The sequence below is a fragment of the Staurois parvus genome, unplaced genomic scaffold (assembly GCF_062004578.1).
Source record: "Staurois parvus isolate SC_StPar_1 unplaced genomic scaffold, SC_StPar_1.0 ptg000031l, whole genome shotgun sequence".
Taxonomy (NCBI): Eukaryota; Metazoa; Chordata; class Amphibia; order Anura; family Ranidae; genus Staurois; species Staurois parvus.
Window position 1 is genome coordinate 5,110,436 of NW_028317827.1, and position 288,358 is coordinate 5,398,793.

Consider the following 288,358-nt stretch of genomic DNA (forward strand, 5'->3'; position numbering starts at 1 on the left):
GCAAGTAAAAAGGAAAAAATAGTTTTTCGTCCGAGGTTGGAGGCCGGAAGGAAAAAAACATGTTGAAAGTGTAGAAAACGAGATGTTTTCTTTATCTTTGCTATAAAAGTATATTGATCTATCCTTAGTGCACCTTCCTGCTCATTTCTTTTGCTAATTTAGAGAAGTATGTTTATATGCTTTGTACATGGCACTTTTTTCGTTGTCGGCTCTTTCAGAGGAGAAAACACACTTCTGAGTTTGTATTTTCGCAATTTGCACGTATTAGGAGAAGGCTGTTTCCCCGGCAACTATTACCTTCATGGAAAAAAGCTTTTACTTCATTTGTTAAGATAATTTATCTGCGTTATTCCAAAACATGAAAAGTTTCCAAAGTATACTTTTACATCGATATTGTAGTTAAAGAGATATTTTTATCAGGGCCGGGTCTGTCCAGTCTACAGTGTTGAGATATAGTATGGATTAACTGAAAATATACTAATGAGAGCCACCTATCAGTAAGTCAGATCCTGTATAAGTCTAGCTTCACACCTATGAAGGTTGCATTTTACCTGTTTCTGCATTGCATTTTGCGTTGCGTTTTTGCACCTGTGTTTTTGGGTTTTTTATGCGTTTTGTGGGGGGGGGGGTTACTTTTTTTATTTTTCTTGTTGTTAGGCAGATTTAAAAGGCAAAATGTGGCAAAAACACAGCAAAGATGCAATACATGCTTTTCTGCAGCGATTCCATTGAAGTCTATAGAACTACAAACGCAAGTTTTTGTGTTAAAAAAAGTACCTGACCCTTTCCAAAAAATACACCAGGTGAAAACGTGGAGATGTGAACATTTCCCATAGGAAATCATGTTAAATAGACTGTACTGCATTTCTGCAAAACGCTGCAGAAAATGCTTAGGTGTGAACCTGGGGTAACACGGAGCTGGACCACAAGGCTCTTCAAGGTTCATGGAAGTGAAAATTAAAGCAGGACTCCAAGCAAACAGCTCAGTACATGCATAGATGTTCATAGCTTGTGTATTACTCCCAAAAGCTCAAACACACATGCATGTGTGTGTATATGTATGTATGTATGTGTGTATGTGTTTTATATATATATATATATATATATATATATATATATATACAGTGGGGCAAAAAAGTATTTAGTCAGCCACCAATTGTGCAAGTTCTCCCACTTAAAAAGATGAGAGAGGCCTGTAATTGGCATCATAGGTAGACCTCAACTATGAGAGACAAAATGAGAAAAAAATCCAGACAATCACATTGGCTGATTTGGAAAGAATTTATTTGCAAATTATGGTGGAAAATAAGTATTTGGTCACCTACAAACAAGCAAGATTTCTGGCTCTCACAGACCTGTACCTTCTTCTTTAAGAGGCTCCTCTGTCCTGCACTCATTACCTGTATCAATGGCACCTGTTTGAACTTGTTATCAGTTTAAAAGACACCTGTCCACAACCTCAAACAGTCACACTCCAAACTCCACTATGGTGAAGACCAAAGAGCTGTCGAAGGACACCAGAAACAAAATTGTAGACCTGCACCAGGCTGGGAAGACTGAATCTGCAATAGGCAAGCAGCTTGGTGTGAACAAATCAACTGTGGGAGCAATAATTAGAAAATGGAAGACATACAAGACGGAGAGAACTTGCACAATTGGTGGCTGACTAAATACTTTTTTGCCCCACTGTATATATATATATACATACATACATATACACTGATTGGCCGCTTTATTAGTTACACCTTGTCAGTTGCTTGGTAACACAAATTACTAATCAGCCAATCACATGGCAGCCACTCAATGCATTTGGGCATCTAGACGTGGTGAAGATGACTTGCTGAAGTTCAAACCGAGCATCAGAATGGGGAAAAAAGTGAATTTAAGTGACTTTGAACGTGGCATGGTTGTTGGTGCCAGACGTGCTGGTCTGAGAAATTTAAAAAAAACTGCTGATCTACTGGGTGATAATATGAAGTCCTCCTGCGCTTATATGGATTCTCCCTATCCCTAAGCTGCTGGCACTAGTACCTCAACTCCAAGGTGTATATGAATTCAAAAGAATATATGATAGTGCAGCGCTATGAATATATACTAATTCCCTCCAAGACAGTAATAAGATCATATATGGATGCATACAAAAAAGTGACACAGCGATGATCTAATATATGATGATCTAAGTTCCTCCTCGGTACGTGGTGACGTCACTTCCGGCGTGGGCTCCATCTTGGTGCACCCTATACCCATGCAGTACACCCATAGTGTGTGGTGAGAAGCGATTGTTTTACTACTGAAATGTGAGTGGGCATTTTTATTCATATATTTGGCTATATTAAAACGTTATTACACTATGGAGGATCTCTTTGTTTTATTACCTTGATCCTGTGTGGAGGGTAAGCGGTGTTGCTGATGCCAGTGGCTGGAGGAGACCTTTAAGGAGAGGAGTAAGTGCCACCATTGATGACACCGAGTGGGGTGATTGACCTACAAAGAGTATTACCTGTGAGGATCGTGGTGTGATCCTAAAAGCGAGCTGGCCCTTTGTGGTCACTGTAAGGAGGTGAGGGGGCATTTTGGCCATTTGAGGATTTGCACCTGTGATGTGACCACGACTACACAATACCACCTGCGTGTTTTTTGATATTTGGAGCACTATTTAATATTTTCTTTGGACTATATTCATTTAAGCATTTATGTGGGGGGGTCCTGATTTGTATTTGTATTTGCATTTTTGTGTGGATTTTTTATGTTGTCAAGTGTGGTTCACTTTTCACGTTGTAGTAATTTATCCCTGTACAGGGATGCACATATAGTTTTGCACCATTTATCTGTAATTAAGTGATCCCTCAAGTGTGGATTGGAGGGGGATTAGGAATTTATTTATGGTTCATGTGTGTATATTAGGTCATCACTGTGTCACGTTTTTTATATGTATAGATCCATATAGGATCTTATCACTGTCACTGGAGGGAATTAGTATATATTCAGAGCGCTGCACTATCATATATTCTTCTGATCTACTAGGATTTTCACGCAGCCTACGAGCCCCACGCTGTTTAAGGGCCCCGTGACAATGAATCAAAATAATATTGATTTCTATTTGAAAGAAAATTACACTGACGCTTTATTAAATTGTTTACAAAAGATAGAAAAAAAAATCAACTCAAAGCAAGGAAAACTTTACATTAAAGACTCTATAAAGAAAATACTGTATTAATGTAATATACCCAATAACAACTTAACCACTTACCGCCTGGTCACAGTAGATTTACCGTGACCTGGCAGCAGCTTCAGGCTCAGCAACTTAAATTTTCAGTCTTTTTTCATTTATAAAATAAAAAATCAAAAACCCAGTGGTGATCAAATACCACCAAAAAAAAATCTCTATTTGTGTGAAAAAAATGCTAAGAATTTCATTAGCGTAGTGTTGCATGACCGAGCAATTGCCAGTTAAAGTAGCACAGTGCTGAATAGCAAATAATGCCCTGATCATAAAGGGGGTAAAACCTTCCGGTGGTCAAGTGGATAAGCACTTGCTGTCAAATCACATACACGTATGTGATTGGCTTCAAGTGGTTATGCTAGGGCTATGGCTGCAGCCTGTATGCCATAACTCTGTTTTTGTTTTACTGACCTGGTGATTCTCTTTCATCTAAAAGCAATCCTAGCTGCTAAATAGCCACTGGATTGCTTTTACAGGACCATCCCCATGCCACCTACCAGCACCTCTCCGGGCTCTCCAGTGCGATTGGGGAGCCCAGGTATCCTATCCGGAGGTTCAGTCAGATTATCATAGAACTGGTCTGTTACCTCCCTGGCCATCTCTATGGTCTAGGAGACCAGAAACGACAGCATTGCACCACTTCCAGTTAGGACAGATTTAAACGCTGCCATTTCTTTTCTGGAAAGCATGGCATCAATGTTTTGGTTTTCTTTTTTATCTTATGCTTTCCAGAGAGATCTGGGTCTTATAGATTAGGCCCCTTTCACATGAGCATTCTGATCAATCTACCTGTCGGTTTTTCAGGCGGACTTGATTGGAAAGTCTATGGAGCCCTATGGATAGGCAGATGTAGATGGGCTTGTGTCCATTTACATCCACCTACCTCCAGGTCTGATTAAAAAAAAAAAATGGAAGAAGACTATTTTTTTTAGTTTGGAGAGACCGGATTGGAGGCTGGCAGGTGTAAATGGACAGCGGAGTCTGTTTACACCCGGCCATTCGTAGAGCTCATTGGAGTCTGTCTGTCTACTCTATATAAACTGAGTGAGCACAAATGTGACATTTGTCCCACTCTGCCCCAATCAGCAGATAATCTGCTTACAGTTCCGCTTTAAATTTCTATATACAGTATGTATCACTACCCCCCTATAGTCCTGCACAGCCAGGCAACACTCATGTTCACATTAACTTGCATCCAGGAGTTAGTAACCAGTCCTTGAGCTTTGTTTTTGAAGATTTATTAACTTGTAACTTGGATAAAGTAAGGGGTGTACAGGATGCCCAACTGAGTTGTAATTGAGGACATTCTTCCTGAATTTTACACAAAAATCCTCTTCTTGGAGAACTAGCCAGCATCTCCTAATGTACCATCCCAAACCCCAGATACTCCTCTATTTGGCTGCCTGAAGGAACCCCTGAGCAGGGGATCTAGTGCCTATCAATTTAAAAGAAGACAGTCCTGGGTAGTTGCTAATCTGGTTTCCCACCAGAGTGCTTCTTCCCCTTCCTGGCCCGGGGGGTGCAGGTCTACTCACTCATTCCTTTTCATGTGTAGCTGATGGGTCAGTGCCTGCTACCAGGCCTTTTAGCTGGGCTGCTCCTTCCCTGCCTCACAGGTGGTCCTCTCTCAGGGTGTGAAGTCCCAAGTTTTCCTCCTTCCAAGATCCTCTACCTTTAGGTGAGCCCCTCTCCATCTGGGCCCCTTCCTAGGTTCCTGCCTTCCAGCCTCACATCCTCCTCTTCTAATCAAACTCTTCTCCAATTCTCCTGCTGCTGAGCAGGCTCGGTTACTCTTAACGGGTGTTCTTGCCCCTTGCCAAGCCTCCTGTTGGGGATGGGCCAGGATCCTCTAAGAGTACAGACTAGCCACTCCTCAGATCTGCCTATTGCTTCTAGATGTTTCTCCAAAGTCCTAGAGCAGGGGGAAATTCCAAAGAAGTAGTCTGCAGAACCCAAGCTGCTACTCAGCCCTCCTGTCTAACAATTTGAGTCTAGGTCCTCCTAGCTGACTAGGAGGGTGCTATAATAAGACTTCCATACTGATGCTGCAGCCTCAGTACTTTTGGCTTTAATGACAGGAAACAGGTGTAAACCGCAGAATTTCAGACTTCACTTTGAATGTACCTGTTACATGTTTGCTACAGTCAGTGATTTAAGTTGGCAATATATTGATAGAAATTTTACTGGTCCATCAGCGACCATCTGAGGTTCAATAACTGTGTGGGCTCACCCACTCAACAGAAGGTGATTACTAGTTAATCAACGTTTGCCAAATGAACATGTTGGAAAATTTTCCATCAATCGGCTGCAGCTGCTGATCCGTGGAGAATTCCTCGGTCTACCTGGTTTGCATGGATGGAGTGATCTGCAGGCTGAAAAATCAATAAATAATACATGATTTTATATATATATATATATATATATATATATACTTGTGTTCAAAATATTAGCAGTCAGACATCACTAACCTGATCAATCACTGTTTTTGGTAGAAATGATATTTCTACATGGCAAATAATTTACTAGCAGATGTAGTAGAGTAATAAAAATCCAACAGACCCAACAGTCATGACATGCATGCTGCTGATTCTGTGTAATTGATTCACTAGTTGAAAGGGGCATGTTCAAAATAATAGCAGTGTGGAGTTCTATTAGTGAGGTCATTCATTCTTTGAAAAACAGGTGGCAATTATTGCCCTTATTTAAGGAAGGAAGGCAGCAAATGTTGTACATGCTGGTTACAGTACATTTCTCTCTGAAATTCTGAGGAAAATAGGTTGTTCCAGACATTGTTCAGAAGAACAGCGTACCTTGATTAAAAAGTTGATTGTAGAGGGAAAAACATATAAAGAAGTGCAGAAAATGATAGGCTGCTCAGCTAAAATGATCGCAAATGCTTTAAAATGGCAACCAAAACCAGAAAGACGTGGAAGAAAGCAAAAAACTACCATTCAAATGGATAGAAGAATAGCCAAAATGGCAAGGACTCAGCCAACAATCAGCTCCAGGAAGATCAAAGAAGGTCTAAAGTTACCTGTGAGTACTGTTAAAATTAGAAGACGCCTATGTGAAGCCAAGCTATCTGCAAGAAGCCCCCGCAAAGTCCCACTGTTGAAAAAAAGACATGTGCAGAAGAGGTTACAATTTGCCAAAGAGCACATTGACTGGCCTAAAGAGAAATGGCGCAACATTTTGTGGACTGATGAAAGTAAGATCGTTCTTTTTGGGTCTAGTGGCCGGAGACAGTTTGTCAGACGACCCCCAAACACTGAATTCAAGCCACAGTACACTGTGAAGACAGTGAAGCATGGTTGCGCAAGCATCATGATATGGGGATGTTTCTCATACTACGGTGTTGGGCGTATTTATCGCATGGATCATGGATCAGTTTGAATACATCAGAATACTTGAAGAGGTCATGCTGCCTTATGCTGAAGAGGAAATGCCCTTGAAATGGGTGTTCCAACAAGACAACGACCCCAAACACACCAGTAAATGTGCAACATCTTGGTTCCAGACCAACAAGATTGACGTTATGGAGTGGTCAGCCCAATCCCTGGATCTTAATCCAATAGAAAACTTGTGGGGTGACATAAAAAATGCAGTTTCTGAGGCAAAACCCAGAAATCGAGAAGAACTGTGGAATGTAGTCCAATCATCCTGGGCTGGAATACCTGTTCACAGGTGCCAGAAGTTGGTTGACTCCATGCAACACAGATGTACAGCAGTTCTCAGAAACAGTGCTTATACAACTAAATATTCATTAAGTGATTCAAAGGGAAGCAAAATCTTCAAACATTTTTCAGTTTCTATAGTGAATGTTTGAGTTTGTAAAGAAGAATACAAACACTGCTATTTTTTTGAACAGTCTAATATTCACTTTTCTTCAATTTTTTTAGAGGAACAACACAAATTTGATATATTTTTCTTCACGTTTTGATTTGGAATAGAATGTGTCGTGTTCCCAATGCATTTGTGTGTATGGAAATAAAAGCTATTAGAAGGATTTGGAGCTTAATTCACTTTTTTCAACACACTGCTATTATTTTGAACACAACTGTATGTGTGTATATATATATATATACATATACATACACACACTGTATATAAACCCTGTATGACTAGCTTTATGTTTTTGAGCAGCGTAACTGCCAGAAAATCAGAATTTATAGCACATCACCAATGGGCAATCTACTTGGTTTTGATTTTATAGAGTGTTTAGAGAGATCATCTATGTTTCTGGGTATTACTTTTTAATACTTGTGTCTCTTTCTAGAAATCAAGCCATGTTCAACTGGCACTAGAACCTTCATAAGCAGATATTGAAGAGTAGTGAGATGTAGATTAGTGTGTGTTTTGGAGCCTGTACTTATCACAGAGATCAGTACAGCCTGTAATATATATAAAGTATGGGTCATAGCAGCAACGTTGATGAGGTCAAAGCTGGAAAAGTACAGCCAGTATCATCGGTGTTACCAGACAGCAGAATGTTGCTGGCTGAAGAGAAATGCCATATGAGGACAATCTGACCTTTGCATTTATGTACACCTTCTGCATAGTGTATGCATACCTTCCAACCTTCTAAGATGTGAAAAAGGGACCCCTTTAAGTACAGAATAATTGAGCTATGGGCACACCCCCAATAACTTAGATCTTGAAGACTTACATTGTAAGGATGATCGCGCATTGAGAATTTTGTCACCATTACTTTAGCTTTATATTAGCATTTTTAAATAACTTTTGCAATAATCTAAAAGTGTAGATGAAATGTTTACTGCCAACCTTTCTGGCTTCATAAACACTGATGGTTTAGCCCCTGTACCTGAGATTCCATCATTTTCATACAGGCAGAAGACACAGGTTCGCATCCAGCTCAGTAGCCTGTGAAAGTCTATGAGAGGCTGAAAAATGTGGTGGCTGGACAGTGTACTGAGTAATATTAACATTTAGGGCCTTCTGTGCTCAGGGACAAATGGCCAGAATGCAAAAAGTCTTTTTTCTGGGCATTCGTCCTGGGCTCATTCAGTACTAAACATTAGTACCACTTGGTACACCATCTAGTCCCATCCAGCCACCATAGACTTTAACAGGCTGCTGGTAGCGGGGTTGGATGATGCACCTGTACCTTCTGTTTCCATGAAAACTACAGAATCTCAGCCACAGGGGCTAAACCATGGAGGAACCCTGAAAATAATTTATAGGGCTTAGGGATCCCCTGCTAAAAATGATATCTATGGTTCATTGTACTATGTACATAAGCATGATCAGTAAGTTGTAGACATTAGGGCTCATGTACACTGCAGCTGATAAACTCATGTTTAGGAGCTGTTCAGCCTTTTTTTCAGCAGCCCCTGAACTCACCCTAATGTTTTCCTATGTGTCTATGTACACATCTTTGTTTACAGTCGTTTACAGGCATTTGAGTTTACAGTAATTTTTTTGAACGTAGAAAACTTGCGTTCAGCAGTCAATTTTATCAGCGTTTCAAACGCAAAATGCTTGTAAAAGCGGCTATATGCGGCAAAACGTGTTTATAAGTGTTTGCGTTTGAAATTTTTTTTTAACTCTTCCTGATGCTGCCCAGAGCCTTTTTTCATTATGAAAAATGCATGCAAAGCGTTTTCAAGGTACTCAAATGGACAAAACACTGAATACAGGATGTTCCTACCAAGCTTGTCACACATTGTAATGACCAATTCTCACCCCAGACCTCTCCCACCCTTGGAAACAAAAGATATGTTAATGAGCAACTCACACCTAAGCTAATCTCAACACATACTGCTAACTCTGCATCTACTCTCTGTATTTCTCTGAAACAGTCTAAAATAGTTAAATTGACCACTTTTCAGTGCATTTTGGGCATTTGGGAGGTTCTCCTGTGCTTATCTTTAAAAAACGCTTCTAAACACAAACACACATAAACGCGTTATGCAAATGCAGCTAAACAGACGTCTTTTAACCTACGTTTTCCAGCAGTCAGTTCCCATTGTTCAGAAGTGTCCCATGTACATGGGGCCTAAGTGGACATTTTTAAATACCTTTTCCATTATGCAACAAACTTAGTTTTAGAAATAATGATAAAATAGAATAAATAATAATATCAAGAGAATAAATGAAGAAAGTGAAAATTCTAGTGTCCTTTCAGATTGTTGGTCAGTCAAAAAATGTCCCCTTACACTGGTGGTCAATAAAATGCTCCTTTACATTGGTGGTCAGTGGAAGAGTGCCATTCTTACCTTGAAGGTTAGTGGAAAAGTGCCCAATTACATCAGTAATTAGTAAAAAAGTGCTCCTTACACTATAATCAAAGTTTCCCTTTACATGGGGGTCAATTTGAAATGTCCTTCTGCATTGGAGTTGAGTAGAAAAGTATCCCATTACATTGGCGGTTGGTATACTAGTACCTCCTTTCATTAGAAGCATAGGAAAAGTTACATTAGAGGTCAGTAGGAGAGGGGCCCCTGTACATTGATGACCAGTGGAAGGAATGCCCCATTACATTGGAGACCATTGTTAAATCACATTGGGCCAGAACTATGCAATGACCATCAGGTAGGAGAACAATCCTCTACTGCTCACTGCTCAAGGAAGCTCTAGTAATCTATGGGGGAACCCCAATTAGGAAAGTCTAATTTAGTGCAATATAAATGTTTGCAGTTAAATCCTATATTTACTTATACATCTCACTACACTAAGCTAACAGAGGAACAGCTGAGGTGAATTGAAAGATTGAGGGATTTATTTCCCAAATAAGGATAGCTCAACTAAATAAGAGACAATTGGGAGCTATGATATACTGTATATTGCTTATCCCCACCCCCATTATTGACTATAGACGGTATCCGGAAGGTTTTTCTTTACTGGTAGAAACATGTAGATTAGGTTAATAAATACCAACGTGCCTGATCACTAGTGACACCGCCACCTGTCTTTCGCAGTGATTGCTATGATCATTAATGTTCTCTACATGGGGAAATTATTGCTTGATAGAAAAAAAATGGCTTGTCTGGTAAGTTAATGTTTGTCCACGTAAGGAGCGCTGCAGACAGACATCCATAATAACAGACGTGTTATTTAAGGCCGCTTTACTTTACAGATGCATCTGTTACCTAGCATTGTCTGTATCCTCAGAACACTTTTTCTTTTCTTAACTCTAACTTCTTATTTTTGTTTTTCTGTCTTTGTGCTGTAATTGAACCTGCTGAGGAGCATTTCACAATGTTCTTCACAAACATTTGCTTGCTAACTATATGTTCTTCATTCAAACTGGCAAGAAAAGTTTATTGTAAAAGTTAAGGGAATTTAGGATGAAGTAAATTTTAGAACTGTGAGAAGAAATGTATGTACCAATTAGGGTTGCACTGAGACCGATACCGCTATTGGTGCTGATACCCAGTACATGCATGAATACTCGTGTAAATACTCCCGATACCCCAAACCGATACCTTTGCAGTGCGATTTGAGCCCATACAAAATGAATGGGCTCAAATCGCACAGTAAAGAATTGCATACAATTTGAACAGGAATGCAGTGTGATTCCTGTCCAAATCGCATACAGTTTCCCCTACTGCTCCTGTAGGAACAAAGTATAGAAAGACAGGGAAGCGCTCATGCAAGATATTTTATGTACTTTTAACATGTGATGGCTCACATGTTTAAAGTACATAATATATCTTGCATGACAAATCCAAAATCATGGCCACTTGCAGTGCTCACAGGGCTGGGGGAGATGTATAGGTAGTCCGCCCCCAAGCTGACATCACTTCTGCCACATACTCACAGGGGTCCCAAAACTTCCTACATCTCCTGCAGCCCAGGGAGCACCGCAAGCGCCTGTGGTTTTGGATTTGACATGCAAGATATAATATGTACTTTTAACATGTGAATTGCTATAACATTAATAAACTCTTTGTTTTCCCATTGCTGCACTTCTTAGATGGTGCTTTCCTGTCTTTCTATACTGGGATCTAATAGGAGCGGTGGGGAAAACCACCTGCAATTTAAACAGGAACCACACTGCATTTCTGTTCAAATCACATGCAATTCTTTGAAGTGCGATTTGAGCCCATTCATTTTGCATGGGCTCAAATTGCACCAAAAAGGTTTTGGTACTCGGTATCGGCAGGGCCTGTGCTAAACTATTTTGCGCCCTAGGCAAGACCAGCTACTTGTACCCCCCCCCAATAAATAAACTGTACACACTGCCCTCTTTCCTGCACATACTACCCCCCTTTAAACCTATACCACTCTTCCTGTACACACTGACCTTCCTTCACACACTGCTCCCCTTTAACACTACACCCCCCTTCCTTCACACACTGTGCCCTTTAACCCTACATCCCCTTTTCTCTACACACTGCCTCCTTTTAACCATATACCCCATTCCTGTATACACTGCCTTCCTTTAACCCTACACCCCCTTCCTGTATACACCGCCTCCCTTTAACCCTACACCCCTTTCCTCTACACACTGCCCCCCTTTAAACCTATACCCCTCTTCCTGTACACACTGATACCCTTTAACACTACACACCCCTTCCTTCATACACTGTGCCCTTTAACCCTACACCCCCTTTCCTCTACACACTGCTGCCTTTTAACCATATACCCTCTTCCTGTATACACTGCCCCCCTTTAACCCTACACCCCTTTCCTCTACACACTGCCTCCTTTTAACCATACACCCCCTTCCTGTATACACTGCCCCCTTTAACCCTACACCCCCCTTCCTGTATACACTTCAACCTTTAACCCTACACCCCCCTTCCTGTATACACTGCCTTCCTTTAACCCTACACCCCCTTCCTGTATACACCGCCTCCCTTTAACCCTACACCCCTTTCCTCTACACACTGCCCCCCTTTAAACCTATACCCCTCTTCCTGTACACACTGATACCCTTTAACACTACACACCCCTTCCTTCATACACTGTGCCCTTTAACCCTACACCCCCTTTCCTCTACACACTGCTGCCTTTTAACCATATACCCTCTTCCTGTATACACTGCCCCCCTTTAACCCTACACCGCCCCCCTTTAACCCTACACCCCTTTCCTCTACACACTGCCTCCTTTTAACCATACACCCCCTTCCCGTATACACTGCCCCCTTTAACCCTACACCCCCCTTCCTGTATACACTGCCCCCTTTAACCCTACACCCCCCTTCCTGTATACACTTCACCCTTTAACCCTACACCCCCCTTCCTGTATACACTTCACCCTTTAACCCTACACCCCCCTTCCTGTATACACCGCCTCCCTTTAACCCTACACCCCTTTCCTGTATATACTGCCCCCCTTCCTGCACACACTGTGCTCTATAACCCTACACCCCCTTCCCTGTACACACCCCCCCTTCCTGCACACACTGTGCCCTATAACCCTACACCCCCTACTCTGTACACACTGCCCCCCTTTAACCCTACACCCTCCTTCCTGTATACACTGCACCCCTTAACCTCACCCCCCCTTCCTGTATACACTGCTCCCTTCCTGCATACACTACCCCCTTTAACCCTACACCCCCTTTCTTGTACACACTGACTCTCTTTAACACTACACCCTCCTTCCTGTATACACTGCCCCACTTTAACCTCACCCCCCCCCCTTCCTGCACACACTGTGCCCTATAACCCTACACCCCCTTCCTTGTACACACTGCCTCCCTTTAACACTCCCCCCCTTTAACCTTATATCCCCTGACCTGAGCCACCTTGCCAGACACAGAGAGCAGTGCATGGCTGGAGTAGCTGGTCTGTTCATCCCCAATCAGTCCTGCCACCCTGCTCAGTACTTCCATGGTTCCACCTGCTAGCTGACTTTGTCCTCCTGATCCTGCAGCCTCGGGTTCTTGCACTGTAGGTCAGTGATGGACCAGGAGAGGGGCCCCACGAGGCACAGCTGCCTCTCCACCCCGTGCCTGAACTCCTCCATCTCAGCTTGCAGCCCCTGCTTGGTCCCACATAGCAGACATTCCCTCTCCTCCTCTGGTTCACTCCTGTAGATCGGCCACACTGACACCTCCACCCCGCACTCCATGCTGGCAAGTGATAACAAGCAGCGATCGGGGCTTTGGGTTGACTTCAGCTGCAGTGAACAGATATCACCATTGTCCAGTGAAAGACCTTGTTCGCTGCCAGGATCTCGGCTCACTTCTGCTGTGTGCAGGTGCTCTGGTGTGTGCAGGGGAGGGATTGCAGCTCTAGAGGTGACATCCACCCAGGATGAGGATGTGACAGGGGAGGTATGTGGCACTGGCCGTGGTGGCGCCCTAGTTCGCCTAGCGGTAGCACAGGCTCTGGGTATCGGAGAGTACTTGACTGAAAGTATCCATACTTGCACTCGCTGGTAATAAAAATAGTATCGGTGCAACCCTAGTTCCAATTATAAAGCTTTTAGAAATTCTTTTGTTTCTTTTCCTGTACCTCTCAGACATTCAGGCATTTCCAAGGTGTGCCTTATGTAATCCTGCATAGCCTGGTCTTTCATCATCTTGGTTTGGTATATCTTTCTAATCAAATACAGTTTATTGCTGAGATTAGCTCTTTCATGCAACTTTTGTAATCCTTCCCACATTTCTTTAGCTCTTTCACACTTACATATATGTATGATTTGATCAACATCTGTGCTAAGAGAGATTGTGCTCTTAGCTTTCTAATCTTTCTCTATCCACTCATCTGAAGGGTATTCAAGCCTGGGCTCGGTTCACATCTGCAGGACCCACACAAATTCTGGCAGTTGCAACCACACACACAGGAAAAAAGCGATACCCGCAGGCGGTTGCAATTAATCCTAGTGAGACCAAAAGTGACGTTGGACGTCGTGACATCAATAGGAAGATGGTGGTAACCTGTTTCGTAGCTTAAAGATGCTCCTTTGTCAAACCAACTTGTTAGACAAAGGGAGAGTCCTTAAGTAAAGAGTGTCCTGTAAAGAAAAATTGTAAATTCTGTAAAAACTTGTATTCTATTTTGTATGCTTTGCCTATGTATTGTACACTGCACTCCTTGTGCACACGGCACCAATAATGTTTTCATTACGTTTGCATATTTCAAGTACTGATTAGAAATTAGCCTGCCTGTGTAAGGAACGCCCCTTGCTACCATAAAAGTACACTTGTAATATTAGTGTGATACCTAAATAATCATGTGTATAAAAAAACTTCAAACGCGCTGAATAAACAGAACAGTGATTTGGAAAGATGCCAAGTATATCTTTTTGTGTATGTTCCCTACTGTAGTAGTTAATTTGGAACCACTAATCACTATGAGGATAGGAGTTGCCTATCTATACAATTTTCAGTATTAATGTCCAGAACACCACCCACTTCCTATTGACGTCACTTCCAGTTCCAGCAGTCTTTGACCTACGATGAAGATAAAGCAATCATTATAGTAGGGAAAGGAAATTGTAATGCAATACCAGATTTAACCAGTAGATGGTGTTACACATATGTGTAACAGGCAATAATTGGGGAAATGATCCCTACTACACAAAAAAGTATACTGAAAGGTAAGGTCTTACTAAAACAGTCTGCAGCAGAAAAATTTAGGCAGCACCATCTGAATTGTTACTTTTGAGTGAACTGACACTTTAAGGGTTTTCACCAAAAATATTCTAGATAGCTTTCATAAACACTAATTAAATTTTTTTTATTATATTAGTACCCCCATGACACCAACATCTTAACAGCAATCAAAACAAGAGACGAAATTTAATCTGTATTTGGAAGCAGTATTTCACAACCCGGGACACACCGCCAGCCACATTTACACTCTGTCTAAAAAAGCATTTGAATTGCACAATGTGCAAGAACTGAAAATTAGATTCTTTATTTTGCAACAACTCTGAACAGTACTTTTGGCAGACCTTGGCTTATTAGTAATGGCTTGCTGTCTGACGCTGGTCGCTGTTCAATTCTTTCTTGACCTGACCTTTACAAGGAAAACCAGAAATAGTATTGCAATTTGTGAAAGTAGTCGAGCAGCTTTTAGGGAGACGGTAGGGGTTTCAGTAAGCCTGACTGATGCTTGAAGACACACATTTAGACCACAAAATTCTAACAATTAAAACAAATTTAGTTCACTCAATGGAGTATAAAATACTTTTTTTTTTTTTTTTTAACAAAAAGAAAAATCAAAAACAATTTGATTAAACCTATGACCAATTCTGCTGTATAGCCAGGAAACAGATACTAAGAACAGTTATTTATTGGCTGTTTAGAAAATAAGTACTCCAGGAGTATCACTGTGTAGCAATTGTGTGGCTTTTTCCTCTGAAATGTGCTAGGTAAATGCCACTTCTAGATATCTAGAATTACAGAAAGATTTTTGTACTCAACATAAAATCTTTTTCTTGGAGTCCATTTAGAGACACAGGAAGTCCTTCACCCTGCATCAGCTTTGTAGCAAAGCAGTACCAAATGCATGATCAAAAACACAGAGGGATAGAGATTTTGTCCCTCAATGGACTGTAAAAAAATAATTTAATAGTGAGTACAAGATGCATTTTGACTGCATATATATCTTGTTATCATTTTCTTAATTACCAAGAGTATCCTATGAGCTGTTGAGTAGGAATAAAGAGAGGTGGATTGGGGGTTCCAGTCTTTAGAAGATACTATAAAGCAGTAATATTGGCAAGAACTATAGACTGGACATATAACCACGAGAAACGTTGGGTGAGAATTGAAAATAAACTCAGCGGAACAAATCTAGGCAGAGTGGTGTGCGTGCCAGCACAATATAGAGGTTTAAAAGATAATGTAAATATATACACTTTAAAGGGTTTGGGATAATCTGCACAAAAGTATGAAGTTGGACTTCAACTCAATATTGATGCCACTGAGAAACATCCCACCTATCCCAACGCTCCTTCAGTGTCACCTACAATGGTGCCACCTCCCCCTCCCTCCCCCTCTCTGTTGGGGTCCCCCAAGGCTCTGTCCTTGGACCCCTTCTCTTCTCCATCTACACCTCCTCCCTGGGCAAACTCATACACTCCCACGGCTTCAACTATCACCTCTACGCTGACGACACCCAAATCTACCTCTCCACCCCTCTCCTCACCCCCACTATCTCCGCCCGCATCACTCACCTCCTAAATGACATCTCAGACTGGATGTCGCTACATTTCCTCAAGCTCAACCTCTCCAAAACCGAGCTCCTCGTCTTTCCCCCTGCCCACACCCCCCCCATCCTATCCATCATCACCAACAACTCCACTATCACTCCCGCCCCGCAAGCCAAAGTCCTTGGCGTCATTCTTGACTCGAACCTCTCCTTCCAACTGCATGTCAAATCACTCACAAACACATGCAGGCTCCATCTCCGCAACATTGCCAAGATACGTACCTTCCTCACCCTTGACACCACCAAACTTCTAGTACACTCCCTCATCATCTCACGCCTTGACTACTGTAATTCTCTTCTCACTGGCCTACCTGCAGGCTCTCCCCGCTCCAGACCATCCTGAACTCAGCGGCTAGACTCATCCACCTCACCACCCGCTCCACCTCTGCCACCCCCCTCTGCCTCTCCCTCCACTGGCTCCCGATTGCCCAACGCATCAAATTTAAAATTCTAACCCTGACCTACAAAGCCGTTCACAACACTGCCCCTGACTACCTCACCAACCTGATCCCCAACTACCGCCCTACCCGTACCCTTCGCTCCTGACTGGACCTCCTTCTATCCTGCTCCCTGGTCTCCTCCTCCCATGCACGACTGCAGGACTTCTCCAGGTCCTCCCCCATCCTCTGGAACTCACTGCCCCAATCCATCAGACTGTTGCCTTCCCTCTTCACATTCTGGCGCTCCCTCAAAACCCATCTCTTCAGGGAAGCCTACCCCACCCTCACCTAACGGCCATTCTCCCTCTTTCCTCCCACCTCTCATTCCCCTCAGCCACTTCCTACTGTACCTTTACCCCCTCCCTCCTAGATTGTAAGCTCGAAAGAGTAGGGCCCTCTTACCCCTCGTACGTTGTTTGTTATTGTTGTACTGTGCCATGTATTGTCCCCCCCCCTATTGTACAGCGCTGAGCAAACCCTTTGGCGCTATATAAACTCGATGTAATAAATAATAATAAATAAACACAGAGTTTTCCCCCAGGTAGAGAAGAGATAGCAGGTAGATGGTTTAAAAAAAGAAGAGGTTCAACTGAGGGATGTTATCGTGGAGGGTAAATTGGGATCATTTAAGGACTTGGAAAAAAAAAAAAAGGAGAGATAATTCACTAAGTTAGATGAATGGTGTTATTTTCAATTGAGATGTTTTGTTGGGAATCTTTCAAAACCCCTAAGGACAAAAGATAAGTGGAATTTGTTTGAAAAGTTGTTGGGGACACGAGGCGATGGGAAACATGGGATTGCTAAAGTTTATAAAATTCTCACTGAATTAGACACAAACACAAAACCATTGTATATAGTAAAATGGGAAAGTGATATGGGAATTGAGATAGATGAGGAAAAACAGAAGAAAATATATAGATTAACTCACGAAAATGTAAGTATGAAGGAGGTAGAAATAAATTATAAGTGTTTAATAAGATGGCACATTACACCAAATGTAGAACATAAGATGTGTGGAGAAAATTCACTGTGGTGTTGGCGGGGATGTGGAGAAATAGGTAGGTATACCATGTATGGTGGGGGTGCCCAAAAATCCAAGTGTTTTGGAGGACAATAATCTATCTGATAGGAATGATAACTGAAATAGATGTAGGGTTAGACCCAGAATTATGTATCTTGCATAATACAGATATAACAGTGAAAAAATATAAAGAATCAGGCATATGGTACTATCTTAATGCTGCAAAAGGTCCGATACCCAAGTTTTGGCAGAAAACAGAAGTGCCGAGAGAGGAGGATTGGATAGAAAGAGTGGAGCAGATTAGAAAGATGGAAAAACTCTATCATATTCAGGAAGACAAGATGGAGGCTTACTATGCGAAATGGGAGAAATGGGAAAAAGCCAGATTATACACGAAATATAGGAAAGTATAAGGTGAAAGGTAGGATAAAATCTACTTGCTTTAGTAAGAAGATTGGGAGAAAATGCAGGGTGGGGAGCTGGGGGGTGGGCGGGGGGAGGAGGGAGGGATAGAGAAATAGTTTCTGAAAGAGTAAATAGGGAATGATGTAATTTTTTTATATAAAGTGATGATGATGGAAATATATATTTAAACTGGAAAATCAATAAATATTTAAATTAATAAAAAAAAAAGACCTGTAAATTCAATATCTTTGAGTACTAGATAGAATACAGGCTGATTATTCATAGACCCTGGGTTATAGCCACATACAGTACCTTCTGGGGATTGGACACTAGCAAAGCTTTCAAAGACACACCCCCGGCCGATTTCCCTATAACCCTACCCCACTCTGTGAATTCTCAATTTTGTTCAAAGCAATGCAGAATAGTCAAGGATTGTGGGGAGGGTGTCCTGTATCATGTACTGTACTCAAAGATATGGCTTTTACAGGTAAGTTAAAATTCTTCTTATCTTAGTTGTATAGTACAGGGCACAGGCTGAGTATTCATAGACCTTGGGACATCCCCAAGCAATGAATGAGAAGGGTGGGCAACAACTAGACAAAAAAACTGGGCCAGCAGGCCAAGGGACAACAATCCCAACCTGAGAGTGCTGCTGTAAGAACCTTGCAGCTGAAAGCTTCATCCGCAGAAGATTGGACATCCACCTAGCAGAACTTTGAGAAAGTATGAACAGAGTACCAGGTCACATGTTGGCAACAAAGGCTTGGCACCAAAATGCCCAGGAAACAGGGAAATGGGTGAATAAAATTCCAGGAGGAGATTTTCCCTTGAGGTAGATAGCTCTAGTGATTAGATTCCTTATCCATCTTACAATGGTAGACTGTAAAGCTGGGTATCCCTTGCAAGGTCCTGCAAAAAGGCCACATAGGGCATCCGTATTTCTGATCGTAGCTTTGAAGTAGACTAATGGCTCCGACTACATCAATTCAATGAAGAGAATGTTCCTTTGGATGCTTAGGAACAGGACATAAGGATGGTAGGACTATGTCCTTCGTTAAGGTGGAAATCTAATACCACCTTCAGAAGAAAGGATGGTCTTTGGCACAAAACAACCTTGTCTGTATGAAGCATGAGGAACGGCTTCTTACAGGACAGGGCCACCAACTCAGACACATATGATCAATATGAAAGCAACCAAAAATTCTACTATGCATGAGAGGTCATCTAGGGGAATATTCCTGATGGATTCAAATGGTAGTTTCTGCAGGGCAGAGAGAACCAGTATGAGATCCCAAGGAAGCACTGGGTGCTGCATACACCAAGATACATCTTGGGTAGGACATGTCTGTGTTCCACAAGGGAAAAAAAAAGGATTTCCAGGTACAATAGTAGATCATCCTGGAAATGGCTTTTTCTTGCTTTTAGCTAGGTAGGGATGACTCAGAGCCACTTCTGCCTTTATAGAACCAGGTTTCAACAGTCATGCTGTGAAAGTCAGAGGCTATGAAACAGGATAGACTAGGGGGCCTTGAGATAACAGATCTTTTCTGTGGGAAGAGGACACTGGTCATCTGTCAGAAGTCTAAGTATATCTGTGTACCAGGTTCCTCTGGGCCAGTTGGGTGCAATTAGAATCTCCATTTTTCTGTTGCTCTATATTCTTGAGCAAATGAGGCAAAATTCACAATGGAGGGAAGGTGCTGATTAGTCTGAACTGAGAACAGGGAATTATCAAGGCATCCAAGGCTAGGGCTAGGGTCTCCTTGGTCCTGGTTGCAAACAGGGGAGGTTTGTGACTGAATCTGGAGGCTAGAATTTCTACATCCAGAACCCTGCCTTTCTGACAGACTGCAAATGTCTGGGTCAAGGCCCCATTCCCCTTTATCTAGGTGGTAACAGTTGAGGTAGTCCGCTTTCCAATTTTTCACTCCTGGGATGTGGACTGCAGAGATCAGACAGTAAACCTATGAGATTATCTAATTTGCTGTATTCAAGGTGGTATTGTCTGACTGCACCCTGATTGCGTATACTCAGAGAATGTGGTGATCCAATGTTGCAGAGCCATCCAAACTGCCACTGAGTTCCAGGATATTAAATGGGAGCTTAGCTTTCAGAGGTGACCATGTTTCCTGGACCATGAGGGACTGGAGCACTCCTCCCCAGTCTGAAAGACTGGTGTCTGTTGTTATCACTTTTCAGTGATAGGGAAGGAAAGGCCTCCTTTTTGTTGGGGCTGGGCTTGAATCCACCAAGATAGGAAGCTTCTTGCTTGGCTGGACAGGAGCCTAGAATTCTAGAAAATGGCCTGGAGAATCTCAATGTGGGATGTCTCTTTGATCCCAACTCTTGAGTGTGGGCTCTGGGAGAAGTTTCTTTCCTGGAAGGAAAACTCTTGCTTTAGATGTGTCTATGACCAGACCCAAGTATATTAAGTGAAAAGAGGCTACAGCAGGGGTCTCCAAACTATGGCCCTCCAGGTGTTGAGGAACTGCAAGTCCCATGAGGTCTTGCAAGACTGACAGTCACAGGCAAGACTCCCAGAAGCAGAGGCATGATGGGACTTGTTCGGAGACCCCTTCCTAAAGACGATACATGATAGAAACGCGTTGGTTTGATGACGCAACTTCTGCTGATGTCATTTCTGCCTTTTGGAACGCAAGCCGCCTGGAGGACTAACCACCATAGCAGCGGCCATTTTTCTCACTGCACAAGCAACAGGGCTGGGTACACCGGGTGCCAGGTTATGGGCACTTCTTTTGTGAGTGAAATACTTGCAGTAATTTCCCCATAATTAAAGTAAAAGAGATTTTACACTATGGGATGTCTTTTGTTTTTTTATATATGCTATTTGCCTATTCTGCCTGTGGAGGAGAGAAGAGAGTTGGTATTGACACAGCTCATTTGGAGGAACAAGCGGTTACCATTAGCAACATTGTTTCACTGGGATAGTCCCATGGACCATCTTTTATACAAGAGGTTTGGAAAACAAATCTACATTGTTTGCAGCCATACCCAGTTCAATTTTACTAGAATACAGAACACATCCCTCTTTCCTCATCTCCATAACACAAGAGGAGGTTCCTCTGTAGTCCAGAGAACTCAAGCAGTGCGGACACTGAGACCTCATGCACACAGGGTGTTTTTGCAGCCACTTTTAGGGGCGTCAGGCATTTTTTTTTTTTACCGCTTCCAGACAGCCCTCCATGTTATCCTATGTGTCCATGCACACAGACTCTTAGAAGCTTTTAGTAGCAGTAGATGATGAGGACAAGGGCCTATTCCCCACAACCCTGGTCAGTGGTTGTGGGGGTCTGTGGGCGGGGGGATTATCGAAATCTGGAAGCCCCCTTTAATGAGGACCCCCATCCCCACATTTTGCCCCCCCCATGTAAATGAGTATGGGACACAATACCTCTACTCACCAAAAAAGTGTAAAAAGTGAATAAAAACACAAGTCCTTTATTTAACCTCTTCTCGCCGGCGCCTCCCAGCCTTTTAAGGGGTTTCAGACAATGGGAAGAGGGGCGGGGTTTAAGGGTCATGTGACCGCTGTGATTCGCTGTCAGAAGGGGAGATCGGGACCTTTCCGTGAGACACCGGCATATGTGCTAAGAGCGCATACTGCCAAAAGTATTGGGACACCCCTCCAAATCATTGGATTCAGGTGTTCTAATAACCTCCATGGCCACGAGTGTATAAAACCTAGGCATGCAGACTGCTTCTACAAATGTTTGTGAAAGAATGGGTCGCTCTCAGAAGCTCAGTGAATTCAAGCATGGTACTGTGATAGGTTGCCATCAGTGCAATAAGTCCATCCGTGAAATTTCCTTGCTATTAAATATTCCACGGTCAACTGTTAGTGGTATTATAACAAAGTGGAAGCAACTGGGAACAACAGCAACTCAGCCATGAAGTCGAAGGCCACGTAAAATGACAGAGTGGGGTCTATATATATATATATATATATATATATATATATATATATATATATATATATATATATATATATATATATATATATACACACACACACACACACAAAACACACTGTGACGGAAGCGTAGGCGGGACAGAACGTACACAGAGGATGATAAACACAAAGTTTTATTGAAATAGGTGAGGCACTTAATCAGGGTAACAAGGGTAGTGTCCGGGTACCCAAAAGGGGGGCGAAGACGGAGGAGTCCAAACAGCGATAATCCAGCCCACGGTAGGGTGGTTCAGGTAGCGATAGTCCGAGCACTCAGTGGGGCAGTCCAGATAGCTATAATAATCTGGAAACACAATAGGGGCAGTTCAGGCAAGTAATAATCTGGGCATTCAATGGGGCAGTCCAGGCGATAATAATCCGGGTACACAATAGGGGCAGTTCAAGCAAACAATAATCCAGGTATTCAATGGGGCACTCCAGGCAATGAGAATCCGGGCACACAATAGGGCAGTTCAAGCAAGCAATAATCAGGGTATTCAATGGAGCATTCCAGGCAAGGGGAATATGAGTGCTCAACAGGGAAGTCCAGGCAAGGATAATATGGGCGTACAGCAGGGCAGTCCAGGCAAGGGGAATATGGGTGTACAACAAGGCAGTCCAGGCAAGGGGAATATGGGCGTACAATAGGGACAGTTCAAACACTCTGACACATGCGGCTTGTAGGGACACTCACGACAGGTAGCTTCCGAGGACAATCAGCAGACAATGTGCAGGAACACTCACGGTGATCAGCTTCCAGGGACAGCAGCAGCCAGCGGACAGGGACCCTCACAGTGGTCAGCTTTCCAGGGACAACAGCAGCCAGCAGACAGGGACCCTCACAGCGATCATGTTTCAGAGACAGCAGCAGACAGGCTTGCAGGGACTCAGCGAGGTTGTGGCTGTGGGGTCTGGCCTCAGCTCAGACCTCACACAGTCTCCTACGAGCAAGGGGACAACAGGTCACGGGTCTTCAGAGGGCTGTGTGTCTTGGCCGCAGCTTCAAGACTACACCGGCAATATAGGACCACAAGTCCCAGCAGTGCACACAGCAAAGCACAGTTCAATGCATCTCCTAGTTAGGGCTCAGCTAGGAGTGACTGAGATCCTTATCCAAGCTCTCCCATTCATAAGGAAAAAATATGGCCCTTTCAATTGACCAAGCCCCAAACTCCTGGTCAGAACTGGTCTGGTCTGGCCTTTCACAGCCACCAAAGACCATGCTGTCTGCGCTCCCTGCTGAGATCAATCCCATTCCCCACCCCCTGTGGGGCACAAGAACTCCAAATTGTAGACAAAGCAGACAAGCTGACTTTGGCCACAAACAAAACAGCACAAAAATAAAAATATTTCTGCTGTCCGTCACACACACACTCACAGTTAGGTCCATATATATTTGGACACAGGCACAATTTTAGTTTTTTCAGGTATTTACCAAAACATATTCAAGCTATAGTTATATAATGGATATGGGCTGAAAGTGCACACACTCAGGTTTAATTTGAGGGTATGTATATCCAAACTGGAGGAAGGGTTTAGGAATTGCAGCTCTTAAGAGTAGCCATCCCTCCTTTTACAAGGGACCAAAAGTAATTGGACAATTGAATCAAAAGCGGTTTCATGGCCAGGTGTGGGCTACTCCATTATTTTTCATCAATTAAGTAAAAGGTCTGGAGTTGATTCTAAGTGTGGGATTTGTATTTGGATCTATTGCTGTGAACCTACATCGTGCGTTCAAAGGAGCTGTCCATGCAAGTGAAACAGGCCATTGTAAGGCTTCAAAAACAAAACAAATCCATCAGAGAGATAGCAGCAACATTAGGAGTGGCCAAATCAACAGTTTGGTACATTCTGAGGAAAGAAGAACGCACTGGTGAGCTCAGCAACATAAAGAGACATGGACGTCCACGGAAGACAACAGTGCTGGATGATCGAAGGATCCTCTCTATGGTAAAGAAAAAACCCATTCACAACATCCAGACAAGTGAAGGACGCTCTACAGGAGATGGAAGTATCATTGCCAAAGTCTACAATCAAGAGAAGACTTCACGAGAGCAAATACAGAGGGTTCACCACAAGGTGCAAACCATTCATAAGCCTGAAGAGTAGAAAATCCAGATTAGACTTTGCCAAAAAAATCTAAAAAAGCCAGACCAGTTCTAGAAAAGCAGTCTTTGGACGGATGAAACTAAGATGAATCTGTACTAGAATGACAGGAAGAAAAATTGTGGAGAAGGCTTGGAACAGCTCATGATCAACGTCATGTGTAAAACATAGTGGAGGCAGTGTGATAGCATGGGCACTGGGTCATTGGTGTTTATTGATTATGTGACAAAAGCAGCCAGATGAATTCTGCAGTGTTTAGAGATATACTGTCAAATATACTGTTCAGCCAAATGCAGAAAAGTTGATTGGACGGCGCTTCACAGTACAGATGGACAATGATCCAAAACACACTGGAAAAGCAACCCAGGAGCTTTTGAAGGAAAAATATGCTGCAATGGCTGAGTAAATCACCTGATCTCAGCCCGATTGAGCATGCATTTCACTTGCTGAAGGCAAAACTAAAGGCAGAAAGACCCACAAACAAAGAATAACTGAAGACAGCTGCAGTTAGAGCCTGGCAAAGTCATGGGTTCCAGACTTCAGGCAGTCATTGCCAGTAAAGAATCCCCAACAACATATTAAAAATTAACATTTTATTTATGATTATATTCATTTGTCCAATTACTTTTGGTCCCTTAAAAAAGGGGGATGGCTACTCTTAAGAGCTGTAATTCCTAAACCCTTCCTCCAATTTGGATGTACATACCCTCAAATTAAACCCGAGACTGCGCATTTTCAGCTCATATCCATTATATAACTATAGCTTGAATATGTTTTGGTAAATACCTGAAAAAACTAAAATTGTGCCCGTGTCCAAATTATATATATGTATACCTATACTGACCGCAACTTTTTTTTAAATTTTTTTAACTTTCTGACCTCCGGAACGGATTAATTGGTTTTCAATGCATTCCTATGGGAAACCGTGTTTTGGTTTACGAATTTTTCGCAATACGAAACGTCCCGGAGAATGCATTACATTCATAAACCAAGGTACACTTGTGTGTATATATATATATATATATATATATATATATATATATATATATATATATATATACATACACACACACATATACATACACACACACCGTGCTTAGCACAAATTAGTACAGCCCAACTGATTTGTCAGAAAACCTTTACTTTCCTTTCAGAATCAACGTTTTTCTATGGGACACTATACTACAAAATACTCCCACAAATGCGGGCCATTGATTGTAAACAAGATTTGTTAATTTGCACACACAAAGTATCTTTCCTAACAAATTCATTCAAAACCATGTTGCAAAAATGAATACACCCCAATGAAAGTCTTAGGAGCAAAACTAAATTTTAGATAACAAAATTCTAATTAACAACAATTCAACTACAGGTCAGTCTAATTCATTAAACAGGTGTCTAGCACACAGTTGATTATAAAAGGGCATTACTTAAAGAAAAGTCCTTCCCATTTCATGTTGTCAGCAATGGCACCATGTGGAAGAGAAATGTCACAAGACCTGAGAAAAAAATTATTTCTTTACACAAGAAAGGTGAAGGCTAGAAGAAGATCAGCAAAGCTTTACTTAGTCATAATTCTGTAGGAAAAGGGATACAAAAATGTAACAAAGATGGAACTGCAACCATCTCACAGAGACATCCAGGCTGTCCACAGAAGTTAACACATCGACAGGAGCGTCTTCTGAAGAGGACTGAAGAAATCATAATGCACGTTTTCTGCAGTTAGCTAAAGAAGTAGAAAACCAAACTGAGGTGATTGTTTCCTGTGACACGATTCCCTGTAGAGGAATGTCATGCATGGGTGTCATTCATGAAGGAAGCCTCTCCTAAAGCCCATGCACAAAAAAGCCCAACTAGAATTTGCTAGAGCCCAAGCTGAAAAAGAAGACAACTACTGGGACTCTGTACTCTGGAGTGATGAGACCAAGATAAATGTTTTTGGAACATGGCTTGACTTCAAAACTGTATGGTGTCGCAAAGGTGAGGAGTACAAGGACAAATGCATGTTGCCTACAGTGAAACATAGTGGTGGCAGTGTGCTTCTGTGGGGCTGCACGAGTGCTGCTGGTGTCAGGGAGCTGCATTTTATTGATGGTATCATGAATTCACAGATGTACTGCTGTATATTGAAAGAGAAGATGCTACCATCACTCCGTGCCCTTGGTCGTTGTGCACTTTTCTAACATGACAATAATCCAAAACACATCTATGGCCACATTTTTTTTTCTTTAGAACAGGGTGAAAATTATTCAGTGGTCAAGTATGTCTCCTGATCTGAACCCATCAAACACCTATGGGGAATTCTGAAGAGACAAGTTGAGCATCACTCTCTATCCAGCATCCAGGCTCTAAAATTCTTGAAGAATGGAAAAATATGTTACAATATGTCTCCAACTTGTTCATTCCATGCCTAGAAGATTTGGTGTTCTCCTTAAAAATCATGGAGGTCATACAAAATGCTAGATGTAGTAGTTTTTGTTGTGGGGTGTATTCATTTTGCAACAACTAATTAGTAAAACTGAAGATTTTGTAATCTAAGTTATATTATTAACCTAATTTCATGTAATTAGCTAAACAAATGTTCTATAAAACTCAGTTTTGTCAAAATTGGATTTGGAAATTGTTCTTATGTTTATGAAGATATTGATTAAAGTCTTCCTTTTCAAAAGGGGTGTACTCATTTATGCTGAGCACTGTATATATATTCAACATCAGAATGCGTGATTTAGAGTAGGGAAGGGTTAACAAGAACTTTGTGAAGCCCACTTTATTGTCTATTATGAAATTTAATGCCAAGGGAGTTTGGGGATTAAGATATCTGCTTTCATTAGGGCAATAGTTAAAAAAAAAAAATTGTACAATAAATACAGCGTGGTCACAATTATGTTCCATTGTACCAGTGTGGTAACTCTGCCAAGGAGCATTGTCAACTAAATGTCAGATTACAAATCATGTGAGCTAGGCAGGGAATTATGGATTATTGCATAATGGGGCAGCAGAACTAAGGTGGTTTTTGTTGGTTTTAAAGGTGCAATAGGCTTGAAATAGGTCCTGAGGATTAAATAAGTTGCTTTCACCTATCCTGGAAAACACATTGAGAATTTCAACCATCATACAGTGGGGAAAATTATCATTATTATTATACAGGATTTATATAGCATGACTTAGTACTTTATGGAGAAACTTTATGGAGAAACCCTTGTTGGAGAGCACAGAGGTAAGACGTTTCTCCTAGTTCGTTGCCAGGTTTGCACACATCTCGGGAGGGATTTTGCTCTACACTTTACAGATCTTCTATAAATTCTGAAGGTTTCTTGGCTGTCGCTTGGCAACTCAAAGTTTCAGCTCCCTCCATAAATTTTGTATAGGATTAAGGTCTGGCTAGGCCACTCCATGACCTTAACATGCTTCTTCTTGAGCCCCTGCTTTGTTGCCTTGGCAGTATATTTTGGGTCATTGTCATGCTGGAAGACCCATCCACGACCCACCTTCAGTGTTCTGCCTGAGGGAAGAAGGTTCTCATTCAAGATTTTACAATACATGGCTCCATCCATTGGCCCCTCAATGCTGCAAAGTCGGCTTGTACCTTTAGCAGAGAAACAGCGCCAAAGCATAATGTCTCCACTTCTGTGCTTGACTGTAGGGACGGTGCTCTTAGGGTCATAGTCAACATTTTTCTTTCTCCAAACTGCCTTGAGATCATTCACAAGCTCCTCCCCTGTAGTTCTGGGCTTATCCATCACTTTTCTCATTATCATCCTTACCCCATGAGGTGAAACCTTGCATGGAGCTCCAGACTGAGGGCGATTGATGGTTATTTTGTATTTCTTCCATTTGTGAATAATCACTCCAACAGTTGTCTCCTTCTCACCAAGATTCTTGCTGATGGTCTTGTAGCCCTTTCCAGCCTTGTGCAGATTTACAGTCTTGTCCTTGATGTCCTTTGACAGCTCTTTGGTCTTGCCCATGGTGGTGAGGTTTGAATGAAAGAAAGAAATTCTGTGGACAGGTGTCTTTAATACACAAAAATAGTCATTAGGAGCACCTTCTTCAATTGATAGGACTAATCTCTGTACCACATAGCCAGTCTGTGGGAGCCAGAATTATTGTTGGTTGGTAGAGGATCAAACACTTATTATACTCAATGAACTGAAACTCAATTTATAACATTTGTATCGTGTGTTTTTCTGGATTTTTGGTTGATATTCTATCATTTAAAATACACCTATGATAAAAAAAAATTATAGACCCTTCACTTCTTTGCAAGTGGGCAAACATACAAAATTTGCAGGGGATCAAATAATTATTTTCCCCACTGTATTAGATCCAGTGACACCACCCAATCCTATTTGATAGGTATTTATTGCTGTTTTTATCCCCATTATATCCACCCCCACTACGTAAGGATGATTTATCATTAGGATTAATCGAATCTAGTCAGGGTCAGTTTGGGGAATCATGCTTAAACTTCAAGGAAGCCAAACATAGCAGTGAACCCTACTGCAGTCTATGGAAGTCGAATGTTGTTAGTACATTCTGACCATTTTTAGGACTGTTAGGCAAAGTACTTTAAAAAAGAAAAAAATGAACAGAAACCTGGGTACAGGGGGGAGAGGGACTTCTACGTTGCTTGGGGGGCAAAATTTTAAATATATAAATACTTTAACCACTTCAATACCAGGCACTTTCACCCCTTCCTGCGCAGGCCAATTTTTAGCTTTCAGTGCTGTCACACTTTGAACAATTGCGCGGTCATGCAACACTGTACCCAAGCTAAATTTTTATCATTTTGTTCACACAAATAGAGCTTTCTTTTGGTGGTATTTTATTACCAATGTCTATAGGAAAATTATAGAGTCCACAAACTATGGAATATATATCTGAAAATCGATCAATCCTGATGTACTGACGGCCAATCTCATTTTGTGAGACCCAAAAACATCAGGACAGTACAAATACCCTCCAAAATGACCCCTTTTTGGAAAGTAGACAGTCCAAGGTATTTAGTAAGAGGCATGGCAAGTTTTCTGAACTTGTAATTTTTTTGTCACAATTTTGGGAAAATTACATTTTTAAATATTGTGTTTTCCTTTTTTTTTTCCCCCATACTTTGACCAGTGCAGTACAGCATCATTATATAACTGGTGTGGTTGTGCTCAGGGACACGAACTGGTGACAGTATGTAAAAATATAATATTTTTCATTTGTTTAATTTCTTTTTTTTTTTTTTTTAAACATATTGTGACCAGAGCAATACAGTGTTATCATAGCACGGCGAGGTGATCACAATTTGTTTTTTTTTACATGATATAATTGCTTACAACAGTGAATTTCACTGTTATAAACAATCATTGATTCATTCAGGGCGTTTCCTTGTAATTAGCTGTGATTGCCACAGCTAATGTATAAACAATTTTTTAGTGGAGGCGTTCTATGCGGAGTTCCACCACCCCCATCTGTCTCTTGGTGTCGTTTTTTGCCCTCATTTCTTTGGCACTATAATAGATCCACATTACGTGTACACCATATGCTTTGTTTGTGCCGGCTAGCGATTATCATGTACTTTACAATTACACCTACTCACTTGATACCTCTAGTGCTTCAGCTTATACATAGTTACATCCATTTCCTAATATTTCTGGTAGCTGGCGATCCTTCCATGATCCTATATTATTTTTCTATTCTTCATTTATTTTCTCTTGGTGTACATTTTTTTAATTTTCCAAAATGGCATAGGCAGCATTATCATTATCTAGAATGTATAAACATTTTCAATATCGAATCACATGTTTATGTACAAACATTTCTATTTTTACATACGGTATCTATTTATTTATACAGGACCCTTATGGTCTCTATGTTATAGTGCATAGTGAGATAAAGGCCGAATTTGCATAATTGTCCTTTACTATGCTCCATATATGTTTATTGCATTTTAAATTTAAGAGTGCTTAGTCTAATTAGTTTAGGAGAGGGAGGCTTGATATGTTTTTTGTACTAACCTATGACGAAACTTGGGTCTCTCCATAGGTTGGCTGGGCTCTATAGTCCACCACTATCATTTGCCAATATATGCCCCCTCTATGGCCTGATGAAGGAGCATGCCATGCCTACTGTTGCTGTACCTGGAGCTGACATCAATCCCGCCTGCCTGTGGATCCACACCGACCAGGAAGTACTGGGAACCATCAGCACAGTGCTTTGGAGAATTGCCTGCAGAGGGACTGGCCAGGAGTTGCACAGCGGTTGACACAAGTTTGACAAGTGCTTATTTGACTACTACTATTGTGAGTTGCCAATTTTATTACTGCACTTAGATGGCGCTGCTTCTCTCGCTTTTATGATTCACACAGAGTCTCTTCTAGCTTTTTGAATCGGCTGCCACTACGTCAAGCATTGTTGGATTATCCCTTAACCACCTTTGGACTTTAAGGACTGTACTTGTGTGGTTAATATACTAACCATCACATAATACACCTGGTCTTTTTCCTCCTAATGCGCCAAATATCTCTTGTTTAAAAATGTGAGTAAAGCTCAAAATCCTTATAATAGCTTTTGTTTTCATAAACGCATTCCAAATCAAAAAAATTAAGAAAAAGGTTTCAAATTTGTTATTACTGTACAGAAAGTGAAGAAAAAGGAATATTAGGCTGTTCAAAAAAATAGCAGTCTGGATTTTTTCTTTACAAACTCAAACATTTACTGTATAAAGTGAAAAATACTTGAAGATTTAGCTTTCCTGTGAATCACTGAATATTTAGTTGTATAAGCACTGTTTCGGAGAACTGCTGTACATCTGTGTTGCATGGAGTCGACCAACTTCTGGCACCTGTAAACAGGTATTCCAGCCCAGGATGATTGGACTTCATTACACAATTCCTCTGCAGTTCTTGGGTTTTACTTCAGAAACAGCACTTTTATGTCACCCCACAAGTTTTCTGTTAGATAAAGGTCTGGAGATTGGGCTGGCCACTGCACATTAATCATGTTGGTCTGGAACCAAGATGCTGCTCTGTTACTGGAGTGATTGGGGTCAATGACTTGTTGGAACACCCATTTCAAGGGTATTTCTTCTTCGGCATAGGGGCAGCATGACCTCTTCAAGTATTCTGATGTATTCAAACTGATCCATGATCACTGGTATGCGATAAATATTCCCAACATCATAGTATGGGAAACATCCTCATATCATGATGCTTGCGCCACCATGCTTCACTGTCTTCACAGTGTACTGTGGCTTGAATTTAGTGTTTGGGGTCATCTGAAAAACTGGCTGCGGTCTCTAGACCCAAAAAGAAAAATGTTCAACATTTCTCTTTAGGCCAGTCAAAGTGACCTTTGGCAAATTGTAACCTCTTCAGCACATAATTCTTTCAACAATGGGACTTTGCGGGGGCTTCTTGTCGATAGGTTGGCTTCACATAGGCGTCTTTTAATTGTTACAGCACTCACAGGTAACTTTAGACCTTCTTTGATCACCCTGGAGCCGAGTCTCTGCCATTTTGGCTGAGTCGCTGCCATTTTGGCTGAGTCGCTGCCATTTTGGCTGAGTCGCTGCCATTTTGGCTGAGTCGCTGCCATTTTGGCTGAGTCGCTGCCATTTTGGCTGAGTCGCTGCCATTTTGGCTGAGTCGCTGCCATTTTGGCTATTCATCAATCTATTTGAATGGTAACTTTCAGTTTTCTTCCACGTCTTTCTGATTTTGGTTGCCATTTTAAATCATTTGAGATCATTTTAGCTGAGCAGCTGATCAGTTTCTGCACTTCTTTATACGTTTTCCCTTCTCCAATCAACTTTTTAATCAAAGCATGCTGTTCTTCTAAACAATGTCTGGAATGACCCATTTTACTTTTTACTTGATTTTCAGAGAGAAACGCACTATACCCAGCATGTACAACATTCGCTGTCTTCATCCTTAACTAAGGGCCACCTGTTTGATTCCTGTTTTTTCCACAGACTGAATGACCTCATTAATTGAACTCCACACTGACGTTATTTTGAACTCCCCTTTCAATTAATGATTCAATTACACAATCAGCAGCATGCATGTCATGACTGTTACAGTAATAGAAAACCAACAGACCTACTAAACACAAGATACCCATTGAAGTCTACCTCACATTATAGAATGTTAGGACTCTGCAGGAAACTATGGAATTAATTCGGAAGGGTAGAAATGCCATGAAAAGAATAGTAAATATTAATCTATGGAGAACACACACACACAAAAAAAAAAAAAAATCTGCCCCTGGGATGGATAATAAATTGCCCCATATCTACACAGGTTTCATTTGTTATGGCACATCTCGTTACATGATAGTTTTGGAAGAGTGCCATATTATGCAATAGAATTACTAGGAAATGTAGACTTTTAAACACGGCAACTAGGTCTATTCTACTCTGTAGATAAACAAGAAGGTGACCAACATTTAAACTTCTCAAAAAGGTAACATTTAAATATTAAAACATTATGGCTACAGCCCACATCCTCATTAGCAGAGCCTAACTGTTACTTCATTGCGCTATGCCAATGGATAAACTGAACACCATCTAACAAAAAGACACTTGTACCAAACCATTCTTCAAAGTGTGGACACACTTTATAGTAGAGAATCCAAATCAGAACGACGGTGAGACAATATGACTATTTTCAAACTGATATGCCACAGAGAAACTCAAAAGGCACATTGGGGAAACTAAGTGTTTTATTGTACTTCAATAATATAAAACACAGCACTTTACACTAACCGGGGGAAATAGTAATTACCCCACTGATTACCTACCTGTGGAGGTCTGTAAGAAAATGATAGCAGATGAGAAGCTACTAAGCAAACAAGAAATGATGTTTGTTTTTTTATAACAGTTTGTTTCTTTCAAGTTTAATTTGCATTTTACTCTTTAATTTCATAGTAGTACAAAATGCACTATATTACGATTTATGTTTATGTCTGCACCCATTCTTTCACGGTCACTGTAATTGTATAGTAAGAGGGCAACATTGTGATATTTTCAAGTTGACCTATGTATACAAACTCTGTTGTTCATTGTGGAATTTTAATACATGCTGCAGTAAAAAAAAAACCCCAAAAACCTTAACAAAATGGTTTAAAAAACGCAGGATAAAACGTGGTGGTGTTGCATACATTTGCAAAAAAATGTTCAAGTCAAATGGTCATATCAAGGCAGCCCTAAACCAACTTAGAACATATAAATATAGCAATATGTAAACTATGAACAGGCTTTACCTGGAGGCATACCCCTTCCTCCTTGAAGGTACAGCAACACATCATAAGCTCAACACTGCTTAAACCTAAAAACTGATCCCATGCAGTGAGGCTGCACCTCAAGTCCAGGTCAGAGAAAAAAAAAGATCTACTTATCCAATATCTTCTGCTAGTCCCCACTGCTAGGCCAGTTACCGCAGCATCTATTACCCCATGCTTCATCAGTCTAAGGTCCTGACATCATCAAGACCAATGTAGGATCCATAGCCCTGGTACAGACGTTGCCCCGTTAGCACTCTTCCAAAAGAGACAAGAGGTCCCTATTTGGGTCCTCCTTTAGCCCTGGTTCACACTGAATGCAACTTTGAAATCGCACTACTTCACTTGAAGTAATGCAATTTCAAAGCCACAGATAAGTGCAATATGTACCTTTGATTTCTCTGTGGCTTGCAACTTAATTTATACAGAAGTCAATGCAAGTCGCAATGAAATCAGATAAAAAGTAGTGCAGGAGCGATTTTTAAAATCACACTACTTCAAATTGCACTGATTAAGACAGTGCTATAGAAACACATTAAGGATTCTATACACATTAATCCCTTAGTGTAATACTTGCAATACATCCCACAGATTAAAGCTCTACTCATTTTACCTTCCCAAGCATTCACATGATAACTGCATGTTGCTTTGTTGTCCAATAGTGCATGTATTTAATCTGTAATTATGAAAAACTTGGAAAAAAAAAAATCAAACTCATGTTCAGTTGTTACCAGATGTACCTCTGGGGATTTTTCTTTTTTCTGTACATACAGTACACTGAATAAGTTATAGGCAGGTTTGAAGAAATGCTGTAAAGTAAGAATGCTTTCAGACATACAGCGGGTAATAGAAATATTGAACACGTCACCAATTGTATGGGTAAATACATTTCCAAAGATGCTTTTGACATACAATTTTCACCAAATGTCAGTAACAACCCATACAATCCATACATACAAAGTATCCAAAACAAATAAGTTCAGAAATTAAGTTACATGTAATAAAATGGAATGACACCAGTAAAAAGTATTTGACACATGAAGTAAGGGAGGTGCAAAAAGGCATGAAAAGCCAAGACACCAGCTAAAATCTATCAGTAATTAGAAAGCAATCCTGCCCCTTGTCAGTGAAAAATAAATATCAGCTGATTCAGTCTCAACTGATGGCCTATAAAAAGGTGTCTCATTACCAAGGTGTCACACAAGAAACATCTCATGATGGGTAAGAGCAGAGAGCTCTCTCAAGACCTTTGCATCCTTATTGTTGCAAAACATACTGATGGCATTCGTTACAGAAGTATTTCTAAATTTTTGAATGTTCCAGTGAGGACTGTTGGGGCCATAATTCAGAAGTGGAAAGAACATAATTTCACCATAAACTGGCCACGACCAGGTGCTCCTTGCAAGATTTCTGACAGAGGAGTGAAAAGAATTATCAGAAGAGTTGTCCAAGAGCTAAGGACCACTTGTGGAGAGCTTCAGGAAGACCTGGAATTAGTAGGTACAATTGTTTCAAAGAAAACATTAAGTAATGCACTCAACCACCATGGCCTGTATGCAAGCTCACCATACAAGACTACATTGCTGAAAATAAAGCATGTTGAAGCTCGTTTAAAGGTCAAATTGCACTGCACATCACCCCAAAAACACCATACCAACAGTGAAGTCGGGATTTGGGAACAGCATGGCGTGGGCTGTTTTTCAGCATACGGTACTGGCAAGCTTCATATCTTTGAAGAAAAGATGAATGGTAAAATGTACCAAGACATTCTTGATAAATATCTACTGCTATCTACCAGCATGATGAAGATGAAACGAGGGTGGACATCTCAGCAAGACAATGAACCCAAACACAAAGCCAAGGAAACTCTCAACTGGTTTCAAAGAAAGAAAATAAAGCTGCTAGAATGACCCAGCCAATCATCTGACTTGAATCCAACAGAAAATCTAAGGAAAGAATTAAAGATCACATAGAAGAGGCTCACAGAACCTTCAAGATTTGAAGACAATTTGTGTGGAAGAATGGGCCAAAATCACACCTGAGAAATGCATGTGACTAGTTTCTCTATACAGGAGGCGTCTTGAAGCTGTCATTACCAACAAAGGATTTTGTACCAAGTATTAGATAAATTTCAGTCAGTCGTGTTCAATACTTTGTCCCGGTGTCATTCCATTTTATTACACATAACTTAATTTCTGAAAGTATTTTTTTGGTTTCTTTGTATGTATAGGTTTCTTTGCATAGGTTGTTACAGACATGTAAAAATTTCATGCCAATAGCACCTTTAGAAATAGATTTACTTAGAAAATTGGTGGCGTGTCCAATAATTATTTTACCCAGTGTATGAATTTTCGTTATTTGTTAACAAATTACAAAATGCAAAGTGAGCAAACAGAAGAATACTTCGATCAATACTTCGTGTGACTACCGTTTGGCCTAAAGCATCAATTCATCAAGCTCTTTTGAAGAAGAACAAAGAACCAGGCAATGTTGAGGACTGTAGACACAATGGTCGGCCAAGGAAACAAAGCAGCAGATAAAAGACATCATGCTCACTTCCCTTTGACATCTGAAGACGTCCAGCAGTGCCATCAGCAAAGAACTGGTGGAAACCAGTGGGACCTAGGTATGCTCATCTACTGTCTGGAGAAGTCCAGCCAGAAGGGGTCTTCATGGAAGAATTGCATCCAAAAAGCCATACCTCCGATGTAGAAACAAGGCTAAGTGACTCAGCTATGTATGAAAATATAGGAATTGGGTGCAGAAAAATGGCAGCAGGTGCTCTGGATTGATGAGCCAGAATTCTAAATATTTGACTGTAGCAGGAGGCAGTGTGAACACCAAAGGGATGGGGACCAGTACAATAATGATGGAGAGAGGTTCCTTGCAAGTTTTAGTGCTGCATTTCTGCAAATGGAGTTGGAGATTTGGTCTGTATCAATGGTGTCCTCAATACAGACAGATACTTATTCATCATGCCATACCATCAGGGAGGCGTGTGATTGGCCCCAAATTTTAGCTGCAAGTTTGGGTCGTTTTCCTGCTGCAGAATATGTCTTCAGCTATTTATCAGCGAACTATCTTCAGAGTAAAGAGGAACGAGGAGTCCTGGAAGTGGCGGTTTGGCCCCCACAGAGCCCTGATCTCAACATTGAGTCTGGGATTAAATGGAGACAGAATGATCTGAGCCAGCCTACATCCACAGAAGATCCACAGTTGCTTCTCCAAGATGTTTGCTACAACCTACCTGCCAGGTTTCTTCAAAAAACTGAAAAACTGTGTAAGTGTACTTAAAATAACTAATGCTGTTTTGAAGACAAAGGGTGATCCCACCAAATATTGATGGGATTTGAATTTCTTTACTTTCCATTTTGTTAATTGCTAAAAATTAACTATTAACACTTTTATTTCTGAAAGCATTATTTATTTACAGCATTCTTTCACAACTGCCTATAACTTTTGCACAGTACTGTGTTTTTTCCAATACATTTGATAAACCCGTGAAGACATGGACTCCACTAGACCTCTGAAGGTATGCTGTGGTATCTAGCACCAAGCTGTCAGAAAGGAGATCCTTTAAGTTCTGTAAGTTGCGATATGGGGTTTACATGGATCAGACTTGTTTTTCCAGCACAACCAAGATGCTTGATTGGATTTCTGAATTCATCAGACCAGACCACCTTCTTCCATTGCTCCGTGGTCCCGTTCTGATGCTCACATGTCAATTGTGTGTGCTTTTGGCTGTGGACATAGGTCAGCATGAGCACCATCATTGGTCTACGGCTTTGCAGTCCCATATTCTGCAAACTGCAATGCACTGTGTGCTCCAATACCTTTTGTATCAGAACCAGCAATAACTTTTCCAGCAATTTGAGCTACAGTAGCTCTTCTATTGGATCGGACTGCACAGGCCAGCCTTTGCTCCCCACGTGCATCATCCATCCTTGGCCCCCCATGACCCTGTTTTGGTTCTCTGGTTTTCCATCCTGAGGCATTTTTTGGTAGGTCCTGAGCACTGTACACAAGGAACATCCCACAGGAACTACCATATTGGAAATGCACCTACTCAGCCATCTAGCCATTACAACTTTGCCAATTTGTCAAAGTTGCTCAAGTCCTTACCTTGCCCATTTTTTCAACACATCAACTTTGGAGGCAACATGTTTCAGGTTTCATTGTAATGAGAATGTTATCCATCTTACCTGTCAGTGCTCATAATGTTATTACTGTTTTGTGTCCTTGTAGCAAATAAAAACTCTTTCAGACTTCAAAACATTCTATTTAATTTATACAAATAACTACTAAATACAAAAAGTAGATTAAAACAAAATAGTTATTTTCTGGCAAAGTTTACAACGCAACATATTACATAGCTTAGAAGAAGAAAGGCATCTCTCTCTCCCCCACCCTCCCTTTATATTTTAACGAGTACCTAGAATCTCTCCAAGGGACCTTTTACATCTTGTCTTCGTTTCCTATGTCAATAAAAGGCAAGCTGGAAAAAGGGGTGCGACACTTGCGATAAGGTTCAGAATCCTAAACATCAATGGATATAGACCACACAACTTCTCAATATGGAGAAAGAAGAATGTGCCTTGATGCAATGTGATCATATAGAACATGAAAAAAAAGTCTATTCCTTATCATAAATGTGTTACAAAATTAAATGTAAAACCAAAAAAAAAAATAAAAAAACACAAAATGTAGTGATAGCCTTTTGCACTGTTCAGTTTTTTCTGGAAACCATTAAGTGCACTAGTAATAAATAATTTTGAAAATTTCATACAGTCAAAAAAAAAAAATCTTATGTTCAGCATTATTGTAAACATCAGTACACGTAAGAGGCAGCCAGCGCTGACAACTCTTATATTAGGCTTTTCTTTTTTTACATCATTCCCAAAAAACTGGATGGGTATAATTCGCAACATCGATCTGTACATGGCCAATCTTATATTTGGCATCGGTCAATTAAAATGAAACCGTTACAGTGCAAGTAAGGAATGCGAGGAATCTGTAGTGCAATCAAACAGAGAAGCACGTAAAGTATTGCTAGTTAAGATCCGATAAGATCCGCGTGATTTCCTTAGAAGTGGCCAAGAAGCGATCACTTTTTTTTATTTTTACCTCCAAATTCACCTTTTAATGCCCAGATCGGTACTGAAATTTCTACATTGCCCCTTCAGATCCGGATCTTTGCAATCACCCAGCTGTCGCGGCTGCTTGGAAGGCAGAGCTGTGCCAAATGTGCACTAAAGTAATCCATCGAGGTTTCAGTGTTCCATAGCGGGATTGTCTCCATAAACAGGCATGTATGTGTTTAAAAGTCGCACATGAAAAGAACTGAAAACAAAGTCTACACCTCGGCAGGCAAGCACTGTAGTTTAAACATTTTTTGTTTTGTCGTACAATTGATGCACGGATGTGGCGGCAGTGCCGACAAATCTTCAGCAGTCTGATTTCAGTTTATCTAAGGAATTGTCAATTTTGGTTAAAGTCTTTTTGATGCGCAAGGCTGTGAGTCTCGCGGAGGGGTTTTGATACCAGCATTCCTTCATCAGCTTAGCAAGTGATGTTAGCGTCTGCAAAAAGTGAAAATGTATATGAGCATAAAAGATACAGATATCATGAAGTGGCATAGGATGCAAGTGCTACTCTGCAGGTGTGACAACATATTCTACAATTCAGCATTAAAATCTGCTCATAAAAAGACTACCCCCCCCCCCCCCCCCCAAAGGTTAAAGCGGAGCTCCATCCAAAAGGGGAAGTTCTGCTTTAAAGACTGGTCCCCCGTTCCGCATTTAGGATTGGCACCTTTGGGTGGCCGGGGGTGAGTGGGTACCCGAATTTGACAGGTACCCGCGCTCCCACTGGCGATCGGAAGTGGAAGGTGTCCACACTTGACAGGTCCCAGAAGACTAATGGACCATTCAGGAAGCACAGCGCTACTTGCGCATGCGCAGTTGGTACCCGGCTGTGAAGCTGCAAGCTGTCACAGCCGGGTGCCCACACTGAAGATGCCGGCGCCCAGGGAGAGAAGATGGCCGGTAAAATGGGCTGCAGGAGACACACCGCGGGACCAAGGGACCAGTGAGTGTGTGTTTTTTTTAACCACTTCCAGACCGGACACTTTCTCCCCCTTCCTGACCAGGGCAATTTTCAGCTTTCAGCGCTATCACACTTTGAATGACAATTGCGCAGTCATGCAACACTGTACCCAAATTAATTTTTTACCATTTTTTTGAGACAGATAAAGCTTTATTTTGGTGGTATTTATTCACCGCTGGGATTTTTATTTTTTTTGCTATGTAAATGAAAAAGTCCAAAAATTTTGAAAAAAAGTGTTGTTTTTTTTATAAAATTTTGCAAATAAATAATATTTCATCATAAATCTTGGCCAAAATGTATTCCGTTATCTTTTTAGTAAAAAAAAAAAAAAAATCCAGAATTAGTTTATAACCAAAAATTATAATTTTTAAACATTTTTTTTTACATTTTTATTTTATTTTTTTATATTATTTTTTATTTTATTTTATTTTTTTTTACATACTGTCACCCTAGCAGTACAGTGTCACCATGGTAACACTGTACTTACTTGTGGGGGGTGATGAAGATTTTTTTTTTTTTTTACACTGATTGCTTTTACACCCATATAGGATGTAAAAGCAATCATTTCTCTCTGTCTGCATTCTTGCAGTCATTGAGAAGTATTGAGTGAGCTGTGATTGGTCACAGCTTGTCACATGGTACAAGGCTGTTGTGAATAGCCTTGTACCATGTGACCTCTGTGATCATTCACAGATTTCACACGTAGTAAGTGATGACGTCACAAGTGACATCTTGCTTACTACTTTGCATGTGATCACTGATTGGCCAATCAGTGATCACATGATCGGCCAATCAGTGATCACATGATCGGGACCTCGTACAGAGGTCCGTCCCATGATCGGTGTTTCACTGTGTCCGGAGGACACAGCGGGCACTGGATCGCGGTGCTGCGCGCTCCCAGGGAGCACGCACAAGCAGGGTGCGGGGAGTCCGTTTATAAACGGCCACCCGATCCTGCACTGCCACCGTCCGGCCATTTATATACAACGGCCGGTCGGGAAGTGGTTAAAAGTCAGCAGCTACAGTTTTTGTAGATGCTGACTTTTAAACCTGAACTCCTTGCAGCTCTGTATTAATATTGTAAGCTCCATGAGCAGGGCCCTCATATTCCTTCTGTACTGAAATGTATTGTAATTGTATTGTCTCCCTTATATTGTAAAGTGCTGAGCAAACTGTTGGCGCTATATAAATCCTGAATAATAATAATATACCACAAAGTGTATTTTTTTTAGATGCAAGGAATGTACTTGAATTTGACTCCGTATAAGACCTCATGCATACTGCTGCTCCTACACCCACGTTTTTGGAGCGTTTAGCTTTTTTTGCTAAAGTCGCTGAAATTGCCTCAATAAAACCCTATGTGTCTATGCACACACGCGGGCTTTTACCTGAGTTTAGGATCAGCTGCATTTAGAGGCAGTAAAATGCTCCTTTCATGAACGCAGAAGAATCACGTTCAGTAGACGAGAGTTTGAGCAAAAAATACTTGACGCAGTAAAGGCGTGTAAACGCATCTAAACATATGTTAATGCTAGATGCGTTTAGCACTCTGAGAATTAATTTATTTCAATGGCCAGAATAATTTAATATTCCACCCAAAAAATAATTGAAAATAATGCCCAAGCACTTGACGCCACTAAATGCGACACACACATTTACAAGTGTCAAGCGTTTTTTCTACTGCCAGGAGAAATGTGTCTAGGGAGCATCACTAAGTCCGTGCAGAGAGAGAGAAGGAGAAGCAGCACAAGGAGTCAGTTCATATGCTAACAAAGAACATGCTGATAGTAGGAGAAAGCAGACTGACAGAGATAAGATCATCAGTTTGATGCTTCTCCTTACAGTCCAATCACAGGCTGAAAGAGGGGAGCAGACCTGTATGTATTATGTAAAGGCAGCCGAGAAAAATCCAGTTTCTTGCCCTGCCAGACAGTACTGTGCTGCAGCAGAAACGTGTAAATCGTTACGCATTTCATCTGTGTATTTTAGACATTATATTTTCTATCATTTTCATGCACTTTCGTCCTCTAAAGTTCCTGGTTGATCCTGCCAGTCTCTTTTCTTCCTTGTTCTAAGCTGCCCAAAGCACAGAACCTGATGCCTGTTTGCTTGGTCAGTTTTTCTCCTTTGACTGGCCATTTACAGGTACAGAACACTGTGCAGAAACACAGCAGGCCTGTATTTGGTAGTTTGTTCAGCCACAGTTACTTTTTTTATAAGTGATTGCATACCCTCTGTTCTCAGCTGCATAGGAGCTGGGGGAGGAGAAATAGCAACACACTGATCTCCCCAATTAATGGCTGTGCGAGGGGACGGGTGTCAGCACAAGTCTGATGATTGGAGGAGAGCAGGCAGAGTCCCCAGCACAGCTAGAGAACTGACCACACTGTGCTCTCATGTCTAGTGTGGTAAGTTTTTAATAGGGAAGAAGAGGGCCCGGCAGGAACACCAGGGATTTCACACAAAGGAAGCAATACAAAGAGAACAGGATACTTTTTCATACAAATACATGGTACAGAAAGTACACATGGGTTGATATGCTCTTTAAATGAATAATTGGTTTTCTTCTACTGATTATTTAAGTTGGGACTTGATATTAATATCTTTCCTAATCCATCTGAATTGATCCATTTTTAGAAACATAAGAGCCTATTTATAGGTGAGGAGTAGACACCGTTATCTCTATACTGGATGCGGTGTGGAACCTGCAATTCTCTGCAGAAGGCTACGGTAACACTGATCCGTACTTTCACACTGATGCGCTCCATTTTTTACAGGACATGCGTCTCAAAAACTGCACCAAAAACGCAACGTGCATGCATTTTTGCTGCATTTCTATTCATTTCAATGGGGAGGTGTGTTTTCTTTAACTGTGCGAAACCTGCACCATAAATGCAGCAAGCAGGATTTTAAAAATGAGGCAGACCCGCCACGTATCACTGTGAAGAGTTCCATAGGATTACATGGTCACACATTATTCTTCCGCTTTTTTTTTTTAAATTATTTTTAACGCAAAAGTGGAAGAAAAACAGATCAGTGTGAAAGCAACCCAATATTCGGTTTTTGGAGGCAAAGCCGGTCACATGACTGACAAGTCAAGTAACAGTTTTCTGTTTTTTATTAAAATTCATTAAAATGAATGATACTTTGCTTGTTTCTGAGTCCAGACGCAAGCAATACCTAATGCACGTCGCTGTGTTTTATTAAGGTTTCCAAATTTTTCTTCTTCTTCAAAGCAGCAATATGGTCCCAGTATGGTCATACAGCTGCTCTATAAATGGCATCCTTAGGTGTATCTGTTTTTTTGTATTGCAATTATTATTGTGCTAAAGGATACTCACTGGGTCTGAGAACCACCTGTTGGGAATGTTTGGTCTTTGTTGATCCACACAAACAACTTTCCTCATATCTTCAAAGCTGGGATCGTTTGGGACAACATCATAAAACGGAGGTTTGTAGTCTTCAACAATACCTGGAAAACAGCACCAATGACTAAATAAAAAGCGAAAGGCTTCGGATAATTGAGCTGAGCCTAGGTCTACTATCAACGACATTGCCTTAAAAAGGGAAAGTATAGTTTAGGGTCAATTTTATTTTAATTGTATAAATGGAAGTTCTATATTATATATTGTTTACACACACACACACACACACACACACACACACACACACACACATATATATAGCCTTGTTTAGTTTGACAATTAAAGTGGAATTCCAGCTTACACCTAACTAGCCTTTAAATTTTTCCCTTTCCTCTCCTAACACCTATAGTAACTAACCTGTGTAATCAAGATATGTATACTTACCTACTTTCAGGCCACTACACTCCAGTCACGTGATCCAGCTCCCATGTGTCAGCAGTGGCTGCAGAGGAGAGGAGGGAGCGCCGATAGGCCACTGAAGGCAATGGGCGACGTCACCACTCCGGGCTTTACCAGCCATTATTGGACTGCTCTCTTCTCTCCCCTGTAGCCACCGCTGGCTAACACAGAGTAGCTGGATCACGTGAATGGACCGGAATGGCCTGAAAATAGGTAAGCATATACAGTACATCTTTGGTACACAGGTTAGTGTAGGTGTTAGGAAGGGGGATGGGTCAGTTTTAAGGCTAGTTCAGTGTAAGCTGGAATTCCACTAAAGACCTCATACATGAATGGATACAACATGGAACAGCCATATTTTCTATCACGTTTATACAAGTTCTTTTGTCGTAATAAGTTCATATCTTCCTTGAATTTCATCACAGTTCATTATTTCCAAAATTTCTAAATACAACCGTCCAGCACTTACACTTGACAGGTCCCGAATGAAAACGTGGTAACAAAAATGATGCCTGGCGGGCATTGCTATGCGCTGGTGGGATAGAGGAAACACCGACAGAACAGCATGTACCCGCCGAGATCACGAGGAAGGAAAGAGCCAAATAAGTTAAAAGTGCTTCATCGTCTGCAGCCAAGATCCAGGAGAACCAGACAAGTGTGTATTAGGAAAATAGGAACATACTGACAGACTGTCCTGAAAGGATGACACCAAATACACTACATAATATCAAGTTGTGTACATTTCCTATGACCTGTTTTGTTTTTTTTTGTTTTTTTTTTTAAAAGGAACACTTGCTATTTAATAAATCCCTTATAAAAGTGGCTAAAGGATGGTGGCCATATGAAAAAATGCTTGCCCAAACCCAATACAGCAGAAAATGATTTAAACGAGAAGTACAGGCAAAGTTCGTTTGGCTGTACTACTGTGGATCACAGGAGTGCAGTTTGTTCTGCACTCCTGTGACCCATTTTCAGCCAACAGCGTTCTAAAGCCTGTTGTCGGCAAATGTCACAGAGCCAGTCCAGGTTAGAGAAAGATTGCGACCATATGGTCGGGATCCACCCAGCAGCCAAGCTCAGCCTCTTAGCGAGCTGCTGAGATCCTGAGCCAGCTGCTCCAGCCCCCTCCACGAATGGGGGGCAGAGAAAAGAGCGGTGACTGACAGTGTCACCACACTCTGTTCAGTTCGGCGGGGAGAACGGACCAATCAGCAGTGTCTGATCACTGAGAAATCAGCCTTAGAGCCAGCGGGGGAGAGATGCAGCATTGAATCAGTGCTTAATCCACCTAGGTAAGTATGATTTTGATAAAAAAAAAAACAATTCCTTTAGGGTAGGTTCACATATGTGCTGGTGGTAACGCTGCGGGACTCATACAAATTCTGGCAGCTGTAACCATCCACACAGTAAAACAAGGAACCCACAGGTGGGTGCCATTAGTCTTATTGGCACACTGCCCGCAATGGAAATTGCACCCACACTGGGGACCTTGGTTCCCATGCGAGCTGCAATTTTAAAAGAAGTGCGGGGACATCTTTTTTGCATTTCGCGGGGTACAGCAGCTCATTCAAATGACGGGGAGATGCTTAAGAAGGATGGGTAGCAGTTAAAATCCCTGGGCTCACTATTTGGAAAAAAGCTTTATCCCGCAGATTAATTTCCAGGTTGCCCATTTAAATAAGAATATTTTTTCCTCAAACTGAAATGATGTGTGGTCTGATATCCAGCTCAGCCAATTTTATAAGCAAGCTTCTAGTAGGGGAAATAAAAACTGCAATCAGAGGCAAAGTAATAGTGTAGCTCAAGCAATAATCCAGCAAGATCACATACAGGTCATTTGCACTATACTGGCAAAGATCTGGAGGCACCTGACCATCACACCTATTTGGCCTTGTTGGACATCCCATTTCCAACCCAACCCCTGTGGCTGCTACAACAGCCTCCACTCTTCTGGGACGGCTTTCCACAAGAGCATTTGTGAAGTCAGATAGGATTAGATGGGAAGACCTGATTTTTATTCGAAGTATCAGTTTATCAAAAAGGTGCTGAATAGGGTTGAGGGCGGGGTTCTGTGCAGGCCACTCGACTTCATACACAACTTACTTATCCCAGATTCATGGGCCTACTTCATACACAACTTACTTATCCCAGATTCATGGACCTACTTCATACACAACTTACTTATCCCAGATTCATGGACCTACTTCATACACAACTTACTTATCCCAGATTCATGGACCTACTTCATACACAACTTACGTATTGGGTGGGAGGAAACAAAACCTCTCAATTCCCCCATTAACACAGTGCTTCCTGCAGTGCTTAGTGTTCTGCTGGCGGTGGAGAGAGGTGGGGGAGCCTTCCTGGCCAGCAGGACACAGTGATTACTGCTAGCAGCTATAGCTGCCAGCAGTAAGTGAATGTAAAACATCTGACAGGCTGGCTGTACCAAAGTCGATAGATCGCCTGCCTATACATGCATCGAATCTCGGCCGATAACTGATGAATCAGCTGAATTTCAATCCATGGCTGGCCGGCTTAAGCTGTAATATCAGAAGCATCCTTCACTGCAAACACCTCCGCTCACTTTAGAGGGTGACCCACATAACTCTAGCCGAATAGTACAGAAGCCCTTCATGACTTTCTAAAAATGAATGTGTATTGCAATGCAAACTTTTGTCTGGTGAATCGCCCATCCCTATCACACCATGTGGCTGAACAGAATATAAACAGGTAAAAGGACTCCTGTGTGTAGTTCACCTGGGGCAACCAGTACATTTTGCAATAGTGGAGGGGGCCAGCAAATCACCAAAAAAACAAAACAAAAAGAAAAAAAACAAACTATGGGGAAGTCACCGATCATATGACGAAACATGTCAGGTAGCAGGCCATCTATACATATGCTTACACTGATGTCTTTTCTAAGTGGACAACGTGTTTTATATCCTTAAAGGCCGATACTAACTTGTGCACTGGATTGGAAAGTGCACTTTACTTGTGAGTAGTTATTCTTTATTTTTTAATAAAAGCCAATTTAGTTTTAATAATAAACCGTGAAAGGTACACACACACACACACACACACACACACACACACACACACATATATACACACACATACATATATATATACATATATATACATACACACATTTTATTTTTGGTGAATGGGCTGGAGCCCGGGAGTAGTATGCAGGCTAGATTTCTAGACGCATTGGAGGATTGCGACCCAGATCACTGGGAAAGCACTGTTTGACCTTACTCTTGTGGAGGTAAGACGTGGAGGTAAGAGGCTCTATTGAGAAGTGGTGCATTTTACTGGTGAAACATACTTTTTTTTTTTGCACCCGAGATCACAATAAGAATACATAATTTGTGAAGAGAATTGTGGATTTGAGTTTTATAATGATTATATTTATACTATATATATTATAGCTAGTGATTATTCACATTTTATATATTGTTGATGTTGTTTGTTGCACATAAAGGAGACTTTGAGAAATATTGTACATTGGTGATTTGACACTGTGGGATCGAATTATTAGTATTTACGTGTTGCACTATACTTTGGTGGTTTACACAAGAGGTTTGGAAACGCATGACAGTAACAAGCTGCGACATATTTTATTATATATACAGTTGTGTTCAAAATAATAGCAGGGTGTTGAAAAAAGTGAATAAAGCTCAAAATCCTTCTAATAGCTTTTATTTCCATACACACAAATGCATTGGGAACACTACACATTCTATTCCAAATCAAAACATGAAGAAAAATATATCAAATTTGTGTTGTTCCTCTAAAAAAAAGTGAAGAAAAGTGAATATTAGACTGTTCAAAAAAATAGCAGTGTTTGTATTCTTCTTTACAAACTCAAACATTCACTATAGAAACTGAAAAATGTTTGAAGATTTTGCTTTCCTTTGAATCAATTAATGAATATTTAGTTGTATAACCACTGTTTCTGAGAACTGCTGTACATCTGTGTTGCATGGAGTCACCCAACTTCTGGCACCTGTGAACAGGTATTCCAGCCCAGGATGATTGGACTACATTCCACAGTTCTTCTCTATTTCTTGGTTTTGCCTCAGAAACTGCATTTTTGATGTCACCCCACAAGTTTTCTATTGGATTAAGATCCAGGGATTGGGCTGGCCACTCTATAACGTCAGTCTTGTTGGTCTGGAACCAAGATGTTGCACGTTTACTGGTGTGTTTGGGGTCGTTGTCTTGTTGGAACACCCATTTCAAGGGCATTTCCTCTTCAAGTATTCTGATGTATGTCTCTTTGCGGGGGCTTCTTGCAGATAGCTTGGCTTCACATAGATGTCTTCTAATTGTAACAGTACTCACAGGTAACTTTACACCTTCTTTGATCTTCCTGGAGCTGATTGTTGGCTGAGTCCTTGCCATTTTAGCTATTCTTCTATCCATTCGAATGGTAGTTTTTCGCTTTCTTTCACGTCTTTCAGGTTTTGGTTGCCATTTTAAAGCATTTGCGATCATTTTAGCTGAGCAGCCTATCATTTTCTGCACTTCTTTATATGTTTTCCCCTCTTCAATCAACTTTTTAATCAAGGTACGCTGTTCTTCTGAACAATGTCTGGAACGACCCATTTTCCTCAGAATTTCAGAGAGGAATGCACTGTAACCAGCATGTACAACATTTGCTGCCTTCCTTCCTTAAATAAGGGCAATAATTGCCACCTGTTTTTCAAAGAATGAATGACCTCACTAATAGAACTCCACACTGCTATTATTTTGAACATGCCCCTTTCAATTAGTGACTCAATTACACGGAATCAGCAGCATGCATGTCATGACTGTTGGGTCTGTTGGATTTCTATTACTCTACTATACCTGCTAGTAAATTATTTGCCATGTAGAAATATCATTTCTACCAAAAACAGTAAATGATCGGGTTAGTGATGTCTGACTGCTATTATTTTGAACAAAACTGTACATACACTGTTGTTTTTATTTTTTTATTTTTTTCACATTTGTTTGGGGAGCACGGTGATCTTCAAAAAAAAAATTAACAAAACAAGAAAAAACGAGTTATGGAATTTGGAACATCAAGAATATATAGTGAATTTGATACTGGCAGGAAAAGTGCATTATTAATAAACATACTTATAAACATAACTACAATTCTGTCCGTGTAGTAAAAATAAAATGCCCTTATTTATAGCTGAAATAAACAGAGCTATATTTATGGATGTAACTTTGAACGCCCTCAGAGGGCAGCTAAGGAGACTCGCCAGACAAAACGCTGAAACCCAGCAACACAAATCCTTAAACTGGGTGACAGTTCAGATCTAAACACTCAACAAACATTTTCTAAGTTGAAAATAGAAGCCTGAGCCAGCGGTTCTAAGAATGACAGCGCCAGGACGGAGAGAGATAGGGCGAAATAGAAGGTGGGAGACTGGAAAAACAAAAACTTACCGTTGCTAACCATTCGTCTGGCAACTTCCCAGAGGACCAGTCCAAAAGCCCAAATGTCCACTCTCTTGTAAGAGTCAAAACAGTCTACCTGGATTGTCTCATCTAAAACTTCTGGAGCCATGTATCGTTTTGTCCCCACCCGGGGGTTATTTCCAACATCGAGCTGATTGGTGGACTGTGAGTGCATCACGGCCAATCCTGAAACAGAAAGAATATGGCATTGGCACTGCATCCAAAATCTGCAAGAAAGATAGAATCCGATCTTACTAAAGTGGAGATCATTAGGACCAACTGTCTTTTGGCGTACACCGAGAGCCTGGTGCAGACAGATTTTGTGAAAGTGTCTCGCATGCATTCAAAAAGTGGTGCGGCATGCGCCAAATTCAAGTACATGTTCTAGAGAGGAGACATAAATTTGGCGCATGCCGCACCGCTTTTAGAACGCATGTAAGACACTTTCACAAAATCTGTCTGCACCAGTCTATAAATTCTAGGTAAAGAGTTTAGGAGAATGCATAGGTGCAGGCTTGCATCACCTTTCCTGCCAGCCAGACAGCTAAATACATATACATTTGTGGCATTACCTGCCACCCATTATATTTCTAATTCTTTTCAGACCTCAAACCTCACCAAAATCCGCACAATAGGTGGGTATTTATGCCAGCAGTATTTATGCCAGCAGTGGGTATTTATGGCAGCAGTGCAGGATGGGGCACTGTCACACCTCAGTCACCCCTGTTTAAAGTGGTATTAAACCCAAAAGCAAATTTTTTTTTTACATTGCAGCTTACCAATTCTTAGATGTGATGGCTGCACGTTTCTTTTTCAAGTCTTCTTTGGTGATCTGTAAGTCTGTTTTTCAACAGACCAGGCTCTCCTACAAACGTATCACTTAAAGTGACACTAAAGCTTTGGGGTTTAAAAAACAAAACAAAATACAAACATGTCTATACGTACCTGCTCTGTGTAGTGGTTTTGCACAGGGCAGCCCAGATGCTCTTTTTTTCAGTTCCCCAACAGCGCTCTCAGCTCCTACCCCTTGAGCAGTAACCCCAAGAAAAGCCATTTGCCTTGGGGGGCACCAGTGTGAGCTCGTTCCTGAGCCATTGCTCTATGCGTCCATAAGACACACAGCTGCAGCTTGGTCCCAACCGCCGCTCTCTCACTGGCTCACTAGCTGTGATTGACAGCAGCCAGAGTCAATGGGAGAGCAGCAGAGACTGAGTCAGCAGAGGTTGTCAAGAATTTCACTGGATCAGAGGGGGCTCAGGTAAGGATTGGGGGTGCCACTGCACATAGATGGTTTTTTACCTTCCTGTATAGAATACACAAAGGTAAAAAATCTTTAGCCTTCAGAACCACTTTAAGAGTGTTGAGACAAACCATTTACCACTGAAAGGAGTGTTTAAAATGATCAGCTTTTATTTATTCATGTAAAACCTTTACCCTAAAGCTAGGTTCACATTTGTGCGGGTGGTGCCGCTGCGGATCTGCACGAAAATCCATGCAACTGCACCACCTGCACAGAGGAATGCGGACCCGCGGGAGGGTGCCATTAGTTCTAAGCTACTTTTTCAGAAGGATTGCAGGGACTTCTTCCCTGTGTGTCACGGGGCACGGGAGTCCATTCAAATGAATGAGCTCTCATGCCCGCAAAAATGTGGCCCGCATATATGTGAATCGGGGCTAAAGGAAAATAAGACTGTTGCTATAACTGCTGGCATAACTGCAGTGTGAGTTGGAGTTTGGCTTCAATTTGTTAATGTTTCTAAATCTGCTAGTCCATCTAACACTTTCCTCCAACCAGACTGACAATACATGACCAAATGTGCTTCCTGTGCTCATTCATCCGAAGAGGGGGCATTCTAAAACAGAATGTGTGTTACTGGCCAGATCACCAGGTGAAAACAAAGGGGGAAAAAAAAGCTTAAAGAAAACCAATGCAGTCACCACAACTATTGACTGGGAAGCTGCAATGTATTATATTTTTGGTTTTGGGTTTATTTCCTATGTAATGTGACCAGTTTTATTCATACTACGGTGTAATCTGCTGTAGGAACAAAATAACAGTAAAAACAATAAGCGGCACAATGATTATTATTACCCAAGTCCCTTTAGAGTCATGAAGTTGTTCAGCTACTTTTTTTATTTGCAATGTAAAACCATGTTTGGATTTTTACTAAAGAATCACGTAACATGGTCAGAGTACAGGACGATAAAGGCTGCCATCTTCTGGACATCTCTGGAATGAAAACCATTAGACAAATGCAAAATGTTTCAAGCCTCTGGATTAGGCAAACACAGGCAGCTGCTAAGTAATAAAGACGAAGCGTCAGACCTCATTTCTGCTTGCAGTACGGGGTATATTAGTGGCCTGGTTACTGTACATTACTAAGTCACATAAGCCACAGCGTTATAGTAAAATCCCTACTTAAAGCCACTCTATATTCAAATTCTGGCATGGAACTCATTGTGCCATGTCAATATCAGCATCCTACGAAACCATGCTAAACTGAACTAAAAACGATTAGTTATGGACTCAACCAGGATTAGTGGGTTTTTGTATTATACCTATATTAAATAATGGGGCTGGTGGTCAAAGGCACATAAAAGACTCCTTTATTAGACTCCTTTATGTGCCTTTGACCACCAGCCCCATTATTTAATATAGGTATATTACAAAAACCCACTAATCCTGGTTGAGTCCATAACTGTTTTTGTTCAGTTTACCATTGTATTGTTGATTAGGGACTCCCGGATCACCAACTAGTATTGACCTTGAAGTTTCTCTTTAGAGGTTTTGAATACTATGAAACCAGCGCATCTTCTCATTGTCCATTTATGGCACCCTGAAAGCTTGCAATGCCCATTTTTTTTCTGCTTTCAACACATCAACTTATTATTATTATACAGGATTTATATAGCGCCAACAGTTTGCTCAGCGCTTTACAGTATCTCCTAGATTGTAAGCTCCAAGGAGCAGGAACCTCCTATCCCTCTTGTATTGAAATTTCTGTATTGTCTCCCTTTATATTGTAAAGCGCTGAGCAAACTTTTGGCGATATATAAATCCTGTATAATAATAATAATAATAACGGGAGATAATACAGCAACAATACAGTTCAATACAAAAGGCTTAGGAGGGCCCTGCTCCTTGGAGCTTACTCAGGGAGAACATGCTGCCTATCATATCCCAACAGCTTTCAGATGCCATTGTAAAGAGATAATCAATGTTACTCACTTTATCTGTCAGTGGTCAAAGTTATGGCTGATCGTTGTATGTTTTCTCACCATCCCAACTACTTCTCCTTTGATACAGGTCATCACTACATGATTCATTATTGCTTTTCAGACAGTTCAGCTTTACAAAGAATAAATGAAACATACAGCCGGGCTACCCCAGCACTGCAAAGGTTAAATGTTCATTTTGTCTAGGAAGAACAGAAAACGCAACTATACTTACCTTATACCTCGCTCTTCTCTTCTCTCCTATATTCTGATTTGTGGGGGGCCCTCAGCACCCTCACAGCACAGGACTACGGTCTTGCACTGTATGCAATGATGTCAGGGTGCTTACAACCAAGGCCTCATTCACCCAGGTATACCCCCACCCTCCCTTCCCGTAGTCTTCTGGGACATGTGATAGGTCCCAGAAGACTACAGAACCATTCACAAAGCTGAATCCACAAGCTGTCACAGCCGGGTGCTCACACTAAAGATGCCGGCGCCAGGGAGAGAAGACAGCCGGTGAAACCAGCGATAGTGAGGACAGCGCTGGACCGAGGGACAGGTAAGTGGCTGTATTTTAAAAGTCAGCAGCTACAGTTTTTGTAGCTGCTGACTTTTATTTATTTTTTTTTTCAGATAGAACTCCGCTTTAACTACTTTGCGGTTTCCTCCTTTCCGTTCCAAACGTTTCAGCCTTTTGTTTGCTCTTGAACACAGGCACACCAGCATTTGTAGAGAGGCAACGATGACACTTAAACTTCTGTAATGACAGATCTGCTTTAATTAAACCCAATAATTGAAATAAAGCCATGTTTGTGAATTTGGTTTGACCTGGGGAAAAAAAAACCCAAAAAACAAAAACACCAGATTACCTAGATCTGCTATACAGCACTGGCCGTTCTTCCTCACAAGGATGTTCTTGCTCTTCAAATCTCGGTGAGCAATGGCCGGCTTTCCCTGGGTGCCGAATATCTCTACGTGTAGATGTGCCAGTCCGCTGGCAATAGACAAGACGATGCGAAGGCACGTTACAGTGTCCAAAGTCGTTACTTGCAAGTAATCATAGAGAGATCCCATTTCGTGATAGTGAGTAATCAGCCACAGCTGAGTGCTGGAGTTTCTGGAAGTCATGTCAGAGGCGATAAAACCTTCACCAGACAAAAGAAAGGAGGGACACGTCAGGGACAATCAATTCTGACAGACAGCTGAATGATAGAGCCAATGAGGCAGCTTCTGCAAGTCACAAGCAAGAGAAAACTTCAGTAGCTTTAAGTGCTAATTTGTTTCACAGACTGTAGCTGTGTCCAGTTTAATGTGCTAGACAAACCTGTTAAGCCCAATCAAGAATAAATCCAACTAATTAAATGTGCAAATCTCATGTAATGAAGACAGATGTGGCTCATATGATTAATTGTTTTAAAGTTGATCTGCAGGCAAATATCTAAAAGCACATTAAAAGCCATTTGTAATTCTGTTCAGCCTGTCCTCTAATCCAGGGAACCCCTGTAACATGGACTTCAATGATCGCAATTTTGTGCCACCGCACTTAAAGGGTAACTCCGTTGCATAAGAGAAAAAAAAATATAACAAAAAAAGAAATATGGAATAGACAAATGCTACACAAGTCATACTGTAACAGAATGCTACTAAAATGACATTTCATTTTCAATCTGCAGCTGCTGTAATTTTCTAATATTTTCAATGCAATATGGCAATCTAGAGGCCTTCTATACACATTTGGTATTTGGAACACCCTCAGAAATGTCATTTCCTCAACGTTTTTCCCAGAAGTTTGCACTAAGATACAAGTAAAACTTTAGGCATCTTCTGCAATAAGAATTATATTTTTGTTGAGTCATTCCCTAAGGGCTCATGTACACTACAGCTGATAAACTCACATTCAGGAGCTTTTCTGCTGGGTTTTTTTTTTCAGCAGCCCCTGAACTCTCCCTAATGTTTTCCTATGTGTCCATGTACACATCTTCGTTTACAGTCATTTTTATTAACACACCAAACTTGCGTTCAGGAGATTTTACCAGCGTGCCAAACACTTGTAAACGCGGCTAACTGCGTTTTTAAGCGTTTTTTAACTGCTCCATATCCAGATGCTGTCCAGAGCCTTTTTTCATCATCAGAAATTCATGCAAAGCGTTTTCCATGTATTCAAATGGACCTAGTACACCAGCGCAGTCAGTTCCAGGTTTTGCGTGAAGGAAAAGATGGTAGAACGTGCCGCATTATGCTCATGATGGGATCCATAGTGAATGCAACCAAAAAAGACAGGTCATCTCAACACATGCTGCTCTCTCTGCTTCTGCTCTCTCCATTTCTCTCAAGATGTCTGAAATGGTTAATTTTTTACTGTTTTTCAGTGCATTCTGGGCATTTTGGAAGGTCTCCTGAGGTTATCTTTAAAATATGCTTCTAAAACACAAACGCTCGCAAACGCAGGTAAACAGACGTTTTTTAACCTACATTTTCCAGGAGTCAGTTTCTATCGTTCAGAAGTGTTTTCCAACTGTCCCGTGTACATGGAGCCTGAGGGTTATTTATTTCTGCAGGGATGCAGACACTGCAGCTTTCCTCATTAGTGCATTAGCTGATTAGAATGAACACACTCCCATTCAGAAATTAGCCTTCCAAGGACTCGGCTGAACATACAGCTTTTCTCTTAAACAACAGAAACGGGTAGAAATCTGATACAAAGTTTGTTCAAATCCTAGCAATGTACATAGATCACCCAGAGGGGAATGCTTTATTTTGCCTCAGGAAAAGTGGAGTTACTCTTTAAGCAACCTAGGTTGATCACAGACCTGCTCACAGCATGTTGACTGGAGAATGAAGATCCATTACTCCATTAGACTGTTCTGTGCAGCACAGCAAAGCCTGGCTGTGGTTTCTCATGGCACTGCTTTGCCATCCTATAGACTAGTCTATCTCCACCTGGGATGCGTGGAACCCTAGGATTCTTCCCAAAGTGGCCAGAGGCTCCTTAACTCCTTTGTGACCCCAATATGTCTTTACAAGTCCAAATGCACAACGCCCATAGCTGTGAAAAGTTAAAAGATAAGTTCACCTTTTGGAACATTTTGCGTGTTCCACCCGTACTTAGGGTGGAACATTTTGCGTGTTCCACCCGTACTTAGGGTGGAACATGTAACCTGTTCCAGCTCCTGCTGCCTCTCCCTCCGACTCCCCCTGCCTCAGTGTGACAGTGGGCGAGGGTTCTTTTCACCACACCCGCTGTCAATATTCAAAAACAACGTGGCTATGAAGGCTCCGTCAACGCGGCCACATCGTTCATTCCCAATTGCCTGTGAATGAACTACAAGTACTGTTGGCCACTGTAGCAGGCAGCTTGCAGTTCTGAATGAATTTCAAAAGGTGCTAATGAGTGTCCTTGTAGTTCATTCACAAGTCATGCAGCTTTCAAACTGACAGCCTGTATAAAAAGGTACGGGCTGAAATCTACAGGGCTTGTCTGCAGAAGCCTGATACTGCACCTCTGATCCACTGATCATAGGAGCAATGCCTTCCAGGCTCCTGCAGGAAAAGATATATGCACATTTTGTCTGCAAAAATATTTGCATTTATTATTTTTTCTAAAAAAAAAAAAAAAAAAAGGTGAACTTTAATTAACCTTGTAGCAGAAAACAATGAAATGTGCAACTGTGTGTGCTTCTAGTTCTCTGATCTGCAGTTGTTCAGAAACATTATTCAGAAAGTTACTGTTAACTTAACTGAGGCATATTAATGCTGCTGAGAATGGTCTGGGTGTCTAAGCTTCAAAAAAAACCTGTGACACCTAAGTAGCATATGCAATGGATTGTTCGATTTGTTTGTTTTTCTTTGTTTTGTAAAGACAAACCTTATAAAAGAATCTTGTAAACCTTATAAAGAATGCACAAAAAAAAACCCCTGTGGTCACAAAAGGGTTATGCAGTGGTGGACTGATCTGTCTGGATGTGCTTGCCAAGTTCTGGCACTGACACCACTCAGGAGTCAGCCGGTGGAAAGGGGCCGGGTTAGCTTCTGAGACAGGTAACCACTGACACCTGACACCAATGATTTCGTTAGCTCTACCCAAAGCCTGGTACACACGATGAACAAATCCAACAATTAAATGCTTTTGGAGCATTCGTACAATAATCTGATCATTCATACACAACTTTCAAGAGCCGATCACGACAGCTCATGCAAAAATATCCAAAGGGACTGTAAAGGAAATTTGTAAATTCTGTATAAAATTGTATTCCGTTTTGTATGCTTTGCCTATGTATTGTACACTGCATTAATAATGTTTTCATTATGTTTGCATTCCTTCAAGTTCTGATTAGAAATTAATCTGCCTATGTAGCGCCCCTTGCTACTATAAAAATGGGGGAACTAGATACAGGATTATTTTTTACCTCAATGCAGAGAAAGTATCAAATGATAAGTCCACCTTTACAAAAAAAAACACACAGACACACACCAAAAGTATTGGGACACCCCTTCAAATCACTTGGTTTAGGTGTTCCAATCACTTTCATGGGTTGCTCTCGGGAGCTCAGTGAATTCACGCCTGGTACTGCAATAAGTCCATCCGTGAAATTTCCTTGCTACTAAATATTCCACGGTCAACTATTAGTAGTATTATAACAAAGTGGAAGCAACTGGGAACAGCAGCAACTCAGCCATGAAGTGGTAGGCCACGTAAAATAACAGAATGGGGTCAGCACATACTGAAGTCACAATGCGCAGAAGTCGCCAACTATCTGCAGAGTCAATAGCTACAGACATCCAAACTTCATGTGGCCTTCAAATAAACACAGTAGTGTGTAGAGAGCTTCATGGAATGGGTTTCTATGGCCGAGCAGCTGCATCCAAGCCTTACATCACCAAGTGCAATGCAAAGATGCAGGGGTGCAAAGCATGCCGCCACTGGACTCTAGAGCAGAGGAGATGTGTTCTCTGGACCAATCACGCTTCTCTGTCTGGCAATCCAATGGACATGTCTGGGTTTGGTGGTTGCCAGGAGAACGGTACTTGCCTGACTGCATTGTGCCAAGTGTAAAGTTGGTGGAGGGGGTTTATGGTGTGGGGTTGTTTTTCAGGGGTTGGGCTTGGCCCCCTAGTTCCAGGGAAGGGAACTCTTAAGGCGTCAGCATGCCAAGACATTTTGGACAATTTCATGCTCCCAACTTTGTGGGAAGAGTTTGGGGATGGCCCCTTCCTGTTCCAACATGACTGTGCACCAGTGCACAAAGCAAGGTCCATAAAGACATGGATGAGTGAGTTTGGGGTGGAGGTATTTGACTGGCCTGCACAGAGTCCTGACCTCAACCCGATAAAACACCTTTGGAATGAATTAGAGCGGAGACTGTGAGCCAGGACTTCTCATCTGACATCAGTACCTGACCTCACAAATGTGCTTCTGGAAGAATGGTCAAACATTCCCATAGACACATCAGTCCCTAACCCTCAAGGGGTGTACAATCTAAAGTCCCTAACTCACATTCATACATACACATACTAGGGTCGATTTAAACAGGATCCAATTAACCTACCAGCAGGTGTTTGGAGTGTGGGAGGAAACCGGAGTATCCGGAGGAAGGCCACGCAGGCACAGGGAGAAAATGTAAACTGGTAGTGCTGTGGTTGGGATTCGAATCAACGATCCTAGTGCTGCCAGGCGGAAGCTTATTTAAAAAATATGTCACATCCTGGATACGGTGTAACATGTAATGAAAGGTGAACTTATCCTCTAAGACAGGAGTCTCCAAGCCCTTATCTGGCCCTTGGGGCACTATTCCTCCCACTGACACAAACAATGGGGCACTATTTATTCCACTGGTACCAATGCTGGGGTACAATTCCTCCCACTAATACCAAGGATGGGTACTACTCTTCCTCCTACTGACCTGCAACCCTGAGGCCATGTTTATTTTCACTACTGCTGGGCCTAGGACATTTTCTACCCCCACTGACCTCAAACCGGTCCTCCTAGTCTGAAAGATAGTAAACTGGACCTTTGAAAATTTGAAGACCCCTGCTCTAAGGTAAAAGCAAACCTTTCTGCCTTTCGAACCACTTTAAGGGCAGTTACAAACTGGCAACACGTTACATAAGACTGCTAAAGATCACTGCTATTGCAGCCCCTTTACAAAGCAATGCTTCTATGTGTGCTCCCTACAGACCCTTTAAAAACAATATTTCCTTGCAAAATTGCTGTAAAAAATTAGGGAAAATAAAAACATAAAAAGTACATGGCTAGCATGGAAAAATATAGTGTGAAAAAAACCCCAAACCATTAAAATGTTACTAAACCCAGGACCCTGCGTTCAGTTTATCTGGTCTTCCACAGTACACAGAACATGGAAATTCAAATATTTTAGTAAATATAAACTCCTAAATACCTTTTCTCATCAGCAGTTAGAGCAGATTTGTGACTTCTATCAGTCTTCAGCAGAGCACTGGTTAAAGTTTGTAGTTTTCATTTTGCTCTAGGATGCAGAACCCCTAACCTGTGTCTGGACAGTGCTGATTGGCCCTGTGCTGATTGCATGCACTCTCCAAAGAAAAAAAAAACAAACCTCTCTAGCAATACACACACCAAACTGAGCATGTGCAGAGAGACTCCACATGATATGTCTTATCAGGAGATAAGAGGGGGACACTGGAAGAAGGGGAGGATCGGAGAAGTCAGGACCAAACTGCATATTTACACAATGCAGAAGATTAAATCCGTAGGTTCCACAGGGAGTATAACAAATGTGCTTTACTACATATACAGACTGATTTTACTGTTGTGGGTTTAGTAACACTTTAAGCTAATAGAAGCCATGCTAATGAGAAATGTTTCCTTCACTGGGTGAGAACCAAAACACAGACTGTCTACAAGGGCCATGCAATAAGTGCCAAAGGACCTCAGGTTGGGCACCAGGGAATTAAAGAATGAAAAGTTTTTAAAGCTTGGTAATAAACAACAGACAATAAAAAGTAACCGTACTAGAACCACCCTTTTCTCTTTCACACGGATAATCTCTTACCTAAGCTCAGCACTGCAATATTAGAGCATTGTGCAATGTGTCAAGTAGAGACTCATTCGGCTCCTCACCTCCTGTTTACTGGTACGCGTGGTGTTAAACATAATCCAGCTATTAAAATGTGAGAACCCGCCGAACAAAAAAAAAAAAAAAAAAAAAGGAGCTTGCCTAGACAGTAAGAATGTGCTTGTAAAACCGTCAAGAAAAAGGAACTGAAATTATATGGAATGCAGAAAGTAAGCCCCAGGCGTTGTGGATGTACACCCAATTGAGCAGATCCTCTACGGGGACGCCATGTATCCGGCTAGGAGCTGTTCAGCCCATCTCAGTGCAAGGAACAATTCTCTGCTTTGCTGCACTGCTGTCTCAACATGCAAACATTTACAGGCGAGGTACACCGCGTGCAATGAGATGGAAAAGAAAACAAAATGTCTGGAATGCGTGTTTCCGGAAACAAAAGCAGCCAAAAAAGGGAAACTCCAGGAGGGCAACGATTCAGTAAACCAAATTCAAACTGCCAGCAATAAAGGCAAATGTCACTTGATGATAACATCTATTACGGAAGTTCAGTTCAACCAAAAATACAATTAGAAAAACGATTTCTCTCTCTTCTCTTAGTGTCTGTAATATATATTTGTATATACGAGGGGCGGTCAAGTCAAAACCAGGACTTTTAATTTTACAGGTATAAAAAAAGGATGCTAGTATGGCGGTACTACACGCAGTAATGAGTGGCAAGTGCGTCCTATTACTGACAGGAGGCACACGTCGCTGGCCACTGTACAGAGACCGTTAACCTCCCTGGCGGTATTGCCGAATGTAGCTGGGGGTTAACTTTCAGTACCAAAAGCAGTAACCCCGAGCTACATTCGGGAATACTCTGCAGCGCTTCTCCCTATATCACTTACCTTGTCCTGCGCTCCCACGAAGTCCCCCCTGCAGCGTCCCCGGCTATGTCCTCCAGCCGATGCCAGCATCCATCCGTCTTCCAGGTTCTGTTCCCTGCGAGCGTCAGGACGAACGGGACACACGGGGGACGGAACCGGCAGGAAATTAAAAAATGTGACATTCACTCAGTACACTAAAATCTGATAGTGTTGTTAACAATCACAGAGCTCTGTTCTGTCACCTGCTTCGTCAATCGGCAGGTCCTGGCCATTAATTATTGGCTGGGACTCTCTGATCGATTTGTGCTGTTACCAATCACAAAGTTGGGACGGTGGGTGCGCATGCCCCCTATGCGGAAGAGCTGGCTCATGTCTCAGAAACATGATTGAGCGCAGAGAGGTCGCTTTGCCACCATACATCCTCATGATACGGTCAGCAAGCGGATATATTTCTATATAGTTGTGTACTATACGTTTATAGAGGCTACCATCTGCAAGATAAACTCAAGGAAATCAGCTAATACATAACTATACATACAGATCAGCTGTCTTACCTGCCAAAGTATTTGTATTTCTGTCCATCCAGTTTTGAGATTAGGGCTCCCTTCAGATCTGTGCATGTGCGTTTGCACACACATGGTGTGGGTAGAGCAGCCCAATCATTTCAATGGGCTGCCCTATCCATGATAAACGTGGGGAAATAAAGTCTGAAAAAAAATTATAAAAATTGTGCCGCATCAAGCTACATGGTGCTGTGGTACCTTGTGGTCTGGCACATGTAAAAATGAGCAGTGGGTGAACCTTTAAGAATCAATAGCAACACCCACGGTCTACTAAAGTGCAGCACATTTCTCTGCTGGTCGGGAACGCACACACTTTTGCCGCAGTTACCCAGCCGCAGACATGTGAACATAGCCTTACACAGCACAGCCCTTTCTGGCAGGACAGGTGGACCTGGTATTTCTAATAACTAGGTCTTGTTCTTCCACCAGCCTGTGCTTTGGCAACAAAGGAGAAGCAGCAGTGATGAGCTCATCTGTCACTCTGCACTCTCCTACCATCAGTATGCAAATTGTAAGCACAAATGTACAGCAGCCGATTGGCTCCTGCAGCTGCTTCTATCTATGCCGTCTGAGCTTTGCTGTACAGAGGATTGCAAGAGGCTGGTAGGAAAAATTCAGGTACTTACCTAGTCTGCTTATAAAAATGTTATGTATTACTGAACTCAGTTCTGCCTTAATTTGTGTCTTTTATATCTGCCATTAGTTCAGCTTTAAAGAAGCCAGCAACAAAGCATTGCTCAAAACATCAGTTTTGGGTGGACTGGACCTTTAACTGACCATATCCTTAAGTGAACTCTAACAAGGCATGGCACGTATGACTGAAATCAAGTCTTAGAGATGGCTGTGATCTTACAGAACAAGTTACACCGAAGTCTTCATGTACATTAGACTGACACAGCCAAGTCCCTCAGAGCGGCAGAGCGGTACTTTTCCATTAACAGAAGTTGCTATCAAACAGTTACTAAAACAAGTAACAAGTAGCTGTCCTGCATTCCACGCCGCTGTTGCCATCTGGTGAGAATGCAGGACGGCCCTATTGCTAATTAAATCCGCACTGTCCCAAACTGATCATTTGACAGTGTTCTCAAAGGCTTGGCCAAGAATTCCCTGCCACTGGCAGCAGGCTCTATTCCATGGACAGCAGACAGTAGGATGTGTCTGTGCATTCCGGATGCCATGGACTTAATACAGCAAAGCCTCTAGTCTACATCAGGAAGGGAATGTGTGTACAAGGAGGTGTGCGTAAGTGCTATGAAAGGCTTACCTAGAATATTTTCATGTCTCAGCAGCACTGTGTTGTATAATTCAGTCTCTCTGAACCAGGATTTTTCATCTCGTGACGAAAAAATCTTTACTGCCACACTTTCGCCTTGCCAGAGGCCACGCCAGACTTCACCGTAACGGCCCTTACCTATTGGAAAAAAAATCATATCAATGGTCAGCTAACAAAATTGTGACGTTAAAGCCCGGCTTTGGGGTCATTGCACCTTGGGTTCCAACTTATAGGTCTCTCCAGCAATTTAATAGGATCATACAAAAAGGTGTAACGTGTTACTAAAGGTGAACGTATCCTTTACAAACGCACCCCCCCCCCCCTCCTAACACCTAACCCAGGGTTTCTCAACCAGGGTTCCTCCAGAGGTTGCTAGGGGTTCCTCAGGAAATGAGCAATTTCTACCTTTCATAAAGTTCCTTCTGACACCAATGATCTTTTTATCCATCTGTAAGGTGATATTCTTCCCAGTGATCACAGATGTAACGGCTCGTTCACACTTGACTTTTTTTCCAACTCTTGTCAAACGCCCCTATAGCGTCTGATAAGCGTTCATTCGGCGTTTGCGGAGTGTTTTTAACGCTCCAAAAACTCTGTATGCGCGGTTTAGCGGCGGTTGCGAAGCGTTAAAAAAGCCCCACAAACGCCTATAATGAAGTTTGAATGGTGTTAACGCTCCGCAAACGCCTCGCAAACGCACCGCAAACGCCGTCCGGGCGTTTGCGGAGCGGCACCATAGACTTGAATAGGAGGCTTCAACTCCTTCTGACTTTACCAGAGGCGTCCGTTTTGCCGTGACGCTCCCGTGTGAACAGCACTATGTGCTGCAATGTGCAGAATTTTCAGAGGCGTTTGGAAAATGGTAAAAACGCTTCCCAACTGCCTGTCTGCCGCTTGCTGACAAGGCTAGTGTGAACGTAGCCTAAGAAGCATTCTTCCCATTGTGAGCTGTAAATATAATAGCAGGGGTTGCCTGAAGCCAAAAAAATATTTCAAGGGTTCCTCCATGCTAAAAAAGTTGAAAAAGGCTGACCTATACTAACAAACCCGTGTAAATATATAAAATAGGTCATATACTTACTCTCAGACCGCTTCAGTCCAGTCACATGATCTCCTGTGTCAGCTAGCGCTGGCTACAAGGGAGAGGAGAGCATGCTCGATAATGGCTGGTAATGCCTGAGCAGTGATGCCCCCCATATACTTACTATGGCCCATCCGTTGTCAGAGCCATCTCCTCTTCGCTGCCTGACACAGGCAAGTTGATCATGTGACCAGACATGAGCAGCTTGAAAATAGGCAATCATAGACATCTTTAGTTTTTTTCTAAAAGGTTAGTTAGTATATGTACAAATCCAACACCTCCTGCACTCAGAGACCCAGATCAGAGAAAGGCCAATCGAACAATATGATAATACAATGGAAGTATAATGTTCATCCAACACTGATCAAAGGTTGTGCGGCTCAAACACAAAGCTGGGGAAGCCCGATACCAAATGTAGTGAAGAACAAAAAAACAGAGCGCACCAACCTTGCGCATTACCTCAATACAGCTGAGGAAGAAGGCCCCTCCCCCTTCGAAACACGTCAACTTGACCAAGAGATTATCTCCCTTTCTGATGGGATTTGCACGTATCTCCTAACCCAGTGTTTCGTTGTTACATGCCTTTTCTATCTCTTGTGAGCATATTTCTTATCAATAAATTTATTAATTGCCTATTGAGGTAATGCGCAAGGTTGGTGCGCTCGGTTTTTTGTTCTTTACTACAGTAGTTAGTATAGGTGTCAAGAGGGGAGAGGGAGCATTTTTAAGCAAAGTTCATAAAATCCCGGAATTTTACTTTAAACCGTGTATAGCTTACTTAAGACTTGTAAAGCTGAAATTGACTTAGTATAAACAGTACTTATATCCAAAACCTTTTTAGCATCTCCACCGCCGCCCCCCATAGGGTCAGGGGCCCCCCAGCAGCTGCCTACCATTAATATAATCTGCCACTGGGTATACAGTGCATGAGGAAGGGATCTGATTAATATCTGATTTTGTTAAAAAATAAAAAAGGAAACAATCTGGGTCCACATTTTTGCCAATTTATGTGGCTTTGCGTCTTCATTCCGAGCTTTTTTTCTTCCTATTCTAAAAATACAACAGGTGGTTCATTTTTTTTTCATATTGTAGACAAGGAAAGCAGATATTTAAAAAAATCTACAGCCCATTATTTTGTTTTTGATCAGTTTTCAATTCACACTTTCTGGTTTTGTACAATGATCAATAAGGCATTCAGTAGAAAGAGGACAGAGAAGGAATGAGGATGGGAGGATGCTGGATGCATTGTCTGACACTGATTAAAGCAAACCTGTGGCTTAAAGAATACAACAAAGCTAACGGCAGAAGGAGGTAGATGACAGAATATATCTGCAGCAAGAAGTGTCACCCCAATTCCTACTAGTGGTGGTGACTAGACCCCCCTCCCCCTTCCATAATACAATGTCTTGCGCTCAAGCTTTCTATCATCAGTGCTAGGCTAGACATTCTGCAGCAACTGCTGCTTATGCCACTACATAGGTTTCTTGTAGCTAAAGGTTCACTGTTAGGCCTCTTGCACACAGATGTAAGAATTTACTGATGTTTATGCTCAGAATTTTATTGATAGAGCCTGAGTAAACTGTTCCTTAAAAAACCTTGCGTACACATGCATATAGGCGTAGACATTTGTATGCCTACACAGGTAGACCCCGGGTTATGAACAAGATAGGTTCTGTAGGTTTTTTTCCTAAAGGATAAGTTCACTTTAATAATATAAATAATAAATGCACTTTTTTTTTTGCAGGTAAAAAAAATGTGCAGTTGTTTTGTTGCAGGAGCTTGTAAATCATCAGGCGATCGCTGGTGCCATGCAGGTCTCCTGCAGACCTGTCAGTTTTTCCGCTTGCCAATACGGGATGTACGAGCAAGCAGATATACTGATAGGAAGATTCAATAAACTATCATAGCGCCATGGTAGTTTATTGAGAACTACAAGCTGACAGCTGCTAATGCTGTTGGGACTTGTAGCTTCTCATTCACAGAACACCATGAATGAGTGACGTGGCCAGGAGGGCGAAGTCCCGCCCTGCCATGTTTTTTACAAATTTGACAGCTAGCGAGGGGGGAGAAGATGTTGACGCTAGCTGTCAAAGGGGGGGAGCGGGGACCGGTCTGATTATAACATGCTATATGTTACACCCTGAATATGGGTGTAACATGGTATGAAAGGTGAACTTATCCTTTAAGTTGAATTTGTATGCAAGTTGGAACAGGTACATTTTTTTATTTATTTTTTTTAAGTGTCCAGGACAAAAAAATATTTTTAAGTTTTGGATAGCATAGGGAAGGGTTAATTGGCCATGCAGTGATGTGGGATTGTTGACAGGTGCGCCGGGCAGTAGGTGGCAGCTTGCGGTGAGCAACAAGATGGCTGCCCATAGAATGCAGTAATGTGAAAAACCTTCTGGCTTTAAAACTACTTTAAATCCCTCACAGGGCACTGTCCTCTCATCCCTGGATACGTCCAGGTGCCAGGTTTTCAGGCTTCTTGATTGGCTGGTTGGGCAATGACAACACCATTAAAGTAAAGACAACACTGGTAAAGCCTGCAGCAGTGACAACACCCATAAGTGACTATGGTCCATCTGTTGTCAGAGATTCTTTCCTGAAACTACAACTGATGCAGGGAAGCCGGATCACATGACTGGACTGGAATGGGCTGAGAATGTATTTATTTATTTCAGGTACTTATATAGCACTGTCAATTTACGCAGCGCTAAATATATATATATATATATATATATATATATATATATATATATATATATATCGGCCCCTAACCCTCAAGGGGTGTACAGTCTAAGGTCTCTAAATTACATTCATACATATACAAGGGCCAATTTAGACAGGAGCCAATTAACCTACCAACATGTCTTTGGAGCATGGGAAGAAACCGGAATACCCGAAGGAAACCCACGCAGGCACAGGGAGAACATGCAAACTCCAGGCAGGTGGTGCCATGGCTGGGATTTGAACCAATGACCTTAGGACTGCCACTGTAAATAGGTAAGTATACACTTCTTTCTTACATAGGTTAGTCAGCATAGGTTAGTAGGGGGGAGGGAGACTAGTTAGGTTTATCGAATTCTATTTTAGGCCAAGAATGATTTCTGCATTAGGCCCCTTTCACACAGGCAGACATCGGTAAACGTATCCGCCTGCTTAGTGGGGGATCTGTCCACTGATTCTCGCTGAACAGACAGATGACAGGTCCGTGTCTGCTCTGCTTGTGCAAAACAGACATGGACACAGCCCACTGTTCTCTAGGAGGGGGTCAGAAGTAAACTGACCACCTGTTAATCTACATCCGATCCATTACATGGATGGGGACTGGATCCCCCATTGTTTGTTTTTAGCAGATCAGATGTAGGTGGGTGTAAATGTCCATTTACATTCATCTCCCCATTAAAAACAATGGACTATCTGATCGGGTCTGCCTGAAAAATGGACAAACGGACCTAATCGGTCTGCCCACGTGAAAGGGGACTAAGGAAGAGGAGGTCCCATCACCTAACGGTACCAGCCTATAACCCAGGGTCTAGGAGTATCAAGCCTGTGTCCTGTACTGTCTCTTTTCATGTAGTGAGTTCTGCCTGTCTGTAGGCCATCTCTTTCTGCAACTTCTGGAATCCCTGCATGCCTTGCAGCCTCTCCTATACTTATTAATTTAGTTTACATTCTATTTCTAAGGACTACAGTACATAATTAAGGAACCCTGCTGCCCGCAATCAGCAATTCCTGTAGACTCTGCTTCCCAGAAGTTCAGAAGGCAGGCTCTGAGAAATGTGTGACACATCAGTGCATATTCACAGGGCATACTTTAAAATTGTTCAGGTAAATAGGAGCAGGCTAGAAATAATTAAAATTCAATGAGGAAATAATTGATTTCACATTTTGACACGCTTTATAAATGAAGGGATAAAGTGTACCCACTATAAACCAAGATGCCTTTCTGACTCTTGCACAATTGCAGCACTTGCTGGACAGTAGTATGGGCTCACTGGCTGGTTTTACTTGTTGTCTGAAGCTGCTGCTATCACAGCTGTGTGTGCCTGCCTTGATCTGCACATGAAACAAAAACTGAAGGGAGACTTTAATAGGAGCAGCTGAAAGACAATCGGCTCTAATGGGGACCCTACACTGTAAATTGAATCTCCTGGCAGGAGCCCATACTTCTGAAGGCACTGAATGGTAATGCATTTTACATCATCACTCCATGTAGGTAAATCCTAAACATTCAGCCAAGAATGCTTTAAACTGACACTCATTAAAATGTCAGTGCTTTACACAATGGGAAAACCCTCCTAGGTATACAGCAGTGACACAAACCTGAATACACAAGACCTTTTGTACTAAGCTTTGCCTTCCCAGGGGTGACCTTCTTCCCTTGAGGCCATATAATGCAGCCTTTGTGTTCCTGGTACATCAGACATGCAGGTCAACTTAAGAGTCAAAAACAAAAAGGGCTTCCTAAAAGGCCCACGTCTAGTCATAGAATACCTAAGATGCCACTAGCTGTTGTATCAGTTTTAGACCCCCAAAAAACTGGCATGATCCAGTGTGGTTCTGACTCATTGGGTAAATATTGGCCTGAAATTTTATGCGATAGTTTAAACAGGCTCTTCAGCCTTTTTGAAAAAAAAAAAAAAAAAAGTCAGTAAATACAAAATACTGTAGCTGTTGAATTTTAATATACAATGCCTTGAAAAAGTATTCACGCCCCTTGAAATGTTCAACATTTTGTCATGTTACAACCAAAAACGTAAATGTATTTTATTGGGATTTTATGTGATAGACCAACACAAAGTGGCACATAATTGTAAAGTGGAAGGAAAATGATAAATGGTTTTCAAAATTTTTCACAAATAAATATCTGAAAAGTGTGGCGTGCATTTGTATTCAGCCCCCCCCCCCCGAGTCAATACTTTGTAGGACCCCCTTTTGCTGCAATTACAACTGCAAGTCTTTTTGGGGATGTCTATACCAGCTTTGTACATCTAGAGAGTGAAATTGTTGCCCATTCTTCTTTGCAAAATAGCTCAAGCTCTGTCAGATTGGATGGAGAGCGTCCGTGAACAGCAATTTTCAAATCTTGCCACAGATTCTCAATTGGACTTAGGTCTGGACTTTGACTGGACCATTCTAACACATCAATATGCTTTGACATAAATCATTCCACTGTAGCTCTGACGTCCATGCCTTGGTAGGTTTGCAATTGTGCCATACTCTTTCCATTTTCAGATGATGGACTGAACAGTGCTTTGTGAGATGTCCAAAGCTTGGGATTTTTTTTATAAACCAACTCTGCTTTAAACTTCTCCACAACTTTATCCCTGACCTGCCTGGTGTGTTCCTTGGCCTTCATGATGCTATTTGTTCACTAATGTTCTCTAACATACCTCTGAGGGATTCACAAAACAGCTGTATTTATACTGAGATTAACCCCTTCACGCCGAGCGCACGCAGATATGCGGCCTCTCGGTGTCTGGGCCTTGACACCGAGCGGCCGCATATTTGCACACTCCCAGCACATATGTCCGTGACTCACAGAAAGGTCCCGATTTCCCCTTTCAGTCGAGACCTTTTCCAATCATGTGACCGCCATGATGGCCAATCATGGCGGTCACATGACCCTAAAACCCCGGTCGACACTTTGTAAAGTAAGGGCGCTTTCAGACAAGGGAAAGGTTAAAAACAAGCAGGTGAACCACAGTTTTTGAATCAGCATGTGGCTCTCTGTGTTTGACGAAGCCGTCCATCCACCCCATGGAGGACCTTAATGGTAGCAATAGTGTGCAGGGGTGAGTACACCAGCAGTACAAGGAGTATCTCAAGTTTGGGGATCCATTTACATAAGATGTATCAGGACATTTTTTGTCATGCCCCAACTGTTTTGTCCAAGTGGTGTTTAATTCCCATCACTACCTGCCAGATCAGCACTGAGATATGTGGAACTCCTCTTGATGCCTTTTGACAGGAAGTAAAAGACAAGGGCAACTAACCACAGTTGCAAATTATGGACATCAAGAACATGGAGTATCCTGAACACAGAGTAACCCCTACATCTTTCCATAAACCTGTGAATAGGTGTCTTTACTTAGGCAGCTGAATAGGAGGGCCCAAAAAATGGTTGTCACATAGGGGCCCTTTAGCTACTTTGTCCATCACTGGTGATGTGTGATGTTTGATTAACCTCCCTTCATATTTTTGGTGCTGAAAGCGGTACCATTATTTTGCATGGAAATATGTAGTTTTTTTTATTGTAGGCTGTAATTTTTAGGAATAACTCACTGAAATCTGTCTGAACAAGATTCTAAATCATACATTTAATTCAATAATATAATCAAACCAAAAACACTGAAATTTGAAATATAGCGCCAAGTTCGCACATTGCTGAGCAAAGTCGCAAAATTGTTTTCAGTGTCTGATGACGAATTTCTCCACGAATCCTTATCACTCAATTCTGCAAGTGGTTCTGATTTACTATCGCTGTTCTCTAGCTGATCTAAACCCGCTTTTGACGTAAAGGGACGCTTTTTGGACACCATGGACTTTTCTACGTTTCCAGGCAGAAAGAACAATCAAAATGCAGGCAGGGGACAGGACAGAGCACTAGGGACAAAATGTATGTGAAATGGGTTGAAACAGCAATGTTTTACTATGTAAAATCATTTTGAAAAAAAATGACTTTTAAAATTTTCAAATTTCCCGCCGCCGCCGGTGGCGCCCGTACGTCCCGACGTCACAGGGACCGGAACACAGGAGCCGGATGCCAGCATCAGACAGAGGAGATGGTCGGGGATGCTGTAGGGGACACATCGTGGGAGCCAAGGACAAGGTAAGTGCTGCAGGGACTCCCTATACAGCGCTGCATGGTAAGCCCGAGTGTAGCTCGGGGTTACCGCTTTTGGTATAGACATTTTACCCCGAGCTACATTCGGGAATACCGTTAGGGAGGTTAAAGCATTTTATGTAAATACTAGCCATCTAGCTTAGGGTATCAAAATGGTCAGAAAAGGTCCAGATACCAGGGCTAGATGCTAGACTTACTACACCTTTAGGATATCTATGGCCCATGCTGCAAATATTTTCATTCATATCTTACATGAAGTGTAATCATTACAAAGTGCTGCACAGAGGATTGATGATCACGTTAATACTGTGAGTGGTTGTTACATGATCACATGATCAGAAGCTGGTCCTGCCAGCTACCAACTGCTATGAAGGAGCAAGAGCTGTCTTTGACGGCTCGGTTTGTGTGTACTGGGAGCACTCAGTGAGCATGCTTTCAGTGTTATAAACATTGGCCATCCAATGAGGTATATATGCAGTGTGTGGGCATTAGAGCCCACCCTTTTGCCACTGGACATATATGTTATACGGGCAGCAACAGGTTCAAGTTCACTCAATGTATCTTAATTTACACAAGACAGGTACCATAATGATAAAAAAGGGATCAAGATGTCAGTTGTGTCCCCCATGTCAAGTAAAGATAATATTTTAATGTCCGACATAAGAACCAAAATCAGACACATGGCCATTTACTACAATTTTGTGAAAAGGTTCCACAGCTCACAGCAGTGAAAATGGATACTGACCAACACACTCTGCCAGGGTGATCTGGCGAGCCACTGTTCTCTGTACCAGGAAGGGCAGCCCGGATCCACTGCCAGACGTGCACGAGTGATCCAGCAGATCCTGAGGAAGACAAGAAACCAAAACCAATAAGCACAAAGAGTTCATATACAAGGTTATAAGAAATTCAGGTTTAAAAAAAACAAAAAACAAAAAAAAAAAACAGTCACTGAACTATTTTCAGCATGCGGAATCTCAGATGGTGCTTTAAAAGTAACCAGATCATATGTGTCGATCCATTCAGATCTCGAGTCAACCATGATGGTCCATATTATATCAGTCCATTACTATATCTACATGCATATCTATCCATACACAGAAATAGGAACAGAGATTACAAAACCTTTATAAAGGAGGCGTTCACTGAAAACTCACTGGCGGCTGAAGCCATCTTAGGACTTTAAAAGCAAATGGAAAAAACATTGCTAACCAAAAAATGGTGAAAATGTCAGGGAAACTTGCCATACCATCATTTACCAGCATTGGAAAAGCATTCATCATCTGTCAAAGCTGAAAATAGGGGACAAGAAAATATTGTCTAATATCACCTTTCTGCAAGCAGTCTGTAGAGCAGGGGTGTCAAACTGGCGGCCCTCCAGCTGTTGTGAAACTACAAGTCCCATCATGCCTCTGCCTTTGGGAGTCATGCTTGTAACTGTCAGTATTGCAATGCCTCATGGGACTTGTAGTTTGGAAACAGCTGGACGGCCGCCAGTTTGACACCCGTGCTGTAGAGGAAGCACCTGCTGAGTCCCTCCCACAGCTCAGCCATGATGCAGCAGAGGCATGATGTCAGTGCTACATTTACAAGGTAATATCTGGGCTCATAGAAGCATTTGGTGAACACAAAGTGGATTCAATTCCTTTGAGGAATACTGTTAAAGCAGTACTAAACCCAAAACTAAAAATGTATTACATTGCAGATTACCAATCATTGGATGTGATGGCTGCATTAATTTTCTTTTCTAAGGATTTTTTCCCCTCTGCTTTCACCTGGTTATCTGGCTAGTAACACACCTCCTGTATTAGAGTGACCCCACTCTGGATTAAGGAGCACAGGGAGCACCTTTGAACAGTAGAATTGTCAGTTTGGAGGGAGGGGAGTGTTAGCGAATTTAAAAACACTAACAAATTGAGACCAAATTCCAGCCAACACTTGATAAGCAGTTAGAGCAACCTTTTTTTTTCTTTTTGGGATAAATGTTTTACATTAATAAAAGCTGACCATTGTAAGCTCCCCTGCTAGTGTTGAATGGTTTTGTCTCATACCTGTAAACTGATACATCTGGAAGACAGCATGTTCTTTCAAAAACAGACTTTCTGGTTGGATATCCAGGTGTAAATAAAAGAAATCAAGCCTGAAAGGTAAAACTGATGCAGCCATCACATCTAAGAAGTGGTAAGCTGCATTATAAAAAATGTTTGCTTTTGGGTTTAATACCGCTTGAAGGGCAAGTTCACTTTTTCATGAAAAATTAAAAAGTGAACTCCAAGTATCCTGGCCACCCCTCCGGACCCCGCTGCATGTAGTGGCCATGGTGCCTTGTGTTGCTGGTGTCTGTCCAACGTAATGCATAACCATGGATTGAGTATCCATTAGTGATACACCAATATATTGGGTTATACACAGATAAATAGGGTTCTCGGCATTTCGTCGTTCGAAAAAAAAAAAAAGGTGCTGATAGTTTTTCTTTTTTTTAAAGGATAAGGTCACCTTTTATGTCATGTTACACCCATATTTAAGGTGTAACATTTTATGAAAAGTCCAACCCCGCTCCCACAGCTAGCGGGGGATCTTCTTCCGCTGACAAAATTTAAAAAAAAAAAAAAGTGGCTATGCCAGCTCTGCCCATCCAGCTGTGTCACTCATTCACTGCATTCCTTAGCAACTGTCAGCTTACAGTTCTCAACAAACTACCATGGCACTGAGAGTGCTGTGGTAGTTCAGCGTTTCCTCCTATCACAGTGTATCGGCTTGCTTGTATGGAATGTACGGGCAAGCAGTTATACTGCCAGGTCTGCAGGAGTCCTGCATGTCACCAGCGATCTGCTGATCTCTAGTGCAATGCTTTCCAGGCTCCTGCAACAAAAAAAAAAAAAAAAATAAATGCACATTATTATTATACAGGATTTATATAGTGCCTACAGTTTTCTCAGCGCTTTACGATATAAAGGAGACAATACAGCAACAATACAAGAGGGTTAGGATTCTACCTGCAAAAAATGTGCATTTATTATTTATATTATTAAAGTGAACTTATCCATTAGTAACCAATTAGTAACGTAACCCAGGGTCTACCTGTATAGACATGCAAATGTTTACGTCTATATGCGCGTGTGCATAAAATGTGCATTATTTGTTGTCAAAAGGTGAACGTATCCTTTAAATTATTGTGCAGCTTACACATACATATACATATATATATATATATATATATATATATATATACATACATACATATATATATATATATATATATGTGGCAGCACAGTGGCTAAATGGTTAGCACTTCCGCCTGGCAGTAATAGGGTCGTTGGTTCGAATCCCAGCCATGGCACCACCTGCCTAGAGTTTGCATGTTCTCCCTGTGCCTGCGTGGGTTTCCGCCAGGTACTCTGGTTTCCTCCCACACTCCAAAGACATGCTGGTAGGTCAATTGGATCCCGTCTAAATTGGCCCTAGTATATATATGAATGTAAGTTAGGGACTTTAGATTGTACACCCCTTGAGGGTTAGGAACTGATGTGAATGTATAATATATATGTAAAGCGCTGCGTACATTGAGGCGCTATATGTACCTGGAATAAATAAAAATATATACACACACATACATATACATTCACACACACTTTCAATAAAGGTTATTTTACGTTACTGGGTATATATATTAAAAAAAAAACAAAACAAAAAAAAAAACAAACCCTGTCCATTTCGGTTAGGTCGGCAATACTTCATTTTTGTATCCCAACAGTTTTTCATTAAGACCATGTCCTGCTTCCATTTCTTTAGTGAATCCAGCTGATAATGTACGGTTCTTGTTTAATGTTTACTAATCTACGATTTCCAGGAACCAAAATACACCACCAGGTGGCAGCACTTTATGTCCTTCATCTGCAATGCTGGCAAACATCCAGCAAAATCCTTCTCCACTTTACTGTTCTTAGAGAACCGCATAAAAGGAGATGTTAATACCGGCTACATAGTAATCAAGGCAAATACGGAAAATAGAAGACATTTTTAAATCAGATGTAGTTACTGTTTAGGTATTTAGACAATGGCAAGCCCTGCGGCTGTCAGAATATAATAAGCGGAAGGGGAGATTCCTCCATCCATGCCGTTTAGTGCAGATCGGGGAATCGATTGATTTGTCTTGTTCATTAGGCGGGGCTGAACCATAGAAATCTAACTATACAGTGAAAAGGGAATGATTTGTGCACTTATGGATGTTGGCCCTAATAAAGACCCTATGGTAAACAAATACCTATTGTCATGCAACTCGCTGCCTGCCAATTAATCTAATCATACACTGCTAGATTTCTCTTGTTTAGCCCAGGAGTTGAATGAGAGAAAATCAATATATTCCTCCACCCATGCTACACGGCGTGGATGGAGGAATCTGCACTGCTGGCTAATGCATTCAGACAGCAGCTGTACCTGTGGCTGCTTACATACCCAAAAGGTGGCTGTATGATTGGATACAGTTGCTGTTCAGCCAACAATTTCTACCTGGCTACTTCAGTTTTTCAGACTGATTTTTGTTGAGGCAGGTGTTGCCAAAAGGGTCACCTGTAGCTCAAATTTTGGTTGATTCAGCAGGCATACGAAATTTGATCAGTCAACTTAAGAGAAGTTGGTTATCACTTCCGCCTGGCAGTATTAAAGTCGTTGGTTCGAATCCCAACCACGGCACCACCTGCCTGGAGTTTGCATGTTCTCCCTGTGCCTGCATGGGTTTCCTTCGGGTAATCCAGTTTCCTCGCACACTCCAAAGACATGCTGGTAGGTTAATTGGATCCTGTCTAAATTGGCCCTAGTATATGCATGTATGTATGTATGTATGTGAGTTAGGGACCTTAGATTGTACGCCCCTTGAGGGTTAGGGACTGATGTGAATGTATGTATATATATATATATATACACACCGTATTTGCCGGCGTAAAAGATGACTTTTTAACCCATGAAAATCTTCTGAAAAGTCGGGGGTCGTCTTATACGCCGGTATACGGCGAGCGGGTGTCAGGGCGGCACTTTTTCGTTGATGGAAGGGACACTAAGTACAGGGGCGGGCAGGGGGCTGCTATACCTTACCTGGCCCCGGTCCCGGTCCTACGACGATCCGGTCCTGGAAGCGCCGCTGCTCCTTCTTTCAGTTCGGCCGCTCGATGGTCGTGCGGCCGCTCGGCTCCGCCTCCTCACCGGTGATTGGGCGCCAGCACTGGAAAGGTACACAGGCGACCAATCACCGGCGAGGAGGCGGAGCCGAGCGGCCCCGTGAAAATCGAGTGAGGGAGCGGCCAGTAAGTGTGCAGAAGCACCATGCTGTGACACTCTTGGCACTATTCCTCTCCCCCACTGACACTAACGATGGGGCACTGTTCCTCCCCCACTGACACCAACGATGGGGCACTATTCCTCCCCCACTCACACCAACGATGAGGCACTATTCCTCCCCCCCACTGACACCAATGATGAGGCACTGTTCCTCCCCCACTGACACCAACGATGGGGCACTATTCCTCCTCCCCACTGACACCAACGATGGGGCACTATTCACCCCCCCCCACTGACACCAACAATGGGGCACTATTCCCCCCCCCACTGACACCAACAATGGGGCACTATTCCCCCCCCCCCCCACTGATACCAATGATGGGGCACTTTTCCCGCCACTGATACCAACGATGGGGTACTATTCCTTCCACTGATACCAATGATGGGGCGCTATTCCTCCCACTGACACCAATGATGGGGCGCAATTCCTGCCACTGATACCAATGATGGGGCGCTATTCCTCCCACTGACTAATGATGGGGCACTATTCCTCCCACTGACACTAATGATGGGACACTATTCCTCACACACTGACACTAATGATGGGGCACCATCATTGGTATCAGTGGGAGGAATAGTGTCCCATCATTGGTATCAGTGGGAGGAATAGTGCCCCATCATTGGTGTCAGTGGATGAAATAGTGCCCCATCATTGGTGTCAGTGGGAGGAGTAGTGCCTCATCATTGGTATCAGTGGGAGGAATAGCACCCCATCATTGGAATACCATACTGAAATAGCATACCATATTGAAATAAAATCTGATGTTTTTTCATTTTTATTTGGTGTGCGTTGGAAGAGGGGTAGTCTTATACAGCGAGTATAGTTCAAACCCTATATTTTAACAGGAAAAAGTAGGGGGTCGTCTTATACGCCCAGTCGTCTTATACGCCGGCAAATACGGTATATATATATATATATATATATATATATATATATATATATATATACATACACAGCTGTGTTTAAAATATTAGCAGTCAGACATCACTAACCTGATCAATCACTGTTTTTGGTAGAAATGATATGTCTACATGGCAAATAATTTACTAGCAGGTGTAGTAGAGTAATAGAAATCCAACAGACCCAACAGTCATGACATGCATGCTGCTGATTCTGTGTAATTGAATCACTAATTGAAAGGGGCATGTTCAAAATAATAGCAGTGTGGAGTTCTATTAGTGAGGGCATTCATTCTTTGAAAAACAGGTGGCAATTATTGCTCTTATTTAAGGAAGTAAGGCAGCAAATGTTGAACATGCTGGTTGCAATGCATTTCTCTCAGAAATTCTGAGGAAAATGGGTCATTCCAGACATTGTTCAGAAGAACAGCGTATCTTGATTAAAAAGTTGATTGGAGAGGGGAAAATATATAAAGAAGTGTAGAAAACGATAGGCTGCTCAGCTAAAATGATCGCAAACGCTTTAAAATGGCAACCAAAACCTGAAAGACGTGGAAGAAAGCGCAAAACTACCATTCGAATGGATAGAATAGCCAAAATGGCAAGGACTCAGCCAACAATCAGCTCCAGCAAGATCAAAGAAGGTGTAAAGTTCCCTGTGAGTACTGTTACAATTAGAAGACGCCTATGTGAAGCCAAGCTATCTGCAAGAAGCCCCCGCAAAGTCCCACTGTTGAAAAAAAAGACATGTGCTGAAGAGGTTACAATTTGCCAAAGAGCACATTGACTGGCCTAAAGAGAAATGGCGCAACATTTTGTGGACTGATGAAAGTAAGATTGTTCTTTTTGGGTCTAGTGGCCGGAGACAGTTTGTCAGACGACCCCCAAACACTGAATTCAAGCCACAGTACACTGTGAAGACAGTGAAGCATGGTGGTGCAGGCATCATGATATGGGGATGTTTCTCATACTACGGTGTTGGGCCTATTTATCGCATACCAGGGATCATGGATCAGTTTGAATACATCAGAATACTTGAAGAGGTCATGCTGCCTTATGCTGAAGAGGAAATGCCCTTGAAATGGGTGTTCCAACAAGACAACGACCCCAAAAACACCAGTAAACGTGCAACATCTTGGTTCCAGACAAACAAGATTGACGTTATGGAGTGGCCAGCCCAATCCCCGGATCTTAATCCAATAGAAAACTTGTGGGGTGACATCAAAAATGCAGTTTCTGAGGCAAAACCAAGAAATCGAGAAGAACTGTGGAATGTAGTCCAATCATCCTGGGCTGGAATACCTGTTCACAGGGGCCAGAAGTTGGTTGACTCCATGCAACACAGATGTACAGCAGTTCTCAGAAACAGTGCTTATACAACTAAATATTCATTAAGTGATTCAAAGGAAAGCAAAATCTTCCAACATTTTTCAGTTTATATAGTGAATGTTTGAGTTTGTAAAGAAGAATACAAACACTGCTATTTTTTTTTTTGAACAGTCTAATATTCACTTTTCTTCAATTTTTTTTAGAGGAACAACATAAATTTGATATATTTGTCTTCATGTTTTGATTTGGAATAGAATGTGTAGTGTTCCCAATGCATTTGTGTGTATGGAAATAAAAGCTATTAGAAGGATTTGGAGCTTTATTCACTTTTTTCAACACACTGCTATTATTTTGAACACAACTGTATGTATGTATGTGTGTGTGTGTGTGTGTAAAGCGCTGCGTAAATTGACGGCACTATATAAGTACCTGAAATAAGAAGTTAACAATAGTAAAAAAAAACAAACCAAAACTATCTTCACTTCAAAAAACCACAGGGATTCCACATCCTGCCAGTAAGAGAGAAAGACTAACCCTAGTCAGGTTTGTTGGTCTGATTTCCAATCATCTTCTGCACAAATCACATGACCAGTCTCCATGGGGGTTTTCACGCCATGTCAGAAGGGCGATTTATTCACAGCAAAATCCCCAAAAATTTAAATTTTACAGCAATTTGTTGCTCAGTAATTAGGTTAGTCCAGCATATCATGTCGGTGACAAGAGTGCCAAAGACAATCGCTCTGCAATCGCCTATATGGCTTAGCTACAAAATCAACAAAATGAGAGCGATCTGTAGCAGAGTATGTAATGAAGTTGCATGTGGAAAATCATTTTTTTGGCAACTATATCAATTATTTTACTAGCTACAATTTGTTGTTAATCACTGGCATAAGCGATTTTTGGTGGCAGGGAATCGCTGTAAAAAATGGCTTATAAAGTGAGATTAAGGGTACATTTTTTTAAAATAACAAACATGTCAAACTTATCTGCTCTGTGCAATGGTTTGCACAAAGTAGCCCTGGTCCTCTTCTTGGGTCCCCTGCAGGCGCTCCTCCTCCCCACCGAGTGCCCCCAGTGCAAGCTGCTTGCTGTGGGGGCACTCATACGTGCTCACTCCCGAATTGCCTGTGTCTCTCCATAAGACTGACAGAGCGTGGCTCAGCCCCTCCCCCCCTCCCACATTCCCTCCTCACTGGCTGTGATGGACAGCAGTGTGAGCCAATGGCTGCACTCAGAAGGCTTTTTACCTTCATGCATAAAATCCATAGAAGTAAAAAACCTTCTGCCTTTACAACCATCTTATAGTACATGTGAAATCCTACCTTAAAAAACAAGCCATCAGGTTAAAATAGAAATGAAAGGCAAAATAATTGTGCATTTAAAAAAAAATTATACTTTTTTTTTTTTTTTAAATGAGCGATCACATGATCTCTGTTCTCAGCTGCAAAAGGGGCTTAGAGAGGTCAGGGTGGAGACTGCAGGGGAGCAGATCAGCACAAGTCTGACTACTGGAGGCCAGGCAGGCTGTGATCCCAAGGAAGAAAACGGACCACGTTAGGATAGATGTGCTCTCATACCTAGCTGGTCAGTATGAAACAGGAAAATGGGGGGCTGGCAGATCACCAGGAATCCCACACAAAGCAAGCAATATAAAGAGCACAGGGTACTTTTTCATAAAAGTGCATGGTACAGCAGGCACATATCAGGAAAATGAAAGGTTGTGGTAACAGACTTTGGGAAGATAGGTGGGTAGACAGGGTAGCAGAGGGATGCCTTACAGGCCATAGTTACTGAACGTCATTGCTCTACAAGTTATTAAATACATCTTTATAGGAGGGTGAGCCAGGCTGAGAATCATGCAAATGTAAGTGTTGCTTCACGGTTTAATAAGTCCTGCGTTCATAAGTAGGTTCCAGCAGACTAGTAAATGTCTCTCCCCGGGTTTATGCACAGTGAGTGCAGCCAACACCTACTTTAATGAGCTTACAGTTCAACAGACCATGAGGAATGGCCAACTGTGTGTGAAAATAGATTAGGAAGCTCATAGGACAGCTAAAGGCTGCGACACTACACAGGAGGCAAGATGTGGCCTGGAAATCGCCCGCTCGTGCCAAATGCTTGTCATACATAAAAGCGGAATGTCTGGCGTGTTTTTATATATATTTAAATATATTTATATATTTAAAGAGGATTCCTGTACTCAGTTAAAAGTGGAAATTCTGTGAGCACTTGATTGGTGGGGAATTGCTTGGTACCCTGACCAATCAGGTATTTGAATTGCTCTACTGGCTATGCCAGCCAACATTGTGCCCACCCTATGAAATTCAATATTTTCTGTTTAACCACTTGCCTACCGGGCACTTATACCCCCTTATTTACCAGGCCAATTTCCAGCTTTCAGCACTGTCGCACTTTGATTGACAATTGCGCGGTCATGCAAGATTGTACCCATATGAAATTTTTATCATTTTTTTCTCACAAATAGAGCTTTCTTTTGGTGGTATTTAATCGCTGCTGGGCACTTTACTTTTTGTGCTATAAGCAAAAAAAGTGCAAAACATTTTGTAAAAAAAAAAAAAAAAGTTTTTTTGTTTCTATTATAAAATTTTTCAAACAGGTAATTTTTCTCCTTCACTGATGTGCGTTGATGAGGCAGCACTGATGGGCACTGATAGGCAGCACTGAAGGGCACTGATAGGCGGCACTAATGAGGTGGCACGGATAGGCAGCACTGATAAGGTGGCACAGATAGGTGGCACTGATATGCGGCACTGACTGGTGGCACTGATAATGGGTACTGATAGACAGCACTGATAGGTGGCACTAACTGAGATCACTGCTGGGCACTGACTGGCGGCACTGCTGGCCACTGACTGGCACAACCGCTGGGCACTGACTGGTGGCACTGACTGGCAGCACTGATGGGTACAGGTGGGTGGGCACAGGTGGGTGGCACTACTGGGCACAGGTAGGTGGCACTTCTGGGCACAGGTGGTGACACTGCTGGGTGGCACAGGTGGGTGCACTGCTGGGCACAGGTGGGCAGAACTTGTGTGTGGCACTGCTGGGCACCGATCATCAGGGCACTGGTGATTAGTGACCCTGATGAGCGGTGCCGATCCCCGCTCTGACAACTGCCGGTTTTCGGCAGTACTTTCCTCACGATCTGACAGCGTGAGGAAAGTGCAGCCGAGAACCGGTATTTGCATTTTCCCTGTGATCAGCGTGTCATTGGACACGGCTGATCACGTGGTAAAAGACCGCTGTGATTGGCCTTTTACCACGTCACGTGATCAGCTGTGTCCGTAGGACACAGCGATCACGGAGATCGCCGGGTGCGCGCCCCGCAGGAGAGCGCGTTCTGGGAGGACGTCATATGACGTCCACCCAGAACTGGCCGGCCGCAGTGCAGCAGTCATTCGGCTATCTGCGGTCGGCAATTAGTTAAAGAAAACCTGCCACCAGCTTAAAAACTGCTAGTATACGCACCAAAAATGCAAATATTTTAAATGCTTAATTGCAGTGTTTTTTCTTTCCATAAATTATTTGTATTCCTTTACAGCATGTCTTTAAACTTGTTTGAAATTTTGATATGCCAATTCCCTAGCAAAGCCCCTCCATTCTTGCAAGTCATAGCCTTCCTCTTCTGTGAGTGTCTAACGTCTGATCTGGCCTGGCTCTTCTGCCCCTCCCCTTACTACATAACCTTTAAATGTGGCTGCCGGGAAAAGTGCGAAGAAGGATACTATAGGGGACAGGTGTCAAACTGGCGGCCCTCCAGCTGTTGCCAAACTACAAGTCCCATGAGGCATTGCAGGATTGACAGTTACAAGCATGACTTCCAAAGATAGAGGCATGATGGGACTTGTAGTTTTGCAACCAGGGGTGTATTTACCACAAGGCAACCAAGGCATTTGCCTGGGGTGGCATTTTTTTTTAGAGGGGCAGCACTGCCCTTCAGGAGAAGGGACGGAAGAAGGGACACACGTGGCAGGGGGACCTGGTGGGTTCCAAGAGAGGTTGCAGGTTTCATGATGGTGTATGCACAGCCCGACTCTTGTTCCCAGGGATGTCTGGAGCTGTAAAGGCGAGTGTCTCTCTCTCTCTCGCCATGTGGGATGGTGGCTGGTGTTTGAGAGGCAGTGGTAGTGGAAGGCTCTCTCGGGTGGGAGTCAGGGGTGTTGTTGGTCAATGTCAGGCTCTCTCTGTGGGGGGCGCCGATTTTTGTGTTGCCTAGGGTATCACAAAACCTAAATACACCACTGTTCGCAACAGCTTGAGGGCCACCAGTTTGACACCCCTAGACTAGAGTGTCATTAAGCGACAGCTCCAAGCCAACTGGAACTGCTGACATCACATCCAAGATGATGGTGCCAAGCATCGGTATCAGGGATTCTGGATGTCTACACAAAGGCAGCTTTTACAGGTAAATAACTTGCATAAAATGTGTTAAATGCACATATAATCCAATAGGAATATTTATGTTGCAATAAATGGTCTGGTGACAACAAACCATTCTAAAATTGCACAAAACCACAAAACATTATAAGCCAGTAGAAGTCCTGTGTCAGCCTAAGAAAGCCAAGCAACTCATTTAGTTACAGCAGAATGCCATGTTAAATTTTTTTTGTCTCACGCAGTGAGGCTGTGCCCGCACTGCATGAGTTAACTGCTCGTTTTGTCCAGGGGGGCTCCCCAAAAGGCTATACTTAACCAGATCTTTGAGCGTTCCAAAACAGTGCTCCCCCACATCCAGCAGTGGACTGTTCCTGCCGTCCCCACGCCTCCGCCCTGGGGGCGTGATGAAGTCAGGAACAATTCATTCACAAAACTCCCAGCGTGCAGGGGAGCAGAAGTGGCAGCGACCAGTCTTGCGCTCGGAGGATCGCAGATCAGGTAAGTATATCTCCGCTCTTATTGCCCCTAGACAAAAACAAGCAATTAGCCCATGTAGTGTGGGCACAGGCCTACTGCAAGATACACATTTTTTTGCCCAGAATTCTTCTTTAAGGTTTCTGCTATTACAAGAAGTGTGTGGCAACCTTGAGCTCCCACTGCAGAAGTCTGAATGCTTTCTGCCTAGTTCACAGCAAAAGGTGCCCCACCAGGACAGGTTATCGTTGCACATAAAGAGCACTTTATAAACTAGAGCTTTCGGTTTGAGGTAATCAAATATGAATGGGCTGCTAGAGGAGCCTCACACACACACAGAAGCAAAAGGTGGAGCATGCACAAGTTCTTTAGTTCAGCTGAGCACTCCACCAGCTGCATACAATGGAATGGCCCAACACATAACAGCATTTGGCAAAGCACTCACTTCTTGTTCAGGGTCCATCCAAACCATGTGCATTGAGCTGCATTACATAGTTAGTCTGGCTGAAAAAAGACAAAAGTCCATCCAGTTCAACCATTGTAATGAAATGCAATGACAAGCTAAAATCCATTATTTCCAGTAAGCCCAGTTATTGCTAACAGGCTGTGTTGGTGTGCAATGGGTGAAAGTGGAACATGCCACATTTAAGGCAGTATTAAACCCAAAAGCAAACATTTGTTATATTACAGCTTACCATTTTTTAGATGTTATGGCTGCATTCTTTTTCTTTTTTTAGGCTCTCTTTCTTCTATTTTCATCTGTTGATCCAGCCAGTAAGTCTGTTGCTTTTCAAAAGAACAAGCACTCTTGCCGATGTAGCAGTTACAGGGGTGAGGCAAACCATTTACCACTGACAGGGATGCTTACAATGATCAACTTTTATTTATGTAAAGGAGAAAAACTATTTGCTTTAAGTTCCTATAAAGTGTTAGCTGGCTTCAATTTGTTACTGTATCTAAATCTGCCAGTTCATCTAACACCCCCCTTTCCCTAGATTGTCAATGCTGCTGTCTGTTCTGCCCTCTGTGCTTCTTCATTCAGAGTGAGAGCACTGTTAATATAGGAGGTATGTTACTGGCCAGGTCACCAGGTGAAAAGAGAGGGGAACAAAGCCTAAGAAAAGAACACTAATGCAACCACCACATCTAGCCGAATCACCAGTCAAAATGTAAAACACAAGTAGTTTTTGCATTGTGTTCATGCGTATTTTAGCTTCTGATGTCTGACATAACCTGCCTTTTTAGCATCTAGCTTACCGCAAGGGTACTGTCTCCAACGTTTGATGCAATCAGGCCGTCAATGGTACCATACTCTGCGTCTCTCGTACTCAACCTCTCCATGTGACGCTGCTGGATTTTCCGGAAGACCAGGAGGGCCACAACAGAAAGAACTATTAACACGATGACGGGGGCCAGGACAAATATAGCCAGAGTCTCCACGCTGTAATTTAACACCTCGCCGGGTAGAGTCCTCCCTAGAGAAGAACACAAGACGTGTAAAAATCTCGTTTTGAAAAAAAATCTATGTAATGAAAAAAAAAACAAAGCACTAATATTACAAACATCTTCAGAGACAGCGAGAGGAGGAGAGTGCGCCCTTTAATGGAGAATGCGATTTCACCTATGCTCAGCTACCGCAATTATCAAGCCAATGCTTGTGTCGTTGCTGTTTACTGTATGCTAAAATATTTAATAACTTTATTGCAAGAATATGTCTCTTCTACACTCAGACGCTGGCGTCTAAACCACAGCTCTATCTGCCTACACACTTTTCACAACTGATAAGTATTTAAAGGGTCAGTGCACCCAAAACAGAATTTTCTGATAGATCTAAACACATTGAATCCTCTACTTTTTTATTTTTCCTTATTACCAGGGCTTCTGGTAATAAGATCATTGTGCTGGAATTCCCAGGTCTGTGAACATGATATTCTTGTCCATTGTAGACCATACAACACGTAAGTGGGAACACACCCTGGTGTGGGCAATGGTCCACAGAACCAGGAGCTATGGTAGGGTGATCCTATCAAAGTCCCCAAGATATGCAAGAAGACAGCAGGGAAACACTGTCCACCAAATTTCACCTCCAACTGAAATAACACTTCTGCTTGGACTTGCACTTTAAAATAATAATAATTAAAAAAAGGTTATAATGAGCTATGCATTTCATTTTTTGCTTATGCAGTTCGATCCATCTGTATCCCCAATAATATAAGGGTGCTCTATCCTGAAAACTGAAACACCCTTTCTATAAGGCTAGAGTTCTTTATTTTGGTGGTTTAGTGCTTCATCTAAACATCTGCTCCATCCTACAACTATGAATGTGAGACAGTACCAAGACTGCCTATATGTCTACCCTACCCACATGCACCTTCCCAATTGCTAGTGATAAATTGAGGGGACATTGTTTTGCTGGATTTGGTACAGACACAAGCTGGAGGTCTTCCAGCTGCCCTAAGCCAGTCTGGCTTTTGGTACTTTGCTGTACACATAAAACTCTATATGTCCCTGTTTGGGAGTTCAGATAGGATAGCATTGGGGACTAGTTTGCAGAGCTGCCTTGACATGACACGTGGTTTCATATGTATTTGAAAATCTAACAAAAACCTGTTTTTAAAGTGATACTGAAGTCATACATACTTGCTCTGTGCAGTGGTTTTGCACAGAGCAGCCCAGATCCTCCTCTTCTCGGGTCCCCCACCGGTGAATCTCTCAAACGCACCCCCCCCCCCCCCCCCCGATAGTCGCCATGGGCAATCAACGTCCCCCAGCGATGGTCGCCATGGGCAATCAACATACCCAGCGATGGTCGCCATGGGCAATCTCTGAAACGTCCCCCAGCGATGGTCGCATTGGGCAATCTCTCAAATGTCCCCCAGTGATGGTCGCCTTGGGCAATCTCTCCAAGGAGGACACAGACAAAGCCAAAAACAATTTAAGTAGAGCTGAGAAGGACTAGAACTTATGACATTTGTTTATTGCTGTCTGTATCTACCTGTTTCCCGGTGAGGGGTGCACCCTCCATTTTTTGTACAGGTGTCAACAAAAAGTGGGAGATAAAATCTCCACAATGGGGGCAACAGAAAAATAAAAACCTGACAAAAATAAGTAATTCGTCCCCACTCTATCCAAAACTTAAAAATATGTGAGTGGAGTGCAGCTTTAACTCTCTGGTAAATTCCTACCAATCCAACAGGTTTGAGCTTAGTAGGATGCAAAAGGGTAGGTGTGACAAAGTCATTAAAGATTTTTTACCCAAAAAGAGCCAAGAGGTGTTTGAGAACATTTCCAGCTTTACAATCTGCATTCTAAGCACTAAACCCCGTCAAGTTTCTAGTTAATACAAGTGGAGAGCGTCTGTATTCCTCCGAGTAGATTACATATTTGTGTTACCTCCTGGGCTGTCAAGTGAGACAGCAGATTATGAAAATATTTCAGAGGAGAGAGATGCAAATAGCTATAATCATCGTACTAACAGGAATATACTGAAGTCATAACAAACTTGAGTAAAATAGACTGCCTGCCATCTCTGGGTTAAACAATATATAGTGGAAGAGCCAACATGCAATGCGGCAAAATCTGTATAAATTGCTGGCTAGAAAGAAGGAATAATCTAAAAAATGGGTAAATATGGAAAATATGTGAAATTCATAAGCCATTTTTTACAAACACGTTTTGAATTTTTGACATTATAAAAACTGTTGCACCAAGTAATGCTGGATTTTGAAGTGCTAGACTTCCCACTGCATGTGCAGGCATGCAGCGCATGCGTGGTTAAATGAGTCTTACAGCTGCTTATGATGGACTACTACTCACAACCGGATAGGAAGATCAGAGCACTGCAAGATCACCAACAACCAGAACAGGCGGTTATATCACCATGTTGAAAGTGAACCTGTGCTTTGACCATGCAGGGGGTGGGTGTCAAGCAACCCTGAGCTCATGCAAGTTAAAATTTGGAGTGGCAAATTCAGAGAACAGATCGTGAGGTGTTCCTGGCATCTCTCCAATCTTACTCCACTAGGACCAATTGCAACCTTTCTAATAGACTTGCAAAGACAAATAATGGAGGCATATACATGGATACATTTATTTTAATTAAAGTGAAATAGTTTATAATTTTTTTAAAACTAATATTTTATATCCAATTTTATACTATTCAAATAAAATATTTGGTTTACAAATACATTTAATGCAGGGTGCAAACATGACACTAGAGTTACTAGACTATGGGTATTCTAAGAAAAAGATCACAGCAGTAGCGGTTTGCTTTCAGACTGTCTCCCTCTAAGTTAAAGCTTGCACAGGATCATACAAAGCAGGAAGAGAACAGTCACTCCTCTGACTCCTTCAGTGTGTATTGTCTCAGTGTAAGCTACTGGGCACTGTAAACATTTTCAGCAAAGCAGTTGAGATTAAACTGAAAAGGAGACCACAGCTCCGACACCAAGAAATCACAAATATTTATTATTTACATTTAAATATTTCCCTAAACAATAATTGGACTAAAATAAACAATTTATTTTGTTCTGAAAATACAAGAAAGAAAATCTATATAAATATAAATTAATTCACTTGAAGTTAATGTTCCTGTTTTTTGAGTATCTGTTCATATTACCCTTACTTGGCAGGAACGCTGTGATGTTCATATTGCAGAGGTCACTCTGACAGCATTCCACAGCCTGGTCTGGAGACGGAGGGGTCTTGCACGTCATTCTGCCTTGTTCGTAGACTTGGAAGCAGCCTTTCTGATAGACCAAGACGCCATCATTTATGCTAAGTGAGGAGAAGCACTGCTGCCCATAACAGCGGTCTCCACTGCCACATGAGATCCCCTCGCACACACATTTGTACTGACCGGAGTTCACCTTCAGCTCCTCATCTATGGAGAGGAATCAGTAGATTAAAACAAAACAAAACCAAAGAAATCTCCATGTATTCAAAGACTCAGCAATCGCCTTCAATCCTTTCATTTAAAATATGGTACATTATAAGATTTTTCTTAAACTTTGATACACCAGGTATTTAGATTTTAACCCTTGGCAGTGTCAAAGTGTGAAATACAAGAGTTAGTATTTATGACCTGCACCTAAAATTTCTAGCTCATGCAATTGTCATTCCAGGTCATCCAAGGTATTTTATAGGATTGAGGTGAGGGCTCTGTACAGACAACTGAAGTTCATTTACACTGAACTGGTCAAACCATGTCCATGGAGATGGCTTTGTGCACATGGTCACTACCATGCCTGAACAGAAAAGGCTCTTCTCCAAGCTGTTGCTACAAGGAAAGAAGCACACAATTCTCTAAAATAGATCTGTATGTTGTAGTATTAACTCTACACTTGAACTCAATAATTTGGCAATACAGTGTACTTGTTCTAGGTCAGTGACAATAAATAGGATGGTAAAACAAATAATAAGGAAAACCGAGGTCTAGATCTATAAGGGTGGCGCAGCTGGCATGAAAGGTAACAACCTCAGAACCTTCTATGTACAATGTATAGAACAACATGCAGCGCTAAGATAGATATTGTTATTCATTTTATTAATTCATTTATTGTTATTCATTTTCATTCATTGCTTATAACATTTTGGTATGGATTTATGAATAACAATATCTATCTTAGCGCTGCATGTCGTTATATACATAATAAATAGGATGGCCCTGGACTGAATATGCTGCAATCTGGGGAATGGTTTAGGCATGGGCAGGAGAGCAGCATAATCCAGACAACCCAGGATTATGGACAATAGTTCGAAAATAAACTGCATACCATAATTCAGGAGTGAACGTATGTCCTCCACAGGTTTGCATAGGGTTTACTTTGGGTGTGTTCACAATTATCTATTGACCAGATGAAAACAAGTAAAACTATAAGGGCACCATGCCCAAATATAAATACTTGAAACACACGGATGGATGGATGGATAGATAGATGGATAGATAGATAGATAGATAGATAGATAGATAGATAGATAGATAGATAGATAGATAGATAGATAGATAGATAGATAGATAGATAGATAGATAGATAGATAGATAGATAGATAGATAGATAGATAGATAGATAGATAGATAGATAGATAGATAGATAGATAGATAGATAGATAGATAGATAGATAGATAGAAGGATAGATAGATAGAAGGATAGATAGATAGATAGATAGATAGATAGATAGATAGATAGATAGATAGATAGATAGATAGATAGATAGATAGATAGATAGATAGATAGATAGATAGAAGGATAGATAGATAGAAGGATAGATAGATAGAAGGATAGATAAGAGAGAGAGAGAGAGAGAGAGAGAGAGAGATAGAAGGATAGATAGAGCGCGCTTGCTTCTTCAGGAATCCACTTCCTTGTACAATCTGTTGATATGGCTGGATAAAAGCTTGAAAATCCTAGGATGAGTGGAGGGGCAACCCATAAGTGCCAAAGTATACTTGACTCCAAGCAACCAATAAGGGAAAGATAACCTCCAAAGAGCCATAATACATTGTATAATCAGGCCTCAATCATAGCTCTGGCAGTATCTCCTCCTTCTGACATTACCTCCAACCGCCGCCTCCCTAACAATTTCTCTCACAATCCATGGAATATGGAAAGTTAATGGTCTCCCTTTCAAATATGACCATATGTGAAAGGAATTATGATTTTATTTACGGGACAGATGTGGGAGAATCTGAGTGCTTTGTATTAAGTCAGCACTCTTATTCAGGCTGGCCATACACTGAGCAAATTTTGGCTGGTTACTGACAATCCAACCAAAATTTGCTTTGTCGGTGCCCTCCTCAGCACCCTCCCACCAGATATCCTTCGATCAAAAATTATCAAAATGTTACCTTTTTAAAAAAATGTAATACATTCTATTTGAGTTTTCAAAAAGAACATAAAAAAAAAAATCAACACAAAACTGCAAAGTCCATTTACAAAAAAGAAAAAATAAATTGTACACCACCCTCACCAGAATCACCAACAGTGTAAAAGAGGATACATCACTCCCCCAGAGTTATATAAACTATACCACATGTTGTAACCACATAGAAAAGTTCCACCACAAAGCATCAAGCCCCTCAACAACAGAGAACAAGCCTCATAGGAAGCCTCCAGAGGGAAACTGGGTAAAATTCAATGTAATTTGGAAAGAGGAACACTTACAGAAGGACCCCAATATGTAAAGCAATGCCCTACCCTCTGAAGCAGAACGCAAAAGGAAGTCATAATTGCAGTATAAGGGTTCTCAAGCAATGGGGACCACGTTTTATCAAATTTGGAAGGGCATCCTCTGCTGTTGTACATGATTCTATACACCTGTTCCAAATTATTATGCAAATGATATTTTTTTTCATTTACCTAAATAATTGATGTAAATAACAGTCAGCATAATTCTCATGTTATCAACTATTAAGAGTCCAATTCAAATTTTAGTGAACAAATCTCCTAATAACAATATTTTTTTTTAAACATAAAAAAAACTTACAATGCACTGTTCCAAATTATTGCGCACAGTAAATTTCAAAACACTTTATAGATTGTAAAGAACTGAAAATTGTCATTTGTTGTGTTTGCAGCATATTTACTGAAATCAAAAGCTATTTCAATCAAACTTTTAACAATATTTTAACTTTTTAAACATTTTAACAGGTCACGTTACATTTTAACATAGGACCCCTTATTTGATAGCAGCTTCACAAGTCTTGCATCCATTGAACTTGTGAGTTTTTGGACAGTTTCTGCTTGAATTTATTTGCAAGATGTCAGAATAACCTCCCAGCGCTGCTTTTTGGATGTAAACTGCCTCTCACCCTCATAGATCTTTTGCTTGAGGATGCTCCAAAGGTTCTCAATAGGATTGAGGTCAGGGGAGGATGGAGGCCACACCATGACTTTCTCTCCTTTTATCCCCAAAGCAGCCATTGATGCAGAGGTATTCTTTGCAGCATGAGATGGTGCATTTTCATGTATGAAGATGATTTTATTACGGAAAGCATAGTTCTTCCTTCAGTACCAGGGAAGAAAGTGGTCAGTCATAAACTCCACATACTTTGCAGAGGTCATCTGTACACCTTCGGAGACCCTAAAGGGGCCCAACCAGCTCTGTTCCCATTATTCCGACCCAAAACATCACTCCACCACCACCTTGCTGACATCGCAGCCTTGTTGGAACAGGGTGGCAGTCCACCAACCATCCACTACTCCATCCATCTGGACCATCCAGGGTTGCACAGCACTTATCAGTGAACAGGACTGTCTGAAAATTAGTCTTCATGTATTTTTCTGCCCAATGCAGCCGTTTCCGCTTGTGAGCATTGGTTAGTGGTGGCCAAATAGAAGGTTTATGTACAGCTGCAAGACGCTGGAGGACTCTACACCTTGATGTCCGTGGGACTCCAGAGGCACCAGCAGCTTCAAATATCTGTTTGCTGCTATGTAATGGTATTTTAGCAGCTGCTCTCTTGATCCGATGCATGGATCTGGCAGAAATCTTCCTCAATGTGCCTTTATCTGCACGAACCCGTCTGTGCTCTGAATCAGCCACAAATCTCTTAATAGTGCGATGATCACGCTTAAGTTTTCGTGAAATATCTAATGTTTTCATACCTTGTCCAAGGCATTGAACTATTTCACTCTTTTCGGCAGCAGAGAGATCCTTTTTCTTCCCCATATTGCTTGAAAATGGTGCTCTGCTTAATAATGTGGAACGCCGTCCTTTAGTAGTTTTTTCTTAAATTGGGCTCACCTGCCAATCTAATTATATCACAGGTGTCCAAGATTGTTTTCAGTGATCAAAAAAGCCCTGAGACACAATGCCATCCATGAGTTACACTGAAAAATAAAATATTTAATCTTTGTGACACTTAAATAGAATTTGCATAATAATTTGGAACAGGGTATATAATGGAAGAGTATGGTTTACTATCAATTTCTATTTAGCTAGAGTCCGTGGAGTGCAGGACCCGCACCCAATAGTCGTGAATAGCTAGACAAGTCCAGAAGACATAGAGAAGTCTGCACTGAGAGCAAAATCTTGCCAACACTCCGTAAACTAGGTAGCCGAGAACCTCCCTACTCTGGCTGAACTAAGAGAATAACAATGCACAATTTTAAAAACTGTATAACCCCATCTCTTGCTGAAATCAAAGGATGGAACGGATTGTCCCAAATATCAACCAATCATCATTATACAAGTTGAGGAGGTAGAGAGTCCATTGTTTCCTGCATTAACCAGGTCCTGTGATGTAGGCTGCTGAATGGCCCTATACACAGCTGAATGAATCTTTGTTGGAGACTCACTCTCAGGACAGATTCCAGACCTGTTGTCCCCAAGTGAAAAGAGGTGACAGCGCTACCTTTACTTTGTTAACGCATCTAACACTATCCACTCTCCAGACTGACCATGCCGCTGTCTTTGTTGCTCCTCCAGTGGAGTGGAGACACCCTAAAGTAGCCCATCGATGACTCAATTTTTTATCCTTCCAACATGGGTAGAAAGAAAGAAAATCGCTCAATTCCCCCATCAACAGTGTCAGCATTGATGGGGCAATGCCTCACTCAGAGCTAATGTGTTCTGCCAGCATGGGGAGCCTTCCCGGCTGGCAGAACACAATTATTACTGCTACCAGCTAGATCTGCAGGCAGCAATCGAATTTAAACATATCCGGCAGGCTGGTTGTACCCAAGTCGATCGATGGATCAACTTGGGTACAATCAGCCTGCCCATACATGGATCGAATCTCGGCCGATCCCTGCTGAACTGAACAAATTTTGAACCATGTATGGCCAGTTAAAGACAAGAAGTGTACTACTGGCTGAATTACTAGATGAAAATAAAAGGGGAAAAAAGCTCCCCAAAAAAGAAAACTAAAGCAGCCATCATATTAAATGATTAGCAAGCTGCAGTAAATAAACCTTGTTTTTCTATTTAATACAGCTTTAAACTAGCATGTGTCCCTATCCTTCCACATAAAGTATGCTCATCTGTTTAAATCACCCTTATTTTTCTTCAGCCAAGCTCAGCCCAGCCACAACAATACCAGCGGGGAGAGCGAGAGAGGTGCATGACTTGCCTAAGGGGAGGGCGGCTGGGTTTTCTCTCTCTCCAGCTCTCTGCAGAGTTGTTGCCTTATTACCAAGCTTTATTTATAAAACACCATCATCCTTCACAGCGCTGCGCACTACATTAAAACACTCCATGACCTGGAATCTCAAATACGTAAAAATACAAAGAGAAGGCCCAGCTTTTGTGAAATTTACAGCCATAATCTTGGTTTATTTAACCCTTTCTTCTACAAAACAAATTGTTCGACCAAGGTTATCTGCAGAACTAAAAAAAAAAAAAAAAAAAAATGAAAAAGAAAGCAAAAAAAATAAATAAATGCTTATTAAACTATGCTTTCTAGTACGTGGATTTATATTGAATTTGTTCACTGTACATTCTTGAGCTGTCGATTGCTCATCAAACTTTCCAAAAGTCATCCAAATCTGACCAATAAAGCCTGGTACACACGATGAGAAAATCAGACAAAAAAAAAAAAAAAAGGTTTTCAGAGTGATTGTTTGATAACCTGATCCTTAGACCACAGCTTTCGGGAACTGACCATGACAGTTCATGCGAAAATATCCGAAGGGCCAAGCACGAAAATGTTTCCAGTAAGATAATGGAACAAATGATTTTTGTTTAGCCAGTACAGCATTTGTCTGTAAAAAAATTGAGTGGCCAAGACTACGCATGCTCAGAAATTAAAGTACACATTACAAGACAACTACATCATCGCAGGAAGCTGTACTTGGTCTTTTGAGAATTTTCAGAACTCTAGTAACCGATTTGTTTTCAATATGAGACTAGCATGCAAAAATCCCCCAAAAAATACGGATGATCATTCGTCCGATATTCTCATTGTGTGTACCAGGCTTTAGAGATGACATTTCAGAGTGGATTTCTCAAATCAACAACATTTATCAATAGCTCTCATACACAGTAAGTCTAAAGGAGATTGTGTAGTCAGATATTACTAACAACTAAGTGATATTAGGACCTATCCAAATTATCCAATCAATTTTTTATCTAAATCAGGCCTCTGGTACATACCGTATTTTTCGCTCCTTAAGATGCACTTTCCCCCAAAAAAATTGTGGGAAAATGTCTGTGCGTCTTATGGAGCGGCCGGACCGGTATTCCCCCCATCGCCGCTGCCGTGGTAGAATACCGGGCCGGCAGCTTGGCTCTTCTGTGCAGCAGAACCTGCTCCACGGTCCAGCGATGTCCTCATCGCTGCTGGTTTCATCAGCCGTCTTCTCTCCTTGGTGCCAACATCTTTATTGTGGGCACCCGGCTGTGGCAGCTTGCGGCTTCACAGCCGGGTGCCCACTGTGCATGCGCGAGAAGTGCTGCGCTTTGCGATTGGTCCCGTAGTCTTCTAGGACCTTTCACGTGTCCCCGAAGACTACAGTGAGAGAGGCGAAGTGGGAACGAGTACCTGTCAAATTCGTGTACCCGCTCCCAAAAGGTCTGCAGGGTCTGGTCATCTCCTGTACTGTGTCCGCAGTCTCTGGTCATCTCCTGTACTGTGTCCGCAGTCTCTGGTCATCTCCTGTACTGTGTCCGCAGTCTCTGGTCATCTCCTGTACTGTGTCCGCAGTCTCTGGTCATCTCCTGTACTGTGTCCGCAGTCTCTGGTCATCTCCTGTACTACGTCCGCAGTCTCTGGTCATCTCCTGTACTACATCCGTAGTCTCTGGTCATCTCCTGTACTATGTCTGCAGTCTCTGGTCATCTCCTGTACTGTGTCCGCAGTCTCTGGTCATCTCCTGTAGTACATCCGCAGTCTCTGGTCATTTCATATACCATGTCTGTAGTCCATTGGTTCAGAATATTTTTTTTCTTGTTTCCTCCTCTAAAACCTAGGTGCGTCTTATGGTCAAGTGCGTCTTATGGAGCGAAAAATACTGTAGTTCTCTGTAGACCTAAATTAGATTGTACAATCAGAGTGTAATGTGAGTGATCAGCTTAATATGAGACCCTTTCTATCCAACTACATAGACCACTGTGCTCCATACTTGGTGATAACTTTCTTTGAGCGCACAATAAACATTTTTTAAAAAAGGGAAATACTCACCATTACATTTTGACTTTAAAGTGATTCTAAAGGTTAATTTTTTTTAAAGAAAAAATAACAAACATGTTATACTTAGCTGCTGTGTGTAGTGGTCGGGTCCCCTGCCGGCGCTGCTGGCCCCTCCCTCTCCTGGTGGGCGCCCCAACACCAAGCAGCTTGCTCCGTGCTCTCTGCTCCGTGTGTCCATTCACACGTGGAGCCGTGGCTCGGCCTCGCCCCCTCTCTCTTCTCATTGGCTCACTGGTTGTGATTGACAGCAGAGGAAGCCAATGGCTCCTGCTTCTGTCTCCGCCAATGAGGAGAGGGAGTCCCAGGATAGCCGAGACTCCAGTGCACATTGCTGGATCGAGAGGGGGCTTAGGTAAGTATTGGGGGGGGGGGGGCTGCTGCACACAGAAGGTTTTTTTACCTTGATGCATAGAATGAAAAAACCTTAAGCCTTTAGAGCCACTTTAAAGTATAGCTAAGGCAACTTTTTTTCAGTATCGAATGAAGTAGAGAGGGATTAGAACAACGGTCAGGTTTTTATCACTGTCTGTGCCCCTGTCAGATAGGTTTCTCCCCCTTAATTGTCCGGTTTACCGTTACAACTGAAGGTGAATGCAAAAGTAAATCTAAAATTGTGGGTTGTCAATATGACTGACGTGGCGTTGATCAGGGACACTGGTGACAATATGTTTAAAAAAAAAAAAAATCATTTTTAAACTTTTTTTTTAAAAATTTTTCACATTTTTTTTTTTTCACATACTTTTATCAGAGTAGTTCAGTGTCACCATAGTAACACTGTACTACTATGGGAGGTGATCAGAGTGTTTTTTTTTTTTTTACACTTTGCTTGCTGTTATAATGAAGATCATTGCAACAGCAAAGTTTTCAATTGTCATGAATGAGTTACATTCATGGCAGCTGTGGTCATTACTGATCTGTGATTGGCTACAGCTAATCACACAGAACAGGGTGCTGTGATTGACCCAGGTAATATGTGGGCCAATTACAGCATAGAAAACACAGCTGTTATGAATGAATTTATTCTTAACAGCTTTGTTGACACTAATCTTTTGGACGCATAGAGCCGCACGCCCCTGAAGCAGAGCAGGCAAAATGACGTACGACATATGTTACTTGCACATGCCACCCAGCCGTAGGATATGTACTGTTGCTGGTCGGTAAGTTGTTAAGGCCCCAATGAGCTGAAATGCGCATACACTGAGGCAAAACACTACATTTTTATCCTGTGACTAATAAAGATTTTAAAGACACCCAGGGATCAGCTGTTGGCTTTCATTTACAGTAGGGATGCACCGGTACAATTTTTGGATCGGTGAGAAGGAATACTGATACTTTCAGTCAAGTACTTGCCGATACCAAGTACTGATAGTTTGCGGTGCGATTTGCATCAATACAAAATGTATTGCCGCAATTTGCAACGCCAAGAATAGCATGCGGTTTGAACAGGAATGTAATTCCTGTCCAAATTGCATGCAGTTTGCCTACTTCTCCTGTGTGAACCCAGACTTACCATAACCTGAGTTCACACAGAAGCGGTGCAGGAAACCTCCTTGCACCAATCCCATATGGTCACAGAAGAAAAAGCTGGGGATTTGAAATCCCCGCGGCTTTCTCTCCCCTCAGTGCAGGGATAACAGTTTGGCCAAAATGGCTTTTGACTGGTTAGTACCGCCAGAGATGTTGACCAATCAGAAGCCATCTAGCCTGTACTGCCATCCCTGCAAAGAGAGGAGAAAAAGCCGATTCAGAGGTCTGGGGATTTAAAATCCCTGCGGCTTTCTCTTCTCTCATTGCAGGCATGACAGTATGGGATCGGAGCAGGGAGGTTTCCCACATCACTCCTCTGTGATAAGCCTGGGATCACACAGGAGCAGTGGGGAAAACAAATGCAACTTGGACAGGAATCGCATTCCTGTTCAAATTGCATGCTATTCTTTGCGGTGCAATTTGCGACCATACATTTTGTATTGACACATATCACAACGCAAAGTATCGGTTTCAGGTATCGCAAGCATTTTCACAACTACGAGCACTCGTGAAAATACTTGATATTGGCACCGATACCGATATTGGTGCATTTTCACAATCAAATGGTAGGTGCCATAATAGATCATATGTGCAGCACCATGGCAACTGCAGATCAAACAGAGGCTAAGATGGCAGCTTCCTTTTCTTTAAAGGATAGGAAGGGTTTAGTTCCACTGAAACTCCGAATGGCTGTACCGTAACGCACATTTTTGGTGTGAACGAGCCCAAACATTTTGTATTTTATCAGGCTCATGGCAATCTGCTCATTTCTAATTTTCCCTCGGCCATGAATGGGGAAGGCAAGAACACTACTCAAGTTATCTCTGAAAATAAAACAAGGAATCTGACTGCAATACTTTTTATTACATTTTTTTTTTCTGTTCAATAATTTTTGTTTTCAGAGGTTTGCGCACAACAGTCCAGAATAATACATTTTTCTTTACATGGAACATAATTTTTTCAGGTTTTGAGGCTGTTTCAGTTTACAACAAGGATCCCCTACTGGGTTAACACAACAGGTACGTGCTTTAAATATTTAAAACAACTTGGAGATGAACATAATGTAACAAGGGTGTGAGAAGCATTTAGTTGTTCAGACTAGTTCCTACATAAATGTAAATCGAATCATATCACTAATGAAGATCTAAAACGTTTGCCTGCCAAAAAAATAAAATATGAAGCAAGAGAGGCATAGTGTACACCATCTGAATCATTCAGTGATGGAAAAAAGACACGTGACAAAGAAAAACAGGGCTAAAGCAATCTAAATCTGGTAAAAAAAAATGAAATAAAAAAAAAAATTGCAATTTGGAATTGTTTTGGGAGTTTATTAGAACTGCACATCTTCGATTTCTTTTTATGGGTGCTGACACTTTTCCATACATAGCGGTTTTCCTCTTTAGTAATCAAAGTTAACCTGTACCTTGCCCATGCAAGGAAGAGCAAATGGGTCATTTAATTGCCCTCATCCCCAGCAGAACATATGCTCCTTTGTTGCTCTACAGTTTTGATTAGCCACTGGGAGTGAAATGCCCAGTGCTTCTGTCTGTGGGTGGGCACAAGACTCATGCCTCATATTTGGCTTGGCACGGTTACCCAGGGGGGCAGGAAAGGTCCAATCAGCCCTTTGAAGTTCCAAGACGTCAGTTTGGGCTTTCATACTGGGTATCCATTTACTTGGCATAACTTCATCTTTTATATTTTACAAAAAAATTAAAAAATTGATTGCCTTTGTGTGCCCTAAAATTAACTTTTTACTGAAATTTTGTTTTTCCTAAAACCGCTGCTCAATTGTTGTGTGACACAAAAAATTGGAACTACTACTATTTTATTTTCTATAAAATATATAATGTTTTGGAGGTTGTATGTAATCTTCAGGCCTAAAATGATTTTGTTAACATGTAAATAAATGGATGCAAAAGCGGCTGTGGCAGCACAAAGGATAAACTGTCTGAACTTAGCAGAATACTCAGCAATAAAGTTGATTGGTTAACTTACCTTCTATACTAGGAGATGAAAAGGCTACCATTATGAGCAGAGGAAGGATCATACCACCATCCACCATTGTACAGCTCTAGAAAGAAGGAAAAATAGCCAACAAATTAAATGCCATAATATTTATACAGCAACTTAAAATACTTCAAAATTAAATTAGAACAATACACAAATGTTAACACAAGGTCCCATTTCACACCAAATCAATTTTTAAACACCCCCCCCCCCCCCCCCAAAAAAAAAAATAAAGTATAAAAAGTTTGAAATCACATGAAAAATGCTTCAAATATGTGCATGTATGTACACAAAAAGACTCCCCTAAAAATGCTTACATTACAGGCCCAAGTAATCTTTGACTTGCTGAAGAATATTAGAAGAGCAGAACTACAGTATGTACCTTCTTAGAGAAAATGCTGCTGCAGGCTCCCTCCAGTGCTGACCCAGTAGCCAAGCATTTTAACCCTATGCTATCCATGTAATGTATGCATGCAGCGGCAAAGCAGGTGAGGTTTAACGTCCACATGTCGTATCTATGGACGGCACATGTTTCCGTGCCAACTGCACACTTCTTGCACACTCCCAGCACAGAGATTGAGCTGTCAAACACAGCTCTCGGACTTAACAAACAAGGACCAGCTCCCAATCATGTGACCACTCTGTCAGCCAGTCACAGTGATCACATGATTAGGCATACCTTCCCATCCCCTGGGCATAATAGGCCAGTTAATGTATAACTGAAGGCAAAACGTTTTTTCTTTAATTCTGGACGGAGTGCAGAACTCAATTTTTATTGCCGTCTGTGATCCCGTTAAGAAGATTCCGCCTATGTGTCTTGTTTACCATTATAATTGAAAGTGAAAGTAAAAGAAAATAAATTTTGAGTTGTCCCCAGAAAAGTAATAGAGGGGAAATCTTCCAATAGGGACACTAGTTCTGGTGACCTGGGGGTTCCCAAGGAATTCCCTTAATTTGCAGGGATTTCCTCTCACTTTCTGTTTGCTACGGGACAGGAAGTGAAGGCAAATCTCTGCAATCGGACAAAAAAAAAACCTGGCAAAAAAAAAAAAAAATCTGACGTGTTATAACACTCCATTGCTCTATCCAAAAAGGGGGGGGGGGGGGGGGGGGAGGTTTGCCTATAGTTCTACTCTGTGTCACTCTAAAGGGATGCTGGGGCAGGCAGCAAGGCCTAAATCATGTTCTTTCTGCTCAAGAGAAGGATTAGCCGCTCTTCATGCCGATCCTCCCCATTAGCAGATATCACAAGACCTACTGCCATGTAGCCAGAACTAAAGAGATCCAGAAGCAGCCTTTTCTCCAGGAAAACTTCCCTTACTAGGACACTTTATTATTCCACCCCAGCAGGACTGTGAACATAGCTTTATGGTAAACATGAAAAAATACAGCCGAAAATGAAAACACAGACAGAGGAAACAATTTTCTCAGAATAATAGGAATAATTGAATTTCCTGTGCGTACATAAATGTATATGAAAAAAAAACCATTTGCATACACAATTATGCATAACTTGAGGCATGTGGCTTTACAATAGCCGTTTGTCTCCGTATCACAAAGACAAAACATGCCATGTATTTCCAATGATTGCAAAATAAACAGGATGCTGGGCTGAATTTAATGAGCATCTCTCAATGAAAACATTATTATTGTTCATTGTATTAACATATAGGTCTTGTGCTAGTCCTACAGACTTGTATTAATGACCTTGACGATGCTGCCATGTATTTCATCTCAACAAACGAGCTGCAGCGCTGTGTGATGTGGTGGATTGTGTTGTACTATGTGCCGTATTTTCAGTTCACATCACCGCAGCACAGTAGTGAGAACGGACTTGAAAGAAAACAAGGCCTGTTGCCTTGTCTATGCGTTAGGGCCCACCATTATTAGTTATTTTAGTTATTTTAGGTACTTATATAGCTCCGTCAATTTACGTAGCGCTTTACATTTATATTGTACATTCACATCAGTCCCTAACCCTCAAGGGGTTTACAATCTAAGGTCCCTAACTTACATTCATACATACACATACTAGGGCCAATTTAGACAGGAGCCAATTAACCTAACAGCATGTCTTTGGAGTGTGGGAGGAAACCGGAGTACCCGAAGGAAACCTATGCAGGCACAGGGAGAACATGCAAACTCCGGGCAGGTGGTGCCGTGGTTGAGATTTGAACCAACAACCCTAGTACTGCCAGGCGGAAGTGCTAACTATTTAGCCACTATGCTGACATTCACACCAGATGCAGTCCTTAGACTAGGACAGCCTCTCTCAACCTTTTCAACAGAGGAACCAACTTTCCGGTCTCAGGGAACCCCTGCTAAAAATGACTAGATCTACAACTCATGGGCAGCACAGTGGCTAAATGGTTAGCACTTCCACCTGGCACCATTAGGGTCATTGGTTTGAAACCCAGCCACGGCACCTCCTGCCTGGAGTTTGCATGTTCTCCCTGTGTCTGCGTGGGTTTCCTCCGGGTACTCCGGTTTCCTCCCACACTCCAAAGACATGCTGGTAGGTTAATTGGATCCTGTCTAAATTGGCCCTTGTATATGAATGTGAGTTAGGGACCTTAGATTGTACGCCCCTTGAGGGTTAGGGACTGATGTGAATGTACAATATATATGTAAAGCGCTGCGTAAATTGACGGCGCTATATAAGTACCTGAAATAAACTCATAATACGTTAATGTGATAAGTGGGAAGAATGCTCCTTACACTTGTGCTCATTGGGAAGAATTACCCCCTTACAGATAGGTGTTAGTAAGGAATTATCTGAGAGGCAGAAATTGCTCAGGAACCCCGAGCAACCTCTGGAGAAATCTCAGGGTTCTACAGAACCCTGGTTGAGAAACTGTGGACTAGGAAATGGAATGTGAGCACATCAGACTCAATTGCTTTGCACAGTACTGCCTGTCCAGAGTGTAAACATGCCATCAGGAGGAAAGAAAAGACTGATGGCCTCATCAGAATGCTCCTGCTCCTTCAACCCCAGGCTGGGACGGGTCCTGGACAAGGCTGCATCACTTGGCACACAGATCTAGGACACAGTAAGCTCAGGGGGTCTAGGATCTGACTTTGTTCTTTGGCAGAGCTATCTGGATCCCAACACTCAGAAGAAAAAAAAATACAAATCCTTTGACAAGGAAAAATGGTTAAAAGCCAAATTCAACTTTTTTTATAAAAAAAAAAAAAAATTGCTAGTTAAAAACCAGAATTTTAAGTAAATACCATATAGACCGCGCTTGGGCTGTGCAAGCAATAGACTTAGTGACAATAGGTAAATGATTTGTGATAAACAATATACATATGTTATACTGGTAATAGTACACAGTCCCAGTATGTGAAATAAAGTGCAATGGTGCTCAATCCTTGATTGTGAACTCCGTATATAGTGACTGGTGCTCCACTGTGATCAGACTGGTGCCCCACATGGATTTGCGCTCACCGTCATCCCATTACCACTTATCTCTAGGATGGTCATATGTGCTTTTGGGACTATCCCAGTATGCAACGGGGTAATAATAACGGATGTTCCTTCACAAGCTTTAAGTGACATTGCTAATGGTAACCGGTATTCCTTACAGGGGCTAGATCAATACCCAAAATCCTCCTCTCCGGTAGCCAACGGTTGGGCTGCCCATCACTTTAGGTCACGGCTTTGCGGCCTGCTGCCCAGTCTGTGGTCTTCCCTTTCTTTCACTCTTTCAGTTAAAAAAACAAATTCAGGGGATATTGTTGCAACAAAAACTAACACTGTCCTCCGGAAAGGTACCAGTATTGCTACTACCTCTGCTCTACTGAGTTGAAAGATGTCCACTTCCTCTGAGCCCAACCTATCCTGAACACCCCCCTCGGATGCCGCACCGTGTTTGAGTAGAGGTGGCCATTTTGGTGAATGTGCTCTCTCACATCTAGCAAGGAGAACGGTGAGCAGCACTTTGGTAATGTCACCAAATCTTATTCCAAATCTCCTGAGACTAGCAATCAGAGGCAGCAGTGCCTTAGATCTCCCAGATATACAAGTACTTGCATATGCATGGGAAAAGCGGTGTATAGCCATCGACTTCTACAGGCTGTACACCGCACCTGTAGACTAACTGGCCAAGAAATACACCAGAATTTAAACTATATGGCCAGACAGTTGTGTGTGTGACCCCCTTAAAGTAGAAATGCGGTCAAAACCTAACTAAGCTTAAACCTACTCCTACTGCCATGCTAAGCCCTATGCTAACTACCTTTTAAAGAAAAAAAATGTATATACTTAATGTAAGGGAGGCGCTCTGGTCCGGTCATGTGATCGGCTCCCATTGTAGAAGAGGGAAAGCGGACAACAGATGCCCCATAGTAAGCATATAGGTGACATCACTGCACTGGATCTGCAGCAGTGGTTGGCAATATGTCCTCTTTACTGAAGCCGGCTGCTAGGTAGATAGTGTGACCAGACTGGGGCACCCCCAACATAATCAAGTATACACATCTTTCCTTCACAAGATCGCTGGTATAGGGCTTAGAATGGGGGTGGGAGCAGGTTTAGGATTAGTTAGATTTTTCCTGGACTTCTAATAGAAAGTAAATCTACTTTAAGTGCAATATAGCCACATTGCAGATCTGCTTTTGAAAATGCACAATACCTGGTAGACTTTGTGAGTCACTGACCCAAAACAGCCATGCATACCAGCAAAGTCAGATTTGTTTTCTGTGTGCTTTTTTAAAAGTACTGGACACTCAAAAAAGAAAAAAATTTTTTTTGACATAACAGCCAGGAAACTAGCATTTTCAGAAGAGGTCTGCAATGGCAGCCTTCGCATCAACAAAGATATGGAAAGCATACAGAAATGTGTGTCACAGCAAAAATTCAGGTAACCACTGCAACACCAACCCAAAGTATGTAACTTCAAATGTAAGTGCGGCGCTAAGCCTCAGGCTACGTTCACACTAGCCTTGTTAGCAAGCGGCAGACAGGTGTTTGGGAAGCGTTTTTACCGTTTCCCAAACTCCTGGGAAAATTCTGCACATTGCAGCACATGGTGCTGTTCAAACGGGAGCATTAGCATCATGGCAAAATGAACACCTCTGGTCGAGTCAGGAGGAGTTGAAGCCTCCTATTCAAGCCTATGGTGCCGCTCCGCAAACGCCCAGCCGGCATTTGCGACGCGGTTGCGGGGCGTTTGCGTAGCGTTAACACCATTCAAACTTCATTATAGATATTTGTGGGGCGTTTTTAACGCTTGGCATACGGCGTTTGCGGAGTGTTAAAAACGCTCCGCAAACGCCAGACCAACGCTTGTCAAACGCTATAGGGGTGTTTGGCAAGAGCTGGAAAAACAGTCAAGTGTGAACGAGCCCTTAGTGACAAATGCAATCATAAAGTGCTTATGTGAATAGAAGTGTTCATACAATATTCCAGTGAAATAAATCAAATAAAACGTCTCAGATCACATAGAATCACAAAATCATAAAAAAAAAAAAAAAAAATCACTAAAATTCTGAATATAAATAGTAGATAGTCTTTTGCCTTTTGTGCTAGCGGCTACCATATTATCTGCGCTCGCCTCGTGTTATAACTCAAAATATGTGATTGCCGAAAACACTTTATACTTTCTCATTCAGCAGATCCCACAATGTATATTCTCATTATATGAATATCTTATCAATATCAGTGAGGAAGGTCATGGAGAAGATATCGTTTCTATTTGAAACTCAGCAGAAGCCAATAGCATTTATCACTCATAGAGGACATTGCTAAGTAACCATCCCACACAAATTGAATCATGAAAACTGATCTGAGCAAGTGCCCAATAAAACAAATCAGCCTTTCAGCAATGAAAAAAAAAAAAAAACACAACATGACAAAGCTTTACTCACTTACAGGGCCAAAAGGAGGGGCGAGACACCTCCATTCCAACACACACCACCAACATTACAGAGAAATAACATTCTGAAGAGATGCTACGCCATATTAAAACAGATGCAACCCATAGTAGAATATTAAGTATGATGGGCTCAATTTAGGCTACATACACTGGAACTGCCATAGACCTTAACTCTATTTTTACTATTTTACCTGTGTTTGGCCAGTGAAACAAATAAATGCCCAAGTATTAGAGTACTTGACATTAAAATTAATAAATGCCAAAGCTCTAAAACGCAACTAGTGCTTAAGAACATTTACACACGTTTTTGGGCCAAAACATTCCTCTCCTAAATGCGATTCTTCTGCTTTCAGGAGAGGGATGTTTAACTGCCCCTAAACTCTGGTAAAAGCCTCTGTAGGCATGAACACAGAGGCTGCTTTTATTGAGTTGAGTTCATCATTGGGCATTGGCAAAAAAAAACTTGCGTTTAGGAGCAACAGTGTACATGAGGTCTTACACAGCTGTTAGACAAGTATAGGGCACTGTTGCTCCTAAACGGGAGTTTAGGAGCTTTTGGCATTTTTTTGCCAAAGCCCCTGAACTCAACTCAATAAAAGCCTATATGTCCATGTACACATAGGCTTTTGCAAATGGAGAAACAGAAAAAGGGCGCACCGACCTAGTGCATTATCGTTTAAAATATTTATTGAAGAAACAAAGTGAGTTTCATACTCACAATAGACATAAAAAAAGACAGGCATGTCAAACCTAACAAGATGTATGATCCAAACAACATCTGAGTCCATACGATGGAACCCTGGATGACCAGAAACACGTTAGCCAGTTGGTCATCCAGGGTTCCATCGTATGGACTCAAGATGTTGTAGACCAGAATGTAGACCTGCACAAGGCTGACATGGACTAAAAGGCCATCAGCAAGAAGCTTGGTGAGGAGGAGACAACTGTTGGAAGAAATACAAAATGACCATTAATTGCCCTCGGTCTCAGGCTCCATGCAAGATGTCACCTCATGGGGTAAGGATGATCATGGGAAAAATGAGGGCTCAGCCCAGAACTTCATGGAGGAGCTTTTGAATGATCTCAAGGCAGTTAGGACCACAGTCACCAACCAAACCATTGGTAGCACAATACGCCGCCATGGACTGAAATCCTCCAGCGCCTGAAAGGTCCCTTTCCTCAAGACAGCACATGTACAGACCCATCTGAAGTCTGCCAATGAACATCTAAATGATTCAGAGAAGAATTGGGAGAAAGTGATGTGGTCATATGAGACCACAATTGAGCTCTTTGGCATTAACTCGACACCAACCCCTAAAGTCAAGCATGGAGGTAGAAACATATGCTTTTGGGCTGTTTCTCTGCTAAAGGTACAGGCCGACTTTGCCACATTGAGGGGCCAATGAATGGGGCCATGGCCATGTATTGTAAAATCTTGGATGAGAGCATTCTTCCCTCAGGCAAAACACTGAAGATGGTTCATGGATGGATCTTCCAGCATGACAATGACCCAAAACATACCACCAAGGCAACAAAGGAGTGACTCAAGAAGAAGCACATTAAGGTCATGGAGTTGGCTAGCCAGTCTCCAGACCTTAATCCTCTAGAAAAGTTATGGAGGGAGCTGAAACTTCAAGCATTCTTATTGTGTTTTTAGATTTTATTGCAGTGTTTCTCAACCTTGTCAACACAAAGGAACCCTTGAAATAACTTTCCGGTCTCAAGGAACTCCTGCTAAATACAACTAGATCTACAACTCATGATACATTACTGTGATGGTCAGTGGGAAGACTGTGCCTTACATTTGTGGTCACTGGAAGGAATTACCCTCTTACAGATAGCTAAAAAGATCAATGGTGTCAGTGGGAACTTATCTGAGAGGCAGAAATTGCTCATTGCTCAAGGAACCCCTAGCAACCTCTGGAGGAACCCTAGGATTCAATGGAACCCTGGTTGAGAAACTGTGTTTTATTGTATCTTAAAGCTGCTGATCTCCAGTTTCGTTACTTCTTACGTTTGCCATACACTAGTACATTTTTGAACAAACATTCTCAGTACATTCGATGACTTTACAAATGTTGTTTGAAAGTACTTCAACATGTTTGGAAATAGTTTGCTTGAGAAAAAAAAATCCATCCTGCTCCTTCAAAATATCTCACCACTGCAGTCAACAGTGAATGTTTAATTTGACCCCATTAATGAATAGAAAATCAAACAAACCTTCTTAAAACAAAAAGGTTTCAAATTAAATTCTTCTAGTGTATGGTCCTCTTTAGTGAATGCCTTTGTACAAGGTGTAGCTCACATGCTCCTCCTGTGCGTTTTCTGGTAACTCAGTGGAATCTCAACTTGGTTGTCACTTCTTCAGAAACTACCCATCTGCTGACTATATTTTTAGATGCTATTAGACACAACTGAAAATAACGGTCACTTTTATAAAAATAGGTTTAGTTTTTTTTTTTAGCTTTATGAATCAAGCCTTAAGCATAAAATAAAACTGCCACTTTATTTTTAATACAATACAGTTTTCACTTTTTTCATCTTTTCTTGAATCTCAGAGCGGTCAATCTCCTCCAGCCTCCTTGCAGCCACTTCCTCGTCAAAAGGGTTTATTTCCAATTTTTCTTTCAATGTTTTGACCCTACCGATGACAAGGTGCAGGCAAGCTTGTGAAAATGAACACCAAAATGCATAAAATTGTGTGTGCGAAAAGGTCAGCCAGGACCTATAGCCTAATCATTGGGTAACAAGTCCCACCACACCTTACCAGTCCACTCAATTAATAAAGAAAAAAAAAAAATCTGGGAACAAAACACTGGAAAATAATTAACATTCCAGCAATGTTAAGGTTCTGCTTCATTCCGATATGTTTCAGTCAGGAAGCATCTAACCTGGCCAGAGACACAGAATAAATGAACCGTTTGTTCGCGGATGTCTTTGTAGCGCGCTTGGCACACGTTACAAAGAGCTTCTTTTTTTGTGCAGCAGACGCAAACACTCGCAGACAGACCGCACTTCCAGAGAAGATGACAAAAGCCCCAGCCAGTACTTAATCTCATGGCACTAAAGTATGCTTCACAGACAAAACATAACATCCCCTGTCTGCATAATATAAAGGCAGTCTGTCACTGTCCTGTCACTGGCTTCTCCACTTACAAAGACGTCCAACTTTTGGTGGGTTTTATTAATGACGACATCTTTAGCATGGTACACATCAGGACCCTTAAAAACCCTAAACCCATAGGAAATAATTGTATTTAAAGTGACAATAAAGGCTGTTTTTATTTATTTTTGTTAAAATAAAAAAAAGATGTTGTTATAGGTCCTGCTCTGTGCAATGATATTGCACAGAGCTGTACTTTACCTCCTCTTTGGCAGTCCCCACTGGCATGGTCTTCTCTTCCTTCCTCCCCAGCAAGCCATGTGCTCAGGAGGTACCCATGCACTCGTGCTGTGCATGTCCATAGAAACACACAGCCCTGGTAAACCACAGCCCTGCTCACTCCTCACTTCCTGTGAGAACAAGGAGTGGAGGAGCGGTACTGAAGCCGGGTGGAGGAGTTAACTAAGTGATTAGGGATGGTGGGTGGGTAGAATAAGTATTGGGGAGGGGTTTTTTTTATCTTAAAGTGTTACTAAAGGTAAAAAAAAAAAATGAACTGGGAGTAAACTCCTTTTGCTTTGTTCCTACAGGTAACCCTTTAATAAGGCTTACCCATAGGTACCATTATTACCTCCTAAACATGCACCATGAATGTGAAGCAGCCAGTGACATCACCGGTGCATGCGCTCTCCATATTTCCTTTGGATAGACTCTGCTTACTTCCTGCTAAAGACCAGAAAAGAAGAAATCTCCCTAATGATGTCCATACTCACTTTGATAAATTAAAAAATGATTCCTTTCAGAAGAGATCGGAAAATAAATCTAATCTATAGTGGACAACCCATTCGATCAATATGCCACACATGGGGAAATGCATTTCGATTAATAGCCCAGATGTGATCGGAATTTACTATCACAAGTTATTGATCACATTTCTGTTTCCACCATGAAATCTTCCAATCCAGCCGATCAAAATATGAACGTATTCATAAACAAAGTATCTCAGTGCTGCCCACTGATCTAAAACGCTCTGCCCTGGCCAATCAACACAGTTTAAGCAAATTGGATTGAAATTGAGTGTAAATCCGTGGTGACTATTTGATTGTGGACTTGATCATTTTGACTGAATAAGATTAAAAAAAAAAAAAAAAAGGAGGTTTTATAGTCACCATTAGACACAGTGAGCCCCAACAGTCCTGGTGGCATGGATAAATAAACAGTAATAGAAAGGCTGATATTTGCTTTCAGAAGAAAATGCTGCTTTAGACTAGGTTCACACTTGTGCGGTGCGGGACAACACGTGACTGGCAATGTACACATTTTGTATGACTCAAATCACATCGCATCCGCAGCAAAATGGATCCAAACTCTTTTTTTTCTGCACCTGAATCACATCGCATGGCATGGGTGTCCACACTCATGCGATCCAATTTCTGGCAATCAAACTGCGTTTCATGATCTGTTTCGGGATGTCGTTATTTAGCATTGACACCCGCAGCAGACTGCATGGATACCATGAGATTGCAATGCGGTGCTGGAAATGCACAGGATTCGCAGTTTCCCGCATTTCGTCAGCGTGCACCAGTAAGTAGGCTCCACCTAGCGCAGAACACAAAACCCAAAGCATCAGCAATCACCGATGTGCTTTCTGCTGAAGTAAACTATCTGCCAATCTGCATGTTGATCCTCCAGTCCAAGATTCACACCAAGGGACCTCATTGGAGGAGCCACACCAATGCCAACAGCCTAGTGAAAGTTACCAGAATATTATTATTATTATACAGTATTTATATAGCGCCAAAGGGTATGCTCAGCGCTGTACAGTAGCAAGGGGGACAGAACATAAGACAAGACAAATATGCTGGGAAATCTAATACAACACAAAATGGACCCATCCCATCACTGGATTGGAAAGTCTTGGGGAAAATATAACGAAGTCAGTCAATTTTTCGTTCTCTATTGCAATGAAAGGATTAATAAGAAAACACAAAATCAATTTTCCCCTGAAGCTCTGCTATTTTAGGCATACACCAAAAAGCTCAGATCATTGAACCTCTGCCAAGGAAGCTCTAAGTGATGTCTACTTCTGTAGACTGACTCCATTTTCCATGGCCTGTGCTGTAATTCACGGAGGTAAAAATAAACCTTAATCATTTTAATGTGCAAATAACGATACTTCACAAATGCTGCTGTCCGCTGTGATAACTGCCAGCCCACTTAATGGCTCAGTACAAACCCAGAAGCTTTGCAGGGGATTTTGCTTCATTTTATTTTTTTAACCATCTGGACAGAATAAGTAACGGTCAACGGCCACAATTATTTAAAGTGGAACTAAACCCTCCTTTAGAATTTACAGCCAAGGAAGCTGCCATCTTACCCTGTGTTTGATCTGCAATTGCTATGGTGCGATCAGTTATGACATTGGCCATTCGATGGCTTGACTATTCGGTTGATAGCGGACATATGAACACTGGTAATTGTGAAAGTTATCGTTCAAGGCATGTCTTGAATGTAACTATTTTAGGAAACCATTAAATTGGTGGGTTTAGGTCCACTTTAAATTTTAAGTTCTTATTCATATTTCCCACCTCTGACCAAAGGAATGTGCCTTCTTCAGCTAAATTAACAGTAAAATGCAAAGATTTTTTTTAAAATTCATTTTGGATAGGTTGAAAAAAGGGTGTCATAAATTACGAGGTATTTATTGCCATCTTTGTCCCCAAATGGATCATTTCACGCCACTTTCTGCCCCCAAGACACAAGTGGAAGACAAAATGTCCCCAAAGCAAGCGAAGTCCCATTTGCTACTGAAACATGTAAAAAAAAAAAAGTCAAGTCCCTCAAGGAGGTAGGTACCCAACTAAGGCGAGCCAACAACATAACCATGGTATGTCCTCCAAGTATTTAATGGAGAACTCCACTCAGAATAGGCAATGAAATACAAAAGAATATATGCTCCCCCCCCCCTCTGTTCTGGGCTGCTTTAGTATATTTAGCCTTTATTCACTCAGTGTTAGATCCAGAGAGTATAAAACGTTCATGTTGTTGGAGTGGCCTTCAGCTATGAAAAACCCCTTTTCTGGAAGGGGGCAATAAAAGCATTAGGCACCTGTGACTCAAACATCCATGTTAACATTTAGATCATGGAGGCACAATCGATCCATAAATTTCCCCACCCATCAACCCTGTACAGGACTGAAGCATTTAGGCCCAACAAAATCACCTGCCAAGCATCCCATTACAACCATTGGTGTGAGTCTCAATGTCATGTGTATCAAAACCTAAACCTGAACAGATCTCCACTAGGCAGCAAACTACAGTTGGTCGCCATAGCTATCAGTATATCCCCATCATATTTTACAGACCGTAAAGTGTTTTCAAATATATAAAGTGAAGCAAATGCAGACAAATCCTGGTTGCCACTGCCTTTTTTTTTTTTTTTTTTAACAATCCAAAACAATACTGACCCTCACTCACTCTCTCCCCTTCTTACTCTTTCAATCTAACAGTGCTGACCCATATGCTCTCTCACTCTTACAGTGCTGACCCATATGCTCTCTCACTCTTGCAGTGCTGACCCATATGCTCTCTCACTCTTGCAGCACTGACCCATATGCTCTCTCACTCTTGCAGCACTGACCCATATGCTCTCTCACTCTTACAGTACTGACCCATATGCTCTCTCACTCTTACAGTGCTGACCCATATGCTCTCTCACTCTTACAGTGCTGACCCATATGCTCTCTCTCACTCTTACAGTGCTGACCCATATGCTCTCTCTCACTCTTACAGTACTGACCCATATGCTCTCTCTCACTCTTACAGTGCTGACCCATATGCTCTCTCTCACTCTTACAGTGCTGACCCATATGCTCTCTCTCACTCTTACAGTGCTGACCCATATGCTCTCTCTCACTCTTACAGTGCTGACCCATATGCTCTCTCTCACTCTTACAGTGCTGACCCATATGCTATCCACACAGTGAGGAAGAAAAACTGGCGATTGATTGAGAAAATCCCATTTCTACTAAGTGCCATCTAATGGTGGCTGGTAGAATGGCAGTCAACGAAACTGCATATAAAATGATCCAATATCTAGTTTCCAGAGAGCAAAAAAGGTCTGCTTACCTGCCTCCTCGCCCTTCCTCTAACACTTTTGACACTTGTTTTGGAGTGGGGTGGGTGGGGGGCATGTACCTGGTTTTGACAGGTACCCTCTTCCATTTCTGCCCAGATCACCTAGGCAATCCTAGCAGAATGATAAAAAGCATTGGTTTAATTGCCTCCATTAGGCTATCACAAATTCCATAAGATCACACTCCAATCCAGAGACCTCGCAGCCTGTTGCTTTGCAAACCAACAGGCTGTGAGGTCTCTGGATTGGAGTGTGATCTTATGGAATTTATGATCGCCTAATGGAGGCAATTAAACCAATGCATTTTATCATTCTTTAACATGTGAGTGGCCTGGTATTATTTATAATACTACACATGGTAATAGCAGTATTACACTATGGTATATATTTTTTTCTCTTTTGGAACGCTGTGGAGTTCATGTGAGGAGTGAGTGGAATCACCAAGCCTTGCAAAGCGAATAAGGAGTTCTGGAGGATATAGAGGGGGTTTAGGATCCCTTAAATTCTAAAAGGCGCAAAACTCACCAACATCTGGTGAGTGCGGTTGATTTTGATTTCACACTGGTGGATGGTAGAAGCACTTTTATTTGGGAGAAGCTATTTTGACTATAAATTCTTTCTGGGATGAAAGGACTTTTGCAAAATATATTTTTTGTGGACACAATTAATTTATTAAATTTTCGGACACTATATTAAATTGGTTATTTCACAATAATATATTTTTTTTTATTTATAAGATCATATATTGAATGAGGTTTGTTTGATTTGTGCTGTTAATATATATTTTGTTATGTTGGTGTATTACACTGGTGTACAGCAGCAAATGTTCACTTAGATTATATATTGTAAGGGTTTCTTTGTGTGCTGGGGTTCTGTGATATAATCCTAGCAGAAGTTTGCCCCTCCCCCCCATTTTGCCCGCAGACTTCAGGAACAGGTTGCAGGTCCCACAAGGCAGCAGGACCATTCACAGGTGCAGAGTGAAGTTGCAAGCAATCACAGCCAGCTTCTCTTAGTAAACATGCTAGGGACCCGTAGACTGGCGACGAACAGAGCCGGGCAAGGATGGTATTGGATCCTTGGACAAGTAAGTGTCCTTTTCTCAAAAGTCAGCAGCTACAGTACTTTTTTTTTATTTTTTTAGGGGGGGGGGGGTACAGATGAACCTCTTTATTTGAACTGCAGCTTATGAGACCTTAGATGTGCTGACCACATTAGTTTTCACTTACTGTGAACTTAAAGGGGAAGTTCTGCTTGTCTGCATCCCCCCCCCACTGCCACATTTGGGGTGGGGGGGAGAGCGGGTACCTGGTTTTGACAGATGCCCCACAGCAATCTTAGCCAGAAGTCGCCCCCTCCTCCCCGCACTTCTGGTTTCCTTTACTGAAGATGCCGGCACCTGGACCTGAAGCCAACTGAAGAATCAGCTCAGTTGAGGACATGACTGGATCCCTGGCCAGGTAAGTGTCCTTATATTAAAAGTCAGCAGCTACTGACTTTTAATTTCTTTGTGGGACTTTAAAAGAAAGCACACAGGACCTTCTTTATTATGTTAACTACCAGTCCAATCAACCCACTATATAATGGAGATTAACAAAGGCAGACATGCCTGCCTCCACAGATACAATAGTGAAATGAATGCAGAGATGAAAGGACAGCAAGTGTGTTATTTACAGGATTGCCAGGTGAAAAGAAAGGAAAACAATCCAAAAAAAGAAAACTATATAGCCACCACATCAAAGGACTGGTAAACTGAAATAGAATACATTTCTGTTTTCAGGTTTAGATACACTTTGACGAGTTTTAGCAATGGCTTTTAAATAAAAATCATTTTATAGATGGCACAGACTCCAATTTTAGATCAAAATGCATTGTATGCAATGGTTCTTCAACACATAGAAACAGCACCAGGTTTCAGGCAGGGTTCACTCCCTGCTACTAAAGCCAAAAAAGTAATAAATGTTTTCTTTTCTTCCAAACATAAAACTCAGAAGCAAAAATAAAACCTAGGCAAATAGTTATTCCCACTGAATGCCTCGCCACTAGTTGTGTGCTTTTCTTGGAGTTGTCCTTTTAACTTGAAATGTCATACATTCTGTCAAGGTATGGAAGTGTTTAAATATTTGCAGTGGCTACAAAATGATTTAACTGTCAGGAACTTGTAGTTTAACTGTATTTCCTGCGGCTTCTGATAATAAGAAGCAGAAAGCGCTCTTCCTCTATATACATAAATGTGTAACGTTCAAAGCATGTTCAGACATTCCAAACATATTTTGTTTTCCTCCAGACATTATACAAACCAACTCGCAGAAGGCCACGGTAAAGGCATGTCTGACTTACAGGCAAATAGCTGGTGGCCCTTTATTTCTAGTAGAAGTGCAAGTCCCAGCGAGAGGTCGTATGGACCTATTGTTCCATCATAACCAAACCATAACCTGCTGACCACCAAAGCATTACTATTCAATTGTTTTGGATCAGTTTTTTCCTTAAGTTAGAAATAGATGAAAAGAAAAAAAACAAATCGAAACACTCTTTTGATCTAACATTTGAAATCTTGATTATTGTATCAGAAATTTTGCAGGGAATTTCAACATTTTTCTGCTCATTTTCAACATTAAACATTGTTTTTGCCCCAATCAATTTTTAGTACCAAGGCACTTTTTTGACCTACTAACAATTAGAAAATTGTTTGAAAAAAATGTTCCTTCATTCATTTTCCATCTTCAAATTGACTGTCAACAATGAACCCATAAGAAAACCAAATTGAACAATCTACTGACTCGATATTTTGCTTGACTGTTAAATTCTGGCTTGGTCAAAAAAAATAAAAATCACTGAAGTCTAAAGGAAGTCTAAGAGAGAAAAACACTAACCTTACTCCTGGGTCCCGTGGCAGCCGGTGCTCTGGTAGGAAGCAAGTATCCGTTTCCTTTTGTTTTTAACAGTTTCTTACTGCAAAGGTTAGTACCTTGTGCTAGGAGCACACCAGAGAGCCCCGCTTCTTCTCAACACATAGCATGGTGGCCCAGGTCTCCAGTAGTACAACAGTGTTGTTTTAAGAGATCTTGAATAGACAGACAGGCAGACACTTTGATTTCCACACCAACCAAAAGTCTACAGGCTAAGCGTGTCCTACACAAAGCCAAATATCAACGGGCATGCAAGAAAATTATGCTCCACTTCAATCAAAGAAGCCCAAGGTAGCCAAGCCAATGTTACAGACAAGTTGGCTTGTCCCAAATGTGTGTCGAAGGGCACCCTTCCAAAAATGAGGCCCAGTCACAATTTGTCTTGTGATTTTCCAGTAAAATTATCACCTACGTCAGGCCTATCGACTGATAAGTGCCTCTCACAAACCATACTCTTTCCTTCCTCAACCATTTCATCGATGTTACTTTCCAAGTGACGTCTTTTCCTCTTACAACTGAAGATTAGATGCTGAATGCTGCAAGATAACCAACACAAAAGGCTTGCTGTTTAAAGGGAATCTGACTTTTCCATTTTCCCGTCCTCGTTTTCTGGTATAAACAGAGAAAATGTTCCATAAATATTTTATTTCCACAAGTCATCCATGTTTTTATGAAGACTTGTTTAAAAACAAAAAAAGCTTTGTGAACATAAAAAGCATTCTGCATAACTAGATGCTTAACAATTATATGAAAAAAAAAGTATTCTGCAAATTTGCCACTTATACAACACCACAGCTGCAAATCAAAATTCATGAAGGGGAAAAAAAAAAAAAAAAGAGGGAAGAAAAAGTGAAAAGAAAGTTTGAAAGAATGTGAGACAAAAAGCACTAAGTTTGTCGTAGCCACTATAGGATAGAAGACAAAAAACATGGTGAAAAAGTATGGATTGCCAGAAAAAGAAATAAAAAAAAAAAAAAAAAAGCAAATGAAAGAAACAAGCACAGGAAGCAAATAAGAATTTAAAAAGGAAAAAATTTAATTAGAGGATCTTTGCCCAGGTCTTAAAAAAGTAAAGCAGAGTTCCAATCGTTTTTTGTGTTTATTAAAAGTCAGGAGCTACAAAAACTGCGGCTGCTGACTTTTAATAAAACACACACTTACCTGTCCTAGGGTCCAGCGATGTTCTCACCCGCGCAGTTCCTTCTCTCCTATCCAGCATTTCTACTGTGGGCACCAGGCTGTGACAGCTTGCGGCTTCACAGCCTGGTGCCCACTGCGCATGCATGAGTCGCGCCTCCTGATTGGTCCGGAAGTCTCTTGGGACCTGTGAAAGTTCCCAGAAGACAGAGTAAGAGGGGCTGAACTTCCGGGTCACTGTGACGTGGCGAACTGAGCCGGAAGTGGGAGTGGGTACCTGTCAAAACCAGGTACCCGCTCCTCCCTCCCCAAACGGTGCTAAATATGGCAGTGGAGGGGGCATATATTGCAAAATATTTTGAAATGGCAAAAAAAACCAAAAAAACACATTCTTACTTTTAAATGCAGGCTTTTGTTAAGGTGAATACCTGTGGCACTTTTAGTCTTGGGGCTCTTCTCCCCGCATACGTTTTAAAGGATAAGTTAACTTTTTTTAAAAAGACAACTGCATATTTTTGTGTAGCTAAAAAAAAGTGCATTTTTTTTTCTTAATTAGGAGGCTGCAGAGCATTGTACCCACAATCAGCAGATCGCAGGTGCAATTTCAGGCTCCTGCAGACTCTAAGCATAGCTGTCTGTCCGTATTTCCCATACAAGCAGACAGTTACAGAAGAGCAGGATGAATCAATGAACTAGGAGGGCACTCAACAGTGCCATTTCGGTGGCAAATGGAAGTTACAGAGTTTCATGAATGAATGATGTGGATGTGTGGGCGAAGCCCAACCAGCCATGCTGTTTTTAAACTGTGACAGCGGGTGTTGGGAAAGGATCCCCCCGCTCACTGTCACAGGTGGGAATGCGGGGCGGCTGCATTACTAATATGTTACACCCGGAATATGGGTGTAATATGTTGCATGTTACTAAAGGTAAACATATCCTTTATATAAAAGGGCAGAGGATTCTCTCTCCCTTCACTTCCCGTTTTTCATCTCTGTCCCCACAATACTATGCAGGTAGATCTCCCACGCCTGAGCCCTCTACTTCAATATCTTTTTCCTCCTACCAGGTAGTCTCAGAGCTTTGCCCAATCACAAATACCTGGTTTTCCAGCTAAGGCCTCATGAACACTGAGGGTTAACAAATGCTGTTCTTAAGGCTGTGTGCCATTTTTTTTCTACCTCTAACACCCCCCCTCCTCCACGTTAGCCTATATGTTCATGCACACATAGGCATGCAGCGGCAGAAGAAAAAAGCCCAATGCCAGAGTCCAGGAGCGCCAGCATTTTGGCAGGTAAAAACCGCTGCGGATCCGCATGAAAATCCGTGCAGCCGCACCACCCGCACAGAGGAATGTGGACCCGCGGGCAGGTGCCATTAGTTCTAATCGCATGCCGCCCCCAATGGAAAACACAACCGTACTGGAAATCCAGGTTCCCGTGCGGGCTGCATTTTCAGAAGAAGTGCAGGGACTTCTTCCCTGCAGGTCCCGGGGCACGGGAGTCCATTCAAAGGAATGGGCTCTCGTGCGCACACAAAACGTGGCCCGCATATATGTGAACCAGGGGTTTACGTGTGTCAACGCTAGACACATCGAGCGCTTGAGCATTAATTCATTTCAATTGGCCAAAAGAAATTATTATTCAAGTCAATGAAATGTATACCCAAGCGCTTCATACACACTAAATGCATCTAGATCTGTCTTTCCAGCCCAGGTCCAATCGCTGACAAACTCATGTAGACTCCATCTCCGCAACATCTCCAAAATACGTCCGTTCCCAACCCCGGAAACTACTAAACAACTCATTCACTCCCTTATTATATCACGACTTGACTACTGTAACTCCCTCCTCACCAGCCTACCTCACCGCAGGCTATCCCCACTTTAGTCTATCCTGAATACGGCTGCCAGACTCATCCACTTTACCAACCGCTCCGTATCCGCCACCCCCTTCTGCCAATCCCTCCACTGGCTTCCGATTGCCCAACGGATGAAATTCAAATTGTTAGCCTTGACGTACAAAGCTGTTCACAACACTGCCCCAAACTACTTCACCGATCTGATATCCAAACACCACCCTAAACATACTCTCCGCTCCTCACAAGACCTCCTACTCTCCAGTTCCCTGGTCTCCTCCTCCCATGCTAGTCTCCAGGACTTCTCCGGGGCTTTCCCCGTCCTCTGGAACTCCCTACCCCAATCCATCAGACTATCACCTACTCTCCTCACCTTGAGGCGCACCCTGAAAACCCATCTCTTCAGGGAACCCTACCCCACCCTCAGCTAATTGCCGATCTCCTCCACTCTTCCTACCACTCCATCCCCCACAGCTATTTCCTCCTGTACCACTATCCCCTCCCTCCTAGATTGTAAGCTCCAAGGAGCAGGGCCCTCGAACCCCTCGTGTATTGAATTGTATTGTTACTGTACTGTCTCCCATTATAATGTACAGCACTGAGCAAACTATTGGCGCTATATAAATCCTGTATAATAATAATAATAATAGATGCATTTACATGCGTCAAGCATTTTTCCTGCCGAAATGCTGCAGCAAGAAGGAAAGGCATTTAGGAGAGCTGGGCAAATGCCCTGTGTGAATGGGGCTTAAAAGTGCCAGCTAATTAACCAAAAACTGCTAACAGGTGTTAAGAGACAGGGTCCCTTTAAAACAGAAAAAAGTGGGGGGAAAAAAAAAGAATAGTGTACAAAAAAGTTGAAATAAAAAATAAAGAAATAGGGCGCTAGCTGCACTTGAGATTTTCTCACCTGTATTAATCAGACATACTTGTGGTTTAACACAGCATCTAGTAACAAAACTACACGGATGAATCACAGCTAACTCCCACGGCCGTACATCTGCATGTCAGTCTATTGTCTAGCACATCTTTTTTATTTTTTTCCATTCACTATGAACACAGAGGACCAATATGAACACGTCTAGGATGTGGTGTATTTGAACCCATGCGTCACATGGCAGGTTGCTTTTCAAAGAAAAAGATTTCGGCTGAAAAAGGCTCAAAACTGCCTGCAAAAGGTAGGTGGCTCAACTTGTTATACTACATCTGAAAACACAAAAAGCAAACATTTTGTGCTGCTGTTACCTAGTTGCTGAACTTTGCTACCGGTCTCCAAATATTTCGTTTTGAACCCAGCGGCAACAGCCCAGGTATCAAAGTATAGCTCTGGCTGGTGGCAAACACTTTTGTCATAGCCACCCTATGGACTGGCTGCTGTTCTTTGAATATCGCTGCAAGCGAGCGACACGGTTACATGCCAGGCTTATGCAATGATTTGGTGACTTGGTCTTAAAGTGGTTTTAAACCTCAACCATGAAATATGAACAAAGCATATCCCTCTATAGTGTGTACTTGTCTCAATTAAGAGCACTAAGAGTCATTTCTGTCTGCTGTTTCGTTCCTCTACTATAAGCATGAGTCACTTCTGACAAAATTTTCCAACACCAACAGGAAAAAAAGACGAGGGATTTCCAGCACACAGCCTGTGATTGACAGCCTCAGCTCTTTTCCTCTGTGCTGGTGGAGGGGGGTGTCCCTTCCCTTCAAACAGCTCTCAGAGCTCTCCTCACTGAGCTCTGCAATGTGTAATTTCAGCTCCCCATCCCGTTTTCTGAAAGCTCAGACAAGCTTTTTAACCACTTGCCTACCGGGCACTTATACCCCCTTCCTGCCCAGGCCAATTTTCAGCTTTCAGCGCTGTCACACTTTAAATGACAATTGCACAGTCATGCAACACTGTACTCGTATGAAATGTATATTTTTTTTTGAGACAGTGCTTTCTTTTGGTGGTATTTACTCACCACTGGGTTTTTTTATTTTTTGCTAAACAAACCAAAAATCACTGAAAATTTTGGGGAAAAAAATGTTTTTTCTTAGTTTTTGTTATAAAATTTTGTAAATAAGTGATTTTTCTCCTTCACTGATGTGCACTAATGAGGCTGCACTGATGGACACTGACAGGTGGCACTGATGAGGAGGGCACTGGTAGGTGGCACTGATGGGCACTGAAAGGCAGCATTCAAATATGGCACTGATAGGTGGCACTGACTGGCAGCTCAGATGGGCACTGATATGTGGCATTGATATGCACTGGTAGGCACGGATATGTGGCATTGATGGCACACAGAGGGCACTGGCAGGTGGTATTGATGGGCACTGATGGACACTGACAGGTGGCACTGCTGAGGCTACACTGATAATCAGGGCACACAGATCATCAGTGCCCTGATGATCAGTGTATATGCCCCCTCTGAGGAATGCCGATTACTGGCTCTCCTCTCCTCTCGAGCTGTCAGCGTGACAGCTCGTGAGGAGAGAAATGCCAATAACCGGCATTTCCCTATTTACATGCGATCAGCTGTGATTGGACACAGCTGATCACATGACCGAGCCGACATCTTCAGCTCTTTCTGTTGATCGGTGATCCGCTGATCGCCACGCTGCGCGCCCCCGGAGCCACGCATGCACGGTTATAATGGGAGGGTGTCATATGATGTCCTCCCAGAACGAGAGAACCGCCTTGCGCCCGTCATTACCTTATATGGCAAGCGGAAGGCGGTTAAATTCTGCACTTTGTAGGCAGACAGACAGGTAAAAATTATGTAGGAGGATTTGTTTCATCTCTGTGTATTGCCTGGGGCCAGTCACTTCACTGGGTATATGTAAGGGTTTACAACCATTTTAAAGGAAACAAACTGGGGAAATTCGGAGGATGATTACATAACAGAGCTGCTTCTGAAAATGTATGCTGATTGGATGTCATGCTCATCCAAAAGCTTCAATTGATATTAAAGGCAACGTGTAAAAAAACAAAAAACAAACATGTCATTCTTGCCTGCTCTGTTGTGCAGTGGTTTTGCATGGAATAGTCCCGTTCCTCCTCTTCTCATGACCCCTACCAGTGCTCCTGGCTCCTCCTGCTCCTTATTGGCTGTCTCAGCCAATGTGGATGGAGAGTCCCCAAAGAGCCGAGGCACTCTTGCACATCGCTGGATCACGATGGGGCTCAGGTAAGTATTGGGGGGTACCTTCATGCATAGTATACATGAAGGTAAAAAACCTTAAGCCTTTATAACAACTTTCATCTATACATTGAGCCACTGTCCCAGAACAAGTATGTAGGAGAGGAGTTACAACCTCCCTTGTTTTGGGTCAATGATAAGTAGAGAGATCAAAATAACTAATTTTATTCTAATTTCATATGCCATATAACGTATTTGTTCCAAATCAGTGACTCCAAAAGTATATAATTTAGAGACAGCTAGGCAATTTGCATTATTAGGAGGCGGTTACAATGGAAACCTGCATATTTCTTTTGATACAAGTCACCCTCAACCACTTTCGGGCCATCCGTCCGCAATGTACTGCAAACGGGTGGCAACTACAGGACCAGCGACGTACGGTTGTGCAACACAGGGGAGCACTGCACAACCCTACCCCCCCCCCATGCAATCAAAATGACAACAAAGCTTTTATGAATCAATCTGATTCATAAAAACTTTGCTGCTTTTCCTGCTGAGCTGTGATTGGTCCACAGCTCTCACATGACACATGGGGCTAATCACAGCCCTCTATACCATGTGACATGTTGGAGCTAAACACAGATCACGATTATATTGAACTGTCATGAACGTAAAACATTAATGACAGTTCAAAGCAAGCTTTCCAGTGCAGAGCAAGGCTCATCATTGCTCATGCAATGCAAAGTGTAAGGAAATAAAAAATTAATCCCTGATCACCCCCCTCCCCAGAGTAGTACAATGTTACTGATAATAGTATTTACAAAAAAAATAGTAATAAAAAAAATTATGTTCAAAAAAAGATTTAAAAAATTGCAAATTTATTAACTACTTGCCGCCCGCTAACGATGTGCGGGCAAGCGGCGGCTTTGGGCAAAGCAATGCATTCTTACGTCGCTTTCTATTTCTGGGTGTGCGTGTGCCCTCCATGCCATCCATATCACAAAAAAATAAAAAACCCAGTGGTGATCAAATACCACCAAAAGAAAGCTCGAATTGTATGAAAAAAAGTACATGAATTTCACTTGGGTACAGCATTGCATGACCACGCAATAACCAGCTGAAATAGTGCAGTGCCGAATAGCAAAAAATGGCCTGGTTATTAAGGTGGGTAAATCTGCAGGAAGGCAAGTGGTTACAATGTACCTTCGGGGTCCTTTTTTTTTCTCAAATCTGTACTGAAGCCAGTTCCAGGTTCCTGCAAATCATTTCAGATATTGATCTAGTGTTGCTACACCTTAAACTCTGTGCCATCCACATAACACTTGGCTAGTGGAGCTGCCAATCCCATCTCATCCATTCCATTGAGTACTGCACGTAGCCAGCACTAGAGGAGCACATACTCATTGTCCTACACATAACTCTTGAGCAGAGGAGGACCTACGCCATCAATAACAAACTTCTCATACTGTGGGAAAAACTGTTCCATCATAATCTATCACAAGGGTGGCAGGTCTTCTCAACACAGGCTGACTGATGGGACCTGTGCACAAAGACAAGAAAAGTTGTCTTTACAAGGTGGTCCTAGGGGTATTTTGTCTTCATAAATTCTATGAATTCCGTAACCTGTCGAATTCTTAAGATGAGTAATGCCACAAGTATCTACAAGTAGCCTGGTGTTGACTGCAACGGAACATTGCCAGGTCACCAAGAATCAACACAGTGGCAGATCTAGGAAAGCCATATAAGCAATGCAAGCAGATGACACAAGAGTCCTATTCTCATTTGTCAACACAACCTCGGAAACAAAAAAAGCAGCAGCCTTCAAATGCCTGAAATACTACTTCACGTTTGAAATAAAATACCCTGTGTGGCTCACCACCCCCAATAGGACCCATTTCCTACCGCCTTCCTACATCCATTTTTGAGCCAAGTCAACTCTTCCAATTGATTATCTCTGAATCATCTCTATAGAACCTGTTGTAATTTAAAGCTTGCCAGGAATGTCAGGGCAATGCCACAGAAGGTGATAGCTGACCTTCCAACTTGAGTGCAGCAGGAGGAACCCCTAAGGTTCTCGCTGTTGGCTTTCATTAAAAGATTTTCCAAATGCAGATTCAAGTATGTCAAAAGCCCAAATTTGTTTAGTTTTTGATAAGAGCGGGATGGGATTAGAACAGGGGTGTCAAATTCAATTTCATTGTGGGCTGCATCAGGATTATGGCTGCTCTCAAGGGGCCAGTTGTATCTGTAAAACTAGATGTCTAGAGCATCCCACCCCCCTTACATCAGATGTCAAGAGATCCCCAACCTCCCTTGCATCACAGTGCACCCCCTTACCTTATGCAGCTGCTGGGAAGAAGCTGAGTGCAGAGCTAGGAAGCAGACAATGCTGGGTCTGAAGAAGGACCACAGGAGGACTGGAGTCAGCTGAATGCTGAGACCAGCAAATGCGGAGACAAAGGCTGCACAGAGAGAAGTACAGGATCTGTAGGAGGAATTCTAGTTCCCTTACCTCTGTGCAGTTGACTGCTAAGATGGGGGACAGGGGTCAGAGACAAGCCTCTCTGCAGCTGCATGGAGAAGCTCAGGATCTGGCAGGGGAGTTTTGTCCTCCTCTCTGTCCCCGCCTTGACAACAGTTGGCAGCAGAGACAGGGGGGGTGCTGCAGCTGCAGGAGAGTTGCTAAGGCCACATGAATTGGCCTGACGGGTCACATTCAGCCTGTAGGCCTTGTGTTTGAACCTTAGTTCCCTTCAGAAAGTTCCACTCTCTTTTTTTCATTCTTTATGAAGCTCTTTCACTGAAACATACAATTTAGTCATAGTAAAAAATAGAAATATAAAGATGGTTTGGTAGGGTACATGAATACTTAGATTCCAGAGAAAACTGCAAATAGAATATAGCACAGAAGGCAACTCCTCATGAGCCTCACTGCTCTCAGAAGAACATTGTAAGTAATAAGTTTCGTGGAAACCAGCGAGAATCACCCTTTCTATATGTACTGATGACTGATGTCACTGGGACAGAAAGTGAGAAGAAATCCAACATTTTTGGAATAGTCACCAGAACAGTATTAGAGGGGAAATTTTTCAATGGAGACACTTATTCCAGTGAAAGTTATTTAAGAGGGAACTTCTCTCTTACTTTGGAGAGATTTTACTTTCCTTTCCTGTTGTGTCTACAGGACAGACAGTGATGGGAAGTCCCCAAAATTGGGCTCATGGTAAAAAAAAAAAAAAAAAAAAGTACATTAGGTAATTTAAAGTGTACAACTACACAGTGGGAAAGCCAAAAAAGAAAAATCCTAAACAGGGAAAGGTCAAGTTGCTGCTTGGTTCCCCAAGAAGATAAGAAGCCAACATTCAAAATCATCACACCATCCAAGACTGCAAGAAGTCAAGATATAGGATAACCAATTCCACAAAGATAGACATGGATCTTACAGAAAACATGCTACAGATGTAACCACACTACAATGTTCTGTTCCTAAAACTATTCAAGACTGGGCCCATTTAGTTGGCTCAGATGGAGAATCCCTTTGGCAGAACACACTACAGCCATTATTTGAAAAGCCCAACACCATCCTTTTGTTTTTTCATCTGGTAAGAACCTTTGTCGGATTGTAAGTGTATTCTGGGAAGACTTAACATTTGTAATGGTTTATCTGCCTTAGAGGGATAGGGACATGGACAACAATACAATCCTGACAGAGGGTCTAACCTTTCTTACTATATAAAAAACGTTGTCTTCTCTAGAACTGGGCTTTATGTTTTCTATATTGGTAATCTGAACATACAAACTTGATATTTATACACAATGCTTAAAAATATTCCATTAAGGCCCCAGCCAAGCCCAATGTTTCTTTCTGAATCAATACTAGATCTTTATCCAAGAATAAACAGGTTAAGTTTAAAATCAATGAAAAAGAAACAAAGCCGGTTTTACGTCACCCTTGTTATTGTAAAGCCTAGGAAAGGACAGACTATTTTAATCTAAAAATATCAAAAGGTTATTTATATGCATTAAACTTCACATAGCACAATGAATTTGCTGCCTCCATTAAAAGAATCAGATGACACAAATATAATATTGTCATTACGGGTGAATGTTCACAGGCTGACTCAGGGACTCCTGAATTTACATTTTCGAAGAGGGATCTTCAAGGCCTGAAAACAAGTCAGTGGGTGATCAGTTGTTCATTCTAAAAGTAATAAGATTTGCAGAGTAATCAGTTTTGAGCAGATTAACTTTTAAAGCCCAACTTTGGGCAACCCCATGAAGTGGGAGTGAGCCTGCAAAAATAAAAAGGATTTACTCACTCGAGCCTCCACTGCTCCCCACAGTTAGACTGGTCCCCACAGCTTCTTCTCCCCTTCAATCCAGTGATCTAGGGTCCTGATATCAAGGATAAGAGCAGGGTCCATAGTCCTGCACTGGACATGATGATGATGGGACACAATTCACCACCAAAGCATGGGAAGCTGAGGCTCAGGTACATAAAACAGATTCTCCTCTTCCCTTGACTAAATGAGCCATTAACCCTTGCTGCGCAAGTGTAGCTTCACTGCAAGGGATAGTTTTAAACTTTCCCGCAGTTGGCCTTTAAGACTAAGTAAGAACTTCACTAATTATATGCCTGAAAGTGAGCCCCAGCACTCCAGCTTTGAGCAGCACTTCAAGCCTTTTGTGACAGCAAGATATAAAAATGCTTTTTTTTTTAAAGAATTATTGACCGGTCTCTGTGAAGCAATTCATCCTCAAAGTTAACAGCAGAAGTACCAAAATTGTTCAAGTCGTTGACCTGGAAACTCGGCTACCCTTGTACTGCTTCTGAATGTATTTATGATGGAAATTGGAAGAATGGAAAGTCAAGCCAAGCTGCTGTTGGGAGTAGGTAGCTCCTCATTTTACTTCCCTGTTGTTTTTTTTATATTTTCTATTTTTCCACTTTCACATGGCTTTGATCTTTAAATTTTGTTTCCAGGTCAGATGCTTACATACATTATCTTGGTATCCCACCTTGGTTGTTTTGATCAAGAGAGTTTTTTTTTTTTATGTTTTTTTTTTTTTCACAGGCACTGCAGGTTGAAGCAGTGGTGTATTTAGGTTTTGTGCTGCCCGAGGCAAACACAAAATCCCCAGCACCCCCCAGCAAGAGAGAGAAAGATACTCACCTTGACAGCTCTGGACATCCCCAGAAACAAAAGTCAAGCAGTCCACAGCCTCAGATCCTACCTGGTCCCCAAGCCGCATGTGTCCCTTCTTCCGGGGGGGGGGGGGGGGCAGTGCTGCCCCCCCCCCCCTGAAAAATGCCACCCTAGGCAAACGCCTTGTGGTAAATACGCCCCTGGGTTGAAGTAGCATATAGAACGGCATTTCCCATTGGGTCTCTTCCATAGTAGATTTGTGACTATACAATGATAATTTCATGCAACTCCTACTTATTGTATGGAAACCCATTCGTTTCCATACAATAGCAGGGCCCTCGATCCCCTTATGTTTTGCATTGTATTGGTATTGTTCTGTCACATGTTCTGTCCCCCTTTGTAATGTACAGCGCTGAGCAAACCATTGGCGCTTTATAAATACTGTATAATAATAATAATTTTCAGTTTATTTATGGTGTTTATTTATTTTTATTTATTTCAGGTACTTATATAGCGCCGTCTGTTTACGTGGCACTTTACATATATATTGTACATTCACATCAGTCCCCAACCCTCAAGGGGCGTACAATCTAAGGTCCCTAACTCACATTCATACATACACATACTAGGGCCAATTTAGACAGGGTCTAATTTACCTACCACCATGTCTTTGGAGTTCCATGTATTTTCCTGACCATGATATACTAATTTTTCTATGTCTTTCACCTGTCGCATTTTATGTGAAAAAGGTTCTTATAAATAAAGCATAAAAAATAAATAATAATAGTGATTTTCCATTCGCATAACTTTAAGTGTGTTAAGAGTTTCTATAAGAAAAATGTATTTATTTATTTTTTTTAAAGCGGTCAACCTGCCATACGACTTTCCTCTTCCTTTAAACAGAATCCCATTAAAACTGTCTGACTAATGGCTGGTTAGATGGTATCAAGACAGCTTGTATGTATAAGCTCCTTCTTCCTCCTTTTTAACAAGCTCCTGGATCAATGCGTCTAGTCATGCATAGCACCTGAGTTGTCATGAAACTATTTCCTAGCGACTGGCTATCTGTTGTCCTATTTCACATTCTGCAGACACACCAACAAGAACACAAGAGTTATGGCCAGGTTTAAATTAGAAGATGTCGCTGTCTATTTATAGCCGGGAAGAGTTTTTTGCTTGCCTGTTACAGCGGTTATAGAACGAAGGGTGACAGCAGCTTATATCTTCACAATCAAAGAGGCACAGGGGTTAAGAGGAGGTGATGACACAAAAAATACTTTCTAGCAACGAACAACTTTCTGTTCAAGAAACAAATGATAGGTCAGAAATGAAATACCGGAGACAGGATCTGAAATGAAATACCAGAGACAGGCTTTATAATCCACGGATTCCAACCATAGGCTCGGTATGAAAGTAGCTGGAGGAGCTCTGAGGAACATGTGAGATCAATCAGAGAACATCTAATGCTTTCCAGGAAACATTGCACCACCACTAAATCCATAAAAACTACACTGTTTACCATAAACGGAGTTTGATGAAATTCAAAGTTTGCCATTTTGCTCACATGCTTTAGGTCAGGACTGTAGCTTCAGGGTGTGTGAAGCTAAAGCAAATTATGGTGGACCTAAAGGCCATACAGAAACGGGCACAGCAATAACTATGGAGCTTTAGTTAGCCAGGATGGACAGGTGCACGGTATTGGCTAGCCATAGTGTGACACTGACTGGTTATTGCTTCTAAACCGGGCCAATGACATCACCTGTTCTATGAATATTCTGTGATGGGCTACAAGTCTGCTTCAGCAACTTATAAATATGCAACTTTTTCATCCAAGTTGGAACCCAGCTTCTGACGGCAGCACTCAATAAAAAAAAAGTAGTAATACTTAATAAAGGTTTTGAGTTCCCAACAACAGGAATAATCATACAAATTTTGGCAGAAAACAGAATCATAAATGCAAACTGTAGCCTAGTTTTTTTTTTTTTTACATTAATGCCATGCAATCTGACTAAGCAATCTTCAAGATCATGTACAAGGCTTACAGGATAAAAAAAACACAAAAAAACTTAACAGATATAACAAAAGCTGCCATAAAAAACAAACATGTTCAACAAAAGTTTTTATTATAGTTACTTGGCAGACCTAATCCTGATGACTTGGCTGGAAAACATTGTGGTATAATAAAAAAAAAAAAAAAAAAGGGTAAGATCTACTTTGTCATAGAAACACTTTTATATCTACAAGCAGCTTAAAGCCGAACTCAGTGAATTTTAAAAGAAAAAAGAGAATCAGCACCCTTGTTGTGGGATCCTTCACACTGCTAGGGTTAAATGCTTGTTAACTCTAGGCAGGGGAGTCCAATGTTTCTAAACAAAAGGCCAGTTTATTGCCCTTCAAACTTTAGGGGAGGCCAGACTGTGGCAAGAAAACAATGCCTCAGACTTGGTGGTGAGTGGGAGGGAATAAAAGACATGGTGCCTGCTGTCAGTAGGATGAGGAATAGTGCCACATTAATGTTATTAGTAGGAGAACTTGTTCCATCTTTGGTGTCTATGGGAAGAATGGCACCCCACTATTGGTGTCAGTGGGAGGAATATTGTTGTATTGTTGGTGTCAGTGGAAGGAATAGTGCCTCAACATTGGTGTCAAATCAGAGGAATAGTGCCCCATTGTTGGGTGTCAGTGGGAAAAATATTGCCTCATATCAGTGGGAGGAATATGGATTAAAGGGCCAGATAAAGGCAATCAAAGGGCCACATTGAGCCCATGGGCCACAGGTTGGAGACCACTGACTCTAGAGGTAGAGGAATAAGGGGATGAGAGATAGGTTTTATTCCTCTAGGGGTAGAGGAATAAGCCTGCCAGAGTCATTGCTCTGCCAATCTTCCTGCATTAGTGCAACCAGTCCCCTGAAGCTTTTTCTCTAAGGGTCACCAAACAATCAACTTTAGATATACCAACTATGAGTTGGTATATCTATGAATATGAGGACCTACCCAGGGGCGGACTGACCTTTTGGAAACTAGGCACTGCCCGAAGGCCCGGGGTCAGTAGGGGGCCCCATGAGATGCACCTGTTACCTTTTTAATAGGCTTTTTTGAGTTTGGGCAAGGACACAGGGGCCCCATGATCCCCTATTGCCCGGGGGCCCCATGAGTTGTTAGTCCGCCCCTGGACCTACCTAATCTATTCAATCAATTTGTATCCAATAAGATAAGAACTTGCACTAGATAGTTGTTGATAGATCTAAAGGAGATTGTACAATCAGGCTGTAAAGTGTATGGTAGACAGACAAATGTCACTTAATGTCATCAAGTACAATGCACGGCCAATAGCTTCAATTCTGCAGATATTCTGCTCAGCAAATTATCCTGAGTAGACAATCGCTGGAAAACAGCCTGTGCTTGCCATCATTTTAATAGTTTCCCCTCTGCAGTATACAAAGTGAACTAGCTATGAAAAAAGTAAGGGTGTTGCATTACCGATCTCTGCTTTGGAATGATAAAATACTTTGCTGTCATGATCATGCTCAGCTTTTAATGCTTTTTGAGCCTCTGACCTGGAACAAAAAGATCAGGATATCGGATACTTACAACATGTATGTTCCAGGGTCAGGCATGCATCTAACACTTTTATAAGAGCCCAGCAATGGCAGCTCCCATACTTTTATCAAGACAGTCCCTTTGATGGGTTGATGTCCCCATCACTTCTGTTTGTTTCTTCAGTTCATTTATCAAAAGTGTAACAGCTTAACCTGTGTCATCTGATAGCCAACCAAGTTCACACCAGCAAGTGGAGAATGCAGGGCAGAATCTGGTTGTCATGTGTCAGCATCAACTAATCTACAACTGGCATACAAATGATCAGTGGCCATCAAAATCTTGATTCCTGACGTCATCTGAAAAACAAAAAGCTGAATGACCAATATTGGCAAGTCCTCCAAAAGGTTTTTAGGTTTCAGCCCCAGGCAGCGTATAATAAACAAGGCTTAGTCACCTAGGATAAGACAATACAGAAACTAAATTTCTGTTCTCAGGATTCATGGGCTGTACGTCCTGCCTCAACCCCCAAAAGCTGGAATCAGTTCAATGGAAAGAACTCTTACTCAGCTTAAAACATGTTTTTCTCCTGCAATTTTCTTGAAGCAGAATCAAAGACTAGTCACGTTTTGGCACAGAAAAACAAATGCGCAGCTGCTCATTTACATAATTTGGGCCAAAAAAATATTGATACGAGTAACTGTGGCACTGCTGTTTTGAGCACCAGGAGCCTGGGTAAGACAGAGAAGCAAAATTCATAAGTATAGCGCTTAATGCCCACAAAAGGGGCAAGAGGGTCCCCCACTCATGCTGAGTGGAATAAACTGGTTAACACCGTAATGGAGGCAGAGGAATAGATGGCTACATGCGAAGACCGCTAGAGCAAGTTTTACTCCATCTGGGCTACATGGATTCACTACACTTCTGGGACTTCAGGGTCCTTGGGGATGTCGCAACTGCCTCCTTCAGGGCCTTCTGATACTAAAAAGGTAGGAGTTTTGGGGTCCCCCACTGACTCCCAGAGCACCTTTGCATGAGCCCCTGACTACTTGAAGCCATAAGCCATCTACACTTAAACCCTAGTGTGTTCCCGATTGAGTTGGACCTATGAGCTAGCCCCTGCGATAGATCCCTTACCAACCAGAGCAGTTGACGGGAGTTTTGCATTTTGCTTTCCCCTTCTATTATTTTTATTATTGTTGTTTGTACTACCATGCCTACATGTAATTGCACATGGCCTACAGTGGATAGAAAAAGTCTACACACCCCTGTTAGAATGTCAGGTTTCTGTGATGTAAAATGAAACAAACCATTTCAGAACTTTTTCCACCTGTAATCTAACCTAGAAACTGTACAACTCAATTGAAAAACAAACTTAAATCTTTTTTTTTGGGGGGGGGGGTGAGTAAACAAACTAAAATAATGTGGTTGCATAAGTGTGCGCACCCTCTTATAACTGGGGATGTAGCTGTGTTCAGAATTAAGCAATCACAATCAAAATCATGTTCAGTAGGAATCGGTACACACTTGCCATGATTTAAAGTACCTCCGATTAACCCCAAATAAAGTTCAGCTGTTCTAGTAGGTCTTTCCTGACATTTTCTTAGTCGCATCCTACAGCAAATGCCATGGTCCGCAGAGAGCTTCCAAAGCATCAGAGGGATCTCACTGTTAAAAGGTATAAGTCCGGAAAAGGGTACAAAAGAAGTTCCAAGGCATTAGATATACCATGGAACACAGGGAAGACAGTCATCATCAAGTGGAGAAAGTATGGCGCAACAGTGACATTACCAAAAACTGGACGTACCTCCAAAACTGATGAAAAGAGAAGAAAACTGGTCCAGGAGGCTGCCAAGAGGCCTACAGCAACATTAAAGGATCTACAGGAATATCTGGCAAGTACTGGCTGTGTGGTACATGTGACAATCTTCTGTATTCTTCATATGTCTGGGCTATGGGGTAGAGTGGCAAGATGGAAGCCTTTTCTTATGAAGAAAAATATCCAAGCCTAGCTAAATTTTGCAAAAACACATCTGAAGTCTCCCAAAAGCATGTGGGAAGATTTGTTATGGTTTGATGAAACCAAGGTTGAACTTTTTGGCCATAATTCCAAAAGATATGTTTGTCTCAAAAACAACACTGCACCTCACCAAAAAAACACCATACACACAGTGAAGCATGGTGGTGGCAGCATCATGCTTTGGGGCTGTTTTCTTCAGCTAGAACTGGGGCCTTAGTCAAGGTAGAGGGAATTATGAACAGTTCCAAATACCAGTCAATATTGGCACAAAACCTTCAGGCTTCTGCTAGAAAGCTGAACATGAAAAGGAACTTCATCTTTCAGCCTGACAACAACCCAAAGCATACATCCAACAAAGGAATGGCTTCACCAGAAGAAGATGAACGTTTTGGAATGGCCCAGCCAGAGCCCAGACCTGAATCCAATCGAAAATCTGTGGGGTGATCTGAAGAGGGCTGTGCACAGGAGAGGTCCTCACAATTTGACAGATTTGGAGTGTTTTTGCAAGGAAGAGTGGGCAAATATTGCCAAGTCAAGATGTGCCATGCTGATAGACTCATACCCAAAAGACTGAGTGCTGGAATAAAATCAAAAGGTGCTTCAACAAAATATTAGTTTATGGGTGTGCACACTTATGCAACCATATTATTTTAGCTTTTTATTTTTACTTCCCTCCACCTAAAAGATTTCAGTTTGTTGTAACTGAGTTGTACAGTTTATAGGTTACATTAACAGTGGAAAGTTCTGAAATGATTTATCTTTGGCTCATTTTTACATCACAGAAACCTGACATATTAACAGGGGTGTGTAGATTTATATCCACTGTATATGGAAGGTATTGTTAGCCATGATGCTTGATACAACTGTAACTCAAACCCCTATGCAACTTTTTCCTTTTTATTGCTTCTTTGATTCTGTATATGAAAACCTTTGTTTGAAAATAAAGATTAAAAAAAAAAAGGGGGGGGGGGCAAGAGTGGTGTCTTAATGTCAACATGTGTGGGCAAAAAACACACCCTGCCAAAAATTCCAATTATTCTTCTATATTTAAAAAAGCAGTCAATGCCAGTTCTGTGCAATAAGTTTTTTGGGTAGTTTTTTTTTTTGTTCTGTTTTTTTGTTTTTTTTACATATTTATTCGTCAACAAAACACAAAGTTTTAAAAAGGTGCTTCCACATAGAGCCTTGTTACAATTTTTGTCATTTACTGTATATATTAATGTGCATAAATCTGTTTTAGAGCACTGAACTTTCTGTGGGACGAGAGGGCTACTATGAGCCAAGATAGTATTTTTGTTAAGATTAAATAGCAACTTTTTCCTTTAAAAAAAAAAAAAAAAAACCATAGATCCCATTCTTTCTAGTAAAGTTGATGTTTGTCCATACCACTTCCATCATTATATTGGGCTTCCTCATTAGCCAACAGGGATGTGCGCAGGGTGGATTTGATTTAAATCAAGTTGATTTAAATAACTAGTGAAAAGGCTTGATTTAATTCATAATTGTTAAAGAGTAATATGAGGTCTATAAAGCTTGTTTCCCCAAAATGGTTAATATAGGGATATGGTCTCCTCCCTTAATCAGATGCAGGATTCCAACCAAAGTTCATACCAGAATAAAAAAAGAGAAAACCAGCATAGTGCTCACTGTATTCTTTCATTCAATGCAAGAATAAAGATTACATACACTCACAAATAATGCTAACAGATGCTTGTTGTATGAGAAACCTGGCTAATCCACATGTAATCCTCAGAATTAGCATTCACAGCATAACGCCATTGGAACTAGGCTCCACACCTTTATGTGTTGCGTCCAATTGCAGGATTTCTTCTATTATCACTTTTGTAATTATTATGGTTTGTAATTTTTGCCAGTTTTAGTTCAGGGCTCTGCATAATTCCAGGTCCAGCACCACTTGGCAGAGCCAGCAGTATAACACCAATGAACATTTCAGCTGTCTGTAATTGTGGCATTCTGATCACCGCCAAAAGGAGTGCATTCTTTTCACTGACAAAAAAGTAAGAGACATTATTCCCTCCTAACTGTCCATACATGGATTAAAATTTGGCTGGTTCATCAGTGACCGGCTGAATTTCGATCCATGTGTAGACACTGCTTGAACAGAAGTTGATCTACCGATCGACTTCTATACAACTGCCGTGCTGGAAAATTTCTGCTCAATCAGCGCTGCAGGCTGACCAATGTATTCTGCGAGTGGGGAAGTCCCCCTGCCATCAGAATACCAAAAGGCAGATAGGAGAGTGTTCAACCCACTGGTTGAACGAAAAAAACAAACTTGTCTATGACTGGCTTTACCCCAATTATTTCATTTTAGCTGGGGTCCCCTGTGACTGGAAAACTATTTCAAGGCTCCCTCTGTGGTAAAAAAAAAATAAAAAGTGGATTAAAGTTGGTCTAAAGACTTTAAAGTTTAAACGGAGGTCAAGTACAGTGGCTAAATGGTTAGCACTTCCGCCTGGCAGTACTAGGGTTGTTGGTTCGAATCCCAGCCACAGCACCTCCTGCCTGGAGTTTGCATGTTCTCCCTGTGCCTGCGTGGGATTCCTCCGGGTACTCCGGTTTCCTCCCACACACCAAAGACATGCTGGTAGGTGAATTGGATCCTGTCTAAATTGGCCCTAGTATGTGTATATATTAATGTGAGTTAGGGATCTTAGATTGTACGCCCCTTGAGGGTTAGGGACTGATGTGAATGTACAGTATATATATATATAAAGCGCTACGTAAACTGACGGTGTTATATACCGTAAGTACCTGAAAATAAATAATAAAAAAATAAGTAACCTTAAAGCTCAATTCACAATTCTAAGGCTAGGTTCACATATGTGCGGGTGGTGCCGCTGCAGATCCGCATGAAAATCCATGCAGCCGCACCACCCGCACAGAGGAATGCGGACCCGCAGGCGGGTACCATTAATTTTAATTGCACACCACCCACACTGAAAAAAGCAGCCGTACTGGGAACCGAGGTTCCTGTGTGGGCTGCGTTTTCAGAAGTGGTGCAGGGACCTCTTCTCTGCGTGTCCCGGGGCACGGGAGTTCAAATGAATGGGCTCTCATACCCGAGCAAAACGCGGCCCGCAGGAACGCGGATGTGTGAACCAGGGGTAAGACACAATGAGAAGGATCCATCCTATCAAAAAAACGTTTTTTCCAGCCAAGTCCAATGAGATTTGAAAATTACAGTAACATAAAAATAAATAAAAATAAAGATCTTTTCTTTTGTGAATATTCATGAATTGAGTGCTTTGGACATGATACATATGCAGAAATAATGCAGATAAATGTCAATGCCAAACATACGTTGGTAATAAAAATGTGGTTGTATGCAAATTTTTTATGCAAATAAACGACCAGATTGAAAGAAGCTGCATTCTATTTAGAAAAATAAAAGGGACATGTATATAAATATTGTAGTATAATCCATTTCAGACAAAAACAACCCCACATCCACCACTGAGGTAGTCCAGCCAAAAGTGACAGCCGGATGCAGAACACCCAAAGCTCTAACCATTTCCTGACCCACCCTTTATAATGCAGATTGTATGATAATTATCTCATGTCTATGGGTAACCTTATATAGATCGATATACCAGGCTGAAAACAGGGACAGTTGGGGAGAAGGAGAGAGGAATTTGGACCAGAAAGAGGGACAGTTGGGAGACATGACATTGATAGCAACGTAATAGTTGTAGACAGAGATAGCACGGTTCCCTTGGCGTTTTCTAGACTCAATATAAACCTTTCAGATTCCCCAGCACAGCTGTGCCCGACTTCAAAATAGGAACTTGCTCGCTCGCTAGGTTTAACAATTCAAGTCGGAAAGAGAAATCTCAAAAAAGGCAGCAACATTATTCTGAGCCGTGAGGATTTAAAATTAGCTGTGCCGGATTCCTTCAGGGTGTTAAACACGTTTGTTTGTTTGTGCTTGTTGCTCCTGCCACGCTAGTAAAATCATTTTAAGGGCGCAGTATGACTAACGAATGCAGTGGATCACTTCTTGTCTAAACAGGGTAGATCAAGCATTTAACTCATTTTAGTAACAATGTACAAAACAAAAGGTGAGCAGAGAAATACAAAAAAGGTGTAAAAAGGCAAAAGGTCCTGCCATACCATTCAACAGCTTTATTGAAAAGTAGGCAAAAAAGTATTTAAAGAAACAGAAACAAAAAAAAAACAAACAAAACAAAAAAAAAAAAAAAGGGAAAAGCCTTTGAAAATTACAGCAAATGCCACTAAACATATTCAAAATCACCTTAATATTCAAACAAAAAAATCAGCAATATTAGAAATATAATAAAAACATACCTAAAACTCCAATTAGGCAAGTATGTAGTGGGTTTCCATGGTAGAAAAATATCCATCTCTACAAAATATACAGATCTAGTTCTGGGCATACATACTGTAAAATAGTAAGTAACCAAATGTATAGTACGGTACAAATATACCAGATTTCAAAGTCACCAATCACATGGGAAAAAAATCATAACTCCCGTAAATAGGATGAAATTCAAGCTGTAGGTGGCCCTGATAACACCCCATCCAAGCCCAACAAACTTTGAGAAATGTTAGAAGTCTCTGCTTGGGTATTGTGACGGGTTCCAGCTGTTAGGATATAAAAGCCGGGCAGTGGGAGATCCTTCCCTCCGCCGGGCAGTGGGAGATCCTTCCCTCCGCCGGGCAGTGGGAGATCCTTCCCTCCGCCGGGCAGTGGGAGATCCTTCCCTCCGCCGGGCAGTGGGAGATCCTTCCCTCCGCCGGGCAGTGGGAGATCCTTCCCTCCGCCGGGCAGTGGGAGATCCTTCCCTCCGCCGGGCAGTGGGAGATCCTTCCCTCCGCCGGGCAGTGGGAGATCCTTCCCTCCGCCGGGCAGTGGGAGATCCTTCCCTCCATGCACACTGTTTAAACGGGAATCCATGGATTTCTTTACGTGTATGGCCAGGTTTAACCTCTCAATAAGGCCCTTTTCACACGCGGTGGGCTTCGTCTAGATAAGCAGTGGACAAGGACACAGCTTGCTCTTCTCTATGGGTGGTCGAGTGTAAATGGACTCTGCTGTCTGTTTCCACCCAACTGCCCTCCAATCCGATCTGATCCTTCTAAATCAGCAATGGGCAAACTACGGCCCGAGGGCCGTATACGGCCCGGCGGACCTTTTAATCCAGCCCGCGGAGCCTGATACTGTCAGGATGGCTGTCAGGATGTGTGTAGGCGGGGCAGCGTGACGAACGTGAGGGGAGCTAGGCTCCTCTCACAGTCCGCCCTGAAGACCGGTGTACCATGAAAATCTGTCTCCTGTGAGGATCTGTCCCCCTCGACGTATCTGCGCATGTGCCGGAGATCGCCGATTGGCTGCTAATGCCTGAAACTAGCACATGCGCAGATACGTCGAGGGGGACAGATCCTCATAGGAGACAGATTTTCATGCTACACCGGAACGGCGCGGGAACACGGCGAGAGGAACACGCGGAGCAAAGGTAAGTGAATTGACACAGGGGGGACTTGGGGACTTAATATGGGGAATGAATTACTATAGGGGGGATGAATTACTATGGGGGATGAATTACTATGAGGGATGAATTACTATGAGGGATGAATTACTATGAGGGATGAATTACTATATGGGGGGATGAATTACTATAGGGGGGATGAATTACTATAGGGGGGATGAATTACTATAGGGGGGATGAATTACTATGGGGGATGAATTACTATAGGGGGGATGAATTACTATATGGGGGATGAATTACTATAGGGGGGATGAATTACTATATGGGGGATTAATTACTATGCTTACTATGGGGGAATATTACTATACTTACTATGGATGACACATACACATCATTCATCTACTCTTGGTCCGGCCCCCGGGTCCAATATATGAACCCATTGCGGCCCTCAAGTCAAAAAGTTTGCCCACCCCTGTTCTAAATGGAAGAGGACGGATCCCCTTCCCTTTCAGCAGACCCAATCAGATTGGAGGTAGGCAGGTGTAAACAGACAAAAGTCAGTTTACACCCACTGGTCCATAGGAATACATGGACCATCTGATCAGGTCTGCACGGCAAACGGGCAGGCGGACCTGATCGGATCACCTGTGTGAAAGTGGCCTAATGCAGGCCATACATGGGTCGAATTCTGAACAAATTCGCTTTAGAAAGAATGGGAAATTTTGTGCATTTTGTAATCCGATGGTGCCACCATTGACTTCGAAATTCAACCAAACTAGTCTTCAATTTCACTTCATGTTGCTACAGAAAAGAATTATTTCCTGCACGATTCTCCCATCAATGATTCAAAATTCATTAGTTTTTAAAAAAAATTTACAACATGCCCGATCCCGCAAATCAGACGGTCACACAAAAAACGGCCGTTTCTATGACCCACTAATGGTGCAAAATTCGAATGAAAATTCTTAGAAAAGATTCGACCCATGTATGGCCGGCCTTAGTAATCCTACTGCTGGTGAGAACTATGGAGGACACAGAGGGAAGCTGAAGCTCACCTGTCTGCAAGTGTCACTCCCTTGCTGGTTGAATAAGCAGGCCATCGCTCTCTCACCAGCCCCTGGCATGTTGAGATGTTTTTTAGTGTATTCTCCCCACGTCTTTTAGTGATCCTGTCGCTGGCAACATTTTGCTTGCAACAGGACCAAAAATGCACCATCAGCTTAAAGTGTGTATGTAAGGCAAAGTACATTGAAAAACATACAGTTGACAAATCACTATACATTCCCATTCTACTCACAATTTGCCATAATTATTATTATTACACAGTATTTATAAAGCGCCAATAGTTCGCTCAGCGCTGTACATTACAAAGGGGGACAGAACATGTGACAGAACAATACCAATACAATGCAAAACATGAGGGGATTGAGGGCCCTGCAGTTTCGAGCTTACAATCTAGGAGTATGTACCATAGTAATTGTGCCTATTTTAGCTCAAAGAAAGGACTGAAATAAATAGTAAATAAACACCCTGTAAAAGAAGGATAATATTATGTTCCTGTCCTGCCACCAAGAGGTCTGAGCTTTGCTGCCTTGAAGAGCAACACAAGCTGAAGAATGTACGAAATACAACACTTCCACGTGTTTTTGATGCCTATTTCCCCAACTGTGAGCTGTGGTTTCACCTGCTTCTCCCCACCGCTCTGCAGGGACACCAAGCTGACGCAGCGATCAGTGGGCAGAACCAGAGAAGAATTGAGGGCACAGCCGTCTGAAACACCCTGAAGTGCCAGATGCTGAAAGTAATACTTAAAAAAAAAAAAGTTTTTTTTTTTAAATAAAAAACATGTCATACTCACCTGTTCTATGTGAGAGTTTTACACAGAGCAGCCCGGATCCTTCACTTCCAAGGTTCACTGTAAGCTCTCTTGGCTCCTACTCCCTGAGTGCCACCATAGCAAGGTGCTTGCTATAGGAGCACTCATGCGTGCCCGCTCCTGAGCCCCGCTCTGTGTGTCCATAGATAAACAGCAGTGAGAGCCAATGGCTTCCACTGCTGTCTCTGAGCCAATGAGGAGGGAGAGAGCAGCTGCTCTCGTGCACATTGCTGGATCGAGATTGGGCTCAGGTAAGCAGGGGGAGCAGGTAGCTGCACACATTCTTCATGCAAAGAATACATGAAGGTAAAAACCCTTCAGACTTTATAAAGGTTCTTTTGGGTGGTATAGCTCAGCAAGACAGCAAAGAATGGAGTCGTGGGCGGTCAGATAGATATTACTCATGTTTTTTGCAACAGTGTCACTTTCAGAAAGAAATTAATGCATTCTTGATCCCTTTGCATTGTTTATGGCACAAAATGATTAATAAGCGGCTGCGGGACCACCCTAAATTATAATAAAAAGCCAACATGATCAGGCTGCAATGGAACATGGGAACTATTACACAAATTATGGTCCTCTTGATAGACTCAGCTTGGTGGAAATGTCTCCTGGACAGCACAAGTAAGTAGCTCACTGATCTATTTCATCTGTTGCCTGAAGTTGATCTTTAAAGGCCCAGATAAATGATTTAATATATAGACCATGTTCCTTTTGCTGTCCCCTACAGCTGTCGTATCTGACACTTGGCACACATTGCTGCCAATCTGTGATAGGTCTAATGAACGCAGCATTGTTCTGGATGCGCAGCGCCAATAAGTGTTTATCAGAAATTCCTAGTCAGGACGAGCAGCCTCGCTGTCTCTACCCCTTATCTTCAGGGAGACTACAATTTCCACCAACAATGTGCCCTAATCAGAACAAAAATAAATCACCCAAATGAAATCATGCCAACAAGAAAAAAAAAAAATCTCTCTTGTGTATTAACGATCACCAAAGCATATTATAGGCCAAGTTCATCTTTTGGGTAAAATAGTAAATGCACGTTTGCAGGAAAAAAAATTATATTATATTATATATATATATATATATATATATATATATATATATATATATTATCTTCCATCAGAAGCCTGCAAAGCATTGCAATTGTGATCAGTGTCAGGCTCCTGCAGACAAGCTCAATATAGACTGACTGAATGCAAGCTACAGGGCTTGTGAATGAGCAAAGAACGCTCATAGGCGCCCTCGCAGTTCATTCAAAACTGCAAGCCGTCAGCCGCTGTGGTATTTGTATTTGTAGTTATCTCATTCACAGATCGCTGTGAATGAATGGCATGGCTGTGTGATCAGTGCTCCGTCATTTTTAAAATGAGACCATGGGTGCGGGGAGAGGATCCCCCTCCTGCTGTCAAAGGGATGGGGAGGATCAGGGGTGTAGGGGAAGGTATAGAGCATGTTACACCCGAATTATAGGTGTACCATGTAACATGCTCAGAAAGGTGAGCTTATCCTTTCACGCCCTCACGACAGAGTCAAAGTCCTAATGCCTAAACACAATTTTGCACTATTGTGATGATATGTACTTTTTTACTAATACATCAGCTATTTAGTGTATCCAGGTGGATTATACCTGGGGGTTTTTTTCAGGACAAAATTGGGCGATGGTAAATGGTAATAGCTCAAAATAGTAAAAAAAAAAAGAATTTCTTTGCTATAAGCAAGCAAGCATTTAACTGAACAACATCGATTCATTCAGGTTTTTTTTGTTCTAATTAGCTGTGAATGGCCACGGATAATCACATGACACAGATGGACTGTGATTGGCCCAGCCTGTGCTTGTGAACACTGTGACCATTCACAGCTAGACACACTTGTATACAATGGATGGCATGAAAGGAAATCATCCATTGTATACAACTGTCATGTGACCTGCTGTGATTGTGATAGCGAGCAAGTTCCTATTTTGAAGTCGGGCACAGCTGTGAATGAATCGATTTTTCGTGTTTCGGGCAATATTATCTGCTCATATTCATTGATAAATGCTTCAGAACTCATTGGACACCGCTTCACAGTGCAGATGGACAATGACCCAAAGCATACTGCAAAAGCAACCAAAGAGTTTTTTAAGGGAAAGAAGTGGAATGTTATGCTATGGCCAAGTCAATCACCTGACCTGAATCCGATTGAGCATTTCACTTGCTGACAACAAAACTGAAGGGAAAATGCCCCAAGAACAAGCAGGAACTGAAGACAGTTGCAGTAGAGGCCTGGCAGAGCATCATCAGGGATGAAACCCAGCGTCTGGTGATGTCTATGCGTTCCAGACTTCAGGCTGTAATTGACTGCAAAGGATTTGCAACCAAGTATTAAAAAGTGAAAGTTTGATTTATGATTATTATTCTGTCCCATTACTTTTGGTCCCTTAACAAGTGGGAGGCACATATGCAAACTGTTGTAATTCCTACACCGTTCACCTGATTTGGATGTAAATACCCTCAAATTAAAGCTGACAGTCTGCAGTTAAAGCACATCTTGTTCGTTTCATTTCAAATCCATTGTGGTGGTGTATAGAGCCAAAAATGTTAGAATTGTGTCGATGTCCCAATATTTATGGACCTGACTGTATATATATATGTATATAAAATTATATTTATGTGTGTATATCATTTCATAATCATACATACATACACATATATACATATATACACACACACACACACACAAGCTTGATCAGTGATGTAAATTAATGTCATGATTGTGTGTTTCATGATATCTGAAGAAGCCACATGGCTGCAAAATATGCATTAACCCGGTCAGTGCATAAATATAGGTCTGTATATAAACATGCTGCACAAACAAAAAATACAAATTTTTTCAAGCAAATATTTTCTTCAGATCACTGCATTATATTAACCCAGAAAAACGAGGTGTCAAAAAAGAAAAACAACAAAAAAAAACAAAAACAAAAAACCCTCTCTATCCTTATAGTCTATCCATCTTGTCATCTATGTAATCTGTTTCACTGGATTATTTTCATTTTGTCAAAATAAAATGACCACAGATACAAGCTAACCTAAATGGTATGATAGAACTGGCAAAAATCTACGTAAAACAGAATATGAGGGGGCAACATCTCTCCCAGCCACCTGTCAACCGACCTCTGAAAAGCAATCCACCGAGGACCACTTTTCAGAGACTAGGGCAGCCACATGCAAGAACGAGCCCCATGGACCTGTGTCAACAGGTTCGTTTGCTTCAAGTGGGTTTTCAATTCCCGTACAAGTCTATTAAGCCACTTAAAGTGTTACTAAATCCAGGGCTCATTATATCTGGTCTCCCACAGTACACACAACATGGAAAAGCAATTATTTTAGTAAATATAAACTGCTAAATACCTTTTCTCATCAGCAGTTAGAGCAATCTTGTCACTTCTATCAGTGTCCAGCAGAGTACCAGTTAATATTGTAGGAAGTGTTTTCATTCTCCCCTGATTGTCCAATGAGGCTTCATAACCCCTAACCCTGTGTCTGGACAGTGCTGATTGGCCCTGGACTGATCACTCTTCCAAGGAAAATAAAAACCTCTCTAGCAATACACACCAAATTGATCATGTGCAGCTTGCCCCCCAAGTCTGTTTTATCAGCAGATGGATTGGGGACAGTAGAAGGGGAGGATCTGAGAAAATGGGATCAAACAGCTTTTTGTTTTACAGAGTGTAGACGATTAACCCCTTAGGTTCCACAGTGAGTATAACAAGCATGCTTTACTGCAGATAGACTGATTTTACTGTTGTGGGTTTAATAACACTTTAAAGCAAGAAAAATAGAGATCAGAAGGAGGTCAACTACAAATCAAATGTACCTGTTGAATTCTAAATGTAAGAAGCGTGTCAAACTGATGCCATCAAAACCCATCGACGCAGGCCCTAAATGTGCCAAAATTTGCCAATTTATTAAATGTTGCCACAGCCACCCAACACTAAAGTTCCACATTACCGTGGCTTTCTAATATATTTATTACACATATATGCACACATACAAATAATATATAAATATATATATATATATATATATATATATATATATATATACACATACATACATATACATACACACACACACACATACATATACACACACATACATATACACACACAGTGTGTGTGTATATTATATATATATTTATTTTATTTAGTTGGTAGTGCTAAATAAATGTATATTTTTAAACAGAGAAAAAAAAAATTAAATTCTGCCTGCAAGTTCTATAAAATGTCTTCGAATGGTTGACGGATTTGCATAATATTCACCCGTTCTTCATCCGATAAATGTGACCCCTTGAGTGAGAAGAGCGGGAGGTGTCTGGCGCCATTAAACAGGCATAGATACGTGCTCCCGAGATAGACAGCCGTCTCCGTTGTCATTTAAGTAAGCTTTTTATCATACAACGCAGATCATGAGAATCAATAGGAGGAAAGCCATGTCTCAGACAGGACCAGATAAAGAACAGCCTGGATTCATGGCCTCCGATAGCCAAACTCCTGTAGCAGCAAATAACTGCATGGCAATATTCACCTGAACAAACACTGCTTCTGCCTAATCACTGAGGGCTATTTCTGTCTAGACAGCTCAGTCTCCCAGTCATCTTGAACGCTATGTGAATTAAACAACTATTTCAAATTGGGCATGCATGCATACAGCTGTGAGCTCGGAGACGTTTTAAGCTTAAACAACAAAACAACAAAAGAAAATCTGTTTAAAAACAACAAGACTAAATCATTCGGAGAGCAGAAAGTTTAAAAAAAACTGACATTTCATAAAAATTTCCAAGTCCCAAGTTTCACAAGTATTTAGTAATGACATTGCAAGTCAATACCCAAATATGAACAGGCTTCAAGGGTTCAGCTGGCCATACATGATCAGCAGACAAGGGAGGGCGCACCGGCGGACAAGGGAGGGCGCACCGGCGGACAAGGGAGGGCGCACCGGCGGACAAGGGAGGGCGCACCGGCGGACAAGGGAGGGCGCACCGGCGGACCCGCAGATGAAGGAGGGCACAAGTGCAGATTTGTGGACCAATCTGTGGACAAGAGGGAGAATTTTGTAAATGGTGAAGATTTGTGGACAAAAGAAAGCAAGCGCACCACACGTCTGGATCTATAAACGCAGGAGAGCACAGTTCGTATGTGCAAATTTGTGGACAAGAGAAAGCATACTATGCATGTGTGTGTCCCTAGAAGAGGGAGAGAACAGTGGTCATTGTGGCCCAACTATACAGCAGGCTCAACGCTTGTTCCTGTAATCATGGGGGGGGGGGCATATTCCACAAACCATTCATCCTTATATGCAGGAAATTGCAGTTGAGAAGTAGAATGCATGAAGGCATAAAAAGATGCTGACAGGATGCGCACAAACTTTAAGGACCAGTTCCCACTACATGCGATCAGTTGCTTTCTTTCTGCATCCAAAAAGTTCTAGTGCATTCCAGATGCAGAAAAAAAAAAATAGAACAGGCTGCATTTTCCCTGCACAGAACTATACTGAAACGCAGTAAAACGCATCGAAACCGCACTGGAATGCACCAAAAAGAAAAAGAGGGGAAAAAAATGAACTGGAACACAAGTCCCTATTTAAATTGAAGAAAAAGAGAGGGGAAAAAATGAACTGGAACGCATCGAAAATGCACCAGAATGTGTCAAAACCGCATCAGAACGCACCAAAAACATGCCTGCAGAAACGCATCTGAACACATCTGGACTGGAGCAGAAAAGGAAAAAGTATAACGTATTTAAAAAACACACACCACTATTCTTCAGCAGGCATGAAGTTTTTATCTATAGTTTCATTTTATTTTTACTAAATGTTCTGTGAGATCTGGAAACACTCTATATTTCCGACAACTCCCACCAATGAACAGAGCAGTGTTCCTAAACCCACAGTAAAACAATAAAATCAGTCTGTATATGCAGTAAAGCATGCTTGTTATACTCACTGTGGAACCTAGAGGGGTTAATCCTCTACATTGTGTAAAAAGGCTGTTTGATCCTGTTTTCTCTGCCCCTCCCCTTGTTCAAATATCCACCTGATGAGACAGACTGAACCTATAGCTAGAATGCACATGCTCAGTTTAATGTGTATTGCTAGGTTTTTTTTTTTTCTTCTTCTTGGGAGAGTGCATGTGATCAGCACAGGGCCAATCACCACTGTCCAGAGGGTCAGGGGTTTTGCATCCTCCAAGAGCTGAAAAAAAACTTCTCCTACAAGCTTTAACCAGTGCCCTGGTGGACACTGATAGAAGCCACAAGACTAACTGTTGATGAGAAAAGGTATTTAGCAGTTTATATTTACTAAAGTAATTGCTCTTCCACGTTCTGTGTACTGTGGGAGACCAGATATAGTGAATACAGGGTCTGGGGTTCAGTAACACTTTAAGTTAATGCTTCTGATAATGGAGTCATTAGAGCAAACCTTTTACCTTCACTGAACGGAGCAAAGAACAGGTTGCTTCAGAACTGGCCTTGGCCATTGAAGGACATGCAGGAATGTCATCATTCCGCACAGCTAGAGCCTCAAACAGCCTCACTGTTAGGATCACGCAGGCGTTCCAGTCTATGGTTATGGAAGGAGGCACAGCATACAAGATTGGAATTAGGCTGACCTTACAATGCCTGATGGGATCAAACAATGGGAAGGATTCTACCATATTTGCACTTGCAATGGTTGGACCTTGTATTGATCTCTATTAGAACACTATGGGGAAGCAGGCTGTGCTACACAGGAGTCAGATTTACCTAAAGACTTCATAAAATTGGAAATTCTTTGTGTGCTCCATTGTTCTTTCAAGGTGTATAATTAACAAATCAGAACAAAAAATTTCATACATTTAGGGTTGCTCATCAAGAAAATGTTACCACCGGCAAGCAGCAGTGCAAGCTTGAAATGCCAGGAAAGAAGGCACTAGGTTCAACTCCTAGAGCAGTGGCTCTCAACCTGTGGGTCGCGACCCCTTTGGGGGTCGAACGACCCTTTCACAGGGGTCCCCTAAGACCATCAGAAAACACATTTCCGATTTGTAAAGAGCAGCTACTGTGTAGAAAGCAGCTGCTGTGTTGAAAGCAGCTACTCTGTTAAAAGCAGCTACTGTGTTGAAAGCAGCAGTATTGGAGGTAAAACGACGCTCATGAATTATAATTACTGGGTAAATAATTTTATGGTTGGGGGTCACCACAACATGAGGGACTGTATTAAAGGGTCACGGCATTAGGAAGGTTGAGAACCACTGTCCTAGAGTGTAAGCTCATAGGATCAGGCCCTCCTATCCCTCTTGTATTGAACTGTATTGTTACTGTATTGTCTCCTGTTATATTGTAAAGCGCTGAGCAAACTGTTGGCGCTATATAAATCCTGTATAATAATAATAACTGTGTTACTTAAAAAAAAAAAAAAGGCACAGCTGGTGAGATCTTTCCAAACCCATTTAGCAATTTTGTCTTAGTTTCTAAAGCTATGAGGTCTGCTAATAAGAAAATGAGATCTCCTAAACCAGCCACCCACAGTAATTTGTTGTCAGAGTCAGTCCTTTGCTTTCATTGGGGATCTGTATGAGCCCTGCCATGTATGTTACCATCCCCCACCACTGCATCATCTGGATGGCACCATAAGCTAAGTTCCTATTGATACCTAGAAGATGATTTTTCTTCTTTTGATAGATAGAATGGTGGAATGTTCTGCTTGTTTCTATTCTGGAGACCACAAATATGTTAGTCAACACCTACTATGGTGATCGAGCCTCAGACAGTTAATTAGAACTCATTTCTTACATTAACTAAATGGTCTGCTTACTCAGTTTTGATTACATCAACTATCACTTTCCGATGGGCTTCTACATGTTAAAATGCTTTTAATGTCAGATTAAATATATCTCATAAATTGATAGTAAAGCGATGACCTCTTTCAACAGAAGATCACAAAACAAAATGTACAATGAGGCCTCGGAGTTGTTCAGGACTGTCTCCACAAGACTGGAGGTGTTGGGAATATGGCGGCAAGGCAGCTCACATATTTTTTTTTGTATGTAAAACACAAATCATTGATACAGGCAGGAGGGTTTAAGAACCTCAAATGGTTTTTTATTGCCATTTGCCCTTGGGGGGGATTGCCGTTATTGCAGTGTCACTAGGCCAGAAGACTGAAAGCCCAACTTCAGGAACTAGAGCTTTGCAGGGGGTTCACCTCATTAAAATATCATTATAGTCGCACAGCTGAGCATTAGAGCGAAGACTAATGCAGGCCATACATGGTTCGAATTCTGAACGATTTTTCGAAACGTCATTTGTTTTGTAATCCGATGGTGCCACCAATGATTTTGAAAAATCGGTCGTTTTTCACAAATTTTCCAGCATGCCCGATAAATGAAATGGGGAGGAACCACAAAAATCAGCCGATGCCATTGCTCCACTAACGGAGCAAAAATTTTTCTTAGGTCCAATTTTCAAACGAAAATCGTTCGGAATTCGAACCATGTATGGCCTGCATAAGGCAAGTACTACACCTCATTCATGCAGCCCTAGACTTCATGAGCATTCAAATCTTGCAGGGTTTTTGGGGGGGGGTTAAGGTATTTTTGTTGTGCCCAGACTTGGGCTTTAATATGGATTCTTCAGTAACTTTACAAGAATGTATAAGGAAATTGCAACAGAAATAGTCAAACTTTTTCACTTTTTTTTTTTTTTAAAGTGGTTGTAAACCCTCACATATGCCCAATGAAGTGACTGGCCTCAGGTGATACAGAGATGAAACAAATATTCCTACATAAGTTGTACCTATCTGCAGTATTCTTGTCTCCACATCTGTCCAAAGTACTGAATTATAAAGCTTCTCTGAGAGATCAGAAAAAAGGGGGTGGAGAGTTGAAATGACAATCTGCAGAACTAAGTGAGGCAAGCTATGAGAGCTGATTGGAGGGAAGAGACACCCCCCTCCGCACAGCTCACAGGAACAAAGCTGAGGCTATCAACCTGCTGGAGGTCCCTCCCTGTCACCATTTTTCTCTTGGTGTCAGGAAAACTTGTCAGAAGTGATCCATGCTGATAGAGGAACAAAGCAGCAGACAGGAATGACACTTTGTGCTCTTAGTAGAGACAAGTACACGCTATAGAGGGATGGGATTTGTTCATATTTCATGTCTGAGGTTTAAAAAGACTTCTTGAGGAACAGGCTAGTAACTTTGCCTAGGCAGAGATGATGTCATCAGTTTAGCCGCATTTGAATGCAGCAATCTAATGGTCAAAAGCCCTTACGTATTTTGTGAATTCATTATAAAAAAAAAGAATTCTGATGCTGGATCCACTAAACTGCACTTAAATCCTGATATCCATATGGATAAAACTGGCCATGCAGTGGTAGATTTCTCTCATTCAGCCCTGTGGGATGAAAGAGAAATCACGCCATTTCCCCATCTGCACTAAGCAGATTGGATGGATCATTCTGCAACGCTGGCTATTGTACGCTGACTGCCGTTGCCTGCGGCAGTTGGAATATCCAAACAGTGACTGCAACTAAGGATGCAGGTGCTGTTCAGACAAGAATTTTCTGCCAGAACCTTAACAAAAAACAATAATTAAAAAAAAAATAATCACTCTGCAGGAATTCTAGACCCGAGCACCATCATGGGAGAGAAGTCACACGATCCCCCATACCCTGAAGAACCAGGTACTGGGAGAATGTGTGGGTCAGACGGGGTGGGGGCCCTTTAACCCGAATAGGTAAGGTGCTAGAGTCTCTTTAACACACTGCCTCTTACCAAACCATCATGGCATCCCATGATGAGCTAACGTTTTTCTTGGCACCAGTATGAAAAGCTCCCCAAATCTTCCGAAAACATCCCAATTTCCTCCTCACACTCCGGCCAGGTTCCAGCTAAACTCACACTTGCCCATCTAAGCACCTTGTCTGCTAGCACATCATATAAGTGCTGGAATTCCACGCTTCAAACACCTACAACTCCTCTTCTACCTTATAAATTGAAGAGGAGAACACAAGACTCCATTTGTAATACTTTCCAGGCAGCCATCCAAGATGCAGACATGTTTCAATGTAGAATTCCTTCAGCTTTCTCTGCACTTTTATGAGCTGAGTGGCTTCACAGCCTTTTCCTGTTGCCGAATGATTTTTTAAGGCTTTTTTTCTTTTTCTTTTTTTTTTTTTTTACACTGTTCTAAAAGGTATTTCATAAATGAAGTACCAGAGGATGTGAAAACATCAGAAGAGACTGGGAAGACACAGACATTGTAAATGACAGTCTTTAAAAAGAGAACAGACTGACATAAGGCCCATAAATCTTTATGGCACCAATGAAGTGTTTACATCTCAGCCTAGAGAGAGCCTGGGCTAGACGGGGAGGGAGGGACGGCATGGAAAGTCAGAAGTAGGGCACAACACCAAGAGCGCCATCACTTGGATATAAATACAACGGGCAACTGGCATGACAAAGAGCAATGATCGAATGCAGCATTAAGAGTATCGAAAACGTTTTGTGGTTGATCGTATGTGCCAGAAACACTAAAGGTGGCCATACACTGTAGATTCAAAGGAGATGTGTACAATCCGATTCTATAATCACTTCATTTGTACTATACATAGTTTTGGTAAATCTAAGAAGATTGTAAAATATAGTGCAGCGCTGAAAAATAAATAAATATGTAGTTCAATAAATGTTCATAAAATCTTGTGCAGAATCATGAAAAGCTTCCTCTTTTGAGATACACTGATGCCAAAAAATCATATAGCAGAAATGCACACTCACCGACCGCACATTAAAAATGATGGTCACTTATATGCGCATTTTTAATGTCACGGTCGGTGAGTGCGCATTTCTGCTATATGATTTTTTGGCATCAGTGTATCTCAAAAGAGGAAGCTTTTCATGATTCTGCACAAGATTTTATGAACATTTATTGAACTACATATTATTTATTTTTCAGCGCTGCACTATATTTTACAGTTTGTCTTGCGAGGTCATTGTGATTCCTTTGAGTGTTCTAGCTGCTGGTTTTATGAGCGCTCGCTTGAATTTTCTTACTTAAAGCTAAGAAGATTGTACAATCAGATAGTGCATAGTCAATTTAAAGTGGTTCTTAGGTCCCCATTTCCCCATAAGAAGTAAAAAGTTAGTCGCTGCAAACACTGTAGCTGCTGACTTTTAATAAAAGGACACCTACCTGTCCGGGGATCCAGCGCTGTTATCACCCGGGTTGGTTCTTTGCCGGTCTTCGGGTTCCCAGTGCCATCATGCTAACCATGGGAAGCCGGCTGCAACTCCCAACTTTCCACTGTGAATGTGCGTGAAAAGGTCCTGCAGGCTTCTGGGACGTGTGACATGTCCCAAGACACTGCTGGCGGGGGCGAACATTTCACAACAATGTATTCATGCCCCCCTTTCCCCCCCAAAAAAAAATCTGACTATAGATGGCTCGAACTTCTGCCATGGGTGGCCCTACAAGCACATCTGAGGTCAACAACAATTGATGAAGCTGGCAGGAGAAAAAGCCACGGATGCCGCATCTGTTAAATACAAAAAAACAACAATGGAGATTCCTCCTTCCACATTGTTTAGTGTAGATGGGGAAATTGAGCATGTATGGCTAGCTTAAAGCCCCAATCACACTAGTGGCAGAGTCTACCATCCCTCTGAAAAGCAATCCACCATGGTTGAGCAGTGGTTTGCGGGTATTTGGAAAGCGACGCTGCTGTCTCCTGAATACCTGTTTAATTTTCCCAATTCCAACGGGGGATTCTGCATTGCCATACCATGCAACAACCGCATGCCATTGACTTCAGGGGGCACATATGGCAAGTGGCACCACCTGCACTTGGGGCCTCCTTCACACAGCCGTTTTCATGCAGGCACTGGATTTCAGTAGCAAGAATCATCAGATTCTTGTAAGTGAAATGACTGGGGCATGCGATTAGCAGCGGCTATTGCTACTAATGATGCAGTCAGCAGAGTCTAGGCTCAAACATAGGTCCCTAACTATAGCTAGCCGGCCTGTGTGCGGATACATGCAAACAGTGGCAGCCACTCTCAGACGGTCATTAGTTTAAATAGGTTGAGCGGCCACAGATATTCATATGCCCCGGTTATTCCAACAGCAAGACTTTGCCAATTCTTGCTGCTGAAATCCAGTGGCTGCATGTAAAGTGGCACATGAAGGAGGCCTAAGGTAAGGCATCACCTCCATGTGTACAGACCAAACGTTGGGCAGATGTGTATCCTATGAGCCTTCACACACATGTGCGCTAATCTGCAGTACCAGATCTTATTTCTATGATGAGGTCAGTAATGGGGCACTATCTAAACATTTCCAACCTTACCAAACCTAGAGGTATAACCACAGGTGTCCAATGAGGACCTTAACTGAACTATGCTGGGAATCTCCATTTGTGCTGCTCCTTAATCCTTTTAACACCTTCAGATGGAGCTTAATTGATTTATTCAAGTAGGAGCTTGCAGGATGCTTTTGTGTACACGTTAGTAATGCGTAAAAGAGGTGTTCACAACTTCTTCCTCTAGAAGCATGCCCATAAACCCTAGAACATAGATTGTGACTTCAGAACACTCTGGGGAAAATATCCAGTTTACCATTTCAGGAAAAATAAAAAGGCAAACCAACTCCAAATATCTTGGCCACCCCTCTAGAACCCACTGCACATACCACATGTGATGCCCCATGCTGCTGATGTAGTGATCCCTACAGAGCTCAAGTGACTTCCCATCATATTGGGGCAGCACAGTGGCTTAATGGTTAGCACGTCTGCCTTGCAGTAAATGGGGCATGGGTTCGATTTCCAACCATTGCGCCTCCTGCATGGAGTTTGCATGTTCTCCCTGTGCTTGTGTGGGTTTCCTCCGGGTGCTCCGGTTTCCTCCCACACTCCAAAGACATGCTGGTAGGTTAATTGGATCCTGTCTAAATTGGCCCTAATATGTGTATATATGAATGTGAGTTAGGGACCTTAGATTGTACACCCCATGAGGAATAGGGATTTATGTGAAAGTTCAATATATATATATATATATATATATATATATATATATATACAGTGGGGATCGAAAGTTTGGGCACCCCAGCTAAAAATTTGTATTGATGTGCATAAAGAAGCAAAGGAAAGATGGAAAAATCTCCAAAAGGCATCAAATTACAGATTAGACATTCTTATAATATCTCAACAAAAGTTAGATTTTATTTCCATCATTTACACTTTCAAAATAACAGAAAACAAAAAAATGGCGTCTGCAAAAGTTTGGGCACCCTGCAGAGTTAATATCTTGTACTGCCCCCTTTGGCAAGTATCACAGCTTGTAAACGCTTTTTGTAGCCAGCCAAGAGTCTTTCAATTCTTGTTTGAGGTATCTTTGCCCATTCTGCCTTACAAAAGTCTTCCAGTTCTTTGAGATTTCTGGGCTGTCTGTCACGCACTGCTCTTTTAAGGTCTATCCATAGATTTTCAATTATGTCAGGAGATTGTGAAGGCCATGGCAAAACCTTCAGTTTACGCCTCTTGTAATCCCCTGTGGATTTCGAGGTGTGTTTAGGATCATTATCCATTTGTAGAAGCCATCCTCTCTTTAACTTCAGCTTTTTCACAGATGGCATCAAGTTACCATCCAAAATTTGCTGAACTTTTATTGAATCCATTTTTCCTTCTACTCGTGAGATGTTCCCTGTGCCACTGGCTGCAACACAACCCCAAAGCATGATTGATCCAACCCCATGCTTAACAGTTGGACAGAGGTTCTTTTCATTAAATTCTGTGCCCCTTCTTCTCCAAACGTACCTTTGCTCATTCCGGCCAAAAAGTTCAATTTTAACCTCATCGGTCCACAGAACGTGTTTCAAAAATGCTTAAGGCTTGTCTATATGTTCATTTGCAAAGTTCAAACGATGATTTTTGTGGTGAGGACGTAGAAGAGGTTTTTTTCTGATGACTCTTCCATGAAGACCATATTTGTACAAGTATCTCTTTATAGTGGAATAGTGTACCACAACTCCAGTGTCTGCCAGATCTTTCTGGAGGGATCGTGCAGTCAAACGTGGGGTTAGAATTGTTTTTCTCACAATCCTGCGAGCTGTTCTGTCTGATATTTTTCTTGGTATTCCAGATCTTGCTTTAACTTCCACTGTTCCTGATGACTGCCATTTCTTAATTACATTCCGAACAGAGGATATTGACATCTGAAAATGCTTTGCTATCTTCTTTTAGCCTTCTCCAGCTTTGTGAGCGTCAACTATTTTCAGTTTCAGTTTTCTAGACAACTGCTTAGAAGAACCCATGGTGCTGATTGTTGGGGCAAGGTCAGATGAGTCTGGGCATTTAAAACCTTTGAGATTGACATCACCTGGTCTTCCCAGACGATGATTGAGAACAATCCATGACACTGGCAGGTCTCAGCTTGGCAAAGGGGGCAGTGCATGCTATAAATTCTGCAGGGTGCCCAAACTTTTGCAGACGCCATTTTTTTGTTTTCTGCTATTTTGAAAGTGTAAATGATGGAAATAAAATCTAACTTTTGTTGACATATTATAAGAATGTCTAATCTGTAATTTGATGCCTTTTGGAGATTTTTCCATCTTTCCTTGGCTTCTTTATGCACATTAATACAAATTTTTAGCTGGGGTGCCCAAACTTTCGATCCCCACTGTATATATGTGTGTAAAGCGCTGCGTAAATTGACAGCGCTATATAAGTACCTGAAATAAATAATGCTTGCAGTGGCAAGCACTCACTGGTCAATGTGACCATGTGACCGCACTGACCAATCAGAAATGCTCCACTACTCTGGGACACCTTAGTAAAAGAGGCTTCAGATGCCCTTCTCATTTGGTCAGAAAGGTCACATGGTTGCATTGACAAATTAACGCTTGCCATTGTCAGCATCATGATGGATACTCAGTCTGGGGCTGTGTATTGTGTACAGTGTTTTGATCTACTAGACCGGCAGCACAGGACATCAAATGTGCAATGGGGTACTGAGGAGTGGCCAGAATATTTGGTGTTAATTCATCATTTCATTCTTTTTGAAACAGTGAACTTACCCCTTTAGGTAACACTCCATCAATAGTACTGCCCTGAAATAGGGTATTGGAAATTTTTTGTGACCTCTTACCTGCAATCCTGGATTTCCATGTGCCAGTGTTAGAAAATGCCTACACCAGACTTTTCTTTGTAATTTTTTTTTTTACAGATGCATCAGTGAGATAGGGTGTGTTATATACGGTTATTGAAGCTGTAGATTTATTAATCCATTTGTGATCATATAGTAAATTTGACTCCTAAAAAAAACAAACAATCCTATTCATCATTTGAACTGCCTTGCTTTGCTGTGAAGCACAGAGATAAATCTTCCCCAGAGAAACTGCATAAAATAAATCCTTATTCTGACTTGCAGGGTGGTGAGTTGGGGGTTTGAGATACTTTGATTCTGCTTCTGTACTAAAATCAGGAAACCTCTAAATCAGCTGGCTATGTACATCACCGACCTAATATCCAAATACCACCCAAAACGCACTCTCCGCTCTTCACAAGACCTCCTTTTCTCTAGTTCCCTGGTCTCCTCCTCCCATGCCCACCTCCAGGACTTCTCCATGGCATCACCCATCCTCTGGAACTCCCTACTCCAAACCATCAGACTATCACCCACTCTCCTCTCCTTTAGGCGCACAATAAAAACCCACCTATTCAGGGAAGCCTACCACACCCTCTGCTAACTGCCGATCTCCTCCACTCTTCCTACCACTCCATCCCCCACAGCTTTTCTTCCTGTACCACTATCCCCTCCCTCCTAGATTGTAAGCTCCAAGGTGCAGGGCCCTCGAACCCCTCGTGTATCGCACTGTATTGTTATTGTACTGTCTCATGCTCTGTCTCCCATTGTAATGTACAGCGCTGAGCGAACTGTTGGCGCTTTATAAATACTGTATAATAATAATAATGTAAGGCTCCTCCTGAATGACTGAAAAGCATTCCTGTAGACTCAATTTTTTTCTGGAGCAGAGGGGAAGACTCTCATACTGCTGAGGAATACAGCACCACCATACTATATGTAGCTGATGCTGCCACAGCGTGATACAGCACATACAGAGACCAGATCACCTTGTAATGGAAATGGTTCATTCGGTCCAGCTTGGCCCAAACTATTGAAGGTTACAGGAAATCTGGAGTTCAGCTTTACATCTCAGTCATAGCATAAGGTCTATGTGGCAGACTACAATGGAACAGAATGACTATTCTGGAAAGTACAAAGAAAATTGGGGCAGCTAAATAGAAAAAAAAAATCTGGAATGAGTAGACGCATGGCTATCCCTCCATCTCCCAAAACACTTGAGCAAATGTAGCATTCCTGTTCAACGGAGAAGCTGAACCAAAAGAAGTCACAAGGTGCTCGGATTACATAGCCATGCCAAACAAATCAGCAACCTCTATGTCCAATTTACAGTAAAAAGGTCATTCAGTGCCCCAGGCCACAAACCTTAAAGGACATATATTATGCTGAGATATCAACAGATCGAATTGGGAAATAATCCAAAATGCAAACTAAAGAGTGTGCAACACAGTACACAATGAGCAATTATAGAGGGGAGACTTCCTTGTTGATTCCTCCAGAATGAGTGCCAAAAAAAAAAAACAGCCAGGTGTTGCTAAAGTTCCCCTTTTTACAAAAAAAATGAAAAGGGAAACACCGTACAACCCCCTCCTTCACAGCACTTTTTTCCTCATTTTTCCTTAGGGTTGCTTGGACAGATCAGAGCGATTCTCATTGGTCAAAGCAGTCACATGCCAGCTTGTGACCTATCAGAATTGCTCTGATCTGTTCTAGAAGAAGGAATGCTTTCTAATTCCTGGACCACTGAATCAGCTATGTGGGTCTTGTGCTGAGTGGCTGGCATGATGTATTGTGAACATGTTCAGAGCTCAGCATGGGCACCATTCAAAGAATGCTTTACATTACCTGAATGAATGCAAAGTTTTCTCTGATTGGACGAGGTGGAGAGGCGGGGCAGTGGCAATGCAATTCTAAGCAGCCAAACTTCCTGTGTTCACAATGTAGCAGGGCAGCCATTCGGCATGAGATCCAGAAGCAAGTGCAGATCACTGGAATAGTGGCGTCTACTTCAGCGATTTCCAACTGCCATGGGCTTTGGCCAGGTATGGTATATACATAATTACATTGCTCCAAGCTGGATCAATGTAACTATGTATGAAATATCCAAACTTGGAATTCTTTAGGACCAAAAATGGTCAATTCTGCTCCTGTACTACAAGTTGCATGTCCAAAAAAAACCCTCTAAAAAATTACCTGGCTAAGTTCACGCAAAGTGTGCTCAAACACAGACTTTTAACACTCAAGTAGGGGAAGACGACCGTCTTCTTGGTAATCTTACCATCTAGCCATAATGATGACAATATTCAGGGTCTTACCCCTGGTTCACATATATGCGACCGTGCGGGCTGCATTTTGCCTGGGCATTTGAATGGACTCCCATGCCCCGTGACATGCAGGGAAGAAGTCCCTGCACTTCTTCTGAAAAGAACCTCGGTCCCCAGTATAGCTGCGTTTGCCAGTGCGGGCGACGTGCCATTAGAACTAATGGCACACACCCGCAGGTCCGCATTCCTCTGTGCGGGTGGTGCAGCTGCACGGATTTTCGTGCGGATCTGCACCCGCACAGAACCTAAACTTAGACGTTGGTCATAAAACGATGATTTTTTTTTTCTTAGTAAAAAAAAAATGTATGTTCTTACTTGAATCTTGATGTGCTTTGTATAATTTCTACAGATCCGTGCAGTAATCCAGCGTGAAACTGTCTCTCAGCAGGCGCTTCCTGTATTAAAAGACCAGTCACTACTGCTCTCCTTGTACAGGGTGACTGGTCTGGTCTCCACCCCTCCTGTAGTTTTCTGTAGACAGCCTTTAGTGGGCGGGGTCTGCTGGGCCCCTCCCAAAGCTCTGCTCTTCAGCACCCTTTATTTAGTTAGAAAACAATTGGAATACACATGTGAACTATTAGCTGCCAAAAGAATTCATAAGCCTGTTCCACCAGTTATCAGATCTAGGCTCTGCTGCCAGCCAGATCCTCATCACCTCTTGTGTATCCATTAAGACAAGAAGTGGAAGGAAAATTCCACATGGAGTCAAAAAACATTTAAACCCTTATTAAGGTATTAGATTGTACAGCCCTTGAGGGTTAGGGACTGATGTGAATGTTCACTATATATGTGTAAAGTGCTGCGTAAATTGACAGCGCTATATAAGTACCTGAAATAACAATTAAGGTTCCAGCCCTTTTGCACATTATCCAAAACAAAAAATATATACATAAACATTGCCTTCAGATTCACTTTAAAGTGGAACTGCACTGCATCTGAGCACCACAAACCAAAAGTGTTATTTAATGAACTGTCAATATTCAAAGCAAACTCTCCCACCCATCTATGTTTGCTTTATTTTGCTGAGAATTCATTTTGAAAACCCCCCCCTGGTATTTCTGGCTGTGGCCATCTTGAGTAAGGGCAGATGATTCATGTAGCATTTTCTTCCTGAAATCCATCTGTCCTTAGGTCAGGCATTGGCCAAGCCCTCCCTTCCCTCCTAAAGACTCCTATGATGTATGACATCATTTGCTTAGGCGTTAAAACCAAGAAGTAACTGAAGAAATTAAAAAAAAAAGTTAAGTAAATATGATATACTTTCCTATCTATTTACTAATGCTAACAGCATAAGGATTAAAAATAGTTGATTAAGAAAGTGCATTTCCACTTTAAGGGAGAATGAAGGATGTTGTTGTTGACCTATTCATAGAATGCCAGTTGTCCAGCACGGATGTTGATTCAATGCCTTCCCTACTGTCTGAGGAATCAGATGAGGGGTTCCTGATGCATGCTTGTTCCAGGTTAGTCACTCGTAGTATGGAATCTAGAGACAGCTGCCCAACTAACATTATTAAAGGCAGACACAAATGGCAGCCATGATGTTCTCCGCACTGGTTTTCACGTCTGCTTTACATCCATTTACCAAATGTTACCGATCTTCAAATGTAACCTTACCAGAGAGAGAGAAATATTGAGCCTCTCCTTGCAAATTTCTCTTTTTACAAATGCTAATTACCTGGTTGTCATGCTTTAACACTTTGGGTCACTGACATAACAAATATTTAAACACTTCTGTTTGTCCATATATGCTTGTTTCGGGTCAGGAACTTGTAAAATAAAGGTGGCGTAGGGTCACCTTAATGGCAAACTCCATATGTACATGTAAACCCAGACAGTGGACTGTCCAGTGAACTGGATCTTGGATTCATTGGCTGCCATGCTGATCGGATGGTTTTCCAGTATGGTTTTCCATTATGTGCCTTCAACAAAAGCCGGTCCTTAGACTGGCTTCTGTCAGGACCGCTGTACACATGGGCCATGGCAGTCTTACACATGTTTCTGTTGAACCGTGCGATATTCCATCCATATGTATCAGCCTTAAGTGTGTTAAAGCCTAAGGGTAGCTAAAGTAAAAACCAGTGTTCAGTACAAGGGACATAACCTACGCTCAAGTAGGATGTATCTCTTGTGCCGAGTCGTCCTCCTCTGAAAGTAAAAACCTCTCTCAGTCCATGCCCCCCACCCTTGCCACCATAATCTTCCAGTTCGGTGGGGGTAATATATGTAAGAGACTGTCACAGGCTTATGAGAACCTAACTATGCCAACCCTTTCTGCTTAGCTCCTTCATTCATAGAAGCCGTACTAAATTTTCCATGACTGAAACAGGATCTATTAATGGAAGCTGGGTAGGAGACTGATAGCGCCTCCCCCTCCATTCATAGATCACGTTTCATTCACACAAGCTGTAGTCCCGGATTTTATAAATGGAGGTGCTTGGTGGAAAGGGCAGGCATAGTCAAGCACTCTCGAGAACTTGTGACAGCTTAGTTCTATAACCCCCCACTGCAACAGAAGGGTGGGGAACATGGACTGAGTAAGATTTCTACTAAACAGAAGAGGAATCAGCACAAGGGACACATCCCACTCACTGTAAACTTTTTCCCTTCTGTCAATCTGTTTCTCCTTTTAGCCACATTTAAGCAGGCCATAGAGGAGTCAATTTTTGTTTCATTCACCCAGACCCATTTCCCCAATCCACACATTTGAGGTTGATGAGGGAATCCTCCCTGCTGAGCTATTGTATTCTGACAGCAGGGAGACATCTCCGCCATCAGAATACACCGATCAGCATTGCAAACTATAACCTGCAGCACTGACTGAGTGGGGAAAATCCAACAAGATAGTTGTACAGAAGTCGATCGGTAGACCTCACTGCCATACATGGATTGATATTTGGCCAGACCATGCTGAACCACCTGAATTTCAATCCATGTATGGCTGGCTTTAGGCCTGCTCCTAGTCTTCCCCCCAGCCCGCACACCACCCCCCCGCTGACTTCTCCATCACGTCCAACAATGCCACCATTAGGCCCGCCCCGCAAGCCAGAATACTTGGTGTCATTCTAGACTCCAATCTATCCTTCCAGCCCCAAGTCCATTCACTAACAAAATCATGCAGACTCCACCTCCGCAACATCGCCAAAATCCGCACGTTCCTAACCCCAGAAACCACCAAGCAGCTCATCCACTCCCTCATCATATCACGACTCGATTACTGCAACTCCATCCTCACTGGCCTGCCTCACCACAGACTATCCCCGCTTCAATCGATCCTGAATAAGGCAGTCAGACTTATCCACCTTACCAACCGCTCCGTATCCGCCACCCCCCTCTGCCAATCCCTCTGCTGGCTTCCGATTGCCCAACGGATCAAATTCAAAATCCTAACACTGACGTACAAAGCTGTCCATAATACTGCCCCAAACTACATCACTGACCTAATATCCAAATACCACCCAAAACGCACCCTCCGCTCCTCACAAGACCTTCTCTCTAGTTCCCTAGTCTCCTCCTCCCATGTCTACCTCCAGGACTTCTCCAGGGCGTCACCCATACTCTGGAACTCCCTACCCCAATCCATCAGACTATTACCTACTCTCCTCTCCTTTAGGCGCACCCTGAAAACCCACCTCTTCAGGGAACCCTACCCCACCCCCTGCTAATTCCCGACCTCCTCCACTCTTCCTACCACTCCATCCCCCACAGCCATTTCCTCCTGTACCACTATCCCCTCCCTCCTAGATTGTAAGCTCCAAGGAGCAGGTCCCTCGAACCCCTCGTGTATCGCATTGTATTGTTATTGTACTGTCGCATGTTCTGTCTCCCATTGTATTGTACAGCGCTGAGCGAACTGTTGGTGCTTTATAAATACTGTATAATAATAATAATTTGGGCAGACTACTACTGAATTGGCCAAGTTTTGATCCATGGGTGTCCCTGTCGGCACCACCAGTCTCAACAAATAGCTTTACTTGTAAGATTACCAGGTGAACATAGGAGGAGAAAAAAGCATCAAAGAAGAAAACTAATGCAGGACTGGTACGCTGCAATATATTATATTTTTGTTCTTGGGTTTGGATACACTTCAACCATTCTGGTTTCATAACTGTAGTTATAGATTTTCATTGTAGTCCACATTACTGGGGAAGGGAGTGCCATAAAATAAGTGCATGGCTGCAAATACTAAAAATGAACTGTTTGGTGACCTTCCAGTAAAGTACATTCTCAACTTGACAATGCACAGTGTGAGCCAAAACTTTATCTGAAATCAATGAATGGCCTGGTTTCAGAGCAGTTAGCGGTGGGTTCACATCAAAGGAAGCAGTGAGGAGACCCAGACACACTGTCTATTGTGCCGCTTATCTCTCAGCATGTCTGGGCTCAAATCAACAGGAAAGTGCAAGTCACGTTCACAGCCCATTCCGCATGACAAAGAGCCCTCCAACAGCAATGATCACCTCTGCAATGAGCACCCCTCTGACACCTTCCAACCCCCCCACCGGGATGGGCTCATCAGCACACACAATGACCACAGGAGTAATTAATATGGAAATGCCTAGTGCTCATCACTGCAGGATATGGCAAAGGGGGGCCTATATCAGATATACAGCCTGCCCTCCACCCCACTCCAGCATATGCATTCATTGGAGACATCAGCAAAGTAATCAGGTCTTCAGCAGCCCTGGGTTGTACACTTGCCAATTATTATCGGAGTCTGGTGTCAGTTAACACGGAGCCATGCACTCTGTGCGAATGTACTTTTCTGTACAGTGGAGTAGACAGACCGGGGTAGGATATTAAAGCTGCTGTGGACTTCAGATGGTAGTCAAAAGTGTGCACAATCCCACCATACACAACAGACCCAGGCAGTGCTTCAATACGGTAATATTGAGTATTTTAAAATTAGTATTACAGGTGTTTATATAGCACTGACAATTAACATAGCAATTCATGTATGCATGAACATTTGCATCAGTCCCTACCCTCAAGGAGGGTAAAATCTAAGATCCCTATCTCATAGGCATACATATGCACATGGTTGGGGCCAATTACCTACCAGCAGGTCTTTGATGTGTGGGAGAAAACGGGAGTAGCCAAACACAACCCACTCAAACACATGCAGAACATGCAAATAGTGTCCTGACAAGGATTCAAACTGGGGACCCCAGTGCTGCATGGTAGAAGTGCTAACCACCAAGAGTGTCCAAATACTTAAACATGCAACAGTCCCATCACTTAGTCCCCCCCTTCCTTATTATACTGTATTTATAAAGCACCAACAGTTTGCACATCACTTTACAACATGAGGACATTTATAATACAAGACAGGAGGAATAAGAGGGTCTGCTCATTAGAGCTTACAATCTAATGTCCTAGATCTCCCTCCTAGACTGTAAGCTCTAATGAGCAGGGTCCTCTGTTTCCTCTTGTACCAAATTGTATTGTAACTGTAATGTCTACCTTCATTTTGTAAAGCACTGCACAAACTGTTGGCGCTACATAAATCCTATATAATAATAATAATGTTTAGGGCATGCTGGAATATGTAGTTCATGAAAAAAAAAAACAAAAAAAACAAAAAAAAAAAACTTTAAAATAAATGAGAAGTGAGAAGATATACAAGATCTGCTCCTGCTAAAAATGCTAATTACCTGGTCACAGACCTGCAGTCAGTGTGCAGATTGGGATTTTATCTTTGATTTCACTTATAGCAAGCTTTATTGAGGAGTCAGAAGAAGTTGAAGCCAGAGAAATTAGGGAATCTATTAATTTTAGAAGTTGCCCAAAAACCGCAGCTATGAAAGCTTTTATGTAAGTTTAAGTTTTCTATACATCTGCTACCTAATAATATTTCACATATGTGCTGTGGTCTTGCTAGTACATAGCTGAATTCTAAGGAAGATACTGTTTTCCTGGGTCAACATCAGAACCGACTGGGACCCACGAAGTTCAACAAGGATTAGACCTCTCACCTTCCACATCTGAACTTTGTAAAAACAAAGTACCAAGGAACCACGAACACAACCCAAGTTCTAGTCTGCATTGATAGACTGATGGCCTTCAAGACATATTGAGAATAGTAGTTTCAACAAGGAATTCCCAACAAAACACAAATTCTAACCTAGACACTGATGCACGGTGAGCTTTCAAGACATACTGAGAACAGTGGCAATTCCCTCATATTATGTCTGTAGATCTTTAAAATGTATAAAGACATGCTAGGGCTTGTAGACCCACACTAACTAGGAACCACCAAGCTATTACCTGGAAGATAATTCACTGATGTTGCACTACTGACACAATAATGCCACAATAGTAACAATCACCTACATCCCTTTTTCGTAAACTCTAGGCAACACATGCTGGGACTTTCAGTTCTAGTGGAGCCAGGAAGAGACAAACTAGTCAACACATGCTGGGACTTTCAGTTCTAGTGGAGCTAGACATGTCCCCTCCCCATGTTAAGGCTTGAAGACCCACAATAACTAGGAACAACCAAGCTCTTTCCTAGAGGGTAATTAATTCACCATGTGACACTAAAGACACAATAGTACCACAACCATGATGATCCCCAGCTTCCTTTTTTCATTACTTTCCTCCAGTCAAGCTGGGACTTGCAGTTCTGGAAGAACCAAGAAGAGACAAGTCCCCTCCTTCCCTCCATGTTAGGTCCCGTAGACCAACAAGAACTAGGAACCATCAAACTTTTTTCTAAATGACAATGCACTAATGTGGCACTAATGGCACAACAGTGCTACAACCGTGACAATAACTTCCACCTCTTTTCCATAACATCTAGTCAAGACATGCTGGGACTTTCAGTTCTAGAAGAGCCAGGCAGAGACAAGTCCCCCCTCCCACATGCCAAGATTTGTACACCCACAATAACTAGGAACAAACAAGCACTATCCTTGATAATTCACCTTGTGACACTACTGACACAATAGTACCACAACCATGACAATCACCTGCATCCCTTTTTCATTAATTTCCTCCAGTCAAGACAAGCATAGACTTGAAGTTCTAAAAGAACCAGGAAAAATCCCTTCCCCTCCATGTTAGGGCTTGTAGATCCAAAATAACTAGGAGCCACCTAGATGATAATTCACCGATGTGGCACTACTGACAACAGTGCTACAACCATGACAATACCTACCATCTCTTTTCCAGAACCTCATCAAGTCACGCTGGGACCTTCAGTTCTAGAAGAGCCAGGAAAAGACAAATCCCCCCTCTCCATGCTAACACTTGAAGACCTACAATAACTAGAAACAAGCAAGCACTTTCCTAGATGAAAGACTACACTACTGACACAATAGTATCACAAAAATAGCAAACCGATCATCCCTTTTTTCATGCATTCCTCCAGTCAAAGCAAGCTGGAACTTACAGTTCTAGAAGAACCAGGAAGAGACAAGCACTCTCCCCTCCATGTTAGGGCTTGTAGACCCACGAGTACTAAAGCAGCCACCAAGCTCTTTCCTATACAATAATTCACTAATGTGGCACTACTGACACAACAGTGCTCGAACCATGACAATACATACCATCCCTTTTCTATGACCTCTAGTCAAGACATGCTGGGACTTTCAGTTCTAGAGGAACCAGGAAGAGACAAGCACTCTCCCCTCCATGTTAGGGCTTGTAAACCCACGAGTACTAGCAGCCACCAAGCTCTTTCCTATACAATAATTCACTAATGTGGCACCACTGACACAACAGTGCTCGAACCATGACAATACATACCATCCCTTTTTCCATGACCTCTAGTCAAGACATGCTGGGACTTTCAGTTCTAGAAGAAAAAAAAAGAAGAGACAAGCCCCCCTCCCCCACACTATGACTTGCAGACCCACAATATCTGAGAACCACAAAGCTCTTTCCTAAATGATAATTCACTGATGTGGCAATACTGACACAATAGTACCACCACCATGACAATCCCCACCATCCCTTTTCCGGTTCCTCCAGTCAAGACATGCTGGGACTTGCCGTTCTATGTGAAACCAGGAAGAGGCAAGTCTCTCCCCCCTCCCCCCTTCCTGATCTCTCATCCAGACATTGCATTCCCATTGGCATGTGAAGATGAAAGCCAAATTCCTGTCTTACTGGCATAGTCTAGCGTTCTGCCATTAGCAGGGTAGAATAAATGAAGTCTAGGAAGCATCGTGTTTCATGGATGTTTGTCTCCTACCTTCCCAGCCTGCATCTCCTCTCCCCCAGCTCTTTAAATAAAAAGACAGCAACAGAAATATATTTGCCTAGTAGTTCATAGACCTCCATCCACCCACACAGATAAACATAGCCAGCAGCAGACGAAGAAATTCCCGGGAGGAACTCTGGCTCTCTTCCCACAATATGTTTGCATAGTATTCCAGGCTGCAGGGGCTTTTTCTGTGCTCTGGGAGACACTGGGCAAATGTGCCGCTGTGTCCCCCGTCCTCCTACAGAACAAATCTTCCCTCCGCTAAGCCCACTTGGGACTATAAAGCAGCCCTGATACCTAAATACACCAGATCACTGCTGTGCGTGACCATAGATTGCCAAGCTCTGTGGAGCAATCATGTTTATACATTGTCACCAGTGCCAGTTGAGGACAGTACAGAGTAAAGGAGGTTTACGAGGCACACATATTAATGGTATATCATTGAAAACAGGGATGACCAAGTCATTGCATACTACGCCAAGGCGTCTATTGACCTCAGGTAAAACTTATATTTATGATTCGGCAAGATCAGACAACGACTGAGCCATGATGCACAGCAGACACCCTCGGGTCAACAAGTCTTGGATTAAGACTGGGTTGGAAATCTTCCATCAATAGCCCATTGTTCCCCCTGTCTGTGGTGAAAATCAGAAACTCCTCCCCATGCTAGGACTTGTAGACCCACAGCAACTAAGAACCGCCAGGCTCTTTCCTAGATGATAATTCACTGATGAAAACCATGACAGCCCCCTCCATGCTGTTGGCCACCCACAGTGCAAAATTGGAACCCAGTGGAAAATTGTGGATCATACAGTTATATGTTGCATCAATACTAAACATCCGATTTCCATTTCAAGATTACTTCCATTACATGAGCCCATGGTTGGACTGGCAAAGACTGCTCGTCTGCTGATAGAAGACTCACAGGTTGGGTCATATTTACTGTTAGGTACAACAGGCTGGAGTCCATATGTGGCAGCTTTGACCCGTATAGTCATTTACCACATATGTTTTCCCGATTATTATCAGACATCCCATCATCTCAAACTCAAACTACTCACTCTGACCTACAAAGCCATTCACAACACTGCCCCTAACTACCGCACCAACCTGATTCTCAGGTACCACCCTACCCGTACCTTTCGCTCTTCACAGGACCTCCTATCTTGCTCCCTGGTCTCCTCCTCCCACGCACGACTGCAAGACTTCTCCAGGTCCTCCCCCATCCTCTGGAACTCACTACCCCAATCCATCAGACTGTCACCTTCCCTCCTCACCTTCAGGCGCTCCCTGAAAACCCACCTCTTCAGGGAAGCCTACCCCACCCTCACCTAACTGCCATTTTCCTTCCTACCACTCCATCCCCCACAGCCACTTCCTCTTGTGCCACTACCCCCTCCCTCCTAGATTGTAAGCTCGAAAGAGTAGGGCCCTCTAACCCCTCGTGTGCTGTTTGTAGTTGCTGTACTGTTTCATGTATTGTCCCCCCCCTCTATTGTACAGCGCTGAGCAAACCCTTTTGGCGCTATATAAACTCGATGTAATAATAATAATCTCAAACACAGTCTAAGCCAGGAAAGGACCAGTAAAACAAGCATATATTTTGGATTAGACCCCTTTCACAATTACGGACCATTCGTTTAATCAGTTCAGTCATATTTTGTTCAAAGAAAAATTGGATGAAGTTTACATCACTTTTTCATCAATTTACCATAAATTTATTTTAACATCCACTAGCAATGCAAAAACAGACCGTTTGTCCATTTACATCCAATTTTGGTCTCTAAAGTTTTATAAAGGACCAAAGATAGGGCTTTGACCTGTTCAAAAAAACGGATGTTGAAGGAAGCGGACATAAACGGATGTAAGGGAATGATCATCCATTTTTACATAGAAAAGCAATGATGTCCACTTTTCATCAATCAACGGATGGATGAAAAACGGATAAGCGGTCCGCAAGTGTGAATGGGACCTTAAAGGGGTGATCCCAACAGACAGGTTCCTTTGGATGCCAAAGTTTGTGTGCCTACAGGAACAAGCAATGAAAATCTGTCCCTGGTCATAAGATGCTCTTCAGGTCAACTATATAATTACTCCGATAACAGCCTGAATGTGCGAACACATTACATCTCAACAAAACTACCATACACTGTCCAAGTTTTGCACTGAAAAGCCAAAAATTTCCACCTTGTTTAGATGAAATGCCCCCAAAACCTACAGCATTAACTTTGTGTACATACAGAGCCAGATAGCCATCCAAACCGACTACTCCGTACCATTCAAGAATGTGCCCCTGTACATATGGGCACTTTAACTGGACATGCGTGTCGGACACTAAGTGTAGGCACCCCGATCTCTGCCCATCCAATCCTCATTGGCCCCACATGTAGCTGCAACTCCACTGGACTCGTCCAATGCTTCTAAATGTCAGTTGAAAGTACCCTGATCTGCAACAGACCTGGCTATCCAACCCTCAATGACCCCTATATAGCTGCACCTTAGATGGACTCGTCTGATGCTTCTACACATCAACTGTAGGCACTCTGATCTGAAAGCGATTTGGCTATTCAACCATATACAAAACATAATGCCATCCTCATTGACCTCAGATATATATTCACTTTAGCCAGACATGTCTGATGCTTCTACACCCCAGTTGTTAACACCCCACCTGTCTCTGGAACATATCTGGCCACCCAACCCTCATTAATGCTATCTATACTTACGATGCAGCAAACTTGTTTGACATTTCTACACATCAACTGTAGGCACCCCAATTTGCAAGAGAATAGCCATCTAACCCATATATTGCATGGGCCTTAGTGGACTCGTCTGACGCTCCTACAAAGTCAACATCAGGCCCCTGATACCAAACAGGTTTGGCAAACCAGCCCTATACAATACCCAAAGCAAAAAACACACCGATCTTGTATGTAGGTTCACCTTGGACAAACATATGTGACACTTCTACACAACTGTAGAGATCCCAATCTACAACAGATCTGGTCATCCAACCCTTACGGACCCAGTATATAGATGAACTTTAGTGAACTTGCCGGATGCTCCCACACATCAACTACAAGCCCCCTGATCTAAAACAGATCTGGCAATCCAACTACATACACAAGCGAATGTAGTCCTTACTGAGCTTGCATGTATGTTCAACCCTAGCCATACACAACTGCCACTTCTAGGCATCAATTGCAGGCACCTAGATCTGCAGCAGCTCTGGCCATCCAACCCTCATTGACCCCTTTTATAGCTGCAACTCAGCCGATCTCATCCGATACCCCTCCATGTCAACTGTAGGCCACTCAACCTGCAGCAGACTGGCCGTCCAGCCTATACATAAGCCATTGCTATCCTCATTGACCTTATATGTAGGTTCCAGACGCTTCTACACATCATTTGTTGTACGTATTCCAACCTCCAAGAGATCTGGACATTCAATTGATGCTTAAAAGTGTCTTTGTCTAAGGAGAAAGTACTGTACATGCAAGGCCAATCAGTTCTCATGGATGGGCTTGGATTGCCAGATCAGGGGGCTTACAGACTATGTGTATATGCAGGACCGTGGATAAGGGGGTACCACCAGCCCTCCTGTATGGGGCCCAGGCAGCTGGGTGATTCAGATGTGGGCGGGGGGGGGGTGATCAGCACGACAGGGGGGCAATTACTGGAACCGATCCCCTGTATGGCTCTCTGCAGCAGCTGAAAGCTGGCTTCATCTCCTCTCCCTCCTGCTGGCTTTCAGCTGCTGCAGAGATTACCATACAGGGGATCGGTTCCAGTAATTGCTTCTTGTCGCACCCATCACTCACCCTGTGCACCATACATTTCCCCCTGCTGCCCCGGCCCCCTTGTGTACCCCCACAATGCTGCCGGCTTCCCTCCTCTCCTTTCCACTGGCAGCTGCAATAGGATGGAGAGTGGGGGAAGGGTCCGGCATATATGTCGCAGTTACCAGCCCCTTCCTTTCCTGAATGAACACAATGAGTGATAGGTACCAATCCACTGTGTTCACTCATAACTGAAGCATAGTTAACTGTGTTTATTATGGGGGGGGGGTATGGGGCCCCATGGTTTCTAACAGAAGTCCTGTGTATATGGGTCACTAAGGTTTGGCACCCCATTCTACAAAAGATCTAGCCATCCCACCCTATACATGATCCAGCGCAGTCCCTATGGACCTCAGATGTATATTCACCTTAGCCAGGCACATCTGATGCTTCCACACGTCAGTTGTTGGCACCCCGATCTGCAAACCCAACCCTAGCGTAAAAACACTTCTCCTCCAAGCCCCAATCTGGCAATCCAACCCCATACATGAGCCAATGAATCCTCACTGACCTCAGCTGTATGTGCACCTTATCCAGGCACAACTGGCACTTCTATCAATGATAGGCATCCCAATCAGCCGGGCCTGGCTATTCCTCATACATGTCAATTGTAGAAGTCGTGATCTGCAGCAGATCTGGCCATCCAACCCTCAACAACTCCAGTATACAGCTGCATCTCAGCCGCACTCATATGAAACGTACACACATCGATGGCAGGCATTCACCATCCAATGCCAACTTCATGGAATCACACCTTCCATCTCCACCATTCCATATCATACCCAAAATCCGATTACCGGAAAAGCTGAAGATCGGGGTGCCACCTCCAACTTTGCAGGTCATCAGATATCTGCTGTGATTTGGAGTGGCCAAAATGCAAGGTGTGATTGCATGAGGATGGGATTGGCTCATGTATAGTGTTGGATGGCCAGGACCGCTGCAGATGGGAATGTCTACAATTGACATGTATGAGCATCAGATGAAGCTGGCTGACATGCAGCTGTATATGGGGATTGGATGGACAGGTCTGTGTAGGTCGGGGTACCACCTCCATAGACCTGTCCATCCAATCCCCATGTAGCGCTGCAAATAGTCTCCCGTTATATTGTAAGGAGCTGAGCTAACCGTTGGCGCTATATAAATCCTGTATAATAATAATACAATCAGTCAGACTTGTCTAATGCTCATACATGTCAATTGTAGACATCCTAGTCTAGAACAATCCCGGCAATCCAACCCTACACATGAGCCAATGCCATCCTCATGCAATTGCACCTTTCATTTTGGCCACTCCAAATCACAGCAGATATCTGATGACCTGGAAAGTTGGAAATGGACCCACACATGTAAAGTGTGATTGTTGTGGTGTACATAGGGTTGGATGGCCAGGACTTCTGCAGACTGAGATGTCTACAATTGACGTGTATGACCATTACACAAGTTGAACTGATTTGTAGCCATTTTTGGGATTGGATGGACAGGTCTGTTGTAGATCGGTATGCCACCTCCAAATCCCCAGGTCATCAGAGATCAGGCATGATATAGAATGGTAAAGGTGGAAGGTTCAATTACATGGTGAATAAAGTCTGCTGCAGATCAGGATCCCTGCCATTGATGTGCAGAGGTGTCAAACGAGTCCAGCTAAGATACAGCTGTATGAGGGGACAATGATGGCTGGACGTGCAGATCTGCTGCAGATCTGGATGTCTACAACTGACGTGTATGAGCATTAGATGAACCTGGCTGATTAGCAGCTCTATATGGAGATTGCATGAAAAGGTCTGTTGTAGATCTGTGTGCCACCTCCAACTTTCCAAGTCATCAGATATCAGGCATGATATCGACTGGCAGAGGTGAAAGGTGTGATTGCATGAGGACGGCATTGGATGGTGTATAGGGTTGGGTGGCCAGATCTACCACAAATCGGGATGGCTGGCAGTGGCATGTAGAGGTGTCAGATGAGTCTGACAGCTATATACACAGTCAATGAGGGTTGGATAGGTATATCTGCTGCAGACAGCATTGTCTACAATTGACATGTATGGGCATTGGAGAAGCCTGGCTGGTTTGCATTTATATGGGGACTGGATGGACAGATCTGTAGGGTGCCACCTCCAAAATCCCTGTCCATCCAATCTCCACACAGAGCTGCAAACCAGCCACTCTCATCGATTGTAGACATCCCCATCTGCAGCAGATCTGCTGTGCTAACTCTCACCGACCCCGTAAACAGCTACATTTCACCCGAAATCGGCCGACATTTCTAAATGTTAATGGCAGGCATCCTGATCTATGTGGACATCCAACCCTACACACCACCCAATGCTGTCCACCTTCCATCTCCACCATTCCTAATCATTCCCGATATCCAATGACCTGGAAAGCTGGAGAAGGCAACACCATCTACCCGTCTGTCCAATCTCCATCTAGAGCTGCAACTCACCCAGGCTGGTCTAGTGCTTCTACCTGTCCATTGCAGACATCCCGATCTGCAGCAAATCCAGCCATACAACCCTCACTGACCCCATAGACAGCTGCATCCCAACCAGACTCATCTGGTGCTTCTACAAGTCAACAGCAGATCTGGCTGTCCAACCGTACACACCATCCAATTCCATCCTCCACCATTCCTGATCCCTCCCGATATCTGCCGGCCGGGAAAGCTGTAGGTGACCCAATCTACAACAGACCTGACTATCCAATCCCAGAACACAGTTGTGTCTCAGCCAGACTCATCTGGTGATTGGATCTTTGGCAGATCTGGCCATCCAACCCCACACACACCATCCAATGCTGTCCTCCACCTTCCATCCCTACCTTTCCTGATCTCTCCCGATATCAGATGACCCGGGAAGTTGGAGGTGACCCAATAAAGCGCCCGTCCTCTGCGGGCGACCCAACCAGCGCCCGTCCTCTGCGGGCGACCCAACCAGCGCCCGTCCTCTGCGGGCGACCCAACCAGCGCGGGCGACCCAACCAGCGCCCATCCTCTGCGGGCGACCCAACCAGCGCCCATCCTCTGCAGACCATCTTCCAGTCTATGGGCTCCTCTCCCCTCATCCAGCTGCTGCAGAGCTCTTCCCCGGAACTGTCAATCAAATCCGTGCAGAGGGATCTCCAGGAGGAGCGGACTGCCCCCAGACCCCGCCTATGGTATGTACACAGGGAGTGTGGCCCCTGGCTGAGCCCGGTGTGGCCCCCAGTGCAGATCCTCTTACCTGCTGGTTGTAGAGAGCGGTGCCGCGCTGTGTCAGCCGATCAGGCGCTGCGATCCCATCCACCGGCCATGGAGCGGCGGTCAGATCCGGCACGGAAGGAGGACTCCCCGGGTGGCTGTGCTCATCTTCCAGGCAGGACACCTCCTCCCCTCCCCCCTGCACCGGGAGATCCTCCCTCTGCCCCCAACAAACAGCACCGGGGACCCCCCCGAATCCCGGGCGAGGAGCGGAGAAGTTGTGTCGGAGGAAGTGCCGGGATCGGACGGCGTCTGGAGGTGGAATCAGCCAGGCATTACCACATCATTTCCTCCTCCACAGGGGGCGGGGCTGGGAGAAGGAGGGATGGGTAGGGACACGGGGGAGGGCTGGGTCTCAGGAAGGGGCCAATCAGCGGTACCGGGGATCCCCTCGCACTTCGGAGATGGAGAACTGAGAATTCGCAGAAGTGAGAAGAGACAGCGAAAAGGATCCGAAGAGAGCAGCGTGTCCTATGGATCAACACAGCCTGCTGGAGGAGGGACTGTCCTCATACACACTGCAATACATCGGCCATTTCCCATCGAACCATCCCAACCAGGCTGATGGCCATACACGCTGCAATACATCGGCCATCCCAACCAGATTAATGGCAGCCATACACGCTGCAATACATCGGCCATCCCAACCAGACTAATGGCAGCCATACACGCTGCAATACATCGGCCATCCCAACCAGATTAATGGCAGCCATACACGCTGCAATACATCGGCCATCCCAACCAGGCTGATGGCCATACACGCTGCAATACATCGGCCATCCCAACCGGACTAATGGCAGCCATACACGCTGAAATACATCGGCCGTTTCCCATCGAACCATCCTAACCAGACTGATAGTGGCCATACACACTGCAATACATCGGCCTTTTCCTATACACACAATACATCAGCCGTTTCCCATCCGTCTATTCCAACAATACTGATAGCCATACACGCTTCAATACATCGGCCTTTTCCTACACACACTGCAATACATCTGCTGTTTCCCATCCGTCTATCCCAACAAGACTGATAGTGGCTATACACACTGCAACACATCGGCCGTTTCCTATACATGCAATACATCGGCCGTTTCCCGTCCGTCTATTCCAACAATACAGATGGCCATACACACTGCAATACATCGGCCGTTTCCTACACACACTGCAATACATCGGCCATTTCCCATCCGTCTATCTCAACATGACTGATAGTGGCCATACATGCTGCAATATATTGGCCGTTTCCTATACAAGCTTCAATACATCGGCCGTTTCCAATCAGTCTATCTCAACCAGGGGCGGACTGGCCATTCCAGCACTCAGGCACTGCCCGGGTTCAGTAGGGGGCCCCATAAAATGCCCCTGGTACCTTTTTATAGGTTTTTTTGGGTGTGTTTTGAGTGTGGGCAAGGACACAGGGGCCCCATGATCCCCAATTGCCCTGGGGAGTTGTCAGTCCGCCCCTGATCCCAACAAGACTGATAGTGGCCATACATGCTGCAATACATCGGCTGTTTCCTATACACCAATAAGAAAAAGTGATGCAGCGCTGACACAAACAAACTTATAAATTATACATAAAACATAAATCCTGTATACGAGTGACACCACACAAACACACACAGAGACTATATGCAATAGTGATAAGTCATAGAAGTGCAGCCTGTGGGCCGATTCCTACATATGAACTGTGATCACACAGGGATAAGTACAAATGAGTGATCAAAGAATATATATTGATAAAATAAACCTACAATGACCACCCTAATACAAACTGAGAAATGATCTCCAAGAGATCCCGAAAAATTCTAAGGTGCAAAAATAGTCCTGAAATGACTATATAAGTGCTCAAAAGAAAAGGACCCTGGGATGGTCCAAGTCGTGCTGTAAATAAAAAAGTCCAATAAGGACCATTCCATAAACCAAAGAATATTACAATAAACGCATGTGTACACAAACGCAGATAACAAAAAAATGCAAATCAAAGTGCAAAATAGACACATACACAAACACATGCGTGATAGTGCTTGAATAATGTCCCAACGTGAATATATTAGAACTTCAGGAACCACTCATGTTCCCCACATACAAGATATGAAAGTCCAAAAAATTGTGTTTTTTCAAAAACACCTAATCTTCCAAAAAAACCCCGTGTTCAAGTGGGTAATAACACGTATCCATAAGTGGCTGAATAACGCACTCACCTCAATGCCTCGACCTACTAAGGGTCAAAACGCTTTTGGATCGCTCTCTAGGATCCTCCATGCAAGAGACTTCTCTGGAATGACGTCCCCTCTCTCCACAGTAGTCTCCCGTCACGGACAGGTAAAGTGGCAATACAACACTCTCCAGGTAAGATATGCCAGTTATCTCATTAAAACACAATAAAAAGCTTCCATAGTGTAATACTATTTTATTTCATGAGGAAATGTAAACCCAAATCTCCAATATATACACTCACATTCTCCAATTCTTCTTCAGAGCATAAATATAGCAAATCTCATGTTTCTGGGTGTAGTACATGGGTGTAGCAAGATGGCGTCTCAAACTGAAAGTACATCACCGCGCTGCTGACGCATTGCGTCACGTTAGTCACGTGACTTTAGAAGAAGATGGCGTCTCAAACCGGAAGTACGTCACCGTGCTGCTGATGCGTTGCGTCACGTTAGTCACGTGACTTCTCACTCACTGCTCACGAGATTGCAAATCATTTCAAAAACAAGATTGACGCAATTCGTAGGGGCATCGCCACTGCACAGACATCCATCCCACTTAGCATACCTTATACTAAACCTCCCTCAACACTTTCCTCTTTTGACCTTGCTACTACTGAAGAGGTCACTAAGGTTTTCTCAGAAGCCCGTCTCACTACCTGCCCCCTGGATCCTGTCCCCTCACAACTACTACGGTCACCCTCTTCTTCCATCCTATGATCCCTCACTCACAATCTTCAATTTCTCCCTCTCCACTGGTGCCTTCCCCTCCCCTCTAAAGCATGTGCACATCACTCCCATACTTAAAAAGCCCTCCCTGGACCCCACCAACCTGAACAACTTAAGACCCATCTCCCTGCTGCCATTTACCTCTAAACTAGAACGCTTAGTCTACAATCGCCTGAGCTCCTACCTCACTGACAACAACCTTCTTGACCCTTTACATTCTGGCTTTCGCTCACTCCACTCCACTGAAACTGCCCTACTAAACTCACTAATGATCTACTAACAGCTAAAACCAATGGCCACTACTCCATACTCTTACTTCTTGACCTCTCTGTGGCTTTTGATACAGATGACCATCCCCTCCTCCTCAAAAAACTCCACTCTCTTGTCCTCAGAGACTCTGCTCTCTCCTTGTTCTCCTCCTACCTATCGCAGCGCTCCTTCAACATTCCCTATAACGCTGCCTCCTCCTCTTCATTCCCTCTTTCTGTAGGGGTCCCTCAAGTTTCTGTCCTTGGACCCCTTCTCTTCTCCATCTACACCTCCTCCCTTGGTCACTTGATAAACTCCCATGGCTTTAAGTACTATCTCTATGCTGATGACACACAAATCTATCTTTCTACCCTTCACCTCACCCCTTCAGTCTCCTCTCGCATTACTATCCTACTAAGTGACATGTCAGCATGGATGTCACTCCACTTCCTCAAACTCAATCTTTCCAAAACTGAGCTCTTAGTATTCCCCCCAGCCCGTTCCCCCTCCCCTGACTTCTCCATCAAGATCAATAACACAACCATCAGTCCCTCCCCTCATGCCAGGGTACTAGGTGTAATCCTAGACTCCCATCTGTCCTTTCAGCCCCAAATCCAATCGCTGTCCAAATCTTGTAGACTTCACCTCCACATCATCTCCAAGATACTCCCGTTCCTAACCTCGGAAACTACTAAGCAACTTATTCACTCCCTTGTTATATCTCGCCTTGACTATTGTAACTCCCTCCTCATTGGCCTACCTCATCACAGGCTATCCCCTCTTCAGTCTATCATGAATGCTGCTGCCAGACTCATCCACCTTACTAACCGTTCTGTATCTGCCACCCCTCTCTGCCAATCCCTCCACTGGCTTTCCATTGCCCAACGGATAAAATTCAAAACATTAACAATAACATATAAAGCCATTTATAACTCTGCCCCAAATTACAACACCTATCTTGTCTTCAAATATCACCCAAACCGTACTCTCCGCTCCTCGCAAGACCTCCTACTCTTTAGCTCCCTTGCCTCCTTCTCCCATGCTCGTCTCCAGGACTTCTCCAGAGCTTCCCCCATCCTCTGGAACTCTCTACCCCAATTTATCAGACTATCGCCTACTCTGCTCACTTTTAGGCGATCTCTGAAAACCTCTCTTCAGGGAAGTCTATCCTGCCCTCAGCTAATAATGGAATCTTCTACTCTTCCAACCAGTCCGTCCCCCCACAGTTACTACCTTTTGTACCACTAGCCCCTCTCTCCTAGATTGTAAGCTCCAAGGAGCAGGGCCCTCCTATCCCTCTTGTATTGAACTGTATTGTTGCTGCATTGTCTCCCGTTATATTGTAGAGCGCTGAGCAAACTGTTGGCGCAATATACAGTTGTGTTCAAAATAATAGCAGTCAGACATCACTAACCTGATCAATCACTGTTTTTGGTAGAAATGATATTTCTACATGGCAAATCATTTACTAGCAGGTGTAGTAGAGTAATAGAAATCCAACAGACCCAACAGTCATGACATGCATGCTGCTGATTCTGTGTAATTGAATCACTAATTGAAAGGGGCATGTTCAAAATAATAGCAGTGTGGAGTTCTATTAGTGAGGGCATTCATTCTTTGAAAAACAAGTGGCAATGATTGCCCTTATTTAAGGAAGGAAGGCAGCAAATGTTGAACATGCTGGTTACAGTGCATTTCTCTCTGAAATTCTGAGGAAAATGGGTCGTTCCAGACATTGTTCAGAAGAACAGCGTACCTTGATTAAAAAGTTGATTGGAGAGGGGAAAACATATAAAAGAAATGCAGAAAATGATAGGCTGCTCAGCTAAAATGATGGCAAATGCTTTAAAATGGCAACCAAAACCTGGAAGATGTGGAAGAAAGCAAAAAACTACGATTGGAATGGATAGAAGAATAGTCAAAATGGCAAGGACTCAGCCAACAATCAGCTCCAGGAAGATCAAAGAAGGTGTAAAGTTACCTGTGAGTACTGTTACAATTAGAAGACGCCTATGTGAAGCCAAGCTATCTGCAAGAAGCCCCCGCAAAGTCCCACTGTTGAAAAAAAGACGTGCTGAAGAGGTTACAATTTGCCAAAGAGCACATTGACTGGCCTAAATAGAAATGGCGCAACATTTTGTGTGCTGATGAAAGTAAGATTGTTCTTTTTGGGTCTAGTGGCCGGAGACAGTTTGTCAGACGACCCCCAAACACTGAATTCAAGCCACAGTACACTGTAAAGACAGTGACGCATGGTTGCGCAAGCATCATGATATGGGGATGTTTCTCATACTACGGTGTTGGGTCTATTTATCGCATACCAGGGATCATGGATCAGTTTGAATACATCAGAATACTTGAAGAGGTCATGCTGCCTTATGCTGAAGAGGAAATGCCCTTGAAATGGGTGTTCCAACAAGACAACGACCCCAAAAACACCAGTAAACGTGCAACATCTTGGTTGCAGACCAACAAGATTGACGTTATGGAGTGGCCAGCCCAATCCCCGGATCTTAATCCAATAAAAAACTTGTGGGGTGACATCAAAAATGCAGTTTCTGAGGCAAAACCAAGAAATAGAGAAGAACTGTGGAATGTAGTCCAATCATCCTGGGCTGGAATACCTGTTCACAGGTGCCAGAAGTTGGTTGACTCCATGCAACACAGATGTACAGCAGTTCTCAGAAACAGTGCTTATACAACTAAATATTCATTAAGTGCTTCAAAGAAAAGCAAAATATTCAAACATTTTTCAGTTTCTATAGTGAATGTTTGAGTTTGTAAAGAAGAATACAAACACTGCAATTTTTTTGAACAGTCTAATATTCACTTTTCTTCAATTTTTTTTAGAGGAACACAAATTTGATATATTTGTCTTCATGTTTTGATTTGGAATAGATTGTGTAGTGTTCCCAATGCATTTCTGTGTATGGAAAAAAAAGCTATTAGAAGAATTTTGAGCTTTATTCACTTTTTTCAACACACTGCTATTATTTTGAACACAACTGTAAATTCTGTATAATAATAATATTAAATTGTGAGTGAACAGTGAAAACCATTCAGTATGTCTGAGATTCCATTCAAATAGGTCTGCGTGACATTTTAGGGGCTTTGGACAAAATTAGTTGACTGAATGATGGCAAGAAAGAATGTTCTGACAACCCATATTTCAGAGTTTCAGTACGAACATAAAACTGTTTATGGCCGGCTTTACCTGGAAGTTTACTGTATATAACTAATGCAGGCCATACATGGGTCGAATTACAAACAAATTTTCTTTAGAAAATTAGAAATTTTAGTGCATTTTGTAATCCGATGGTGCCACCATTTATTTTGAAATTCAACCAACCAAGCCTTTAATTTCACCTCATGTTGCTACAGAAAAGAATTTTCCTGGCCAAGAATTTTATTTTCTTTCCAAATCACAGCTCCTGCTTATTTATTTTTCAATTACATACAGTGGGGATCGAAAGTTTGGGCACCCCAGCTAAAAATTTGTATTAATGTGCATAAAGAAGCCAAGGAAAGATGGAAAAATCTCCAAAAGGCATCAAATTACAGATTAGACATTCTTATAATATGTCAACAAAAGTTAGATTTTATTTCCATCATTTACACTTTCAAAATAACAGAAAACAAAAAAATGGCGTGTGCAACAGTTTGGGCACCCTACAGAATTTATAGCATGCACTGCTCCCTTTGCAAAGCTGAGACCTGCCAGTGTCATGGATTGTTCTCAATCATCATCTGGAAAGACCAGGTGATGTCAATCTCAAAGGTTTTAAATGCCCAGACTCATCTGACATTGCCCCAACAATCAGCACCATGGGTTCTTCTAAGCAGTTGTCTAGAAAACTGAAACTGAAAATAGTTGACGCTCACAAAGCTGGAGAAGGCTATAAGAAGATAGCAAAGCGTTTTCAGATGTCAATATCCTCTGTTCGGAATGTAATTAAGAAATGGCAGTCATCAGGAACAGTGGAAGTTAAAGCAACATCTGGAAGACCAAGAAAAATATCAGACAGAACAGCTCGCAGGATTGTGAGAAAAACCCACGTTTGACTGCACAATCCCTCCAGAAAGATCTGGCAGACACTGGAGTTGTGGTACACTATTCCACTATAAAGAGATACTTGTACAAATATGGTCTTCATGGAAGAGTCATCAGAAGAAAACCTCTTCTACGTCCTCACCACAAAAATCATCGTTTGAACTTTGCAAATGAACATATAGACAAGCCTGATGCATTTTGGAAACAAGTTCTGTGGACCGATGAGGTTAAAATTGAACTTTTTGGCCAGAATGAGCAAAGGTACGTTTGAAGAAGAAGGGGCACAGAATTTAATGAAAAGAACCTCTGTCCAACTGTTAAGCTTGGGGTTGGATCAATCATGCTTTGGGGATGTGTTGCAGCCAGTGGCACAGGGAACATCTCACGAGTAGAAGGAAAAATGGATTCAATAAAATTTCTGCAAATTTTGGATGGTAACTTGATGCCATCTGTGAAAAAGCTGAAGTTAAAGAGAGGATGGCTTCTACAAATGGCTAATGATCCTAAACACACCTCGAAATCCACGGGGGATTACATCAAGAGGCGTAAACTGAAGGTTTTGCCATGGCCTTCACAATCTCCTGACCTCAACATAATTGAAAATCTATGGATAGACCTTAAAAGAGCAGTGCGTGACAGACAGCCCAGAAATCTCAAAGAACTGGAAGACTTTTGTAAGGAAGAATGGGCAAAGATACCTCAAACAAGAATTGAAAGACTCTTGGCTGGCTACAAAAAGCGTTTACAAGCTGTGATACTTGGCAAAGGGGGCAGTACAAGATATTAACTCTGCAGGGTGCCCAAATTTTTGCAGACGCCATTTTTTTGTTTTCTGTTATTTTGAAAGTGTAAATGATGGAAATAAAATCTAACTTTTGTTGAGATATTATAAGAATGTCTAATCTGTAATTTGATGCCTTTTGGAGATTTTTCCATCTTTCCTTGGCTTCTTTATGCACATTAATACAAATTTTTAGCTGGGGTGCCCAAACTTTCGATCCCCACTGTATCTCCCGTGATTCTTCAATAATTGATTAGAAATTTGTTCATTTTTTAAAAAATTTCAAACATGCTCGATCACTCAAATTCGATGGTCGCTCGAAAAAATTGGCCGTTGCTGTGGCCCACTAATGGTGTGAAACTCAAACAAAAATTCTTAGAAAAGATTTTTGAAAGAAAATTCTTTTGAAATTCGACCCATATATGGTCTGCACAAAGAATGATCCAGTGTTCTAGGGATTCCAGGTAACAACTGCAATTAACCAGCAAACCTCCAATACTCTCTGGTAAACATCAAAGCTGCCCCAATGTCAGAATCTCCACTAAATTTGCCTTAAATGGATGATCAATGTTATGTTTATGCTTTCTCTTTTTAAATGTTCCAGTTTTTAAATGTTTTATGCATTTTCTCCATTTTTCCTATAAAATATAGTAGTGTAATGGCCAAAGCTAATGGCCACTACTCAGTCCTCTTATTCCTCGACACAGTTGACCACCCCCTCCTCCTTAAGAAACTACACTCCCTCGGCATCAGACACTCTGCTCTCTCCTGGCTCTCCTCCTATCTATCCCAATGCTCCTTCAGCATTACCTATAACGCCACCACCTCCCCCTCTCTCCCCCTCTCTGTTGGGGTCACCCAAGGCTCTGTCCTCGGCCCCTTCTCTTCTCCATCTACACCTCCTCCCTCGGCAAACTGATACACTCCCACGGCTTTAACTACCACCTCTACGCCAATGACACGCAAATTTACCTCTCCACCCTTCACCTCACCCCCTCAGTCTCCGCCTGTATCTCCCACCTACTGAACGACATATCAGACTGGATGTCGCTCCACTTCCTCAAATTGAACCTTTCCAAAACTGAGCTCCTAATTTTCCCCCCAGCCCGTGCCCCCCACCCCACCCTCTCCATCACGACCAACAACGCCACCATCAGTCCCACCCTGCAAGCCAAAGTCCTAGGTGTCACTCTTGACTCAAACCTGTTCTTCCAACCCCATGTCTAATCGTTGGCAAACTCATGCAGGCTCCACCTCCGCAACATCTCCAAAATACGTACGTTCCTAACCCCAGACACTACTAAACAACTCGTTCACTCCCTTATTACCTCACGACTCGACTACTGCAACTCCCTCCTCACCGGCCTACCTCATCACAGACTATCCCCGCTTCAGTCTATCCTGAACTCGGCCAGACTCATCCACCTTACTAACCGCTTCGTATCCACCACCCCCCTCTGTCATTCCCTCCACTGGCTCCCGATTGCCCAACGCATTAAATTCAAACTACTAACACTGACATACAAAGCCATTCATAACGCTGCCCCAAACTACCTCACTGACCTGATACCCAAATACCACCCTACCCGTAATCTTCGCTCCTCACAAGACCTCCTACTTTCTAGCTTCCTGGTCTCCACCTCCCACGCCCGACTGCAGGACTTCTCCAGGACTTCCCCCATCCTCTGGAACTCTCTACCCCGATCCATCAGACTGTCACCTTCCCTCCTCACCTTTAGGCGCACCCTGAAAACCGATCTCTTCAGGGAAGCCTACCCCACCCTCACCTAATTGCTGATCTACACTCTACACTCCTCCCACCACTCCATCCCCCACAGCCATTTCCTCCTGTACCACTATCGCCTCCCTCCTAGATTGTAAGCTCGAAAGAGCAGGGCCCTCGAACCCCTTGTGTTTTGTCTTGTTACTGTATTGTCTCATGTACTGTCCCCCACTATAATGTACAGCGCTGAGCAAACCTTTTGACGCTATATAAATAATGTATACTAATAATAATAATAATATATACTTTAAAAATAAAAATGAATAACCACTTGAGGACCAGGCCTATCTGACACTTTTTTTTACAACTAAAAATCAGCATTTTTTTGCTAGACAATTACTTGGAACCTCCAAACATTATATATTTTTTTAGCAGAGGCCCTAGAGAATAAAATGTTTTATGTCACATGGTATTTGCGCAACGATTTTTCAAACACATTTTTTTTGCAAAAAATACACAAATTCATTTTAATGCAAAAAAACTCACAATATATAACCCAATTTTTTGCTAGAATATAAAAGATGATGTTACACCAAGTAAATAGATACATAACATGTCATGCTTTAAGACTGTGCACACTCTTGGAATGGCAACACTTAAAAATCTGCATAGGTGACACGTTGAAAATTGTTACAGGTTTAGCGTTACAGAGGAGGTCTAATGCTAGAATTATTGTTCTCGCTATAACGTTTACAGTGATACCTCACTTGTGTGTCCATTTACATATGCGTGCGCAACCTACATATGCATTCACTTCTGCGCACAAGCACGGAGGGATGGGGGAGCTTTACATTTTTTAAATGTATTATTTATTTATTTTATATTCACCCTGTCCCATATTTTTTTTGGATCACTTTTACTCCAATTATAAGAAACGTAAATCTACCTTTATGACAGGCCCTCTTTATGAAGACATCTGGGGTCTCCTCTGCCCTGGAAAGCATGTGGTCCAAAAATAAACTGATTCCATGCTTTCCAAAAAAAATGCCAGTTTTCACATCTGTCCTAACTGGAAGTGACATAATGATGTTGCTTCCGGTCTCCTAGACCATAGAGATGGCCAGGGACCTTCCAGGAGGCAATCCAGCGGCAAATCAGCTTTTAGATGAAAGAGCATCCTGGGAATACCCGAACCGTTACTGAAGCTGTTTGGCTGACTTTTTTTCAACTTGGCTCCTCCAGTTTCTCAATCGATGTTTGTTGGGCTGGGTTTTTCGACCCACTATCCAAATTTTGAGCCATGTATGGTCAGCATAAATTGGCAATAGATTGATTAAAAAATCTATTATATAAATAAATGCCATCTATTCATGTATGTATTCTTAAATTATAAGTAAACTTCAAAACTATTTTTTTTCGAGAGGGTGTGTATCCCTGAAAGTGAACGTAAATTCCAAATTTTGGGTTGTCCCCAGAACAGGAATAGAGGAATCTAGGGGACACTAGTTCTGGTGACAAGGAAGGGGGGCCCCCAAGGTATTCCCTTAACTTGCAGGGATTTCTTTGCACTTCCTAAATCTTCCCATTGGGACACAGATGGAAAAAAAAAAAACCTGACTGGGATTATAACCCTCCCTTACATTATCCAACATTAACTAAAAAAAAAGTCCCTTCTATTGCTCTTAGCCTCCTCCAAATGTCCAAATTCCGTTGCTGCAGTTATCTGACTTCCTGTTAGAGGGCAGGGGCGGACTGACCATTTGGAAACTGCCCGAGGGCCCGGGGTCAGTAGGGGGCCCCATGAGATGCCCCTGGTACCTTTTTCATAGGCTTTTTTGAGTTTGGGCAAGGACACAGGGGCCCCGTGATCCCCTATTGCCCAGGGGCCCCATGATTTGTCAGTCCGCCCCTGTTAGAGGGTGGATACATTAATTCTCCATGGTCCCAATGTATGTCTTAATGTAGCCACCCTCTCTTGCTCACTTACAGGATAGACTATGGACTATGGGATTTGTAGTATGCATAGAGCAGCAGTGTACATGATCAAAACTAACATGCCCTGCTCATTCCAAACAACAGGAAGTGAGGGTAAAAGGAGAGGTTCAAGAGATCACGAGGGACAGTACAAGGAGGCAGGAAAAATAAAGTAAGAAATAATTTCATAAAAAATGTATTACAGGGCCATTAAAGTGTTTCTAAAGGATTAAATTTTTTTTAAATAACACATGTCTATACTTACCTGCTGTGTGCAGTGCTTTTGAACAGAGCAACCCGGATCCTCCGATGAAGGTAAAAAACCTTGAGCCTTTACAACCACTTTAAGATGCAGATAAGATCTATATGATTATTTTTGGAGAATAAGGATATCCTTTAGTGTCACTAGATGGTCCCTTCTGTGCTAGCAGAGGGGTTGGGGAGCTCATCATTCCCCATGTGTTCATCAAATGGATTGTTTTCACATTCAACTGAATTATTACCATGATCACAGTGATATTTTGAGTCCTTGGCAATGTAGGCTGTTGGAAATGTTTGGATACCTAAAATAAATCAGGAACGTCTTTCATACAATCTCAGTGCTACTTTAATAAAAGAAAAAAACATGTTATGTTGCTTCAAGGTTGGCATGGTGACATTTTGCTATTAATGAAATAACAACCCTTTGTTTCATTTATCTCTTGATCTTGGTATGAGTATTCTCCTGTATGACTGCCAGGCAAAGGATTTCATCTATGTTCCAGAAGGACATAAAAGTTCCATGAAAAAATCTATATACTGAAATTGACCAAACAATTCAAAGAAATCTTCACTTAACACATATTTTCCAGTTTGAATTAGATATTGGTGGGTTCGTTGATCTATCAGCTTACTTTTTTATTCTTTTAGTCACCTTTTCCACCATTTCCTCTGACAACTGAGATTATCAGCAGGAGGTAGAGCTGGAATCTCCATCACAAACATCACATTACCAAAGTCCCTAAAGGATAATAAAAGACTGAGCCCAACAGCCTCCATTCAAGTCACTTTTGGGTGGACTTTAACATAAAATACACCATATGACCAAAAATATTTGGACATTCCTACAAATGATTGATTTCACATTTAGGAAGCAAGGTCCATGAAGACACAGCTTGGTGTGGAGGAAATTGAGTGAATGTCTTCAGCTGCCATTGTGCTCTCTGCTCTGCTAGACTTCTGGTGTGTCCCTGTGCTGCTGTGCTCCCTCCAGACATACCTTCCCTTATGCAGGCCATAGACAGGCCGATAAACGAAATCGGTCATTGCTGGCAGCGATGCTGCCACCAATGTCCACAAAAAAATGGAAGTTTTTCGTGGATTTTCCAACATGACCAATAAAAGTAAACGAGATCTGCGAAAAACAGCCGACGGTGTTGCCCCACTAACGGCGTGAATATTGGCTGATTTTTCGTGCGGACGAAAATTCGGCCGATAAACAACCCGTCTATGGCCTGCATTAATGCTTTATATGCTCCAACATGGGAGGGGTTCTTAAAGGCTCAAGTTAAAACCTAATTATAAAGTAGGGTTTTGACGATGCAGTGCAGCTTTCACATACATTAACAAATGTTGTACAGCTAAAACATTTGTTTTTTAAAGCAAATTGTTGAACAGTCCAATTTCTTTTTATGCCACGGGTAACATTCCAATTTCTTTTTATGCCACGGGTAATCCCGTCAGGTCCGCCTGTCAGTTTATCAGGCATATCTGATCAGATGTTCCATGTATCCATATGGACCAGCAGATGTAAATGGACTTGATCTTGGTATGAGTATTCTCCTGTATGACTGCCAGGCAAAGGATTTCATCTATGTTCCAGAAGGACATAAAGTTCCATAAAAAAATCCATATACTGACATTGACCAAACAATTCAAAGGAATCTTCACTTAACACAGATTTTCCAGTTTGAAATAGATATTGGTGGGTTCGTTGATCTATCAGCTTACTTTTTTATTCTTTTAGGCACCTTTTCCACCATTTCCTCTGACAACTGAGATTATCAGCAGAAGGTAGAGCTGGAATCTCCATCACAGACATCACATTACCAAAGTCCCTAAAGGATAATAAAAGACTGAAGTCCCTAAAGGATAATAAAAGACTGAGCCCAACAGCCTCCATTCAAGTCAATTTTGGGTGGAATTTAACATCTAGGCGGATTGGATCAGAGGGAAGTCAGGTGTAAATGGACAGTGAAGATAGTTTCCACCCAGCTGCCCATAGAGCAGAGCGGTTTCTGTGTGTGTCCCCTCTGCAGACACTGACCAGATACAGATCTGTCACCTGCCGGCTCTGCTCAGCAGGAGATCTGTGAGCGGATCGGATGGAGTCCACCCCATTTGAAAGGGGCCTAACTGGTAGATGTGCTGGAAATACATTTTGTTTTTAAGTCCCTTCCATGTGTATCTTACTATAAAAGCTAGTTAAAAAATTGGGGCAGTTGTCATATTTTTGTTTAGGAACTTGAGTGGCCTGCACAGATCTCTGACCTCAACCCTACTGAAAACCTCTGGGATAAATTGGAATGCAATTGCAAACCAGGGCTTCTCATCCACTATCTGTAACTGAACTCACAAGTGGTCTTTTTGGGCATACATTTCTGCAGACCAGGGGCAGACTGACCATTTGGAAACTCGAGCACTGCCCGAGGGCCCGGGGTCAGTAAGGGGCCCCATGAGATGCCCCTGATACCTTTTTCATAGGCTTTTTTAAGTTTGGGCAAGGACACAGGGGCCCCATGATCCCCTCATGCACACTTGACGTTTGTACAGCGGCTGTTTTTGGCTTTTGATGTTTTTTTCTACAGTCAGTAAAGCCCCCAGCATGTTATCCTGTGTCCATGCACACATAGATTGTAATCAACGGTTTTTGGCTGGGATGTTTTTTGGCTGAAAGAAAAAAAAAAAAAAAAAAACAGGACTAGTGGGTTTCTAGAGGAGTTTAGCTGGAAAAAAGCTCCACAGCTGAAAAAACATGGTAAAATGCGGTAAACGCTGCAAACTGGCGTTTTTGGACATTTTTGTTGACCCAAAGAAATGGGGTTTTTTGGTAAAAAAAAAACCTCTAAAAATCGCAAACGCAGGAAAACGCTGCTAATCACGGCAAAACGCCACTAAACGCTAATGCAAAAAAGCTGAAAAACATGCGTTTTTAACATGAATTTACACAGCTAATGTTACCAGCGTTATCAAAATGTCCTGTGTGCATGAGGGCTTACATTATTGGAACAGTAGTCAAGCCACAGATCACTCTTACTGTATATGTTAGGAGCTTGTTTCTAGGTGAAATAGCTTAACCCCTTGCGTCAGCGCCTCCCGGCCCTTTAAGGGTTTCAGAAGCTGGGAGGCAGGGTGGGGTTTTAAGGTCATGTGACCGCTGTAATTCCTCGACACGGCGGTCACATGATCGGGAAAGGTCCTGATCGAAAGAGGAGATTGGGACCTTTCCGTGAACACCGGACATGTGTACTGGGAGCGCGCAGGGCGCGCGCTCTCAGCACATATGTTTTTCGTAATTGCACGCAAATGTACGGCAGCTCGGCGTCAATGCCCAGAAGCTGGGAGGCCGTACATTTGCGTGCCGGTGGGAAGAGGTTAAAGTGGTTGTAAAGACTGAAGGTTTTCTACCTTCAGTGGACACACAGAGGTATTTCGAGGGACTGTCCCTCATTTGGAACAAAGTCATTCTGTCCCTCTTCATTTGTTCCTCATTTTGGTCTGATATATATAGTTGTATATAAAATGCACTGTTTATCTATCTATCTCTCTGATCTCTATCCAGGGGCAGACTGACCATTTGGAAACTCGGGCACTGCCCGAGGGCCCGGGGTCAGTAGGGGGCCCCATGAGATGTCCCTGGTACCTTTTTCATAAGCTTTTTTAAATTTGGGCAAGGACACAGGGGCCCCATGATCCCCTATTGCCCGGGGGCCCCATTAGTTGTCAGTCCGCCCCTGTCTCTATCTATCTATCCATCTATCTATCTATCTATCTATCTATAGTGTTTTAATGTGATAAACCTTTCATCCCAATTCTAAATGGCTACAATTGTAAATTCTAAAGCCAATATAAAGGAATAGTAGTGTGGGTTTAACTAATCATTTTTTTGTATAATTCTACTTTAAAGGGGGGTGCAGCAGGGGGTGTGTTCTATGCCTACATGCTTTTGCTAAAAGGTGTCCCTCATGCCCATCTCAGAAAATTTGGAGGTACAGTATGTATGTGAATCCATGTCATCGTGGATCTCTTGAAGGAGACCTGCTGACCAATGATATGCTTAAGGAGCATCTGATGTATTAGCCATTTAAGTGTAAGCATCTCTTTGGTTCAGTATTAATAATGTAATTTCTGAAGGTGGTGTCCAACGTTGTACTCCAGCCCAAATTCAGTGATCTTTGACTAGGGCAGAGGAACCCTCATTATTTTTCTGCTTTTACAGTAGTTCTTTGTAGATGATCACAGTCTAGTTCCCATTTATACAGTGCCTTGAAAAAGTATTCATACCCCTTCAAATTTTCCACATTTTGTCATGTTACAACCAAAAACGTAAATGTATGTTATTGGGATTTTATTTTTACAAATAAATATCTGAAAAGTGTAACATGCATTTGTATCCAGCCCTCTTTACTGAAAAGTGTAACATGTATTTGTATTCAGCCCTCTTTACTCTGATACCCATAACTAAAATCTAGTGGAACCAATTGCCTTCAGAAGTCACCTAATTAGTAAATAGAGTCCACCTGTGTGTAATTTATTCTCAGTATAAATACAGCTGTTCTGTGAAGCCCTCAGAGGTTTGTTAGAGAACATTAGTGAACAAACAGCATCATGAAGGCCAAAGAATACACCAGACAGGTCAGGGATAACGTTACATAGTTAGTCTGGCTGAAAAAAAGACTAAAGCCCATCAGTTCAACCATTAAAAAAAAAGTTATAATCCTATACTCACAGTTTATCCAGAGGAAGGCAAAAAAAAACAGCAAAGCATGATCCAATTTGCTCCTGCTGGGAAAAAAATTCCTTCCTGATCCCCTGAGAGGCAATTGGATATTCCCTGGATCAACTCTACCTATAAATGTTAGTATCCAGTTATATTCTGTGTATCTAGGAAAGAATCCAAGACTCTTTTAAAGCAATCCACTGAGCTGGCCAGAACCAACTCTTGAGGGAGTCTATTCCACATTTTCACAGCTCTTACTCTGAAGAAACCTTTCTGTGGTTGGAGATTAAATTTCTTTTCCTCCAGATGTAAAGAGTGCCCCCTTGTCCTCTGATGACCTCGGTGAATAACTCCCCCATGTGGAAGAAAACCAGAGTTAGACTTACCGGTAACTCCTTTTTTACGAGTCTTCCAGGACAGCTGAGACCTAGGGCTCCTCCCTCCGGATCAGGAAACACACCATCCCCCATGCCTTTAAAAGGCGGGCCTCACATCCAGTTATTAAAAGAGAACTAGCGGAAGCCACTGAAAGACACAAATATAGGTAAATACATTTTTCATGCAGTCAACCTTAACTCTCTCGGTTGTACATTAGAAGGGTTGGAATTACCGGCTGTCCTGGAAGACTCGTAGAAAAGGAGTTACCGGTAAGTCTAACTCTGGTTTTCTCCCTACGTCTTCCAGGACAGCCATCTGAGACGATAAACGAGAACTTACCCCCTTAGGGTGGGTCCACCGCCTGGAGGACCTTGCGTCCGAACGCCTGTTCCTTATCTGACAGGATATCCAAGCGATAATGCTTCACGAAGGTAGAAAACCTTGACCAAGTGGCTGCCTTACAGATTTCCTCCGGCGAAGCCCCGGCTCTCTCCGCCCAGGACGCTGCCAAGGATCTAGTTGAGTGGGCCTTAACAAAAGGAGGCGGAATCCCCAAGACCTTGTAAGATTCCCCAATTGCCAGCCTAATCCACCTGCCTATCGTGGCTTTAGATGCTGCCAACCCCTTTCTCTGCCCTGAAAACAAAACAAAAAGGGAATCCGACTTCCTAAATTCCCTGGACCTGTCTAAATAAATTATAAGACTCCTCTTTACATCCAGCAAACCTAGCCTTTCTTCCTCTTTACCTTCAGAGGAAGAACAAAAGGTCGGCAGAACAATATCCTGTGACCTGTGAAAAGAGGAGGATACTTTAGGAAGGAATCTCGGATCAGTCCTAAGCACCACCCTGTCCTTAAGAATGGTCAAGTAAGGCTCCCTAATCGAGAGCGCCTGTAGCTCACTCACCCTATGGGCCGATGTGATTGCTACCAAAAAAACTATCTTTAAGGTCAAAAACTTGAAAGCTGACTCCTCCAAAGGCTCTCGAACCAAAGCCCTTAGGACCAGAGACAGATCCCAACTCGGACAACCTCCCACCTTAGCAGGCCTAGCCCTGGAGAGAGATCTAAAAAAATCAACTACGAAGGGATTTTGTTGCAAAGAGCACTGCAAAAAAATACTCAAAGCAGAAGCCTGTACTTTCAAGGTGCTGATGGAGAGTCCTCTATCTGCCCCCTCCTGAAAAAAATCCAAAACCATCGGAATGTCCAGGGGCCCTGGTCGGTCCGAACACCACGAGGCAAATCTTTTCCAGACCTTTGAATAAATGGCTCTGGTTACCGGCTTGCGACAGCCCACCAAAGTCTTTATTACCTGATCAGAGAACCCCCTGGCTCTGAGGATCTGTTCCTCAAGAACCAGGCCGTCAACCGTAACGTCTTGACTCGCGGATGCAAAAGCGGACCCCGCGCAATCAGATCTGCCCTTTCCGGCAAGGGATACGGGCGAGCTGAAGCCAGCCTGTTCAGTAGGGAAAACCATGGCCTTCTCGGCCAAAGATCCACCTCCAGTTTCCCCCACCTGGACACCAACTCCTGAAACACCTCTTGGTTGAGTGGCCAATCGTCGTGGGAGAGTGGCCGTCGGCTCAGGAAATCCGCAAGCGAATTCTGAGAACCCTTTAAGTGTACCGCCGAAATTGATCGCAGATTCTTTTCTGCCCAGGTCAGAATATCGCCTGCGATCCTCTGCAGCGAAGGACTCCTTGTCCCCCCCTGTTTGTTCACATAAGCTACTGTTGCCATGTTGTCTGAACGAACCTGCACATGAAGGCCCTTCAAGCCTGCCTGAAAAACCTCCAAGGCTTTCCCAACCGCCAACAGCTCCCGCTGATTTGAGGGCTTTAAGGAGTCCTCCTGGGACCACCTCCCCTGGGCCGTTCTCCCTTGTAGATGAGCTCCCCAACCAAAACTGCTGGCGTCTGTGGTTACAATGAGTGGATCCAATGGCCTCCAATGCAGACCCCTGGTCAAGTTTCTCTCCTTTCGCCACCACCACAGAGATCTCTTGACTCTGGACGGAAGCCAGACTTGCCGCTCCAGCTCTGAGACATTTCCGTCCCATTCCTTTAACAAGAAGGCCTGGAGCGGTCTTTGGTGAAATCTCGCCCATGGAACCGCCGGAAAGCAGGATGTCATAAGACCCACTGCCCCTGCGACTTCCCTCACCGAAACAGGCAGGTTGCACTGCAACCCTAACAACACCCGATTCATCTTCTCGAACTTTTCCCGTGGCAGAAAATCTTTTTCCTCTACAGAAGAGATCTCGTACCCTAGGTAAACCACCCTCTGTGCGGGTACAAGAGACGGCTTTTCCCTGTTGATGAGCCAGCCCAGACCCTGCAGGAGATTCTGGACTACTCCCAGGTGCTCAAGCAACTGTTGCCGAGACCCGGCCACCAAAAGCAAGTCGTCCAGGTAAGGAACCACCAAGATTGATCTCAGCCTCAGGGGAACCAAAGCTTCTGCTAAAACCTTTGTAAAGATCCTGGGAGCTGATGCTAGACCGAAGGGCAAGGCCCGAAACTGCCAATGGAAAGTCTGCGACCCCATCCTTATGGCCAACCTCAGGAACTTCTGACTCGTCTGGTGGATGGGAATGTGAAAATAAGCATCTCTCAAGTCCACTGTGGCCATGAAGCACCCCAGGAACAGGATATTCTTTACCGAATAAATTGATTCCATTCTGAAGCGTTTGTATGTTAGGGCCTGATTTAGGGAGCGTAGATTCAAGATTAACCTGAATTTTCCTGAAGGCTTTCCCACCACAAAGACGTGTGAGTAACACCCTGAACCCCGCTCGTTCTGAGGCACCTGAACCAGAACCCTCTGGTCCACCAATTCCCCTACAAGACCGCATAACGCCTGAGACTTCCTGCGGTCCCTGGGAAGATCTGTAACCAAGAACCTGCTTGGAGGGCAGTCCTCGAACTCTATCCTGTTTATGGCATGTTGTAAAAGATTCGTCTCTAACAAGACTATCAATGCAGTTGCGGCATAAAGGCTTCTCATATCCTGCGCCTAACTTGGCCGCACACACTGCACATCTCCTCTTTGGGGCCTGTACCGGGGTCCTGTCCTGCGTTTTAGTCTAAAAAGGAATGACAAAATACAAAACTAGGCACCTGAGGGGAACAACATCCCAGGACCCCCACCTGGGATGGGGAAAAAAACTGCAGCGTGCCCTAACACCCACAACCTTGGGGACTTAAGGGACCTCCTAAACCCCCCCCCCAGGGATATAGCATAAAGGGGAGCCTCCCCAAGCTTACCTGGGAGGAGCCGGTACCGGGGTCAGCCTGCGAAGGACCAGCTTCCATTGTCCCCCTGGCGTGGAGACAGCGCCGCTGCTCCGCACGCCCACCGGCTTTTAAATTCCCCTGGTGGTGCCTGCGCCTCTGGAGATCGGAGCCACGTCTCCGGCGCCCAGCGCTGACGTCACTGGCGGACTTCCGGCCTGTGGAGTGCATCCGCCCTGCTACTTCCGGTCCCTGGAACGCAAGGCCGTGCCCAACCGGAAGTCCCGCCTCTCCCCTGCACATTCAACTGAATGCCGGGTCAGAGGAGGGGAACGATCGGGGCAAGCCCCAGTGACACAAGGCAGCGCCGGTTACCCACCTGGGCCTGAAGGACCCCACCAGATGCCAGCCCCACCACGTGGAAGGCACCGGAGACGGAGGTACAGACCGCACAACACCCTTCCAGGCCAGCCTTCCTGAGGGTGCGAGGATCACCCTGGCTCCTACGGTGTGCATCCTTCCGGCTCAGGAAACACAAAAAACTGGATGTGAGGCCCGGAGGCCCGCCTTTTAAAGGCATGGGGGATGGTGTGTTTCCTGATCCGGAGGGAGGAGCCCTAGGTCTCAGATGGCTGTCCTGGAAGACATAGGGAGAAAAATATGTTTGAAATATATTTTAAAAATATTCTTCCCAAATATATTGACATATATTTGAAATATACACTGTATGTTGAAATGCGTTTTTATTACAAAATATATGAAAAATATTTTTAAAAATACATTATACATTTTATGTTAAAATGACTTTTTTCTATGTTAAAAAAATCTGAAGAATATATTTAAAAAATATATATTTTTAAAAATATTTTTCATATATTTTGTAATATATAAAAAACGCATTTCAATATATATATATACACACACACACACATACACACATACAGGGGTGCCTCGGTTTACGAATGCCTCGGTTAACGTAATTTTCAGTTTACAATTTAAAATCCATTGAAAATAATGCCTCGGTTTACTTATTTTTTTCACAATACAAAGCAACTTTCCCCAGCATGCATTGCGTCTGGGAGGTTTATAGCACCGGCCCTGTGCCTTTAAAGTGCACTTTATAAAGAGTTTTGGACAGATAAGACTTTTTTTACTTTTTTCTGACCTCCGGAACGGATTAATTGGTTTTAAGTGCATTTACAAATTTTTTTTTAATCATGTCCCTGTACAGTATTTATGCCTTTAAAGTGCACTTTATAAAGGGTTTTGAACAGATAAAAGACTTTTTTTTTACTTTTTTCTGACCTCTGGAACGGATTAATTGGTTTTCAATGCATTTCTAGGTCTCCTAGATTGTAAGCTCGAAAGAGCAGGGCCCTCAATCCCCTCATGTTTTGCATTGTATTGTTATTGTTCTGTCACATGTTCTGTCTCCCTTTGTAATGTACAGCGCTGAGCGAACTATTGGCGCTTTATAAATACTGTATAATAATAATAATACGAAATGTCTCCCAGGTATAGCTCCTCTCCACCACCTATAGCACCCCCTGGGTATAGCTTCTCTCCACCACCTATAGCACCCCCCAGGTATAGCTCCTCTCCGCCACCTATAGCACCCCCCAGGTATAGCTCCTCTCCACCATCTATAGCACCCCCCAGGTATAGCTCCTCTCCACCACCTATAGCACCCCCCAGGTATAGCTCCTCTCCACCACCTATAGCACCCCCCAGGTATAGCTCCTCTCCACCACCTATAGCATCTCCCTTGCATTACTCCTGTCTTCTTTTAGTATTCTCACTGTACTGTGTACCTACTTTGTCTCCAATGTCCCCCCACTCTCATAAATGCACTTAGTCCCCTCTGGTGTCCTGCCAGGAAGTAAGTGGCGTGCCAGCTTCAAGCTTCTGAGACTGGGAGATTCACTTGGCAGCCAGTGGAAACAGGATACATCTAAATCACACATCAATGTCTGGACTCGGGAGAAAAGAAAATGTCATCATGACCTTCAACTGTAGTAAGAGACACCTGTAGAAAAACTAAGGCATTTTGTAAGGCTCAGCCAAGTAATCTGCTGAGTATATTTATTGTCATTCATTATGCAAACTGTTTATTGATATATTATACTGAAGTGTTTTACAGTATTTTTTGTTATTAGAATTGTGGGTGCCAAGCTTTAACTATGGGCAAAGGGATGTATACTGTATTATGGTTGTCTAACTGTAAATTTGCTGTTCATGGTATTAATGGTTAAAACATACTTGATTATTATGTATGTAGCGCCTTCCTAGTAGGTTTTTAGTTGAATTAGGTAAACATAGTTTATGGCCTATTTAGACAGTGGAGAAGAGTGTGATTGCTTTTGGTTGTTCTGGGTCCGGCTGGTTGCAGGCTCAGCTACTTCCCCGTTTTCTACTAGGTTCTAGAACAGGGGTCTCCAAACTTTGTAAACAAAGGGCCAGTTTACTGTCCTTCAGATCTAAGGCCCCATGTACACGGGACACTTCTAAACAATGGAAACTGACTGCTGGAAATCGTAGGTTAAAAAACGTCTGTTTAGCCGCGTTTGCATACCGCAGTTATGAGCATTTGCGTTTAGAAGTGTTTTTTAAAGATAACCTCAGGAGAACTTCCAAAATGCCCAGAATGCACTGAAAAACAGTAAACAATTAACTATTTCAGACTTTTTGAGAGAAATAGAGAGAGCAGAAGCAGAGAGAGCAGTATTTGTTGAGATTAGCTGTCTTTTTTTTTCTGGATATGTTCCAGCTCATTTCTGTGCAGAAATTATTGCAGCAGTGTCTAACATATTTTCTCTCATTCAAAACCTCAAAGTATGATGTGCCAGGTCCCTTTGAGTACCGGGAAAACGCTTTGAATGCATTTTTCATGATGAAAAAAGGCTCTGGACAGCATCTGGAAATGGAAGAGTTAAAAAAAATTGCAAACGCTTATAAACGCTGTTAGCCGCATTTAGCCACGTTTACATGCTTCTACAAGCATTTGGCATTTGAAACGCTGACAAAATCTACTGCTAAACTTAAGTTTTCTGCATTCAAAAACAAAAACCACTGTAAACTCAACTGCCTGTAAACGACTGTAAACGACGATGTGTACATGGACACATAGGAAAACATTAGGGAATGTTCAGGGGCTGCTGAAAAAACTGCTGAACAGCTCCTAAACGTGAGTTTATCAGCTGCAGTGTACATGAGCCCTAAGGGAGGCCAGACTATTAGGAGTAGAAAGGATCCTGACTTCAGTGGAACAAACAATGCCACATCTTTGGTATCACTGGGAGGAACAGCGCCCCATCATTACTGTCATTGGGCCGCATTGTTGGTGTCATTGGGAGGAATTGTGCCCCATCATTGGTGCCATTGGGAGGAATTGTGAACTGTCATTGGGAGTTATTCTGCCCCTTTAATGGTGTCAGTGGGGGGAATTATGCCCCATTGTTGGTATCGGTGGAGAAAAATAGTACCCCAAGGGCCAGATAAAAGTAGGCAAAGGGCCACATCTGGTCCCCCGGGTTGCAGTTTGGAGACCACTGTTCTAGAATATAGTGGGTTGGAAGAGGCAGACCCTGGGCTGAATATTTATACAACCTCAGTCAATCCCTCATCAAGGGGATGACCAGCAGGGGACTGATGAGTGTATAAATAGTCTGGGGCCTGGAACAAGGGTTCTTGTGCTGGAGGAGAAGACCCAGACTGAAGGGCTGTTGTTCTTCTGGGGAAGTCAGCTGAAGACTGCAGGAGTATCGAGGTACCAGCTTAAGGAAAGCTGAGGAGCCTATTGCTAAAGCTGCTGAGACCAGTTTGGAATGAGTTTACTGAGGATCAGGCATAATTAAACGTACACCCGTGCAAGGGCCAGTTTGCCTATATAGCTAGGCACAGGTATTCTGTGCATCCCATGCAGACAGTCCCATTTATGCCAATTGGGATGCAGTGGCTGCATGGACACAGCCACTGCTCCCAAGATGACAGCCATGCCAGTGTGTGGCCCCAGATGTACACTATCTGAGTTTGGGGCCACGCACCTACATAGCTGTCAACTTGGGCAAAGCGGCTGTGTCCATGCAACTGCTGCATCCAAACTGACATGAATGGGACTGTGCACGGGGATGCACGGAACACCTGTATATCCCCATGCAGGCAAACATGGCCCTAGCATGGACGTACGCTTAAGTACACATGTGTGAATGAGGCCTAAACACTTTTTGATGGATAAATAATCCATTTTTTAGAAAGGTCTATACATCAGACCAAAATGAGGAGGAAAGGAGGACAGTCCCTCCAAATCAAGGACACTTGGGAGCTATGCAGTACAGACAGGGTTAATTATGATAAATATTAACTCCCCAGGAAAATCTGCATAACAGAGATAAACTTCAGTTTCAGAGTTTTCAGAAAAGAGCAAGTAGAAGGTAAGCTGCAATTTTTTTATGTTATGCTAAGTGAATGAGAACATGTAACAAATATAAAGTAGGTGTTATCCTTTTTTTGGCTGCAAAAATGTAAATACACTTTAACCATTTCCCAACCGCCCTATAGCAGAACTACTGCTATAGGGCAGCAGGGCTGAGCAAAATCACGTACATATACATGATTTTGTATTTCCAGGTAGAGGGCACGCATGCCCCACCTGCGCTCCCATTTGCAGCTACAGCTGTTGATCACTGGGTCCCAGCTGGTGATTCCCTGCCGGCACCCGGTGATCGCTGAGGAATACTGAGGGGGGAGAGGTCTGTATGTAAGCAATACAGATCTCTCCTGCTTTGTATTGCTTTGTATTTGCACGCTGCTTTGTATTGCTCTGCATAGCAGTGTACTTACACAGTAAAAAATACACAGTTAACCCTTTGAACGCCCCACAGGTTAACCACTTCCTGCCCAGTGTCATTAGTACAGTGTCAGTGCTTTTTATTAGCACTGATCACTGTATTAGTGTCACTGGGGATGTCAGTGACACTTATTCAGTTCCCCATCCAGTGTCAGAAGTCCCGCAGTCCCACTATAAGTCACCGATTGCCGCCATTACAAGTGTATAAAAAAAATCCAGTATATATACCACCATTTGTAGACACTATAACTTTCACGTAGACCAATTAATTTACACGTATTGGGATTTTTTTTTTTTAGCAAAAACATGTAGCAGAATACATTTTGCCCTAAATTTATGATGAAATTTGATTTTTTTTTGTATTTTTTACTGGATATGTTTTATAGCAAAAAGTCAAAAAGATTATTTTTTTTCAAAATTGTCTGTCTTTTTTGGTTTATAGTGCAAAAAAAAACAAAAACACAGAGGCGATCAAATACCACCAAAAGAAAGCTCCATTTGTGGGAATAAAAGGACATAAATTTCATTTGGGTGCAGCGTTGCATGACCTTGTAATTGTCAGGTAAAGTAATGCAGCGCCGTATCACAAAAAAATGGCCTGGTCAGGAAGGGGGTCCAGTAAACCCTCTGAAGGGCGAGTGGTTAAGCTGGAGGTTTAATTTTGCACACTAAGCTTTTCACTGATGGTGCACAGTAAAAAAAAGGGCAAGTGCAATCTGAACTACATCTGTGATTTCCACAAACACTCGGGTGCCTGTCCTGTTATGAGAAAAACAGGAGTCTCATCTGAATTGTAAGAAAAAGTCATTATGGAAACCTGGCTTCCAGATAAAACAGTCAAATCCAATGCTGTTTGTTTGGATATGGCCATGGAGGCATATGATGACTACTGGGAAGTACACTCTTCTACAGCATAACAGAATTTATGGCAATAATTCTTGTAAATTAGCCAACTTGCTGTATACCCTAAACATCTGGCGCAGTCAAGTACACCTTAATTACTGTGCTCCAAGGAAGGGTCTCATAGACACACCTAAAACCCAGGAAATCCCATGTTCAACTTATTCTTAGCATACTTCATCCAAACTCTCTATCTTGTCCAAGTGCTCCAGCCTTCCTTTCTTTTGCACTACAACCACCAGAGTTATCCCTGCCCTGTCTCAAAAAAGCTAAATAATTCATCTTTTTTGCTCCAGTACATTCGGTAGCCCACTTCTTATTCTTGCTAACCTTGGGTATCTTTTGTTGCTTGACTAGACTTAGAACATAAAGGGTTAGTTCACGTTTATGAAAAAAAAATGCCTTTGCTGGTAAGGGGCAGCTGTAGATAAAAAAACTGTGCAGCTTCGACTAAAGTTAAATAATGCCCTTGCTATAGGTGTAGGCCATTTATGTACCTCCATATGCCTGGCCAAAAAACTGCCAGAGATGGCATCATCCTGCCTTGTTGCTAGGATGTTGCTAAGAAATTCCCAGCTGCTGCTGCTCACTCCCACCATTACAGGAGTGAGCTCTAGAAGCTCCACACGTGTGTTCCACTTTCGGTTCTGTTGCAGCATCACTCATTCAGAGCCAGAGATCAACTCATTCAGAGTTCATAGCCACTGCAACAGAGAGGACAGCTCATGCGAAGGGGTTTGACTCAACTTGGCATGTCTTAGCAACATCCAAGCACAAAGGCAGAATGGGGCGATGCCATCTCTGGGAAATTTTGGTCAGGTTTCAGGAGGCACATAAATGGCCTACACCTATAACAAGGAAAATTTTTAACTTTGGTCAAATCTGCACAGTTTGTTTTTATCTCCAGGTGCCCTAGTCCTTTAAAGAGACTGGCCTCTGGTTGTGGAAGGCTACAAGAAGGAAATATATGGGTAAGACTAGTAGAGATAAGTATTAGGAGGCTGGAGGTGAAATGGTGGTGTGTTGTCAAGGAAATATTTGAAGCCAATGTGGGAAAAGGGGTGAGGGAGAAAGGGGAAGTGCGAGTGTGATGTAGAGAGAAGAATGGTCGATATGCATGGGGAGCGGGTGTGGGGGTAAGAAGATGCCCGTGGGTGGAAGTGGTGAAAAAGGGTGTTGGAGGAACTGGAGTCATGAGAATGTAAGTGGAAGAATCTAGTATGCAAAGAGTAGATCAGAGGGGATTTGTAGATGGATGAAAGCATGGGGAAAAAGGTTGTTGTGGGCTGTGTGAAATGTCAGGGTAGGCAATAGGGATGCACCGATACTGAGTATTTTCATGAGTACTCCTGATGAGTGCTCCTGATACCAGAAACCGATACTTTGCAGTGTTATTTGCGTCAATAAAAATTGCAGCGCAAATATTAGCATGCGATTTGAACAGGAATGTGATTCCTGTCCAAATCGCATGTGGTTTCCCCACTGCTCCTGTGTGAACCCAGGCTTGTCATAGTTTGAGTTCACACAGGAGCAGGTGCGGACTGACCATTCGGGCTTGCCCGAGGGCCCGGAGTTAGTAGGGGATGGTGTTGCCAACAGAGTGCTGAATCTGAATAGATAGAAAAGGTAGCATGTGAGAAGGTTGTGTTGGAGGTAGAGAGCTGAAACTGGGGGAAGCGGGGAGATGAGGCAGCATGAGGTTGTAAGAGGGTGGTGTCAGAAGGTGATTGCTGAAACTGGAGACAGTGGGGAAAATTGGGCAGCATAAGGTGAGGACTGAGATGGAACAGTTTATGGGGGAGCAACAATGCTAGAAAGTGCAGTTAGGAATAGAGGATGGGGGAAGACAAGGACCAGATATATCAGTACAAGTTTTTAAAGATTAGTGCATGGCAGTAGGTATGTTCTGTACCAGGTAATCCTGTAGAGTGCTGGTTGATGGTTGATGATCATGAGCCATATAAATTCCTCCATCACAAGTATAACATTGTATCATAATCTAGCCTAAGATATCTTTCAGGCATGCAGAATGCATGCAAGCAAACGTGTGAAAATTTTTTTGAAACACTAAAGCTTGTAACAGCCTTGGCCCACCAGCTGTACCCCTGTAGCAATATAGTACAATTATTTTTTTCTTGGGTAAAATAGAAAGCGAGTGCACAGACGAGAAAAAAAGCAGCTTGCATAAAAAGGACAAACCTCTGTATCCTCAAAAGCATATAAAAACGTAAGATGCAGCGCTATATAAAATATTAGCACCAAGCAAAAGTGCTAGTAAATAAAGTGACAATAGTGACAATACAAAGCTGTATGTGAGGCGCTCTGGGAATGGCGCTAAAGTGAATAATGATGCATATGTGTCACGCTGGATAACAGCAAGAAAGTGATATCAGAGTTACTGATACAAAGTGACAATGGAGAACAGTCCAATATATACAGGTGAAACTTGAAAAATTAGAATATCGTGCAAAAGTTCATTTATTTCAGTAATGCAACTTAAAAGGTGAAACTAATATATGAGATAGACTCATTACATGCAAAGCAAGATAGTTCAAGCCGTGATTTGTCATAATTGTGATGATTATGGCTTACAGCTCATGAAAACCCAAAATCCACAATCTCAGAAAATTAGAATATTATATGCAATCAATAAAACAAGGATTGTACATAGAACAATATCGGACTTATGCAAAGTATAAGCATGCATATGTACTCAGTACTTGGTTTGGGCCCCTTTTGCAGCAATTACTGCCTCAATGCGGCGGGGCATGGAAGCGATCAGCCTGTGGCACTGCTGAAGTGTTATGGAAGACCAGGATGCTTCAATAGCGGCCTTCAGCTCTTCTGCATTGTTCGGTCTCATGTCTCCTCTTTCTCTTGGCAATGCCCCATAGATTCTCTATGAGGTTCAGGTCAGGCGAGTTTGCTGGCCAATCAAGCACAGTAATCGAACGGTCATTGAACCAGGTTTTGGTGCTTTTGGCAGTGTGGGCAGGTGCCAAGTCCTGCTGGAAAATGAAGTCAGCATCCCCATAGAGCTCGTCTGGAAGGAAGCATGAAGTGCTCCAAAATATCCTGGTAGATGGCTGCATTGACCCTGGACTTAATGAAGCACAGTGGACCAACACCAGCAGATGATATGGCTCCCCAAATCAACACAGGCTGTGGAAACTTCACACTGGACTTGAAGCATCTTGCAGTGTGTGCCTCTCCATTCTTCCTCCATACTCTGGGTCTTTGGTTTCCAAATGAGATGCAAAAGTTGCTCTCATCAGAAAAGAGGACTTTGGACCACTGAGCAACAGACCAGGTCTGTTTTTCTTTAGCCCAGATAAAACGCTTCTGACGTTGTTTGTTGTTCAGGAGCAGCTTAACAAGAGGAATACGACATTTAAAGCCCATGTCCATGATCCGTCTGTGTGTGGTGGCTCTTGATGCACTGACTCCAGCCTCAGTCCACTCCTTGTGAAACACTTTTAAATGTCCTTTTCCTGACAATCCTCTCCAGGCTGCGGTCATCCCTGCTGCTTGTGCATCTTTTTCTTCCACACTTTTCCCTTCCACATAACTTTCTATTAATGTGCTTTTATACAGCACTTTGGGAATATCCAACTTATTTTGCAATTACCTTTTGAGGCTTTCCCTCCTTATGGAGGGTGCCAATGAAGGTTTTCTGCACAACTGTCAGGTCAGCAGTCTTTCCCATGATTGTGATTCCTATTGAACCAGACTGAGAGACCATTTAAAGGCTCAGGAACAATTTGCGGGTGTAATGGCTTAATTAGCTGATTAGAGTGGGACACTTTGAGCCTAGAATATTGCACCTTTTCACAATATTCAAATTTTCTGAGATTGTGGATTTGGGGTTTTCATGAGCTGTAAGCCATAATCATCACAATTATGATAAATCACGGCTTGAACTATCTTGCTTTGCATGTATTGAGTCTATTTCATATATTAGTTTCACCTTTTAAGTTGCATTACTGAAATAAATGAACTTTTGCACCATATTCTAATTTTTTGAGTTTCACCTGTAAAATAAATAAATAAATAAAATCATCCAGATGAATATCAATACAAAGTCCAAAAAATCTCCGTGATGAGCAGGTGAAAGGTGACTCCATGATAAATACTGCATATCCCTTTGATAACATGCATGCGCACGAAACACGTCAGGGAGGAGCCTGCCGTACTGACGTCACACCGTGGCGTCCTCACAGAGGTCCAGCGGCCATCTTTGTAAGTGTTTTTGCCATTTCTGTTTTTTTTCCCACGTGGATGTTTCATCTATTCAATTAAAAATTACTACACCAGAAGTGTTCCTTTTGTGGCTCGTTTTTGCGTGCTATTTCCCCTAAGGTGGACTGCGTTTTTCTGCTGGTTCTGTTCATGATGGAGAGATCTGCTGGAGTCATCCCTGTAATGCAGTGAGAGGCCAGTGGTGTTCTTTTTCCATACCATGAATATTCCGGTGGACGTTTTCCCTACCTGTGGAGGAGCTGGGGTACTACTATGGGGGGTATTACTATGTGCATTTAATATGCGCTTCTGGTGAGTGCATTCAAAAACAGTATTTATCACGGAGTCACCTTTCACCTGTTCATCACAGAGATTTTTTGGACTTTTTATTAATATTCATCCGGATGATTTTATTTATTATATATATTGGACTGTTCACCATTGTCACTTTATATCATTAACTCCGATATCACTTTCTCGCTGTTATTTAGCGTGACACATATGCATCATTATTCACTTTAGTGCCATTCCCAGAGCGCCTCACATACAGCTTTGTATTGTCACTATATTTACTAGCACTTTTGCTTGGTACTAATATTTTATATAGCGCTGCATCTTACGTTTTTATTATAGGTACTTATATAGCACCGTCAATTTACGCAGCTCTTTACATATACAGTGGGGCAAAAAAGTATTTAGTCAGCCACCAATTGTGCAAGTTCTCCCACTTAAAAAGATGAGAGAGGCCTGCAATTGGCATTATAGGTAGACCTCAACTATGAGAGACAAAATGAGAAAACAAATCCAAACAATCACATTGGCTGATTTGGAAAGAATTTATTTGCAAATTATGGTGGAAAATAAGTAGTTGGTCACCTACAAACAAGCAAGATTTCTGGCTCTCACAGACCTGTACCTTCTTCTTTAAGAGGCTCCTCTGTCCTGCACTCATTACCTGTATCAATGGCACCTGTTTGAACTTGTTATCAGTATAAAAGACACCTGTCCACAACCTCAAACAGTCACACTCCAAAATCCACTATGGTGAAGACCAAAGAGCTGTCGAAGGACACCAGAAACAAAATTGTAGACCTGCACCAGGCTGGGAAGACTGAATCTGCAATAGGCAAGCAGCTTGCTGTGAACAAATCAACTGTGGGAGCAATGATCAGAAAATGGAAGACATACAAGATCACTAATAATCTCCCTCGATCTGGGGCTCCACGCAAGATCTCACCCTGTGGGGTCAAAATGATCACTAGAACGGTGAGCAAAAATCCCAGGACCACACGGGAGGACCTAGTGAATGACCTGCAGAGAGCTGGGACCAACGTAACAAAGGCTACCATCAGTAACACATTACGCCACCAGGGACTCAGATCCTGCAGTGCCAGACGTGTCCCCCTGCTCAAGCCAGTACATGTCCGGGCCCGTCTGAAGTTTGCTAGAGAGCATTTGGATGATCCAGAAGAGGATTGGGAGAATGTCATATGGTCAGATGAAACCAAAATAGAATTGTTTGGTAGAAACACAACTCGTCGTGTTTGGAGGAGAGAGAATGCTGAGTTGCATCCTAAAGAACACCATACCTACTGTGAAGCATGGGGGTGGCAACATCATGCTTTGGGGCTGTTTCTCCGTAAAGGGACCAGGACGACTGATCCATGTACAGGACAGAATGAATAGGGCCATGTATCGTGAGATTTTGAGTGCAAAGCTCCTTCCATCAGCAAGGGCATTGAAGATGAAACGTGGCTGGGTCTTCCAACATGACAATGATCCCAAACATACCGTCCGGGCAACGAAGGAGTGGCTTTGTAAGAAGCATTTCAAGGTCCTGGAGTGGCCTAGCCAGTCTCCAGATCTCAACCCCATAGAAAACCTTTGGAGGGAGTTGAAAGTCTGTGTTGCCCAGCGACAGCCCCAAAACATCACTGCTCTAGAGGAGATCTGCATGGAGGAATGGGCCAACATACCAGCAACAGTGTGTGCCAACCTTGTGAAGACTTAGGAAACGTTTGACCTCTGTCATTGCCAGCAAAGGATATATAACAAAGTATTGAGATGGACTTTTGATATTGACCAAATACTTATTTTCCACCATAATTTGCAAATAAATTCTTTCCAAATCAGCCAATGTGATTGTCTGGATTTTTTTTCTCATTTTGTCTCTCATAGTTGAGGTCTACCTATGATGCCAATTACAGGCCTCTCTCATCTTTTTAAGTGGGAGAACTTGCACAATTGGTGGCTGACTAAATACTTTTTTGCCCCACTGTATATTGTACATTCACATCAGTCCCTAACCCTCAAGGGGTTACAATTTAAAGTCCCTAACTTACATTCATACACATACTAGGGACAATTTAGACAGTATCCAACTAACCTACCAGCATGTCTTTGGAGTATGGGAGGAAACCAGAGTACCTGGAGGAAACCCACACAGGCACAGGGAGAACATGCAAACTCCAGGCAGGTGGTGCCGTGGCTGGGATTCGAACCAACGACCCTAGTACTGCCAGGCAGAAGTGCTAACCATTTAGCCACTGTGTTTTTATATTTTTTTCTTGGCACCTAACTTTTAATATAGCATGCACCAGTATATTTATTATCAAATATCTGATATAGATGTATTTTACAACTACTTACTGTTTGTTACTCCTTCTGGTACACAAAATAGATAATGTTTAATCATTTTGTGACCAGAGCTCATTGATGGCTGGATGCCCAGCCCAAACTTTGAATCATCAGCATTAGAGTAACTAAATACATGGCACAATACAGTGGGGTTGATTTACTAAAGGCAAATAGACTGTATACTTTGCAAGGGAAGTTTCACTTTGCAAGGGAATTTTCCTTACAGTTTAGTGAATGTGGTGAAGCTCTGCTGACTTTCTGTCCTCCAGTCATGTGAAGGCAAAAAAGTTGTGTTTTTAATTTTGCACAAGATTAGGTGTTCTTTGCAAACTGAAAATTTCCCACATTCACTCTGGAGAAAACTCCCTTGCAAAGTGCAACCTCCCTTGCAAATCAAACAGCCTATGTGCCTTTAGTAACTCAACCCCATCAAGCAGATTATTATTACTGGAATACTGGAGTATCCCTTTAAAGCTGAAATAATGATATCATATAATAGAGTTTTGCCATTCCAGCAAAAACAAAAACCTCGGCTGTTTCTTCTGCTGCAAAGCAGGTCAATTCACAGCTAGACGGACGAATTGATTTGCTCACTTCTAAGTGGGAGGCTTTATGGAAAAAAGTTTAACTTTACTGTAAAGTGGAACTATTGAACATCAAATATACATCTGTATTTGAAGAAACTGGCAGCTTCTTATGAGAAAAAGCTCTCTCTAGACCCACATGTAAAAACACTGAATTAAAAATATATGAAAGTGATAATTTATGACTCGTATTTTATTGTTCTGGATTCTTCTTGCTGTTGTAACAGCTAAACCAAGAAATGAAATAAATATTTACAAACCAGGAACATTTCCGCAGTCCCACATCTTGCTGATATGGCCAAAGTACAGGTGTAGTTTAGCTGCCCATATGGGGCTGAATGAGAGAAATCCCTCAATTCCCTCATCTGTGTTGAAGAGTATAGATGGATGAATCTCCCTTGCAAGCTATTGTATTCTCGCGGCCAGCACCTGCAAATGTCAGAATACCCAAATAGTAACTACTGTATATCTGGTGCATTCAAAAATTTTCCACCTGGCACTTTTGGCAAAAGACAGTTGAAAAATTGACTTTAATTGAGCCGGGTGGTGCCAACAAGGCCACCCACAGAACAAGCTAAATTGGATACAATTCCATCTTTGGATGGCCAGCTTTTTAGTGACAGACCTTTCAGCCTTTACATGGTAGATACTTATACTCCCCAACCATTATTACAGCCCACTAGCCAGTATATTAATGCTGTATTAAACCCAAAAAATTGAATATATTGCAGCTTACCAATCATTGGGTGTGGTGGCAGCTTTAGTTTTTTAAGGCTTTTTTCCCTTCTTTTCACCTGGTGATCTAGCCCAGTGTTTCTCAACCCTTTTTCAGTCAAGGCACCCTTTAAACTAATGGACAGTCCCGAGGCACCCTTTAAAATGATGGAAAAGTCCTGAGGCACCCCATTCTAAAATGTGAAAAACATTCTAATAGTTTTATATAACCCAGCAACATCCACACATGTAGGACACCCAATGTTAGAGGTGATTTATTCCTCCAAAGCAAATATACTTTTGCACATTGGTACTGAGTAGTATTCAGGGGCGGACTGACAACTCATGGGGCCCCTGAGCAATAGGGGATCATGAGGCCCCTGTGTCCTTGCCCAAACTCAAAAAAGCTTATGAAAAAGGTACCAGGGGCATCTCATGGGGCCCCCTACTGACCCCGGCCCTCGGGCAGTGCCCGTGTTTCCAAATGGTCAGTCCGCCCCCTGGTAGTATTCCAGGGTTTCTCTTCTCCCTCAGTTTTTCTCCATCACTGATCTAATGTGACCCCAGCACTGATGGAGAGGGGCAGGGGAGAGTCAAACTAGGATGCTGTGCAGGCAGCTGACATCCTCCTTATCAACTGATGATGTCATTGGTTGTCAGGATGCCGGCGGCTAGAAGGCCATAATGGTGCACAATGAAAACCTGTGACTTTGTGTAACTAAAAGGCAGGTTAGTTCCACCCACTGGCTTGTATACACGTTTTTGGGCAATTTTTAGACATTTTCCCAAGGCACCCCTGAAGAAACCTCAAGGCACCCTGGTTGAGAAAGGCTGATCTAGCCAGTAGCGCTCCCCCTGTATTAGAGTGCCCCCTCCCTTGGTAAAGGAGCACAGGGGCCAGCAGTCTGAAAGGAGGGAAGTGTTAGATGGACTGGCAGATTTAAATACACTTAGAAATTGAAGCTAAACTATGTTTAATTCTATATAAGCAGCTACAGCAAATAGTTTTTTCCTTTTGGGATAAAGGTTTTATAATAATAAAATGCTAGTCACTGTAAGCACCCCTACCAGGGTAAATGTTTTGTCCCATCCCTGAAACTGCAAGAGATCGTGTTCTTATAAAAGAGACAACAGACTTACTAGCTGGATCGCTAGATGAAAATGCAGTCATCACATCTATGAATCAGTAATTCTTATATGTAATAAATGTTTGCTTTTGGGGTTAATACTGCTTTAAGGCCCCAGCTCCCATTGTCACCCCACCAGTCACCAAATGTGCCACAAATACTTTTAAAGATAGAACTATATAAAACCCTAACAAAAGGCAATTTATTTCAGGTATTTACTGTATATAGCACTGTCAATTTACACAGCGCTTTACATATGTTGTATATTCACATCAGTCCCTAACCCTCAAGGGGTGTACAATCTAAGGTCCCTAACTTACATTCATACATACACATACTAGGGACAATTTAGACAGGATCCAATTAACCTAACAGCATATCTTTGGAGTGTGGGAGGAAACTGGAGTATCCGGAGGAAACCCACACAGGGAGGACATGCAAACTCCAAGCAGGTGGTGCTCTAGCTGGGATTTGAGCTAACAACCCTAGTACTGCAGGCAGAAGTGCTAACCATTTAGCCACTGTACTGCAATATATTAAATAAATACTCACTCCATTTGCATTTCCCTTTCAATTGTAATATCCATCAGACAGCAATCTGTTATATTCCCCCATAAAATTATAATTCCCCCATGTATTCAGTTATTGTATTACCCTGCTAGGTTGCACTTAGTTATAAATTATAATATTACCCAAGCCATCGAGTAGCTTTAATATTGCATAGGCAGACATAAATGACAATAGAGGAAGCACTGAGATAACCATTGGCAAGCAACCTAGCATTGGTGGCACATTATGCAGTTCCAGTTCTTCTGGTCTTCTGCTCAGTCTGCAACCCAGTCCTACTTTGCACTAGAACAAATCAAAGTTGAACGGCTCAAGTCCTTAAAGTGGTTCTAAAGGCTTAAGGTTTTTTTACCTTCATGCATTATATGCATGAAGGTAAAAGAAACCTTCAGCATGCAGCACCCCCAAATAGTTTTTCTTTTCAGCCTACAGGAAGTGACAAGAACATTGCATTTCTGGCAAGGTCAGCAGGTATTTTATGTACTTGCTAAAAATGTTCTTAGCCTGAATAAAGGAAACCAAAGGCTCCCATAGGTAGCCCGAATTTGGCCAATTCCATACCTCCCAAATCACCCTCATTTGGAAAGACTGTTCCTCATTTGACACCAAATCCCTTTGTCCATCATGCAGCCTCAGTTGAACTTCATTTTGGTCTCATGTGTACATCCCAATAAAAAATACTATTTTACTAACAAAAGTGTTAGGCTGCACTAAACTTTTATCCAACCTCTATATTACCACATTTATTTTGAAAAGCCAATATAAAGAAACAATAGAGGTCAAAAGGCACTTGGGTGGTTTAGCCAATCATATTCTGCATATTAGATCTTTGTGGCCCGTGTAACTAGGACCATGGGAGGGACATGTCAACTTCCTTCATACTGTGTGCTAAAAGGTGTCCCTCTTTATTATTTCAGAAAGTTGAGAGGTATGCATGTAGGCAGGTGCAGTTTATTTTTTCCTCTGCAGGTGGCACTCATTGGAAGTCAAGAGGAAAATGGCTTCTCTATGGTTTTCTGGGTCAGCAGGGAAGCAATCAGATTGAATGCTGCCACCCCATGTGACTCCGGTGACCATCTTGGGTCAGGCAGAGTCTATTTAAGGTCCTGGTGCACATTTGCAAGTGGTTAGAGTAGGGTCAGGTACCATGTATGTTAGAGACAGGACTAGCGACAGGGAAAGGTTCCTGATGAGGAAGGAAAGTGTAGGGTTTGCAACCTCTCTGGACAACTTCCAGCTTGGGTACAAGATGGCCAGGCCACACTTTGCCCCTCCTCACAGGTGCTGGAACCTACTCTTTACATGCCATTGGGATCCGTGAGTGTCCGTGGTTCCCACCAGGTTTGTTGTGAACTGTTTTGCATTACTTCAATACAAGTTCTTTACATTGCACATAGACGGTGTATGTTATTGCTGCCGCAACATACTGCGCCCCACTTACATGTAAATCCAATATAAATTTGAGTTGTGGGAGCACCTTCAAGCACCACCTGGCTAGACATAAAAAGGTTTAAAAATAAACTGAGCTGGGTACAAAATTATCAGTGACTGCCTTTATCAGATGCAGTCAATTTACGGCAGCTTGAATATAATGGAGATTCCTCCATCCACACTGTTGACATGGATGGGGGAATCAATATCTGGTAGAACGTCCAAAATTCGTGACCTCTATACTTGGCTACAGTACAAACCCCACATCTAAGAACTGGCAAGCTGTAATACATTACAATTTTATTTTTGGATTGTGGACTGTGGACCTTCTCTGTATGCTTTCTGCAGCACGTAGAGCCTTGAGTAGCAGTTCTCCTTTGGCTGCCTTTGATTGTGGCATGCACATTGAGCACCAGAATCAGAAACATAAGGTGGTCTGGCAAATATCCTGGAATAGATCTAACTTGCAATGAATCGCTCTGCAAGCTCTACTGAGTAGCCAATCCATGTGGGTTAGTGGGACCAGCATGCTACATATTTATTGAGCTATGCTTGTCTACCTTAAAGACTTTTTAGTGTCGATCCTACGTGCTGGAAAATCCTCAGGGTTTTAAACTGTTCATGACCCATACTTTATTGCATCTGCCAAGTCTAGCCTTTGTCCTGAACCACAAGCGTCAGTAAAACTTTATTTTATTAATCACAAAACCATCCCCTATTCCTTATTCCACTCCCGAACACCTTATTACATTAGGACAAAACTACACGTATAAATTTAATTCAGTTAATAAGCCTTGATTCATGACTTTGCAGGAGACGAGAAATAAAGACTGTAGTAAATTCAGAATTTATAGGAGGCTTTAATGGATTAAAGTTTGCCGAGAAGTGCCACGTAGTTATTGGATGAGTTTGTTGCGGTCTAACAAAGCAATTCTGTTATGCGTCTGCTAGGAGGGAGTTAATGTACATTATGAATATTTGTTCCCTGGGTAGCCTGTCTTTTTTTTTGCTGTCTGTGGGGAATCATGGCAGGAAGTAAAAGTAACAGTCTGAAGTTAGTTAAAACAGGCCAACAAGCTCAACGGCTGCCAGAATAAGCAAATAACATCCTTTATATGAAACCCTGGTGTGCATAGAAATAAAATAGAAAACAGTGGGGGAATTGTGATTCCGAAATATGAGACTAGGACTAAAAACAATACACTGGTGGATCACTTCCATTGTACTAAACGGTTTGTTGAAACTCAAAGAAAATGATTTCCTTAGTGCCCTGGCATTACTTTGGTGCGTCAAAAAGGAGCGCATTATTATGGCCAGTGGCTTATCAGCAAGAAGAGATGTTGTAGTGTCATACACTTGAGACAAGCATCCCAACACAATGCATCTGAAGAACACAGGGTACGGCAAAGCCAAGAAAGCAACATGAAAAACATGCGTGGAAACGCTATAAGAACGTGGCCATTATATGGAGTAGGCACGTGGCAAAAAGCCCTTTAACAAGGGGGGATATGATCAACATGTATAAATACATCAGTGGTTCATATAGTGACCTCAGTGTAGAGCTATTCACCCTGAGGTCATCACAGAGGACAAGGGGGCACTCTTTACATCTGGAGGAAAAAAAATGTAATCTCCAAACATGGAAAGGTGTCTTCACAGTAAGAGCTGTGAAAATGTGGAATAGACTCCATCAAGAGTTGCTTTTGGCGAGCTCAGTGGATTGCTTCAAAAAAGTCCTGGATTCTTTCTTAGATACACAGAATATAACTGGATACTAACATTTATAGGTAAAGTTGATCCAGGGAATATCCGACTGCCTCTCGGGGGATCAGATAGGAATTTTTTTCCCAGCAGGAGCAAATTGGATTGTGCTTTGCTGGGTTTTTTTTGCCTTCCTCTGGATCAACTGTGGGTGTAGGATTATAACTTTTTTTTTTCTATGATTGAACTGGATGGACTTTTGTCTTTTTTCAGCCAGACTAACTATGTAACATACTACTGGTGGCACTTTTAGGAAGTTAAATAAAATAAACCATACTTTAACTCAGATTATTTATGTCATTTTGCAGTTAAACAGTTCAGAAAATATTTCTGGGTACATTCAGAAGGGCTAACTTTTTATATAGTTATAGGGGTATATTAAATAAAAACTTGCAGAGCTACTTATCCTGTCAATCTGCATATAAAGTGCATTCATAAAGTATTCAGACCCCATTCAGTTTGTTCAATTTTGTTATGTTGCAGCCGGACACTACATTTGTTTAAATTTATTTTTCCCTCAATCTACACTCAGTACCCCATAATGACAAAGTGAAAACAGAATTTTAGAAATGTCTGTGAATTTATTAAAAAGAAAAAAATAAAATTTCACATTTGCATAAGTATTAAGATCCTTTACAACAACACTTGAAATTTAGCTCAGTTGCCTCCCATTTCTCTTGATCGTTGCTGAGATGTTTCTACACCTTGATTGGAGTCCACCTGTGGTAAATTAAATTGATTGGACGTGATTTGGAAAGACACACACCTCTCTATAAAAGACCTCACAGCTGACAGTGCATACTGTATCAGAGCAAAAGCAATGAGGTCAAAGGAACTGCCTGCAGAGCTTAGAGACAGGATTATTGCAAGGCCCAGATCTGGGGAAGGCTCCAAAAAACTACTGCTGCACTAAAGGTTCCCTTGAGCACAGTGGCCTCCATAATTCTCATATGGAAGAAGTTTGGCACAACCAGGACTCTTCCAAGAGCTGATCGCCCCCAGCCAAACTGAGCAATCGGGGGACAAGGGCCTTGGTAAGACAATTGACCAAGAACCCGATGGTCACTCTGACTGAGCTCCAGAGATCCTGTGTGGAGATGAGACAAAGTTCCAGAAGAACAACTATCACTGTAGCCCTCTACTGATCTGGGCTTTATGACAGAGGGGCTAGTCGGAAACCTCTCCTCAGTGTAAAACATATCGAAGCCCGCTTGGAGTTTAAAAAAAAAAAAAAAGCACCTGAAGGACAATATTTATGGAGGAAACCAGGCACCGCTCATCACCTGCTCGATACCATCCCAACTGTGAAGCATAGTGGTGACAGCATCATGCTGTGTGGGTATTTATGTTCAGCAGGGACTGGGAAACCGATCAGGGTTGAAGGAAAGCTAATGGACAAAGCACAGAGATATGAAAGCCAATGAAAACCTGTTCCACAGCGCTCAGGACCTCAGACTGGGCCAAACGTTTACCTTCCAACATGAAAACCATCCTAAGCACACAGCCCAGACAACACAGGAGTGGCTTAGGTACAACTCTGTGAATGTCAAAGAGTGGCCCAGCCAGAGCCCTGACTTGAACCCATAAGCTCCTGCTTCTGTCAATCACAGCCAGTGAGGAGGGAGTGGGGTGCAGAGCTGAGCCATGCTCTGTGTGGCTTATGGACATACAGGGCTGCCTCAGGAGCTCGCTCTCATGAGCGCAGGTGTGAGGGGCCAGGAGCATGGGCGGGGGACAAGAGAAGAGGAGGATTGGGGCTCCTCTTTGCAAAACCATTGCACAGAGCAGGTAATATGATATATTTGTTATTTAGAAAAAAAAAACAAGCTCTTCAACCACTTTAAACCTTTTTGTTTTTAAATTTCTTCAGTTGCTTTCTGGCCTAGGCCAAAATGTCATACATCCCAGGAGTCTTCATTGGTATTTGTTGTCATCTGAGGGAGGGAAGCAGGGGCTTTCTCAGCAAAACACACCCTCCTGTCTGCATGTCTGAGCTAAGGGCAGATGAATTCCAGGAAGTAAAGTACACAAATCAACTGCCCTTATTCAAGATGGCTACGAGGGAGCGTATGGATGACAGCCAAGGATGGATGGGTGGTTGCTTTGAATAATAAAATGAATTAAATTGTGTTTTTGGTTTCTGGTGCTCAGATACAGTTTAGTTCTGCTTTATGTGCTCTGGAGGGAATGGCTGTTCTTAGGCAGCTCTCCTAGCATTTCCAGGGGTGGTGGCTGTTTGTACCAATAGTGAATGGGTGTGAGTGATGAATGGAGAATTAGGGAAGCACCAAAAGCAGAACCTATAAAGTCCATTCTGTCCAAAGCTTTAAGAAAATTGGCTGAAGTTGTGCTTTTAAGGTCCTGAAGGATGTAGAGGACTATACAACCCTGCAGACTGATTCCTCAATTCAAAGTTCCCCTCTCTACTGACATGAACCTGGAGGTTTGGCCATATTCAACGGTGATGTTTATGGAGTCTCACTGGGTTTGGGTGGATTTATTTTGGCTTAAATCAGCTAGTCTACACTAGCTAATCATGAATCTGAATATACCCCTGGTGCTCAACCAGTGGTATGTGATGTGTGGCCCATGGACCTCAGCAGTCTGTAGTGGGAACATTGATTGGGGTACTAGTCATGTCTACTAGCTTCATGTAACATTTTCCTAGTTTTGTATTGTCTTCTGAAGCATATCCCCACCCAAAAATGTAGCATTTCCACAGTCTATAACTCATTTCCTCTATTAGGTCTACAATCTCTGACAATCCTCTCAAGCATTACATATATTGAACACTGTATGTGCGGCCCTTTGGTGATGTCTGGGCTGCAGCTGAGGCCCCCTATAGCTCAAAAGTTGACAACCACTGGAATATATACGTTAAAACTCTTTAGCAGCGTGATGGCTTTTAGAGTCATAGAATGCCATAGTCTAGATCAATAGCTTTTTATAGTCCACCAATAACCTGAACATAGAGCCAAGTTAGAAGCTTTTTCATCATATTTATTACAAACTTGTGTTTTGACTTGAGTTCTCCTTTAATACTGATACAAATTTCAAATCTATAGTGTAGTGTGACTTCTGCGCTACCCAGTATGAACTAGATTAGTCTGAATTGTGGACTTTCACAGACTGCTTATGTTTATTTCATGTTTTATCTCACTGAACACTTTTATTATACAGAGCTGTATTGTTGCATATTGGTTTAACAAATATTTATGTATTAATCTTATGTGTTTATGTCAAATGAATTTATATATATATATATATTTTATTTAGTTTGGTTGGCAAGGGAGCAGCGTATATATCTTTCTACACTGCTCAAAAAATTAAAGGAACACTGTGAAAACACATCAGATCTCAATGGGGAAAAATATCATGCTGGATATCTATACTGGTATGGACTGGGTAATGTGCTAGGAACATAAGGATACCCCATCGTTTGATGGAAATGAAAATTATCAACCTACAGAGGACTGAATTTAAAGACACCCCGAAAATCAAAGTGAAAAAATTATGCAGCAGGCTAGTCCATTTTGCTGAAAATTCATTGCAACAACTCAAAATGGTACTCAGTAGTTTGTATGGCCCCACCCGTACTTGTATGCATGCCTGACAACATCGGAGCATGCTCCTAATGAGATGACGGAAGGTGTCGCTGAGCTCCTGGAAATTCTGAGGTGCAATCTGGTGGCTTTGGATGGACAGAAACATGATATCCCACAGGTGTTCTATTAGATTTATGTCGATCAAGCGTGGGGGCCATTCAATGGTATCAATTCCTTCATCCTCCAGGAACTGCCTGCATACTCTCACCACATGAGGCCGGGCATTGTCAGGCACCAGGAGGAACCCAGGGCCCAATGCACCAGCGTATGGTCTGACAATGGGTCCAAGGATTCCATCCTGATACCTAATGGCAGTCAGGGTGCCATTGTCTAGCCTGTAGAGGTCTGTGCATCCCTCCATGGATATGGGCCTCTGGGAACACCAATTTATTTGGAATCACTATCCCTATGCCAAACTCCTCATTTATTTTGGTCATTACATAGATGACTATTAGGCCTATCCTTCACATCTATTTGTGACCTCAACACCTTAGCGTTCCTGGACCTAGAATTCTGCCACACAGACACTTCCATTTACACCAAAAATTATACCAAACCCACGGCTGGTAACTCTTTCTTAAACTTCCGTAGCTGCCATCATCCCAGATAGATAACAAATATCCTCAAAAGCCAATTGCAGACTTAAACAAAATTGTACAAGTGAGGAGGACTACACCATACAGGGGAACCTGCTCAAAAAAAAATTTCTGGAAAAAGGCTACCCCCAACAATTGGTTCAAGAAGCATTGTTCCTCTGTTTAATTACCTCTCCAGCCAAAAATATTCCCTCCAACACCAACCACTCCAACCCCAGACCTCTACGGTTCACAACACAGTTCCATACCCACCACCGAACAATGGAACACCTCCTGCGCAAACATTGGGGAATTCTCATTGAGGTTCCTCACCTTAAGACATCCATCCCGTATGCTCTTAAATTCTCCTACAGACGGGCTCGCAACATTAAAAGCAAATTAGCTCCCAGCAAACTAAAAACTGCAAATATACCCACCAACCCCATGCCCAATTTTTTATATATTAAAAAGGCATGTATCAGTGTAGAAAGCCAAAATGCCTTACCTGCAAACACGTCCTACATGGGACGAAAACAATTCTCTACCAAAGGAAAAACATATAACGTAGAAGAATTCTACAATTGTTCCTCCGAATTCCTAATTGATTGCATATCCTGTCCTTGTGAACTCCTTTACATTGGTCGAACCATCCGTACACTTCACCTAAGATTCGAGGGAACATAGACACACATTAGATGATGGTAAGAACAAACTGAGCATCCCAAAACATTTTTCTGAATTTCACTCCCAATCCTTGGACTACATGAGAGTATGGGTAATAGAAACTTCCCCAGGGGTCCCTCCCAAGTAGAACGCTTCAAACGCCTCTGCCAAAGAGAGACCTTCTGGATCTATACCCTTAATACCCTGGCACATGGAGGTCTCAACAGGGAACTGGAATTGTCTACAATACTATACAGTAACACCCACCACTAAATGTCTCACCTTCCCCCCACCCATCTTCCCCCTACAACTACCTACCCACTCTTCTATACATCCGAATGTACAACAATAAAGTAATTTTTTCCTCTTCATTCATTATACACACCAGACTATACTCACAGGTCCATACCCATTCCCATTTTTTCTTCTTTATTCCCACATTCTCTATATATGACACTGCTCCTTAGCTACCAGATTCCCTTGTGAGTGTCCCTGGCATATCCTTTTATATATATATTTTTTATGTTGCTGCATGTCACAAGCTTTATATTGCTGTACATCCAGCTCCCTTAGTGTGAACCTTGGCCCTCCCGTTTGCAGTGTGGCTTGATTGACATGATCGCCCTGCCCACCTGCATCGTTCATATTAACCTCCACTAATATGGCCACCGGATTGGCCTGACGAAGGAGCACGCATGCTCCAAACGCGCGCCATCTTGGAAACCTGGTCTGTGCAGTGACACCATCCGGGTCAGCCTCCCTGCACCTCTCTGCTACTCCCCGAGCCCTGGACACCACCAGAGCAGCATGGATACACCCAGAGTGTGGCTTAGGACATTCTGCTCCATCGGACCTCCATTCCTCATGACATGCCTATTTACTACCTACTCTTGTATGTGCATTTTATCATTAAGTCTGCCTGTTTTTAAAACCTTCTACACTTAGAGTGGTGCCTCTGTCTCTCTTCTCTACCTGCATATAGGAGTATCTACAAGCTCTTACAGCCGGCTGTCTTCGCCTACAAGCCCACATACCCACAAGCCTTCCATTAAAGATGGACTTGGACGATATTTTCACATGGACTTTTCACTAACTGAACCATCCATGGTCCACCCCCTACCCCCTACAGGGTAGATTATCTAGCGCTTTCTATTCTCATTTATCCATCCATGGATATGCCTCCCCAGACCATCACTGACCCACCACCAAAATGATCATGCTGAATGATGTTACAGGCAGCATAACGTTCTGCATAGCTTCTCCAGAGCCTTTCACATCTGTCCCATGTGCTCAGGATGAACCTGCTCTCATCTGTGAAAAGCACAGGGCACCAGTGGCGGACCTGCCAATTCTGGTGTTCAATGGCAAATGCCAATCGAGCTCTATGGTGCCGCACAGTGAGCACAGGGCCCACTAGAGGACATTGGGCCCTCAGGCCAACCTCATGAAGTCTGTTACTGATTGTTTGGTCAGAGACATTCACACCTGTGGCCCGCTGCAGGTCATTTTATAGGACTCTGGCAGTGCTCATCCTGTTCCTCCTTGCACAAAGGAGCAGATACCATCCTGCTGATAGGTTAAGGACCTTCTACATTCCTGTCCAGCTCTCCTAGAGTAACTGCCTGTCTCCTGGAATCTCCTCCATGCTCTTGAGACTGTGATGGGAGACACAGCAAACCTTCTGGCAATGGCATGTATTGATGTGCCATCCTGGAGGAGCTGGACTGCCTGTGCAACCTCTGTAGGGTCCAGGTATCACCTCATTATACCAGTAGTGACACTTTCACTAGTTTTGCATTTGGCTGGGTCAAACAGTCAAAAAAGACGAGTAGGGAAAAAATGTCAGTGGCCTCCACTTGTAAAACCATTCCTGTTTTGGGGGGTCATCTCATCTAGTGCACCTGTTGTTAATTTCATTAACACCAAAACAGCTGAAACTGATTAACAACCCCCTCTGCTACTTAATTGACCAGATTAATATCCCAGGAGTTTAATTGACTTGATGCTATACTCTGATTAAAAAGTGTTCCTTTAATTTTTTTGAGCAATGTATATTTGTAGTAATACATATTTGTCTCCCCCTGTACTCCTGATCACAAAGGGTTTGGCTGGCAGGTCCACTTACATAGAGAAGTTATTGCAGGACAGCAAATTAAATTTCCTCTTAAAACAAAACAAAATATTTTCTGAAGACGCAACAAAGAGGAGAATGGGGAATGTGAGATGACAGGGGTTAGTCATAACACGATTCTGCTACCTTTACCTTATGTAGACACAACTACGACTGCATGGAAAGAAAGGTATCGTGTTAGAACTGTATCAGAACCAGGACAATAATATAATGTAACTTAGTATGAAGGATGAGATAACGGGGCACTGAGATCATTCTCCAGGTGCAGGCACAAAATAATATAATAGGAGTCAGCAAAGCTAATCCATTGAGGGGATTACACTACTAATATGACTAAGCTAGCCATAGGCGGCCAAATGTGCATGATCAAGCCAAATGATCCCTTTTTAGAGGTACACTCCAGTAAAAATTGAAGATAGGTCTTTGAGATACATACAAAGCAAACCGACTACCTGATAATACTTTACTTATCCAGGGATTGCTGTAGTGCACAAATCCACCCTAATCCTTTTTACTTGATGATCTGAGAACCCCTATGGTACTCTGATGATCTGAGAGCTTCTGCTTTTTATGCTGAACAGCATTTCCCAAACATACTCACTGAAGGATCCTTCTTGTTTCTCAAATACAAAAGACCTGACAAAAAAGCAGAACTAAAAGCAAAACCTTTTTCATTTTTGATAGAGTACGGGAGGGTTATAACCCTTACAATTTTTTTTTGCCATCTGTATCCCATTGGGGGGGGATTTCTCTTCACTTCCTGCCCCATAGCCAAAAAGGAAATGAGAAAATATTCATTCAAAGGGAATTCATAGTGGAAACTGAGTTACTATTGTTAACCATTGATCGAAATCCACTTCCCCTTGTGTGGCATATTGATCAAATTGGGTGTTGGCTAAATATCGATTATTGCTATTGGAAGAGATTAATTTGAAAAGAAATAAAACATTTATCAAAGCATTAAAGGATTTCCCCACTTTTCCAGTGACAACCCAGATTTTTGGATTTTCTTTTACTTTCTTTAATGCAGAGGAAATCTCTGTATTAAAAGTGATCATTGCAACAAAAGTTGGTTTTGTTATTGTGTCTTTTAATAGGTTATTCATATTTAATTTTGTTTTGGCTGGAGTTCTGCTTTAAGGTTTTTTAATTGGTTTTAGTGTAATGGGCTTAAAATAGCTCTTGAGCATTACACAAGCCCCCTTCAATCATTCTGCCACAAAAAGCCCTCTATCCCCCTGATCCAATGACAACTGGATAAATAGAGAGGTTGAATTTCCCCAACTGGGACAAAGACAGCAATAGAAAATTTACAGGGGTTCTAACCCTATATATATATATATATATATATATATAAATAGATTTTTCGATACAATGTAAGATGCTTTATACAAAGTGCGCCCTTCATACTTGTGAGGATGGGGGAGGGGGATAGTTGGAGAAACATTTTAATTATTCTTCGTTTATAGATGCTAAAAGCTACACCTCTGTCTTGACTTGAAAGCTTTTTGTGACAGGTTGGTGCCTGCCCTCAACAAAGCTGCATAGCCCCATAACACAGACATTAGACCTCATAAAGACTTGCACGGAAAGTAACAGGTGATCACAGGACTGCAAAAGCCTGCAGATACAAAAGCAAAAAATAAGAATAAAACACTTAACAACCCTGTGGCACTTGCTTTAAAAGCCTGACGTAAATATATTTTTTTATTTTCTTTGGGAATTCCAGCTTATAACTTGGTGCTGTTGAACAGCATCAAAATAAAATATAATAAAAAATTAAAATATAAAAAAGCATAAGTATCAAAAATAGAATAATTAAAGAGAACTCAGGAACGTTGGACAATAAAAGGATATTATTTTTACAGTGACAGTGCCAAAAATAGAATAATTAAAGAGAACTCAGAAACTTTGGATAATAAAACGATATTATTTTTACAGTGACAGTGCCAAAAATAGAATAATTAAAGAGAACTCAGAAACTTTGGATAATAAAAGAATATTATTTTCTAAAATGACAGTGCCACTTTAACAAAAAATAAAAGCCGTTGACAGGTGTAACATGGACCTAGGGGGACCTGCACATTCCCACAACTAGTTTCAGCCTCCCTGCTCTTCCCTAATCCTGGGCTCTTCTGATCAAGCAAAATTCTGACCCTTCTTGGTAGTAAGAAAATTTTTGTTGCAATGTTCATTTTTAATACAGAGATTTCCTCTGCATTAAAGAAAAGTAAAAGAAAATCCAAAAATCTGGGTTGTCACTGGAACTGGAAAAGTGGGGAAATACTTTAATGCTTTGATAAATGATTGATTTCTTTTCAAATGAATCTCTTCTAATAGCAATAATCAATATTTAGCCAACACCCAATCTGATCAATATGCCACACAAGGGGAAGTGGATTTCGATCAATGGTTAAGATACAATAGTAACTCCGTTTCCACTATGAATTCCCTTTGAATGAATATTTTCTCATTTCCTGTTTTGGCTATGGGACAGGAAGTAGTAAGAAAATTATCCTCTTCCCCCCCCCCCCTAATACATTCCTATTGGCCTGCCACTTTGATGAGCAGCTTCACTTATCAATAGGAATCTGTGAAAGGCAATATGGGGGAGGGGGACAAGCTTTGATATTACTGGGAAGTGCCTAAGTATTGCCCAGTGAGACTGGCCTGGCATTCAGGAGGAGCGGGGGAGACTGAAAGCTACTGCAGGTATGTGCAGGCACCGGGACTCACCACACTCCCCAAGAGATATAGAAACCATTAGACTACATTCACATGGCAGCCACCAGCAAGGATTGCTGCCTGAATTTGTGCGACCAGCAGTAACTGTCGGTGGCAGCTGGCAGATTTGAACGCTGTATAAATCAATGGCCGGTGCCACCGCTGTTCACATGTAACTGCTCATCTGATGCAGAGTGCATCCAGGGTGGTAATTTCTGGTACCATTTAAACTGGTCAGAGCGAATTGTCCAGTTTTTTGTCCCTCTTTGGTGTAAGGCCCTCAGATGATGCTACTTGAGCTGGTTTATCCCTCTGATATTCATGTAGCAGGTACAGCCCATCCTCCCAATGACATCCTCCCCTGGTGGAGAACTGTCATCAGCGGGGAGATGAGAACCAGACATGGCAGGCGAAGTGACAGGGGAGATGCATAGCAACACAAGGGAGTAATCACAGATGGGAAAGAAGGATCATGGGTTATGTAGCCCCCAGAGGCAAGCGGCCAATTGGCAATAATAGGACTGTACTGCAACCCCTAGCTAGCTTCTTCTTCCTGAACAATTGGGTTTGGCTCAGAGTGTGACAGGAAAGTGACATGACAGGACCATGTTGAGGAGCTCCATTTAAGAGAGAAAAAGTTTGTGCCTATGGAAGCCCATTGCCATGTAAGGGACAACCAGGGGCTATAGAGTGTGACCAGATTTAGTGGAGGCAAGAAGCTGCCTATCAGAGTCACCATGGACAATCCTGATGAGCGGACACCTGAGTGGAGAGGCCACTGCTGCTGTGTCACTGAGTCTGGTGAGAGGGCCTTGCAGCCTCTGCATGTTACCACCGTTGGAAACCGAGCCATTGGGAATTACTGGGCTACCTGTTACTAAACCATTAGGAACAACCTACCAGCTACCCCACTGCCCTAATATTGTCTGCAGGCTTTATTGACTGCCTTAGCATGTGCCAATGGGCCCCGATGTTTAGCCAGTTGAAGAGTCAGGACTAAAGACTGCCCCTGACAGTGCTCTAAAGGCCTTGCTTTGTTTTTTTACCCCCCTTCCTGACCAGGCCATTGTTTGTGATATGGTGCTGCGTTAATTTACCTGACAATTGCTGGTCATGCAACGCTGCACACAAATTAAATTTATGTCCTTTTTTTCCTCACAAATAGAGCTTTCTTTTGGTGGTATTTGATCACCTGTGGGGTTTTCGTTTTTTTAAGATATAAACAAAAAAAGACCGATAATTTTGAAAACAAAAAAAATATTTTTGACTTTTTGCTATAAAACATATCCTATAAAAAAATTTTAAAAATCAAATTTTGTAATAAATGTATTCTGCTACATGTACTTGCTACAAAAAAATCCCAATATGTGTAAATTAATTGGTTTACATGAAAGTGTTAGTGTCTATAAATGGCGGTATATATACTGGAATAAAAAATTTTTTTATACCAGTAATGGCGGCGATCAGCGGCTTATAGCGGGACTGCAGGACTGCGGCAGGCATTCTGACACTGGGTGGAAACTGACTTACTGCCACTGACATTCCCAGTGACACTAATACAGTGATCAGTGCTAACAAAAAAATCACTGACACTGTACTAATGACACTGGGCAGGAAGGGGTTTTCGGGCGATCAAAGGGTTAACTGTGTGCTGTTTTACTAGGGAGGCATGCTGTTTTGTATCTCTATGCTGTGCAAAGAGATACAAAACAGCATGTCCATGCTGACAGGGGAGAGACCTGTATTGTTTACACACAGGTCTCTCCCCTGTAAGCTTTACACAGCGATCGACGAGTGCTGGCTGGGAATCGCCAGCCGGGTCTCGGTGATTGACATCCCTAGCCACCAATAGCGTGCGTGCGCACGTGCCCCCTACCCGGAAATGCAAATCACAGCTCTTCCACCCTTTAGCAGTACTTCTACTTTAGAGTGGTGGGCAAGTGATGCTGTATCACAACCTTAGAGTGCACCTTAACCTAGTGTACGCTATATCATCATTTATACTGTATTTAACATTTACTAATATAGTTTATGGGCTCCATGTACACGGGATGTTTGGAAAACACTTCTGAACAATGGAAACTGACTGCTGGAAAATGTAGGTTAAAAAACGTCTGTTTAGCTGCGTTTGCATACCACGTTTATGCGTGTTTGCATTTAGAAGCATTTTTTAAAATAACCTCAGGAGACCTTCCCAAATGCTGAGAATGCACTAAAAAACAGTAAAAAATTAACTATTTCAGACATTTTGAGAGGAATAGAGAGAGCAGAAGCAGAGAGCAGTATGTGTTGAGATGACCTGTCTTTTCTGGTTGTATTCACTATGGATCCCATACCAGTTTTTCCTTCACACAAAACCTGGAACTGACTGCGCTGGTGTACCGGGTCCATTTGAATACATGGAAAATGCTTTGTATGCATTTCTAATGAAAAAAGGCTCTGGACAGCATCTGGATATGGAACAGTTAAAAAAAAAAACGCTTCTAAATGCACACTTGGCGTTTGAAACACTGATAAAATCTACTCCTGAACACAAGTTTGGTGCATTCAAAAAAACGACTGTATAACTCAACTGCCTGTAAACGCCTGTAAACGACTATGTGTACATGGACACATAGGAAAACATTAGGGAGAGTTCAGGGGCTGCTGAAAAAAAAAATGCAGAAAAGCTCCTGAATGTGAGTTTATCAGCTGCAGTGTACATGAACCCTATTGCTGATTTACTAACTTACCCTTCCGATTCCAGTTAGGGGTATAAATTCTACGTTTTTCCAATTTGACATACCGTAGTTATTACTCGGTCTAGCAGACTGTGTGCATCAGCATCATGTGTGTATCAGCTGTGTGCTCATTTATGTTCAATTTGCCATTTATTCTTACCTGTATCAATAGATTAAGAGCATTTGCCACTAAATGGGTGTTTGTCTAGTTACTGGTAGTAACCCACAGCAGGTTGAAGGTATTTTACGCTTGTGAATGTTTCTATTCTTGCAGTGATTTTTAGTCAACCAGGTGCGTTAGAGGGAAAAAGGTTGATCTTTGACCATTGAGTCAAGGCACAGAACAGAGAACCCAAAGTTACCAAGCGGACTCTTCAGTGGTAGCACTACATCCACAAGTTTTTTGGGGGATTTTTTTTGAGCATGTAAATCCCTTATGTACACCTGCTTCACTTTCATTGGGGTCTATTAAGAGCAAGGCTTATCTAATGAGGTTCTGGCATTGGAGGGAACTCCAGGATGATGTATACATTTGGTATGATTTTTATGTTGAATATTTAATAATTATATGATATATAAATCTGGTTACGCTGCAAATCTTGTTGAATATTGTAATAATCATTGTCATATTTGTATAATGTTTTGTACTGTCAAGCATTCTATGTATCTTTCTTAGGCGGTCCCGCAGTGTCCCTGCTGAAGCAGATGTGAACTGTTAAACGCGTCGGCTTGTTCTGGAGGGACATGTTATTGCTGATGCCCAATTATTTGATGATTTTTATGTTGAATATTTTATAATTATATGTTATAATGTATAAATTGAGTGGTATATTTGGTCCATCTTTTTAATGGATCTCAATAAATGACATGTTTTTTATCAATGTGTGATGGTTTAGGACAGTGTCTTCAAAAGCCCTTTATTTTTGTTTCTTGTATAAGTGAGGGGGTTCCACGACTTGCAGAGGGGACTATACCATAACCAGGGGCGGACTGGCAACTCATGGGGCCCCCGGGCAATAGGAGATCATGGGGCCCCTGTGTCCTCACCCACACTCAAACCACACCCAAAAAAGCCAATGAAAGGTACCAAGGTCATCTCATGGGGCCCCCTACTGAGCCCAGGCCCTCGGGCAGTGCCCGAGTGCCGGAATGGTCAGCCCGCCCTGACCATAACAATTTATTATAAGAGCTGTTTTTATGGGCCTTACATGTTCATATGTGAGTTAGAATGAACGCTCTTCTCCCTGAGGAAGAAAGAAATTTTGAAATGCGTCATAAACTAAGAGAGCCTAACAACTATGACCGTATACATATATTGTCAGCTGTTTGTGTTTCTTTTAACCCTTACATGTTCCAGCAGTTTTAAGAATTTTTTTTAATAAAAATGATTTTTTCTGATGTACAGTATATGCCTGGATACAAATAATGCCTTAAAAGTCCCATTCAGAAACGTTTGTTGCTCTAGTCTATGTAGGGATGATGGCATTTACTCACTATCAGGGGCGGACTGACAACTCATGGGGCCCCCGGGCAATAGGGGATTATGGGGCCCCTGTGTCCTTGCCCAAACTCAAAAAAGCCTATGAAAAAGGTACCAGGGGCATCTCATGGTGCCCCCTACTGACCCCGGGCCCTCGAGCAGAGCCAGAGTTTCCAAATGGTCAGTCCGCCCCTGCTCCCTATGGGTACAACCACTCCTAAATATAATCTGTACTAGGTGGTTTCACTCTTGAGTATCTACTTGACTCTAAAATACCAGTTTTGGGTGACATTGTCATTGTCCAATGCCCATGCTACATATTAGTTCCAGGGCAGTGAAGTCCTGCTCAGTAGCACTGCTTCTATGTGGAAGTATTTAAAGCTTGGTTCTAGCCATCACAGCTAAATGCACCATTGAAATACATATATGTATGTTAGTGTATCTATCATATGATTTGAATTTCTGTTGAGCCCATCTAGTACCCCCGGTATCCATGCCAGATAGCATAGCCAAGCTCCTGACTCCATTTTCCTCCAGTTCAGTTAGGCAGTACAACTAGGTCAAGAATCCACACACAGGCTCCCAATTGGATAACAAGCAGCACACAGTTGGGGGTCATCATTCTGTCCTCTCCTGATGGCAAGGTGACGGCGTTTGATTAATAGTTCTCTGCATTTCAGTAAAGATATACAGGCTCATGGTGCTGGCCTTTCCTCTTCCAGTCTTAGGGCTACTGTGCAAGTGGTTACAGCAAGCTAATATGAATGCAGATTCTGTTATTATATTAGCTCTTTAAATCATGACTCTAGGCACTCACAGCTAAATGCAAAGTTGATATAAATATGTGTAAGTGGATTCTGGTATGGTTCCCAGGATCCATGCCAGATAGCATACCCAGGTCCCCGACCACATGTTCCTCCAGTACAGTTATGCCAGGGGTGGGCAAACTGCGGCCCTCCAGCTTTTACAGAACTCTTATCATGCCTTGCCTCTGGGAGTCATGCTTGTGGCAGGGGCGGACTGACCATTTGGAAACTCGGGCACTGTCCGAGGGCCCGGGGTCAGTAGGGGGCCCCATGAGATGCCCCTGGTACCTTTTTCATAGACTTTTTTGAGTTTGGGCAAGGACAGAGGGGCACTATGATCCCCTATTGCCCAGGGGCCCCATAAGTTGTCAGTCCGCCCCTGGCTTGTGGCTATCAGTTTTGCAATGCCTCATGGGACATGTAGTTCCACAAGAGCTTTAGGGCCACAGTTTGCCTACCCTAATACAGCTAGGTCAAGTATCCACAAGCAGAACACAACTGAGGTCATCACTTTGCTCTGTCCTCCTGTTAGCAAGCTACCCTTGTTATACTGACAGCTCTGAGCATTTCAGTAAAGACTGACAAGCCCAAAGTCTTTGTCTTTCCTTTCCAGCCTGACTGCTGCTGTGCAATTGGTTACAGTAAGCTAATATAAATGCAGATTCGGTTATTATATTAGCTGATTAAATATTTACCCTAGGCATTGCAGATAAACACACAGTTAAAATATATATTTGTAAACAATCTTACCTATCATAAGATTCACATTTCTGTTTAGCCCACTTGTCATCCACGCATCCATGCCAGAAAGCATAACTGTTCCCTATAGTGTGAATGAGCTCCTACAGTTTATCTTTTGTTGTGTAGATAAATACATAACTGAATTAAATGGTGTTTTACATCAGCTCGGAGTTTAGCTTTCATGCTGCCGGTTTCCGACAAATAAATGATAAGCTTTCTGGGGATTCTTTTTTTTCTGTCTGTAGTTCTCTTTTAATCCTGGGGTTATAAAAGAAAATCAGCTGTCTGTTTCAGTAAAAGTATGTGTGGGCATAGGTAATGGCGTGCATTTATTTTATCTAAAAACAAAATATTTTTATGATCTTTGGTGATTGATCATGTGATTTTTTTAAGCCTGGCCTGGACATTGTCTTTGTTCTCCTCATTAACAGTCTAGGCCCATTCATCGTGATTCCGGCAGAAAGTTAATTAAAAGGATGCTTTCTTTGGAGAGTGAGACCATCACCTGGCATTTCATAAAAGAATTCCTAAATAGGGACATTTATAATAGGAGCCAGGCTTTGAAGTGGAGGACACTGACTTAATCTATCACTCAGCTATCGTTAAGCTGGCCTGACAGATTCGCTTCTATTCCATTTACAGATTGTCAGAGGAAGCTTGCCGCGCCTTAAACTGCCTGATATAGTCCCTCTGTGACTTCCACATTCTTCCTATTCAGATTTAGAAAACAATCTAAGATTTGGGTGTATTCAAAACACAGTCAATCATCTCTATGCTGCAGAAAAAGGATTTACGGTGCTAACCAAAAATACAAACAGAGTGGAGAGATTGGCTACCATCTTACCATTAAAGTGATACTAAACCCCGGACACTGCATTCACTCAATTTGGTCTCCCACAGTACACAGAACATGGAAATTAAAATATTTTAGTAAATATACACTGCTAAATACCTTTTCTCATCAGCAGTTATAGCAGTCTTGTGACTTCAGCAGAGCACTGGTTAAAGCTTGTAGGAGGAGTTTTCGTTCTGCTCTAGGAGGATGTGAAATCCATGACCCTCTGTCTGGGTAGTGCCGATTGGCCCTGTGCTGATCACATGCACTCTCCCAAGAAAAAAAAAAAAACTCTCTAGCAATACACACCAAACTGAGCATGTGCATACGACTATGGATTCAATCTGTATCTTGTTTAGTGACTTTAAACAGTGTCCAGCAGAGCACTGGTTAAAGCTTGTAGGAGGAGTTTTCATTCTGCTCTGGGAGGATGCAGAACCCCTGACCTATGTCTAGAGAGTGCTGATTGACCCTGTGCTGATCACATAGTTACATAGATAGTCTGGCTGAAAAAAGACAAATGTCCATCCAGTTCAACCATTAAAAAAAAAGAAGTTATAATCCTATACTCACAGTTGATCCAGAGGAAGGCAAAACCCCCCCCAGAAAAACATGTTCCAATTTGTTCCTGTAGGGGAAAAAATTCCTTCCTGATCCCCTGAGAACCAATCGGATATTCCCTGGATCAACTTTACTTATAAATGTTAGTATCCAGTTATATCAACCCTGCCTGGACCTGCTGAGCCCAACAGATGATCTCGACCTGGTGAGACCTACCATCGCCTACCAAGACGCAACCTTGCCCGGACCTGAAGCCCATCTGTCGACCCCCATGAGTACAGCCATCGTGGGAGAAGGACCGACTGCTGATTCTGTGATCCCCCAGCCCCTACTACGCCCAACTCCCACAGCTGATGCCCACCCCACAACCTTTTCTACATCTCATCTCCACCACCTGGGAAACACTTCCACTGCTGACGTCCACCCCTCATCTCCTCAAGCCAAACCTCACCCCTCAATCTGGGACTCACACAAACTGGAACTTGCAGCTTGATTACCCTTGGCCACAACTTATCGAATTGACCTCTACCCATCCTGATCCTAAGCACGAGAACTCTAGCTACAGTAAGATTCAACAACGAGATACGCTACTGCACGCTAGACTATCTGCTACCAAGCACCCTGAGAAACATTACACCACACTTGTCCGCCACTCCGTTTCCCTTCCTATAATGTCTCCTTTACTCCTCCTACTCATACTCCTCTCCTCCGTTCCCAAAATCTCTTCTCTATATCCCTCTGCTCCTCCCAAACAACTGTACATCGCACCCTCACTGCTTCCATCTCCCTGCTATGGCTCTCACCACCTCCTCCTGATACTCCACTCTCCCACTGACCCGAACGCCACCACTGGTAGATTTACGCGCTCTTGTACATCCCGCTCCCATGCAACCTTTCTTACCCTTCTTCTTCTCCTAACCGCTGGGGACATCTCCCCGAACCCTGGTCCTCCACCACCTCGCTCACCCACAAGGCACCCTCCTACTTACACGAACTGCTGCAACCCCCTCAATCTAATACCTGTCCCTCTGCTCCCCAAAACCACCCCCCCATTTTCGTGTGCATTCGTGTGCCCGGTTTGCAACAAACTCACCGCCATCCAAGACCTCTTTCCCTCCCGCTCCCTCAACCTCCTAGCGATCACCAAAACCTGGATCCAAGCCACTGACTCTCCCTCCCCTGCAGCACTCTCCTATGGAGGTCTCATCTGGACCCACTAACCCAGACCCAGCGGTCGAAAAGGTGGTGGGGTTGGTATGCTCCTGTCACCGCTGAGCACCTTCCAAGTCCTCCCAAACCCTCCCTCTCTATCCTTCTCCTCCTTCGAGGCCCACTGCATCCGACTATTCTCTCCAATCCCTCTGAGGATTGCAGTAATCTATCGGCCTCCTGGACCCGTGTCCCGTTTCCTCAACGACTTCTCCGCTTGGCTACCCTTCTTTCTCTCCTCCGAGAAACCCACCATCATCCTTGGAGACTTCAACATCCCTATCAACATCAATAACCCGGCTACATCCCAACTCCTCCACTTAACCTCTTCTTTTGCACTCACACGGTGTATACAGTCCACCACCCACTCCGACAGGAACACCCTGGACCTTGTTTTCTCTCATCTCTGCACTCCCCACAACCTCACAAACACCCCCTTTCCTCTCTCTGATCACAACCTCATTACCTTCTCCGTCTCCTCGTCCTCAAACACCTACCCTTCCAAACGTCAAACTATCACCAGCCAAAACCACCGCAACTTGAACCCTGCCCCTTTCCACTCTGCAGCTGACCAACTTTACGACAGTATCCTTCCCCTGTCCTGCCCTGACCTGGCCACTACTGCTTATAACAACCGCTATGAGCCGCTCTAGACTCGTTAGCACCCCCAACTACACGAATCATTAGACCCCGACCGCTACAACCCTGGCAGACTGACCATACCAAAAATCTCAAACGACGCAGTTGTGCGCTGGAGCGACTATGGCGCAAAACCAGATCCCAACAAGCGTTCACCCGATATAAATCTGCCTTCCTCACCTACACTTCCTCCCTTCACGCTGCCAAGCAAGCCTACTTTGTTACCCTCATTAATACCCTCTCCTACCTAGCATCCCTCACACGAAAACCCCCTCAACACTCCACTCCTTCAACCTTGCTACCACTGAGGGGCTCACTAAGGTCTTCTCTAAAGCCCGCCTCACCACCTGCCCCCTTGACCCAGTCCCCTCACAACTCCTACAATCACCCTCCTCCTCCATCCTACGCTCCCTTACTCACATCTTTAATCTCTCCCTCTCTACTGGCGCATTCCCCTCCCCTCTGAAGCACAAGCATATCACTCCCATACTTAAAAAACCCTCCCTGGATTCCACCGACCAGCACAACCTGAGACCCATCTCCCTGCTGCCATTTACATCCAAACTCCTTGAGCGCTTAGTCTATAATCGCCTGAGTTCCCACCTCACTGACAACAACCTCCTTGATCCCCTACAGTCTGGCTCCCGTCCCCTACACTCCACCGAAACTGCCCTACTCAAACTCACCAACTGTGCTGTTCCCCTCATATTTGTTATTTAACTGTGCATTGTATCACCAATTCTTATTTCACCATGTTTGTTTCTATGTCTTGATCTGTTGCTGCCATCTGCTGGCCAGAATTTGCATGCTGCATGCCTCTGTTATAGCTAGTAAGTTTTTCCTCTGCTGGGCGTGGTTTTAGGCAAACCTTGGTTCTGGTCACTTCCTGCAGCCATTTTATCTGCTATATAGCTGTGTGACAGGACATTCAATACCCTGGGCTTGTGAAGGCATCAGTTTTTGACCAGCAGTTAGCCTCAGGAAAGATATAACAGGACAGCATGAATACCTCTACTACATTACAGTATTGTATCACTGTTTGTCGCTGTATTTGGACCAAATAAACCCACGCTGATTTCATTTCCGTGTATACATTTGGATCCGTCTAACCTGAGCATCTGCCGGTCCGGTCTGCTCCACTGCTTGGATACGAAGGTAGGAAGTTACACAGCCATTATCAGTTATACCTTTATTCGCCTTCATGTGGGGACAGAACACCAACGACCTGCTAACCGCCAAAGCTAATGGCCACTATTCAGTGCTCCTACTCCTCGAACTCTCCGCGGCTTTCGACACAGTTGACCACCCCCTCCTCCTCAAAAACTACACTCTCTTGGCCTCAGAGACTCCGCTCTCCTGGCTCTCTTCCTATCTATCACAGCGCTCCTTCGGTGTTACCTATAACGCTGCCACCTCCCCTTCACTCCCCCTCTCTGTTGGAGTCCCTCAAGGTTCTGTCCTCGGGCCCCTTCTCTATCTACACCTCCTCCCTTGGCCAACTGATACACTCTCACGGCTTCAACTACCATCTCTATGCCGATGACACGCAAATCTATCTCTTTGTATTCATCTTCTCTTTGTATTCCTTTCTTTGTGTGAAATCCCTGGTGTTCCTGACAGTACCCCTGCTATTCTATTAAAAACGGACTACACTGGGCATGAGAACACAGCATAGTCACTTCTCTAGCTGTACTGGGAACTCAGCCTGCTCTCCTCCAATGATCAGACTTTTCCTGACACTCCCTTCCTGCACAGCCATTCACTGGGAAGACCGATGTAATGCTGTTTCTTTTCCTTGAACTCTGTGAGCTCCCTATGCAGCTTAGAACAGAAGGTATGTAATCACTTATAAAAAAAAAAAAGGGTGAAAGAAGTCATCTGTAATGTTGTTTATATCTATACACAAATGTTTTGCCTTTCATTTCTATTTTAAACTGAATGGGTTGTTTTGGTTCACATATACATTAAGTATAAACTAACCACCTAACCCTTCACCTCAACCTTACCCCAAAACCTGACCTTTGAAGGCCTTATGCACTTGGGTGCCGGGGGCCATGTGATGTAAATGTCAGGGCATACGCATATGCTTGTTTATACTAGTACTGGCGTATATCTGCATACAATCATTGATTTCTTTGGGTGGCTCTACACAGCACCTGTGGCTCCTGGGTGGCAAAATACGTAATGCAGCTCAAGATGCCCATGTGCATGAGACCTTAATCATATCCCAAACCCATAACTCCTCTAAGTCCCCATGCACTCTGGACATTTTAATAACGCTGGTAACGTCAGCTGTGTAAAGTCACATTAAGAATGTGAGTTTTTTACCTTTTTTGCGTTTTTGCATTAGCGTTTAGCCAAAAAAAGGCCAAAAATGCAGGTTTGCGGCATTTTACATCGTTTTGCCACGTTTTTCAGCGTTCTAGCATTTTCACAGCTAAAAATCTCACACACATAGGATAACATGCTGGGGGGTTCACTAGCTGTAGAAAAACACGTCAAAAGCCAAAAACAGCCGCTGTAAAACATCCCGTGTGCATGAGGACTGAACCTCAGTTAAACCTCTAAACACTATCTTTTAACATAAACCCAACTTTCGAAACCTTAAAGCATGTTTAACTCTCCCTAGGTTTTATTTTTTTCTCTCTTACTGGTATTGCTGGGTTATCTTCAATATATAAACTCAGTCCAGCATTGTCCCACTGCGATCCACTTTTCAGGTGGCTTAGCCCAGATTCCGTGCCACCAACATGGTCCTCTTCAGCTGGCTGCCTCTTCAAGATTCAGACAGCCAGCTCTCAATTACGTCCCCAGCCCACACTCCAGTCACTCTGTTTGTCTGGTTCTGCAGCCTCCCGGGAAATGGGATGTGAGTATCCCAGGAAGCAGCAGGACCAGGGACACGCCAACCTGGCCTAGACCAGAATGGATGCGGGAAAAGGGGCAGTGTCAAAGGAAAAATTAAAAAATTGTGTGTGTGTGTATATATATATATATATATATATATATATGTGTGTGAACAGAAATAGAACTACATTAGACAGCTTCCAGGCAGAGGTTAAAAACACCCATTAAACACAGGTACTGTATGTATTACGTTGAAAAGATAATAAATTACACTTAGTATTAGTTCCTTATTTTGTTTTGATATTAGCATCCGGTTATCTTCTATATAGCAGCAGATCCAGTCAGGTGAAAGTGCACATGTGCTGACAGGTAACATGTTGACAGTAGGAGTTACCAGAGAGATGACCTATTCAGCTCATTCCTTGTCAAATCAGCAGGCTGTAGTGTGTTCTTGACCAAGCACTGTTGCTGCTACCATGAAGGATGAGATTTGGCTGTGCTGCATGGCAGGGGTTATTGAATGACAAGACTGGCTACGCAGAATTAGAACTCCTTTGGCATATAAAACAGTTCCCATATACATACGGAAATTGTGCATTTCAGCTTTGAAGTGGTTGTAAACCCTTATATACCCATTAAAGTGACTAGCCTCAGATGATACACTGAGATGAAAAAAAAATTCCTCCTATAGAAGTTGTACCTGTTTATCTGTAGACATCTTTCCTCTACAGTCTTCTAAAACACAAAGATCAAAGGTTATTTCTCAGCTCCAGTAGGCAGGCAGCAGGGTACTGACTTCACACACTGCACAGCATAGAGCAAAGTGCTGAGTGTAATCTGAGAACTGAACGGATGGAAAGACCCCCCCCCTACACAGTTTCTTTAGGGAAACATGTACACCTTCTCTCTTCTGGAGGAAGGTGGTGGTGGTTCATTGGGATTCTGTGGTGTCAGCATAGACTGTCAGAAGAGAGTGGAGACAGAAATCACACTGAATGCTTTGAATTGGGGAACATACACACTACACAAAGATATGCTCTGTTCATTTTTAATTCCAAAGGTTAACCACCACCATAAATATTAAGGTTAACTATTATTAGGGATAACTTAGAAGTTAAGAATGTTTCTGGATAACCTTTTTTGGTCCCGAATGCCCAGCTGAGAACTTATTCACCGGCCTTATCTTATACCTTTATCCAGGGGTGTATTTACCACAAGGCAAACAAGGCATTTACCTAGGGCGGCATTTTTCAGGGGGGCAGCATCCTAGAAAAAAGGGACAGAAGATACAGAAAAAGAGACACAAGTGGCATGGGGACCAGGTGGGACCCAAGAGAGGCTGTGGGCTGCTTGATGGTGCATGCAGAGCCCGACTCTCATTCCCAGGGATGTCCGGAGCTGTGAAGGTGAGTGTCTTTCTCTCCCTTGTCCGGGGGGAGGGGGGATATGTGTTAGTGGAAGGCTTCCTTGGGTGGGGGGGCAGGGGAGTTGGTCAATGTTCTGTCTGTGGGGGGGGTGCATTTGATTTTTGTGTCGCCTAGGGCAGCACAAAATCTTAATATACCATTGCCTTCATCAGGATGAAAACTATTATCATGAGGACAATTGTACCAGTGCACTTATGCTAGTACCAAAGTTACACTCAAAATATTTTTGCAATATATGGTACATCAAAAATCTAGAATTAGAGCATGTCTACTTTTATATGTAAAAAAATTTAATGTAAAAAAAAATACACAATAAATTCCCCAAAATGAATTTGATGAATGTCCAGTTCTGGCATTGCTGACATATTTTACTGTACTGCTGCCTGATTTACACCAGCCTAATTCTCTGCCGCAAGGAGTTATTATCTATTTAGAGATTTTAGTACATAAAATTAGTCCTGATGGCCAGACGTAGAAGAAGATTTATGGGCATCAGATGCATTTTTATCATACAGCTATAACTGATTATTGACTCCAAAGATTGTAATGTGGTTACGCTGTCCATTTTTAATGTGAGGTTTCATGATGTCATAAAGTGGTCAGCGGATGGGGGTTCAGCTTTCTTCCAGCAGATGTTAGCGATCGTCAAAACATCAAATCAAAATATTTCTGACTCTTTTCTATTCAATGGTCATGACTGGAATGTAAGCCTGCTGCTAGGGCGGCTAGAACATTTCTGTGGCGTGGAAGTAATGACAACCACAAAAAAAGCACTGGGTTTATTTTCTATGGCATTGAAAGTGCAGTGGCTTAGTGCAAGGCATATTACACCATATCAGCTAATCAGATTTCAGATCAGTTTAAGAGACACATCCACACAACAAAATAATATAGGATTTCAAGCAATTCTTTCAATAAACACAGTGGCTAAATGGTTAGCACTTCCGCCTGGCAGTATTAGGGTCATTGGTTAGTAATCCCAACCACAGCACCACCTGCCTGGAGTTTGCATGTTCTCCCTGTGCCTGCGTGAGTTTCCTCCGGGTACACCAGTTTTCTCCCACACTCCATGCTACTAGGTTAATTGGATCCTGACTAAATTGTCCCTAGTATATGTATGAATGTGAGTTAGGGACCTTAGATTGTACGCCCCTTGAGGGTTAGGGACTGATGTTCATGTACAATATATATGTAATGCACTGTGTAAATTAACGGCGCTATATAAGTACCTGACATAAAGGTTTAAAAAAATGTAACACCTAATGGTTATGAGTGGGGCACATGTCAAAATTACCTTACTGTGGCCATGCAAAAAACAATGGGGCCTTACATCTATCCCTGCAGACAGTGGGGACACAGCTTTGTCAGTGGGAGTAGGAAGATCCTTACCATGCTGTCAGTGGAAGTTTTTATAGTTTACCAGTCTCTTCCCATTGTACCTACTATAGTTCTGCCCAGCTGGGCACGTTCCCAGATACTATATCCTTCCCCAGGCTTCCACCACTACTCACAAATGTTCCAACTTGCCTGGAACTTCGGCCCTGCAAAAGACCCTTTAGATCAGTACAGCCGGAGGTTACATCTTACCAGTTCTGGGGTCTTTGGCTGCCATGCCCCATCTACCCTGGGCACCACCCACCACACCATTTATATCACCAAAGGAGGCATTTCTCCAAAAGGGAAGCCAACACCTAACTACAACTCTCCCTTCACAATACCATAATAAGGATAGACCCACGTAATGGCAGGAAAACTAACTGCACCTGCCAACACATTGATGTCAGTAGGACTTGGATACCCCTACATTGGTATCATTGGTGGGAGTATGATGTCCCTACAGCAGTTTCAGTGGGAGTAGGATGCTCCATAAAGTGGTGTCAGTGGGAGTAGGGTGCCCCTTACATTGGTGTCAGTGGAAGTAGGGTGACCCTTACAATGGTGTCAGTGGGAGTAGGGAGTAGAGTGGGATACTAGTCTTCCCCCCAGCCCGCACACCACCCCCTACTGACTTTTCCGTCACATCCAACAATGCCACCATCAGGCCCGCCCCGCAGGCCAGAATACTTGGTGTCATTCTTGACTCCAATCTATCCTTCCAGCCCCATGTCCAATCACTAACAAAACTCATGTAGACTCCACCTACGCAACATCGCCAAAATTTGCACGTTCCTAACCCCAGAAACCACTAAGCAGCTCATACACTCCCTCATCATATCACGACTCGATTACTGCAACTCCTTCCTCACTGGCCTGCCTCGCCACAGGCTATCCCTGCTTCAATCGATCCTGAATACGGCAGCCAGACTCATCCACCTTACCAACCGCTCCGTTTCCGCCACCCCCCTCTGCCAATCCCTCCACTGGCTTCCGATTGCCCAACGGATCAAATTCAAAATCCTAACACTGACGTACAAAGCTGTCCATCATACTGCCCCGAACTACATCACCGACCTAATATCCAAATACCACCCAAAACACACTCTCCGCTCCTCACAAGACCTCCTTCTCTCTAGTTCCCTGGTCTCCTCCTCCCATGCCCGCCTCCAGGACTTCTCCAGGGTGTCACCCATCCTCTGGAACTCCCTACCCCAATCCATCAGACTATCACCTATCAATGTTCTGTCTCCCATTGTAATGTACAGTGCTGAGCGAACTGTTGGCACTTTATAAATACTGTATATTAATAAATAATAATAATCACCTACTCTCCTCTCCTTTAGGCGCACCCTGAAAACCCACCTCTTCAGGGAAGCCTACCCTACCCCTTGCTAATTGCCGACCTGCACCACTCTTCCTACCACTTCATCCCCCAAATCTTTTCCTCCTGTACCACAATCCCCTCCCTCCTAGATTGTAAGCTCCGAGGAGCAGGGCCCTCGAACCCCTCGTGTATCGCATTGTATTGTTATTGTACTGTCGCATGTTCTGTCTCCCATTGTAATGTACAGCGCTGAGCGAACTGTTGGCGCTTTATAAATACTGTATAATAATAATAATAGGGTGACTATACCTTGGTGTCAGTGGGAGTAGGATGCCCCTTGCATTGGTGTCAGTGGAAGTAGAATGACTGTTACATATGTGTCAGTGGGAGTAGGATGCCACTTGTATTGGTGTCAGTGGGAGTAGAAGGACCTTTACATGGATGTCAGAAGGAGTAGGATGCCCCTCACATTGGTGTCAGTGGGAGAAAGACTGTCACATACATTAGTGTGAGTAGAAGCAAGAGTTTCCTTTACATGGTGTTAAAATGAGGTAGTATGCATAAGTATTTTTGTTCAGTGGTTACTTCTGTGCCACTGGTTTTCGCTCTGTCAAGTGAGCTATAAAGGCAATGTTGGGTGGGAGCACAATTTAACTTAAAATGCCGGTACTATATAGTTCAGTGTCTAGCAGCAGTTGATTTTGTAGGGAGGTGTTGAACCCAATGCATTCCATTGGGACTACAGTTCTGCTTTTTGCTGGTCTTGTATCTAAAGATAGACTCTATAAATAAAAAGTTCCCCTTTGATTTTTATTTCATTTTTTTGCTTGTCAAATTAAAATTCAAGAGATTTACAGTGATAAAATGACTAAACTAGTAGAAATTAGGAGCAGTGGGGGCAGCAGACATTCTGCTGTGTTAAATGCAGAGCACTTTCTCTATTTCAGTTTTATTTGTGTTTAGTGGTTAGGGAATTTAAATAGCCACAGGCTCCATACTGTGCATGTGATAACACTGTACATCCACTGCAGTCATTTTACAGAGTGATTTCAAATTGCTGAGCTCCTTTCTACCACCATACAGTGCCAGGCTTGAGGTTTTATGAGGCTTATTCAGACAAAACACTTTTCCTCCATCTATGTCTTCAGGAGGTAATAATAAAAAGTGCTTATGACTGCAGGAGTCCAAAGATATTAAGGCCAGTCTGATATGCAGGTGCCATCTACTCACCCTTAGGCTGAGCTCTCTGGAGAGTGCTGGCAAGTTCCAGCCAAACCTGTATGCTCTGCTGAGCCTAGCATACATATTTACTCTATGTTGATAGAGAGGGAAAGTGGTATGATGGCCAATGTGTGGCCAGACACTGATGAGGCTGCTTATCAAAAGAATTTAAGCAGAACAAGCTATGCCTTCATGAATAATTGTTTCTGCCATGAGTGGCGATCAAAGGACATGACATAACTGGCTGATCTGTCATTGAATATCTAACACTTCACTAATTGTAAAGTGTCAGAGCCCCCCCAACTCATCACTGTTCCAATATGGAAGTACTACATGACCATATACAGTATATTTCCCTGAGAATGACAGAGGAGCAACTATCTGCCATGATGCGACAACTTGCTCCATCATTGGTTCTTGGGATTCTTACTGCAACAGTTGAATAATAATTATAACTGGAGGACCTCTTGTGAAGTGCAAAATCTGATTCCTCCAGAGGTTGCTAGGGATTCTTTGAGCTGTGGGTGACTGACCTCGCATTTGATGGTGCTTGCATAGTCCCAGGAACAGTGGTACTTGGCAAAGCCAGTAGCATAACATCAATTGTCTTGTTAGTTGTCTGCAAAGGTGGCATTTTTTCTATTGAGTACCCATGTAAAGGAAATGTTTGCCACTGACCCCCAATAAAGTGGTTTCAGTAAGGGTTCCCTGAGACTTGAAAATTATTTCTGGAGTAAAAAGGATGAAAGAGGCTGAGTTAGTTAATATACCTCTGCCTGCAGTGTCTTGGTGAGAGTACCAAAAGAAAAGAAAGCGCCAAACGATAATATTACTCTTCTACAGCAGCAAACCTCTAACCCAAAATATTGGTGAAAAATAAAAAATCAACAATCGGAATGCGCTAAATTATATCAAAAAAATTAATTAATTTGTGTATAAAAGTCCAAACATCCTAAATACAAAAAAATCTCCAGTGGAACAATCCAGAAATTGGTGTAGAAAAATGTGTAGAAAAAATGTCCAACACCCCAAACGAAATTTCTTCTTAACATATAAGTGCACCGTGCTTAATCCACCACCAAACGAATGGAATAAACTCACCAGAGCTCAATGCTGATCAAATTATAAATCAGCACAAGCGTGTTTGCTCTGGGAGCGATGAGAGAAGACAGATCATGAAGCAACACTCTGTAGCATGGACACATCCAGATACCAGGAGCAATACTCTGCAGTAACTCTGAAGTATGGCCAGGACTCCTTATATAGCGATCATCCTCCAAATATATAGTAATACCACTCAAAAATAAAGGAAAGGCATGATGGTGCAGTAAGTAAAAACCATTTAACTTTATTACAATCTCATCTTACTCACAAAGTTAAGTGTCCACCTGACACTGGTATAACAAGCGATCAGATACAAGGAATGGACGAGCCCCGTTCACCGCGGACACCTCGCCGACAGCTCCAGGGAACGTCCTGATAGGCTCCACCCTACGCGTTTCGTCACTCTGACGTCCTCATGGAGCGGCATGGATCAGGACGTCAATACAGCCCATATATACCGCTCGCACTCTGCATAGTAGTGCTTCTTAACCAATAGCGGCAATGATACAATGACACACTGCTTGCACTCTGCATAGCGGTGCTTCAACCAATCACAGCGGCGATATAATGACACACCGCCACTCAATTGGTAAAACTGCACAATATATCAGCATCTATAACGGCATATACATCAGCATCTATAACGGCATAGAACAGCAATACATCAGCATCTATAACGGCATATACCTTTTCATTCATATATTTTAGCATAAAAATCCATATATTCAAAAAATGAATAAACTATAATTTACATCAAAACATTTACTAAAATATATTTACTAAAAAACATTAACTAAAAAAGGGACTTATCCCAAAATGTCAAGCCCTATAAAAGAAATTATATTATATCTTGGTGAGAGTGCCAGCATCCTCCTCTGGGTGAAATCTAAGGAGTGTACAGCAGCCCAAATTTTGCTTAGAAGATGCTACCAAGCACTATGCTGCAGCATCTGCTTGTGAGATATGGAGTGCTCACCATTCCCAGGGGTCTTGTCTGTAAGAGGATGAGGTCATCTCCTGCACCACAGAAGCGGGGAAAAGGTAAGTATATTATCTTTTTTCCCCTCTAAAGGTTTTTTATTTTTATGTCGAATTTCCACAGACCTTGGCTTTGCTTCTTATTTTACCCTCTGCCGCCAAGCCTTTAAGTGGGCCATTACATCCAAGGCTAGTTGTATTGGCTCCCAAACATGTAGCACTGTGATTGGCTGTACAGTGAAGACATCATCTATAGCCAGGGGCAGACTGACAACTCATGGGGCCCCCGGGCAATAGGGGATCATGGGGCCCGTGTCCTTGCCCAAACTCAAAAAAGCCTATGAAAAAGGTAGCAGGGGCATCTCATGGGGCCCCCTACTGACCCCGGGCCCTCGAGCAGTGCCCGAGTTTCTAAATGGTCAGTCCACCCCTGTCTATAGCCCATCCTACCAGCTCCCAATTTTCAGTAGTTGACCTTGAGCTGTCGCTGATAACTCAACCACAGTTCTAGAGGTGCCGATGGAACACACCCCAAAACAACACAGAGATGCATATAAGTGGAGGCTGGGCGTTAGAGAGGTTCTTTGATTTGTTTGAAAAAATATAAAGTCAGCAGCTACAAGCACTGTAGCTGCTGACTTTTAATAAAAGGACACTTACCTGTCCAGGGATCCAGTGCTGTCCTCACCTGGGTTGGTTCTTCACCATTCTTTAGGTCCTCTGTACTGGCGTGTTTACTGTGGCAAGCCAGCTGTGATTCCTTGCAGCCTCACAGCCAGTTACTCAGTGAGAATGCACAAGCCATACTTCACTGTGTGATCGGTCCCACAGCCTCCTGGAACCTTTCATGTGTCCCAGGAGGTTGCTGGCAGGGAAGAAGGGATTTCCACTGGGATCACCTAAGCAATTGCAGCAGATGTGGGGAGTGGGTACCTGTCAAAACTAGGTACCTGCTCTACAAATAATAACAAAAAAAAAAAAGCCCAAAAGTAGGAGAGGAGGGGGAAGGAGAGCATAAAGAGGAATTTCCCTTTTAGGGTGAAGTTTTGCTTCAGGAAATGCTACCATGTACTATATGCGCAAGAATGCTGTACATTTTGTACCCTGTGTATTTTCTTAGTGCAGGTTTCCTGCGAGGCTGCCATGTACCCCTAGTAGTTGACTTAATGACCCCTGACACTACAGCTGCAGTGTAAGGCTAACTAAAGAGACAAATGTAAATTGTTCGTACCTAAGCCTACACGATGATTTATAATCATTTAAAGCTGAATAATAAGATCCTCGTATAAGCCCAGTCATGACTGGTTCTCCTTAAACAAGTTGGCAGACTCCCATGTGTCTTTCACTCACCTTGTAATCCATTGTCAGGTTCTTCCCAAAGATCGGCACAAGAGAGAGAGCTCCTTGTTCATTCTTGTAGCTAAGCTGTAAAAAGTGAACACAAACAGTTTAGAACCTAAATGACTCATTATCTTGAATTTCCCTGAGAGAAGTAAATTTCTAACAGAGCATGTTATTACATTTTAAATGGTGCAGAAATGACACTCATTATGTGCTTGTCAAGCCCGTGTGTTTACATATTTAAATAGAAAATAATCATAAAAAGATGGGTACGTCTGAAGATTATTCAGGAGGCATGAAGAAGAAAAATAGCACAGTATTCAGACTGCTACTAGTTGTACACTAAAAGCTATTCATCCTGTGAAACTGCAAGTACATTTGTTCCGAGCAAATGGAGGCAAATTAATATAATGGTATGAGGCTATTTTCTCTCCAGGTCAAATGCTCTTCATACAGTAAATAATAATAAAGAATTCATTTCATATGATCATCAGCTCCATCTACTGGCCATAATGCAGTATTTTCCTGATTCCCTCTATGTAGAACATTTGACCTGGAGAGAAAATTGCCTAGTAACATTTTATTTTATTGGTATTCACACAAACGAACATCATATCAATGCAGAGCAAATAGCTCTGCAAACTTTTATAACTCCATCCTTTAACCAGTTCCCGACCATGCTATTGCCAAAAGATGGCTACAGCACAGTCGGCTAGTTCTGGGAGGGCGTCCATGGATGTCCTCCCAGAACCACACCGCCATGTGCCCCCTGGGGCGTGCACTGTGCGCAATCTGTGATTGCTATGTCCTTCGGACACAGCTGATCACATGACTAAGGAATGGGCCAGTCACAGCCGCTTTTACCATGTGACCAGCTGTGTCCAATTACAGCTGATCACAGGGTAAATAGGAAATGTTGGGTATCAGCAGTCCTCTCCGCAGGCTGACAACGGTGAGGAGAGCCAGTAAGCAGCATTTCGCATGGGTACATCTACACTGATCATTAGGGCACTGATCATCAGTGTCCTGGTGATCAGTGTAGTCCCATCAGCGTGGCCAATAGTGCCCATCAGTGCCCATGTGTGCTGGCAATCAGTGCCCATCCGTTGAATCAGTGACCATCAGTGCCGTCTATCAGTGCCCATCAGAGCCACCTAACAGTGCCCGTCAGTGCCATCTATCAATGCCGCCTAACTGTGCCCATCAGTGCTGCCTAACAGTGCCCATCAGGGCTACTTATTAGTGCCCATTAGTGCTGCCCATCAATGCCACCTAACAGTGCCCATTAGTGCTGCCCATCAATGCCACCTAACAGTGCCCATCAGTGCCGCCCATCAATGCCACCTAACAGTGCCTCCCATCTGTCCTGGCCAACAGTGCCCATTGATGCTGCCCATCAGTGCAGACTCAGTGACCATCAGTGCAGCCTATCAGTGAAGGAGAAAAATTACTTATTTAGAAAACTTTATAAACAGAAACTAAGAAAAAAAAATTTTTTCACATTTTTTAGACTTTTTTGTTTGTTTAGCAAAAAATAAAAACCCCAGTGGTGATTAAATCCTACCAAAAGAAAGCTCTATTTGTTTAAAAAATGTTATAAAAATTTAGTTTGGGTACAGTGTTACATGACCATGAAAAGTTCATTCAAAGTATGACAGTGTTGTAAGCTGAAAATTGGTCTGGGCAGGAAGGGGGTACAAGTGCCCAGTAGGCAAGAAGTTAAAGTGTATAGAACACACCAGCAAACCCTCATAGTAAAGCAGTAAACATTTGTATATATTATTTGCAATTGCTTTTGTCAATAAGAAATGTTTTCTACTTGTCATGACGATATCAGGGTCACCTGGCCAGCATTCAGGGTCTGCCCACTGATGGAGGAACGAGGATGAAGAGGACCTGTGACATCACAAGACCACACTGAAGACACCTGAAGGAAAGCATCTGTGTGGATAAACGGAATACCCTGACGGGCTGAACCTTTCTTATTACAAGTATGGATCCGATACTCTATACGATGGAATCCTGGAAACATCTGTGAGCACATCCCACCAGAGAAAAGTGTTTATTGACTCTTAAGCCCATAAAGTCCACCTTATCTGGTGAGTGAGGAGTGGACAGAGCACAACGAGCACCGAGCACAACGCGATTGGAACCGTTTACAGCATGGCATTGGACTTTCTAGAGCATGTGACCCTGTTATTGGAGTATAGGAGTACGGAGCACAAGATATATGGACTTTGTAATGTGCTGTGTTTGATGAATTATTAGTAATTGGTGTATATCACTTTGAGCAGCGGCATTTTTTGCACTATATTTTTTTGCACATTATTTTGGTCACATATTTTGTGTATAGTAGCGCGGGTTATTTTTTGTTTAGATATGGCTTGTATGTTGACTACAAGGCCAACTGTAGATCTTTCTAGTGTAGCGGAGTTCCCATTTATTCACCATGCAGGCGCAGGCCCACAACGCCCTGGGTTCTGGGACAAGCCCAAGATGTATAAATTCCTCAGCTTCCCCCCCTCGGCAGCTCATACAGGCCACACCTGATGAACTAGAGGTTGCTGGAAAATGATCTGCAGCCAGGTGAAAAGCCCTCCACTGTCAGAACTAGTGTGTGGGCAGCTGAGTCAAAGTCTTAGCCCTCATGCACACGGGACGTTTTGATAACGCTGGTAATGTTAGCCATGTAAAGTCGCCTTAAAAACGTGAGTTTTTCAGCGTTATTAGCATTTTTGCGTTAGTGTTTAGCGGTGTTTTTCCGCATTTGCGTTTTTAGTGTTTTTAGTTTTTTTTTTACTCAACAAAAAAAATTGTTTTTTGGTCAAATAAACATCCAAAAACACCAGTTTGCGGCGTTTTGCCGCATTTTTCAGCATTAGAGCATTTTTACAGCTAAAAAGATCCTCTAGAAACCCACTAGTTCTGGGTTTTTTTTCCAGCCGAGAAATGTCCCTGTCAAAGAACGCTGATTACAGTCTATGTGTGCATGGACACATGGGATAACATGCTGGGGGGTTTACTGGCTGTAGAAAAAAACATCAAAAGCCAAAAACAGCTGCTGTAAAAATGTCCAGTGTGCGTGAGGACTATGCTTCTTCAGAAGACCCAGCAATTGTGGCAAGCCCCTGCCTGAGTTCCAATGAGGTGATGCTTCATCTCCAGACTTTGGATCCTTCCAGCTGTTCACCTGTGTTACCTGAACTACCCTGGATTTACTGAGAGGTAGACTGTCTACAAGGATAGCCATCTGTGTTCTGAACTGTTTCACTGAAGTACTGATTCTCAACTGGACATTCTGTTATACAGTCCTACCCTAGGTTCACACCTATGCAGTTTGCGTTTGAGCCATTTCTGTATTGCATTTTGCGCCTGCATTTTTGACACGTTTTTGATGCATTTTGCGGGGGTTTTTGTTCTTGTTGCTAAGCAGATTTAAAATGCATAAAAAAAACACACTACATGCTTTTCTGTAGCATTTCCATTGAAGTTCAAAAAAGTCCCTGACCCTTTCACCAGGTGAAAATGTGGAGATGTGAACATGCCCCCATAAGAAATCATGTTAAATGGACTGTAGTGCGTTTCTGCAAAACGGTGCAGAAAACACTTAGGTGTGAACCTAGGGTTATAGAGACTATGCTATGCCATGTTGCCGCATGTTACCCTAATTGTGCCACAAAGATATTGCTTTTAAGAGTCCATGTTTGTGCAGCTTTCATCTATTTGTGCAGCTTTCATCATTCTGCAGTCTATGCATGTTTTTTTTTCACTCTGACCCTGTTGTGCAATATTGATTGTAACTTTGCACCTGTTTAGTAAACTACAAGTTACAATTATTCTGTCTGATCATTTGTCCAATTACCCATCCTGTTCAACTAGTATTGTATGGTTTGTTATCTAGCATGTGCACACTTCAGAATTACTAAAGGAAGGAATTTAGGAAACCTGTACTCTGGGTGATCTATGTACATTGAAACAGAGGAAGAAACACAGCGCCTCTAAGTGTAGACTGTATTACAAGATTAATTGTTAAAAAGTAACTAGGCAACTCACATGTTCAGTTACAAACAGGCTCATCATAGAAGGATGTACAGACCGCCTCATCGCCAAGCTGTTGACCGCAATAAAGTGTGTCAAAGTGGGACGGTGGGGAGCGCTGGAGAGGGAGGAAAGTATCTGGTTGTGCTGCCGCAGTAGCCCACTGTGAAGTACAGAGCGGTGGCGTCTGACGTCATAGAATTTATTAAGACTTTATGGACTGAAATTCCATGCGCCTATTTCCCTGTACAGATCTATGTACCTTGCAGAGATTTAACAGCCTTTGTTGCAGATTCCTACCTTTCGTTACTCTGAAGAAATAGCTGTATGTCTGTGTCCATGTGCAGAGTGAATATGAGTGCCTTTATAATTATCAATCATCTGCTGCACCTGCATGAAGAAAGTGGCAGGGTCTGCATCCCTTTAGGCTTGATCTTCCTTTGGGAGGAGTATCTCACCAAAAATTACATTTTTATTGCAGAGGATGCCCAAAATCTGATTTGTATCTTAGTGCAGAGTTCTAGGAAAATCTGGGAGCCAATCACACAAACATTGACACTGTTGGGAGGCGTTCTGTAGAATATCTGTGTACAGATCGCCTCCAGGCTGCCATCTTGCATTATATTTTACAGAGCTGCAGATTTTAAAGGAAAGGCCATTTTTAATAACATTCAATAACAAGTGTATATACTATATTATTTTTTATTTCTTTCCACTAAAGTGGCGCTTCACTGTAATTGTGTTTCTTTTTAAATATCCACCTAAACAACACTTTATGGGGTTATATTTAGGTGTTCCTAACAGCGTTTCATTTTAAAATGATAAAGTGTTTTCAAGGTAGACCGGAGTTCTTCTGGAACATAAAATGGGAATGGTGTTTCAGAATGTGCGGAGAGCAGCTTCTGAATGTGTTTGTCAGTGAATCTTCAAAGAGAGCCATGAATTCATGACTCATCTGCATTTTCCCCAGCTGTGCTGGTCTCAGTCTGCAGTCAGGAGCAAGCAATCAGACAGAAAAAAGCAGACAAGGAAGATTAGCAAGTTGAGCATTATTGCACTCGCAGAATTTTCCTTTCCTCTTTTATGAGCTAATGTATCTGTAATATGACCGGCAGAGACAGGCCCCTGCTTTTATGCTGGATTCTGGCAAATCTATTCTGCAAGATTGTGCTTTATCTAGAGCAGCGTGTATTGGATGGGGGTCATTTATACTAGCAGGCTGTGCAATAAAATAACATTTCTAAGGGCTCATCCACACAGGTGGCCAGGGGGCAGGAAAAGCAGGCGGTTAAGCCGTGTTTTTTTTCGTCTCCTTTCCACTCCAAACACCTAAATGCAAAAATGCAGCTGCTCATATGGTGCAGTAAAAATTAAAAGACATGTACCATTTTGCTGGAGGTATTGTTGTCAAAGAAAACCAATTCAAGTAAATGTGACTAGCCTGCAACCATGTGCAATTCACAGTGAATCAGCATTTTGAGAATTAAAATAATTGCATCAACATATCTCTTCCTCACCACCTGTCAAACACCTTCTGAAAATCAATCCACAACATATCACTTTTTAGTGGATTGGCAATAATAGCATAAGGTAATGGTCTCCAAACTGTGGTATGCAGGCCAGATATGGAACTTTGCCTCATCCAGACTTTGGGGCACGATTCCTCCCAATAATACAGGGCACTTATCCTTCCTTTGACACCAATGATGGGGCACTATTCTTTCCACTGACACCAAAAATAGGTCATAATTCCTCCCACTGGCATTAGTGATGGGGCACTGTTTCTCCCACTGACACCAACAATGAGGCACTACTCCATCCACTAACACCAACGATGGGGCACTATTCCATCCAATTACACCAACAATGGATTACTATTCCATCCACTGACACTGACAAAGATGGGGCATTATTCCATCCACTGACACCAATGATGGGGCACTATTCCATGCACTGACACCAATGATGGGGCACTATTCCATCCACTGACACCAGTGATGGGGCACTATTCCATCCAATTACACCAACAATGGGGCACTATTCCATCCAATTACACCAACAATGGGGCATTATTCCGACCACGGACACCAATGATAGGGCATTATTCCGACCACAGACACCAATGATGGGGCATTATTCCATCCACAGACACCAATGATGGGGCATTATTCCATCCACAGACACCAATGATGGGGCATTATTCCATCCACTGACACCAATGATGGGGCGCTATTCCATCCACGGACACCAATGATGGGGCATTATTCCGACCACAGACACCAATGATGGGGCATTATTCCATCCACAGACACCAATGATGGGGCATTATTCCATCCACAGACACCAATGACGGGGCACTATTCCATCCACGGACACCAATGATGGGGCATTATTCCGACCACGGACACCAATGATAGGGCATTATTCCATCCAAGGACACCAATGATGGGGCACTATTCCATCCTCTGACACCAGTGATCGGGCACTTTTCTTACCCTTGACACCATTTGGCCCCCCTTAATTCTGAAGGACAATAAACTGGCCTTTGGTTAGAAAGTTTGGAGACCCCTGGCCTAGGTTCAATGTATTATTAGTGATCCTGTTGCTAGGGAGAAGTTGCCAATGTCAGGATCAGTAGAAGATACAGGCAGGTCAGTTACCTTATTTGTATGCGTCTCTCTCTCACCGGCTTCAGCAGCGAGGTGTCACTCCCTTGCTTCCAAAAGCCTACATTGCAGTGTCCCGCCATGCTCCTCCACCCAATGAGGGACCAACACATGCAAGCAAGTGTTTTTACTCCCTGATGTGTCCTCCAAAGTGATCTTGCCACTGGTGAGTTCCTGCCAGCAACATGGGTTTGGTAACCATTATACAAAATGGAAATTATTCCAAAATTAGAGGGTTAGAGAATCACAAATTTACATTTCCAATTTTGGTAAATGGTGGAGTTAATCCAATTACCGATTCTAATATCTCTATACCATATCTCTCTTTTTTGATTCCCTAGATGTGCGCACACCTGCCCCAGTCATTAAAGGAGAAGTATGGGCAAAGCTTGTTTGGCTGTACTTCTGTATATCAAAGTAGTCGTTCTGCACTCCTGTGACCCGTTGTCTGTAGTCCACAGAGGTGAACTGGACAGGGCAGATAACTGGAGGGGCTGATGGGTGCAGCACAGGCAGAGTATACAGGAATATATCAGCTCACTGAATTTCTGGCAGGATCAGCAGGCATTGATTTCCACCTAGGCCTCATGCATGCATGGCGATTTGCAAACTCTCCTAGAAGTCCCTCCTTCTGGCCGCAGGGTTTCAGCAGAAAAATCGCTTCATGCTTGTAAACGTGTATAACACGTTTAGGCACGTCAAACGCTTGGGTGTTAATTAATTTAACCACTTGCCCTCCTGAGGATTTACCCTCCTTCCTGACCAGGCCATTTTTTGCGATATGGCGCTGACAATTGCGCGGTCATGCAACGCTGCACCCAAATTAAATGTATGTCCTCTTTTCCCACAAATTGAGGTTTTTGTTTTTTATTTTTTTCACTATAAAAAAAAAAAAAAAAAGACAATTTTGAGAAAAAAAAAACTATATTTTTTACTTTTTGCTATTAACCATGTCCAGTAAAAAAAAATCTTAAAAATCAAATTTTGTCATAAATTTAGGCCAAAATGTATTCTGCTACACGTCTTCTAAAAAATACCCCAGTAGGTGTAAATTAATTGGTTTACATGAAAGTTATAGCGTTTACAAATGGCAGTACAGATACTGGAATTTTTTTGTTTTAATTTTAATTCTTACTCGTCATGGCAGTGACCAGCGACTTATAGTGGGGCTGGTATTTGATCACCTCTGCCTTTTTTATTTTCTGCGCTATAAACAAAAAAAGACTGAATTTTGAAAAAAAAACAAACAATATTTTTGACTTTTTGCTATAAAACATATCCAGTAAAAAATTTCAAAATCAAATTTCGTCATAAATTTAGGCCAAAATGTCTTCTGCTACACGTCTTTGCTAAAAAAAAAAATCCCAACGTGTAAATTAATTGGTTTACATGAAAGTTATAGCATCTACAAATAGCGGTATATATACTAGAATTTCTACTTTCATTTTTTTTATACTTGTAATGGCAGCGGGACTGCTCCAGGCATTCTGATACTGGGTGGGAACGGACATCCCAAGGACTCTAATATGGTGATTGGTGCTAATAAAAAGCACTGACACTGTACTAATGACACTGGGCAGGAAGGGGTTAACATCTAGGGCGATCAGAGGGTTAACTGTGTGCTGTGTGTGGTTTTATATTGTGTGCTGTTTTATTTGGGAGACATGCTGCTGTGTATCTGCTGTGCAGAGAAATACAAAAGCAGCATGTCATTGCTGGTAAGAGAGAGACCTGTGTTGATTGACATCCCTAGCCGCCAACGGCGGCGCGTGTAGGGCATGTGTGCACTCCCCACCCAGATATGCGAATCACGTATATATAGCCCTGCCGCCCTGTACAGTACTTCCACTATAGGGCGGCAGCAGGGGCAGACTGACAGCTCATGGGGCCCCCGGGCAATAGGGGATCATGGGGCCCCTGTGTCCTTGCCTCAAAAACTCAAAAAAGTCTATGAAAAAGGTACCAGGGGCATCTCATGGGGCCCCCTACTGACCCCGGGCCCTCGGGCAGTGCCCGAGTTTCCAAATGGTCAGTCCGCCTCTGGGCGCCAGGCAAGCGGTTAATTGGCCAAAATAATAATTTATTCTGACCATTGAAATTAATTCAAATCTAAGTGCTAAACATGCCTAGTGTTAGTACATTTACAGGCGTTAAGCATTTTTCTGCCAAAACAACACTGCTCCTCTCAGCTGGGTTGGGGTTTTTTTTTTTCGCCACTAAACTCCTCTAAAAGCCTATCCGTACATGGACACATGCAAGGTTGTTTAGAGGCAGAAAAAAAAAATACCAGTCACCCCTAGGAGCAGCTGGAAAATACATCCAGTGTGCATGAGGCCTTATTGAAAAGATAGAACAAAACAACTGCAATGTTATATTGAACAGACCAAAAGAAAGCAAACAAGAGAAATTTGTTTTTAGGGTTTACATACACTGAAGGGTCCTTTCACGCGGAGTGGACCCGTTTAGCGGATCCACTTGCTCTTTGGGGATCTCTCCGCTGATCCCCACTGACCAAGAGGATGACAGCTCTGTGCTTGGTCCGCTGCTGCAGAGCAAACACAGAGCTGCTTGCTCTCCTCAATGGGCAGTCGGATGAAAAAGGACCGCCTGTCTGTTTTCATCCCACGCGATCCGATGGACGGAAGGGTCCTTTCACACAGGGCAGACCTGTTTGCTCAGCGGGGATCTCTCCGTTGATACTTGCTGAGCAATCGGATGACAGCTCTGTGCTTGTGTAAGCCGTGTACCGGGGTGGGCTGCCCAGGATACAGTGAAGTCACGAACGAGGAAAGCAACCCCAACACCAGCTTTTGCCACAACAGAATTTTACTTAGATATGGCAAATAAACACAACCACAAATGCTGGAAACATACAATAAATTTACATACACCCAGCCCAAAGGCTGAGACCCTTGTGCACAGCACGGCGCCTTCTGATGGATGAAGGTAGAAAGTGTAGTAATTTACCTACTGGGGGGCACAACTAAGCTGCCACACCTTACCCGTTATTACCCTAAAAGAGCAGGAATCAGTGTATGGGTGTATGGTATGGGGTAGCCTGTGGTGCAGCACAACAGCTTACAATCTTACACAAATCTACAGTATTCCCTCTCCCATAACTGGTCCTGTAGCACGTGCCTGAGTATTCCTTCTGAGCAAAACGCCAGTCTGGCTTGCATTTGTAGGATTTTATCAGCTCTCCAATGTGAAATGTCACTTTAAGTTGTGGAGTCCTTCCAATGATCAGTAACAACACTTGTGGCCTGACACAAACAGAGACCCTAACTAACTAACTATAGACCTGGACTCAGTCTCAAGGCGCCAACACTGAAATGAGGTGCGTGCGTGCGTGACTCTAAACAGAACAAAAGGTCTCTCCAACAAGCATGCGGTCTCGCCGTATTGCTTAGTTCCTCTGCTCTCATCAGCATTCCTGGCAGCAATCTCATCAGCTTCACTTAGCTGCAGTTCTGGTTACGGAGGGACGCTTTCACACCTGGATGTCATCAGATTCTCAGCTCACAGGGCCCCTTATTCACCATGCTCCAAAACATGGCTTCTCTCTCTCCTCTGTGTGAAAACTCCACCTTTTCATGAATATAGAAATCTCTATGCAGTCTGAGGCTGTGACAGAAAAACAGTGACATCTTGTGGCTAAACTGCAGAATGTCAGTCAAAACATTAATTTACTTCCACACAAACAGTGTTCAAACAATGATAGCTGTTTCCCCATCTCACACTTACTCCCCTGCTGCAGAGCAAACACAGAGCTGCACACACTCTCCTCAGTGGTCGGTCAGATGAAAACGGATTCGATGAACGGAAGGGGAATTGGATCCCCATCCGTCCCTTTTTGGCGGATCGGATGTCGGCGGGTGTAAACAGACATGTCTGTTTACACCGGCCGCTCCATAGAGGAGGATGGAATTTCCAATCGGGTCCGCCTGAAAAAACGGGCAGGTGGACCGGATTGGAACATCCAAGTGAAAGAGCCCTTAACCACTTCCAGTCCGGCACATGCACATAACACTGCCGGACGGGAGCAGTGTAGGAGCAGGTTGCTGTTCATAAACGGCGCCCGCATTTTCAGGCTGTGCGTGTTCTCTGTGTGAGGTCCCGATCATGTGATCACTGATTGGCCAATCAGTGATCACATGAATAATAGTAAGCAAGATGTCACTTCTGACATCATTGCTTACTACGTGTGAAATTGTGAATGATCACAGAGGTCACATGGTACAAGGCTATTCATAACAGCCTTGTACCATGTGACAAGCTGTAACCAATCACAGCTCACACAGTATTTCTCAATGGCTGCAAGAATGCAGCCAGAGTAAAGGAGAAATGATTGCTATTACAGCCTTTATGGGTGTAAAAGCAACCAGTGTAAAAAAAAAAAATCTTCATCACTCCCCACAAGCAGTATAGTGTCACTATGGTGACACTGTACTGCTAGGGTGACAGTACATTGGAAAAGAAACCCCACATAAATAATATAAAAAAATAAAATAAAAAATGAAAAAAGTTGTTAAAAATTATAAAATTTTTGGTTATAAACTAATTTGGGTTTTATTTTTTTTTTTTTACTAAAAAGATAACCATTTATATAGCAAAAAAAAATGCCATTGGTGAATAAATACCACCAAAATAAAGTTTCATCGGTCTCAAAAAAATGCTACAAAATTCATATGGGTACAGTGGTGCATGACCGCGCAATTGTCATTCAAAGTGTGATAGCACTGAAAGCTGAAAATTGGCTTGGGCAGGAAAGGGGGTGAAAGTGTCCGGACGGGAAGTGGTTAAGTGCCGCTGCATTTTGATAAATTCGTGGCACAGTCTATGTAATGTCTACATTTCAGTCTTTTCTAATCTTGCATCAGATCCGCTGTAAAACAAGAAAAGGTCTACCCTGCTGTTTTCTTGAATTACCTATCTCAGTTTTGTACAAAATGACAGCGTCAAAGCCTACAATAAAAGAAGCGTGTAACAAAGACGATAATGAAAAGTGCATTTGCTCTTCTTCCTGACTACTCTGCTCCTGTTAATCTTCTGGCTGTGGCAAAAAAAGAAGTCTTTTTCTGTAAATTGTAAGGGGATGTTGATTTTATTTCTAAATGGTGCTAAGATAATTTTTCTCAAAGATCTATAAAAACAAACTACAACATGAGGATGTTTTTCAAAAATATGAAGAATATCAAAATGAAATAATGGAAGGTTCTCCAAAGCCTTTCTGTGAAAGGTTAAGAAATTGCATAGGACTCCCTCTTGTGACAATTTAGTGTATTGTCATTTATACCCAATAATTGTACTCGTGTATGCATTTAAAGAATATGTAAACCCAGCATTTCATATTCCGGATACGTGCCTGCTGTACCATATACTTGTGTTAAAAAATATTCTGTACTCTTTGTATTGCATCCTTTGTGTGAAATCCCTGGTGTTCCTGCCAGTTTCTCTGCCTATTAAAAACTGACCACACTAGGCACGATAGCACAGCATGGTCAGTTCTTTAGCTGTGCTGGAAACTCAGCCTGCTCTCCTTCAATGATCAGACTTGTCCTGACGCACTCCCCCCCCCCCACCTGTACAACCATTCACTGGAAAGATCGGTGTGCTGCTGGCTCTTCTTCCTTAGATTCTAAGGCTTCATGTACACGAGCAGCTCCTAAACTCGAGTTTAGGAGTTTTTGGCATTTTTTTGCCAAATCATCTAAACCCAACTCCGTAAAAGCCTATCTGTCCATATACACATAGGCTTTTAGTAGAATTTAGGAGTTGCCACGTTTAGGTGAGGTTAAATCTCTCTCTCCTGAATGCGGAAGAATCGCATTCAGGATAGGAATGTTTTGACAAGCCTACCCTGGCCGCTGACCACGGGAAACCACAAAATGTGGCAAAACCGCAACAAAATTGCAGTACCGCGGTTGCCATGATTTGCATTTTCCCATAGCTGGCGGTCAGGGTAGGCTCGTGTACATGGATCCTTATACAGCTGAAAACAGAAGACGTGTAATCACTTATAAAAAAGGAAAAAAGGTATTTTTGTTTGTCACACACAGTCACATGCAACTCCATACTTAGAAGTACGGGGAATTCCCTTTGTGTCTCTGTGCTGAATAAAGTGGAGGGGAGCAGAGGAAAGGTGCTGCTGGGAATGGAGGCGCCTGAAAGGGCTTAGCACAAGTTTTCTTGAAAAACTATGTAAACTCAACATTTCATATTCCTGATATGTGCCTGCGGTACCATGTACTTTTATGAAAAAGTATTCTGTTCTCTTTGCATTGCTATTGTTTTTCTATTAAAACTGACCACACTGCGTATAAGAACACAGCATGGTCAGTTCTCTAGCTGTGCTGGGGACTCATCCTGCTCTTCTCCAATGATCAGACTTGTCCTGACACTCCCTCCCTGCACAGCTATTCACTGGGAAGACCAATGTGCTGCTGTTTCTTTTCCCCCGACTCTGAGCTCCTTATGCAGCTAAGAACAGATGGTATGTAATCACTTATTTTAAAAAAAGTGGGGAAAACATTTGTAATGTTTATTATATCTATACACAAATGTTTTCCCTTTCATTTCTATTTTAAACTGAATGGGTTGTTTTACAAGGTGAAGGTTCACATATACTTTAAGTTCCCAAGATACAATACACCGGTGTAATTACATAGTACTCAAGTACAGGACGGTCTGATTATGGTCCAATAATTAGTATAGTGTGGTATTTAGTATAGTATAGTGCCCAAGGGCTCATTTACACAAGTATTACCATCTGAAGGAAGATACACAGTGGAACACTTTTCAGAGGGCATATGTCGCCTCCTCGCCACTTGTTTTACCTATAAAAGCCTGCTCCACCGCACTGCAGCCACACATATTGAACACAGTTGAGCGAGGCTCCATTCACTAGAACTCAAACAAGGGAATCATTTTTGCCACAGCGCGATGCAAAGCATTGCAACTACAGAATATGTATTTCCATGCCCCCACCCACAAGGGTAAACTAAGCCAAAAATATAATTTGGACATGGGCGATTTTGTCACCCTCTTCTGTTTTATCATCTATGGGCCCCCCACCTATTCCTAAAACCTATCATCACCAGGGCACTTACTCTGGGAAAGTCCTTTTACTTACCTGATCCTCCAGTTCCTTCTCATTGATAGACTGGTACGTACAGCATCTTCCCCTCTATGCTCCAGCGGTCTATGGTCCTCTAAGAATGGTGCGGCAGCAGTAATGACACAGAGCGGTTGCAGATAACCCAACTTGTATTGCAGAGAATGTCCAATTACAAAGAACTGCAGCGGGAGAGCGTCGCTCCAGGTACGGCTCCATTCACACTTGTGTGACTTGTCATGCGACTTTGGAAATCAAAAGGCACAGGTGAGTGGCACTGATAGGCACAGGTGGGCGGCACTGATGGGCACAGGTGGGCGGCACTGATGGGCACAGGTGGGCGGCACTGATGGGCACAGGTGGGCGGCACAGGTGGGTGGCTCTGCTGGGCACTGATCATCAATGCCCTGATGATCAGTGCCAATCACTTTTCTGACAATTGCCAGTTATCGGTAGTGCAGCCAATAACTGGCAACTGTATTTACTTGGTGGTCTACTGTGTCATTGGACACAGCTGATCGCGTGGTAAAAGGCCACCGTGATTGGCCGTTTACTGTATCCCGTGAACAGCTGTCTCTGTAGGACACAGCAATCATCGGCGGCGCCGGGTGCACACCGCTGGGGGCGTGCAGGGGGCGTGTTCTGGAATGACGTCCATGGACGTTGCCCCAGAACCAGACAACTGCACTGTAACCGTGCTTTGGCTATAGCGTGGTAGGGAACTGGTTAAAAAGATCCACTTCATCAAAGCATTTCGAAAACTTGGGGCAGGGACTTTAAAAGGCTCTGCTGACCCAAACAGTTCACCAGGAGTCACCTGGATGCTGCATAGCCAACGGAATCGCTGCCTTCAAGAAATCATAGAAAGACCATGTTTCTCCTGACTTCCACTCCAGGCTGTGGTACTGCTTCGGTCGAGCACCACCTGCAGCGGAGAAAGCAGCTTGCACCTGCCTACAAATTCTTTATAGAAACAAGGTTTTTAAACATTAAAATATTTTGGAAAGATAGGTATTTACATCAAGCTGGCCTTTTCACTTTTTCTTTAAGAAATGTAAAATACTATAAATTCCCTTGAGTAAATGTACTCATGATATCTTTTTTCTCCACTCGCAGTTTTTATTGGTATGTATAGAGCATGTATTATTTATACTTTACTGCAGGCCTTGCTATAGTTCTGAGGAGCGTATGTATTAAGAATTTATGTGTTTTTCTTCTATAATATTTACTGCATTTCATTTTTAATATGTGATTTGCTGAGGAAAACATGAACTCTTGTTAACGTGCATTAAAAGTCCTAAAGCACCAGCTTTGCATTGATGCTGGCTTCAAACCTATGTGTTGCGATATTGTGCATTTTACCGTACATTACTTTTAGAATGGCAGCCAACACATACAGTACATACAGTAGCCTGCAATGTACTTATAACGTACCATGGTGTGATGTATTTCATCACTAGACTTTATCAGGAACATTTCTTCAACCAATGCTTTGCACTGATAGCCCATACTTAAAGCGGAGTTAAACACAAAAGTGGAAGCTCCACTTATTTGCCTCCTCCCCCCCCCGTTGCCATATTTGGCACCTTTTGGGGGGGGGGGGGGGAGCGGATACCTGGTTTTGACAGGTACCCGCTCCCACTTCCGGTTCAGTTCGGCACAGCAAAGTGAGCTAGACATGCGGCCCCCCTCCTTCCTCCTGCAGTCTCCTGGGAACCTTCACAGGTCCCAGGAGACTGCCGGACTAATTAGGAGGCGCAGCGCGAGTCGCGCATGCGCAGTGGGCACCCGGCTGTGAAGCCGCAAGCTGTAACAGCCTGGGAACACAGTTGAGATGTCAGCACCGTGGAGAGAAAAAGGAGAGAAGGGACGGCGCAGGTGAGAACATCGCTGAACCCTGGGACAGGTGAGTTTGTGTTTATTAAAAGTCAGCAGCTATAGTTTTTGTAGCTGCTGACTTTTAATAAACACAAAAATGGCTAGAACGCCTCTTTAAAGAATGGACTACCTTAAAGCAAAACTAAAGTCTGCAATACGCATCTTAAGCTTTAACGGTCGGACACTGGTGAGATCCCTTGCCGGCATCTTGTCCTCGACTTCTTCTGGGTGCTGGTCTTCTGCAATCCTGATTTGCCAGCACAGGATGACACAATAGTTATAGGGTTAAAAACATCAAATCACTTCCTCTTGGCCTGTCAAAAGCCTATAAAAAGCAGTCCAAAAGCTGATCGATTTTCAGAGGCAGTTTAGCTGCATATCTAAACTTAGTGCAACAAGCAAAAATCCTCCAAAAGGATATTGCACCTCGTATGCTAACAACTGCAATATTTATTATGGACGTAAAAGTACAAAACCTATCAATACATGTCACCAGCCCCATCCACCCCTCCCTTCCACTCCAAATCCATCCCCCCTACACTCCCACCCAAACCCCGTGCCCCCCAAGTAATAGACCCCCTAAACAGACCACCACCCCACTCCGGGGCACTTGGGGCCACAGCTGTCATGTACAATCTGGAAAGGTACAATAGAGAATCCAAACACTGGATATAACCTGGTATCATTCCACTTGTCGGAAAAGTGAGAGCAGAAGGACAGTGGCAGGACCCCGCTTCAATTCAACGGTGTCCTTGTTATGGGGGTATGTGGTCTGCCTGACCAGTCCTAACATGTATAGCTGCTTGTGACGTGTACGGTGTCAGACCCCCAGCCCTTCTCACCAACTTGTGACCGAAGGACTAGCTAATCTAAAACCGCGCTGTCAAATGCGTAACAATGCCACGCTCAGCTGCACCCTGCACAAAGGTTTTCCAGCTCACTGGACCACAATCTATGTGCCACAGACTGAGAGCGATTGTTACTGGGTCAGGTTATTTACGCAATTAACCCTTCACACTGCCACCACCACCTTTTTGTACGAAGGAGGAGGACACTCACCAGTCTTAGCAGTAACACTATGATGTTTGAATAAGCGTCTGTATAAACACTGTCACCACAGACAGATGTATGCAGAATTTTAAATCACACAGTAGCGCTCTACAGAGACATGGATTCTTAGTTTGCACTAAAGAGCTTTAGGAACAGTTCAACACTTTTCAGAAAATAGGATTACTAAAAAAGGTCAAAATGATGCAATGAAAATATTTACAGAAAAAGATGTAACACATATATATATATATATATATATATATATATATATATATATATATATATAAATACAGAGAGCAATAACACAACAGGGAGGTAACAGAAAGAAGTTTAGAGACGTAGAATACTTGCCAGAGTACTTGGTTTAAGCAGATTCAAGGGTCCTGTGCAAAAGGGTACCGTTTCTCCCAAAGTTGGTTCCTGATGTTAAAAGGGAGATCTTTTCATCTTACTTCTCCAGGCCTGACAGCCTATTTTGTAGTTCCCCAGCAGGGGGTGTCTCTGAAGCTAAGGGCCAATCGCCTTATTTGGAGAGGGGGGGGGGTCTAGGCGGAGACCCAAGCTAGGACCAAAATCATGTACAGGTACATGTAGCATCCTATCCACTGGTAGGATAATATGCAGAATGATATTCTGAACGCCCAGACATTACATATGACATATCTGCCTGTGACCGTTAAAGAGAACGCTTTCTGCTCTCGGGTAGGCATAATCTAGGGGCGTAAGGTATCAGGTGACTTGTATTAAAATGACCTCTCTGAATATAGGTTTTGTTTTATTGTATGTATTTCCTATTAGAAGGTATGAAAGTGTATGAAAAAGTGGTTTCCAAATGAGATATATGTTTTACTGCTATGCTGGAATGCTTTCAATTCCAGTGACTGGTGAGTTTATAGCTTTACAATCAGCTCCGAGCAAGAGTCTGCCAGACACTATGGCACCAGCTAATTGGGTTTACAACCATGAAGGGTATCCAGCTGTGCCCGATGTACTCCTGAATTCAGCCACACCAGATCACCTGCCACTCAACAGAAAGGGAGGGGGGCTGATTCTGGAGTGAGAATGACACAAGATGGAGGATCTTTAGCAAAATGGATGTTCGGGTCCATATTTATACGTACAATTGTTACACTGCTCTCTCCAGATACCATGCAGAGATCCATAGACCATCCAGGCAGACCACCCTACAGGGTCTGCCTGGATGGTCTACAGGGTCCTATGAGTCCAACCTACCATATATGCATGTAGTGTCAAAGATAGCCGATTGACCCGTAGTTCAGCCTGCACTCCACAGGTGGGTCTCTGGGAAACCGTCAATATGATTCAATATACATAGTCTTACCATGTGTGGTCCAGTATGTTCAATACCATCCTTTCCTCTATAGTCAAAGACCGCAATGTCCATGGGGCAGTAGTATAGGTATCAATAAGTCTCACTGGGACGGCATATTGTATCCAATGAAGAAGCCCCGGTCAGTGGGAAGGCTGAAACATGTAGGCGGAAGGGATTTGTCCTCCTATCCTGAGATGTTCCCCCTTGGAGATGCCTGAGTGCACACCGGGTTCCATGTGTCTTTTGGATACAGTGTGCCATCCCAGCAAGACTTATTGATACCTATACTATAAATCAAGATGGCCGCCGGGGCCCAGGTGGTGGCGGCGGCAGTAGGACGTCACTGTACTGCATTTCCTCTGTGACGCGTTTCGTGCAACCGCACGTATTCATAGGGGGTACCACCTGGGTCCCGGCGGCCATCTTGATTTATCTGGTCAGTATTTGTTTTTCTTGTTTACCCTTTGCTGGATGGAATAAAAATCTACATTTTCAAGCATTATCATGCTATTCTGGCCTCCTTTCCTCTCTCCGGCTCCTGGTGAGCTTCCTACTACCCACAGAGTTACGTCTAAGGAGGACAGAGCCATGCTTGATAGCTGGGGGACCTAAACACAAACATAGACCAGACCTTATTCCAGATGGTTCCTGGATCCATACCTTAAGAGGGGTCATCTCTTACATGCGTATATTCATTGCGCATCTGGTGAGTGCGCAGTCATATCGGTTTTGGATATCACTACATTCGATATTGGATATCACCATATATGTGTTAACAAGGATCCTAATGATCCTTTCATCACTCCACCTACTGGGATATTTTGGACTGGGCATTTACACTTAATTAAGTCACAGCATTAGTGACATCATGTGGACTATGCTATTGGTTGCATTTTTATATGTTTTTATATTATGATGTGTTATTTATCACTATTTATGCAATACGTGATATAGATTTTAGGTACTTTATTATTTTGCATTTCATTCCATAGCGCTGCACCTTTGTTTATATGTGATTTTTTTGGAGGTTGATTTGGTACCTTTTGCATTCAGCAGCTTTATCCACTTCTAGAGCTCACTTATCTGTGTTTTATATTAGTCTTATTGATGCATTGATGTCATTTGGAATGCAGTGGCTGCATGGACAGAGCTGCTGCTCCCAATCTGACATCAGTGCGGAAGCATGGCCCCAAAAAGCAGACAGTATGAGTGTGTGGACACACACAGGAACCCATACATACAGATGTCAAATTGTGAGCAGCCGCTGTGTCCCAGCCTTGCACAGGCGTACTCTGTAGTGCACCCCGCATGAACAAGGCATATATATATATATATATATATATATATATATATATATATATATATATATATATATATATATATATATATATATATATATATAAAATGTTTTGCCCACTTACAAAGAAATGATCAGTCTAAAAATCGAATTGTAGGTGTATTGTAACACTGAGAGACAGAATAGCAACAAAAAATTCAAAGGAAATGCACGTATAACAATATATGCACTGATTTGAAAGTTCATGGAGGGAAATAAGTATTTGATCCCTTTCACAAAACATGACTTCGTACTTGGTGGCAAATCCCTTGTTGGCAATCACAGAGGTCAGACGTTTCCTGTAGTTGACCACCAGGTTTGCACACATCTCAGGAGGGATTTTGGCCCACTCCTCTTGGCAGATCCTCTCTAAGTCATTAAGGTTTGGTGGCTGGCGTTTGGCAACTCGAACTTTCAGCTCCCTCCACAGATTTTCAATGATATTAAGGTCTGGAGACTGGCTAGGCCAGTCCAGGACCTTAATGTGCTTCTTCTTGAGCCAATCCTTTGTTGCCTTGGCCGTGTGTTTTGGGTCATTGTCATGCTGAAACACCCATCCACCACCCATTTTCAATGCCCTGGCTGAGGGAAGAAGGTTCTCACCCAAGATTTGATGGTACATTGCCCCATCCATCGCCCCTTTGATGCGGTGCAGTTGTCCTGTCCCCTTAGCAGAAAAACACCCCCAAAAGCAGAAGGTTTCCACCACCATGTTTGACAGTTGGGATGGTGTTCTTTGGGTCATAGGCAGCATTCCTCCTCCTCCAATCATGGCGAGTTGAGTTGATTCCAGTGTGCTCGATTTTGGTCTCATCTGACCACAACACTTTCAACCAGTCCTCCTCTGCATCATTCAGATGTTCAGTGGCAAACTTCAGACAGGTCTGGACATGTGCTTTCTTGAGCAGAGGGACCTTGCGGGCACTGCAGGATTTCAAACCTTGTCGGCGTAGTGTGTTACCAATTGTTTTCTTGGTGACTGTGGTCCCAGCTGCCTGAAGATCATTGACAAGATCACCACATGTAGTTCTGGGATGATTCCTCACTGTTCTCATGATCATGGACACTCCACGAGGTGAGATCTTGCATGATGCACAAGACCTAGGTAGACTGATGGTTGTTTTGTGTTTCTTCCAATTGCGAATGATTGCACCAACTGTTGTCACCTTCTCACCAAGCTGCTTGACAGGTGTCTTTTATACAGGTAACAAAATAAGATTAGCAGCACTCACTTTAAGAGACTGCTTCTAATCTCAGCTTGTTAGGTGAAAGACACCTGGTAGCCAGAAATCCGGCTGAATGATAGGGAATCAAATACTTATTTCCCTCATAAACATGCAAATCAGTGCATCATTTGTTAGACATGCATTTCTTTTGAATTTTGTGCTGCTATTCTGTCTCTCAGTGTTACAATAGTGTGTGTGTGTGTGTGTGTGTGTGTGTGTGTGTGTGTGTGTGTGTGTGTGTGTGTGTGTGTGTGTGTGTGTGTGTGTGTGTGTGTGTGTGTGTGTGTGTGTGTGTGTGTGTGTGTGTGTGTGTGTGTGTGTGTGTGTGTGTGTGTGTGTGTGTGTGTGTGTGTGTGTGTGTGTGTGTGTGTGTGTGTGTGTGTGTGTGTGTGTTAGAGCTTGGTTAAACGCACACAGCAACTCGCTTATTTTTCAGGGCCTTTTTAGCCCACTTTCATTTAAATAGAAGTTCAAACATCAGAGGTTTCCCACACAGGGGTATCTATCATCCACATAAACAAAATTCAGCCTCCTAGCCCTCTCAGATATACACAATCTTCCACTGGCCTTCCTCTTCAGGCTTACGTCTGTCTCCTGCAGACTCTTTCAAAAACATGGCTCTCGCACACAGCTGGCCACTAGCACACAGCTACTCCCAAGCAGCTCCTTGCCGCTTTTGGCTTCCACCTCTCCTTGATGGAGCCCTCCTGACTCCTGTCTTCCAGGTGGAGCCCTCCTGACTCCTATCTGCCAGGGTGGAGCCCAGAACCCTGGTCCTGACTCTATGAAAAGGCCTGCACACACCTGTGCAATCAGTCTCCTGGCCATTCCCAAAACCTGGTCCCAGGATTGAAGATTTTATCCCTCCCAGATCTCTTTGAAATCTCCAGGCTCCAGATCCCAAAACAGACCTTACAAACAAAGGAGGAAAGTGAAAAGCCACTTTCCTCCGTATCAAACACTTACCCTGGAGCCCCTCAACCTGCCTTGTTGAGAACCCTGGGTGACAGATTGCCACACTGTCACAATATATATATATATATATTCTATATTTATACTTTTAAATGTTTTTTATTTTTTTTTTATACAACCTGTACGCTGGTGCAGTCTGTTTACTCCAGTGTAGGGGGTGCTCAATGGAGTGCTACCACAGTCTGGAGAGGCTATCCAAAGCAGTGTGCTTGCAATGAAGCAAACTGACACGCCCCCCTAGTAAAACACTCCCTGCACACAGTTAACCCTTTGATCGCCCCTCGTGTTAACCCCTTCCTGCCCAGTGCCATTAGTACAGTGTCAGTGCTTTTGTTTAGCACTGATCACTATATTGGTCTCACTGGGGATGTCAGCGACACCAAGTTAGTTCCCCCCCCAATGTCAGAAATCGCCGCCATTACTAGTTAGTTTTTTAAAACTCCAGTATATATACCGCCATTTGTAAATGCTATAAATTTCACTTAAACCAATGAATATACACGTATTGGGATTTGTTTTAGCAAAGAGATGTAGCAGAATACATTTTGGCCTAAATTTAATGACAAAATTTGATTTTTTACTGGACATGTTTAATAGCAAATAATCAAAAATATTGTTTTTTTCTCAAAATTGTCAGTCTATTTTTATAGCGCAAAAAATATAAAACACACAGGTAATCAAATTTTATTGAAAGAAAGCTCAATTTGTGGTAAAAAAAAGAACATAAATTTCATTTGGGTGCAGCATTGCATGACCGCGCAATTGTCAGTTAAAGTAACGCAGCGCCGTAACGCAAAAAATGGCCTGGTCAGGAAGGGGGTAAATCCTTAGGAGGGCAAGTGGTTAATACAAGTTCCAAGTTTTTCTGCAACTGGACTCTGCAACTGGAATGCATTTACAAATATATGTAAAAATATGTTAAAATGACTTTTTTTATATGTTAAAAAATATATATATTTTTAAAAATATGTTCAGATTTTGTTTAACATATAAAAACGTCATTTTACATATATTTTGACGTCTATTTGTAAATGCATTACAAAAATGTAGATTTGTATTTTTAATGACATACAGTATATTTGAAATGTATTTTTTTAAATATTTTCATATATTTTGTAATAAAACCACATTTCAACATGCAGTATATATATTTATTTATTGAAATATATTGAATATGGCCAAAACTGTAGCATTTCAAATATATGGCAATATATTTGGGAAGAATATTTTTAAAGTATATTTCAAATATATTTTTCTTCCGTATAGGAGGTGGCAACCCTAAGCCTCCTTCGTGTACTGTATATGTAGTAGTGTGGACAACTTTTGAGGGATTGTTTTGTTGTTTGCTGTAGGCATCGACTTGTACTTCTCCACATAAATGGTGTCCCATCCTGAATTACGGGTTAGTTGGATCATTTTCCAGATTCTTGTAATGATGCCTCCAGCCCAGCGGTTTGGAAGGAGCTCAGTGTCTATTCTCTATTATGTAGGGTGTAGTGGCTCCGAAACGTCTGCTGCTGTTTTTGACCAGATTGTAGATAGGAATTAACGTCTTATAGCGCTGAGCTCCGGTATTATGGCGAGTTTAGCATGATACTGAGTGTCTAGTAGAGGCCAGTTGTTTATATTCTAATTAAAATAACTAAGAAGGCAAAATGCCAAGTGGGTCTAAAGAATGCTAACCAGAAGAAAACACACAGCTGTAAAGTCAATGGGCGTACAGTGGAAAATACATCTGTTGTGGTAGAACCCGGGAGCCACATCTGCAGCATATTTTAGCTCATAAGACTGCATTACATCAACAGCATGTATTTGCTCATGTATATGGGTACATTTTATATTTTGAAGACGAACGCCCGTATGCGAGTGTATGTTGCTGGCGGTGGTTGCGTATTCAAGGTGTTTATTGTAACCCAGTCTCAAGGCTTAAAATATGCTGCAGCTGCGACTTCTGGGGACCCGCTGCAACATATGTATTTTACACTGTACACCCATGTGTTCAACTTTATGGCCATGTGCAAGAGGCCCAAATCATTGACATTACATATGTTTTTCATCTGAGCCTGTACAGGCTTTTTCAGGCGCATGCGCTGCATGCAGTTTTTTCTAGTCTGTACACTGTCTGCAGATGTCTGCAGGTTTACAGCAACTAAACGACATTCAGATGTGTACACTACGATTATTACAAATAAACAACATTCACATAAATACACAGATACATACATAAAAGCTGTCTGCAGACTCGCTGAACAGAAATAAAGCTAGGTCCACATCTATGCAGGCTGAGTTTGAGCCGTTTCTACATTGCGTTTTACACCTGCATTTTTTGCAGCGTTTTGCACTTTTTTAAAAATGTTTTTGTTGCTAGGCAGATTTTAAAACGCATCAAAAACATGACAAAGACACACTACATGCTTTTCTGCAGAGTTTCCATTGAAGTCTATAGAACCAAAACCGCAACAGTTTGCATTCAAAAAAGTCCCTGACCCTTTCCAAAAAACACACCGGGTGAAAACACGCAGATGTGAACATGTCCCATAGGAAATCATGTTAAATGTACTGTACTGCATTTCTGCAAAAAGAAACTGCTTAGGTGTGAACCTAGGGTAAAGGCTGTCAAGTATGGGCCAAATTTTAAGTCGTGGGTGCCTCTGTCAGCACCACTTGGCTCATCAAAATTTGATTTTTCAGTCAATTTATGCTAAAGGAGTTGGGTGAAAGATTTTCGGGCCATCAGTGACTGCATCCAATCAGATGCAGCCACTGTTCAGGTATTCTGCCAGCCGTGGGCACCGACTGTCAAAATACAATAGCCAGGGGGGAGATTCCTCTATCCACACTGTTAAGCTGGGTAAAAGGGTTTAGGGCTCATGTACACTGCAGCTCCTAAACTGATGTTCTGGAGCTGTTCAGCGTTTTTTTCAGCAGCCCCTCAACTCTCCCTAATGTTTTCCTATGTGTCCATGTACACATAGTCGTTTACAGACAGTTGAGTTTACAGTCGTTTTTTTGACCGCACCAAACTTCAGGAGTAGATTTTACCGGCATTTCAAACGCTTGCAAACGCAGTTAACTGGGTTTAGAAGCGTTTGCGTTTAGAAGCGTTTAACCTAGTACACCAGCGCTGTCAGTTCCAGGTTTTGCGTAAAGGAAAAAAAATGGTAGAACGTGTTGCATTATGCTCATGATGGGATCCATAGTGAATACAACCAGAAAAGACAGGTCATCTCCAGGGGCGTACTGACCATTTGGAAACTTGGGCACTGCCCGAGGGCCCGGGGTCAGTAGGGGGCCCCATGAGATGCCCCTGGTACCTTTTTCATAGGCTTTTTTGAGTTTGGTAAAAGGACACAGGTGCCCCATGATCCCCTATTGCCCGAGGGCCCCATGAGTTGTCAGTCCGCCCCTGGTCATCTCAACACATACTGCTCTCTCTGCTTCTGCTCTCTCTATTCCTCTCAAAATGTCTGAAATAGTTATTTTTTTACTATTTTTCAGTGCATTCTGGGCATTTGGGAAGGTCTCCTGAGGTTATCTTTTACAAACGCTTCTAAACACAAACGCGCATAAACGTGGTATGTAAACACAGCTAAACTGACATTTTTTTAATCTATGATTTCCAGCAGTCAGTTTCCATCATTCAGAACAGTTTTCCAAATGTCCCGTGTACATGAGCCCTTAGGCTGAACAAAACAAATCTCTTTGACTGCTTACGTATGGGCAATAAAAAGGTGGTAAAAACAGGCGACTGATCCACATTTTTACCACCTAAAGCCTATCATGGCAGGGAATAGCATACATGCCGCACCAAATTTAACTCAGCATGCTGAGTTTAACAGGTAACACCTATCAAACTTGCCTTTTGGAGGTTGATAGAACTGTGTTGCAACCATGAGCCAAATGCTTGATTTGCAGTTGCAGAGTGCTATTTCAACACAAAAATGCAAGTTTGGCATTGTGCATGGGTTAGGTACACTGGGGTAATATTTAAAATGTGGTAACACACAGTAAAATGTGTTATCACAGCACAATAGTGTGAATAGAGCCCTAATGATAGTGTGAATGAGCCGTAATGTATTCTGCTAGCTTTGGATTCTTCCTGCAAATAAGATCTCCTAATGGTGCTAGAGTATGCGTTGCAAACATTGAAATACTGACTCTTTTGACTGTACTGACAGTTCATTCACGAGCATGTTGTTGGAAAGAATTGTGAGTTTATAGTGAAATCCACAAGAATTAACCCAAGAATTGGAGTCAGATATATTATTGCTGCGGTGGGATTAAGTTAATGATTCTAATGGGACTGTTACAATTATGGGAAAAGTCTGTTTTCTGGCAATTCAAGCATGACTGCTTGTTTAATTGCCATTCTCTGAACAGCAGTTAATGGTCAGTTGATGAATATCTCGTTACCCAAATTGCAGCATTATCCTAATGAGCCCATCCAGCCATTATTGCTGAGTTACTGATATTGTATTTTAGAGGTTTATAATCATTAGTGCACCTGGGGCCGGGCTTACATAACACACTTATGTACTTACTTACATAAGACAGGTTCAATATTGTATAACTATCTGGTAAAGTAATTTGAAAAGGACAGACCAATAGGAGCCCATCCTGTCTGTTGATTAGTTTGGTTTTTCACACAGGAATTGCTGTCTTTTTTGCAATCTGGTCATCTTGGAACACATCTGCTATTGTGTTCCAGGATTACTCACTTAGCCTTGGTTCACACCAATGTGACTTGTTATGTGACTTGCCATTTCAAAGTCACATGACAAATCGCATCCAATGTATGCCTACAGCCCCTTTCTAATAGCTGCAACTTAGGTTCCTGCACTACTTTTGCTGCATTAACCACTTCAAGTGCGGACACTTTTACCCCCTTCCTGTCCAGGCCAATTTTCAGACAGATAAAACTTTATTTTGGTGGTATTTATTCACCACTGGGAAGTCCAAAAATTTTGAAAAAAGGTGTTTTTCTTATAAAATTTTGCAAATAAACAAGCTTTGTTCACAAATCTTGGCCAAACTTTATTCGGTTATCTTTTGAAAAAAATATATATATATAACCCAAATTAGTTTATAACCAAAAATTATAATTTAAAAAATTATAATTTAAAAAATTCTTGCAGCCATTGAGAAATACTGTGAGAGTGGTGATTGGTCACAGCTTGTCACATGATACAAGGCTGTTGTGAATAGCCTTGTACCATGTGACCTCAGTGATCATTCACAGATTTCACAAGTAGTAAGCAATGATGTCAGGAAGTGACATCTTGCTTACTACTATTCATGTGATCACTGATTGGCCAATCAGTGATCACATGATCGGCACCTCACACAGAGGTCCCGTACAGCAATCGGTGTTCCGCTGTGTCTGGAGGACACAGTGGGCACCAGATACTGGTGCCGCACGCTCCCAGGGAGCCTGAAAATGCGAGTGCCGTTTATGAACGGCAACCCGCTTCTGCACTGCTCCCGTCCAGCCGTTTATGTACATGGGTCGCACGGGAAGTGGTTAATCTGTATGATTTAACTTGCCTGAAGTGGCAGCAAGTCACACAGAATAGTCAGGGGACTATTCGCATTGGTGTGAACCAGGAATTAAGAGTCTGTCTCTGACACCAGTAAAGCTTGCCGCTGGTCATTTTGTGGTGCTATCCTGTAGGAACTGTTGTAACTAAACTGGTTCTTCCCCAAAATTAGTGCAGAAACAGCCAGGCACACAGCAACAGTTCATTCACTCCAGCTCATTAAACAGTCTAGGGCAAGGGGTCTCCAAACTGCAGCCCGAGGGCTGGATGTGGCCCTTTGCTAGCCTTTAACCAGCCCTTAGGGCACTATTCCTAACACTAACACCAAAAGTGGGGTATAACTGACACCAGCAATGGGACACTATTCTTCAGACTAATATCAATGATGGGGCCCTATTCCATACACGGATATCAATGATGGACCAATATTTCTTCCAGTGATAGCAAAGACACTGCCAGAGAGAGATGGAGAGTGAGAGGCACTGCCCAAGAGAAGGAGAGTGAGAGGCTTTGCTCTGAGAGTTGAAGAGTGAGAGGCTCTGCCTTGAGAACTGGAGAATGAGAGGGAGTGCCTCGAGAACTGGAGAGTAAGACACTGCTCTGAGAATGGGCGAGTGACAGTAACTGTCCTGAGAGCTGGAGAGTGAGAGGCACTGCCCACCCCAGAGAGCTGGAGAGTGAGAGGCACTGCCCACCCCAGAGAGCTGGAGAGTGAGAGGCACTGCCCACCCCAGAGAGCTGGAGAGTGAGAGGCACTGCCCCAGAGAGCTGGAGAGTGAGAGGCACTGCCCCAGAGAGCTGGAGAGTGAGAGGCACTTCCCTGAGAACTGGAGAGTAAGAGGCAATGTGTAAGAGTTGAAGAGTGAGAAGCACTGCCCGAGATGCAGAGTGAGAGGCACTGCCAGGGAGCTGTAGAATGAGAGGCACCATATTTTGAATGTAATCAACTAGGCCCAGTAGTTTATAATGTCACACAGCAAATCAGTGCAGATATTTGAACCTATTTAAAAACATAAGTGTTTTATAGAAACTGTGGTTTACATATTCAGAAGATACTAGTAAGTACACCCTCCAGGGTGCAGCAGAGATAAATAGACTGACAACAGGGGCGCTCTGTCTGCTGCTGTGTATGAGCGCTCAGTCTTCTATTACACAGCACAGGACACTACAGGGGGCCCGAGTGCAGCGCATATTAATATATAGTAAAATATTATGTTACTGCAACGCATGGTGTAAGGGGGCTTAAACGTTTGAAGCCAAAAGTATCATTTCAGGCACGTAGCATTTTCAAAATCAGTGGTCAGCAATAGCCGTCCACTCATTTCTCTCCCGACAGGTTTTAGTCCTGTGAGCTTAAGAGAAAAAAAAAAAAAAAAAAAACACACCTTTCTTGCTGCTTGTGTATTATTTAAAAGGGTAAGTTTACCTTTTGCAACATGTTACACCCATATTTAGGGTGTACTGTAATATGTTACTAGAGCAGCTCTCTTTTCCCTCCCCCTCCCCCATTCCAGTGACAGCGGGCAAGGGATGCTCTCCCTGCACCTGTTGTCATATTTTAAAAACAGTGCAGCTGTGCGGGGCTCCGCCCACACAATCGCATCATTCATTCGCATCATTGATGGAGGTACCACCGCGGCAGACAGCTCGCAGTTCTCAATAAACTGCAAGGGCGCTGGTCAGGATCCTCGTAGATCATTGATTCTTTCTGCTTTTCAATAACTGCCTGCCCTTATGGGAGGTATGGGCAAACACCAATACTGAGGGTCTACAAATTCAAAGATAAATGGCGAGCGCTACAGACATGGAAGCAGCTTGCACAAAAAGAAAGTGACAAAATCTCAATACTTGTGTAAATAATAAAACAGTGCAGCGTATAAAAATCTATCAAAACTAATGGTGTACCAGATCAATAAAGTGAAACAATATGAATAAATAATATCCAAATGTGCAAACGACAACAAAATTATATAAAAAAACAAAACAAAAAAGTGCAGTGCTACACATTCAAAAGTACTACTAAACATAAAAAAAAATACATAAAAAATTATAGTGTCCAATAATGTGCAAAAAAAAACTTGAATTAAACGTAAAGTCCTTAGTGATAAATGAAAGTTTGCATAACACACTCAGCTGCATGAGGGCTTTTTTTCAACATGTGGCCAGCAGAAGAGGACTAGAAGCTTCTCCCACCGATGTATCCCTGCAGTTGGGCTGGCAAATACTTGAGTCACATAAAATACCTCTCTTTGAGGATAATTCATTATTTTAGGTATATATTTGGCAATTTATCTGAAGTATCAGTTTGGGAGCTCATGCCTTGATTTGGGAATCCAATGAGAGCGATCCTATTGGTGTCTATCTACATCCAGTGTATGGAGCACACCGTATCCTCCCAAAGTCAGCAGTAACGGAGTTCGTCATCCTAATTTGATATCCGTACTATGCTGTTCTTGACCGTCACTTAATTGTGGGGTCACATAAGTCTGGTAAGAGGCAGTATTTTTTGGAGGTGCTGATGGTGGATCCCCAAGAAGTTTATTTTTAATATATATATACACATTTTTTTTGCATTTTTTTTTTGGAAGCAAAATTTTTTCTGAAATTAATTGAACTTTCATTTATCACTAAGGACTTTACGTTTAATTCAAGTTTTTTTGCACATTATTGGACACTATAATTTTTTATGTTTAGTAGTACTTTTGAACGTGTAGCACTGCACTTTTATGTTTTATTAGTTTTATGTATTTACACAGCAATGTACTGTACACTGTAACGCACTGGACACCAAAATGCACTGTAAAGCACTTGACACCGCAATGCACACTAACACACTGGACACCAAAATGCACTGTACTCTGTAACACACTGGACACCAAAATGCACTGTACACTGTAACGCACTGGATACCACAATGCACTGTACCTGGTGTGCGCTCCTCCTCCTCTCCTGTTGCTCCTCCGGCTGCAGCGGGTGAAATCAGGGACTTCCAGGCTGCCATGGCCGAGGACCCAGCGAGCAGCCTAGCTATTTGCTGGCCAGCATCATTTTTTTTCTTCGGCGGGCTGGGTAAATTTCTTTGGCGTATTTGGTTTGAGGACCTCTGGCCTAGGCAGTCGGAGCGGAAGTGGAATCAGGTACCTATCAAAATCGGGTTCCCCTCCTCCCCAAAAGCTCCATTTCACAAACAGGAGTGGGTAGGAGGCCTTAAAGTGGAGCTTCCCCTTTTGGGTGGAGCGCTGCTTTCAGTGTATCTCTACTTTTGCAGTCAAATTGGCATAACACCTACTTTATATTTGTTATACGATCCCAAGAACATAGCATAACTTGGAAAAAAAACCTTGGCTGTTTAGGAGGGGGCTGTGCAGTAACATTTAACATAATTAACACTCTTTGTACTGTGTTCCGAGTTCTTCATAATCAGCTGTAAACTAGATTTGAACACCATTTGTCATAACAAAGGGTTAAAAATGTAGAAACTGACCTCCTGCTTTGTATGAGGCATAGCTAGAGTCTGTGTGGGTACAAAGACACTGAGGCTGGCCATACATTATACAATTATCTGGAGATTTTTGGTTTAGATTTACCAAAAACCATATAATAGGAAGACAAACCTAAACAACACTTTCAGTTGTATCCAATTAGGCAGGCCCTTGCACTACACAGTTGAAGGGAAATCTAAAGGAAATTGGGCAAAAAATTGGAAGATAATTGTATAATGTATGGCCAGCCTTAGGGGTTGATTTACTAAAAACAGAGAATACAAAATCTGGTGCAGCTGTGCATAGTAGCCAATCAGCTTCTCACTTCAGCTCATTCAATTAAGCTTTGACAATAAAACCTGGAAGCTATAGTAATCAAAGTCCTCCTGAACTTGTGAACCTGTGGCTTAAGCTGCTAACACCTAACCATATACCAATAAAAATGGTCAACCTGAATTGTAAATTGTGGTGCTGCGCTAATAAACTATATGTGAACCCCAATACATGATATTCAATGAATGGGTAAACAATATCCCCTTATAAATCAATTAAATCAAAATATGACATATGCCCCACAAATATACCTCTACACCACCTCTACTAAGTGAGTACATAAACAAAATATTCCACACATACATACACAATAATTATACACATATATTGAATGCCGTGATACCGAATGAACTTCTGAACGGCAGCACCAGTGAATAAAGTGACATAAACGCATGTAAACTTTACATGCCAATGGATAAACAGGTTGAAAGAAATAATAGTGATCCCACTAGAGGATGAAAGTGAATCAGTGAAACCACTCCTTGTGGTAAACATGAGAAAAAGAAAAAGAGGAATCAAAAAGGTAAACGCATGTATATGCTCAAAATGATTTGTGAATCTAAACAATGCCAGTGATCTCACTATGGGATAAATACAGTGGATCCGTGAAACCACAAATGGTGGTAATTGTGAAAGAAGGCCAAGGTCCCACATACAGCTCCTCTTAGTGGTCCTAGAAGTGATAGCTCCTCATTCGCCCAGAAAGAGAATGCAAAGTGCTCCCATAGTGCATTAACGTTTAATGACTCAAAATAGATAAACACGTATCAAATCCCACTCACATTTAACTTGAAATTATAAGCTTTTAGTACCTATCCACATGCTGTGGGTGTACTAATACATTGACCTCAATAGGAGTTCCAAGATGGCGTCCGCCCTGGAAGTTGAGTCACCACGAGCCCATGCGTTACATCACGATGTCACGTGACTTCATCAGGGTATCCAGTAGGGGGTCACTATCATTTATTTAAGTGATTGTCAACCACCTCCCGCCCGCCATATAGTGATATGACGGACGCAAGGTGGTTCTCTCATTCTGGGAGGACGTCATATGACATCCTCGCGTTCTAACCGCGCAACGTGGCGATCGGCGGTGTGCTGTGTCCCTCGGACACAGCGGATAACCGGTCCATAGAAAGAGCCGAAGATGTCGGCTCGGTCATGTGATCAGCTGTGTTCAATCACAGCTGATCACATGTAAACAGGGAAATTCCAGTTATCGGCATTTCTCTCCTCACGAGCTGTCACGCTGACAGCTCGAGAGGAGAGGAGAGCCGGTAATCGGCATTCCTCAGAGGGGACATCTACACTGATCATCAGGGCGCTGATGATCTGTGTAGCCCCAGCAGCGCCACTTGTCAGTGTCCATCAGTGCCACATCAATGTCACATATCAGTGCCCATCTGAACTGCCTTTCAGTGTCACCCATCAGTGCCAGTCAGTGCCACCTATCAATGCCAGTCAGTGCCACCTATTAGTGCTGCCAGTCAGTGCCGCCTATCAGTGCCAGTCAGTGCCACCTGTCAGTGCCGCCTATCAGTGCCAGTCAGTGCCTCCTATCAGTGCCATATATCAGTGCTGCCTTTCAGTGCCCATCAGTGATGCCTGTCAATGCCCATCAGTGCCACCTACCAGTGCCACCTGTCAGTGTAACCTATCAGTGCCCATCAGTGCAGCCTCATTAGCGCACATCAGTGAAGGAGAAAAAACACTCATTTACAAAATTTTATAACAAAAACTAAGAAAAAATGTTTTGTTTCTTTCAAAATTTTCTGTGGTTTTTGGTTTGTTTAAGAAAAAATAAAAAACCCAGAGGTGATTAAATACCACCAAAATGAAGCTCTATCTGTCACGAAAGAATTATAAAAATTTCATATGGGTACAGTGTTCCTTGACTGCACAATTATCATTCAAAGTGCAACAGCGCTGAAAATTGAAAATTGGCCTGGGCAGGAAGGGGGTATAAGTGCCCTGTAGGCTTGCGGTTAATGATTTACAGGCGGTGAGCCTGATTTTCTCTTTCACAATTACCACCATTTGTGGTTTCACAGATCCACTGTATTTATCCCATAGTGAGATCACTGGCATTGTTTAGATTCACAAATCATTTTGAGCATATACATGCGTTTACCTTTTTGATTCCTCTTTTCCTTTGTTTTTCTCATGTTTACCACAAGGAGTGGTTTCACTGATTCACTTTGATTTTTATCCCCTAGTGGGATCACTATTATTTCTTTCAAACTGCTTATCCAGGGCATGTAAAGTTTACATGCGTTTATGTCACTTTATTTATTCACTGGTGTTGCCGTTCAGTTCATTCGGCATCACGGCATTCAATATATGTGTATAATTATTGTGTATGTATGTGTGGAATATTTTGTTTATGTACTCACTTAGTAGAGGTGGTGTAGAGGTATATTTTGGGGCATATGCAATATTTTGATTTAATTGATTTCTAAGGGGATAAAGTTTACCCATTCACTGAATATCACGTATTGGGGTTCACATGTAGTTTATTAGCGCAGCACCACAATTTAAAACCTGGAAGCTGATTGGTTTCTATGCAGAGCTGCACCAGATTTTGCAGTTTCCTGTTTTATTAAATCAACCCCCATAAGACTGTCTAGAAATTCTTAGAATCCGCCATGAAACATCTAAAAAGATAAGAAACAATTAAAAAAAAAATGTATGCGGTATGCTGTGAGAATGGGAATGCATAACAAACGTATAGTGTGGTTTTCTCAAATTTGACACAAAAGTGGAAAATCCCTTTCAGTGTAGACATAAACCGGTACAGCCAAACGTTTATTGTATTTCCTATTTGTCACCACAAGAGGGTAATATCACACAAGAGTTGCTTTACACTCCAGGACTGCAACTGATGACAAGTAGAAAGTAAATGTGACTGTTTTGCTACCTGCGGGTATGTTATTGGAATTCCAGTTTATTGACCAGTCTAATGCTTTCTCATAAAAAAAATATAAGCTAATAGCTAGGAAATTTATGTAGACGTTCTGTGAATAAGAACAGGCACTGCAGTACAATGTACTTCCAAACAGAGATAGAGTGCTACAACCTGATCAGATATATTAGACTGAAAGCATATGATCTCACCGTGCCCAACCTGCAGTCTCCCTCTGCTTGCATATAAGTGTCCAAATCAAAAGAGTGTCGGCAACAGATGAATGTAGAAAGATCTTCTTTTTTTTGCATGAAGGAGTAAAATTGTTCCATGGCACAGTTAATGCTAACGCGTTTCAGTCCAACAGACAGACCTTATTCATACTGCAGTACAATGTATTTCTTGCTGTGAGCATAGCTGGGTTTTTTCCAAAGCTGGTGAGCCTGGGATTAGGGTAGGGTGGGAGGCTGGGCAAGGGAAAGGACCATATGGTGGCCTTGTACCACATTGAAATGAGCTGGGTATTTGTGAGATTGTACACATGACTCCCAGTAACTGTAACACCCTGGAGACAGGCAGCACTGATCCCAGTTGCTCCAAACTTACCTCGGCCAGCTACAATAATGAAAAGTTGATACTGTTGGCCAAGCTTAGCAAGGATATAGCAGTATTGGAGGTGGTTTGTAGAACAGGGTGCCTGTGCTGCCACTGCTGGTGTTCCTCCTCTTGCAGCCCTTACCTCTTTATATGACTGTGGGGAACAGCACTGAGAGGGGTGCATTGGCTTGGAAGAGTTGGAGAAGAGAGAGCACAACAAGCTCCTGGTGCCTGGCTGTGAGGAAAAGTAACGTTGCGGTTACTACTTCTGGAAATCTAATTAGCTGGAGTCCCTGGGTGAGATCAGGAGAGTTCCCAGCTATTTCTGTAGCCCATACATATGCCCATATACTGGGCTTTTATTCAGCTGGAATGCGGGGGAACGCAGTTCTGGCTCCTCCAGCACTGAAAGTATGTAATGGTAAGGGGTGCTGGGGTGTGATGAAGGATCAGGGGCGGACTGACCATTTGGGAACTCGGGCACTGCCCGAGGGCCTGGGGTCAGTAGGGGGCCCCATGAGATGCCCCTGGTACCTTTTTCATAGGCTTTTTTGAGTTTGGGCAAGGACACAGGGGCCCCATGAACCCCTATTGCCCGGGGGCCCCATGTAAGGTATGGCAATGATAGCACTGACAGCGGCAGATAATCACTGTGAGCTTAACATAAATCCAGCACTGATAGACGGCAGCCACAGATGACAGTGACCTATGGGTGAGGATATAATGAAACGCAGCTTGTCGAAGCTTCCAACTGAAGAGTCACCAGATGTGTAGCGCTCAGCTGAGCAATCACAATCCAAAGGATACATTCCAATGTGGACACAACCCGGGCCAATAGTATAAGCTCACTGCTCCAGATACGGTCACCGATCCCGATGGATCCCAATTGGCTGTATGGTGCCACTGGTCATGCATTCCATGCAGAGATGAGTGTGAATGAGACTGCAGAGGCAGATCCAGTGTGGTGCGGCTGATTGGTAAAGCCAAATGGGGGTGTCTGAATGTCCGGGACGCTGTGACGTCAACGCGTTTTGCCCACCGAGTCACGTGAGCGTCTTCAGCTTCTTTTCTAAGCTGCAGATTGTTCTCTTTGAGACTTCTTTTCTTGTGGGGGTGTTTGTGTTGCATACCTGCAGAAAACTACAAGAAGTGGGCAGATACAAGACCAGTCATCCTGCACAAGGAGAGAGACCGGTCTTAATTGCAGGAAGCAAGTTTCACACTGCAAGTTTACAGCAAAGATCTGGAAGAAATACACAAAACACCCACAGATTCCAGTAAGAATACACAAAACTCTTTTGTTTAGAAAATATTTGTTAATCCCAGAACTCAGTTTAAGGATCCATGCACACTGGGCGTTTAATAACATTAGTAGTGTTAGCTGTGTAAAGTCACGTTTGTGCATTAGCGTTTAGCTGCATTTTTTTTTTTTTTTACACACAAAAAAAAAAATCTTGCTCAAAAAACGGGGAGCGTAATTTGGCAGAGGTTGGTTGCGAAAACAGATACGGCTCCCGCACCTGCAACGAGTCCGCATAGTCCTGCACCTATGCAGTTTGCGTTTGATCTGTTTCTGCAGAGCATTTTGCGTTGCGTTTTTGCATATGTGTTTTTGATGCTCTTTGCATTTTAAAAAAAAAAATTCTTGTTGCTAGGCAGATTTAAAAAGCAAATGCTTCAAAAATGCAGCAAAAACTCAGCAAAAAACACTACATTGTTTTCTGCAGAGCTTCCATTGAAGTCTATAGAACCAAAAACGCAATTTTTTGCATTCAAAAAAGTACCTGACCCATTCCAAAAAACACACCGGGTGAAAATGCGGACATGTGAACCCGTCCCATAGGAAATCATGTTAAATGGACTGTACTGCGTTTCTGCGAAACGCTTAGGTGTGAACCTAGGGTCATACAGGCTTTCTGATCAGGTCCACCTGATTTTCAGGCAGGCCTAATCAGACATTTCATGTTGGTTTATGGGCAGGTGGATATATTACACAGGTGTCTGTTTACATCCATTTACCTCTGGGTCTGTCCGGTTCTGAAAAAAGAAAAAAAAAAAAAAGGACTTTGTGCTTTTTCATTTCCCACATTTGACAGGTACCCGCTCCCACTTCCTGTCTGATCGCCCAGGCGATCAGAAGCGGAAGGTGTCCTCCCTCCCTGTAGTCTTTTGGGACATGTGACAGGTCCCAGAAGACTACAGGACCATTCATGAACCGCAGCACTACTCGCGCATGCGCAGTGGGTACCCGGCTGTGAAGCCACAAGCTGTCACAGCTGGGTGCCCACACTGAAGATGCCGGCCTCCTGGAATACAGGATGGCTGGTGAAATGGGCTGCAGGGGACACACCGCGGGACAGGTAAGTGGCTGTTTTTTAAAAGTCAGCAGCTACAGTTTTCGTAGCTGCGGACTTATTTTTTTACAACGTGAGTGGAACTCTGCTTTAAGAATCATTCAAACAGATGCAAGTTCATTTTCACCCAGTAGCAAAGTCTGGTTGCAAAATGAAAGAAAAAATGAACAGGCACAGATGTCACAAAAGTCCCATTCTGCCTCGAATTATCAGGGAATCTGTTCACAGTCTCCCTGCTGAATGGACCGGAGGACAACTGTGTGAAATGATCCATAATAAGTAGCCCTGACCCTTTGAGAACGTGCATCGCACGAAACGCGTCAGAGGGGCTACAGCACATGGACATCTAGCCACTATATGTGGCCATCAATTCATGTGCCTATCTGGACTAAGGAGTACCTTTGACGCCCACATTGTCTGATGAATCCTGGTTACTGCTCTTCGCGGTGAGACAGAGGATGGTACGGAGTGCAATCTGACCAGAGTTTTGATGCCGGAGATATTCTGCTGATTTTACCTCTCTACATGCGTTGTTTATACGCACTTCTGGTGAGTGCGCACTCCATCTGCCTATAGGATTCTTCACCTCTCTTCTTACCACTGATCTGGGATGAGGACTTTATGTGTGCTTTGACATATTCCATGGATCAGCGCACTGTTCACCATTGTATCACATCTGCATTTACTTTTAAATTGTTTTGATCATTGAGATTTACATGCATATATAGAGTACTCCTTTGTATTCTGATTTAAGCGCTGCACCTATCCCTCTCTTTTTATTGATCATTATAAGGTTGGTTGGTTGCCTTTTTTGGTGTTCTAGCTGCTTACACATTTCTGTTTGTAGCGCTCGCTATATCAATTTTTACACGATCCATAATAAAATTACTCAGTAGGTAAGTAAAAATATTTATAAAATTAATTAAAAGATTGGGTTGATGCTCAGCATGGGGGTTTATTTAGGGAGGGTTGAACCCCCTTATCTCCCGTATCTACACCCAGGTGTAGTAGTTATTAAACACATACACAGCAGCAGTTGCAGTCCTCATGTTTTCACCCTCTCATTTTTCCTTGATCATGGCTCTGTCTTGCAGTACATCATGAATCTGCTAGACAGCGCTCTTCAAAACAAAATCTCCACAATGAATTATAATTGGTATTCACTGAGCAACTGATAGATGCATCCAAGCTGGTAAAATGAGCCCATGGTGCAGCTGGTAAGTAGTGAGGTTATACCTCTTTAATGTAAAATTTATAGAAACTCTTAAGCACCAAAGGGAGCGCTGCCTGGTATTTCAGGCTAATAGCTTCAAACTGCTGTGAGTTACACCACTTAACAGTAATGAGGTCAAAATGTGCTCAGACTTTACTCTTCTTATGTTTGTAAATTCCGCTAATATTTCCTAATTTCTTCACTTATTTCAATAATATACTTGTACCGCCAACTCATATTTTCATAAAGGTCTCAAAGGGAGATAGTTTTCATAGTAACTAATGTGCCCTCTGCACTATACCGATGATGGACAAATGACCACTAACCATGGTATACCATGTCATACTTCTAATTCTTGTCATAGCAATGGACTCTTTTTTAACCACTTGACCTCCGAAAGGTTTTACCCCCTTCATGACTAGGCCATTTTTTGCTGTACTGCACTGTGCTACTTTAACTGGCAATTGCTTGTTCATACAACACTGTACCCAAATTAAATTTATCTCACTTTTTCACACAAATAGAGCTTTCTTTTGGTAGTATTTGGCCCTAAAGAAGAAATGCCCTTGGCAACCAGTTTTTCTGCTGCCATCTGTTTCCAGTGCAGGTTTGGAAATGATAGATGAAACCTGGTTAGTCATCATTTATCTCACGCATCTATATAGCGAAGTCAAACTTCTCATAGAACACATAGAACTAGTCACATCAGTTCCTACCCCAAAGCAGCTTACAGTCCAGTTCAATGCCCTTCCTCCCCCCACACACCAAACACAGATACACACAAACGCACTTTAGGAGAGAATTGGGTTTTGTACACACTTGCTCCAAAATGGAGTGCCTAAATATGATTTCTCGTAAGCAGCACTATTGCAGAAGAGATGTGCTATGTCTCTTCTGAAAAAAAACAAATTTACCCTTCCTGTTCACAATCTTCTTTAGAATGTACACTGAGCTGCGCATGTGGAGCTCATGGTACATTTTTGGCGTGTGGTAGGTATGCATGTGAGTTATATCATCTTGCACTGGCCAATCAAGGAGGCTGAAGAGCCCATATCCAGAAAAAGTCAGGAGGGAAGATGCCACATCGGTGAAGGAGCTCGTGGACATTCTATCACTGGAGTAGATGGATTTTTGTGGACTTTAGTACCACTTTAAGTCACCTTAAAACTGATATCTCAGCTTTGGGAGGATGGCATTGGATTCATACATTCACTTCTCATATCTCAAGTATACTTATAGTTAGATGTTTTCATAGGAATATCTGCATCCACTTCTATTATGGAGGTCCCAATTATTGTCTTTTATTTTACATCATGGAAAATACCGCAAGAGAAAAGAGAAATGTCCATTTTTAAGTGGACTGACCCTCCTATTGAATACAACTAAAACACAGGAACACTTAATAAAATACTGTATGTTTTCAACAAATGGTCTACAATACAGAAGTGACACCTAGGGGGTCTGCAGGGCTCAGCAGATGAGAGAAAGGTTCCCGATCCATACACCTCTCTGCTGTTCTGCTGCTAGCTTGTTTATACCATGACATAACAGGGATAATCCAGTACAACCTGAAACACGCTATCTGTTTTTCAGTAATTATTACTTATTCTATCAGTGTACACAAAGCCAATCCCTTGACTTTATTTTCTCTTTCATAATATTATTTACTCCACATTCTGTTTCTATTTTGTTGACTTCCTATTATATATGTGTAATGCTATCCCCGGAGGAATCACTTGATAGCTGGGTTCTTCCCCCAGTGATGACCCACTCTGCCTGAACCCAAATCACTGACATAATTGGTAACAGAAAGTGGGCTTTATTAAACAGACAAAAGCCTTGCAGAAAATGGTTGGTTGGGAAGATGCACAGCAATAAATCAGCAACAACATGTCCCAGTGAGGCAGTGTTAACAGTTAGTCCACTGGCCTGTGGGGTACACAACATAAAGTTTGCCAGTGTTGGGGCTCAACTGGGCCTATTGCAGAGCTCTTACAGGAGGGAAATATTTATATTCAAATGAGAAAGGGGTTGAGATAAAGAGTGTAAGATGGTCTTATGCTGGGCAACACATGGCAAAGAAGGTGTAATGAAAGCAGGTGGCTAATAAGCACACAATGATGGACAATAGGCCTTTCACCACTCTGGTGTCCTGATGGCTGTCTTCCCAGGAGTGGTTGGTATTTTGCTGGCTGCTGCCCCAGAGAGGATGGTGAATGAATACAGTTGGGTTGCAACTCCTGGGTAAAATCTGGCCAATGGCAGCCCACAACTCTTGACTTCCTTCTCAAGCCTGCACTTAGCTGACGATCCTCTTCTGGTGGTTCTGCCCTGTGTTTCTCTGGCACTAACGTTATCTGCAGTTAGTTTCTGGACAACACTTAGCAGCACATTCTCTCTCTATTGGAGTCCCGCTCTGGAGAGTCCATAACAGTAACAAAGTCACTGGTGGGCTCTCCACAACAGTTTAGACTCACAGCCACTTGGTAGCCCTTCTGTACGCCCTGCAGTGACCCATGGCTAACCCAGTCAGGATGTCCTTCCTGATGCAGTACATTTGTTCATTAAGTTCCTCTTTTGGCAGCCTATTCAGAAAAATATTTGCCAGCATTTCAGCCTTACTCTCATATGGCCCTCCAATGACTAACTTCCTTGAGGGCTCAGCGCACAGTTTTCTCCATCGAGGAGTGGGGCCAAGTATTAGCCAATGACTGCAGCCAATAGATATTCTGCCCTCCATGTTGCCAAAAGTGGGCTCACAATCCAGCTGCCAATGCAGCTAATCGCAGTCCCCCTTCACCCTTGATCTCCCTCAAAATGACCACTGCTCATCCTGTGCTGTGGATAATTTCTTCCTCCAGCACTGTCCACCCCTCACAAGGCAGAAGAAGAAAGCTGCAACAGGAAAGAACGTTCTGCAGGGCAACTTAAAAGGGCTGTGGGGGAGGCTACACATATGTCATATATACTAACTGGCATAATTTTGGAAGAATAGTCTGTGCTTGTGACAAGTGGTAGTGACCTGTGTTGTTAGGAGCTGATCATTTTGAATACAGATATGGTATACTTTTGAACTTGTGTGGCTCCCCTTTCCATTGTGGTTGCATTATGTATATTTCCATTGCTGTGTAAGGCTTGGAATGACTGTGGTTCCCAGGCGGTCATCCTGATTCTATGGTTTACCTTGTATACAAGCCAGCGGGTGGAACAGACCTGCCTTGTAGTTACACAAAGCCACAGGTTTTCAGTGTGCACCATCAACACCTTCTAGCCGCCGGCATCCTGACAACTAATTAAATCATCAGTTGATAAGCAGGATGTTGATTGCTTGCACAGCATCCTTGTTTGACTCTCCCCTGCCCCTCTCTGCCAGTACCGGGGTCATATCAGCTCAGTGATGGAGAAAAACTGAGGAAGAAGAGAAACACTAGAATACTAGTCAGTACCAGTGTGCAAAAGTGTATTTGCTTTCGAAGAATAAATCACCTCCAATGTTGGGTGCCCTACATGTGTGGATGTTGCTGCATTATATAAAACTATTAGAATAGTTTTTACATTTTAGAATGGGGTGCCTCGAGACTGTGCATAATTTTAGAGGGTGCCTTGAAATTGTTCATGATTTAAAAAGGCTGCCTTGACTGCAAACACTTGCCATTTTTTAACCGCCTCCTGCCCGCCATATAAGGAAAGGATGTGTGGGCGGTGGTTCTCTCGTTCTGGGAGGACGTCATATGGCGTCCTCCCACTCTTAACTGCACATGCGGCACGGCGATCGGTGGTATGCTGTGTCACCAATCACAATAAAGAGCCAATGACGTCGGCTCTGTCATTTGATCAGCTGTGTCCAATCACAGCTGATCATATGTAAATAGGAAATGCCGGCACAACTGACAGTGCATGAGGAGAGGAGAGACTGTATTCGGCATTCCTCAGAGGGGACATCTACACTGATCATCAGGGCACTGATGATCAGTGTAGCCTCATCAGTGCCACCTGTAATTCCCCATCAATGCCACCTGTAATTGCCTATCAGTGCCACATACCAGTGCCCATCAATGCCTCATATCAGTGCCTACCAGTGCACATCAATGCCACATATCAGTGCTCATCAGAGCTGCCTTTCAGTGCCAGTCAGTGCTGCCTATCATTGCCGCCTATCAGCGCCACCTAACAGTTCCAATCAGTGCCGCCTAACAGTGCCCATAAGTGCCCCCTATCAGTGCCGCCTATTCGTGCCATTTATGAGTGCTGCCTTTCAGTGCCCATCAGTGATCCCTGTCAATGTCCACAGTGCCTCCTCATCACTGCCTCTTATCAGTGCAGCCTATCAGTGCCCATCACTGCAGCCTCATTAGCGCACATCAGCGAAGTACAAAAATTACTTATTTACAAAATGTTATAACAGAAACTAAGAAAACTTTTATTTTTATAAATTTTCAGTCTTTTTTAGTTTGTTTAGCAAATAATAAAAAAAACAGTGGTGATTAAATACCACCAAAAGAAAGCTCTATCTGTCTCAAAAAAATTATAAACATTTTGTTTTGGTACAATGTTGCATGACTGCGCAATTATCATCCAAAGTGCGAAAAAAGCTGAAAATTGGCCTGGGCAGGAAGGGGGTAAAAGTGCCCAGTAGGCAAGTGGTTAATCAATACTACACCCACTTTCACCTTCTTTTTCATCTTTTATTGCACCTCAATGTTGAAATTCTTCTGCAGCCAGTTTCTGTCTACATACATTCACTCCAGTAATGGTAGCATTGTGGTAGCTTCAATCAAGGGATTTTCCTGCAGTACTTTTTTCTGCCTCTAGATGTCTTCAGCCTGAGAACCAGTATCATTCCTTTTCCTCTGAATCCAGGTCATCCAGGACATGCCCCAGCCTGTGATTGGACAGTGAAATGAGAAGCAGCACAGTGATGCGTCACTATTTTCTTTAATACTATCAATATACATCTTGACCAATTGGCTCCTTTTTAGAGAGTTACAAGAGCAATGCTTTTTATCCTGATTTAATTTATTGTTAGCTGTAAACATCAAGCACAAATGGGAAAAATAAAACCGTTCAATTTTAAGAGAGCTAATTTTCCAAGGCTAAGAGCTGCTCTCCAAGACTTGGACCAGAAGGTAATATTGGCACCAATGAACACAACACAGAAATGAGAGTTCTTCAAAAAGACTGTATGTGAACACACTGCAAAATATATTCCCATGGACAACAAGGTAAAAAGGCTAAAAATCAAACCTATGTGGCTTACGGCCAAAGTTAAAAAAGCTATAAATAATACCAAAAGAGTTTTATTAAATATAAATATGAAGGAACACTATCATCGTTTAAACATTACAAAGAATATAACAATATGCAAAAAGGAAATAAAGGCCGCAAAAATTGAAAACAAATGACAGATTGCAAAAGATAGCAGGACAAACCTCCAAAAATTCTTCAAATATATTAATAGTAAAAAGGTCCGGTCCGAGCATGTAGGCCCTTTACAAAATAATCTAGAGTGGGTGACTGGGGACAAAGAGAAGGCAAATTTATTAAATACCTTCTTCAACTCTGTGTATACAAAGGAGCATGGAGGAGCTCTTGTCCATAATGGGCATGGTATTGAAACAGCTCCAGATGATCCACATTGGCTCACAATTGATATGATCCAAAAATATTTAGACAGTATAAAGGTGAATAAAGCACCTGGACCAGATGGCATACATTCACAGGTCCTCAAAGAATTGAGCTCTGTCATTTCAAAGCCATTGTTTCAAATTTTTAGGGACTCTTTAATGATTGGCATAGTACCACTGGATTGGCGGAAGGTCAATGTGGTACCTATATTTAAAAAGGAGTCCAAATTATAGACCTGTTAGTTTACCTTCTATAGTTGGGAAGATACTGGAGAGTTTACTAAAAGTCCACATAGATGAGTTCTTGCTGGAAAAAAATATTTTAAGCAACAGACAGCATGGATTCATGAAAGACAGAAGTTGTCAAGGTCAGAGGACACGTGGAAATTTCCGATCTGGAAGTTGGAAGTGGTGTAAAATTTCCACTTATGCAGATTAAATGCTCTTTTCACTGACCAACTCCACTGTCTCACTTCCTAACCTATTTCTTGGATTTAAACAGTACAGAATTCTGCCCAGCCTGAAAATTAATCTAAATCAGAAGTCACCATGTCTGCATCTCAAATACATGACCTGCTTTGCTCCTTTTGCTGCTTCTTCCTCTCACACTTAAGCCCTGCTTTATGGCAACTGCAAGGGGTGGATATCAGATCAAGTTCAGGTACTTACACTGCCTGCATTTAAAAATACATTTAATGATGTATCAGTGATTACAAAACTGCATTAATTTGTGTTTTTTTTTCTGCTTAGAGTTCAACTACAGAGTAAACCTTTGCTCAGCACAGGTCTAATTAACTAATCATCAGGCTTTATAAGAGGCATCCTGAAGTGCTTGCTTTTAACTTAAAGTGGTTGTTCAGTCAGATCTAAAAAAATTAAAAGTCAGCAGCTACAAAAACAGTAGCTGCTGACTTTTACTAAACTCACCTGTCCAGGGATCCAGCGCTGTCCTCACATCGGCGGGTACTTCACCTGTCTTTGGGTCCCCAGAGCCAACATTTTACCTGGGCTGCGCATGGCTTGGCTTGGGAGGAGACAAGCTGAAGCCAATTTTCTACAAATGGTAATTGGACTGGCAACTGATGTGCAGCTCCGTTTTCTTTTTGATACTTAGAATTCCCCAGTGGTCACCAGTACAAGTAGAGGGGTGAGTCTACCCAATGGGCATAGCAATAATATTTGGCAGAGGGTCAAACCTTATGCTGCATTATCCAAAACTAAAAAAAGTTTTGCCTAGAAATACACTTTAATAACTCAGACATTTGTGAATACTCCAAACAACACCCACAAAAACAAAATTTAGAAAAATAGCTATTCATACGGCATATTTATAAGAGAGTTCTGCGATAGGATTTTTCTTCTAAGGAGACAGAGCATTCCTCCAACTCTACAATGTGCTTCCTAGACATCGGCAAACAACTAGTGAATCATTTTTTTCCCTTCAATTTTAGAAACGATGTTTCTGCCCCATGAGGACATGAAGCATTCAACACAACATTTATTTTGTGATGTAGTAGTAATATCGTCTCTCCAAATGTTAATGCTCGATTTAACATGCAAGTGAATGGATTAACATAACCAGAGAAACTAATGTTACTGATTTAACTGTTCTTAGTGCTATAAAAATTGCCAGACTGCTGTATAAGTAATAAAAAATATCTTTGCAGCTAATTGCTTTTAATTCATGCACATACATTCTGATTATTTGCACAGTGATGAGTAGTTTGGTTAAATACTAATTAAAATTGCAAACTACAAAAATTCAGAGGAAAACACACAGAGTTCCATGGCATTCCTAGGATTGGCTGATCAAGCATTTGGTCCCTTTTTGTTACTTATTTTTATTTTACAGGGAATGTATACTGTTTTTTGTATATATTTTATTTTTTATTATGTTCTGGACTGAAAAAATAAAACATTTTAAATATTATTTTGAGGGCTCAATCACACAAGAACATGGTGCTGGAAACATGCGTTCTGTGCACATTTCCCACACCGCGTTCAAAACGCACCGGGTGTGCAATCTGCTGTGGGTGTCAATATATTATGAACAACACCCCAAACTCAGATCACAAACACAGTGTGTTTGTCTGCACTGGATTGCATGGTATCGCAGCACCATATCATTTGGTGCAGTGCGTTTTTGTGCGATCCAGTGCAATTTCAGCCCATTCCCATGAATGGGCAGAAAATCTCACTGCACTGAGTCGCACAGAAATCACACAGCAACACCAACCAAGTTCCTGTGTGATTCAGGTGTGAACCAACCCTTAGTCCTGTAAATATAAAAATACTGCAAATGAATATTTAAAGTAGAACTAAAGCCAAAATATTTTTTCCCATTTTGGAAAGAGTAAGGGAGGGTTATAACCTCTGTCATGTTTTTTTCTTTTTATATGTGTATTGGGGAGATTTCCCTTCACTCCCTGTTCCATTGCCATAGCAGGAAGTGGTAGGAAGTCTATCCAAAGCGAGGGAATCCTTGTCACTGGGATCACCAGAATTGGTGTCCCCATTGGAACATGTTCCTTCTTTTACTGTCCTGGTGACAAAAGTTTTGCCTTTAGTTACACTTTAAGTTATATTTTTATCAAGTTGCTGTAGTTATAGACTCAATTTCCAATTTTTACTAGGCTAATCTCAGCTGCTTTGTTAAAAACAAATGTTGTTTACAGAGCTAAATAGCACAAACTCACACTTATACATACAAATGAATTAGAATAGTAAATTGCTTGCTCTGTTCAGATGGAGCCATACATATGTTCATTAAGATTGTATAGCTATTAAAGATGAGAGAAACTGAGTTTTCATTTTCCTAAAATTTGGGAGATTTCAGACAAATTTATCCAAACTGGTGCAGCTATGAGCGGGGCCTACTCATCCTGCACACGGGGGTACCTTTCACATGGAGCATACTCACCATTGCCTTGGACCAGGTGGGGACTTGTGAGAAATCTTACATTAGTTCCCCAACTTAAGATGAACCTCCATGCTGTATGCAGTAAATATACAGAATTCGTCTGGAAGTACCATCTTGTGTCCAGGGCCATGGATAAGGCCTCCTGTACAGGGCCCAGGCCAGCAGGGGGGGCTAGGCAGCTGGGGGAATCTGATGTGGGCAGGGAGGGTGATCGATATAGGGTGATTTGTACACAGTGGGGGTGGCAATTACTGGAACCAATCCCCTGTATGGCTCACTTTGCAGCAGCTGAAAGCTGGCTTCTTCTTCTCTCCCTCCTGCTGGCTTTCAGCTACGGCAGAGAGAGCCATACAGGGGTTCGATTCCAGTAATTGCCCCCCCCTGCACAAATCACCCCATGCTGCCCCACCTCTGCAGTGCTGCTGGCTTCCCTCCTCTCCTTTCCACCGGAAGCTGCAAGCACACAGTCTATCAGGATGGAGAGTGGGGGAACGATCTGATAAATATATCACATTCCTTCTGTGACAGAGGGTAGGCAGGAAAGAACACACAAAGCGGATGGCAAACACACAAAGCTTTGAGACAAAATGACAGTCACTCAATGGAAGGATTGCAGGGAGGGTGACCTCGCCAGTAGGGGAATAGTAAGGAGAGGGCCAAAACACTTGTAGTCCAGTCCCAAGGGCAACTTAAAGTCTCTGCAGACAGTTTGTAATCCAACAGTGAGGCAGAGCAACAGTACAAGAACAGTTCAGACAAAACAGGGGAAGCATGTACTCACGGATCCAATACGGTGCCCAGTCTCCCAGGGGGCTAGATAGTATGACACAGGTATCTGTTGGAGTCCGGAGTATGTGTGTGGTCTCTCCCTTAGCTGGGTCTCAGGCAGGCTGGTGTGTGCGGTCTCCCCCCTTTGGCTGGGGGTCTCAGGCAGGCTGGCGTGTGTGGGGTCCCCCTGTATCCTTGGACTACTCTGGCAGAGTTAGCCACGAGGGTTCCCCCTCAGCTGGGATTCCTCGATGGCTGCGCAGCAGAAAGACTGGCCGGGGAGCCCGGCATAATCCTTCTTAAGCTGGTGTAGGGCGCTTCTTGGTCGCCCTGGCAACCAGGGGCGGGCCATGGGCGGCGTGCCTCGTTGCTCCGCAATGAGGCTCGGCTTCAAAGAGCCGAGGTAGGACGAAAGACAGCAGGGGGCCGGTCATCCTGAAAGGGGGGGAAGTGGCTAACAAAGTTTGGGCTAGAATACACAAACGATAGAGAGGAAATTGTCTAATGAAGTTTGGGTTGGAATGCATTATTGTAGGGGAGGTAAGGCATTAATTGAATTTGGGAACATAAAGCAGGATGACAGTGGAGGAAATACATTGATTGAATTTGGGAACATTTGGCAGGATGACAGGGGGGAAATGCATTGATTGAAGTTGGGAACATTTAGCACAAG

At 42.6% G+C, this 288,358-nt stretch overlaps 1 protein-coding gene across 3 annotated transcripts; it reads right to left on the bottom strand.

The window, feature by feature from the left end:
- Positions 1-37,821: 37,821 nt before the first annotated feature.
- ACVR1 (activin A receptor type 1) lies at positions 37,822-171,164 on the bottom strand. Of its 3 annotated transcripts, XM_089659727.1 has the most exons (11): positions 170,894-171,032; positions 113,940-114,584; positions 97,941-98,016; positions 86,904-87,167; positions 83,543-83,760; positions 70,596-70,695; positions 61,908-62,054; positions 53,038-53,313; positions 48,938-49,135; positions 43,010-43,140; positions 37,822-39,142 (listed from the first exon to the last, which is right to left on the bottom strand). In XM_089659727.1, exons 3-11 carry the CDS (start codon positions 98,005-98,007, stop codon positions 39,008-39,010), a joined length of 1,536 nt encoding a protein of 511 aa, XP_089515853.1. In that variant the 5' UTR covers positions 98,008-98,016; positions 113,940-114,584; positions 170,894-171,032; the 3' UTR covers positions 37,822-39,007. The 3 variants fall into 3 exon arrangements, with proteins under 3 accessions (XP_089515853.1, XP_089515855.1, XP_089515854.1); XM_089659729.1 differs by lacking the exon at positions 113,940-114,584 and having other exon boundaries at positions 170,894-171,164; XM_089659728.1 differs by lacking the exon at positions 113,940-114,584 and having other exon boundaries at positions 86,910-87,167; positions 170,894-171,025.
- Between the last annotated feature and the right edge of the window lie 117,194 nt (positions 171,165-288,358).

What these genes read in the sequence shown, in the direction of transcription:
- ACVR1 (XM_089659729.1), bottom strand. Translation starts at nt 98,007, where the DNA reads ATGGTGGATGGTGGTATGATCCTTCCTCTGCTCATAATGGTAGCCTTT. An exon ending in AGCGTTCCTGCCAAGTAAGG is followed by an intron (nt 83,761 to 86,903) that starts GTAATATGAACA and finishes GTTCTTCTCTAG; the next exon opens with GGAGGACTCTACCCGGCGAG. An exon ending in TTGGAGACAGTACCCTTGCG is followed by an intron (nt 70,696 to 83,542) that starts GTAAGCTAGATG and finishes TGTCTTCCTCAG; the next exon opens with GATCTGCTGGATCACTCGTG.